The sequence below is a fragment of the Labrus bergylta genome, chromosome 1, assembly GCF_963930695.1.
Source record: "Labrus bergylta chromosome 1, fLabBer1.1, whole genome shotgun sequence".
In the NCBI taxonomy this organism is placed as follows: Eukaryota; Metazoa; Chordata; class Actinopteri; order Labriformes; family Labridae; genus Labrus; species Labrus bergylta.
The window spans coordinates 5,935,201-6,223,558 of record NC_089195.1 but is presented as its reverse complement, the minus strand read 5'-3'; the positions used below and the strand labels follow the sequence as shown (position 1 = coordinate 6,223,558).

At 38.8% G+C, this 288,358-nt stretch overlaps 9 protein-coding genes across 11 annotated transcripts in view; 6 read left to right on the top strand and 3 right to left on the bottom strand.

The window, feature by feature from the left end:
* The first annotated feature begins 35,419 nt into the window (after positions 1-35,419).
* On the top strand, positions 35,420-43,267 carry LOC109988214 (homeobox protein OTX1 B). Its single transcript, XM_020639637.2, has 4 exons — positions 35,420-35,674; positions 38,390-38,582; positions 39,164-39,315; positions 41,895-43,267. Exons 2-4 carry the CDS (start codon positions 38,486-38,488, stop codon positions 42,681-42,683), a joined length of 1,038 nt encoding a protein of 345 aa, XP_020495293.1. The 5' UTR covers positions 35,420-35,674; positions 38,390-38,485; the 3' UTR covers positions 42,684-43,267.
* A 45,089-nt stretch (positions 43,268-88,356) lies between these two features.
* LOC109988212 (malate dehydrogenase, cytoplasmic) lies at positions 88,357-107,970 on the top strand. Its single transcript, XM_065950839.1, has 9 exons — positions 88,357-88,505; positions 101,932-102,030; positions 103,054-103,150; positions 104,166-104,341; positions 105,166-105,288; positions 105,504-105,680; positions 105,814-105,927; positions 106,669-106,758; positions 107,508-107,970. Exons 1-9 carry the CDS (start codon positions 88,452-88,454, stop codon positions 107,628-107,630), a joined length of 1,053 nt encoding a protein of 350 aa, XP_065806911.1. The 5' UTR covers positions 88,357-88,451; the 3' UTR covers positions 107,631-107,970.
* Positions 107,971-118,507: 10,537 nt separating this feature from the next.
* Positions 118,508-149,198, top strand: LOC109988188 (neuronal membrane glycoprotein M6-a). Its single transcript, XM_020639601.2, has 7 exons — positions 118,508-118,683; positions 134,842-135,034; positions 135,817-135,973; positions 138,050-138,203; positions 140,962-141,038; positions 141,156-141,221; positions 143,134-149,198. The coding sequence occupies exons 1-7, from the start codon at positions 118,647-118,649 to the stop codon at positions 143,284-143,286; spliced, it is 837 nt and encodes a 278-aa protein (XP_020495257.1). The 5' UTR covers positions 118,508-118,646; the 3' UTR covers positions 143,287-149,198.
* Positions 149,199-150,684: 1,486 nt separating this feature from the next.
* dok1a (docking protein 1a) lies at positions 150,685-161,984 on the bottom strand. Of its 2 annotated transcripts, none has more exons than XM_020639594.3 (7): positions 161,840-161,984; positions 159,251-159,329; positions 155,041-155,177; positions 154,841-154,951; positions 154,690-154,759; positions 153,296-153,468; positions 150,685-153,141 (listed from the first exon to the last, which is right to left on the bottom strand). In XM_020639594.3, the coding sequence occupies exons 1-7, from the start codon at positions 161,894-161,896 to the stop codon at positions 152,245-152,247; spliced, it is 1,524 nt and encodes a 507-aa protein (XP_020495250.1). In that variant the 5' UTR covers positions 161,897-161,984; the 3' UTR covers positions 150,685-152,244. The 2 variants fall into 2 exon arrangements, with proteins under 2 accessions (XP_020495250.1, XP_065806795.1); XM_065950723.1 differs by lacking the exon at positions 161,840-161,984 and adding an exon at positions 161,598-161,649.
* Positions 161,985-174,104: 12,120 nt separating this feature from the next.
* On the top strand, positions 174,105-234,305 carry glra3 (glycine receptor, alpha 3). Of its 2 annotated transcripts, XM_029278403.2 has the most exons (10): positions 174,105-174,378; positions 195,982-196,112; positions 197,261-197,328; positions 207,181-207,404; positions 208,961-209,043; positions 215,084-215,221; positions 218,170-218,384; positions 220,692-220,841; positions 224,182-224,310; positions 225,625-234,305. In XM_029278403.2, exons 1-10 carry the CDS (start codon positions 174,314-174,316, stop codon positions 225,952-225,954), a joined length of 1,533 nt encoding a protein of 510 aa, XP_029134236.2. In that variant the 5' UTR covers positions 174,105-174,313; the 3' UTR covers positions 225,955-234,305. The 2 variants fall into 2 exon arrangements, with proteins under 2 accessions (XP_029134236.2, XP_065806682.1); XM_065950610.1 differs by lacking the exon at positions 224,182-224,310.
* An 828-nt stretch (positions 234,306-235,133) lies between these two features.
* On the top strand, positions 235,134-248,737 carry hpgd (15-hydroxyprostaglandin dehydrogenase). The gene is made up of 7 exons (XM_020639599.3): positions 235,134-235,403; positions 237,644-237,767; positions 240,425-240,531; positions 242,898-242,994; positions 247,293-247,369; positions 247,448-247,611; positions 248,148-248,737. Exons 1-7 carry the CDS (start codon positions 235,311-235,313, stop codon positions 248,269-248,271), a joined length of 786 nt encoding a protein of 261 aa, XP_020495255.1. The 5' UTR covers positions 235,134-235,310; the 3' UTR covers positions 248,272-248,737.
* A 3,320-nt stretch (positions 248,738-252,057) lies between these two features.
* wdr17 (WD repeat domain 17) lies at positions 252,058-279,413 on the bottom strand. The gene is made up of 32 exons (XM_020639593.2): positions 279,306-279,413; positions 272,816-272,944; positions 271,918-272,101; positions 271,582-271,812; positions 270,942-271,052; positions 270,683-270,823; positions 269,646-269,768; positions 269,088-269,275; positions 268,842-269,010; positions 267,867-267,958; positions 267,583-267,665; positions 267,378-267,464; positions 266,441-266,605; positions 265,947-266,062; positions 265,351-265,437; positions 264,592-264,741; positions 264,374-264,504; positions 263,614-263,739; positions 263,209-263,364; positions 262,299-262,363; positions 261,064-261,196; positions 260,625-260,713; positions 259,362-259,461; positions 259,029-259,168; positions 258,685-258,796; positions 258,424-258,565; positions 257,487-257,589; positions 257,269-257,370; positions 256,854-256,952; positions 254,934-255,001; positions 253,442-253,539; positions 252,058-252,565 (listed from the first exon to the last, which is right to left on the bottom strand). Exons 2-32 carry the CDS (start codon positions 272,936-272,938, stop codon positions 252,446-252,448), a joined length of 3,834 nt encoding a protein of 1,277 aa, XP_020495249.1. The 5' UTR covers positions 272,939-272,944; positions 279,306-279,413; the 3' UTR covers positions 252,058-252,445.
* A 3,418-nt stretch (positions 279,414-282,831) lies between these two features.
* hmgb2a (high mobility group box 2a) lies at positions 282,832-285,493 on the bottom strand. The gene is made up of 5 exons (XM_020639643.3): positions 285,346-285,493; positions 284,416-284,575; positions 283,907-284,055; positions 283,646-283,820; positions 282,832-283,522 (listed from the first exon to the last, which is right to left on the bottom strand). Exons 2-5 carry the CDS (start codon positions 284,560-284,562, stop codon positions 283,343-283,345), a joined length of 651 nt encoding a protein of 216 aa, XP_020495299.1. The 5' UTR covers positions 284,563-284,575; positions 285,346-285,493; the 3' UTR covers positions 282,832-283,342.
* A 2,450-nt stretch (positions 285,494-287,943) lies between these two features.
* Positions 287,944-288,358, top strand: part of pmm2 (phosphomannomutase 2) — a 7,116-nt gene continuing 6,701 nt past the window's right edge. The window contains exon 1 of the mRNA XM_020639653.3: positions 287,944-288,261. Within this exon, the coding sequence (XP_020495309.1) occupies positions 288,193-288,261 (69 nt within the window). The 5' untranslated portion in view covers positions 287,944-288,192. The remainder of the gene's footprint in view (positions 288,262-288,358) is intronic.

Genomic DNA, 288,358 nt, shown 5'->3' with positions numbered 1-288,358 from the left:
ACCTGACTTGCTGCACTCGCAATGTGGAACTGAGTAGAGGATTTTATTGGCTGATAAGCGTCACAATGCTGATTTACAACAAATTAATCGGTCTGTGACTTCCTATGGCACTTTACTCACTAACATCAATACTAAAAATACTAGGGCTGGACCCGATTATTCGGCTATTCGAATATTCGTTCTTCGGGTAGGCAAACAATTATTAATTTTCGGGATTCAAATATTTTTTATTTTTTTGGGTACCTGATATTCCTATCCTCACGGAGGTCGGTGAACGTCACACTTCAGTTCAACTTGGCAATGAAAGGCAAGACAAAATGCTGAAGACTTCAGCTGTGTGGGAACCTTTAAATCAAGTGAAGACAAGATAAAGGCAGTGTGCCAAATATGCAATTTGAAACTGGCCTACCATGGTGGCACAACATGCATGAAAAGTCACCTGAATGTTGTAAGTAGTTTGCTATATTTTGACAGTGTAAAATAAACCTGAGACACATACCAGCTAGAAAATTTAGCTTAGCCTTAACCTTTGCTTGGAAAATAAATAAGACTCATAGGTCGTAAAACGTTATTATCTGTTAAAGAGCTGACACATTGTACTAGCTAAAATATTTCAACATGAGCGCTAAATCTGTTTTAATGCAATGTTGCAAATCAAATGCCTAACAGTGTTTAAATGTCCTTTTCCATAAATTATTGATCCAACCTCCATTCAACAGACACGTGTAAAGTGTTTTCTTCTCCTCTCCTTACATTTTTACTTCTTACGTGTTGGCATCATGATGTTGCTATTTTGGTAACCTTCAGACCTTAGTGTGGGTAATCACATCAAAATGAGATACTTTTTCAGGGTTATATCACAGAAGTGAGCCAGGGTGAAGCCTCTGTGTAACTAGTTACATTAAAACTGAGATTCACTGGAAACAGATAAATGGCTGTTAAGAAGCAAGGAATGACAGCGCTTATTTTTGAAGACATCCTTTCCAGATGGCTCATTCTAAATGGATGAAAACACTTTATTACTAAGTAAATGATTTGAGTATTTTATCTACCATGGGATTATTCTTGTAGGGATGATTCCTGGTGTAGTGTGATCACTACACTTGAAACAATCAGGTTTTCATCACATCAGAAGTGTGTGACACAAACTGTGTTTTGTGAATTTTGTGAATGTATATTCAGGTAAACTATTTGAATGCTTCGTTACACAAACATTCATGATGCAAAACAAGAATAACAGAACTTGTATCCTGTTGTATTTCTGCTTGCAGTGTGTGAACGCTTCAGTCTTTACCCTGTTATTTTACAGTAAAGACATTACCATACGTACATACTATATACAAATAACTGTCGCCACCAAGTCTGGCCTCATATTTACAGTCTCTGTTTACTTTAGTCATTAGAATACAGTCAAAGTTGGAGCTGCGGGTCATCAGCATGCTCTCATCGATGTCTGCAATTTCCAAACTATATTACAAGATGTTTCAGACCTTTGCCAGGCACAGGTTAAACACCTTGAGCACTTCAGCACAGAGGTAAGCAGAGGCAGAGAGAGATAGACAGATGAAGTTCTGTTGACAAAAGGTGAAAAAATTAGTAAATAAATTCAAACAACAATCTGAACTCCAAAACTGCAAATTGTGTCTTTCTTTAAAAGCTTTTCTAAAATCAGTGAAAAGAACAAATATTGTATAATCCTCATAATATTGCTACAAGTTTTAAGCTATGCTTGGAAATTTGGTGAAACAATAAAACAAAAATGTTTTAAAGTAGAATTTAAGCAGACATGGTCAGCAAATCATGATATACATTTAACATATGACTTAAATGTCCTTTGATGACAGAAAATGTCAGCAACAAGGTTATAATTGTTCTCGAAAACTACTGACATAACAAAAACTAGATCATTTTTTTAAAGTACTGTATTTGTATCCTGTGTACCATCAGTAAATATATAAAAGACCAGAAGTCTTGAGAGCATGACATGCCATGGAATCTCATCATTCAAAACTTTGGGAGATTAAACTTTTGGGTGAATATCAAATATACTTACCTTCTAATGAGAATTCGATTAATGTTACTACTTCTACAAGAGAGCTTGTTGCATTAACATCGGTTTGGCTGTTTTATGAAATGACACCTTCATCCAGGAGGGAGACGGGGGAGGGGGTGAATCCTTTCCAGCCTTTGGGCTAACGGCTGTGAATGGACTCCCATTAGGACTCTGTTATTGATTCCCCTCCATTAGCATCTCAGCCCATTGTCTGCTCCAACAATGGCAACAAACAAGACATTAACATGGAAATGGCTGAAATGTACCTAATTAGTTTCTCTGCTGGGATTGTTCAGCAAAATAAAGATGGGGCTAAATTGCTTTTGGAACCGCCTGCATGAGCTCTGACGCCCCACAGCAGCAGCTCTGCAGTGCATTCTGGGAAGGCAGCAGGAAATAAACATATTTATTGTCGTGTAAGTGTTTGACATCTCCATTAAGGAATCGACAACAAAGGTGAGCAAGGTGCTAAATCTAAGCTTTAAGCCGTGTCAGGACAAAGCAAAATGATGAAGGAGGACGGATAACATAAGAGAATTTAAAAGTCAGAGCCACAGTCGCTTGTATTAGAAAATAAAAATATGTATCCAAATAAAGCTTAGTCTGTTAAGATATGTGCTTTTTGCATCATGAATATCACTTATAAAGCTTAGAAAATAGAACATTGATAAAGATTATATCAGTGATATCCAGTTCTGGGTTGTGACCCAAAAAAATAATGAGTGTGTAGTTGGGGCCTCTTGTCAAATGTAATTCGTCAATGAGTTGACAGTAACTTTACCATTCAAATGTTTACAGTCATTGAGTTTAATTAGGCCCATGAAGGAGAGAAGAGTGTTTATTTAAGAAAACGTAACATTTATCCAAAGTATATTATATGAATACAAAATTGTGTATCAGATCTTTGTGTTTACTTCTGTCCTCCCAAATGATTAATCTCACGACCCCTCAGATTTATCTCATGACCCTTAAGAGGCGCCCGACCCCTTCTCACAACCAGAATTACTGTCACATGGTTCATACCTCCACCCAGCAGTGGAGTTGCATGTTCTTGTGTCAAATTCTTTTCTGGCGTTTACATGCTTGGCTAATAAAGTTCATTCTGCCGAACTGTGTTGCTATGGCAGATGGCAAATAGAGGATGGATGCTTCACACATAAGATCTATAAATCACCACAGTTTCAATGTGTTCACCAAAGATAGTATCAATTTATTTAAAAAAAACATTATGTATTTATGGACTGTAAAGTTTACTTTTGACATTTTGTAATAAAATATTATCACTTGCTATTTTATCCTGTTAGACATACATGTGAATTGTTTCATAGTGACAAAACTTAAAGGCTTTATATGCGATTCTTTACACTTAAATATAATATATATCAAGTATATCCTCTGAAAATAACTCTGTGAGTCATGACTGTCTACAATGGGTGTAACACCCGAGTCCCACTGTCTGTGATGTTTTCAGAGTTTTGAGTCCTATCTTCAGTTTGTTTACATCACCAGGACAGCCGGCTGACTCCTCCTCTCGTGTATAAAAGTTGTTTAATTGAGGGACTAGAGAAAAGAAGAATAACATACTGTACTCACTGCTTAACTGTGTTTCTAGATCACGCTCATTTCAGGTAAATTTACATGCAGTGTGAAGATACGAGCATAATAAAGATCGCTAGCATTAGCATGCTAACACAACAATGCAGCACGAGTTGTTTTGGTTTCATGCTGGTGCTCAAGGGCGACATCTGCTGGATCAAAAAATCACATATAAAGCCTTTAATGGCAGTATGTTCCAAATGACTGTTTTGCATTGCAACCTCTCCATATATTATTGTACATAAGTATCAGAGGATATTGTAATAATGTGAGAGATATTGTAATTATTTTAACTTTTGCACAATTGGTTGGAGTGATTTGTTCCAGCTGTTGTGTGTGTTTGTGTGTGTGTTTGTGTGTATAATAAGCACATTTTTAGGTTACGTTTTTTTTGTGTGTTCATTGTTCAACAGCTTCTCACCAGGATTCATCTGTTACAACACTCAAAAAAATAGTTTCAGGTTATAAATAAGATGTTCTTCAACACTTTGTGGACACAAGAAGTCCTGGAGGCCGCTGTCCGAGCTGCTGCTAACATCAGTTCAACGTGAAGATCCAGACTTTCAACAACAAAAATACATCATCCTGTTAAGTAAGAAAAGCTGGTGACTTGGAAGAAAAGCTTGGATAAGTAAAAGCTTAAAAATAATATTTAAAATTTGTTGAATTGGGCTCCTTTCCGGTGATCAATATTTCAACTTTCTCTTCTTGGTTACCAAACTCTGGTTTTGTATTGTACAAAAGTTTTTTCAACTATGTGTAGAAAGTTGAAATCTGTGGAATTACTAAAACATTAATAGTTAATCTACTGCTTCAAAACAGGTTAGGATAAGATTTAGATTTTTCATTTAAGGGAAAAATGTGACAGAAACACAATCACAAAGTTTCCTCAGAGAGTCAAAGATAGAGCAAACTAAAACCCAGTCTCATTCTCTGAAAATATCACATGTATTACAGGTTATGTTTAAATTTTAGCTTTATTCTGCTTTTCTGATGATCAATATTGTGAAGTAAGCTGAAAGTGGATCAGTACTTACCGCCTGTCTGCTGCTGAGCTGCACTGAAGAGCAGGATTAGGCCATTTCATGGGCTTTAATCTTTAATCCAAAACCAGAGAATAGACCACACCTTCAGTGGCTTTTGCTCTTTGCAACATAAGATAAAACACTTGAGTGTCAGATGCCATTCAAACAAAAGACATTTGTTTTATGTCCCTAGAGAGTTTAATGTGTGTGTGTGTGTGTGTGTGTGTGTGTGTGTGTGTGTGTGAAGTGACCACACAGATATGAAGCCTGCACAGATCACGTGTGTTTTACAAGTGTTTTTAATGAACATGTTTCAAGAAGTGTTTTATACTTCAGCTGATTAAACACTCCCAAATGAGTCAAACTATCTTTGAGAAAAAGTGAATCAAGTGGAATCCTATCTTCCCTTTATTAGTTGTTTTTCTTTCAATTTGAGTTTCTCTTCAGAAACAAAGACTAAGTGAAAGCTGCTGTGAAGAGGCAGCTTGAAAACACCACAGAGACAATCGAGCCTGATGGGAAGTTAACAATGAGCGTCCACGGAGTTAAAGTCACTGTTGTAACAAAAGAGGGAGGTTACAGAGGTGATGGGACACTGTTTCTCTGTCAGAGTTTATTGTGAAAAGACAACTCACTGCCTCATCGCTAATTGGCAGCCTGTTAGCATCCAGGTGGTAGCTGCTAATAAGGAAGGGAGAAGTGACTAAGCAATAACATGTAGGTTTCTCTTAATACTTTGGGATACATATTTATGTAATTTACCTTGAAAATATATTTGTGTTAGTACCTGTTGTTATGCCAGCTTTGCCTGTTTACACTGAGTGATACTAGAATATTCATCTACGAATAAGCTAGGGTTTAAACTTCTTGGACGGCTAAAACCACATAATCCACCCAGAAAGACAAATTATTTGTGCGGTAGTTTTAAGACAAAAATCCTAACAACACAGTCAAGAGGCTAAGTTATGTGTCTGCTAAGGTTACACCTAGCAGAGAGCCAGGAGTTCCCACCTGTCACTTAGGTGACTAATATAAAAATTCATACTGTATAGTTGTCATGAATAGAGAAAGGAGCTATGGGGACATATGTTTTTTAATAGGCTGTAAACTTGTTTATTTATGCTGTAAAGTAAGACATTTTAACAATACGTATATTTGACTCACTTTTTCAGCCAGACTCAAGTGGACACTCAAGGAACTGCAGCTTGTCTTACTTCATTTTAAACACCAAAAGGTTGCAGTTCCTTTAGCTGGGAAATTTCCAATTTCCTCATCAAGATAGCAAGTGGATGACTGCCTAAAAACTAGTTTTTTTTTTTTGTTTTTTTTTACAATATTTAATGTATAATCCTAATTTTTAACATTTGAAAAACACAAGCTTTTATATGTTTCAGTCTTTCAACTCACCCTGCTGTTATTTGGTTGAGGTGTTTATATAAGACTGGCTTTTAATATTTAGAAAATAAATAAAAAATGATGATGATTAAAACAATAAGTATTTCCCTGGGTACAAAAAATTAAGCTATAAATATAATTGATCTTTACTGTAAATTGAGACTAGTTGTCACTGTGCAGTCCTGGCTGGTAAAAGGAACTCTCGTTGTAATTGGGACTGGCTTTTACTTAAAGTTTTGTGGTATTTTCTTAAGCTCTGAAAACTCTCCATGTGCCTCCAATCATCGCTGCTCAACGTCTGTTCATTGCAATTTAATGTGGAAACAGCATCTAAGCTTCCGACAGTGGATGTGAGGAAGGATGAGACGAGATCTGCTGATTGACTGCTATCTCTCAGCCTATCACAGCTGTTTCCTCCCCTCTGGCTGAATTTGCACTTTTTTGGCTCCAAGATGGCAGCAGCACCTCAAACATTACGTCTCAAACAAAAACAGCTAACACAGTTTAACACAGCGACATCATTTTACTTCATCCCTAGTTATCAAAGCCTTCCCCCCCTCTCCCCATCCCCCCCATTCCTCCTCAGGGGAGAAGGTTTTGGGGAATTTCCCAGCCTGCCTCTGTGCTGCTGGCCTGGGGTTAATAGGTGTTCAACCCTCCTATTATCCATGAGCGTTTGTGAATTACCGACCGAGTGATGTTTACCACTGATATCATATATATGCTAATGTGGACCCTTAATTGGAGGGGAGGGGCCGGCGGGCAGGAGGGCGCAGGGTGGCGATCATGTGTAAAATTGATTTGTGAGGGCTGATATTTGACGGGCAGTGGTTGGTGGGGGGGTGCAGGGCTGCAGGCAGGGGGCTGGAGCCACACAACTTTATGTTCCTCCCTCCCTGAGTTTCAAGTATTTCTAAGAATCTACATGAAGCACAGCAAAGACAAAGACAGGGGGACATTTGAGAGATGATTGTTCCCACTTCGCATGATTCTTCTATTATTTAAAGATTGTTGTTTCTTGCTTGTATTAATAAGTAATGGGAAGCAGTTTAATACGTCAATAGATGGTGAGAGAGATGTTTGATACGTTTCTAAAATATCAAAATGCAAAAGGGGGTTCTGCAAAGTTTTAACATCTCCTGCTTCAAATACTTATTTTTAACACTGAATCTATTATTTTTTGTAAGCACAAATCTTATATGAAGGAGGTGTAAAAATATGATACAAAAAGTGCAGAGGCAAGTATTCGAAGGCATCATTTTTTTTAAAGGTCACAACTTTTAATGGCTAATTTCATTAAAAAAACAACAACAGATGCCATTTTCATTCATGATGATGTGTTACAAGTTCTTGTACCGTGGTTAGTTAATCTTGTAACCTTCATACGAGGAGTTCCCTATGTTCCCTAAACAAAAACAGGTTTGTATTCAAACAGAAAGTATAAATAGCTTAATAAGACAGCAAAATAAGGAAAAATAAACAAAATGAAGGCATCAAAAGTGCAAAATAATAGAATTTCAAAAATGAAATGAAAACTAGATTAATCGCAATTAACTTGAAATTCAGGGAAATATTGCTTGACAGCCCTATTTTATATGTCTCTCAGAGTTGTAGCTGATCTCCAGTCTTCTGCTTGTTTTGTTTCAGAAATGAGTTGCAACTCACAATTTCTTTATTTGCCAGCAGGGGGGCCACTCCCCTGATTGTAAAATAAGTCTGATGCTATAGAAGTCTATGAGAAAATATTCCTACTTCTCAGTTGATTCATTCATTTGTTCAGTGTTGTACTAAAAAGACATTTAGTTTTAGCTCTACTACCCCCTTGTATTCCTCTGTTCTCATTGGTATCACAGTTAGAAAGCTAGCAAGATTATATTTATGAGAAATCTGCACAACAAATGTCTCATCAACTTTCTTTTTTTTGTAGAGTTGAGGTTATTATTGTAATGTTTAAATGAGAGAAGGTTGGAAGATTAAAAAGATTTTTGTATTTTTCAAACTAGTCACTCAAGAAAGTCTAATCAGTCTAATAATTTTGTAATGTCCTTAGTGCTGATGCATATTTTAGATATGTAAAAGAGTTTTAAATGATCTATATGAGTAACAAAGGAGGAAAATTCTCTAAAATATCTACAAACTAACTCCCATTCCAAAAGTTTACAAGATAAACGTAAATCCACTATACATTAACAGGTTAATAAAATAAATCCCAACTTTCAAACCAAACCACTGATTTGTATTTTTTAAAAACTTTTCTCTTGGATAAAAATATTCCTCTCTCAGCCATACAGAGCCAAACTAAAAATCCAACCAACGTGTCTTTATGTTTGGAGCCCAAACTGTGGTTCTTTAAGTGTAAATCAAGCACACAGAGACAAATATGTTTCCCTTTGATAAGTTGAATTTCCTTCTCTCTGCCAACCGCTGCTCGCTCATTGAGGCTGCAGACGAATGTTCTAAGCCGGCGTACGTGATCCGCATGGCTAAACGCCTGCTGGCTCTGAAACAAACAGGCCAGCAATGCTTTAAGTATATTATCAGCCAAGTTCTTTTAGGAACGTATTGCTAAAGGAGCTTACCATTTAATTAATGTAACTTCAGCAAGATTACACCCGGCCCAGCCGTGTAAGCAGAGGCAGCCTCTTATTGACCTCCATGCAAGAGCTTAAAGACACAAGAATGGCGTTTTTACTCAACTTTGATGGGATAACTCGTATAATCTTTCACAGGGGAACGCAGGAATAAAGTGTTTTAAACATAATACCCTTCAAAGTGTGAGTGGGCCATGTGTCGCTCGAGTGCAGAACTGACACAGCAACATTTCACCAACACTGACTTTTTAGATTCACCTTTAAAAAAAATCTATTTTAATTCAGAAGTAATTTAAAGAGAGGAGAATTCTTCATGACTCTAATTGTGAAATGATGCAGACAAGGCAAATGTATATACACTCTAGAATCATACAAAGATGTTTTTTCTTTTGCTATTTCAGTGTAAGTGTCTCACATTTAACATTTCTTATGAATTGGCGCTATAAAAATAAAGATGAATTGATTGATTGATATATGCAGATATAAGTATTTATCATTGTACTCTTAAAAATGTATAAACTGCTTTTTTAATTTATCTAGCACTTTTGTAAAAAGATTATATCTAAAGTTTACATAGGAATAGATGAGAACTACAATGACATTTAAAAACAATATCTAAAGTTGTATAAGGTTTGATTTAAGTGTAATACTTGCTAAATATTACAGCTAAAGAAAAGGGTTAAACTCACAGAAAAAATGTGTTGAATTTGGTACGAATAAACACACAAATTGTATGAAAATCTTCAAAACTATCAACTATTGTTTTTTGTCATTTATACACATTCTGACTTTAAAAACCACAATTTAAAATCCAAACGACAAAAATGTAAGAATCATCAGCTCAGGAATAAAAAAGAAAATGTATTATTTCTTCCCCATGACATGTTCAACATTGTTTGTATAAACAACCTGTGAGATTGATGCAATATTTCTATTATTTAATTTTTTGTGCTCTATCCCCCCATATATCTTCCCCCACCCCTCCCTCCCCCCAAACGGGTCTTTGGCCTTTTTTTTTTTTTTTTTTTAGTTTTGGTGTCACCCTTTCAAACATTCTTTAACAGTGGGATAAAGGGGAGGGGGGACGGGGGGATTGGGGAGATTAGGCTACGGGATCCTCCAGGCATTGTCTGAGAATCTGCAGATAAATAAAGCATTGCTGTGGTTTGGATTTGGCGGGTTGGGGGCAGGGAGGGGCTCTGAGGGGGGGGGGACCATGCCCATATGGGGGTGGGGGTCAGCAGACTTTGGGGGGCAGGTGGTGTTATTGGCTAGTCGGCTGGTGTTTTTTTTTTTTTTTACAATAAATGAATGTGGACATATTTAGATGTAATGGACAGAAGTGAAGCCATTTTCTGCCTCCTATCTGGTGTTAGGATAAATGTTGCTGTGTTTTACCTACCCTTATAAATCAAGTTAAAAAAGAAAAAAAATACATCATTGACAGCGTTTTTAACGTTTAATTTGATATTTAAAGGCAAAACTTATTTTGAAATTGATGCATGTTGGTGATTCAGCATCACCGTTTGGGAATAATAAACTTGGCGGTACTTTCATCTTAAAATATGCAGCCATACATGTTGACTGTGCAACAGATTATATATATTTTTTCATTTTTATTGGCGGTGACCTCTTCTGACAATGATGGTAGAAAAGTCAGATGATGTAATGTTTGGAGGGATCAAATTCAGTTTGGGATGGAGGTAAGTGTGGGAGAACTTTCTCCCTGTAGACAGGAAGTTGAGTCCTTAGAAATAAACAAAAGCAAATTGTAACTTTATTTATGCTGTGAAAAAATAACATTACATATGTAACATAACACACAGATCTATTTAAACTTACAGTAAGTTATTAGGCTAACCCTACAATTACCAATATTGGTGGTATGTTACGGAGGACTTGTTGAAAACATAGTTCATTTTTCTTTAGTTCCTTAAAAGGCATCGTTAGACATTTTGGCAAACACGATCTAAACAAAAGTTCAGAGTTTTCACTTAGTTCTCAGCTTGCAGCCAGTTATAGCCTTGCTTACCTTAAAGAGGAGCTATGTTCACCCTCTCTCTTAGAATGTTTCCTCACATGCACAAAACTCCTGAAGCTTTCAGGGTGAGCTGAATGTTTCAACACAAACAGACTTTTCCTGTCATTCTCCCAGCAAAATGTCTGCATGAAGTTGAGGGTGAGCTGGTGTGTAAACGTAGAAGTTAATATTAAGGATAACTCAATGTGAATGATCAGGCGGAGGTGATGACGTTTATATACATGTGTGATCATTGTGCTCTCAATGATGCAGCTTCAGAGCTTTTTCTGCTCACAGTAAGTCCTTCTCTGCTCGTTGGTCAACGCTGTGAATATGTCCAATGAAACGTGCAAGAAACCGTCCTAATGTGTTGGCCATTGCTTCACCATCATTTGCTGATATCTTGTTAACTTTACAGCCACAGCAACCAGTCCTCCCAGTAAAAGGAAAAGGACTTCATTTTTTAAATAGATATTCAGCTCGTTATGAAAGTCTGTCTCTGTGCCCTGGGGAAGGAAATTCCCTGTTTAACAGCTAAGTGATGTGTGTGTGTGTGTGTGTGTGTGTGTGTGTGTGTGTGTGTGTGTGTGTGTGTGTGTGTGTGTGTGTGTGTGTGTGTGTGTGTGTGTGTGTGTGTATTGATCAGCTGTTGTACCAGTTCTCTTGTATTGATGAACCTATTAACAGTGATCAGAGGTGACGACAGTAAAGTGTTGATTGATCAGTCATGGACTCGCCGGGCCACAGAGATACATCCTTAACCTAATAAGAGGCTGTTTATCTTTCTTTCTTTCTTTATTTCACTCTGTCTTTCTTTCTTTTCTCATCTTCTTTTTCTTCCCCCCTTCTCTCCTTCCTACTTTCCATTCTCTTGCCCTTTACATCATACTTCCATGCCTCATTTATTTTCTAACTTCTCCATTCCTTCCTTTCTTGACTTCATTCTCCCTTTGCTCAATATCTTTTCTCTTTTTTGTATCTTCCTTTGTCTCTTTTCTCTTTCTGTTTTTCCTTTTGCCACTATATTCTGTCCATCCCTACAACCTTCCTTTTTTTCCACGTCTTTTTCCCTTAATTTTCATTTGCTTTTAATCTTTGCTCTTTACTATTCACAGTTTAATATTCGATGATCTCATAGACGATTTGTCTTTAAATAAAGATCAGCGCTCTTTCCTGTTGTGGTTTTTCAGGCAGACAGATCAGCAGGTGGTTATCAGCGGCTCTCTGCTCTCCATTCAGATTCTCATATCAGTTAATTAACACAGCCTGAATCTCCTCCAATGATCTGCCTCCATTCAGGTGCAAAGAGAGCCATCACTTTACTCAAAGATTGTTATTTCCTTTTGTCTTTAACGCCTCTGATGCAAAACATCCACACGCCAACAACAGTCATGTATATGACAACTAGAACAGATAAAGGTTTTTAGTGAATCTAGACACAAAATCACTGATCAGATGAGATTTCTGCTTCTTTTCAATTGCACAGTTTTTATATTGATTTGTATTTTATTTTTTATCAAATTTTTGTTTGAAGTTGAACGGGAGTGTCATTAAAGTAACATCTTTGTTTAAATTAATATTTCAATTAAATTCAATAAATCATTATTTATTAAAGTTAAGCACCAGATAACTACAAAACTTAGCTCATGATAAGTTTTATTATCTTACTGTTTATGTATTTTTGGACCACAGTAAAGTATATTTGATGTAATAGCTTTTGATGTTCGAGTTCAGTATTACATAACAGATGGAAAAGAAAAACAATTCACATAGCTAATGGAAAAGAAACAAAGCTACAAGAAATATGCAATAATAATCGTGATATCCTAACATATTGCGCTTTTCATTTTCTCCTTTATATTGTTGCTCTTAAAAACGTATTATATATACAGTATGATTCATTTATTTTTTTTAATAAGAAGCCACATTTTTTCTATTTATTTTTTTTACTTTTCTGTCACATTTTATTTAATTGATGTTTTTATTTAGATCGCCAATAGCAACGACTCTTCAACACATGCAAACACATTTAACTTTACAAAATGACATCTTAAAAAAAAAAAAAAAACAGAAAGAAAAAACCCTAACAATTATGATCCAACCAACAATATCACAATACAGCTATCTTAACCAAAGACTGACTGACAAATACAAAGCTAAATCATAATAACAATATCTAATGTATACACATTGAATCTATTGAGACCACAGAAACACCCGACGAAGCACAAAGTCACCTAAAATAGTGAATACACTGGTTAAGCAATGAAATACAAGAATAAAGGTTTAGCATGCAAGATCATATAGCCTACATTTATATTTTGTAATAATTCATCAATGACATGGGTATGGGCTGGTATAAATAATTTGTATATGTGTAATGTCTGTGATTTGACCATTCCTCAATGTCGTGTCTCTATACCTAAACGTAAATAGCCTTGCATTAATTTGATATAATAAAAAATAATTTTCCCTCCATTGTCTAAATTTCCTCCTGAATGAAGAAGCTTATTAAACAGACGTTATTCAAAAGAATTGTATTTATTTTGGTGTTTAGGTGAAGTGCCTTATTACTCTTTACATTTTAACTTTTATGATAAAATTCTAATTTCCTTCTCCTGTTTTTGGACCTGTCAATCTTCTCCATAAAGATGTAACTCATATTTAGTTACAATGCCAATGTAATGTACATAGTGTATTTTTTAAGAGGAGCTGCATTTTCAAATTTCCCTCTAGACTTTTGGGGGAAATTCTTCATATATATTCATATAAGTGTGCCTCATCTTCTCCCCATCACTGCAGCTGATACACATTGTGTAAGAGAGTTTTAATAATGTTATTATTTTGTTCTCTCACACTTTTTAAACCTAAAGCTAATTTCCTGATGTTTCATCTTAAAATATTTTCTTGAAATATGATAAAACAGAACATTTCCAACATGTATTTATTCTCTTAGTTTTAATGAGCTGACTAATTTTAAAATGTACTTTTTTTAGTCATTTTTCTGAAGCCTATAATATTTCTTTGTAGGATATGCATATATATATACAGTATATTATTTAAATGTTCTCAGTCTTGGTGAGCTTCCATTCTTCCTCCCTGCAGGAATCCATCTGCGTGTCCTGGTGCAGTTAGCAGATCCATTAGCGAGCAGATTGATTCATTACACTAATGTGAGTGTAACCCTGTTGGCCCTGTTGAAATGCGTGCATTATGACACTCCTCAAATTTGTTCTAACACATGCCCCGGGGAGCCAAACAGAGCCGCTGCTAATGGGGGAGGAGGAGCCAATTGTGCAGAGAGGAGCCGACTGTCAACAGACACAAGGACAATATGAGCTCTGTGTGCTATCAGCTCCTCAAACACCACGACCCACTGCTCCCACTCATACCGATACCCCTCACTCCACTCTACCACTAAAAACATATATTAATTAAACCCATGTTGCAAGCTTACACACAACATAAATATGTAAGAAATTAAAACACTGTGAAGCTCTTTCCAGTGGTTTTTTTAGGGTCAGTTTAGGTGGTTTATGTGAGGTTAAAGAACAGGTTTCTCGTTATTTCTCAATCTGTCCCTCTCCTTATCTCCATCTGAGGGTGTGTTTGTGTGCATTGAGGAGGGAAGCAGTGTCTGAAGCGGCTGGAGATAAGGCCTGTTGTTGTGGATGTGGGGTTGGGTGGGTGGTCTTATTTACCTGTTAGCTGAAGAGGCTTTCAGCTCCCTGCAGGCAGTGGCTTTACATTGAGAGTGTGTGTGTGTTTCTGCTGCTGTGTAGACACTCATCCTAAAGCACTGCAGAGTCCTTCTGCCCGAGCACTAGAGGAACATATGGTGGACGGACGTGCACGCTCTCAATCAAACAAGTTGTCAAAATGTGGAGAGCTTAAATCTCTGCGAGAAGACTGTGTGTCGCAGCTTCATGTCTTTGAAAACGGTTTATTTTGCAAGAAACTTGAGCAAAAACTTCTAGCATCCCATTAAATATCTAGTTGACATTTTAAATGATCTATGAAAGATCAATTTATAGCCTACCATATAGTTATAAATATTATCCAAAAACTCACAGTTCTGTTATTTTAGTTCATTGTGATATTTCATTGCCAGAAAAGTGTGCATATTAATTATAACTTTACAATCATAAGAGTCTATAAAAGTTACTTCAATCCACATTTTAACTTGGAAAACCATTGTGACGAATAGTTTAAGAGCTTAAACATCTTGTCTCTGGTTTGACGGTTCTATATGAGTTCATTTTTAAGAACAAGGTCACTGTAAGAGAGTTAATGATGTGAGCTAGCCTTAACATGTCTTGATTGTAGATTGAGAGAGTTTCAATAGTCGGCCCTCACATCTTTTGAGGCATCTTTTCAATTTTGTTCTTCTTTTGTTCCATAATGGTGTCTTGTCTGCTGGACTAAATCTTACTGAAATTGGCAGGTGAGAGGTTAGGTCTATGAACAGACTTAAAAATGTGTTTATTTGCACATTTTATATAGATTAAGAAAAAGTTCAGATGTTGTCGTGAAAGCAATCTGGTTATCAATAAATCCTAAATATATACTTTGTGCAGGGTTCAACTCTAAACTAGAGCTGTGACTTTTTCTCTGTCTTTTGATTTAGATCATTGTCTCCAGGTCAATTAGAGTTCATGTATGGGACCGTGCTTTATATTCTATATATTTGTATTATATTTAGGTTCATCCTAATCAGTTTTCTTTGTCTGTAATCCTGATAACTGACAACCAGTCAAAGTAGTTGATCGTTTTTCTTGTGAAGTCCTTTCACTTCATACGTTAAATTGTCAACAAAACGTGTTGGCTGCAGTCGCTAAAACCTTTGTTGTGAGAATATTGGCCTCATTTCAGAAGGCAGGATCCCTTTTTTGTGTCCAAGCCTGAATTTGAGCACTAAGCTGCTGGTTAGCAGCAGGTAAACCAGTTCAGCAGGTGGGCTCTGACCTCAGTGACTCCACGCCTCTCTGAAAACTCATCTGTGATTTTTTTTGTTTTTTGGCTGAGTGTTTCCTCTCTGCTTGCTCATTTGTGTGAAAGAGGGGAAAAAAAGGGGTAAGTGTCCAGATTGCGGTACATCTGCTGTTTTTCGGTGGCGTGGGGAGGCCCGGCCGCCGCACCATGCAGGTGCTGCTCCTTCACCCCTGAAGGCCACATTCTTCTAAAGCCATGTGCTGCCTGAGCAAACGGAGCTTCTCAGCAGCCTGTCCCACCACTGACTGGCTACTGCCCCGGCAACACGCATTGTTGCTCTATGCAAATGGTCTCGCATAGGCTTGGGGAGGGGACGTCCTGAGCTCAGCAGCCGGGATAGTGAACGCAGGCCGGCCAACAAATGAAAGTTTGCCTTAAATCCTGGGGATAATAGAGGCAGAGGTTGGGGCCGAGTCTCAGAGCCGAGATAAACAGAGGGATTATTCCTTGGTTTTGCATCACTCGCTCTCCTCTGGGTGGCCCTTAACTGTCAGGAGAGCTCAGAGGGGAGAGGGGGAGGCGAGAGAAGAAAAAACGTTTAACGCATGAACATTCACACAGCACATCGGGGGAAAGAAGTGAGCCTAATTCCATCAAAGACCCAGAAATTAGCAATTAATTTATTCCAACCTCCCTGCCCCCGCTCCTTTTCTATTTTCAGCCCAATTGTTGGTAAGTTCTGCAACATCTGGTCCAGAACAGCCACTGTGCCTGATGACGGATGCTCCCTCCATTAAAGCAGAATGGCAGAGAAAATCTGCCCTCTTTCATTCATTTCTTGTCCATGGGAGATTAGTTTGGTTCCATGTGAAAAGTAATCATTAAAAATGTTGCTCTTTTTGCAGGCCATGCATAACCACGGCGGGCAGCGCCTTTATTTGCAATTGTAATTTAAAGAATAATTAAAGAAGTTAAATGATTCTGTAAATGTAAAACAACTTGAGTCTTTGTGCTCAGGGGTGCATGAACCTTTGCCTTATGGCTGGTTGCTCTGATAAACTTGGTAATAAAAGAATGTAGCGCCTCGCTAATGACAAATTTTGAAGTGTTTTGGATTTGCTCACTCTCTGTCCTCTGCTCACTCTGATGCCTCTGACTCTAATCTGGGCTCTGCTGAGGAGCCACAATTAAGTGTTTTAGCGAAAGTTACTGATTGGACGACTCACTGATTGACTTTAATTGTTTGGAGGAAAAGAAAATTATGACAATGTTCAATATGTAAACAAACAGAAAATCTGAGATCTGAGAAAAGATGATCAGGACTTGATCTAAAAAACAAAACATTAGGCTAATTCAAACCAGTGCATTTTTATTTAAAATCATTGCATTTCATAACGGGATACTTCTCTTTAAACAGGACAGAATTAGAGCACAATCAGAATTTGAATTTTTTTTTATCAATAAAAACAAAACGGTTAAAAGTTTTCATCAGATTATTGTCCTTATTTCCTTAAAAAAGGCCTTAAGAACTATTTTTTTTAACAACATTTGCCAATTTGATATCTGTAAACTGTCCATACAGAGATTACCAAACTCTTTATATTCAAGCTTTATGAGCTTTGCAGACAAATTAATCGAAGTCTTACTTAAAACCAAGAAGATGTTTTTTTGAATTAATTTCATCCCAGACAAATGCAATTATACATTTGTATTAGATTGCTGTTTTAAAAAGTTGTTGACTATTACATATTTAAAAAAATTACCAAGCTTAGCAATGTATGTTGGGTGTTACATGAAGCCTAAACATAGATATAATAAGTAATGTTAACTTCAGGCTCTTCACCGGTAAATTACAGCAGAAATGTTACATTTTTACATTGTGACAAGGTCCAAAATCCAAATGGAGTCCACTGACTATCCTAAGGCAACAGTGGCAGCGGCCAATTCAATCTAAAACAGAATGTATTGTCTTACTGATATGATATTATCATGATTATTATTGGAGAACTGATTCTCCCTAGAATATATATTTTTGGTATTTTGCATTATGAAATGGTACATTGTTTGGTAAATTGTGGGATTAAAGTTTGAGGACCTTTGTTCCAATGGAAAAACAGGCTCATAGCTTCAGATCAAATTTTTAGTTTTTGCATTTCTATTTGTAAGAAGGGGCATGAATAACAATGTAAAACAGAGAGAACATCTGCATGTCATCCCCATGATAGCATCACAAAAAGCTTTATTGTATTTGGCATCCCTAGTGCAAGAAAACAAATCTTAACCTTGAAGGTATCAGTCACACTTACTGAAATCATCATCTTAACTGATTTTTAAAATCTGCACACAATCAGAGTCTGTCAGTGGAATTGTATGGATCTAATTCAATATATGAATTATAATTACATTTATTTTGAATGGTGACACATTTAGTATTTGGATCACATTAACAGAGGATATCCTTGACTCAGCATCTTCCTGACCCTCCTATTACACCTCGAGCTGCTGCTTCTGTCTGACAGAAACCAGCAAGAAGACGAGAGATGGCCTTGTATCAATTACATCAAACTGCTTCTGAGCTGCACCATCAGCAGCTTACACAAACCAAATACACACACACACACGCATGCACGCACACACACACACACACACACACACACACACACACACACACACACCATCATCTCTGGTGGAAATGAGCTGTTGACATTATTTAGGGTCATTGTCCATGATAGCGAGGGTAACTACTGGGATTTAGCAGATAATTCCTTCCACCTACACCCATCTCCATTACACATTTCACTACATCAGTTAATACTAGATGGCCCATTCAGTCTCGTATCCATTATGACACAAATCTGAAAAGGTGTTATTACTTTTGAATTGTTAGTAAAACATTTTAAAGCCGTTACTTTGGAGAATTGTAAACCTGGATGACTGGAAATGTCCTGAAACCTTCTTGGTGAAGAGGAGGGAGAGGACAGGGGGTGATGAAGCTCCTGTTGAGGTGACCTTGGAGGTTGTAGGTGTTCCGGGCAGGTCTAAGGTGTCCCAGTGGGTGACCTACTGCACCAGTGTGGAGCTGAAACCAGGCCTACACTGCTCAGGCAGCCTTTCCCTGGAGGAATAAAATAGTGAATATATTATCAGCTCCTAGAGTTTAATGAAGAAAGTAGGTTAACAGTTGCAATTTTACTTTACAATGAAGTCAGTATAATGCCCCAGCAAACCACCACTAATGTCTTTAAAACTAAATCCAAATACATGTAAAGCTGTTAACATGGTGCTGGTTTTTCTTGTTTTTTTTCACGTTACATTTAAATACAAAGGATTTATTTTGAGTATTAAAGAAAAGCTTGCAGCAGGTGTAGCAGTCTGCAATAACCTGTTAGCTGTCAGCCATCATACAAGTCAGAGTGAGCTTTGTTGGCTCTGAAGTTATGGGGGAACTGAAGAAATAAAAACGCAAATGTTGGTTTGAGAAAATGCAATTACAGTGGAAGATACTATAAAGCTACTATTTTGAAGCCTGACACTCTGCGATGAGCTGTAAACTAGTCATTTGAGATTCAAGTTAGCTAGGTTAGCATTGTTTTGTTTAGCCAGTTAAAAAAAATCAGTTAAGTTAAAAGTGATTGGAAAATTGTTAGCACAAAGGTTGTTTTAATAAAATAAAGAAACAAAATACTTAAGACACTATTTATTGGATGACCAGCACTCTGTAATTAACTGTAAGGTTCCCTGGTCATCAAAAGTTAGTGCCTGGATTGCAATGCTGTTAGCTAAGCATGATGGATCATAAAGATTCAAATGTTTACTTGAAAACAAAAATACAATGCTAAAGAAACCATAAATCTACTTTTGTGATCCAAGCAGTCTGTGAATAACTTTACACACGATCTCTGGTCATTGGAAGTTAACGTTAGCTAGGTTAGCTTTTATTTAGTTCATAGCTAGAAAATAAAACAATTCAGTCCTGAGTGACTGGGAAAAAAATCCACAGACATTTTGTCTTTAGGTCAAGAATACTAGAAGATTTTGCCAGCTGACTTTAGCTTCCACAACTGCCTTTCATGAGTGATGATTAATCCCACACAGACTGAGACCTAACCTTATCTTTGTAATATGTGATCTCAAATTCTAACTTCTTTTATCGAGCTAAGTTTTGCCCATGTTTGTATGAAATGCAGACCTAACTTTGCTACTTTCAGGGAGCTAGTAACTTAGCAGGCCTACAGAATTCCTATTTTAGTCACGAAAACACAGCCATTGGTTGTATTCTTTGTTTACTCTACTTCTTGCTCTTTCTCTCTTCTTGCAAACTCTGAGTTGGCCCTCTATTTAAACTTGTGAACATTTCACCTTTAATCCATATCAGCCATTAGCACATCAGGCTAATATAAAGAACCAGCTACTCTGTGGTACTGGGCATCTACAATGAATATCACCTGCCGGCGAAAGGAAGAGATTCGAATTAAGGTACAATCCTGAATCAAGCCCAAACCCAAAACCTTCTTTTGGCTTTTAAGGTTCAGGTTGGGTCAAATCCAGTTTTATTGTCGCCATTTTTTTTCAGGTTCTTGTTTTGGTGTTCTTATTTGTTTACAAAAAATAACAACATGACTTCATCGAGTCTCTGCAAGTTTCCAATTTTGACCAGAGGTTTTCCAGCCTCTTTTAAAGAACCGGACAGCGATGATATTGTCTTTTCCCATGATCCTCTTGGCAACATCCCGCCAAGGAAAGCAGCCCGACACAACAAAAAAAACTTGAAAGAACACAAAGGCACAAAGAGGCGGAGGTTGCAGCGGCTGAGGTGGCCGTCTCGGAACCGCCAGAGGACTCGGCCTCGCCATAAAGCCGGGCCACTCCAATTCTGAGCAAATGCTAATGAGATTGCTCTGATCCCTCTGGTGCTTCTCATGTTTTCAACACCTTCAAGGACCACATGGCGCTCACAGCATAAAGACAACTAAATGAGAAATCTGAACGTTTTTTGTAATGCCTGGGGGCCTCTTCGCTTTTCAACCTGGCTACCCATTCAGCATATCTTCCTGAAAAAAAGAGAAGATAAGAAAAAGACTCAAACAGGGGGTGTAGATGAGCAAACTTTTCGGAGAAATGGCATTTTTGTGAACTCAAAGTAATAATCATCTATGGCCACACAAGGGCACAACCTTTGATGCAGGAAGAATCAAAAAGGAGGGAAGAGAAAAGGAAACGGAGATGCTCAAATTTGGAGGCTGTTTCTCACAACCGCTGTAATGAGATCACTAACATCTTGAGCCGGCCTCCACTATAGCGGCCAAACAACAGGCTCCTAGATGAAAGGTGAATGGGCCCGGGTTCCTGCTGACTGGTTCAGAAGCACTTTAATAGCGCAGCGCCCTATGAAAGGTTCCTGGGCAGTAGCTCATATTAGCAGCGAAGCACACAGCTTAATAGGATGATGCCTTTTGGCTTTTGTCATGAGATGATTAAGGGCTTCGTTGTCACCGCTGCCTGTTGAGCACAAAGCACTAGAATCCACTCTGCCCAGCTTATTGTCTGCGTCGATGTGGTGTAAGAGGGGCTCTTTTGATGAAAACACCTCTCAGGGATCTATCAGGTGAGCTCTGCTTTGGAGTCTCACATCGACGCCCCCTTAAACATATCTCGAGTGCTTTGTTTTCCTCTAAAGGCCCTTGAATGTGTCGTCGTGTTCGGACAAAGTCAAATGCCAGAGATGAGCAGCAGCAACATGATAAGCAGCTGATAATGGTGCTTGAATAAAGAAAATATATACGTGTGTCTGTAATTAATTCAGCTTGTTGTATTAACTGTGCAGTAAGTGATTTAGAATGGAAAAGCCATTCCTATCTTGTGCCTGCAACCTAACATAATGTAAAAAAAAAATGCTAAATGCCCTTTTATTGACTCTGAAAATCCTCCTTGTTCCTCTACAAATTAACCTCTTTACCATTTTCCTCTGAACAAGGCATCAACCTGACACTTACTGAAAAGGAACAAGTGGAAACACATAACAGGCTGATTTTTTCTTCTTCAAAGAGATTCTTATGACACTAAATGACCTGATAAGATGAATATTTGAGCTCAATTAAAGCCACGCCTCAGAAATTCAAGGATTCTTGTTCAATCTAAAGCGTTCCATTGAGTTTAACTTGATCCTGAGGCCAAAAAACATCAATGAAAAGGCCATGAATTAACCTTTTTATGCTTTAAAAAAAAAAAAAAAGATTGCATGATTTTCCATCGCTACAGTTTGCCACGCAGAGAAAAAGTGATTGAACGGGATGAATGTTGGCCAGATTGAAGTTAAAAAGAGAATGTCCTTTTTTTTGTAATCAATGCAGGTCCTTTCAATCAGGAGAGCTTTATTCTCGGGATTAGTTTTGGTGACTTAAGAAGCTAGCCTACCTCCAAACCCCCCCACCATCTGCAACTGCACCCCCCTCTGTCGGCTCTCCTTTACCCCCCTCCTCACCAAAATAGCACAAGGATACTGGCCGCCTTTTCACTCGCTCCTAACAAGGCGGCTCCAGAGCACAGGCCACTCCAAATAATTAAATCAATCCCTTTGTGTCCCCCAATATTCCCCTTCAGCGGGTGACTGCCCGAGATCTGATTATGGCTCTTCATGCATATTCAGGCCGGAGATACAACTTGTCTTAACAACCTCTTATTTCTTATATTTCACAGGCAGCAAACATGCACCAATTTCCTAAGTTCTGTTTAAAAATACATCCCAGAATTGATAGTTTTGCTGTGGTCACTGACTCTGAATGCGTATTTAAGACAAGAAGAAGTTAGGGTTGGAGCCCGACAGACAAATTGGATTAGCAAGTATTGGATTAAAGGTAAAACGGAGGGATAACAAACAAGAAAAGCTGCCTGTGATCACAGGGTTTAATATATTTCTTTTCCTCTCTGATCCCTTTCTTCTTTCCCTCCCCCCTTTTCTTTCTTTCTTTTCGGGTAAAGATCCCAGGCTTAAGACAGACTTATTAAAACTGGGATTAATTTGTAATGCTCCCGTAACCCTCGGGGTCAACCAAAGATTTGTTATCTAAAGCAAACAGGAAAAAATGTACTACTAAAACACAACGAGGGCTTTAAATCCATGTCTGTCGGGCTTCTGGGAGATTTAGCTTTGTATGGATGGTGTTATCCTTGACATATTTATTTGAGCTGGGAAATAAAACCCTTTGAGGACATCTGGATGTTGATTTATTTACAATTTGCACAAATTCTTTACAATTATGGAGCTATTTTCAAATAAACACATTAAAACCGTAAAGCATGCAAAAGTGTCCAAAATCATTTGAAATCTTTAACTTTGGATAATACAAAGAAGGTGAAAATATATTTCATTAGAAAATATCCTGTTTTTTAATCAGCAGACGATGAGAGGTAACAGGAGAGCAGGGCACTCTCATTAGCCTTATCTTTTTAATGTCGCACTGCCTCAGATTGTGATCTTAATCTTATTTGGTTATGGAGGCTTTGTTCACTCCAACATGCACAAAGACCTTTGGGGAACAAATCCAAAGGCTCTGCAAAGGAAAAAAAAAACGAGTGCCTTGTTTTTTGAAACGCTGTTGGATGTGTTCCTTGTAGTCGAGGTTCAAGGAGCTGAACAGCCTAAATCTTCTGTTCCTATTTTATTCCATGAAAATGACAGTCTTTGTTTCTTCCTTTATTTCTTTAAAAAATGTAACAAGAAAATCTCTTTGGTCTGGTTTGCTGGACCACAAACTTAATAAAATAACATGTACAAATAATCATTTTAAGATTCATATTATAAATATGTTGAGTAAGGGTCATACCAGCAGTTAACAGAGGGGATTGTCTTTCATTTACTGTCAGTATTTATTAAGGATGACTATCATTGAAAGCACTGGAGTTCTCCTATATTCAAGATTTCCTTTCTCAAATCTTCACTTGTTGAATCTGTTTTTTTAAAAGTTTTCTGTCTTATAATTTGCTCATCCTAAGACTCTAATCACACCTTTCTCTAGAAGTTTCAGTATGTCTTGATAGCTGCTTCCTGTTTGTTTTTTATTTTATTTTTTTAAGTCTCAGTTTATTTATGCTGCTATCCCCAATGTGCAATTAAGGCCACTTGGGTAAGTGTTCTCCCCTCATTCAGGTTCTTACTTATATTTGAAGGTAGAGCCAGTAACAATGTCCGTTGCAGCTTGTAGACACAACATTCAAACTGGGCCCCTCCTCTTGGCCTCGTCGCCTCCAGAAAAGCACACTTACTGCAGTACGTAGTGTGTACTTTCACTGCTTGTACCTACACTGCAAGCTACCCTCACCCCAGTTCACCCTTGCTTTGGAATTCATTTTCTCTGCTTGGCATTTCGCCTCACTATGATTATTATAATTTCTCTTCTTTACATGGACTTCTTCTATTCCCATGTCTGCCGGTTTGAATCGCTTCCAATCACTGAATCCTAAACTCACCTGGGCACTGTCATTGGCTGGAGGAAATACACCAACTCCCAGCCCAGAAATATCAGGTGTCAACCAAAACACAAAATGGTCTCGTCCCCTTCCCTAATGCATGTTACTGTTGTCGAACTTCTCTCTTTGCTCGACACAACAACAGTTTCTTTGCAAGCAGCCTAAACACTTACAATTTAGTTTGAAAGACAACTACAAAGCCTCAACTCAAGTTTCTATTTGTTTAATGAGTTTTGCGGAATTGTAGCCATTTTTATGCCAGTGTTTGTGGTACACTGTAAATATGTACTCCAGGGTTCAATTTGTTTGTATCTATAGCCAGTAGAATCAGACATAATAAACTGCATTTCCTTATTTTTAAATGTTTATAAACTATTTCAGTCCACCTTCAGACAGCTTTCATACGTAGAAAACTCATTAATATAGAAAATGTTTAAATGTTAGGCAGCTTCTGCTAATGTTTACCCGCTCCATCTACATCTGAACCAGAGACAAGACAATTTTTTGAAACTTTGGCACTAGATTCTTAAATACTATGAGTTCTATTGCAGGGAGTATTTTTATTTTCCCTTCTTAAAGCTTGTTGACCTAAAGAACAGAGGAGAAGTTGACTCATCCTTCGACAGCGTGAATCAGCCTTGTTTCGTTCCAGACACTGAAAGTGTGATCAATGTCTCCTTCGTCCATTTTCTATCAGTAATCCTCCACAAATTGCCCACCGCTGCAGTTTGTGTATCAGCTATTTGCACTGGATTAATGTGAGTCACTAGTGGCAAGTGTTCAAATCAATGTTTATTAATGGTTTCTTTAAGTGTTTAAAGATTAAGTCATTAACATATTGATGAAGTTTTTGAAGTTGCCCAGGGAGAGAAAAGGAGCCAGAGCTGGAGAGGCTTCGGCGAGCTGTTGAACTGATGCCAGCTGCCAGAAAACAAGAGAGTGAAGAATATAAGAAGAAGAAGATCTGTGTGTGTTTCCAGAGAGGAAAGCATCAGGTGCTCCATGCACTGTTTCTTCTGTTGATTTAAAAAATGGCTTGTTTCCAGAGCAAATGTCCCCTTAGTGGTTAAACCCTGCGGTACCTGGATTAGATTCTGTTAATCCAATGAATTGTAACATAATTTCAAACATTACAGCTTTGAAAATTTGGATTAAAATCATAAACATTAATATTATATCAAAGTTGATGATCCATTCATTAACAGCTGACGGCTTTGTGAACTATGAACAATGGCCATTATTTTGGGACTTTGGTTGGAGCCACTTTGATTTGTATTAAAAAAAACATTTTAGCCAGGCTTCCTTTAGTATGTGCATGTGATTGTTCAAAGTCCCGATATAGCAACATATGACGCCCCAAAGGATTTTGAGTTGAACCGGTGCTTATGATCAAATTATTAGCTGCACTTGCAAATATCTCTTTATGGATTTTTTTTAAGCAAAACTATTGCATAGCTGATTCATTAAAGCTCATTTGCTCTCCAAGCTGACTGTTCTTCTGCATATAACCAAATCCCTCTGAGAGTCAAGAGTGGACAACACTACTATGTAAATATAGTGTACACTTACATCTTCAATGGTTTTTAGTTAAGTTTTTTTTCAGAATTAAAGTATGAGGTACAAATGGCCTCATCCTGTGCCAACACTGACCAGATTCTCAAAAAATGGGCCGAGTTGACCAAAATCTCCTTTAATGTTAGGTCTCTGTAAATAATACAACAAAGTCTAAATGGTCTCCTCAGCTAACTTTCCTTAGAATTTGGGGCTTTATATCAAATCCTGATTGATTGCCTTTTACTTATATTATACAAAGAAGGCTATTGTGTGCGAGAGTTTCATGTGGTCTTTAGAAGAATCTTTTTTTCTTTGTGGTGTTCTTGTTGGGATGCGACACAGTCCGCTCCAATTGATTTTACCATTCAACAGCGACCTGCTGCAGCCCTTTGGCTCAGCATGGTAATTCTCCCTCTCACCTGATAAGGTACCTGATCCATAATAAATCAATTCTAATTAGTTTTATGTTTGGAGGGAGAGGACGGGGGTGTGTGCTTTGCTTAGGGGACTCTGCGCTGTCCTCCTTCCCTCCTCTCATCATGTTGTTTTCAGCCTTCAGTCATCTGCACACCTGATATCAGCTAATCTCCTGATTATTAAGTGTGGGTTATTGATGGAGAGGAGAAGCGCTGCCTCTTGAATCAAGGACAAGCAGCTTTTGTTTCCTTCACTGTTTGTTTTTAGGGTGAATTGTGTATGTGTGTGTGTGTGTGTGTGTGTGTGTGCGTGTGTGTGTGTGTGTGCGTGTGTGCGTGTGTGCGTGTGTGCGTGTGTGCGTGTGTGCGTGTGTGTGTGTGTGTGTGTGTGTGTGTGTGTGTGTGTGAGAGAGAGAGTGTGAATTAGGGTTTCAGGGGCTCAAACATGTCCTCAAACTTCTTCAGAGAAAAGGTTTCCTGACAGCTGAGAGTGGGATCATTCATTGTGTTCATGTTCAACTTGCAACTAGTGAAGCGACAATTCAGTAAAGAAGTAAAAAACGCTTAGGAGATGTCAGTTCAAAGACACTACCTTAGCCTTAACTGTCTTATGATGACTGCTGATGGAATGCATTGGTCTACACATAGGCTTCTGAGATCAATTGAAACGCACCATTAGGCCTTGGACACATTTCATCAAAATTATAGAAACTAGGGAGGACTGACTGTCGTGTTTACCCAGAGTTTCTCCAGCCAGACCCCTAGTATTTTTCCGCAGAAAGTCCGAGTGAACTGATGTCTGAACGCGGCAGCATATACTCAAGTAAATGGGAAGAGACTGACGTTTATATACAATGACTGTCTAAAGTGTCTGCACGCTACCACTACGATCTCTGTGCTCTAATTAAACATCTGCATTCTGTTTTCTGTTGGTCAGTATGTTGTTCTCCTCTCTTTTGTGGAAGTTGTCATTCCATTGGATTACCGTATTTTCCACACTATAAGGCGCACCGGATTATAAGGCGCACCTTCAATGAATGGCCTATTTTAGAACTGTTTTCATATATAGGGCGCACCGGATTATAAGGTGCATAGAATAGAAGATACTGCAGTCAAGCGTTTGACTGGGGTTGCGTTATGCATCTACTAGATGGAGCTGTGCTAAAGGGAATGTCAACAAAACAGTCAGATAAAGTCAAACTTTATTAAGCGTTCTGACAACTCCGTTCACTCCCATGGTCACAATGTTCAAACGTTAATGTGCATATTAACAATATCTCCCAGCCTTGTTCACTCTTCTCCCAAACGTGGAGGGGAATTTTTCCCTGAGTCAGTAAACACGTAGTAAAAGAAACACAGTCTGATACCGCTAATTCAAACGTTAGTGCATAACTCAACATTGTTCAGTTACGTATAACACGTAAAGCTCACTTCTTCAGTTCATTCCCCGTCCACGAATCCTTCGAATTCTTCTTCAGTGTCCGAATTGAACAGTTGGGCGAGTACGGCATCCAACATGCCCGGCTCCCTCTCGTCATTATCCGAGTCAGTGTCGCTGAGCGCCGTGTACAACCAGTATGGATCAACCAATTAACCAATTGATCCATATATAAGGCGCTCCGGATTATAAGGCGCACTGTCGTTTTTTGAGAAAATTAAAGGCTTTTAAGTGCCCCTGACAGGGAAAGTCCCCCGCTGTGAGGAGCATATGTGAACGGCTAGGTCGGGAGAATCTCCGGAGCGGTCCTCCTGTAATTATCTAGATATTATCCGGAGAGCAAATGTGAAAACGGCTAGAGTTAAAAAAAAAAAAAAAAAAGATAAAAGCACTGGGCCTAGAACAGAGCCCAGAGGACAAGCAGACACCTAATGAAAAACTTGAGGCTGACTTTTCTAGGCACAAATAATTGAGTACAGTTGTATTTTTTATTCCGATCAAAAGAGAGAAAGATTCTTGGCTGGCAAACTTTTAATTGACCAAAAAAGCCATAGATGAAGGCTGACTTGTGCTTACTTTGAAGACAAATGTTGCAAAAATCTCGACTTTTACCGACAAACCATTTTGCATTGCCAAAAACAAAAAACTATTTTCTATTTTTTGTCTTGCTTTCGTTGAACTAGAACAGTCTTAACTCTGCATCTAAGTTCTTAAACAGCCTCGTCCAATGTGGCTATAGATCACAAATATCTAAACAACACAGATAGCAATGGGAAAATAAGTTATTTGAAAATAAATGAAACACTGCATTTCCATCAAAATGAAATCTATGTGAAAAGAACTAAGGATAAAAATAAACAAATCAACACAATACCAAGAAGCTAACATGCATCCAAACCCTTCCCCCCTCCACAGAGAAACAAGGTTGACTTGTGATTCCTGAGTTAACAATGTGCCACCACACCTCATCCTGACATCGATTCCTCCTCCATTTATTCCTGTTTTGGTTCATGCATGGGGTCTCTATATTTGAAAGCTGATGCTCTTCTCTGAAAGACAGATTCATGCATAGACTCGGCTACTTTTGTAGTGTGCGGTGGTTTTATATGATAAGCTTTTTTAGACGTTCAAAATCAATATGTAATCCTGTGCAGGGGCTTATCCCCGGGACCGGGCCATTTGTGGGGCTCTTTGAGCTTTGTTACAGGTCTTCTGGCAGCTCCGTGCAGCAGATTGATTAGCTGCAGTGCCAGAATCCTATCAAATAGACGGCTCTGATGATGGAGCAAACTCTCTCAGAGCCTTGTGTTGACTGGACGTGGAGATAAGAAACGATGGAAATTCCCCTTCGTCCTGCACACAGAGGGGCAAAAGGGAGCGCTTATTTCTACCCTCTGCTACTCTGAACAGAATCTGGATCTGTTTGGAAGGTATTCACATTTCAGGAAGTTTAAGACTTAACCAAAGTGATTCAAAGTGTATGTTGCAGCAAAGAAAGCTATTCCATTGCCTACATCCGCAGCAAGGTAAAAATGTGCTCTCTTGTCCAGTTATAGTTAGAATAATAATAAGGTTTAACACAACATAAATAATTTAAGATTTCTTGTATAATTGGAAGAAAAAAGTTTAAATTATTTCTTAAATAACATGTAAGAAAGCATATTCATTGTCACACTTCATGCGGACACTCTACAGATTCTGCATAAAAGTACAGGAGTACAAAGCCGGTATTTGGCTTCGGCAGTGTTATGATTCCTGTTTGTGCAAGTTAAATTGTACACGAGCTAGCTGAAAGCACTGTGTGCAGAACATAGCGGAAAACCAACAATGATTTATGTTTATTTAATATCATCTGCATGTAAGTGCAGCTAAGGATCCACTGTTGGCTGCACATTGTTCCACTCCATTCACAGTTCAAAAGTTACTGGTTAAACTGAAAAGAATTCTTGCCTGGAAGTCCTTGGCCAATAGATTCTACACTGGGCATCCCAAAAACTTTGTTCCTAGAGGATATATCATTGTCAGACAAAAGCAGATGGTTTCAGAGATTGCACTGTCCCAAAAGTTGTCAATGGGCATCCATACTCTAAAGATGAAGTGTGACCAAATGTTTTTACCTTCCACAATCCCTTCAAGTGTATCTGTACATGAGCTGTAAGGGAAACTGGGACATAATCACACACATGCATTCAAGACATGACATCATAGTGGAGGTGCAGGTCAGAGTGAACATTTAGCGACTAACGGCCCTGACTCACCAAGCAGAAGGCAAAGAACTAGTGGCGATGAAGGCCGCCTGTGGTGTCGGCGCACAACGCTGTTTGTTTTGCCCAAAAAGTAAGACTACAGCCGGCGGCCAACCAACACGTACATTCTGCTCATGCGCCAGCAGGCGGCGGTAATCTGTAATTGTCATTCCAAAATAGGGGAACCGGAAGAGGACGAGGAAGACCGCGGATAAATAAACCGTTGTTGTAACATGAGAAGACAATTTTTTCACCGCTGTCGTTCAACACTCGTTATATAGCTTCTAATCAAGAATCATGTCTGATAAAAAGTTGTATCCAGTATCACATAAGGACTCTGTTTAATCAGTCCACTTTCCAGTTCTGACACACCTGAGTTCAGACAAAAATGAAAGAAGAGTTTTGTTTGCAGTAGACACCCAGTGACTGAAACGTGCACAAGATAACCTCTCAATTTCTGGTTTCTTTTACTGCATGCGAAGAGTCCAGGTCAAATGGTGTGCACATTCATGCATATCTGAGAGTATCTTTAACACTGGTAAATCTGCACCTCACATGAAAACAAAACTTGAGATATACGTAGCTTATGTAGTTTAAATCAGTTTAAGGTTGTGTAGCAAGAGAACTTCTTTGCTAATTGTCTTTTTATGAGCTTCCATTTTACTCAAAGACATCTGGGGAATGCTATATCGCGTTCAATATTTTCTTTTTTTTCTGTCAGTGTAGGGGGTGTTGGGGGGGGGGGGCAGAATGTGCGCATTCCTGCGTGCCCTGCCAGCGCTCACATGGTTACCGCTGCTCGCATTGTTAGAGAAATCTGAATGAGCACTGGCCGTGCAAGTTTTAACGTGATTGCCCGAGGGGCAGCAGAGTGAAAGAGCGAGGAACAGAGCCAGAGAAGAGGGGAGGAGGGGGAGGGGGGGCATAATCCTAAAAGGATTGGAAGTTACCCCCCCACTACCACCACACACACACACACACAAACGAACACACACACCTCTGTGTTTCAGGGCTGATGGGTATTGGATGAGGTCAGTTGGTTTGGTGTCTGATTTCTCCCTCCTCTCTTTCCTTCATTGTTTGCCTTCTTAATTAGGGGGGCGGGGCTTCGGGGCTGTGATTGACAGCTACATACTGCTCTGTGTCAGGACTCTGCTGTGTGTACTGTACTTGACACTGAATGACAAGTTGTTTCTCATTTCCTGTCTCTGCTGCAGCTCTTTAGGTGTCGTCAGTCAGAGCGACTGTTACAGCTGATCAGTTTCTCAAAACAACACAGAGCGATCATTCTCCAATGACAGCCTTTCTTACTGCTTGCTAATCTTTAAATCCAGCTTTTGATCTACAGTTAAAACCAAAACAGTTTAAATGACCTTGCAGCTATTTTAGTCTTATATCCAATCCTAATGTTTTGGTTTATATCTCAATTAATAAAATACATTTTAATTTTTTTTAAAACAAAGACACAACAACCAAAACTGTATATCTTTACTGCTGGTGGTTTTGATGCATCTCAGTTTTGAACTATAGTAGTAGAGTCTAATTTCCCTGATACAGAGTTAATTATTCACACCATATGATAGGGAGATAAACTTGATAAGTGCAGATTTACTGTTGTTGCACCACATAACATTATCAAACATGTTCCACTCAAACTTCTTTATCAGGTGAGTGAGCTGCTGTTATCTTGTGTTCTCTGAGTTGACTTCATCATCACTTACACTTTGAATGGAGGAAGAGTGGGTCAAGAGACTGCACAGGGCAGAGTGAGGGAGAAAGAAAGAGAGTTCACTGTCAGGCTGTGAGAAGTCTCTTCATACCTGCAGGTCTGCAGCTGCTTCAGCACATCATTTCAAGTATAATACTGGTACACAGCTTATACTGTGTATGTGTGTGTGTGTGTGTGTGTGTGTGTGTGTGTGTGTGTGTGTGTGTGTGTGTGCGTGTGTGTGAGTGCGTGCGTGCGTGCGTGTGCGTGCGTGCGTGCGCGTGCGTGCGTGCGCGCGTGTGCGCGTGTGCGTGTGTGTGTGTGTGTGTGTGTGTGTGCGTGTGTGTGTTTCTACATGTAGTATGTTTGCTGCTCCTCTTCTTTTCAAACAGTACTTTTATTTTGAATAATGTTTTTTATTGATTCATTTGAACTGCTTTACTCCTGTTTTGTTTAGATTATTATACAGTTTGGATGTGCAGTCAGGATCTAAAACTTTGATGACTGTATTTACAATGCTCTGTTGCTCATCAAACAAAGCCATATATATTTAGAGATAAAAGAGAAGAGGAAAATGCTCTGTGTGCTTTACTTTTTTGTGTGCTTCAGCATTTGTGTGTGTGTGTGTGTGCTTTTTTAAATGCTTTAGTATGTTTTTTTGAATGTTGTCAACCTGCCAGTGTAAAATTATATAAAATTAGCCTGTACGGCTAAATCTATAGCAAATGTACATGATGGATGTTTTGCTTTTTTATTTAATGATTGGGCATATTTTGTTTTTGAGTAAAACAAACACAGATATTAAAAACATGTCATGTGTGGGATTTTAATAAGTTGAACAATATTATAAATCATTCTAAATGTCTGTGACTTAAGAAGGTGGGGGAATACTTATTATAATTATATGTTCTGAAAAAAGCAACAGACAGTAGTATCACATGTCTATTAGTAAATTCTTCAACATGATTCACTCTTACTTTGAAAATATCTTTCACACTTGCAGTGGCAACAATACAGTTCAGCTTCTGCTTCTCCACATAAAAACATACTCGTAAAAAATAAACTACATTTACAGTAAACAAAAAAACCTGAACACAGAGAGGTTTTAATACACTTTTAAATAGATTTTTTTCCCCCCCAAGAATCAGCCATATTATCATTTGGATGATCGGCATTCAAACCAGGCTATATGTATTCCTTTGTATCTAATTAAATGTTATGTTGAGTAATGTTATATAGATCATTTTCTTTTATATATATTTTTGACCATACAGGTTTTTACCTCTTCCTATATTTATTCTATTTCCCTCATTGTTATTAAAATAAAATAACTTGACAATAAACTCTGATTCACCACAAGCTTTAGTGTCTCGTGTTGTTCTGGGTTAACGCTGAATTTAGAGATTATATTCCAACTACAGATGATCTAAAAAAGTGAACAACATTGTGTTTTCTCTATTTTTCTAAACTGACTTCTTTACAGTTATTGAAGTGTTACATAACAACATGCAGCTTTATTTCCATCTCCACATCACCATCCTGTCATCTCTAATGTCATACTCACACACAGCAAAAACCATTCATCATTTCACATGTTAGCATGAAAAGCAGCGGAGAGAATGAGGCCTTACACACACACACACACACACACACACACACACACACACACACACACACACAATTTTTTTCTTTTTTTAACAGATTAACAAAGAACATACTTAAGAAAATAAAGTTGTTTCCATTTTAGTTTCTTCCCTAACATTTACTTTGTCACCTTCAACAGTCTTTACAGGTGAGGCAAATATCTCCATATTCTTTGAGTCATTTATTTTTAAATTGTTTGTTTTTTAAACAGAGCTGCAAATCCACCAGCACACTTAAACAAAGTGTCTCAAGTTATCATCTGCAGGACATTTAAGCTCTTTACTTATAATCAAAAGTATTTCAAGCAACATTTTTCTGAAGATTATTATGTAACACAACCTGCTAGAAGAAATAGTTTTTCATTTTGACCTGAACTTCACCTCAGCCACGACGCCGACTTGTTCCTCACACATGTGTGACAGGTTTTACTTTTAAAAACAATAATGATTTAATCCACAAGCCTTCATAATAGCAAGGAGGTATTCAGTTTGAGTTTTTCTTACCTGAGCGTCTAAAGAAGAGCCAAATCTCTTCCTGATGTATCCAGATCACAGTTTTATCAGACAACAGAAGTGTGTTTAGTTTCTCCTGCTCTCTGTTTTCTCCTCTTTCTTCCTCACCTGCCTGCTGAGCTGTAGCCTACTTTCCCTCCAGCCTCTATCCAAAAAACTCAGCTGATTTAAAGGGCTTTTCTGCCCTGCTCTCTGTCTGCAGGCTCGGTTCTATGTTGGTTTTTTTTTTGGCTTTGGCATGCAGGGGGCTGACCAGAGCCCCCTGCATGCTCCTGACAACCTGAGATTTTATGCATCATGCTTTTAATAACTGCCGACAGAGGAGAAGGAAGCCTCGCTCCACACACACACACACACACACACACACACACACACACACACACACACACACACACACACACACACACACACACACACACACATACACACACACACACAGCTCTTAAGGCGGCCTGATCCCTGGATTTGCGGGTTTAGCATTAAGAAAATTCTCCTGAAATTTGGGATTAGAGGCAGACACCCTCACAACAACAATGACTGTGACCGTTTGATATCTTGATACTTGTGATCAATCGCTGGCTTTGTTGCTGGCAGCCACAGCAAATTTCTGAGGGCACAAAAAAAGACACAACAAACAAATTCCAACAGATTCATATTCGTTTCACTGCCATTTCTGCTTTTATTATCATGATCTTGTTTTCTTCAATAGGCCTAACTTAGTTTACATTGCTCTGCAGGTCTCCTGCATATGAATAAAAAAAATCTTTATTTATTTCTTCAATAGCCTACTATTATTGCCATATTTTATAGGCTTACTTACTATTTCACTATAAGCCTATTATTTATACGTAGCCTACATTTTCACATTGTAATTGTCCTAAAGATTTTTTTTTAATTTTTTTTAATTTTTGGCTAAGTTTTAATTTTATAATAAATTGTCTTTTGAAAATTAACTTTAATATTTTTAATTAACAGCCACTTAATGTATTTTTTTTTTAAAGGGCAAATTCAAACTTTTTATTTTATTCAGGCCATCACAGCAGCAGCTCGATTTCATTAGCTGCTCCTCGTTATTTTGTGTTACAGATTTTTGCTGCCAGGTTTGCTTTCATCAACATTTGTATTTATTTTCGTCTAACCTGAAACAGCTGGTTGAAGTTGTCAATGTCTTTCAGGGGCAATAATAACGCTCGTATTATTATCTGATGGGGGGGGGAGGGGAATCCATCAAAATATAGGCCTATTTGAGCTGCTTTAAGTGAATAGAAAATTTTAGCTTTATGGCATGTTGGAAAAACTTCCCTTTGCCCATTGTTAACCAAATAACCTGACGGTAGCCATTATTAAAAAAGACCAGTACAGGCTCATGCCAGTTTCTTTGCAAAAAAATCTACATGTTTTGCAAACGGTTTTTTTGGTGGGGGAAATGTTTGCTTAGCCCATCGAAGAAGCAGATAGGCCTATAACTTTTCCATTTGTCTTCTTCATAAAGTCAAGACAAATATGAACTCGTTCTCCTTATTCTGAGCTTACCACTAATAAGCTACAGCACATTATTTAAACAAACAAATAATGAACCATCTTTCATGTGATTCTGTTCCTGACTAAAATGCCTAAATCATTTCTTGATTCTGTTCAAACTTCTCCGACACGGACCTTAGAGTCCCGTCACGTGGTTCGAAGGGGCGGATGTTTAGGCGCAGAGCTCGCTGCCTGATTGGCCCTTTGTATCGCAGACGAGGCCACAGACCGTTTCGATTGGCTCCGAGGACGCAGACCCCGCATGCCTCCTTGACTCATAGAGGCTCGGGCCCCGGAGACTCGCATCAATCTCCATCCGTCAAGGAGAGCAGGAGCGTGGAAGACGCAAAACACGGTTAATTTTGAACGATTTAGGTTTTATTGAAATGTCAGATTTGTAGTCCTGACAGAGGACGTATCTGCACGCGAAGCTGATGAACCTGATTTACTTTTTGACAGAAAACTTCAAACTTTTCTCCATGTGGATATTTCTAAACTCTGGATCTCACTGGTTTGACAGTTAACAGGATTGCATTTGGAAAAGGAACCTGAAGAAGGTGAGACTACCTGTGTGTATTAAATAGGCTATTTGTCAGGTTTATTAAACCTTAATGTCTGTATAAAACTGGTGTTTTCAGCTGTACTGACATTAATGAAATAATAGGCTATAAGAGCATCATTGTTTTCACCTTAGACTAGGCTATATCTTCAACTTGGCTGCATGCCTGCTTTTTAATTCTGAGAATATTTGAATTTCCAAAAACGGAGGCTGCGATCTTATTATTGCAGACGAATAATTAGCCTTGTGTTCTTATAAAAGATGTTGGAATTCTAAATTACATGTCATGACCTGCAACTTAATAATGTAGCCTATTCCTTTGTTAGATGAGAAAACCAAATGGTCCTTCAGGTTTGTAACATTTAGTTGAAAACAGATACATTTTTCCCCAAGCAGGCTACAAAATGTGTGTAGGCTTTAATTTTTTTTAATTAGCCGGACTTTATCTCTACCTGTGTTTGTTTCCTCCCCGGCTCCGCTCGGCCCGCAGCCTCCTCTCCCTCTGTGCTGCTGATAACAGTCCCTCTGCTAATTGTCGACCTGTAGATCTAATCTAAATTGTAATGGCGCTGATTTGCACACAGTTTGGAAGCATTTACATTGCGTGATTGGGCTCCTTCCTGCGGTTATGGAAATAAGAAGATCTTTATTGAAAGGGTTAACGCCTCAGCTGCAGATCCAGCAGGAGGCCCGCGGACCTTTTCAGCCGACAACAAGCTGCTGTTAGTCCCAAATGTGAGCATTTACCTGCTAAAAGGACCCAGTGGATTATGGAAATTCTTATCTAAATACATTGTCTTACACTTAACACATTGTGTTACACTAATACTAACAGTTAACAATTACAGCCGGTGATTATGGCTGCTGACGGTGCTGCAGCTGTGCGGGGAAAAGAGTTGCAGCAAAGTTACAAGGGCTTTATATCACCCGAGATGAATGATTTCTTTCTTTATTTAAATTTGATTTATGTGAATTTTAGTGTTTGACGTTGCCTTCATCCTCCTTGCACACGTTGATATAAACACAACTAGGCCACTGACTTGAGCATAAACATTATTTACACATGTGATTGCCAAGCTTTCTTTGCGTCAAAACTAAATCATTATTTCACATGAAGTCCCCAGAAGCTGCAACACATCTAAAAGAAATTAGAAACGAAACATATAGGCCTACATTATTTTAAGCAACGTGGCAAAAAGTAATTTAAAAGTCAGCATATTTAAATAACACCAATGTTTTAATTCTTAAAAAAACAAAGAAGACAAAGACGGTCACAATTATTGTAAGTGTAGCCTTACACACCAAAAAGTCACACTAAAAGAAAATAAAAGACAGGAAATAAGAAACTAAAGCCAGGAGTAAAAAAAAAAAATCCAGATGAAAAATAATCATGCCATAATATTAAATTATTGTCAGTTATCTTTAATTTGTCCTCTCACAGATATCACTGTCTGTATGAATAAATAAATAGTCTATATTTATGAAGTTCCTACAGAGATATGTGAGGTGAGACCAGCCTGAGTGTTTTGTAATTTAAAAGTGCAGCATCTCCACAGGTCGATTAAAGTGTGAGCTATTGACTGATTTAAAACATACTGAATATGTGAGAGATAAGAGTGTGTTAGAGGAAACATCTGAAGAAAAAGTCACTCCAGAGCTCCTATCAATAGTCTACCTGTTTGACGATCGGTTTGGTTATTTTTATAGCCTATTCTATTTTTCTCCGGAGATCAGACTGAACCCTTTGACATTTTCCCCTCTTTAATGAAGTCTTTACTGTAGCCCACTCTGGTGCTGTCTGTACTGACTGACAGCGGAGTGATGTTATGTGAGGGCCTGTTCCTCAAACTGAACTTCTTTTTTTTTCCTTTAAAGGAATTTACAGGAAAGTTCCCATCCTGGTGCGCAATAACATCAACACAAGAATGAGGAATAATGTCCTCGGATTGTTGCCATGGGGTTAAATCTGAGGCTAAGTAGCCTAACTATAATCGATCAAAAAAATTCAAACGTTTTCTTGATCTGGATTCAATCAAAAGGCCGCACTCTCTAACCTTTACGGTCGACGGCCTTATTAGGCTGAACACCTTGGCTTTACTTTATTAACATCTGCTACACATTAATACTTAAAAGTAGTCTTAACAATAACAAAGTATGCATGTGAAAAATACAACCTTGATAATAGAAAAGAAGAAAGAAATCCTGAAGAACAGAAAGACTAAATCAAAATAGATGAATCACTCAATGAATAAACTTTTTCTTGCCATCATGTTGAGGCAAGTGTTCGTTAGTCTTGAGGTGTGAGCGCTTGGTGAAATAAATGGTGTGTGTAATTTATCTGAAAGGCCTTTGTTTGAATAAAAAGAGCCTTAAATGAGATGTAAGCTTGAAGAGACAGTTTCAAGACAGTTCGTGAAAAAGTCACAGAAGTGAAAACTCTCTCTTATTGAGTGGTACTCGTGGACACGTAGGCTATTTCTTTTATTTTCGTGTCACTAAGCACGCACGAAAGGGTAACTTCTGTAGGCCCAGGGCTTTGTAAAGTGGGAATAAAGGAAAGACTGACCATTTCAAAGTGTGAATTCGTGGCTAGTGATGCTTACACCATTATATAGCCTATTTGTTAGTTGTCAAAGGGCGCGTCATCGTGTAGTATTTCCAGCAGACAAAAAAAAAACATCATCCTAAATAACTTTACTTCTCTCTTCCTTAGGTGCTGATCTAAAACACCGGGGACCTGAGCACCTTGCACCGGGAGAGCTGCTCGTTTCTGTCCGTCCAGACTCCGGTCTCCGTCTCCGAGCTCAGCATGATGTCTTATTTGAAACAGGGCCCGTACGGGATGAACGGACTGGGCCTTAGCGGAGCCGCCATGGACCTGCTGCACCCGTCTGTGGGATACCCGGGTACGGAGACAGTCGAGGTTTTATTAGAACTAAACCGCCAAATGGTTTCAATACAGGCTGCAACTTCAGTCACCGTGGTGTTGCTTTATTTGAGATAATACGGCTATTCTTTTATGGTATCCCAGAATTATACTATTTCTCCTTCTATCGACCTAATTTATCTACTGGAATATCTTCATTAAATAGAACCTTTTGACTTTTATGTCGTTAGTGCTACAGTCTAATGAGCCAAACGAAGACGGTTATACGTCTATCTTATTTCAGATACTTTTACGCATTCTTAGTTGATCAACGCTTGAAGTCTGCTTGCTAAAACATATATCATATCTAATTCAATCGATCTTACTGAAGTGATTTGTATTTGCTGGAAGATGTAGGAAAACTTCTGCGTGTAAAAAATGAATAATCACTTAAGTTAAAAAAAAAGGAACAAAAAAGTAGCCTATGTGAAAGCACTTACGCACAACATATCCGAGCGCATGACCACTCACTTTAGATTGAGAAACGTTTGGATAGATTTTAAAGTGATACTAAAGTACCCTTAAATTAACTTCTTCTTTTTTTTGTTTTTTTACCTTCAGGTAACCCCCGGAAGCAGCGTCGAGAGCGCACCACCTTTACGCGCACTCAGCTGGACATTCTGGAGTCTCTGTTCGCCAAGACGCGCTATCCGGACATCTTCATGAGGGAGGAGGTGGCGCTGAAGATCAACCTGCCCGAGTCCCGAGTGCAGGTCAGCTCTCATCAAGGCTCTTATTAATTAGGCTAAATGTGTGCTTTATCAAGACTTTAAACTGTTTAAAGACAGATAGAGATATTTATTTTTAAATAGTACCAAAATCTTCAAAATAATACCGTTTTATTCACTCACAGTTGACACAAATGTTTTCTAGCCATACACTGAGGAAAAAGTTTACTAACCAGAGTTGCATAAATCCTATTCTGTATATTCAGCCACTATGCATTGATATCTTCTCACCAGACCATTGAAACATGAACTCTACTGCAGCTAAATGAGTCCCCATCCAACTTAAACGTTGTGAAAGAAGAATTAAGTGCTGGTTTCTCAAAGTTTGATCTGCAGATCATTTTTCACATATTGTTGTGCCTGCACTGAGTGTGTAAAAACTTTTGCAAGAAGTGAAACTAAGAAATAAAAATGACAAAAAGGAAGTGCTGGATAGTCCAGAAATCCAGATAGAACAGAGTGATTAACTTTCCTCAAAGCTAATAGTTTCTAATTGCTGCTAAAGTTTTTTTCTTGGACTTTCAGTTTCTCACCTCGGGCCTCTGCTCGATTAGGCCCTGTGTTAGAGGAAAAGTTGAGCTATTATCATTGATCGAGTAGAGACAGGTCTTTAATCAGAGGGAGATTTGGCTGGGCCGTGGCAAAGTGCAGCAGCAGTGTTTGATGTGGTGAATTTCTTTAGAAAAGGCTCTGAGAGGTTTTCTAGCCCGTCTTTGTGAGCTTCTGCTCGGCTTAAAGCTGCAATTATGGCCTCTGCTTCTCTGCTTTCTGCTGACAGGCGGCTTTAACACCACACTGTTTTTTTCCAGGCCCTGATATGAGCTTTGTCTTGACATTACTGAGTATTACTAACTATTTCTTTGGAGGCTGTAAAAGTGACAACTCTTAATTATAGAAAATATTTGACAGTTCCTAAAAATGTTACACTCTTCAACATGTCTTGACTTCAGGTCACCTATATTAACGCATTTACATCAACCTTTGGTTTAATAAATGAACACATTTCAATACATTTATTTAAAGTTTAATATCAACATTAAGTCCTTAACTCATTTACATTATTGTCCCTGATGTTTTAACTTCCCCCTAAAATATAAATATAGCTACAATTATCCAGCTCTGATCAAATACATATAATAAATGGGAAATATTAATATGTAACAGACAGACATCTCATAATTGTTCTAAAGAGCAGACAAGGTAAAAAGTTTACAAAACACAAAGTCATTTGTAGTTTAGTTATGGATGAAACTTTAGCTTTTAACTTTATTTCTAAAAACAAACCACATTTAACATTTTCATCGGAATATTGGAATATTTGATGTTACACACGAGTGAAAAAACATGAGAATGTGAGAAAGTTCTGAACTGAAAACAACAAAAACTATTTATTTAGACCGAACAATCTTGTCATGTTACCTACACTTGAATAACTCTGTCTTACATTAGCCTATATGTTATAAACTGGGTCACACATAAACAAGAAAAAAGAAAGGATTTATACTTCTCATTTTAGGGAAGTTACATTTAATACCTAAATATTTTTCAAGACCCCACATTTTAAAGGTGCAGTCTCATCTTAAAATGTTGGATCGTATTTGTACAATTTAGAGTGAGTGCAGGTGTAAGCAGGCAATTTTTGATAATTAAAAACAGGAAATTGTCCAATCAAAGCGTAGGAATTCTATTTTTGTTGCAGCCTTAATTAAACAGAGAATCAAGTTTAGAAATCTGGCATAGTGACAACCCTAGTTTTAGGATATCGTGCAAAAATGTTCTGGAAATCAGTTTGTGCTGCTTGTATCTCTGTTTCCCTTGAGATGAATGATGGCTGCATTTATCAGTGCTTGTATTTTTGGTTCTAATTGTCTACATTTTGAAGTGTCTGCCTTTAATTCTTTAACAGAGATGAAGTTTTGAAACTAGTGAAAAAATAGTAAACAGCATTTGTTCAATCAAAATTAAATTCACAGCAGTTGTGTTGAGGTCAAGCTTAAACAAATCAAACCAAAATTATCTTCATGGTTAAATTGTTCTAAGGACATTTGTTAAATATTTGGGAAAATGTATCTTTGAAATTTGGAAATCATCTGAATTTCCCAAAGAAACACAGATTTACAGATTCTTCATATTAGTCTCTAGTTATCTGGTACTGTGATCATCTAACAGACGGGAAGGGGAATGAATATTGAGTAATTTAGGTATAAAATGTTGCCACTTTAATTGAGCAGTTAGACATTGCTCTCTCCCTTTAGCAGCTTTTGGTTAAAAAAAACATGACTGAAGATCTGTAGTTTTTAATGGCTTCAGTACTTTTCAATACTAGATCGTTAAAATAATGGAGATTTTATGGGTTTAATGCATTTAGTATCAAATAGTATCAAAGTATACTTTTTAGTAGAATCTTAGCAGACTCTTTCAGACCTCCTGCAGTGAACGTCTAAGCCTCAGCACTCAGTAGCATCATGTGAGAGAAAATGTGTGAAGAAATACTCAGCAGAAACATCTTTAGTTCCAGCTTGCTCAGGGTTTTTCTGACCTGTGTGTGATGTTCCCCTCCATAGGTCTGGTTTAAGAACAGACGAGCAAAGTGTCGCCAGCAGCAGCAGCAGAGCAATAGCAGCACCAAGGTGAAACCCATGAAGAAAAAGTCGTCTCCGACCAGGGAGAGCACCGGGTCTGAGAGTAGCGGTCAGTTCACCCCGCCCGCTGTGTCTAGCTCCTCTTCCTCCACCACCTCGTCTTCATCCTCCTCATCGTCCTCCGCTATCTCCTCTGGCCTTAGTGGTCCTGGTCTGATGAGCACCTCCTCCTCCGTCACCGCCCCTGTGTCATCCATCTGGAGCCCGGCGCCCATCTCCCCGACCCCTGCTCAACCCACACTCCCTGACCCCGCTGCCCCCACCAGCGCCTCCTGCATGCAGCGCTCCATGTCCTCCTCTGGCACTGGGGGGACGCCCTCATACCCGGTGTCCTACAGCCAGACAGCAGCAGCTTACAGCCAGGGTTACCCCACTTCAGCGTCGGGCTCTTACTTTGGTGGCATGGAGTGCGGCTCATACCTGGCACCTATGCACTCCCACCACCACCCGCATCAACTCAGCCCCATGACTGGTAGCTCCATGTCAGGACACCCGCACCACCACATCGCACAAACGTCAGGGCACCACCACCACCACCACCACCCAACGCATCACCACCAGGCGTACAGCGCACCGGGCCTCGCCTTCAACTCCTCAGACTGTCTGGATTACAAAGAGCAGACGGCGGCGTCGGCATGGAAACTCAACTTTAATACCTCCGACTGTTTGGACTACAAAGACCAGGCCTCATGGCGCTTCCAAGTGCTGTGATTTCCTGTTTCTCTTCTTCTCTGCTTACAAAGAAGTCTTCTCTTTTTGTTGGTGGTTTATTTTTTGAAGATCCGTAAAACTAATAGTAGAGACATTTTAAGAACGTTTTTTTATTTGTGAACAAGCTGAAACGACACACAGAGCTCGACTTGGACTCCAGGATTATTTTTCTACTCCAGAACTTTCCAGAAACTGACTCATTTTCACCTTTTGAAAACCTTTAGTACATTTTTAGAGGAACTTACAGGATTGTGCATTCTGGGATTCTTTGAGTGATCAATTACTTTTTTTTCCTAAACATGATGCTGCTATGATTTTCAGGTTGCTGATGTTCATTTCTCTCTGATTTCCGACTTCAATCTTGTTCAGAAACTGGTCGTCTGGCTTGCTGGGTGTTGTATGTTGGAGATTGAATTGCAGCACTTGTTTATAAAGTGAAAGATTGTTTTTCTTTGAGGGGGAAACTAAATAAAAATGTGAATGAGACATGAATTGTCAGTATTCCAGTGAAATTTGAAAGATGTACATTCGTGTCTTTATAATAAAGTCTTGCTAAAACACAATCAGTCCAAAGAAAAGTTTATTCCTACAAAAATCCTAAACTAAACTGTTAGTTTGGCTGTGTTCGTGCCTTCAGCAGAGCTCATGCAGTTTAAAACAAATTCTACAGAACTGGTTTGACTGGTTTTAAAGGGTAAACAGAGCCAAAGTAACAAGTGTTTGATCAATATTGATTATAACAAAAGCTCTGACCTGCAGATTTGTTGGGAACCATAAATGGTAGCAAATACAACTGAATAGTAACACTGATTTGTAAATAAAGCTTTTTTATTCAGGGAATTTTTAACAAGAGATTTCTCACACTGTGTTCATACTGTACACACACCCACCCCCACATACACATCTACACATAAACACACACACACACACTTGGAAGCTGCCCAGTACAAACACAGAGTGATCTGTCGGTGTCTAAGAGGCTCCACTGTAGTAGTTAAATGATTAAACACAACAGATTCCCAGTAGAAGGTAGAGTTAATCTGTATCAATCAAGTTCAAATTAAACAGATAAAAAGATCTTTGACAGATGTGACCAACAGCTTACTGCTATATGAGGAAACAAGAGTTTCATAACAGAAGAAGCTAGTAGCTTATTGGCATGTGTGTCACATTTTATTGAACCTTCTTTTTCAACATAAAGTTCTTTATGAGAAGATTTTAGACAAGTTTACACATCTACGGGGCCAAAGCCTCAAGCCAAACCTATCCCTAACTGTGACTGTTTCCCAATCACATGGTAAAACATGTGTTATGGTTTAGCTAGGTTTAGACACCAAAAGTAGTTCATTAGTTTAAACAGAACGATTGCAGTTTGGGGCGAAAATAAGTAGGCCAGCCTGAATTTGCGAAAAGCAAAAGTTTAATGAAATTAATCACAAAAAAAAAAGAAAATTGGATAAAAAGAATTTCATTTAGGTTGTTTTATGAAGAAGACAATTAACAGGTGGTAGTTTTATTCACCAACTAAAAGATTTACATTCATATTCTGTTTGAAATATTTAATAAGAAAATAAATACAAATCTAAAGTAAATGTTAGTTTTTTCTTAATATATTTTTCACTTTATAGAGTTGTTATCCCGTGTGGGATTTCTATTTGTCCTTGTAATTTCAAGACATTTTGTGCATTACAGACGCACATGCATCGAAACCACACAAAATCTAAACCAGCTAGATCTCATAAATGTGTGAATCTAAGTTGTCAGATTGAGGAATGCACTTTTAAATCTTCACATTTTTCAAGTCTCTGTGAACATTTAAAGTTGCATATTAGGGATGGGAAAAAGATTGCTTGTCCTTCCAGCGCTTGTCAGAAGCTCTTCAGTGTCAGATCTTCGTTCACCTCACACATAGGCAGGAAACATGCAAAGGACTCGGTAGCAGATGGAGGCATGGACAATGATAATGCAGGTGTGCATGATGATGCTGTTGTTATGGAAAATGATGACATGACAGAGACTGTTGAATTTCCTGAGGTTGGTGATTCTTTGGGTGATGTTGAGAAAGACAGAGATGTTTTTTCTTACCAATTTGGCCCTCTTTTACTTGAGAATGCAAGCAAAGATGCTTTTACCTGCTTCCACAATATCCACTCTGATAGAAGAGTTTCAAGAAGTATGCACAAATGCGATGTCACAGTTGTTTGTTAGACTTCGCGAAGAACTGTCAAAGCTTGAAATTCCTGATGAAAGGATTTGTAATAGCATAGATGGACTGTCAAAAGAAAACGTATTGAAGATGTATAATGAGGTCCTGTTCAGATCAGATACAAACCGGAAGACATATTTTAAGAAAAAATTCAGTTATGTTGAGCCTATACAGGTTCATCTTGGTTTTGATGCTTCTGGTAAAGAGCAGTTTTGCCAATAAGAGTGTCTTTCAGTGAAAGACACTCTTAAAGCCCTGTTGAACCTGCCATCCATGAGAGAGCAGTATAATGTGTCAAAAAGGCACCGACCAGAAGATCCAAATGTACTTGAGGATGTGAGGGATAATAATAATAATAATAATAATAATAATAATATATTGTTTTTTATAGCGCTTTTCTAGATGGTAAGAGATTCAAAGAAAACACCCTTTTACAAGAGTTACCTTCCTCAATCTCAGTTATCTTGTATCAAGATGCTCTTGAAGTTGTGAATCCTCTTGGATCTGGCAAGAAGAAACACAAACTCCTAGCTGTGTACATGACACTGGGTGAGATATTGCCTCATAACAGGTCATCCATTGACCCCATGCAGTTAGTCATGCTTTGCAGGGAGTCTGATTATCATTTTTTTTGGACAAGAGAAAGGGTTCTCCTCCCTTGTAAAAGACTTAAAAGACACTGAGCAATCTGGTATTACCTTGGAGACAGGTGAGACTGTGAAGGGTGTAGTAATTGCAATCGTAGGTGACAACCTGGGGTCGTATTCACTTGGAGGCTTCACAGAGAATTTCAGCAAAAGCAGAAACGTCTGTAGATACCAGAGAAAGATTTGCAAATGAACCTTCAGGCCCAGCAAGGACAACAGAAAACTACAGGAGCAGTGTGGAGAAGTTGTCTATGGGATCTGAAAACATTGTAGATGGAGTAAAATTTGACTCTGTTTTCAATTCGTTGGAGCATTTCCATGTCTGCCAACCAGGACTTCCGCCATGTCTTGGTCACGATCTCTTCGAGGGGATTGTGTCTCTAGATCTTCAAACTGTATCTAAAACATTTGTGGTATATGCTATATAGTTCAGATTCTTACCCATATAGTGGTACTGTATTTGCTGGTCCATGCAAGTGAAATACATCCACCAAGTCTGGTCGATTAACTCCTTCCCTGTCATGAGAGCTTCACCGGGAGTGTACTGCTCCAAAATGAATGAAGTAGGTACAGACCAGAAAACGACACGATTTTGATAGAAAGCTGAAAAATTATATTGAAGGATGTACAACAACACCCGTTTGTTTTGTTATCACTTTCAGCAGTCTTTTCAGCCCCCTGACTTTGAAAATGGTGGAACTATTTTCTGCCATAGCACTCCCACTGAATCCTCCTGTAGGTTGAATATGAGACCGGGCCGCTGCTGCATGGTGATACAGTGGCAGAAAATAGTTCTGCCTTTTTGGAAACCAGGGAACTGGAAAAAATACTGAAACTACTACAAGCATCAAGCAAGCAAGTTGTGCATCAAAACAATTTATCAGCTTAAAATCGTGTTGTTTTCCGGTCTGTACCTCATTTTGGAGCAGTACGCTCCCATGAAGCTCTTGTTCTCATGACAGTTGAGGAGTTAATGGACCAGACTTGGTGGATGTATTACACTAGCATGGAGCAGCACATAACACTACATGGGTAAGAATCCGAACCATCACTTTAACCAAGTTTTTCTCTTTGGCTGGGGTAATGTATGATGTCTTTTGTATTTACAGATTTTTTGTCAGGATAAATCCAGAGCAGAGTAAGTGCGCTTCCAAGGTCCAGGTGAGCAGAAGGAGTGGCAAGATGGTCCAACGAAAGAATGAGTCCCTCAATCCACATGTGGCATCATTTATCAGGGACTTCATTGAGTATGACTGGCAGAACAACTGATACTAGGTGAGACTGTTAATTCATTTTTACCTTGAATACCTTCCATTACTATAGAGTTCCAGTTTAGGTTTATTTATAGCCATTATTCACTGTTACACAGAACACAGGGAGGTGGGAGTGTGTGTGTGTGTCTGTGTGTGTGTGTGTGTGTGTGTGTGTGTGTGTGTGTGTGTGTGTGTGTTCTGCTGTGTATGCTTCTGTCCTTTTATGTAGTGTTGTAAGTAGTAAAAGCATATTGTGGTATTTCTTATGGGTATAGCAAGGAGTCAACAAAAATGGTCAGAGCCATCAGTCTTGCCTATACATTTCTACATCAGTAACTAATTCCATTGTGTCCTTCCACTGCAAGCAAGAAGACTCCAGTATCCAGTTCAGGATCAAGAGTACAGTTCGGGATGAAGAATACAGTTCAGGAAGCAGTAAGCAGCTGTTTAAGCTGTCGACATTTTGCGGCAGATTAAAACAGACTCCTCATTACTCCACACTGATCTGATTTCCTCACATTAATACATGAAACAAACAGAATGTAATATTCCCATTTTGTGTTCTCTGTTTTCAACATTGTTTTTCACTGTTTGAGGTTCAACTGGCGCTCTTTTAAATTAACGTCATCCTGTTGCGCCGTCTTCTTCTGCAATATAGTATAATGGTTTTATATATATTAATGGCTTGTATCGATGAACCAACTCCCAATGAGCGCATAACGGTAGTGGATGGAAACAAGAACAAGCATTCATTAGCATTTTCTTTGGTTGAATTTCTTTAAATTTGGTTCAGATTTGCATTACATTTGGATGGAAACCCATGAGATGTTTTATGACAAAAACAGTGTCTTCATTTTACAGTATGTAATTACTTTACAGTTATTAATTTACATTATTAAAATGAATGCAGTAATGCTTGTTACAGTAGTCTTCTGTTTGTTGTGATAAGAAATACAGCACCATATTACAGTACTGTGATTATTACTGTAATAACAATTACAGTATTTTACAGGTACTGTGATTGAATATACAGTAAACATACTTACTTACTTGCTAATTGCTGCCAGCCAGTTAATGTACATTTCACAGTGTTCTTGTAACAGTATAACTTTTAGATTTTCAACAAAATTGTTATGCAACAATTACATATGAGCACTGTCAGTGGCGTAAACAATAACTTGAGTATCAGGTAACTATATGACAGCACAGTCATCTTCTAAGCTTGAACATTTTAAGTTAATACATTCCGATAAACATAATTGGAATAAAATAAATGTACATGAAACCCCTCAATATAAACTGTCAAGCATGTAAACAACATGTAACACAGCCATTGCTTTCTGAGGGATTCAAGGACGACTTCTGATTCAATATGGAAACCCAAACAGATGCCACCATGCTCTTTCTCTGTTTAAAGACTCTCTACTTCCTGTTTTCCTGCTTCCTGTGTCTTCACAGATTTCAAAATAAAGGCACAATAACCTTTTGTACAATGTAAACATAATTATTCCTTTTAACAAATAAAACACACCAAGGGCAGAACACGAAAAATTAATGAACTTTGGTCTAATCATTTAAATCAATGAGAACATCAATTAGGTTTTTCTTTACTCTTTAAGAACGTCAAATGATAGCTAGGGCTACAACTTTAAATATTAAGATGTACAAACTGCACTGTGACAGCTTTAGGAATTAGCAAACTGTAACTGAAACACTGTAACATAAAAATATGATTTAATCTATTTCTATATTTACAGTTCAACATGACAATGACATTTTGCATAAAGAACAGATCTACGACACATAAATCCATCATCTGCAAACATTTGACAAAAGTGTAAAGCATTTTGACGACACCTTGAGTGAGACCAGACTCATGCACACAGATCATTGTTTTATTTTGTTTCAAAACAAGTCAAATAAAGGTTTTCTGATCCAACACCTTCATCAAAAGAAAATCATAAGAGAATATCTGCTGGAAAATAATTCAAACAAATATCATTTGATTTAAACAAATATCACTTGACAACTTCTAAATCATATACCATGAATATGGCTTGTTTTTTCTTTCCTTTTTTGACTTATAGCCCCTGATGATATCATGGTCCTTCAAGTTGATAACCTTGAGAGCTCTGATTAGAAACACACATCTCAGTTAGAATAACTATCAGAAAAGTGAGTGTAAGGTTTTCTCTTTAAAAAGTCTGTGTACTACATGTTGATCCAAAGTTAAAAGTATGTGTCAGAGGAATTTACTTTTCTTTTTGGTAAAGTCTATAGGGATTCAGGTTACAATATATAACTAAATAAATTAGAATTATTTTAATGTGCGCATGGTCCCAAAAACAAATTGGTCATTTGTTTGAATGACTGAAATCACCTCTTCCATTCCACCAGCAAGCACTGAAATTCTGCCTCAACATAAAATTGGTCTTCAAAAATTAGTAATGTCTGCAATAACGAAAATAATAATAATAATAATAATTTAAATTCTGACTGGTTTAAAAAAAGGCTAAATGACAGTTTTGCATCTCAAACTCTTCAGTGATGTGATTACACCTTGAAAATCAATAAAAAAAAAATCACTGCTTTGGGTTTAACCTCACAAACAAAGCATTTATTTTGAATAGCAAAACGATTATCTGTAGAAAACATGCGTAGATGCAGCATAAATGTTATATAGGGCCCCTTGAGAAATATCCAAAACAGGGTTTCAATAATCCCCCGCCCCTCCTCTGAGTCCCTGCAGAGGTGGACTTATAGCCGTGCAGGTTAGTAAACATGTACACTGGCATCCCTGCTGTTTGTTTGCCTCTCCACAGTCATGTTCGACTCATTTGATCCGAGCAAAAAAGGGACAAATCACGATTTTAATTAACACCAGTCCCGCTTCCTCACGACGTCCCTTAGCAGCTGGACAAACAGTTTTTGGTAAACATGGCGTCTGTGGCGTGTTTGCAAGCTCTGCTTCCTGCTGAGCCTTTACTGGTGTCTCTGCTTCATGCAAACACAAGCTGTGGTTTACCACTTTAGGACAAACTCATCTTAAACCATGTTCAGGGATTTTCTCATGATTATTTCAGAGAAAGAATGCCCCTCTCTGAGCAGCTGTTCTGGATGTCTTACTATCCCACCAGCCTCCCCTCAGGGGTGATTGCTTTTAGTCCTCGTCTTTGTAGTGACAAAGTGACTCGGCTTTTTGGCCTCTCACTCTTCCAGAAGGTGGCTGACAGGAAACACTTTGTGGTCTCGGGGGATCAACTTGCTTCTCCTGAGGATGCTACACTTCAGGTGACATCAAAGTATCCTCTCTGTTGGAAACAGCGCTGCAGCCTCAGAAGATGTGATTCACAGACAAGGTTACAGCAGGGAACAAAGCTGCTTCCTGGACTTCATGTGGACCTGCTGATTGAGCAGAACAGTGACAGGAGTCTAGAAGTTTAAGAGTGGAACTGGACCAATGTCGTGTAGTACTTCATAAAAACTTTGGGTAGGAAATGATCCGCTATAGAGCCCGGAAACAGATAAGAAGATTGATATCCAAGTGCAGAAAGTGTCCAGGATGTGCTTTGCAGACCTGGCTTACTACAAAGACTTAAAGCAGGGAAACTGCTAGCCTTACTCCACCAAGAGAGATACAACCACATTAAAACATCAACTTAAAGTGTTCTGTTTAGCACAGTGCATCACCCCGACACACACGTTAGCTTTATCTACAACTTAAACAGCTTCAATAACAAAATATTACTTTGACACAATCCAAAATGTATGCCATTTTTAGATGTGCTTAGATGAAGATACATGTATAAACATTACCAGACTTACAAAACTTTCTTCAAAAATAAATCCTAACTTCAAATTTTAATAAATGTCTTTGATTTAAAAAGCTGCCTACATAACAGATACGTTGTCTTCTTTTAGCTTGCTGCTTCTGCCCACACAGAAACCTCTAGATTTTCAAAATAAATTTCGAGCAGTACCTTCTGTGTCCACTTGGGGCTGGCTCCAAAAGTGAGTTAATCCCCATAGACCTTTAAATTATAAATGACAAACAGAAATATGTTCATGGTTACACCTGGTAAATAAACAAAAAACATTTTTGGTCTCTATTGCTCATTGCTCTATTCCTGACAGCTGTCCAGGGATAAATTCTTGTATAAGTCACCTCTTTGAATTATATTATTTGAAGTTATTATTAAAGTTATGCATAACTAGGGTCGTGGACTGTTTCAGTGACAGACAGGAGCTGCTAGCTCTAGGCTAGGTGTCACCTTAGCTAATTCAGTCACAGACAATTATATATTTATTTACTGATCTCCAGGCTTTAAAAAACACAGTCCACAAAACAATTGACGTTGAGAAATCCTTACAACAAAAGGGAAATACTGGCTAAAATCAATTCACAGCTGGACCCATTTTTAAATACAACTATTTAAAAATGGGTCCAGCTGTGAATTTAATTTACATTGGTTTATGGAATGTTTGTGTTGTTGTATATGGGATATATGTATTTTATTGTATCCTCAGATATGTGTAATATAATTTTTATGTTATCGTATGTTGTATATTTTGTACACTTTTTACCGAAAGGCCCAACTAGTGACAATAGTTATACATTTGAAACAGCTATAAACTCTGTTTCATGTTCTATATTGAAACTTTGTTCAAATGCATTTAGCTTCTTTATGTATTTAATGATATATCTGCCGTCTTCTGCCATTCTTTTAGTCCAGACCTGATCTTTCCAATACTCTTTTAAATGTGGCCGTCAAATGTCTCCTCCTTTCTCATCTAGGACTCCTTTAGTGTGTTCTATGTGGCCTAACATATCCAGAAAGGGGCCTTGAAACTTCAAATTATCTTTAAAATAGTAGAGTAAGTTACTTGACAGTGGTTATGATAGTTCTGGTGCAGCTGTCGAGGTTGCTAGGTGACAGAAGTGGTGCTTCGTAACAAAAGGGTAAGGACAAGGACAGCTGGTGGGACATGATGAAATCCTCTGTAGACCTGACCATCTCTCAGTTGGGCCTGAGCGGTCTATACAGGCTAGGTCCTTTGAAGGATGATACCCCTGAATTGAGACACAGATGATGACTCAGTTCCCTTCAATGGTACCAAAAGGCCACCGAACATTATCAGACTGTTTAAAAATGTAACATATTTTGTAAGATCGTCAGAGCACTTTTCACAGATTTTCTTTAACATGTCGACAGCAGGAAAAATACCTGCAGTGGGTATGAGTCACCGCCAAATAACTCTGCAGCTCTGCCAAAATGACTCATGGTGTTTAAATCCAACAATCAACTTGAGTAAGAAATGGTTCAAATTCCCTTCTTACTTATTTTTTTTTCTCCCAATAGGAGTGTCATTCAGACACAGGAACTGAACGAACATGGCATACAAAATAAACATCTTCAGTTTAGTTTATTTCATTTTTTAGCAATCAATCTATTTGTTTGTTGTTTTGGTTTGATTGGATATATCTTCATCTTTCCTCACTATTGTGATTCAAACCGGCCCGGCAGCTTCAGAAGAGGTTGAAGAGAAGTAGAAAAGAAAACGCTTGAATAAGTGGGTAAAAAGTCGAATGATGATTTCTGATTTTGAACACTTCCAGCGTCTCTGTGTGTTTAGTTTCGTGTGGAAATCCCTTTTAGCACGGCGGGTAAATAGATTACGATACAGTGAGGGATTAGGGACCGCCTCGCCGCTGGCCCGCTAATCCCGAGCACAGACTGTCAACAGCCCTGACATGTCCGGGACTCCTTTTTCACAAAATGGCTCCTCGGCTGTTTAAGAAGCCAATCTAAAGACACACACCCACCTCCTCCTCCCACATGAATATTCCTATCAGGGCTGTCAGCGGCCCAAAGACAATGATGTTCGTCTTCAAAGAGAGGATATTAGATGCTGCACGAGACAAAATGAGACGCTTTGAAGTGGTTTCAGTCATTCCTGCAACTTTTAAGGCTGTTCAAGAGTCAAAGTTTTTTTTTCTTTTTTAAACTTTTGTGAGGCGTTCACACTTTCCGTTTGCAAAATCGACGTGTGAGAAGTTTCAGGGTGACAGTTCATTTTATAAGACTTGTATCCTCTCTTAGGTGTGTTTGCTTCTTTAGTTTATCAGGCTTATTTGGGAATTTTAGGTTATGACCACCAGGATGACAAAGTGCTTCTCACTTGTTAGGCCGCGCGGGCTGAAGCGGAGGCCTCTCCTTGAAACAAACAGCGATCGGGAATCTCTTTTGTCGGAGCCGTGCCTAAGCCTAATCTAATGATTCAGATGACTGGGGGCCGTACTCAGTAGGATAGCCACTGGCTTGCTTCAAACGAGCCGCTACTGGTGGAAGTTTCCCGAGGATTAACACTTAAAGAAGCAGCAGAGGAAGAGAAAAGAAGAAAAAAGGGAGCCGGTGCCTTCCAGGGCACCCCCATTAAGTCGGGTCTGTGAGTGCCAGAGAGGAATGTGTGATCCAGCTCTGTTTCAGCTCCAATTGTGAAAAAAGACCAAACGTTTGATCTCTGACTTCTTACGAAACAACAGAAACATGGCCTTGTGATTCAAATTTCTCTGTGGTTGAATCAGACTGACAGTGGACCTAGCACAAGCTGATTTTTCTACTAATGTTGGACATGTAAAAAAACAATGATTGTAGACGTGGTTTCTGTTTAGGAATGAAAACTAAGTCTGAATTTAGACTGCAAAGGTTCTGAGTTTGGTTTGACGTCAAAGTCAGGGATCAGAATCTACACATTTCCTGGCAATAGTTCAAAATGATCTAAAGTAAGTTAAATGTAATTCCCCAAACTTTTGTAGGACATCACATGGTTTGCGTATTGAATGGATGAAATTTTCTAATTTAAATAATAAAGTTGCACAATAACGCTAAACACCTTACCATTCGAAGCAGCGCTAAATCAGTAACTCCTGTGTACATAAACAATGTGAACCCTGAGTCTATAGTAGTCAGATAATCACATGGTTAGTGCTGCGAGGTCACAGTTTGGGTAGATTTAGAAGAAAGATTGAGTTTGGTGGAAGGTGGATTACATGTCTCCACCTCCTCCTGTTGTATTGAAGTGAAGCCAAAATACCTCCACAATGGGCCATGACATGGAGCCACAGTTTGTGGATCGGCTGGTGGAGGCGAGGTCCTGTGCCCTGCCCCCTTTCCTACAACCAAAACACACATTTAACTTACCAATGAAATGCCAAAGATCCCTCAGGTACAGTCCACAGAAGAACAGATTCTTGCGTCGGGTTTGAAGCAGACACTCATGGTTATGGAAAGTTCAATGACTCTTGTGTTAGTGTTTATGTTTCCTCTCACTGTCCCTCCTCTAACCTGCTAATCCGCTGAAGAATGCTGCAGGAGCCTCATTTGTGAACAGTGCTGCCAATCATGACGCTGCATCCACTCCTTTTTGCATCAAATAATTCAATCTCTCAGAAAAATGACCATTTGGATAAATCAGCATGATAAGGTAGAATGACAGTAACTATGTTTTAGGAAAAAAAAATAGCTTATGACCTTTACTGCATCCAGTCAGTTGGGTGAGCTCCAAAACTCTTGGCTTCACTTTAGAGGTGCTGTCCTCCATATTATTAAACAGTCTAAGACATAAAAGCAAATAACATTAACAAAATAAGTGATTAAAAAAATCTAGTCTGCGTTAAAGGTGCACTATGTAGTTTTGGTAGATACATGTGAATGTAGGAGAAATGTACAGATTCTGTGGTATGTTTATAACTCTATACACAAACTGTCCTCAGAGGAAAATGTGGTCCCTGAAACTGTTTGAAGATAAAATGCTACGCAAGAAGATATGGTGGTGGGCCCACAACAGTGAAACCGTAACTCTCCTGGTCGCTTTTTAGTTCCAAACAGTGTTCAGGGACTCATTTTTTTTCCTCTGAATAAATTTTATGTTTTTAGCTCAGAAAATAAAGCATAAAATTGTTTCACTTCTCCAACTTTCAAATTTCACTTCCAAATCTACATAGTGCACCTTTAAACATACGCTCATTTGACCCATAAGTTGCATCAGCCTGCATTAAAGACGCCTTCACCCTCTTCAACTTACGTTTGCCTTTTCTACCAATCACAATTACTCTTTGTACCAATACAACTGTATTTTTGTGCTAATATTTCACCTCATACTACGCTACAAAACTCTGGACTTTAACTGTAGTATAAGCGTCTGAGCAAAGAAAAACTGAATTCAAAGACATTAGAGGAAGAATACCTTAGAAAAGTTTCCAAATGCAAGTTTTAGTTTGACTATTGGACCAATCACAGGAGTTTCTATCCTTGTTGTACGTTATGTTTTTCTCCTTATCCAGTAACTCTGAAGGTGTTTTGTAAATTGATCTGTACTCAGAGGGTTCACATGTTTGTTTGTGGTTGACTTTATTTCTGCAGTAACAAGTCGCTGCATGTGTTTGGTTGCCGGCTGTTTGAGGTGCCCTTCGGTGCTGCTGTCACCGCTCTGACTGACAGGCCTGTGCAACACAAGAAACCAGGATTAAAGTTAGCCGAGAGTGAACAAACACTGACGTTTTAATAGCAGCAAGGAGAAAGAGACTCAGGGTGTTTTACTGCGTTGTTGGTTTAGTTTGTCAGCAGAAAGAAAGTTCGTTTTTAAACTAAGTTTAGAGTTACTTCTTCTGTTTTCCCAGGCTGTTAATTTAAACATCACTCCGGCAGTTTCAGTAAGCCTCGCTTTTGTTACGACAGCATTTTTTCACTTCTTTGTTAATAACTTTGACTTTACCAGTGACAACTGTTCTTTCTGTTCTTCCCTTTTTTTCCCCACAAGCTGGGGTCATAACAAAGAGGCATCCACCAAAACCACTTCTAAAAAACCCCAAAAAAGCAAATTATTACATCTTTTTGTTCATGCTTCCTGTTTCACATTGTTCCCTGTTTGAGGCTGACAGGTTCTTCACTTCAGATACCTTACCTTGGCTGGCAAACTTAAAGGTAAGGAGGTAAGACAGTAAGTTGTTTCCAGCAGAACAAACTCAACTTCTGGTCAGTTATCAGGGCATTGACCTGGTCCCATACACTGTATTCAAGAAATAGACATAGCTTCTCTAACTGTGCTCATTGGATTGTTGATGTTTTGAAGGCTTGAGTTCAGCATTTGCCTTTTTTCTTCTTTTTTATGGGATTAAGAAGTGACCATATTGGGACAAGAGGGTGGACTTTTATTATAAACTTGCATTTAAAAGCATATATTTTAAAACACTCAATTCAGAGGATTTGGGGGTACTGAAGTCTTTAATCTAACATTTTTTTAAACTCTTTTTACCAACAACTTTTCAGCATCATCAGCTGGTTGAAGGAAAAATGTATTGATTTGGGGTTGGTATACCTGCAAACTTCAAAAATCGAATTAATTAAATGATTTCTGTAACTTCACGTATTTCTTTATTTTTGTTATGGTGTTGATGAATCAGAATTTGATTGTTCTAGTCAAGTTAATGATGTATGAAAATAAAAGAGGATGTGACAGGGCGTTCAGCAGAAGGAGAACGTGGCTCTGTGGCAGATCTGATAGCGCTTGTCTATTCACAAATGTAACACGGGATATTCTCTAATCTTATTTATTTAAGAGCTTTAGGGGCTCACAGTGAGGGGCTTTAGAGCTGAGTCTTATCATTAGCAGGGAGGGAAGGCGATTATGAGCAAATTATAAAACAAAGAATCAAGTGCTGAGAGCCAATCTAGATGAGATCTCTGTAAACTAAATCAATTGGTATAAGAGCGACGACATCTGGACCTCACAACCAGGGAATCATATGACTGTGAGAGAAAACTGGAAAAGTACTTAAATCTTCTATTTAAGTGAGAGTAGCGATACTAAACTTTAAAGACACAGTAAAGGTCCTACTTTCAAGATCGTATGTAAGCTAAAGTACATAAGCATCCAAATGTACGTAAAGTGTATGTACACATTTCAATATTTGGTTGGATTATGCAATTTAATCATAATTTAATGTGTTCATAACATATAGTGCTTGGGGTTTTGTGAATTTTGGTGAAATGTTATCGGATGTTAACCTTTAATAATATTTTATATTTGTGGATTATGTTTTGAATTTTTCATCTAAACCTGCAAAGTTACAGATAAAAAACAAGTAACTACACTCTAGAAAAGACCGATGCTATTCAGAATCAAAGTACACAAGGAATGAAATAGCAGGAGTCTTTCTGGAAAGTAAAGGATCTTAATATCAAAACCAGTACAGTGTTTGAGTACATTTGCATTCAAACATGCTGCATTTTACGCCCCTTTTAACATCCCATAGACAAATATACAGATTATTTTTTATAGTGTGGTATTTAAAGTACAAGATCTGAGCCATTCTCTTTTACTTTGTTTTATGAAGGGTCACCTTGTTAACACAGTGACAAATGCATGTCAACATAATCAATCCAACAAGTAGTGAAATAGAGGTGAGTAATTCCTAATTAGAAGTAAGGTTTTTTGTGACAAACCTATAACTCACATGAACATGGACATAGCTTTATTTTTTTCCAGGTTTAGGGTGGCTGATGTTTTTAATTGTTTTACTTTTGTTGTCCAGCTGCATTCTCCACCTCTAACATGATTGTTTTTTTTTGTACGAGGTGTTTGGGATAAAAGGTGCAGGAAAGTGCACTTTTACTTTTAGTATTTTTAGCTTATTTTGTAAATTTGTTTTTTTTTTTTGTAATTTTACTTCAATAAAGCTTTGAATGAATTACTTTTACTGGAAAAAGTTTTTCAACATTGTGGTTATTTCACTTTTTTTTTTATCTCTTATCTTTGTGTGATAGTGTTGATACAATGCACAGTGTAATCATTGTTCCAAAAGGTGGATCAAAGTTACATCAGCAAAACTGTCCAAAAAATAGTCAACTTCTCAGTATGTTACTTCTTGGTTCATTTATTAAAGTCATTAAGAAATAATAGTCATCAGTAGATAATGATTTTAAGTGAAAATATCAGCTGTCATTTTGAGTGTGTATGTGCGTGTGTGTGTGTGTGTGTGTGTGTGTGGGGGGGGGGGGTTAATTTACTTACTAATTAAAGTGGAGGGCGAGCGACAGGGTGAAACATCAGTGCCCCCTCCTCTCTCTCTTTTGTCGTCTTTAAAGTGGCCGTAGGAGTGTTAATAATTTGACCCCCCCCCAAAATGTCTCTTAAGTGATGGGGAGGGGGCCATCGTTTGAAGCCTGACCCTCCCCTCTTGTTTCTGTCTCCCCCCTCCCTCCCTCCTCCTCTTCTCCCCTTTCTTCTTCTTCTCTTGTCTTCTTCTTCTTCTTCTATCCTCTTTCATGCTCTGCGGCCTCAGCTCCTCCTTTTCAATCTGCTCGCCTCAGCGCTCTCTCTCACAGGGCGAGTGGACTGGAACTGTTGCTGCTCCCTCTGATGTATTAGAGGGAGGGAGTTCCCTCCCTCTTTTTCCCTCTGAGCTTCTGTTTTAAAGGATTCTCTCTATTTCTTCAAGCCATCCTTCATCTCTTTCCTGCTGCACCTTTCATTGCAGTTTGTTTTATTAGAGCCATTTAATCAGAATCACATTCATTTATAGCTCTCAAGGTGCTGGCCTTGGTATTTTAATGCTAACTGCCAGGATAAACTAAATGAGGAAAAACATGACCCATTCTCTTTAAATCTCATCAATACTCACAGGGCATTTTTAACTCTGGACCAAGGATTAACCAAAAAAAGATTAAAAATTACATAAAATGACAAGAATATTTGAAACATGGAAAAAAGAATAGTGTGTATGCCCATACGTATAGAATCATATAGGCACAAATTTAGCATATAGACTCGCACAGCCATAGTTAAGGTGTGGTGGGCTGCAACAGACATCAAAACATACACATAAGCAAACACACTTAAAGACACACACACATGAATCCAAGTGAAGGCGTTCATAAAACAAAGTAAAATGCAACTCAAGTGAGGAGTCAAATAGAAGTGAAGTCAAAAAAATAAAAGTGAGTCATCAGGACGTTTTTTTAAACAGTCAAGATAATCTGAAGATGTTCTATGCAATGGCAGGTTGTTCCTTAGTCTTGGTGCAGCAACATAGAAGGTCCTGTCTACAAAAAGTTTCTGTGATGTACTGTAGCTTGGAGCAAGGCCATGAAGAGCTTTTAACACAAACAAGAACATTTTAAGGGGGATCCTGTACTGACTGGAAGCCATTGCAGGAGTTATATGATCCTTTTTTTGCGTCTGCAAAGGATTGTTGCTGCTGCATTTTGAAAAAGATTAATACCAAAGTAGAGATAAAGTATAAGTATCAGCTTTATTTTCATTTAGCTGTAGGAAGCCACTAACCATCCATGCCTTGATATCCTCTAGGCATTTAGGTCAGTGGGTCTGTTTTGGTCATATTGAATAGGCAGACAAAGCTGGGTGAAATCTAAGTAACAATTAAATCAAATATTATGATTCTGAAAAACTTTACTTACAAGAAGCATATAGATAGAAAACAGGAGGGGCCCAAGTACCTAGACATGAGGGACTCCCCATGAAAAATGAGCAGGAGTGGATTAACTATAATCCGAGAACCGCTTTAAAAAATATTGACATTTTGCTGCCCTCGGGTCTCCAGGTACACTGTTGCACAGCCAAGGGCTAAAGTAATGAAGGATGTCTCATCGTACGTTTTTGTTTTGACTTTGTGCACAATTAGAGGAAAACATCAAAAATACCTGATGGCTCTGATGGGCTCATGAGTTAAAAGCACATTTTAGAAATGGGAGGTGAGGTGGGAGCAAGAGCATTAAGAGCTTTTTTAAACCAATGACATAATCATAAATCAATTCTAAAACAAAGCGCTTTAGCCAATGCTGAGACTTCAAATCAGTGTATGTGCGCTCTCATTGTGATGTTAGTTAGCATATATGTAGCTGAGATGTAAAGTAGCGGCGACTGGGAAGTATTCCTTTTAGGAAGACCAGAAAGTAGAGCATTGCAATAATTGATTTTTGAAGTGATGAAAGTATGAATTGGTGTCTCTGCTTTGGCTTGAGAGAGAAACTAGCACTCGTTCTTCTTTAAATGATAAAAGGCATTTCTTAATATGCCTGATAAGAGGCTCAAGGCTCAATTCCATTCAATTCAAATAAACTTTTTTTTATCAGTTAGGAACTTCAGTTGTGTAAAAAAGCATCAGTGCACACATGAATGAGAGCACAGCACACTCAACTTAGTCACGAAGCTGCTCTGCAACTTCAATTATCTAATGTTAAGCGTCAAAGAACAAACGTGAAGTGAAGTTTAAGTGTCTCTCACTCATATTAAAGGCTAGGCTAGCAGCATTAAGTCGTTTAATATTTCAACTTCTCGCAATTAACTACTGCTTCATTTACTGTCTTGTTGTCTTTTTACTCAACTTTTGAGTGTCTCAGCCAGACTATTCCACTTAATTTTCCTCAGATAACTTTGTTTGCACTTTACACAATCTTGGCTGTATCCACGCACACAACTTATACCTGTATACCATGTTTCAATGAATTGCTAACCTAGTGCAGGGTGCCTCAGGCTTAGATGTTGTCTATCTTCTCAAATGTCAGTTTTGTAATTTGATCATCCTACCTTAATGAATAAACTTTGTCTCCACATGCACTGAATGACTTGATCTGGAGACATGAGAGTTTATGATAAAACATCATAATATGATTACTTTTCTTAATGGGGATCTGTTAATGATCTTTTGTCTGCTTTCAGCGGTAAATAGAGACACAAGTCTACAGTGCAGTTTTACTGAAAGTCCACAGAGCTATAAGAGAAACATTCATCTTCATGATCTTATATATAATATATAATAAAACATTCTTTTATTATATATAAATTAAATATGTATTTTTAAATCACTTTCAGCCTGGACTCATTCTGCTGATCAATATCTCTCTCTGCATGGTCTCCATCATGTTTTTTTCATAACTACTTAATGCTTTGAAAAGGATATTTAAGGAGAATGAGACTCCATGTCAATTTGCATATGAAGCGGGGAAGTCATATGATTAATATGCGTTAAAAGATAATTATACATTATGGTCTCCAGATGAATCACATGGATTAAAATGTTAATGTATAGACAGCAGTTTTGTCACAATGTGTTTATGAATATCTTATAAGACCTTACTTTTAAGAAAGTAGGAAAATGTTTTTATTGTGTTATTTTCACTACATAAAAGCATGGTTTGAGAAAAATAAGTTATCCTTAAATTTGAATAAAACTAAGTTTATGATTGTTGCTAATAAGAAAAAAAGGTGAGTGAGGGGCAGGCAAACTATAATTTATCCTTCTCCCTGCTCCTTTCCGAACACGGATTGGGATACAAAATTGTGAACTGTTTTCTGTGAACGTTATGTGTTTTGACATGTGCCGAACAAATAAAGAATTCAATTAAATATCTGGGTTTTTTTCCTGTTCCCATTTCCATCCATCCTTTGTTGCTTCCCATTTTCATTTTGATTCAAACGACCGTCCTTGATTCCTTTCCTTCCTGTCTTCCTTCCTTCCTTCCTTCCTTCCTTCCCTCCTCTCAGTGATGTCTCTGAGCTGTTTGAGGCTGCAGGCTGTGCAGCAGCAGCAGTTTTCTTCTCTCACACTGCCAAAAGTGGAATTAAGTCCATTGCCAGGCTGGATAAGGAACTGGATTCTTTCCTCTACTGTTATCCCTCTGGACCAGATCCTGTTACCCCCTCAGGGCTGTAAGTATGTGTGTGTGTTTGTATGTGTGTGTGTGTTGGGGGGGGGCTTGTGCAGGTGGGATGGCCAGGTTAGAACTCAGGTCCAACCTTCTCAGAGTGTCCACATCAAGCCTCACCTGTTCCCCAAAACCCGCAGCGCGGGCAGCGACTGAAGGCAGGCGGGGGTCTGACTCTCTGGACCGGCCTGGGTCTCCTCCACGCCAGGCTGGATTATTTCTCCTCACAGTAAATAACACCTGTCTGAGCCTCCATCCTGCTGGAAAATCACATTGCTCACTGATATCAATGGAGTCTTTAGAGTTTCATCACAAGTCTCCTAGCAACCACAGCTGGTGCCATCACGGAGGAGCTAGCTGTGTGGAAATAATAACGTTGTGCAGTGAATTCTGGGTAAAGACAGCAAATACACTGTTGTATTACTGTTATGTTGTGCAGGAGGTGTTGATGGGCTCAGTCAAGTCTGAGTGTGAAGGTCAGAAGAATAACCAAAATGTCCCATTTCCTCTCTGTAAAATAAATTCTACTTGCTCATCAAGGCTATTCGCAATAGCTTTTCTGCAAACATGAGGATTTCAGCTTAAAGGATTCACCCAAGACATCACCCATGGTGTAGAGTTTTGCATTTTGCAGCTGCCGTTTTTTTTGTTTTTTTAGCCAAAAGTGACTATATCTGAATGGGCGAATGGAGCTGTGCAGTGAGGGGCTTGTAAGCGAAAGTTGTTAGCGCATGATAGTGCCAGCTTTTTTTAGCAAGACATACCTGTAAATTGTGATTTGTGTGATATTCAATGTGATGCTAAATGTGGTAATGGTGAAAAACCCACTTGAAATAAAATGTACCTGCTAGAAAAATATAAGTCTTCAGAGAGTGTCTGAGTACAACTGAATACTGCAAACATTTTTTTAGGTAGCCTCGGTAGCGTCTTGTCAGCCCTGCCCCTAAATCCTCCCCTGCCCTATGGTCTATTTGACACATAATACAAAATACAAAATAAACATTATGCTGTAATGAAAAAGACTTGAAACTAGATATTGAGACCATAATCTCTTAAGAAAAATGTTTACTGAGGGAATAAATAAACTGCAAATTAGTGTTTTCACATATGCACTCCTGAAAATATCTACAAAGTTTCACTAGGACTTCTCCGGATATTCTCCTGACCTAGCTGTTCACATAAGCTCCTCACAGCGGGGGATTTTCCCTGTCTGACAGGAGGGAGGGCGGTGGTCTCCTGAGGTACGATGTGACGTAAAAAAAAAATAGTGGAAATGGTCGGATGAATCAACAGAGTCCGCTATACGATGCTATCATGAGAATATTTGCCTTTATATCAATGCTATGTGTAGTTTGTCGGAATCACAACATCAACAAAAGAGCGGAGAACAACATACTGACCAACAGCAAACATGACGCAGACGTTAAATTATGAGCATGGACATCTCATGCACCAACTCCAGTTGGTCACCACCCTCTCCCATTGGCTCAAGGTGAATTCTCTGGATAATATCCTGCTGCGTTCTCACCTCAGCTCGCTTGGACTTGCTGCGGAAAGAAATCCTAGTCCTGGCAGGAGAAACTCAGGGTGAAGTCAGAGGGGAAAATGTGGCTGTTTGCATTCACATATTCCGCTCCTTCTCGAAATATCAGGAGTTTTTCAGGAGTTTTCTGCAAGTGTGAAAGCCCTCATATTATATTTTACAATCCAGATTCAAGACACTTCTGCATTGGCTTCACTTTTAAAATCTGGAGGCTTTGTGTTATCTGTTTAATATTGTGTTTTTCTTGTTTTTTTGTTGATACTCCCCTTGTGTCTTGTTTCAGATTTTCAGATTTTCTTGTTATTCCTGCCAATGCAATTACATACCCAGGTCTTTACTGTTTCGCCCGTGTTTGTTCCCACTCACCCTGAGTATAAAGACTCTGTGCTCATCTCCTTCTGTGCCAGTCTTGTTCCAGCCATACCCTATGTTTATATTATGTTTGAATCTGATCTTTTTGTGTTTTTAGATTTTGTGTCCTTGCCTGTCGATTTGGATACCTCTGTCTGTTCAATGACATTATGTGTTCTGAACCAGCTTGTGATTAAGCAGACTTTGAATGTAGCATTTTGTCCTTTTATGCATTTAGGTTCTCTTCTCGTTTTCGTAATGATACTCAATAATGGGTTTGCACTGACGTCACTTTCCTGATGGAGCACATTCGCTCTATCAGCCTGAGTGGTAATACAGCCTGAAATATGGCTGCCTCTGGTAGAGGGAACAATGAAATCAGTAGCAAAAAAAGACAAATATATTCTAAAATGAAGGTCATTTGGACTTAATAGAAATAGTGGTCCATGGACTGCGACCAGCATGTTTACATGTATTTTAAAAGTCCAGTTTAAGTTCGACTAACGTACATAAGTTGACTTTTTTTTTGACATCATGTCCGTTGCCAGGCTGGATATCCATTATATTGCAGTAAGGATCTAAACTGCCTGTAGTGAGCATTATTGTCAGGTAATTATTAAAGAAAGAACAGAACTTTTAAAACTGAAACTCTGAATTTAACCTGGTGCCAACCAGGTAAGCCTGCTAAAAAAAATGCTTTCTCTTGCATCTGCATTGGATGTTACTTGTAGGATTATTTTAAAAAAAAGTGAATAATCATTCCAAAGATCTCACACCAATCAATGACGAAATGTGGATCAAACGGACAAGTCATTGGAAGATCTGTTCATAGTTTAAATTGCTAGTTTTGTCTATTTATGTTTCAGATTGTTGACACTTTAGTCTGACGTTCTGCTGTATGTCCATCAGTGTGCGTCCCATTACACACCAATAAGTCCTTAGCTGTAAAAATCAAGAGAAATAAGATTACTCTCATGTCATTGAAATCATTTTTCATTTTCCTCTGTCTGTGTCTCTTGAGTGTTTAAAACTGCTGGACGACTGCTTCAGGAAACAGGGGGGGATAAGGGTCTTGGGTGGGGGTGGTCTGCTTCTGAAACAGACCATCAGATGTCAGAATATATCTACTCCTTGACTTTTTCATTAAAATCATTTTCCCTATTCTCCTCAGAATGATGTAGAATTTAAAGTCCTCTATAATTGTGCCTATATTTTCCCGGCCTGCCGTGTCGCTGCTTATCAGCAAGGGGTAAGAATTAAGACCACATTGGAAACCAAATAACATTTTTCAAAAGCTTGGAGACTTAAGTAGAAAATTGGCTTAGCATGCAGATAGCAGAGTCAACAATGGGAACATATATCCCAGCTCGAAGTGATTGAAGTTGCTGTCTTTCTGAATAACAAAGTGTTTGATTTCCACCACGACTCTTACATAAACTGCTAACTTGATTTCACACCCCGGATCTGAGCGTGACAACAAACACTTTAATTAGAGGAAGATGATGCCGGCGAGGGAGAGGGGCGGGGGGAAAGGTGATAGACGGTAACAAATCCCCTGCATACTCCAGATGGCCTAAATATACAGCTAGCAAAGCAAAATATAATAATTTGTTCTCCTACTTTTCATATCTTATTATTTTTCTCTTGGAGTTGTGAATATTTTTGCATAGCTTAAAGCGCGGCTGATATCTTTCCCAAACCTACATGCTTCATTTGCATTGTGAAAGGTTTAAACGGAAGGTTATGGTGCTTGCAGGGGGGCTTGTGCGTGACATTATAAGGCCTTTGCGGTTTGGATTTCGGACTGGACCGTGTACCTGCCATCGCGGCTTGTCGCTACAGCCTGAGTGGCACTCTCTAGCCCTTTGAACCGAGCCTCTCCACGTGGCAAGATTAGCTCCTTTCAGAGTGCCTCCATCCTCTAAGTAGTTGTTTTTAGCTGATAAAAGAAAAGAAGAGAATGAAAAAAGCTGAACAAAAACAACTCACACTCGATCCTGCGGACGTAATTAAGCAACCGAACTGATCACAAACTGATAAACGGCGTCTAATAAATGTGCCAATCAAGGCTTCCACCTGTCTTCACCACCCCGAAACCCAAAGCCACCTCTACGCTCGCTTTAGGCTTTATTGGTCAGCAAATAATCAAAGCACTTTTTTCTCCTCAGAGGAGATTAGAAAGGCGAAGCTTAGCCCGCTGGCCCAGACACTAGCAGGGAGGCCAGGGGGTCTCCTTATCAGGGCCGGGCTGCTGGATGCTGGATTGCTTTCACTGTCGCCCGTCTGCAGGGAGGAACAAAGGCGCTCTGCTGCTGCCATAATGCCCCTGTTCTTGTGGGACAGCGAGGGTCTGAAATACGCCTTCATATATTCATTAGGATGAGCAGTGAGATCATAAACGCCCCCGCCTCCCTCCTTTCTTCTTCTCTTCTTTTATTCCATCCATCTGGCCTCCATTAAACGGGGTTAATTTCTTCTTGTAACCTGTTCTCTCTGATTGTGAAAGAGCAGGAAACATATACAGATCCATTAGTTGTGTATCTGTGTATGTGTGTGTGTGTGTGTGTGTGTGTGTGTGTGTGTGTGTGGCAGTGTGCGTTGACTCTATTTATGTGCGTTTAAGTACTTGCTGTCTGCACCCTCAAGAGACTCTATCTTTGACAAGGGTGGAACAAAACTTAAACAAAAAAATGTACAATATAAAAATAAAGGCAGCAGAAACCCAACCTATACCATGATTGTTTTGGTTGTAAATCATTTTTGCATTCACAAATACCCATTAAATAAAGAGACAGATAAGATTAATTGATAACACTACGTTTTGACGCTGGATCTTATTTCAGTGTACTACATCAAAACCTGAAAAAAAGGTAGAAATCCAAGCAAATCCAACCTTTTTTAATTCATTTGGTTGGGAACAAAATGTTATCTGTGGTTGTTGTTTTGTTTAAAGGGGTTTTATACCACATACATTGTAATATTTTATCATGACTCTAATAAAAACAGGAACTCCTTGGTCTCGCGACTCTAGCTGTCCTCAGATGCTGTGCTGCGCTCTGAAAACAAAAGGTGTTGACAGACCAAAATATTGTCAGGCAGGCACCCAAACTGCTGTGCACCACACGCTTTAGACAATGCACTTTACACCATCAAAAATAGGGCCTACCGTGTGTGTCTGTGATAGACTGTGTGTAAGTTCAAGCATTCCCAAATCCATCAGATTCATAACGAATCTACTGGTTAGAATATATATAATATAAGATTAAAAATAATGTTTTTCGAAACAAGTTTTTGCATTAGTTTGAACAAGCATGTGCAAAATACATTTTTATCTAATACTGCCTCCTTAAAGTTACTTTGTGACTCCACAAACTCTTTTCCCAGAAATGTTAACATCTGTGAAGGCATTTATAGATTCTTATAAACGGGAAGCAAGTAGGATGTTAAACTTATTTTTAAACAAGCTGGCTGCTTCTTCCAAAGTATCACTAGTTCAGTCAACAGCACGCTAGCTAACTTTCTGCTATCAGTTAGGCTGGCCACAACATACATCGGTAAAAACTAAAAAAACAATTAATGTAAAAGTAGATTTATGAACACCAGACCACTGTTCTTGATCTTTATGAATGAGTTACAAACTTCAAGCAGGCGCTGAAATGTTTGTGATTTACAACGCTATAGGCCCATCTTGATTCCTGATTAGACTTCTGAATATTTTTTGCTTTCTTTAGATTTGATAGTATTATTTTGTTGTGTTTGTTTTATTAATTCATGCTTGCTTGTAATTGTGTGCTTAATTAGCCAATTCATTGATTGTAATGTCAGACTTTGATTATAAACATCGCACAAAAAGTAAAAAGTACATTTGTGTTTCGTAGATAACTTCTTTGTTGTAACAATGCTACTTGGTAATAAATCTTATACCATTGGAAAGCCTGTTTATTTCCCTTTTAAATGATGCCACATCTGAAAGGAACATGCATTTGTGGGTTGAGCAGCAGAGCTGAGTATGTGGGATGCGCCCATGAAAAGCTTGACAAATCTTCTCTGCAATGCAAATGGAAGAGGAAAGGATTCTGAAGTCATGGGACTCTCAAGTGGCTCAGTAATTCACATTTTAAAGTAACTGGTGTCAACTCAATCGCATGGCTACCAATGGCTATTGACCATCTGACACACACAAAAACAAACATTCAGGGCAACAGTAGACTGAGGATGTAAACAAGGAGCCAACAGGTAAGCAGTCGCAATAGCAACTATCCAAAATGGCAAAGTTGGAAGACAGGTCAGAGGCCGGTAAAGTCCAAACCAGGTCAATCCAAGAGAAGTCCTCGAAAGTCCAGGATGAGGGTGAAGAAAACAATCTGGCAATGTGTGGGTGAGTGGGAGAAGCTTTTATACTGTCAGGCAGAGTGAAGCAAAGGCAAGGTGAGTGGAAAGGTACTGAGATATGAGCAGGTGAGCAGAGGAGCAGGACACTGTGAGCCAAAAGGGACTTTTATGACAGTAAAAGACAAATGGAATCTGTTCTTTTTAAATCAGATTTGGGCCACTTTCGTATGTGGTTTCCCCCAGGAGACCATATTATTGGAAAGCCTGTTTATTTCCCTTTTAAATGATGCCACATTTGTAAGGAACATGCAATCTAATCTGAGCAATAAAATCTGAACTGAGCATTTAGGCGTCTCCCTGATTTTCACTTATTTTTCCTCATCAGTACTTTCTCTCTCTGTGAGTCTCTCTCTCTCTCTCTCTGTGTTTTTACCCCTTGAGGCTCCGGCTCATCTCTGCACCTACCAACAAAAAAAAAAAGCAAGAGGAGGTGACGTGGCGTTCTGTGGACAGAGTGGCGCCATGGCCTGCTATTGACACGCATACACTATGTCTCAGAACACACACACAAAACTATACACACACAGCTCAGCACTTCCTCAGAGTCCCTGTGAGCAGAGTAAGACAGGTGACAGGTAAAAGTTTCAGTTTCATGGCTGACACTGTGAACAGCTGATATGAAGAGTATTATATTGACAATCTGATGTATGAACTGTTTCAATCTCAATAATTATGGAACTAGAACTCGGCATAGTTTGATTCCAGTTTTGATGCTGGTGCATAAATTGTTAAATTGAGCTTTTTTAATAGTTTATGTATTTGTCAGAATTAACATGTGACACTTACAGTTTTAGTCCTGGTGACCAATTACAGTTAGGATTGGCTTCATCCACCTGTGGTCCTTTGAAAAAAAAACCCAGCAGGTTAAGCTTAAAAGTGGATGATAGCTTATTTATTTATTTATTTATTTAAAGGCATGTTTCAAACTGAAAGTTATGACCACAAGCTTTTTGATCAGCCAGTATGGAAGTCGGCTTTAAAATAATCATTTTCAAAAAATAGGATAGGTTATTCATTTTGGACACATTTTTATAATTTTTGTGGAAAAATTATTTACATCTAACATGAAATTAGCCAATGTCTTATTCCAACATTGCAGCAGAAAAAAAAACACTAGTTTGTATAGATTCTGGTCATAGTTCCCCCCACATCAAAAGTGATTTAAACCTAAATCAAGAAGACGACATTCAAAATATGATTCTATGACATATCAATCAAGATGAGTAAAACTTCAAAGACAAAACAACATCTAGTTTAAGATGTCTGTGAGTGACAGGGGAACATAGAGCCACATGGAAGAAAGTGAAGCAGCCAACATGACCGAGGCAAGCAGCAGATTCACTTTCCCCATCCATCTGATTCAGATGATGAAGTTAATTTTCATTATTTTCACTCTGTCTTTTGATTTGAACTTGGACCCATCAGCTGAGATCTGAAGATAATATATACGTTTATATCACTGGAGTCAGTGCAAAGACTGTATACACGCGACCACTACCATCTCTGTGCTAGTTATTAAACGGCTGCATTATGTCTTCTGTTCACCAGTATGTTGTTCTCTGTTCTTTTGTTGATAGTGTCATTCTGTTGAACTACATGTAGCATAGCCTCCCGCGGTGAGGTGCATATATGAACAGCTATAGAGCAGAAGAATATCCGGAGCAGTCCTCCTGAAATTATCTAGATATTTTCAGAATATGTGAAAACGGCTTTAGAAATGTTTGATGGTTGAATCCATACTACATATTTCTTCCCCTGCAACTAGCTTAATACTTGTTTACTTTACTTTTCATGAATTTACAATGTCTCATATTTTGAATATACTTTATATGTAATTTATATTTCTGTTAGCACAAGACTATTTTGTGTTTATAAGAGGAGGAAGTTTTAAAATATACAGTTACCAGTACTTCTGATCATGTATACTCAAATCAACATTTCAGAAATATAGTACCACAGTAAAGATGTTTTGTTGCACATGTCTAGAATGTTTATTTTTAATCGACAGATTGTTGAACTTTCCTCTCTTTGTGCAGACACGTCAGTGACGGAGGAGGAGAACACATCTGCCTGTCGCCTCGTCATGCCGACTCCTCACGTCTGGATATATCCAACATGGCTGCAGGACTTGCGGCAGGGCAAGAGGTGGCATGAAGGCGTGGGCGTGTCAGTGCATATGTGAGACAGCAGACTTTGAATGAGGTCACGTCACACTCAGACAGAAAAAGACGCTTAGCCCCGAAGGACTCAGCCTCCCGGCCCCCGAGGACGAAGTTAGAGTTGAAGAGTTGAAAAGTTCATCTAGAGGGAAAAGAAAGGTAGGCGAGGCAGTCATGCAAAAATCAGACATGAAGACAGGACTGGGGGTGGGGGGGCAGGATTAGTCCAGGCTAAGGTGACAGAGGACAAATAATAGGTAGTACAAAGTGAGTTTTACAATGTAAACTGAGAAGGCTTTGGCTCGAATAATTGTTTTCAGCTGCTGATGTTCTACACTCTTAAGGACAATACAGACATTTCAAACGTTAAATCAATCAATTTTGGGGTACAAAGACAGGGAGAACTCTGATGCTTAAACTTAAAAGAATAGTTAAAAAATCATTTTTAGAACTGGGGACTATGAATAATGGAGCACTGTTGGCGGAGTTTGAAAGAAAATTTAAGATGAATCATAAAAACCATTATCAGTTTAATTTTTTTAAATTTCAGACCGCCCTTTTGTATTTGTTTTTTCTATCCAGCATAGAGGTTTTGTGATACTTTGTAAAGCCAGTCTCTTACAACTCAAGTCCTTTGTCTTTACCCACTAAAACATGTTTTTATATTTATTGATGTTTCTATTTAACTGACATCTTTTTAATTGCACCTTTCAGTGTCTATATAGGCACTGTTTTCTTTAATTTCACCTGTTTAGGTCTGTTCCAAGCTATACCCTTTAGCTTGTCTTTAAAGGGCTGTTTTAAACCATTTCTTTCAGTAGTTAGGTCTGTTCAAAGGCACCCTTCTTTCTAAATTGATTGTCTTAGCACTGGATGGTTAAGGCCTATTTATTTATAATACACTAAAGCGTGTGGAGTACAAGTTTGTCTTGATTTCAAAATGCTTTAACTTGAAACATGGACCAATATCCCCTTTTGATTTCAGCATATACTGTAGCTATAACTGGAACAATGAACTATGACACTTTTTTGAGTGTGTGTGTGTGTTTGTGGAGCTCCCACTGTTTGTTTATACTGTAAGTCATGCTTCTGCAAAACTGTGAAGAAATGTGAAATCACAGGCTTGGACCATGGGTGACGGACCCATTGAATTCAGCTGGGACAAGTCAACACTTCACAAAGATCATTCATTTGGACCCCTTCACTTTTACTGTGCCAAAAACTCTCTAATCTGTCTCTCCAACCTGCAATGCTTTCAGAGACCTGTGCTGTAGCCTGTGCTGTGCCTAAACACATTTAATACGTTCATATTTTTTGGTTTAGAGTGAAGTGAACAAGTACAATTGCGACTCAAAAATGATAGTGTGAGTGTAGTTGACTCTGAAGACAGTGAACGATTGATCGCGGTCTGAGGTCCAGAGGAAACAAGAGTTGCCGAGAACTGCAGAAGTGGGAAAAGCTTAAAAAGGGATGCATGGTCGTGTCTGCATAACACAGAGAACATGACTGCAACTCTGACTTTGTGCATATTTTGGTCTGCTACAGCAGCGTAACACTCCGGGATTTCTTGGTAGTGGAGGCAGGGATTGTTTATGCTTCATGTCCACGTTGTGTGCCCGTGCACCTCTGTACCATGCTGAAGCACATCTCTTCCATCCAGGCCAGAGGGCCAATGAAGTGTACCATGCCTGAGCATGGAACGGAGCACTCACACTAGTCAAACAAACTGGACCTTAGGGGTCAAACATGCATGGGCACGGTACAGATTGCTTAGTGAGAGTGCGCCCTTAGTGAACAAGTCACTTGCAGGTAGTATAGCCCTCTCTTGGGGTCCCTGCTAAACATTTGTATTTTGTCATGAAATTTTGCTCTCAATATTTATGTGAACAGTTTCTTGGTGAGTCAAAGCCACATATAACTAGCTTTCAACATAATACAGCTTTAAGGCAGAGGCCGCAGATCCTGGAGACTTTTTTAGTAGTGCTAAGAACTGAAAGATAAACTTAATTTATTGGAAAAAGTGCTATGACTACAGTCCCCCCCCCCCGCTCACTCATTGATTTGATCATATCAACAGAAATTGCAATTGCATGCAACCATACAGTGGTCCACATTCATCTGGATCAAACACAGACAGAGATATGGACAGACAAAACAGAGGACTCGACACTTTCTCTCTCCATCTTCATCATTAACCGTTAATCAGCGTACAGACAGACAGCCGGCTCTGGCCCTGCACCAGCACTTTAGGGTGTTTTCTATCAGTGCCATTCCAGGCAGATGGTGCAGCGAGTGTGATTGGCAGGGGAAGAGGAAGAAGCAGCGACGGAGTGGATACTGTTGCCAGGGAACTAGGGAAGGGCGGGGTAACAGGGTACAGTGAACTGGGAGTTTTGGGGCGTGACCAGTCTTAATTATATCAAAGGGTTGCCAAGTGTTGGCACTCTGACAAGTTTTCAGAGCCGAGTGATGGGATTTTGGCTCTAACAAGGGGCTTGAAGATGAGTTTTTTGTTTTGAGGGGGAAGGTCTCTAGTACTAGTGTATATTAAGTAAAGATTAAGATTAAATAATTATTTTGCCAGAAAGTCCTGATCAAATAAGCAGGAAAACAAACTAACAGATAATAATAATAATAATAATACTAAAAATATGAGTATTTATATAGCACTTATCTAAACAAGGTTACAAAGTGCTTTAAAGAGTGCAAGGAGAAGACAAGATTGAAAACATAAGCAGAATAAATGTAAACATTATACATTTTTAAAATAAAAAAAAACATTTAATAATTGAAATAAAATGTAAAAAACTAAAATATGTAGAAATAATTACATTTAAAATGAGTTTAAAAATATATTATTTTTTAAATTGGGAAAATGTATATAGAAACTGTTAAAAATGATTAAATACACTAACTAAATTACCAACTAAATTATACACAAATAGATACTCAATTTTAAAAAGTTGAAACAATTGAAATTGTCAAGACATTAATAATTAAGTACAGAGAAAAAGAGAAAATATTAATATAAGCATTTAAATAAACAAATCAATGAACAAAAATAGATCAGAAAATGCCTAAAAACTCTCAAAAAAACAACAAACAAAAAACATGTAGAAAACAACTATTAAAAAACAGATACATTAATAAAACAACCATCAAAAAAAATGTAGATTTGCAGATTTGTACATTTATGAAATATAGCCCCATGAGATGGATCATACCGTTTTCATAAACAAGTGACTCAAACACATTTAGCACATATATGTAAAGACTCTCATGCATCAACCAACTGACACATTGTTCCCTGAAGCCTGCTGCACCCACACTGCTCACAAAACGTATATCACTGTAATAATGACTTTGATACTGTAGCAGTGATTGTGATACTAATACTAATGATAATAACGAAGGTAACCAGAAGAAATATTCCAATTAAGGGTGCAGGAAGACGGCTTTAAAAGTCGATACTAGCTGGTCAGATTTAAAACTACCATATGTTCTGACAGTCATTTCTATAAAAACACTGTCATGTGGCGTAAGCAGCATTTGCTATCAGGGCATCTGAACAGACTGAGTTTTAATCCTCATTTTAGAAGAGTTTACCCGATCCACTCTGCAAATCCCCACTGGAATGTGACAGCTCTCATGTCTCCTTCACTGAGATACGGATCGACTGATGCGGCCTGCAGAGCGACCTCGAGGAGAAGAAGAACAAAGCTTACTGCCTTTGGGTCCAGAAACCACAGGTGCAGTGTAAGTACCTGGAGAAGAAAAAAAAATGGAGGATGGGCGTTGGGTTCATAGGGGCGAAGAAGACATGGAGATACCCAGACCACTGTCCCTCCTCTGCCTCTGATATCTGAGTCACGCGAAGGAGGAGGAGATAACCGGCCATCTCAGGTGAGATCACCAACGCCCGGTTCAACCTGAGGTCAGGAGATTCTCCCACAATGCATCTGGTTTCCACCATCATCGACAATGAGACCAAGAAAAACGGTCACTTCGATGCAATCGCTTTTCCTCTCTGCTGTCTGTGTTGTTGTTTTGGCGCTTCAAGGTAATGAAAAAAATCATAATCCCCACATTGTTGCTGCGCCAGCCATAACAAAAAGGCGACAAGCTGCGGCGCCACTGCCAGACAAGCTTCAGGACGGTCACAGTTGGTTCAGACGAGGGAGTGGATGTGTTTGTCTTTATAAGTTTAGCGGAGGAGTGATGAGAGCAGCAGCAGCTCAATGGTCAGAGAGTCGCATTCCCCACATTCCTCCTCCATTCTGACAACCTGAGCTGCCAACAGATGGCCTCACTGATCGCTGGTCACTCATGCACCCCCACGGGAAATATTATCATTAACAAACTATTACTTTACATCTGAAATGGGTTTGACGAAGAACTGAAAGATAAACTCACCAGGCCACTGTCATGTAAAAGTAAATCTAGCTACTGCTTTCAGAATTTCCCAATAGTTTGTCTTTCTTTTAAAGTGTGTGATGACAGATTTTAAAGACTCTATAAACCTGTTTCCTCTCAGCTTGTACAATTATTTATCAGTGAAGATCTATTTCAAAGCAATCTAAATTTTTCCAAATGATACTGCAAATAAATGCATTAAGAACTAATCTGAACCCAAATCATGCGGGAAAACTTCTTTCTTTAACCTTATTGACATTCAAAGAAAAAAATATTTGAAGTCCTTCAGTCCCATGGTACCTCAAACCAGGAGTAATTTTCCATTCAGATTTAAATGATTGATTTTAGGTTAATATCACAATCTGGGTGTGGAATGTGTGTTATCAAGGACCCTGTTGTCTTTTCCATTTTCTACCTAATGCAGTTCTCATTTTCATGCCCAACAGCCACGTTCTGAAAGTAGCACGTGAACATGCGCCCCACTTAACACCAAGGGGGTTTGTCATAAAATGAGGTGTCAGATGCGTGGCATTAAATCAGGGAGAGTGAGAGAGTGTGGAATGACACACAGGAAAGGAGACACAGGTCAGGCTGCGTCCCCCCCCCCCCCCCCCCCCGTATGGAGGAAGACAGCCTGTGCACAGAGGGCTCACGCTCTAACCACTAGGCCACCAATGCCCCAGCTGATTTAAGTTGATAATGGCACACAGGGCTTGGAGATGGCAAGCTTTTGATTTCCTCGTCTCCTGTCATCTGTGTTTCCTTTCCGGCACAAGGCCAGTCTGGTGGTGTCAGAATAGGATGAAACATAGCTCTCCATTCATGTATGCTCGTACCAATGCACGTTCTGTCATCCAATACACCAAGTATCACATGCAAAAGCGCACACACACACACACACACACACACACACACACACACACACACACACACACACACACACACACACACACACACACACACACACACACACACACACACACACACCAATGCAATAGAGATTTGCATTAGACATGGACTGTCCAGACATGGACTGAAGTGTCCATTATGTACACATTACATCATATGGCCAAGGATTCCAGCAGACAAATGAAATAAATAAACATTTAAAGCCTACCTTTATTTGATGACGGCACACAGAACATGAGTTATCATTGATTTTCTTGTCTTCCGATGTTTATTTTAAAGAAAGATGTGCTTTTGTTACCTAAAATGGAAATCATGTCGGATCCTTACTGATGTGGGAATTCTATAGCCATCAAAATATTTCATACAGTGGCCTTTGTGTGTTCTGTGTGTTCAGGAGCACAATGAAAGGAGAGATGTTAAATGAGCCAGCCAAAGTTTCTTCTACTTAAGGATAAATTGGAATATGTTGTGTAAAAAGCAATGCACCTTCCTGCAGACAAACCTGGCTCTTAAATGGAAGCTGACACGCCCAAAATGCACCCATGTCTAATCAAGCGATTTAATCCAACCTCTTTGTCCCCTTAATTGATTTAGTGCCCAGGTTGTGTGCTGCTGTTGTGAAACTGGTTATCGCCTCAAATCACTTTGAACCCCGCACTTTAGACAGCCATGTACGCCATGTAAATAGGGCCCTCAGAAAAGAAGAGATGCCAGACTGCTTCCAGTCACAATTCATCAACTACAATCAGCTTCATCAAGGTTCAAATACTTCACAACAATGATCTGTAACCCACTAAGTGTGCATTCTAGACCTTGTCCTCAAGTCGTTGTTTTAAAAGTTTGATTGGGATGGCAACCAGAGGAGTTGGGTTGGTCAAACAAGAAAGAGCCTTTGGGTAATTTCAATGTTAAAAAAGTAGACAATGATGGTTGGTTTAGGAAGTCGTCATCCTTTTAAGGTATGAAAAATAAATTGTTCACTTAACATGCATACAATATTATCATTGCTACGGTTTCCGATGAGTGCAAACGCTCGCCAATGGCCGAAACAGCTTACATTAAGAAAAACGTGCTGCATATTCAGAAAAGATGCTAATTGAAAGCAAATGCAAGATGCTGTATTTGTTGTGAGAATAGTGTTCAAGATACATAAAATACCTGAGGAGTTGTATTGTACCTAAATACTGCAGCTGGGAGTTGTTGTTTGTTGGTTAAATGTTTGACAGGTTGTTAGGTTTACAACATCTTCACTGCGAGCCTGACACACACACACACACACACACACACACTCAAGCACACATGTTGAGTATTTGTACATGTATGTGTCAGGTGTGTGTGTCGGAGTTATTTTGCAGCGTGGGCAGGTGAGTGCAGTCATCTCCTTCCTCAGGTGTTTGTCAGTGAGTGACAGCTAAAGTGGAGGGCAGGGAGGACAGACAAAGCAGAGTAATGAGAGATGTGGTAAACAGGCTCGGCCATGTCTCCCCTGTTCCCGTGGCGGCTAACGTGACATGTCAGCTCCATGCCGCAGTGCTTTGTTTATGCATCGCTTGTCAAACCTGGAGAGGTGGCTGAAGTGGAAAGAGGTGCTTATTAATACCAGCTGATGATTAATATTTACAACATACAGCTGAGTGATACCTGTGACAAGCCTTCATATACCAAAACACACGACCTAAGCTATGTGTGCTTCTTCAATTACCTCTGATTGAAATGTTTTGTTTCTATAAATATCTTCTTACAGAATTAATACAGAAGCAGAAATAATGTTAAGCTTTGCAGGTTTTTTTATGGGTTCATTACGAAGATGAGCACCAAAAGAAAACACACAAGAAAACCATGTTTTTCAACATAGGTGGGAATTAGATTACATGTTTACTGAATTTAGGCGCAAACTGCAATGTCTGGCGTGCTTACAGACAGTGTCTGCGCTAAAAGACTTCAATTTGAGCCGCCACTATTCCTGTTCAAACAAAGCTAAGTACGACAAGTACACTGGCGTAGCTAGAACTGCTATTATCACGGATCTGAAAGCTAAAATAAACAAACAACAACGTTTTTTCGTCAAAGCAACAACAACACAAGATTCTCAACGCATCCTATGTGGTTTCTCTCGAACTTGCGAAATCCAGGAAGGCGTTGTCAGATGGCGAGATGGTAAAGTGGTGCACCATAGAGATGGTAAAGGCATTTGGGGACGACAATATGGTGAAGAATTTTGAGTCTGTAGCTCTCTCCCACCGCATGGTGACTTGAAGGATTTTTGACATCCAAAATCATGTGGAGGGATCCTGACAAATGTCACGAAGGACTGCTCGTACAAGTCATTAGCACTGGACGAGAGTACAGATGTAACGGATGTTAGCCAGCTACTCATCTACACAAGAGCGATTGACAGCTTTTTTTAAGTTAACGAGGAGCTGTTGAAATGAGTGCAGTTGCATGGAACCACCAAGAGGGCTGATATTTTTAACAAGGTGCAAAGCGTTGTCACTGAATACGGTGGCTTTGACAAACTTTCAGCTGTCGGTACGGATGGGGCCCCATCAATGCAAGGAAGACGCACTGGATTCGTTGGGCTTCTCCAACAGAGTGGCGTCGATTGCCCAATCTTGCACTGCATCATACATCACGTAAGTTAAATTTCTTTCTATGGTATTGTCAATTTATATTTGACACCATAAATATGATATTGAAAACATAAACAGGCTGGCTAGCTGAACTGAACACATTTTATTTTCATATTTAGGAGGCTTTCTGTGCAAAGACACTTGACTTCAGCCACGTGATGGGATGTAGGGACCCAGGTGACCAATCTGATCCGGGTTGGGAACAGGTCGCTCATTCACTGAAAGTTTGTTTCTTTCCTGGATGAGGTTGATGCTGCGTATGGCGATTTACAGCTGCACACGGAGGTCAAGAGGATGAGCCGGGGGAAATGTCTTGAAAGGTTCTTCACATTGCGCCTCGAGATCCCATTGTTCTTAGAGGACAGCATCGCATCTGATACAAGACATAACGGTCTCAATTTGTTGAATCTGCAGTTGCAAGGGAGAGGCCAAACAGTGTGCAACCTTTTTGGTTATGTGAATGGGTTCCAGAGAAAACTCAGCCTTTTCAAACAGAATCTGATGTCCAATCTGCCTATCTGACCCATTTCCCTGCTTGCACGGAGCTGCACAACGACATCCCAGAATCTACCTTTAAAAGGTTCAGTGCCGACATCAGCATATTGGAAAATCAATTCAGCAAACGTTTTCAAGATTTCCAAAGCATGAGTTCTTGGATAATACTGTTCATCAACCCCCTCTCCGCCAATGTGAAAGACCAGCCTCCTGGAACTGTGGCAGCTCCAACGTGACCCCTTTTTCCACTCAAATTGAGATAAGCAGGATTGAGCAGCATTTTAGAAACTGTTACCTGAGGCCCGCTTCCCTCTTTGCGCTTGCCATGGGCAGCATGTTCGCCAGCACATACGTGTGTGAGAGCAGAAGAGAGAAACAGGCTGGCAGATGACACACTGTTCCATCTCATGCGACTTGTAACCACGAAAATTTATATTGATATCCCCTCAATTGTGCGTTAGCAGGACAGGCCACACGTTTCTCATTGAGACAGAACTGTCATTAGGTGGGTGAGTGTTTCCTTGTTCTCTGTGATAACACACACACACACACACTGTAAACTTGTTTACTGCTCGATTTAACAATGTAGACACATTTAAAATGCACTTTGTACTTTTGGAGCTCCTCCACCTTCTTTTGCAGAGCATAATTGATTTCCACCTGTCTTCCCAGTTTGGAGACGAGCTGCCTCATCTGCCCCTTGTATTGGAGGCGGCTTTCTGAAGTCCAGAACTTCTCAGTCTTCCTCAACATGGTGATCTCCTCACTGGTAACACACAGTTGACTGACTTCCTCCACCTCCTTCTGCAGAGCATAATTGATTTCCTCCTGTCTTTCCAGTTTGAAGACGAGCTTGAGGCTGCTGCTGGTCTTTCCTTGGAACTGTCTTTGCAAGCTGTCCAGCTGCTCTGCATAACGCATGTTCCTGCTGCTTCTTTGAAGACCTTCACCTCCTGCTCCAGGGACTCTTTCTCCTCTGTCTCTTTCTCTCTCTATCAGCATCAGGTCCTTGTTGGCTGACTCCAGATGCTGATGCCTGACTTCCTCCATTTCTCTCGGGAGGTTGTCAGGTTGTCTTTTTGCAGCCCCAGTTTGGCCTTCTCCTGAGCTTTGATTTGGGAGGCCAGTTCCAGTCTGCTGGTGGCCATTTCTTCGAGCTGGTTCTTTAAACTACAGTATCAAGCTACTCTTGGTTAAACCTGTCTCTTGTGATGGCCTCTTCCTTAAAGACCCTCATCTCCTCCTCCAGGGACTCCTTATCTGCAGTCAAACCCTGAACCAGTGTCGTGTCTTTGTTGGCTGTCTCCTCCAGTTGTCTCTGGAGGCTGGCAGCCCTCGACATTTGGTGTTCCCTTTCTTTTCGGGACTCCACCAACTCCTTCTTCATCCCAAGATTGGCCTCCTCCTGTGCTTCCAGTTTGGAGGCAAGGTGTTGCCTGCTTTGTATTATTTATTCCAGCTTGTACTTTAGGTCTTTGCAGTCTTGAAGTGTCTGCTGAAGGTACCTTTCTGCATGACCTTAATCTTTTCCAGCAGGGCTTCTTAGTTTCTTGCAACTTTGGGTCACTAGAGGCTGTGTCCTGGAGCTTCTTGTTTAGTGCTGAAATGACACCTATGAGCTCATCTTTGGTTTTTAGGGAATACCCAACATGTCCTGTTTCACTACGTTGAATGGATTCAGGTGCTTCGGTTCTTCTTTGAGCATCCTGATCTCCTGATCGCATTGGAGTCTCTCTTCTCGCTCCACCCTCCACCTTTCTTCTCTCTCCTGGATCTTTGTCTTGCTCAGATCTTTCTCCTGTTTCAGAAGATCCTTCACTCCCTCCAGCTCATTTCTGACATCTGCAACTACCTGCCATTGGGGTGGGCGTCTCTGCCAGTGGTGCTGTCCGTAGGCTTCCTCCCTCCTCCTTCGGTGAAAAGTCTGACCTTCTGGCTGAGTAGGACACTGTCTATTGTGGTTTTTGCTGCAGTTCCTGCGGTTGGTTCCTTACATGGGGTATTTAAACTCCTCTAAATAAATAGAGGCTATTATTTTTATCAGTTTGGTGTCTGTTGGCTTGTTAAATGTGCAGGACGTATTTGTGTGTGACAGTGACACTGTATGCTGTTTGAAAAACATGTAACTTAAGTGTCAAATACACCATGACTTGGGGACAAGTACCCTCAAGAGATACCCTTGCAAAGCAGGTAGGGTTGGAAAGCATCTGAAAATTACCAGTTTTGTTAAACGTAAATTGCAAGCGGTTGTTAAGTGTTGTTTAACTAAAATGATGGTTTGCATGTGCTGCCAAGATTCAAGACCCTTTGCTGTTAGATGGAAAAGGCTTCCTTTATCAGTTCTGCCATTGCACTGGCTAAATGGAAAACATGAAGTGATTAAAAAAATAGGACAGGATTGGGTCGTTTTTTCTTTTTTTTGTTTTAATTCTGGCCCGGGATTGGGAAAGGACAGGAATACATTTTTTAGGGAGTGAAAGGTTTATCTTAGTGAGGAGGCGTGGTTGACCCCGTTGCTAGGTATGACACATTTTTTTCAGAAGCTGTAATTGGTTGATCCCAACCACTCCTGTGTCAGCCTCTATTCTGGTGTTTCAAAACAAAAGAGGCTCTTTATAAGTCTGTTTTTTTTTTTTCTCGCATTGCCAGATGCAGTCAGACCACTTTTTGGGCCAGTCCAGCCGCTGTGTTTGAAGACAATCCCTCTGAAACCGTGAGGAGCCGTGAATCTGCATCTGTTATGGCAGGATGGTGACGTCTTTTCAATTTTGCTGATTGTTTTTTACATTTTTTTAATAACAGATTTAAATAGTCTGCTGGATTTGAATGTTGGCAAATCAATAATATCAAACACGGAGAAATGCCATCTTATCCCACTAACTACGCTGAGTTTGTCTTTCTGTTGGCTTTTTGAACAGACGCATAAAATGACCACAGCACCTGATCCAACTCTTCTCCCCGTTATGTTGTTCTTCAAGTCTGTTGAAATGTTCTTTTCGTTCAGCAAGTCACCACCAAAGCTGATGGCGTGTTCCATTTTGTGTTGGAATCGTGTCTGTCTGTGATTTGGTCAATGTCTTCTTCATTCAGCGCCTTGTCTCTTTTAACCTCCTTGCTGTTTCTTTCCATTTCCTCCTATTTTCTTTTCTTTGCTGGAGACTGGTCAGCCATTAACCAAGCATCCAAACTTTTGTTCTCTCAAAACAAATGTAAATAAATCCTCCATGTGTTCTGCTGGCTTAGCAAGATAACAGAAGCTAACATGTTCCTTTCCCCGGATTGATGTAATGTGATGTGATGTGTGGGATGAAACAATTCAAGATTGTGGCCTGGGGGAACATGTAGTGTGCAGTGCTTCCCATCTAGGTGGGCCAATTAGGTATACAGTATATACAGGTATATTTTTGGTCCATACGATAGGCAGTTAAGACCAAGGAACAAGTAGGTGATGGATCTCCGCTGCTCTGCCGATGTGTTCTGCTTTCTCTTGGTTTTGCTGCGTCTTAAAAAGAAGCCTCCCCACACTAGGCTAACCTGTTGTGATAAGGGAGAAGCCAGTGAAACATTTTAAAACAGCAGTTTTGTTGTGTTGCAAGTTAAGAAGAAAACAAAAGCCATCTGCAAATTCGTACCCATGGTTATCAAATTCATGCGCAGAGATTTGTTGTCTAAAGGGGGCATGGTTTCAACTTAAATGTTCCTCCTGCATGACAGAAAGTGAGAATGCCTGCATTTTCTGGGAGTGGGAAAAACAGTTTTCTAAGCTAACTAACAAGGATGTGGGTGAATACTTAACGTACAATAGCTGTTATGTTCTACTTCTAAGGTAACATTACAAATTGATATTTTTACACAAACTTAAAAGTCATACGTAGTTTCACTCAGCAAGGCCCTTAATTCTTAAAACTACAACAAATCAAATCTGCAGCTGGAGGTGTTTTTTTATCCAGATGAGATTCCAGTCATTACAGCTCGAGAACCTAACAGTAACATGTTAAACTGGTTTCTACAATTTAAACTGCACCATCTTTAGCGATGATTTCATCTGCAGTATGCAGTTTCGGCGTGTGAGGCGAGTGTGTGTTCAGGATGCGAACACTAATTGACCGACTGACTGAGTGGTTGTTATTTGGCAGGTTAGGACCCGCTGTGCAAATCACTCAAGGCTGCCTAATCATGCATTGTGTGTGTGCCAATGATGGCTGCATGAAGGAATGCAAAACTTCACCTCACGGTCAGGGGAGTCACTGTCAGGCCTGGTGGATTCAAGCAGGGACAGGCTGCATGGTCAGTGTCAGGCCTGCGTGAGTCGCACTTCCTTTACCTCCTCTCTGTCATCACCTGCATTTTTTACTCACAGGTCTTGTTTACATGATGCTTGAATAAATCATCAACGCACTGAGGAGTTAGAGTGGTGCTGCCAGGCACTTTTACATGGCAGGGTTTTAGTATTGACACTCCCTAAGACCACCCATGTTGGAGAATTTCCTGCAGGTTCTACATCACCATGACTTCCTGAATTTGAGGCCAGCCAACAGACCTTGTTCAAAGTCACGATTGTTCTTGTATTGTTCCTGTTTGATCTACAAAGGGTGGAGAAAGTTACAGAAACCCATAACAATACGATAAGAAAAGTATTTGAGCGGAAACACTGATGTACAAAGAAGGGCCCCAAGGCATTTTAGTGGTTAATATTTTACTCAGGATTATCATTGACCACATATTGAAATGATCAACATAGTCAAATCATTTGGCTTAGCAGAGGTGCAGCTCTGTTTGTCTGTTGTTAATTGCAGGATGATAAGTGTGTTTGTTGTGTGTGTCTGAAAAGTTTTTCATTTGGAAAAATGTCATTCAGCGGGGTGCAGATGGCCTAGCACTTAGGTCGCACCCCATGTACAAAGAATATAGTCCTCCAAATTAGCAGTAGGTTCAAATCCGACATGTGGCTCCTTTCCCACGTCATTACTCACGCTCTCTCCCTGAGTACCTACTCTATCCACTGTCCTATCAAATACAGGAATAAAAGTCCAAAAATAAATCTTACAAAATTAAAAATAAAAGGGAATTAAGCTATGAGAATCAACATAAGAAGGAACTACTTTGTCCCTAGACAACACTCTGAAAAGACAAACCTTTAAAAAGCAGTAGAGCAGACTTGATTCTAAAATCTATTCTTCATGCATGTGGCACCCTCTGCTGGCAGCTCGCAGGAGGGACTAGTCCAAGCCCCGTATTTACAAGCATTCTGAGAATCCTCTCAGAGAGCTCCTAACTTACCTTGAAAAAATCCTAGCAAGGATTTATAGCCTAAAAGTGAACTCTGTTCTGCTCTGTACTGGACTGACCTTGAAGCCTGCATGGACTCGTCCCATCAGACATATGGCGCCATGACTCGTTCATCCATGTAGACACAGACTGGTCCTGAGAGCAGCGGGTCACATCAACCAGTATCCTGCCTGTATTTTTATATCTTCCAGGACTCGATTGAAAATTATGCTGGCTGGTAATGACAAAATAAACACAGAAATATGTCTCTGTCAGCAATATGAGTACAGTAAATATGCACACCCACAGCTGGCCTATAGTACACCATGACTTATACACTGCCAGTCCAAAAAAAAAGGTGCCACCTGGATTTAACTAAGCAAATAGGTAAGAGCCTCCCATTCGATTATAACTGCATGGGCGATTATCTTTCAGCTGGCAACAAGTTATTTAACCCCAACTGATGCAATGAGTAGCTTCTCATTTCTTAAACTACTATGTTGAAAGACCCATCCTGTGAAAAGATGTTAAGTCTGTTTGAGAAGGGTCAAATCATTGGCATGCATCAAGCAGAGAAAACATCAAGGAGATTGCAGAAACTACTGAAATTGGGTTAAGAACTGTCCAACGCATTATTAAAAACTGGAAGGAAGATTTACCCTGTTCCAGAGTGATCAGGGTAAGAAGAGAGGCAGATGAAGTGATGCACCCATCATGCCTACTGTACAAGCCTGTGGGGGCAGTGCTTTGAGCTGGGGTTGCTGCAGTTGGTCAGGCCTAGGTTCAACAACATTATGTGCCCAAAGAATGAGGTCAGCTGACTACCTGAATATACTGAATGACCAGGTTATTCCATCAATGGATTTTTTACTTCCCTGATGGCACGGGCTATTCCAAGATGACAATGCCAGGATTCATCGGGCTCAAATTGTGAAAGAGTGGTTTAGGGTGCATAAGACATAATTTTCACACATGGATTGGCCACCACAGAGTCCAGACCTTAACCCCATTGAGAATCTTTGGGTTGTGCTGGAGAAGACTTTGCGCAGTGGACCGACTCTCCCATTATCAATACAAGATCTTGGTGAAAAATTAATGCAACACTGGACGGAAATAAATCTTGTGACTTTGCAGAAGCTTATCGAAACAATGCCACAGCGACATAATCAAAGCTAAACGCGCTCCAACAAAATATTAGAGTGTGATCTTTTCTTTTGGCCAGGCAGTGTATTTGAAATTGCAGTCTTGCATCTATCCCAGAATCCTTTGCAAGTTGCTCGTGGTGCATACCAGGCTGGGAACCTCACTTTTTAAATTCTTCCATATAAAGAAAAAAGTGGGATACTGTTAAATAAACATTATGGAAGGGGTAGTTTTTTCTAATGTCCCCATGAAATGAAAAATACATTTTTCAGGTTTTTTTTAAAGATTTATCTTTGGGCTTTTGTGCCTTTAATGGAGAGATAGGACAGTGGACAGAGTTGGAAATCAGGGAGAGAGAGTGGGGAAAGACATGCGGGAAAGGAGCTACAGGCTGGATTTGAACCTGGGCCGCCTGCTTGGAGGACCACAGCCTCCATACATGGGGTGCTCACTAACCACTGCGCCACCAGTGCCCCACATTTTTCAGGTTTTAATTCAGCGTTCCTGTGTTTAATGTTCATTTATCTGCCAAATATTTCAAAAAATTAAACGTAAAACGTAAATCGCCACGTCACGTCCGCCTCCAAATCTAAACAAATGATCGTGGATTAATTTAATCCATTTTTAATCTACAGTTGAAGTCCCGACTGAAATCACTACTTTAAATTAACAATAGAAAATATAACAAATATCTGCATTATTATAAAACCTTTACCCCTCTATTTAAATAATGATTTCACTATTTAAATGCGTCTTTATTGGTTTATTTTATATTCTTTATATTACTGTCTTTCATTTGTACTTTTCTTTATGTACTGTATGTTATTTAGTTATTTAATCTGCCTTTTACTTGATTTACTTTGTGATATTGTTTTTTGTTTACCTGACTGTATGCGCATTCCTCTTCTTGAATAAAGATAAACAAAAAACCCCCCAAAAAAACGAGTGGATGCGGCCAGTTCAGGAAACGTAAATGACGTCACTTCCATACTGAATGAATCAGAAGAAGTAGGCACAAATATCTGCCTACTGTGTGCATACTGAATAGTAGGTACTAACAGTATGCAGCACGGATAGTACGTAGTGCATACTGCCTACTGAAAGATTGAGGTACTTGGTAATTCCAAGTACCTACTCAATCTGTAGGCAGTACCTACTATCCGTGCCTACTATCCGACCTTACAAAAAGCAGGTAAAATACCTTACTGTCTGTCTTTTAACATTACAAAAGAGCAGGTAAAAAGACCATACTCCTTGTTATGTTACAAAAAGCAGGTAAAAGACCTTACTTATTGCTATATTACAAAGACCCGGCCTATCCATTATGAGCACTTTAACAAAGCAGCAAAAGTTACAGTGGTAAGAAAAAAAAATAGGTAGATAGGGGGTTTGATCCCTAGATCCTGCGGCTACATGTCTGATGTGTCCTTGGGCAAGACACATAACTCAAAGTTGATCCTGCTGCTTTGTCAGCGCTGTGTTAATGTGTATGAATGCGTAGGTGACCTGTGGTGTAAAAGCACTTTGAGTAGTCAGAAGACTAGAAAAGCCCTAAAAGCTCAAGTCCATTTACCAAGTCCATTCTGTTTGCAGGTGTTGGTCCTATAGTTGGTGATGTGGTGGACATGTAGCACCTTTGATGTCTTTATCAGGTTGAGTCTTACAGCACTGTTGTTCTCTGTCCCCAGATCAGAAAGCCTTTTTTTGCGTGACTTCAGGAGGATCTGGACTTGGTTTGTTATCCATGGCTTCCTATTTGGGAAGACATGAATGAATTTGCTGATGGTCAAATTGTCATCTCAAGTTCTGATGTAGAAGAGTACTGTTGAAGTATATTCCTCTGCGTTCGTGTCAGGGAACAACTCTGAGTCTATTCTTTGGAAACAGTTCTGGAGGTCGGTTTCTCTCTCTAACTATTAGACTGTAGACTGGAGTAAATAGTAACGAAAGAAGATCAGCTTGACCAAGATGTGAGAGGGGTGAGGCTCTGTATCCTTCGTTGATGCTGACCGAAGTCACTTAGACATTGTCTAAATATGACCTTGTAACTTATAGTTCATCTGGGTTACTTGGACTTTAAATTAGAGACTTGTATACGACCTTGTGACCTGTAGTTGACCTCAGTGACTTGGGCCTGTACTTGGCGATACATGACCTCAGTGATTTGTACTTTCTCTTGACATGTCCTCAGTTAATCATGTTTAGAGTGTGGATTGGCTGTTATCTTAGTGACTTGCATTTGACGTCAGTCACTTGGACAACACCTTAATAACTAGGACATTATCCCAGGGACACTACCTGACTTGTTTGTCTTTTTTTAAACAAGATTGAATGAAGGACATCACTTTGTGTTGTTATTTTACTGCATAAGACAAGGTGCAGATACACACTGTCAAATGTGATGTAATTAAGTGACCCATGCAATGATACACTATAATATATCAGAAACATTTTTTTGCAACTAACTCACTTAAACGTATCTCATTATTGCAGAAAGGACTTGAAAGACTAAAATTTGACGAATGGAGGAGATGATAGAGCATAAACAATTAATCAATTACACACAAAAAAAATTCAGTAATAACAAATAACTCCTCTTAAGCCTTATTTCCAGCAGCTTAGTTATGAGGATGTGCTGCTTTCAACAAAGGAATTTCTTTGAATCGTGTGCTGTTGGTTGGACAAAACGAGCAGAAGACTTTTACAGCTTATGTTTATGGATCTGGTCTGTTAAAATGTACTATATTCGGGCGCTGGTGGGTTGTGGTTAGTGCGCGCGCTGCATGTACAGAGGCTATAGTCCTCCAAGCGGGCGGCCCAGGTTTGAATCCAGCCTGTGGCTCCTTTCCCGCATGTCATTCCCCTCTCTCTCCCTCTCTCACTCCCTGATTTCTGACTCTATCATCTGTCTCCAATAAAGAAACAAAAAGCCCAAAAATAAATCTTTAAAAAAATTTTTTTTAAAAAGTACTATATTCCTTTTTTACTATTTTGGAGAGAGAAAAACATTTAAACGTTTTTTTTTATTATTATCAATGAAAAAAATAATAATTCAAATTAAAACAAATTTTTTTTTTAGTATTTTTTAGGAGTGCCGACACAGAAATGCTGTGATACAGTCTACTTTTCTGCACCAGCAGGCTACAACTTACTCCTTACTGGTTTTTCCACATCCCAGTTGACTCTGCTGCAGGTCCCCTGTCCTCATGTGACCCTAAAATTACATTTTGCGCTGATTTAGCCTGCAGTGACGTCAAACACCCCTACACCCAAACAATACAGAACTCCCTCCGATGTTCACAGTATTTCAGATTCCATCTTTACTATTAAACTTACACCTGAGATTGCATCTGAAAGGCTTTAGCAGCCCAGTCAGCGGCTATTTACGTCTTTAAAATCTTATTAAGGGACTAGACGGACTGCAGCAGCGTGTGTGTTTCAGTGTTACCGTGCAGTAGAAGTCACCCCCTGGTACCTCGGCGGTTTCTGTCTCTCTCTCTCTCTCTGTGAGTGGGTGTCTACCTGTCTCCCGCATCTCTGTCTCACACTCGGTACCGTTCGGGTCCAGCCGCCATTTCTGCTGCTTCGGAGGACGACAGTGTCAGTGAACGACAGCGAAACACCGACGGGACCATGTTGACTCTGCTGACTTCCATGTACCTGGTGGTGCGGGCGGTTTCCTCACGGGTAAGTTGAACGCAGCACAGCCGTGTTAAAGCTGGAGCACCGTGGGGGACGCACCTGAACGCAGCATTACCGTAACATTCTTTAGATAAAGTTGACCTTTGAAATCCTACTGTAATTAGCCTATATCCTCTCAAAAGAGTAAAGCATGGCTACTTTAAGTATGTGCGACTCATTCTGTTTTCTTTATGCCGCAGTGGAAACAGGAGGGTAACTTGGACCAGATATCCGCCCCTCATTTTTGTGTGGTTTCTTTTTTTTTTTTTGCTGGGCCTGTTACCGTTTGACTTATAGGCTAAGTGAGAAAAAATGGCCGCTGTAAACTTTTCACTACCTTCGTGTAGGTGAGGTATCGGCATGTTGCGCCCTTTTCTGACCCCGTCATCATTAATTCAGCAGGAGTCGTTTCCACTTGGCAGTGGGCAGAGCATTAGTGAAGCTGGTCAGGGTAAACAACGCAACATCCGGTCACAGCATCCACAGTAGAAGATCCGAATTCAAGTTAAACGAGGTTGAATGGAAATGTCAAATGAATAACTTAAACGTACCCATACTATGTGGAGGACCTTTTCAAGCAAATTTATCAGATAAAAACTCCATTTATCTGAAAACGTGTGACCTTGGCAGTCAGTCATATAGCCTTTTCATAACATTGACTTTGCATTGATCAAAAAAAAAAAAGACTGAGTAGGCTATTTAAATGTGTTGATTTAAAAACTAAATTCAGTTCTAGATGAAGACATCTATAGACCTCAAGGGATGGGAATCTGATTGAAACAGTACTGCTAAGTGAAGAATCTATGTGTTTTACTTTAAATCACTTTACAAGGGGCGTCTGTGGCTAAGTGGCAAATTTGATCGTCTTTCAACCTGAATGTCAGGGCTTCCATCCTCAGCTCCTGCACCCACATGTCGATATGTCCCTGGCAAAGACACTTAAACTCAATTTGCTCCAGCTGCTTTGCCAGCGTTGTATGAATGAATTAGTTATACTGATGGCCATTTTACAAAGCAGCCTCTGCCATCAGTGTGCGAATGAGAGATGAGATCAAAGTTGCTTGAACACTTCAATTTTTTGTTTTAATTAGGCTACTTTATGAAACTTTGACAGTCATGACCTATCACTATTGATTATGACTCTGTATTTCAGAACTCTAATCAGGTGATCACATTTTTTCAAGTGGCAACCTCCAGTGTTGAAAATAAAGCAAATGTGTAAGTGTAAAAAACTGCAAATTTAAGACCCAATTAAAATAAACAAATTTGGTCTTGACAGATCACTTGCTTCAAAGTTAAAATTGTATGGGGGATTGACTTTCTTTTTAAACTCATCTTTTTGAATTTTGTAAAGGCTAAGATTTATGCATGCATTTGCATTATTTGGGGGCATGACTGAATTGACTGACAGGTGGGTGGTTGATCCTGTTTCCAAAGAGGCTTAAGGCCCACCTCAACTCCACTTGTTGATAGGTTGATCAAAAGTGAGGCTAAGATAGCATTTCCAATATTGCGACAGCCAATGAGTGAGGTCACTGAGGCTACATCTATACAGTCTATGGTTGTAGTAGTTGCTTTTCTACTTTGCATTTATTCTCTATAATCTACTTTGTGTTGATGTTTTTTGGCGAGATCAGTTTAGGTGCTATTTACTGTGTGTATACTCTTTATACTCTTAATCAATAATAATAGTAATATTATTATTAGTAGAAATAATGAGCATGATGTGATTTTCTGTTTCTTTATGAAAGATTACTGCAACTAGTCTGAAACAAGATTTCAATCCATCGAGCCATTTCATATAGAAATGAATGATGAAGAGTGAATTTGAAAGTAAGAAAATAGGCAAATGTCTGACATGCAGTGAGTTGTGTTTTGAGTATGAATGATCAAATGTATTTTGCTTTATTTATCTCTCTTGACCATCTAGAGTACAACATAATAAATTCTAGTACATTGTTAACGAAACACAGAAAAGTCTCTATGTGGCATCTTCCATACTCTTCTGTGTGTACAAAGACAGTTTTAACAGTTGTAATTTAACCTTTCAAAAATGTCGTAGAAAAGTTCAAAAAAAGTCTTTAATCAATTCAGTCAATCGAAAAAAATGACATAATACAATACTTTTTTCACAAGTTGGATAAAGACAAAATTAGCTTTGATCAAATAGGACAAAATATTCTGAATAGATTATCTTAAATAGAAAATAAAATAAGGTATAAAACTACACAAGAGCTTTAAACCTGTGTGGTTTCAATGTTAAAAGTGAAACATGAAACTCTGTTGCTACCCCATGATATCTTTCTCAAACCTTAACATATAGCAAAGCTTTCATGCTTTTATTCTGAAGGCTGAATTAGACATGCCTCCTTCAATGTTTCCTGTTTTATTGCTGCCTTGTTGCAGCCGCCCTGGTTTCCTGGGTGCAGATTATCAGCACCATGGTCAGCTCCTGCCAGCAGCACAGAACTGCAGCCTCTTTAAGCCTCATAGAATCTGAACCCAGTGAACGGCACACAGATCCAACATGGCTGCCAATGTCCTTGATAGGATGAATGAAGGCCTCACCTCGCTGAAACCGATACGATCCTGCTGAAAGAATATCCCTGTCATTCAGCTGCTGCACTCTCATTATGAGAGCTTTACTTTCAGGTGGCAGGGAGTTTGTAGGAGTAGGTAGTCACTTTAACCTAACAGTTATATAAGTTAAGTAACAAAAATCTAAAGTTGATTATTAAGGTTGAGCCCATGACTTAGCACAGGCCAGTCAAGTAGTTTCACACCAAACAAGTGTTGTAGTACTCCAGTCCCGGACTCAAGATCGACTCGAGCCCCAATTTTAAGGACTTGTGAATCAAACTTAGTCTTAGAGTTACAGTCAAGCAAAACATGGCAAAACATTTTAGAGAACCTCTTGGTAAATGAGGCTGAGAAGAAATTTACACCAGAAGTCACAAATTTGAAAGTTTCAATATCACTTTAAATTGCTTCCTCTTTAAAAGTGGCCTGTAGTTTTTTTTGTCACAAACTGCTGTTTTGTAAAATTATGATTAACAATGTGTTTTGTGTATGTTTATGTTTATGTTCATAGCGAGCGGTGGGGGAGCTTGAAAATGTTTTCATCTGCCAAAGAGTTACCCGGCAGAATACGTTTTTGAACCACTGCGTTTGAACATCCAATTTGACAACAGCTGTGTTTAAAAACTGTAACTTCTCTGTAGCTTGCTGCAGTAGGAAGCCGTTCTTCCCCACCAAAAGTGTGTGACATGGGAGAAACTGAATAGTAACACCAGATCCGCTAAGGTGACTGATGGCCTTTTGACAGAACACAGTCCTGCACTCTACTTCTCCAGCATTTTGTTTTGTGAACGGACGTAACGGTACCCGATCTGTTTCCTTTTAAAATGCTCTATTAATCGTCGCCAGCCAGTTTGACAGACAACTGTGCACTGTCAATGACACATCATTCCAGACTTGATCTATCCGCTGATCTCCAAAACTTTCTGCCATTGTTGTCCCTGCTGCTGTGTTCATTCTGTCACATCCTCTCTGCATCAACACTGCCCCTACTGTTCATGTGCATTCTGCATACTGCGACTGTGGAGTGTTCATTTTTGAGGATGTGCATAGCTGATGTACCAGACGCAGGGGAAATGAAGTATAGCTAATGTACAGAATGGCAGAATGTTTTAGTGCAATACTATGGTCTACATTTGGTCAATTGTTTGAGATAAGAGGAATATTTATCTTTTTTTCTTCTTGTTGTTTCTTCTTAATCAGTGGTTCTCAACTGGTGGGTCGGGACCCAGAGGTGGGTCGCTGATGTGTGCCTGGAAAAAAACTTGTGTAAAAATGTTTGTGAAGTACTTTTTAAACATGTTTGTTTTGTTCAGTTTCTTGCTTATGTTGCATGATTTGTACCGACTGAGGTCCAAACTGCACAATTTTTCAATAAATAAATCTGATTGGTCGAAAAATATCCACATTTTGGGTCGCAATTTTTCACGGAGGAGTTGGTGGTGGGTCTCGAGACTAGACAAGTTGAGAACCACTGTTCTTAATCATCCAATTTTGAGAAATGTTACTTTCAAATATCTTCATTGTCACAAGTTGCTTTGCCCCTGAAGTAATGTCACAATGGTTTGCTGAGTACTGTTTTGAGTAACAGCTAAAATGGCCATGGGTAATGTGCCTTCATAATTCAGGGTAACAGTGATATAAATTGTGATGCTTATTACGGCCAGAAAAAAAATATTTAAACCAAATTGTCTTGGCAAGAAAAAGAACAATCAAGTCCCAGGGTGTTACAACTGAATGCTGAATAAGACATTTTGCAGCTTGTCAATCACAGGTAGCCCCGTCCTAAAACCTCCTCTGCTTTAAGGACCCTTGGACTCTAAATGGGACCATTATTTACTAAATGAACACCACGCTGTGTTAAAGGAGACTTTAAACTAGAGATTGAGACAATAATGTCATTAGGAAAATGTTTACTGAGGTTTTAAATCAAGTGAGAAGTAGAACTATTTTCTCATTGACCTCAGGCTAATTTTGCCACCAGTGGAGTCGCCACCTTTTAGCAATTAGTAAAAAAGCAAGTTTTTAGACACTTCTGCTTTGGCTTCATTTTTTAGATCTTTTAATATGCAGTCTGTGCTATGACCTCCTGACTGTTGTGTGTCACATGTTGACTGTCTGAACTTTCTTCTGCTATAATCTTCAGAAGATCAGACAGCTCGACTCTGATCAGATTTACCTGCAGAGAAGCTGCAGATAACAGGCTGAACATCAACTTAACAAGCTGGCATCTGAACTCAGTGACTTCCTGTCTGGGGAGTGAGCTTGACCTCAAGTGAACTTTAGCTAGTTTTTATTTTATTTTTTTATGTAACCTTTATTTAACCAGGAGAGAAAACTTGTTGAGATCAAAAGTCTCTTTTTCAAGAGTTTCCTGGCCAAGGCAGGCAGCAGCACAATGAACAGCGTTTCATTCAAACAACAAGCAGCCAAACGTACAAATACAAAAAATACATGATTAGACATTAAAAGTCACAAATAAAAAATGTAAACAACAAATGTTTGCCAAGAGCATCCACAAACACATAAGGGAAAACATCTACAGCTAGATGTGTCCGCCTCCAAGTCTTTTAACATCCTCTTAAAAGCAACCAATGAGAGCAGCTTGTTAAGTTTCAGCTGTGTTTTGTAATTCGTTCCAAGAAAAGGGAGCAGCAAACGTTTTCTCCAGTTTAGTTCTGACTTTTGGAAAGACAGTAAAAAAAGGTCCTGGGATTGAAGATTGTAAGGCCCTGTACTCTTCTGATTGATGAAGGTCAGAAGGTATGAAAGAAGTAGACCTAAGATAGAGATAAGAATATGCCAGTGTTTAGATCTGTGTAGGGTCACTTGTTTTTTGAGAAAAATGTTTGAAATCAAAATAAAGCTTGAAGTAGTTAGCTTATCAAATAAAAACACAAGAAATAGCATGGTAAAGTTTCTTCTAAATATATTCACAGTGTAGATTAAGATTGTAAATATTTTAGATACCTTCATTCTTTTCTATACCACGTGTTTTTTTAAAGGATGCAGCCTCGGTTATTTCAATGATCCATTGTATGGTAAAGTACTGCAGCTTTTAAAAAACTACAGCTCTTCAGTTATATTTTTAACCTAAAGCTGCCATGAGCAAAATAGAGTAGTCCATTCATATTCACATGTTGTTTAGAAAAGATTATAAGTGATATTTAACACTGAATGCTTTAAAATGGGTCTATGCCCTATATTTTGGAACGACTGTCTAAATTGCACAAATAATCTGGCAACATCTAAGTACCGAAACATTGCATGTAAATCGCAATTTGGATAGTGTGCAGAAGTTTGCCTGCAGTTTTCAGTAAATAAAACAAAAAATTACCCAATCTTTAGGACTTCTAATTTTGTGATAGCAAAACAGGTATCAATAGCGTTTCATTTTTACTACAGTATTATTGTGTCAAACTTTGAAATTCTTGTATCGTAACATCCCTACTCTAGGTATTATTTTTTAAGGTAGGTTTTCAATTATTTACATTATGCGTTAAGTTTTGGGGGACCACAGCACAACACAGTACCCCTGTGGAGTTCAAATTCAGCCTTCTACAAACATTTGGACTGGCTACTACAGAGATGTTTTTTGCTATTTATATTTATAGTATATGAATATAAATGGCATGATGGTCTTTGAAGTGGAAGCCATACTGAATTACCCTTAATGTTTTCATTAAAATGTATTTTATCTAGAACTGTCAGAACAAGCCTTCAAAACCTGACATGAGTAACTTGTGTGTAACATCAGAATACAAAGTTCTGCTGAAGTTATAAAAACGACAAACCCCCTGCTGAGGGGGAGTTACTCTGGACATCGCAGTAAAAAGATGGGCCAAAAGTCACATGATATTGTTTTTTATTGGTAGGAAATATTTTTGTTCTTGTAAGACATGCTGTATTTCTGGAGTGAAATGATGAAATCTACCATGTATTTGCTTGATAAGTACATTTCAGAACAAACACATACATTTGTTAATGGTGTTTTTTACAAACCAGGCTGTGTTTCCTAGTAATTGATGGGACATTTTTTAAATCATATTTTGGTTCGTGAAGTTTTTTGAGAATGTGTGGTTCTTTTTGATAATTATTTTTAAGAGTTTTGTACAATCTTCCATGACAAAAGCAGTTCTTAACGTGACTCAAAAGGCCCTGACACACCAAGCAGACGTCAAAGAACTAGTGGTGACGAAGGCCGCCTGTGGCGTCGCCGTTTGTTTTGGCCAAAAAGTTGCACTTGAACACACTGCAAAGACTACAGCCGACAGCCAACCACCACGTACGTTCTGCACATGCGTGAGAGGAAATAACTATCCATGCCAGCAGGCGGCGGAAGTCCGTTGTTTATGGTACGAGAAGACCATATTCACATCGCTGTCGCGCATTGCTCGTATTATAGGTACTAATCGAGAATAATGTCTGATAAAAAGTTGAAATAACACTGGTGTTGTCAGCCCTTGGTCTTTTAGTGGAAAAAGAAAAGAAGACGACAAATAAAGAGAACTGCACTAATGGGTAAAAGCATGTATACTACAGCTTCATGTTCAAGGGGTTTTCCCGAACCTGTGTCGAGAGCTGGAGATAAATGAACAGCCAATCAGAGAGATTCCTCTCACCTACCACCGGCACCGTGTCGAATGTCGAATCGCCCAGAAATAAGCCGATGGATAGCGACGGAGCCTGACATACTGCAAAAACTTGGTGTCCTCAAAGGGGATTTGGTTCCTGAGGTTGTTTTGGGTCTGCTTTTGAATTTATTTAATAATTAAGTTTCAAGGGAAAGTGTGGGTTCTTCAAGGTATTCTGAAGTAATTCAAGACGTTTTTAAGAAGGTTCTCTGGCGTTGTGTGCTTCTTGATGATCAGTGATTGTAATGTTCTAAGATTTGTTAGATGCACCATAAAGAGAGCCAAATAAGTTACTCAGATACTTTTTTAGGACATTAGGTTGTTGGTGAGGGTTTCCAGTGGCTCTTAATGGGGTTGTAGTAATTCAATAAGGGATCTTATTGGATAACTAGTGGGTCCCTATGGATCCAGGGATAACAGATTAGCGGTTTAGCGGTTAAAGGCAGTTCTGGTTCCTGGCATGTCCCTTGGCTTGTTTAAATGGTTAATGGACGTTGGGTTCCCTGGGTTTTACGTTGGTGTCTGGAGGCCTACCAAAAGTTCTTTAGGGTATTCCAGGTGAATCCATGGTTCCAGGATTATTTTTCTTGGGTTCGTTACATGCACCATTTAAGGGGATGAAGAAGTGTTTAAAAGTTGACCTATTATACTGATCCCCCATTTAAAACTCACCTATAGTGTTTCAATGCTGCATTCCCATACAAAACATGGGAAAACTTTCAGTTCACGCGGTAGACATGTTGGAGTAATCTCAGGATAAGACTGTAGAGTGCGCTGAATTACTTTTCCTGCAAATCACATGATAGTTGGCGATATGAAACCAACAATTTCACATGACAGCTTCAAGCCTTTACGTAGTTCAGTGAAGCCTTTTACATTGGTACATCTGGTTCTGCATCCAGAAGGCTTTCAGAGAGCTTGCCTATCAGAAGGAAGTGGGGAGGGGGTCTTTCAGAGACAGAGGCTGATATGAGGTCTGTTAGCATAGCTTCCAAGCAATATGGCGGATGTTAAGTTTCGATTCTGGGAGTGAGTTCCCACCCACTGATCTGTGATTGGTCTGTAGCTTCAGTGGTCGAAAATATGAGGAACTAGCATTGTAGTTTCTCCCTGCTAACCACAACAGCTTGCAGCGACGCAAAAATCGTAATTTTGCGTCACTGGAAGCTGCTTTTCAGACACAGAAATACAAAGATTTCCCATCTCAGGGGGAAATGAGGGCGGGATGCATGACCATTCAAAAATACTAACAGGTTTCTAATGATACAAAGCTTAATGCAAATGGGTGAAGTATCCCTTTAATAGATTCTTGTTGTTTTTGAAGTGGACATTTGATCCGTAATAAAGTGACCTAAATATTTTATTTTGGTGCTCACACTCAGCACCTGTCCTGGCAGGTAAAAATTAGGAAAGTTCCTTGTCCCCTTTTGTTCTGCATATCAAAACAGTACTCTTTGTAGCATTGTATTGCACACAGTGTTGGGAGGGTTAATTTTAAAATGTATTCCCCTACAGATTACTGATTACATGTCCTAAAATGTAATCTATAATGTATTCCCTTGGATTACTCAAGTAAAGTAATGTATTCTAAATACTTTTGGATTACTTTTAGCTTACTTCAAAATCGTCTAGCTGAGCGTGTTTATCTGGAACACTGAATTTAGTTAACACATGCTTTAGAGAACGATCTAATTACTGTCTTCAGAGAAAAAGTTATGCAAGTACACGAAACACAAATGTGGTAAATTTTGTCCTGCAACCTAGTGGTGCCAATACATTTATGGACTAAATGGTAGGCTGCTGGCATGTACAACAGAAGAGGTCCACCACTAGTGGATTGTTTTTAATTCTGCCAAATGTGCTTTCCTTCATTCCTCATTCATCATTCATTTTGCCACTTGTTAAACTCTAAGGGCCAGATTTACTAAGCTCCCAATTAAAGAGTACTAAATTGCGTGTTCACTCCAAAAGTTTGCATGTTTGGTTGGTGGGCGTTTTGCGGGTGATCTACTAAGAAAGTTTGTGCGAATGACACCAGGTGCAAACCTTGTGGAGGCGGTAATATTTAAGTTAGGTTTTTGCGTGTTCTACTGGTTTACATCACGGAGAGTTTGGACAGAAAGCAGGATGACTGCAAGCGCAAAATAGGTATTAGTGGGAGAGGCAAATAAACGCACAATACTTTTGAGTTATAGGAGACAAATCTGAATATTACAAAGAACATTTTGGTTATAAGCAAACCTCAGCATTAAACAGGGCCTCTCTTTTCTTCCCTTAATCTTAAGAATGAAGTGTCATACATTGCGCAGGAGGTGCGCATGTGTCCTCTGTGGCACGGGCGCTCTACACTCACCGTTGTTGTGCACCAGACAGCTAGCCAGCGCTGTGTCTGATCGGACATAAATGCTAAACTACATGCTATGCTAAAATGTGCTAAACTACTTTACAAGGAGATGGAAAATTATCATGAGGGTATCCAGGGGTTCTTGAAGAGGATCTAGGTTCCCAAGGGATTACAGATACTTCTCAGAAGTCCTTAGGGAGTTACCTGTCGGCCCCAGTTGGCTTTTTTTTAACCGATTCCATATGTTTAATTGGCATGAGCCATCGCCACGTTCTTCCTCGTCCTCTTCCGGTTTCCATTTTTTGGAATGACGATTACAGACTAGCGCTGCCTGCTGGCATGGAGGGTAATTGTCTCTCACGCAGCCGCAGAACGTACGTGGTGGTTGGCCGTCGGCTGTAGTCTTTGCGGTGTGTTCTAGTGCAACTTTTTGGCCGTCGCCACTAGTTCTTTGTCATCTGCTTGGTGAGTCAGTTAGTAGTTGAAAGTGAGTCTGAGCATTTGTATGGTATTGTGTTTATAGTGTTTCAATGGTCTTACATTTCATTTGACCAGTTGTTAAGATGATAATATAATTATATATATTCACTTAACCCACCACCATGGCAGCCCTGACTCTGCTCAGCATTAGGCTTTGGCTATGAATCATGGTCAAAGGAGCGACTGTAAATACTTTAGCTCCTTCGTGTTATTGATGAACGCAGATAGCTCTGCTAAAGCTCAGTTAGTTACATGGCACATTTTATTTCTGACAAATTCTTCTCAGTGAAAGTCCCCAATCAGGGGCGGTGGGTAATGTAAGCTAGAGAAGGCTTAGGCTTGTTTGTGTATGTTCGTGCGTCACATCCTGACCGGACACGAAACATCATATCAGTAAAAATCCCGCCAATCACAGTCATTCAAGCGATATTTTTGACCTTACAGCTAGCTAGTGTTTATTTCGGCTAACAAAATGGACATAAGCCAAAGATGAATGCATCTGTTACCCAGAAGTCCCACACTGCAGTGGTGGCGTTGGAGCTGCAGCTAGTGCACCTCCCGACACAGAGTCAGTAAAGAGAGATGACACAGAATTTTGTGCACGTCAAATGAGCTATGCCAGCCTGTGGTTTAATACTTTCTGTTGTCTTACTATTTTATATGATAACTGTAAGTCCCACAAAAAAAGTGGGCATTTGTGCTGTAAGTTGTGAAGGAGTATGGATTATTAGGGTGTGTGTTTGTGTGTAGACATTTTTGTAATTGTGTCTGTGTGTGTGCATAATAGTGAATCCAAGTGAAGGAGATGAATTGATAGAAAAAATATGTCAAATGGTTTTGTTTCTTAGCCTGACTGCTTTTAGTGGCTGCATATAGAACGTTGGGTATAATAGCCTATAGAGGAAACATTTAACAGATGCTCAGAGAGTGAAAGAGAGAGAGAGAGAGAGAGTGACGCAAAACTGTAATCAACTGATTACATGTTCCAATCCCCTGTTGATTTCGAGCAACTGATTAATGAATGAAAATAAATAGCTTTGTTTGTGCTGACAGTTAAGTACACGGTTTCCTTCACGGTCGTTAAAACAAGTGATCGTTGGTCAGACATAAGCGTTCCTAAATCTCTGCGTCACATGCGGCCTATTTCCCTGATTATTATTTTGTTGAAAGGCCTTGCATGATGAAACAACTATATCAGTGTATAATCTCCTGAATGTAGGAGAGCAACAACACTTCAGACCCAATGCAGCGTGTGAACATCCATTTATGTGCGATCACAAAATGAGACTCACACTTTTCAGCATCAACCTATATGGCTGTGATAACTCTCCCACTATCTGTTTTTTAAACCAGCTTTATGTTACCTAGTGGCACTGTTATGACAGTGTGGGACACTTTTTCCTTCAATTCACACGACATCAGCCTATTTATTGTGAGCCATGTTTATATGAATAAATATATTCTTCCACTTCATCCACTAACAAAAAGAACCTGGCTAAACCGAAATAAAATGAGCTGCTAACAGCATGTTGCAACTCAGACCAAATAGTTTATTTTAACATAAGCCCCGCTTCTAATAAATAGTGTGAGGGCCCCCTGTGGCTATTCAAGTATGTCATGTGTTTTGGGTTTTATACTATAAGGCAAGGCAAGTTTATTTATATAGCACATTTCAACAACAAGGCAATTCAAAGTGCTTCACATAAGACATCAAAAGCATCATGACAGAGGAAAGAAAATAAACATTAAAATAGAAAATTTAAAAATCACATTTAAATCTGAACATATGTTCAAATAAAAATAATTCAAATGAAATTAAGTAAAAATATAAAAAGAGTTAAAAGTTACAGTGCAGAGTTAAAATTGAAAATCTTATTAAAATTGTTGTGAAATTGTTGTTGTAAAATGTAAGGTTGTTATAAGAGGGCCGGAATTGCTAACGACCAGAAATATTTAGTCATACTTTTGTGTAACAATATTTGCAGTTCTACTACCGGCCAGGTGATGTCGCCAAAGAACAGCTGCCTGAATCTCATTCAAAAAATGACCTATTTTAGAAAATCCTCTGCCATACAAAGCATGGGGTGGGCGGGTGTCCTTGGTGCGGTGCATCATGGGAGAGTGAGTTCATTGTGTGGATACGGCTGGCTTTGAAAAGCCTGTGTCAGTATTGAAAAATGACTACAAGTCCCGTAAGGAGTGTGGGACGAGACGTTGCACCGCCTGACTTTACAATACATTCATAGAGGTGACCCTTCCGTCTAGTCCGTCTCTGAGCAGGAAGAACAGGCAGCACAGACCCGAAGCATCTCCATCCGTCTCTTAAAATGGTAAGCTGCATCTTAGCTGCTTACTTTATGACTATTAAGATGAAACAGTATGGAAGACGACTCCGGTCTCAGCACCTTTTCATACTATAATTTAAATACGCTTTAAATAATTCATTCATAGTTGACATTGATAAAAGGACGACTGGGTGCTTTTTCAATTTCACTTTAGGTCAAACATTTTCGTTGCTTTATTGTGGGTTTAATGTGCCGAAGTCATGGTTAAAGTAGGCCTGAAGCATCAAGGGCAGCTGTGTTTAACCCGCAGATTAGAGATGAAGGTTGACTGAAGACCCTCATGTAGCTTTTGTGTCTGCACCAGACTGCAGACATGTTTCCGCTGTATTTGCACTTGCAGTATATTTATGTGAATCTTCCTCCATCTTAATGCTGTGGCGTGGCTCCGGCGTCAAGTTACATTATCGGCCGATTCTTTTATCCAGTCTTGACCAATCATGGCTCAGCACAGTTTGAACTTGTCCTGCCAATTGAACCATTCATTGCTACTGCGGAAAGTTGTCACGAGTTGAAATATATTGCGATGCGATTTCAAAATGTTCTACAAACAATCTTAAATTCGGTTTCTGTGGTTACCACTATGCACCAATATCAGTAATTAAATCACTCGTGTTCTGCTGCTTTCCTCTTTGTTTTCTTTCATTTTCTCGTTCAGTGAAGTGTGTTTCGGAGTCCGAACACATGCCGAATGAAAGAGTGAAATAAAATATAAGATATAGACTAAAGCTCAACTGAGTTCAATGTCTATTATGGTCAGTACAAAAGGTCATGCTTCATTTCGCGGTTTTCTAAATGAAGTCTGGTGTTGCGTTCTCTTCGTGCAAAGGGGCCGAGTGTCACAGTGGGAGGCGCCACAGATGAAGGCCTTGTGAACCAACATACGTATCTTAGATTATACTGAAGATAAATATACATTTTATCAGTTAAAAACTATTCATCATGATTGACTCTGCCAATTTAAGCCATCAATACCTCTTAGTGCTCCTTCATTTCCCCCCCTAATGCATCCAGGTCAATAACACATAAACCCATTTTATTTATTGTCTCTCCAGGCTGAACCAATCCGTGTTGTGGTGACCGGCGCTGCAGGTCAGATCGCCTACTCCCTGCTGTACAGCATCGCCAAGGGTGATGTGTTTGGGAAGGACCAGGTAAGAAGAGGCCTAAACTCTTTGATTATATAACCTGCAGAGCCCCCTTTCCCCCTGAAGCTCATCGCTGCACTGACAGCTGGGTTATGCCTTGTGTTGGGCTTGTTACATAACGGGCCCATCATGAATAAATCATGTTGGACAGTGGGAGTGACTTCAGTTTGATTTGAGTTCTTATCACTGCTGGATAAAAATATCTTATAATGTTGTTTCTGTCATTATTTTTGTTTTACCATGATTACCATAATATTGACCAAACTCATGTCAAGATTTAAACATTTAGCACCAACTTCTATCACCGCACTTTTCACTATTGTCGAAAGAAGCTGCAAACTCCCTCGATGTTGGTTTGCAGCTTTATGGATTTGAATTTGATACGTGTTGAATTAAAGTTTGTCATCAAGTTTTTAGGTTTAAATCAAGCTGAATAATTTCACAGATTTTAAATTTATTTATTTTTATTTATTTGTTTATTTGACAGGGACAGTGTACAGCCAATTAGCTGTACCAGAGTTAGCTAGAAGCTAATTTACATCTGTAGTCCCTGGGCAGGAGAGAGAGACAACGTCTCTGTAAAGAAACAAAACATACACTAACAACATTTTCACAACAGTAAGACCGTACACAACCACTGAACAATGGCATTACACTAGTCCACAGTGAAATTCATACATTATATGCACAGTCAAGCTAAATGGCATGTTTTTCATGGAGCTTTGTAGTAAGTTTTGAAGTGTTTCCAACATGAAAGTCTAAAAATCCATCTAAAAAATGGATTTGACATAATTATTGAAACAAAACAAAAAACAATGTTATGAAAGAGATGTACAATTCTGTTTAGCAGAGCAATTTATTTTAAACCTTGAAAAAACCTGCTTCCAGGTTATTTGTTTAAACCTGACCTTTATGTGTCCTAATGAGACCTTGATCTGCTCACTTGTTTTTGTGAACCTTTCCCCTCTGTTTATTAAAAATACCACCTGTATTTAGCCTCTTACACTTGTTGTCCCTCTTGATTTTCAGCCAATCATCTTGATGCTTCTGGACATCCCCCCCATGCTGCCAGTGCTGGAGGGAGTCGTCATGGAGCTGCAGGACTGTGCCCTCCCACTGCTGAGAGGTGAGTCAATGTGTGTGAGCTAAAACAATGACCTTTTAATACAGAAAAAAGATGGAAATATGGAGCCAGCACACTCTTAGGTGGAAGGAAATGATCCTCGACCTCCAGTGATGAATGAACATACTTTTTACCAATCAATCAAACAAATAAATAATTTTATGATCCAGTGTCATCTTTCTAAAATAGAGCCTGTAGCTGTTTGTTAACCCCCAATAAGAACACAATGTCCAATGTGTTGTGGTTGCATGAGTGTGTTTTTTGACCTCTATGATAATCATTGCTGCTACTGTGAGGAGGAGGAGGAGCAGCAGGAGCAGGAGGAGGAGGAGGAGGAGGAGGAGGAGGAGGAGGAGGGAGTGTCTAAAACAAGCCCTCTCATTGGCCGGTGATTAGGGCACCACAGCAGCCAGTCAGAGAGGTGGTGGGACAACAATGAACAGAGTGGAAGTGGACTCTGACTGAAGTTCAGTCTGATAACCTTGTGTTTTCTACTCATAATCTAACTCTTGTTATCATCAGGATCAGCCCAGGTTACGTGAATCTATCAGAGAGTAAAGAACTAAATAAAAAGTCTGCTCTGACGATGTTCAAAATAAATCAATAAATATTTAAAAGCCAACACATGATATGAGACGGCACCATGTGTGCATAAAAGGGACAGAAACATGTTTTTGATGTTCAAAAAAAAGAACCAGTGTTCCTTATCAGTCCTGATACACCATCTTATCTTTATCAATACGTTGGAAGAAAAACTAAACCAGACTTTGAATCACATGAAACAGACTCAACTTCTTGGTGCTCTGTCAGCTATCATCGCCTCTGCTTTGATTTTCTGCGCTAAAAAACAACCAGTCATTTAACTCTACATTCTGTGTTGTGTTTTCTGAACATGTAATATTATAATGAACATACTCACACTAGTTTGTTGAAGGTTAAACACTATTTGCTCAGTGACTGCATAATGTCATGGTGTTGAAATACTGACTCCTACTTCTTCCTCCCCTTCCTTCCACAGATGTGATTCCTACAGACAAGGTGGATGTGGGCTTCAAGGACGTGGACGCCGCCATCTTGGTAGGCTCGATGCCAAGGAAGGAAGGGATGGAGAGGAAGGACCTGCTGAAGGCCAACGTGGCCATCTTCAAGACACAGGGTGCCGCGCTGGACCAGCACGCCAAAAAAACCGTCAGGGTAATGCTTCAGACTCAGAAATGATTGTATTTTATTTCTTTAGATAGGAAATGATTTTAAACTTTAGGAACCTTTAGCTGTTTTATTTATTTATTGCTTTTTCTTCAGGTATGTTTTCCTCTCTCTTTTTCTTTTGGGTATTTTGCGGACTCCCTCTAAAGTCTGATAAACTGGAGGAATTGAAAGTGCTTCTTCAGCATCTCTGGTCCTTGAAGTCAAATGTTTTTCTGTTGTCACGCTCTCTCTGTTGAACGTCTTACAGCAGCTTTCTGTTCCAGCAGAGCTTTAATCTGCAGGAAATGTTGAAAACAACATTTCTCCAGAGCATCGTCCATTAGCACCTAAACATGCAGGGGGCCCCTAATCACTAAAATCCCTCCACAAGGCCACGGAGGTCGACCCCTTTTCTAAAGTCAATAGTTAAAACTTCACATGTAGGGAATTTGTGTCGAAAAGAAAACAGACCATCAGGCTTCAAACTGCCTCTTCACTGAAAACTTCAAATGATTTGACTTACCCCTACCTGTCTGGGTTCTTCTTCAAACACTGTGATAATTACTGCTACTATGTTTCAAAAGTAATGTTCACCTGTTCCCTCTGTGACGTTGTACCTTTAACTGCTGCCTAAGAGCAGTTTCTGCATGAATAAGACATTTTTAGAATTTGAAAGGCAACATAATAAGACAGGATTTTGGCATTTGCACTCTGAAATGCTTCCTTTAACTACGGATTTCTGAATCTTGCAGCCTCAAAGGTGGAATGAGAGACATTGTATCTTTGTTAAAGCAGAGATTTTGTTCAGCTGATTGAGGTTTTCTTTTCAGGTTCTGGTTGTTGGAAATCCAGCAAACACTAACTGTCTGATCGCCTCCAAGTCTGCTCCATCCATCCCTAAAGAGAACTTCTCCTGCCTGACCCGCCTGGACCACAACAGAGCATCCTCCCAGGTACACACACAAACACACACAGGCCCACAACCCTCAAGTCTAACCCCAACCTAATTTAACTAGTTCTAACAAGCCTTCTTAAGACTATACGTGATCCCTTTTGAGGAATGAAAACCTGACATAATGTCCTCACTCTCACATCTCGTTAATTTTCCTCATCACTAAGAATATAGTTTAGTTCCAAATATCTGCTGATGTCTGTGCCTCTCCTGCAGGTGGCGATGCGTTGTAGTGTTTCATCTGACAATGTGAAGAATGTCATCATCTGGGGAAATCACTCCTCCACCCAGTACCCCGACGTCCACCATGCCAAGGTCAACGTTAACGGCTCAGAGATGAGCGCCTACGATGCGGTGAAGAATGAAGCCTGGCTCAGAGGAGACTTCATCTCTGTAAGCACAGTTTCTCCGCTTAACTCAAAGTTAAAAATCTTTCATTTTTAGGGTCATTTTAGAATTTTCTTTCTGCAACATGTTTCCTTGAGTGTTGTCTAGTATGTATGATCTCTCCATCTCCGTCCTGCAGACAGTGCAGCAGCGCGGTGCAGCCGTCATCAAGGCCAGGAAGCTGTCCAGCGCCATGTCTGCTGCCAAGGCCATCTGCGACCACATGAGGGACATCTGGTTCGGCACCAAGGAGGTCAGTGAGCACATCCCGATATGAACAGAGCTTTAAAAGTTTCAGTCTAACGGACCATGGGAGGGGAAATAACTACTTGAAAGTGTTTTGTTGCATTTCAGCACAGCACTCAGGACATTGTAGAGTCCAGATAAGAGGAACATGTAGCTGGAAAAAAAAAAAAAAAGTTTCAAGGACTTCTTGAACTGAAAAAGTTTAGTTATTGTGTGTGATCGTGCTAAAACACTTGGTCTCTATGTTTATGCAGCATTGTGATCTTATTTTAAATATATTTAAGCCTACCCATTAGGCTGGTGTGTGTAAAATAAGATGAATATTACTAAGTGAATGAGCATCCAGTAGTTCCTACACACAGTCTTCTTGGCTGTGGGTAATCAGTGAATATATTATATGGTGAGTGTGCCCTCCAGTGATTTTCTCTCTGGCCCTCTTGCTGCTGTAGCTGAATATCCCTGATTAAGAGGATGATAGAACAATAAACTTACCGGTGATACAAGGCTTATTTTATTATAAAACTATACAAATACTTGCCACCAATTTTTTTTAATTATTAAACATTATAATATATATATTTTTTACTAGATAAAAACTGGAAACAAAACTTGTGACCATGTCAGATACGATGTTATTATGTAAGGAGTCAAAGAGATGCACACTACCTGATAGAAGTTTCTGCAGGACATGTTTTTTTGTTGTTGTTTTTTTCACGCTGACTGGAAATGTTTTGTTTCCTACCTTCAGGGTGAGTTTATCTCCATGGGCGTGTACGCCAAAGGAAACTCCTACGGCATCCCAGAGGACCTCATCTATTCCTTCCCCGTGCAGATCAAGGTGAGTCCGTCCAATCGGCTGCCAAGGACCAGAAAAAAAATGGGGATGTAGTCAGTGTACATCAGAAGTTCACCTTAAGTCACATTTGAACCATATGATACACAGAACTTGAAGTACTTGTCAGTTCCTCAAAAGATTTCACATCTTGTTGCTGTTATCATATTTCTGGAATATGTCAATGCTAGGATAGGCGACTACTTCTAATAGAGGGTTTGCATTGACGGCACTTTTCCTCCTGACCACTGCCCCTCAGTGGGATAGAGTGGCAAAATAATTTAACTGCTGCTTTCAGTATGGAGCCACAATGAAGACAGGAGTAAAACAGACAAATATCTGATTAAATTTAGGACTTTTGGACTCAACAGAGATCCTAACTATTTAATACGCAGTGGACTGTGGTAATCAACATTTGGTTTGGGTTTCCTGACTTTCATACACCTGGTTTTAGAGCCATGGCATTAGCCTTCACAAAGCAGAGCATGACGACACGTAAGTCCTGTTAGATCAGGGACGGACTTGAAACTGAATAAACTTTGTAGTCAGGATGTAGGAATCCAGTTGTTTCTCCTTATTTCAGTGATTCTTTCGCTTGATTTGAGATGTCATGCACTACTTTATATTGTGGTAACTTACTCTGGAGACATGTATACTTTTAAAACCAAGAAGAGGAAATTAGTTACACAAAAAGTGTTACTCGGAAACAAAAAACACCAAAAAATCTCAAGTTTGCCCTCCGTCCCCGTCCACAGAACAAGACCTGGAAAATGGTCGACGGACTCTCCATCAACGACTTCTCCCGTGCCAAGATGGATGCTACAGCTGCCGAGCTGGTGGAGGAGCGAGACACTGCCCTGGAACTCCTGTCCCAGTGACTGTCGCCCCCTGTTGGCCAGCAGAAGCACTCAGGCGCCCTGAAGGCTTGCTGCTCACGGCTCTGAAGAAGAAACCTCCCACTCTTATAAACCGTCCCAGCTGCCATCTGTGTCTCACCTGTGTGTGTGTGTGTGTGTGTAAGAGTGTGGTGTGTGTGTGTAAGGCCACTTCTTCAGGTTTTCAGAAAACCTGTTTAAAGACCACAACCTGGCCTCTTCCTCCTCCTCTTCAGTCTGTAAGACATCAAGAGAATGTCCTGTTGGTAGATGAGAACACACTAGCTGTCCAGAAACTGTAACAGAACAAATTATCACCAATAAAACAATAAGGAAACTTAAAGACTGTATCTCAGCTTCTTTAATGCTTCTGTGATTGTTCTCTTCATTGAGCTGAGGGCAGATGCTCTTTCACTGGAGGTCATGTTATAATTCTAAAACTGAAACATGTTGGTGTTTTAAGCATGAATATATGCATACTTTACCTCAAATAATAAGAGCAAAGATAGATTCACAAGTACCAGACGTACACAACAATACAAACAAACCACATGATCAATCATTATTTGTATAACACCAATTCATATCAAATGTTATCCCTAGATGCTTTACAAAAGAGCAGGTTAAGACCGTCACCTTACTTGTTACAAAAGAAAAATCGGATAAGATGCAGGAAGGATTTCTGATGCAGCAGTAGACCGGGAGCTCCTGAGGTATTGAAGATGGGATTTCTATTTTGTCAAAAGAAGAGCCATGTAAGGGTTTTCAGATAAAAGAAAATCATCCTATTAAACAAAAAAAATAATTTTCTGTATGGATCTTTTCAGTTTTGTTTTCAGACATAAGTCAATCAAATGGCTCCACATCTTTCTTGCTTTGACACTGCCTTTTTCTCAGATTGTTATTCAGACTTGCTCCAAAGGATTACATAACAGTCATACAGCCTATTAAACACTGCAAAAAAAATAGAAATCAGTGTTTCCCCTACCATTATATTAGGGGTGCAGCCCCCCCCCCCCCAAAGGTCAAGTTAATAATATATATATATTTTTTGTGCCTTTTATTGTAAATAGGATAGAGGATAGAGTCGGAAATCAGGGAAAGAAGTCATTTAAGGATACCTTTCCGATAGAACAGGACAGCTGTCATTAAAAGTAACGCATGAACACCAAGATTACTTCAAGTGTTTGTGTAGGTGTTTGTCTGGAGGACCCTCCCCCCCCAAAAGGTGTAAACCAAGGGGAAACACTGTACATATATATATATATACACAGTAAATATATTAACGCGGATCTTCAGACTCTGCCTCCTCTTCAGAGGACATGTTGTCTGGGTTCATGAGTTCCTCCAAGTATTCCTCCCACGGCCCAACGATGTCTCCAGTCCGGGTCAGCAGCCCTCCACCCCTACTGATAACAGCCTGAGGCGTTGGACGGTTTGCCAGAACCTCCTTGAGGCAAACTGAAAGTCCTTCTCCAAAGCCTCCCCAAACTCCTCCCACACCCGGGTTTTTGCTTCCGCAACCACTGAAGCTACAACCCTCCGAGCCACCCAATACCTGTCAGCTGCTTCTAGAGACCCTTGGGCTAACCAAGCCCGAAAGGCCTCCTTCTTCAGCCTGTAGGCTTCCTTCACCACTGGTGGACACCAGCGGGTTCTTAGGTTGCCGCCACAACAGGCACTGACTGCCTTATGACCGCAACTCCTAGCAGCCGCTTCCACAATGGAGTTTTTGAAAATGGACCGCTCAGACTCTATGTCCTCCCCCAGGATGATAGAGAAGTTCTTCCGAAGGTGAGAGACCCCACGGACAGGGACCTCCACCAGACGTTCCCAGTTCACCCGCACTACAGGTTTTGGTTTGCCAGGTCTGACTGGCTGCCTTTCCCTGCCATCTGATCCAACTCACCACCAGGTAGTGATCAATTGACCCTCTCTTCACCTGAGTGTCCAAAACATACTGCCGCAGATCTGATCTGAAACCACTACAAAGTCGACACCCCGATCTTCGGACTAGGGTGCTCTGGTACCAGGTACACTCATGAACATCCCTATGTTCGAACATGGTGTTTGTAATGGCCAATCCATGACTAGTACAGAAGTCCAACAACAAAACACCACTCGGGTTCTGATCAGGCAGGCCGTCCCTTTGTTTTTCAGGAAAGTAGTCTTTAAACCAATCCAGCAGTTTAGTCAGATGTGCTGTGATTGTTTTCTTCAAAACTTGTTTTCCTGCGGTGTCCAGCTTCTGTGCCTCATGACAGGCACTGGAAAAGTTGATTTTTAGACACGTGATTTGCCCACACAGAGATCTTTTTTTTTGAACGCCTCAATTTTGTCAATTTGTAACGCAAAGTGACCATTTGCTTCAACGGGAGTTGTGGTCTGATGTATAATGTCATCCGACATGTCTTCAATGCGCCTATTAATGGTGTCTTTCGACAGTGGTATGTATGGTTTTCAGTTTATCTGCTGCGGATTGATCCAGAAGCTCTCTGACCATGTCCATGGCTGCAGTTAAGATAAGGTCCTCTGCAATAGTGTGAGGCTTCTTGGACTTAGCAATATGATGTGCAACCTGGACAGATGCACAGAGGGCCTGCTCTTGCTTCGATCACGAAGAAGTAAGGCACTTTTGTGATGTCCTCAGTTCCTGGAGTCGTCTTTGGAAGTAGTCAACATGCTTGTCTTTGGAAGCAGTGTTTTGTTTCGAAATTCTGTTTCAGTTTTGACGGCTTCATGCTCTCCAACTGTTCGCTGCACAAAACACATTGGGGTCTTTGTCCTCCTTTGTCCTCAATGTAAGAAAATCCGTATTGTGGATTATTTTGTCGTACTTACATTTCGCCATGAATAATTAGCAGCAGCGGCAACCATTCACTGTAAATATTAAGGCAGCAACAAAACAAAAAGTTTTCCATTCTCTGTGTAATGGCGGTCGTCAACTACCATTAGTGCACATTACAGCCACCTACTGTGCTGGAGTGGGAGTAAACTGAGCTACAGCCGCTAAAGACCCTTCACAATAAAAGCCATTGCACATTTAGACAATTTGTCTGTTTTCTTTGGAAACGGCTCATAGTAATCACTGTCACTGTCATAGATCTTTAATGATCAGACTGTGGTACGCCTACCACTGGTAGTACATGGTCTCCCTTACTGTCTGTGGTAATCAGGTAATCTAGATATGATCATCTTAAAAAGTCTGTAACTGGATCATGTCCCTATTTCAGAAAGCTGGATTTTACTGAAAATCCTGAGTAGAGGGGAACTTAGAGTTTTCTGTTTCAGAAAGGGAGTTCACTCAAACTCGACAGTGGGTTAACTCAAGCCCGTTCTATAGAGAATCACTTACTATGGTAACTGAGTCTGTGACCCTAACCTCGTCGGGAGCAGGTTTCTATAAATGAACCTTGAGTTTCTCTCTATTTCTCTTTTACTACCAAGCTTGACCTGTTTGAACTCTGTTCTCATATTTTATTTGGATCCGCCTCCAGGTCCGCTTTTCTCCCAAAATGAAAATGTATTTTATGTATTTTTTACATGTCCACATGAGGTTTTCTAGTTCAGAGGGGTAACGTTGGAAGACCTCCTTTTGTCACCTGTTGCCATGGTGAATTTTATTATCAGGCTCCATTAATGTTGGCTTTTTATAGTTGTGGTGCACGCCTCCCAGTGAACCTACTCAGAGTTGAGTTATCTCATTTAGATCAGTTGTTCTGGAGTTAATGCAAATTCATAACAAATGTTATCTCAAGACACTTTACAAAAAGCAAGAAAGACCTATATTTCAAAGACCCAATATTAATCCATCATGATAGGGTATAATTTATTGCTTACATTCATACTAAAGGAATCATTTCGACTAGAAATCGACCCTTGCTGTACAAACATCAGATGTTCCATTGTAATCTAATTGATATTTAGGTCTGCTAATATTGGAAACAGCAGCATGAAGTTTTATTCTGTTCTATCTATCTAGCTAATTAAAATGCAGAACCTGGCAGCCTGCTGATCCACACAAAGTTACATAGTTGTATGAACTTTAATTTGTTTTTTATTTTAATGTGTTAGTCTATTTCTGTTGGTTCCTCCAAGATGGATTCATGTTGGAGCCTGTCCAGGACAGCAGGGGGCAGTAGTGGATCATTTCTAACCAAGGAAAATCTATTACAAACGGAGAGCTGCAACCTGTTTGAACTATCAACACCTCTCTCCACTTGTTATGTTTATCAGGTCAGTAGTATGTAACATATTTTGGTAGAATAAAAAAAAATTACTATATATATATCTAAAAGCAGTGTTTGTGAAAGGTAAAAAGGTAGAATCAGTGTTGTCAGTAGTTTCTCTCAGTAGACTAGCTATAGGTAATTCGATTTTAAGAAGTGTGCAAAGCTTCCAATCAGCACAAAGACAGTATAATTTCCAGATGAAACTTTATGTTAAAAATATAAAAATGGAAACACAAATGCAACATGTTGAAACAGTTCAAAAGGTTCACTCAAGGTGTATAAAAACCCCTTTAACATGTTTAAATCCAAGCTAAAAAAAAATGCAAAACAAGAAATTACAAATGTGGAAGTATATTTTCAGATTTAATAATCTCAGTGATTTTTACATTTTCTTTTTCCGTCTGTCATGATGCTTTTAATGTCTTGTGTGAAGCACTTTGAATTGCCTTGTTGAAATGTGCAATATAAATAAACTTGCCTTGCCTTACTACATCAGCTATTCTTAAAGCAGCTTGGGACTGGTTTCAAAAGTGAGTTATTTTTCATAAAGCACCATATAAATAAAAATGCAATGCCTTGCCACATCCATTTAATTTAGCCTGATGTGAACAGTTGAGATGGTCACCTCTCTTTGAAACACAGTCAAAGTCAAGTGTCATGTCTGACGTGTGTTCATCAGTATGTACCTTGGCTTATTGTAGTTCTTCACAGAAAATGTTTGTTCGCACACATACGTGGAACCAAACGAAATAAGTATCATCTGAGTGTGTGGAGGATAGAAAACTGAGTTTCTCAATGAGCCATAGAAGTTTTCAAGTGTCGATGTAGTGAACTTTTCTTTGAGCGCAGGGTCACACTGTATGTCAATTTGTTCTAGTTGCGCATTTTGGTGGCACATTCTTACTGTCGAAGGACAAAGGTGATGTCGACAGATAAAGTTCTTCTTCAGTCTTACAAAAGTCAGAGAAATGCCAATAAAACCCAGCTTGGAGGTCTGTCAGAGAAGAGGCATATCTGTCGTTGTGGCATGGGAAATGTGCCAAACACTTGTTGGCCAGTTGTCAGGTAAACAGGGTCGGCTTGGCTTTGAATGCTTGCATGTGTAAAAACAGCTTTTGCATGAAAACATTCTTCCCCTTTTGACGGCCTCAAGGTTGGCCTCTTTCTGTTTGTTTCCCTTTGCTGGCTGTGTTCTCCTTGTTGCAGATAGATGTGGGTGGAGTCAGGGAGGACTCTAATGCAGCACACCTGAGCAGGCTGGTTTTGGGAGTCTACAAAGCAGACCTGCTCAATCTACTCGCCCTCTTCTCTCCTGCATACCGCTGTTAACATTTGTTTGTGCTTTGTGTTGGAGTTTGATACTCATTCATCCACGCACACACACACATCGTTGCATACACACTGACCTCCTCACTAGCATAACCCTATGTAGTTTAATAATGTAATCAAACAACATTGAATAATGTTGCAGATTATGTGTGGTCTCCCTCTTTTGTCACTGCTCTGTTGAGCCAGGTTGTGACACCCTTGAACTTTAGGTTGAGGCCTTTCAGATGGTCTATAATATCAGTCTTGAATGACAAAGCAATCTGGGCATTGCAGCACCTCAAACTCATCTGCTTTTCTGAAAGAAACAAGAAATGTGCCGATCTCTCCTTTTAACACAAACACCCAGCTGATCACCTTTCAAAGGCACAGCACAGCAAACAACAGAGTGGTCTGTGTTCTGCCTCACTTTTCCTCAGTAACTAAATGAAATGGCCACAGTAAAGCCCACAGCTTGGATTAAGGTCACAAGTTTCACCACGGTTTTAGTGGTGGTGAGGTTAGGAGATCCATCAGAAGTCACCTTTAGCAGTTTAGTCCATGGAATGTAAAGTCTACACACAAACAAATGAAAATAAATAGTTGGGCGGTATCTTTGATGTCGGTGCTCTCATCCAGCGTGATGGAAAATATGTTAGGTCAGTTTCCTTTTTTGACAATTCATCAGACAAGTTCGTGTCAATTACCTTAATTACCTGGTTTTCTGACCTTTGTTGTGGCACAGTATGCCTGCTGACTGCACTATAAAGTCTTTCAATAACTCGCCATCAGAGAAGAAGTTTGCTGTGTTTCGCGAGCTTCTTCGTTAGTACGTATCTAACTTTTGTTGATGATTCTTGCATGGTTGACTGCTTAAGTTAAACTATTCTGCCTAATAGTTTGGCTGAAACACAGTTTCCGTGCTTTTCTCTCTTTCACACGATGACGTGTTCATGCCATAATTAACGCTAAGTCAAAAATAACTCTTGATGTTGTTTTTTTTAAATACAAAAACACTCTCCTGGCATATCTAACATACTGCCTTTGAACCAACACTTGTGGTGAAATATTTAGATGTCCACTCTTGAGTAAAACAGTGACATTTACAGTCAACTTTATTCTTTTTTGAAGTATTCATGGCTGATCAAACATGTCTCTATATTTAATACTGTGTAACATTTGTCTAGACCTGCTCTTTTTGTAAAGTATCCATGTGTGCTCTATAAGCTCTCTACATTTAGACTAACTGTGTCTAGCTTCATGACTCCCCATGAGTTGCACGTTGTGGGGAAAATCTGTTTTCAAGTACTGTTTTTAAGGGGTGCTCATATGTTGCTGCTTTAGGAGGCAATGTAACGAAAGCAGGTGTGCTATAATGACTCCTGTTTTACACAAGATTATATTACACAGATGCAGAACTTGCACAAGCCAGATAATTGACATTTTTGAAACTGACATGCTCACACTTCCACTCATATAATTAATGCATTTTGTTGTTATTCATTTCCCTAAACACATATCTGTATGCTAATGCACAGTACAGAACAGGTTTTAACTTTTACGTTCACATCACAAAGTATCAGCATGTTGCATCTTGGCTATCACCCACGACCCCTTTAGATTTCCCGACATGCACAAATACTTTCAATACTTTACTTCAGGCATAATATGTATTGTGCAATATGACTTTAAAAAAATAACAACCCAGTAATCTACTCCACCACGATTTAATCTGTTAAGGCAACCTAACCTGAATCTTAATCAGGTAATGTTAATCTCATGGGCTGTCAGTGGTTGTTCATTTCTGTGCGTAAACAACAGCATTTAAAAGTCTATTTCAGTGAACTGACTAACATGAGCAGATAAATGCAGACAAGGAATGCAAATTGAGCGATGTAACTATACACAGCCAAATAGGGTGTTTTGTCAACTGTAAAAACCACAGAGAGAGAAAGGGAAGTTCAATTCACTCACCCTTTTTGAAACTATTATTCTGTCTAACTGGTGGCAAAATTAAATGGTTATTGATGTATGGAACTGGCAATGCTAAACTTCAGTGGCAGTTTAGTATACCCATAAATTGTGCAGCAGATCACAAATATCACAGTTCAGGTCAGATCACAGAATTTTGTCACAGATCTGATATAAGATCTGTTCATTGATCTGTGTGATAGATTTGTACGTGTTTAAAACAGTTTTCTGGAACTTGTTTAAAATACATTAGTGTTCAGTTCTGCAGTGATACAACTTGCAGCAGGACAGAGCTTTCCTTTTTTGCGTACAAATGTAGGTGTTGAGAATGTTTTCAACATAATCAAAGACATGTGATCATCCTGCCAGACAGAGCAGCATATCTCTGTGCTCTACTGATTTTAAATGTCGTCAATGGTCCACGACTACAAGCCTCACGGTCAATCAACCTGGGTCCCACTCTTCTACCCTTCGCAGTAAATTAAAGACACACTTGCACAAAGCAGCAGTGACCCTTCTCCTGAACAGAGCTTTAATAAAAGTACTGGCCATTGCTTAATTTGATTTACACCATCCCTGTCTGCTTCACACCACAGTTTATAGACAGGGAAGTCCTTCCATCACTGTTATTGTAGCAGAGTTTAAAGGGTCAGCTGCAGACACCACATCCTTTCAACTTTACACAGTAAATCCTTCTACACCATACCTTCATGCATTATGAACATGGCACTTTGCTCTTTATTTCAAATCACAGGAGAGGTTATAGTGGAGACCTCTGAGCAGGGGCTATATTGACTATAATTTATGTTTTAAAGCTTGTGATTCGTCTTTTCCATACATATCAGGCTCTTCTTATTCTAACTTCTCTTGGGGGTAACACTTGAGCTCAATGGTTTGTTCTCATATTTTAATTTCTTATTTTTCTCATTTAAAACACAAAATGACCAAAATTCAAATATTTGGTAGCTGGTTTGAAAATTCCATCCACTTTTCAGGGCATACAATTACTCAACCTAACTGACCTCAAGATTGCACGCTAACAAACAGGTTTAGTTTCAAAATAAACACAAGATACTTATTCCCTTCAGTCCCTTCCACTTGTCCTTATAATTCCCCCATAACCCTATTTATATGTTCCATAACATACCTTATGGCCCTTAGTTACCACCACATCCCAAACAGCATTTTTACCTTCAACAGACCCCAGGTAGTGACAATGCTGCTACTACGTACCTAACCACGTGGCCCCTTTTGGCTCCCCAACACTCAACTCGAAGACTGATGGGCAGCAGGAGCCAGGACATTACCAAAGTTGTCAAGTTGGAACCTCCCTGGTTGGTGTTCATTGGTGTTTTGTCCAATTAGTCCCACCACACATTGGGAAGAATGGATAGTTAGCTACAGCATCCCAGAGCAACCCCCCTCCATGCTAGCTCTCATAGCCCACCCCACCCACAAGCAAATCTTCAATATCATACCTACTCTGGCCATCACAGCCAAAACAGCATTTTCACCTTCAACAGATCTAGGCTCATAAAGATATTGACAACGCTGATACTACCTACCCTACCACATGGCCCCAATATTGGCCCCCAACACTCAACTGTGAAGACTGATGGGCAGCAGGAGCCAGGACATCAGGTTGTCAAGTGGGAAGCTCCCTTCATTGGTGTTTAGTCCAAAAAGTCCAACGACACCTTGAGATCAAATCTTTTGAGTAGGATTGTAACACCTGATCCAAACAGAATCTGAATTATCCAGATCCCAAGTGAGGGCTGGTTTCATTATATATAGGAACAAAACGTAATAAAAATGTTAAGTAGGGGAAACAAACCATTTTTTTTTTCTATTTATGTTGATACTGAAGACATTTTTTTCAATATTTTGCTTTAAATTGCTTAATCGCTATCATGACATTCTAGAAGGACTTTTGGTTTTTACGCAAAGGTTGAGGACCAAAGAGCAGAGCTCAAAAACAATCCATTTTATCAAAAGACAAAAAGGAAAAACAGAAGCTTACTTACTTCATAAGTCCAAAAATTCATCCAAAAAACAATGTCCAACGTAAAATCCAAACCAGGACAAAAATGCAAGAATAGTTCAAAGAAAAATCCACAGAAGGAGATCACAGAGCCAGGATCAAGGTTTGACTAAAAACTTACACTGAAGGGAAGGTACACAGACACGAAATACACTGGAGGAGTAATCAAACATACTAGACTAGAGGGAAACAACACAAGGGCAGAAGGTAATAAATGATACACTGTGGTAAGAACTACAAAATAAACTACAAAAATAAAAAATAAAACAGAAAATGCTAAAGACTAAATGCAAAAATAGAAGGCACACAGGCCCTACAGCTCAGTTCTCTTAAATGCTGTGTCCAATCACCCGTCGGTCAAACCAGAAATAGTTCCAAACCCCCCCATGTTAAGTGTCCAGAGCATAGAGCCATACACTTGGGAGTGTAAGAAAGTTAAGAGCTGCTTAGTGTAACTTCCTCCAGCTGCAGAGCTCACTTAGCTGTGTGGCCAGTGGTACTATCAGCTGGCTGCGTCCACTGTCTGCCTCTAAGGAGAAGGGTTGTGTTAGCAGCAGAGCTCCATTTGCCCTGCAGCAAGACTTTCATTCTGAGGACTTTTTTTTATTTAAAAAAAAAAAGGTTTTTGGGATTCAATGTTTGAAAGTTGTTGTAGAAAAAAATAAAGTCAATATGATAAGAATGAAATTCAAATCAAGAAAAAAGTAGTTAACCTGAGTATGAAATTAAGATAATGAGAATAAGGTGGAAAAGTCAAATAAAACAAGAAATTCAAGGGGTAAATCAAGATATCTAGTCATAAATTATGACGTCAAATATTAAGTCAGTTGGTCAGGATCAGTTCCCAGCAGACAATAAGAAACAAGCGAGGAAGGAAAGGTTGTTTTGTCTTTTTTTCCCTAAACTTTGAATTAATTCTGAACTTTTCTGAGAGAAACAAGAGAAAAGGTTACTTTTTTTTCATTTCTTCTGTCCCTAGTCCTCGGTAGACATCAACTGCTTTTCACCTTCTGGCATATTTAAATTTAACAAAAAATATATATTTATATTATCATATTTGTCACAAGAATTTAATATCTAGACTCATAAGCTTACCTAATGTTTTTGACATTAACTTTATTATATTTAATAGCTAAGAATTAAAAATAATAGTTTTTTATTAATAAAATGTTTTTGAATTTTTACATTAAATTTTCCTTTTTTTTTTAACTTGAATACCATTTTTTTAAATCACTGTCCATGATAGGAATGTAACTGTTCAGATAGATGCAGAGATAGGATGCTGGAGTGAAGAGAGAGAGCTTTGTTGAAACAGGGACTTCCCTGAGCCTCCATCATTTGCAGGGAGGGAAAAAAAACACGCACACACACATCCTCCTACATACACACGCTCACACTGTGCTGCGAGCTAGCAAGGGGCTTTAAACTGCTTCACTCTAAACTGAGAAAAAGGGACTGTAACGTGCCACAATGGAGGAAAACATGGATGAATCACAGAGCCAGAAAGGTAGGACGGAAGAGCAATTTGCTAATTTTTATCTTTCATCAGCTGTGCCGTTGTGCCATTGTTCTGTTCGTCCATCCATCTCAGTATCATGGGATTCCTTTGTGTGTGTGTGTGTGTGTTGTGGGCAGAGAGAGACAGAAGACGTCCTGCAGAAAAAGAGAAAAGCTTAGATTTTTATCTTTATATCTCATTTTGAAAATTTGCCTACATTTGATTGTATTAGCTATTCTTCCCAGCAGAAATAAACATTGTCTGTGTTTTTTTTTAATCCCCCCCACCGATATGTCTGCTTTTGATAACACCCCAGATTATACAACCCTGTTTTTGTGGTGCGTTCGATAAATGGATGCTTAAATCAGCAGATTGTTTGTGTCGAGGATGAGAGGAGATGGCAGACATGGAGGGAAGGTGTTGTTTTGGGAGGCTGGATGGACAGATGGACAGACAGATGGATGGATGCATGCATGTATGGACGGATGGATGGATGGAGGAGGTGGGAGTGGCAGAGGGGGGAGGAAAGGGGGGTAGATGAGGGTGCTAGAAGGAGGGAGTGTGGGGCAAAAAGCTTTCAATAAAGCCTAAAAATTAGAGGGAGGAGGGATAAGTGGGGCAGTGATTGATGCCTCCATTGGGATTTTCTTTGTTAGCCTCCATTGTTGATGCTTCACGCTTGTCTGAACGCCTTTTCCTCTCTTCTCTCCCTGGCTCTCTGCATGTCTCCCTTTTTTTCAGCTGTCTGTGTCGCTCCCTGTCCTTTCCCTCCATTTTCTTTATGTCTCTATCACTGGTCTCCCTTTATGCATTCGTTCAACTCAGTATATCTCTTACTCCATTTTCAGGGTCTGCCTCTGCAGGTCTTTTGTTTTTCCCTGCCTTTTTCACCACTATCTCCATATACCTCAGTTTTGTCTCCCTCCCTCACTACTACCCCCCCCCCCCCCTCCCTCCCTCTAATATCTCCTTTCCTTCGTCCATTTTTTCCACTTTATAATCTTACACCATTAAACATCAGTTTCCTCTGGCAATGTGTGGTTTTTTTTGCAATTAAAAAAAAGCTATCCTCCCATATTTGTGTTGTTATTGTGGGCTGTAAAAAAATGAAATGGGCGTGTCCATTTTCCTCGTCGCACCTTCAATTTGACAAACAGACGTAAGCCGCTGCTGTTTTCACAGATTCTGAAATGCACCGAACAAGGAGGTGATTTTACAGAAAAAAATTGAACTATTATTTGCTTTTATTGTTGTTTATTAACACTGTATCCATGGTAACACCCTTATGGAATTGTCATCTGTTGTGTGATAGGCGGATTCATGTGTTTTTTCTGTAAGGACTTTGTTTTAGCCAATCAGAGAGCCAAATAGTGAGGCATGATGTTTCAAGCAAACATGATTTTTCATTTCAGACACTTTTTTTTTTTGTTGCTGAGCACTCACCCCCACTCCTTCTGTTCATCCTTTCAACTAGTTCCCATCCCACATCGGTGTCGTTCTCTCCACCTTTATTTCTTTATTTTAAAATCCTTGTTTAGTTTAGCCGTCACTGGCCTATTTGCACTCTCTCCTGCTCCTTTTAGATGTAATAAATATATATATTCATGATGAGATGAAATACAGACATACTGGACCGTTAGAAAGCTGGTTGACATCTTGAACCACTTTCATTTTTAACAGTTATGCTAGCTGTGCTGTGGGAAATTCACACCTCTGATTGCACTGACATTTGAGAAAACTGTTTTTTTGCTTATTTTGGCTGAACAGATTACTAATGTGATTAATTATTAACAGATCAGCTGTGCAAAATGCAGAATTAGACTATAAGACAGTGTACACATTAAGTCTAATGCTCAAGCCTTGATCATAAAAAAATAATTGTTAATCCGTTCAACACTTACAATTAAAAAATGATCAAAGTCAGTAAGTTGAGTCAGTGACCTAAACTGTGTGTTACTGATATATTGTTGTTTTCTCTCATTAAATTCTCAATTAGGCATCTCCAGACTTTGGCTGCGTTTATTCTTCAAGTAATAAGACTTGAAAATGATCGCATGGCCAAGTTTTACTTAGAGACTTCAGGTTCACCAAATGTTTCTTCTGACATCAACAGCTAGCGTTAGCATTCAACTTCTTCTGCTTAACCTTTCTGTTTGATGGTGTTAAATTATTGAATAGGAAAGGCATAAATAACACAATTCCTGAATATTAATGTCAGCTAGGTTTATTGCTGTGTTAGCGAACATATGCTGATGTTGTTCACTGTAATAGTGCCCAAAGATCCTCCAAACTTTCACAAGCTATGGTGAATTTCTTGTCCTGTTAGACATTCAGTGAACTATTTGTTGCCGTTTGTTTCACTCCTGGATGGGATTAACATTGAAAGGGAAGGTGCTGCATAATATATGAATAATGTGAGTCTGTTCTGGATTTCCAGTTTTCATTTTAACCTGGTGACATTTCCAGATGTGATCAATGACAGGCAGTCAACATGACAAATGGAAAAAAAAGGAAAACTCAAAGCCTTTTCCTGAGTCAGTTACACCGACATGAAACATGTTTTGTTGTTGTATTCATTCAATGTGATTTACCCTTCCTAAACACATCATTACCTCCAATTTCCATCAAGCAGAAACAGCCATTCATCTAATAAGAAGGCCCTTCAGGATCATCATGTTTCCTTCAGTATCAAAGCACTGTGATAGCTTTCTGTACATTCATAGGGACACTGCAAACGGGAGTTGCTAATTGCTGATTCATAATATCACTCGAGATAATTTGGCTATATATGTATCTCCTGTACAGTAGGCCTTAAAAACAGTATCTTTAGCTGTGTTTCCAAAGAGGCCTGTTATTGTTGATAACATGTTTGAATTTATTGGATTAGTAAAACATTTGATTTCCTGCATTTAAACACAAGATATGATGATTAGATTTGACTGGATTCAGAAATGAGAGATCCACTTAAAAACACGATGACAAAGCCCTGGCTTAGATTTGACTTACAGGTGGAAAGGTAAGGATAATTACGTCCGGTGTATGGATGGAATCTTTACTCTCTGGATTAATATAACTCGTTGTTAAATTGGGATGTTAAATTATCAAATCTTTCCCATTCTCTCATCAATGGGAACTAATCATCAACGTGTATAAAAAGATCTTATTATGTTAATATTCTGTTGTTTAATGTTGAATGTTGAATGTTGAAAGTATAATGTAAATGGAAGAGGAAGTGTTACCTGGAGAGCTCTGGGAGATTTTGTGGTTGCTCCCCAAACCCATATGATCACATCGGCCATTTTGCTCCTTCCCTTTTACCTGACCCACAGGAGCATTTCCAAAACTGGTACCCCAAGGATGACAGCAACGTGTCCTGACACCTACAAGTTCTTACCAGTATACCACATGGTTAACGTTGTAAATCATCTGTACTTGGTTGGGTTTAGAATCCAAAACTTGTTGGTAAGCCTTTAAAGTCTGAGTTAAACAAGTCATCTTAAGGTTAGACCTTCATCTCATCACAGTGCTCTGTTGGATCATAGTTAGTACTTTCATGCTAGCAGGAATCAGAAGATGTTATTTGTCAGGAAGTGGCTGCTAAAAATTTCATTCTGACCCAGTTTCTTCTTCTGAAATAGATTTGTCTTCAACAGTAATGCCCAAACTGTGGAACATGGATCACTGGTGGAACAACCAAATTATTGTCAATATATAAAATAATAAAACACATATTGGAATGTTGTATTAAATAGATTTTTAATCCTCAAAATATTTTGGAAAAAGAGTTTGTTTGTCCTCATTAAAGTATGGCGTTAAAGATATGGCATCCCCCCAGTTATGTTGGGTAAATAATGTTCTGAAATGTTTGGAAAATCACTAATCTACAACATTATCATCCTGTAGTATGCTGCGATTAAAGAGTAACATTTTAAAGCCAAAACAGACAGAGCCTTATCAAACAAGATTACACTTCCTGTGTCCAGCTGTGATGGAGAATTCACAGCCAGAAAGAAAAAAAACCTTCACTAGATGTAAACAATTTGTTGCTGTTATAACTCTGATAAGAACATATGAGAAGATAAGTCTATACAACTTCATCAACTCTGAACAAGAAAGGTGCCTTGGCTTCAGAGTCAAACACAAAAGAATCAGAGAATTAGATCATGGAATATATTATAGGCCGATTTTTTTTCCAATTTGATGGAAATAAGGTCTTCAACCTCTGTTTGAAATGTCAAGAAAGAAAGAGCCTTAAAATTAATTAAACGGGTGGTCTTAATACATGCTACATGCAAGGAAGTGCATAACTTAGGTTTAACTTAAATAAGGAACATCTTAGAGATTTGAGAAAGAGTAGAAAAAAATTGTAAAAAGGGTGATTATTTTCGGACTTAACAATATTCTATTATGAGAAACCTTTTTGTGGTGTGTGTTCTGCTGTTGTTTGATCTTCTAGGTTTTCGATTGTCAGGTTGGAGTTTGGATTGCTTTTTGGATACTCCCTTCTTTTCCAAACAACACTCACTCACATCACACCTCATGCTAGTTATAGTTACTCTCAAATATAATCTGGTTAAACATGGAGTCATTAAACATATCATTGTTTTTCCTTTTAGCAAAGACTGGATTTGTGTTTGCCATTTCAAAGAGGAAATGTTAAGTTACAAAGAACTGGCCTGAGATTGATTCATTTAAAATGACGCTGAAATTAAGAGACATTACGGTATCTCATGAGAAAGCGAGAATTGTTTTTTGGTATCATGTTGGTTGTTTATCTTTTGCATACGTTTATGTGGTAATCCCATTTTTCCCATTCACTGTGTATACTTTGTATACTCTAAACTTGGGCTGTCAGCATTAATAAAGCAATTATGGCTCATAATTAACGCATTTATTTTTAAATCTGATTAATCATGTGCCATTATGTCCCTTTAAGCACACCATAGCTTAGCAACTAACCTCCGGTAGATGCCCTGTAGCCACACTAATGGAAAAGAATGGCACCCCAGAACTTCTAAATGGCTCATTTCGCTTTAAAAACTCCCAGACAGTAATATCCACCTTGTAACATCAAACATTTCACTTTTTTTATTGTTCCTTTTAGCTATTTTCATTTAGTTTTCAAACTGTAACAAGTTCCTGTTTCCGTGGTTAAGATAATATCGTAATCTCAGATCTACTATGTTTCTTAAATAAATAAAATCAGGTTTGTATCCAAACAGGAAGTTAAGTACTCGTATCTTAAGACAGTAAAAAAATACAAATGAAAGTCTAACAAAAACTGTTGGGAATTGCAAAATATTGGAAGTTCAAACACACAATTAAAAACGTGATTGAATCCAGAGATGAATCTATATTAAGAAAACTATTTGTTTCACAGCCCTGGTCCAGACATAGTTTATGGTTTCACTTTAACCAGCCAAGCGTTCTAGAAAATGTTCTAATCAGTGGTAATAGGGTACCTTGAAATTGAAGCCTTGAAACTAATGCTAAAACACCAAAGGGTTCATCAAAACAGATGCTAATTGGTGCCTTAAAGGTGCTGAAGGGTACACTCCAACAGAAGTGAAAGGAGGGTATATTCAAGCAACATCTGAAATGTGTTGCAACAGCTGCTCAGCAGATGATTCTTGGTGCATTTGTTTGATTGTATCTTGTGTGTCGTCTTGGCTTGAGAAGGTGCTGAAAACATATCATATGTCTTATTGTATGAGGATATGTTGTGTGTTCCTTCTTTCTAAGCCTACATAAAAGCTATAATTAATTGACTGGGACCATTTCAAAATATAACTTCTTATTTACTGAGTATAGTCAAACCGCTGAGAGTGGACTGGGTGTATTTGCCTCATATCCATTTCATTATTATGACCACTAATAGAAAGCAACTTAATGGACAGAGGAATAAGTCAATACAAATTGACTCTGCTGGTGCCCAGCGGTTGAGGATGAATAGATTGTGGAGAGGAGAAAGCCTTCAGAATGGTTCTCCCTCTCTGTAATTTCATTACCTTCCATCATGAGTAGAAATGAAATCTAGCTTCAAATAAGGTATTTTCTGTTGCCTGTGAGTGTATCACATTTACACACCAAGCAGCTGAGCGGTTTTCTGACCAAAGTGGGAGGAAGAGGTTGACCCTAAACCTGCCTGCAATATTGTATTACTCTGCAAACGATTGGAACTCTTTGATCCAGATATCAGCAGCTTCTGGGCATGAATCTGCCTGATCATCAACATCAGCCCAAAATTTCACTTGTGCAAAATAAATATTAAGATAATTTAATAGACAGGCTTGTTGTAAAATCTATTTTATATACTGTAATAAACTATCCCTGTATTAAATGTTTCATGAGTGCTTTCCCAGTACACTCCCAGGTAAATCTAATCAGTAGGTAGCCTTAAATCAGCTGTGAACAAGAAGAAAAAAACATTTTCTTAGCAAGGAGTCTTCCCTATAACACCCGTTTAGCTTTTAAGGGCCACTTTATGGAAGGATCATGGTCAAAATACTCTCTGAGTTTAACTAAAAGGATATTTGACTTGAGTGTGGTGCCTTACAGCTAGCCTTGGATTACCTGATGCACATTCTCACTCCACCTCCAATTGGATCCTCATGTTGCTGTTTGGATAAACCAGCAAAAATATGACTTTACTTGTTTATTAACCTCATAATTTCTTTTACTCTAAAATAGATGTTAAGTAGATGTTTTGCAGGATTATAATCTCAAAGAGATCATTTTTGTATTCGTGTGTGATCATCAATTTATTTGGGGTCTTTACTGTTGGCACGGCTTCAAATGTGGCATGTTCAAACATCTTAAACCTAACGACTGATCAGATCTTAAATTGACAACTATTATGTTATACTGTAATGAATGTACACTTAATATATGTTGACATTGAATGGACTAAAACACGTCTATTTAAGACTGATATCAATGCAATCAATTTGTCTGTAGACATGAATTAGAGGGCGAAGTGTCATATTTCCTACAAATAACTTGGTATATTTGGTGCCTTCATCTAAATCTGAGAACATTGTTTTTGTGTTTTGTGAAACAGTCACAGTGTAGTCATCTTCAGAGATAGACCATGATTTTAAAAAAGTCAAACCTTGAATTTAGCTGTAACAGGAAATAGAGCGGTCACTGTTCAAGACTGAAGACTTTCACTAAATTGGCATAGTAATGTCCTGAAAACCCCGCCCATCTGGATGAAATACTTTGTTTTCAGCGAGCCCCAAATATTCTTTAAAACGAGCTGTTGTTCTCAATATTCTCGTCTAAGGTGTGATCATTATCTAAGGACTCTGTGTGTGGAGCCCTTTTAGATGTTATCTTTTTTTAGACGCCATATCCTTTTTAATTATTCATCTACAGACAGAGGAACCAACACTCCATAATCACACAAACATCAAGATTTGGTTCAGAAGCTGTGATGTATTACTGTATGTGATAGATTGGTACATGAGCTAGCTGTGTTCTGTGCAGCTTTACTTGCATTTGTCCAGCTATGAGTCAGAACATAATCTCATATCCCTGAAAACTCGCTGAGGCCGCTGTCATAGAGTCCTGGCAGTGTTTCCAGTTTTTCACCGTCTGTGGAGCTGCTCCAACAGGAGTCTGAGGATGACATCATCACTACAGTCTGTCTCTCTCTCTCTCTGCCGTTTAGCTGAGGAAGGGAGTGGTTCAGTCTCCATTTACACAGTAACACCGAAGAAACAAACAAAATTCTCATTATGGATTGTGTTTCTGCAGGGTTTTCCTTTTACATTTGAGGATTTCTTGCAAATTAATCATTAGTTTGATGTCCTTCTGTTTTATACCTGAGGGGTTCAATTGATTGGATCAAAGCTGTTTCAGAGTCTTGTGATGCTGCATATATTATGTAGCGGGTACCGCTCTGAATCTTTATTTTATTTTCTGGGAAGTAAAGCGTATCAAGTCTTTTCTGTGTTGTTATGTAAAGAGGAATATTACATATTTCTATACTTTTTTGCCGGCTGTCTTCTTCCTATATTTTTTATAAATTTGCATACGAAATTCTGGTTTATTTGCTTTAAAATGACAGTCTATAAAGGCTGTATCAGCACTCTGTTTGTTTGATTTTGAAGGCATGTAAGAATGATAGACAATAACTCAGCATACAATAGTGTTTGTGTTTGTTTTTTTCATCTAAATCAAATGAATACAGTTTAATACTGGATATCACACCAATGCGTTCATTTAAACCCAATGTTACAGTCACCTTCTTCATACCTAACTTAAAAATGTACAATGTACAATAAATAGTATGTACAGTAAACCAGTGCTCTGATAGATTGTTACCCTTGTTTTGACCGTTACTTTAGTTACCCACTGTGATTATTGCTTTTAAATATAAGATCAGGAAATTAGTTCAAATTTGGCTGAAATGGATGCAATGTAATCCTGGGGGGTAAATTCATTTTTTAAGTGCTTGTTTTTAGTCTGATCTGATGGCTCAGATTTGTATTCAGAGTCTGGAAACATTACAGGGAGGATCCCTACAGAGATAAGACTGTTTTTGTTTTAGAAGACCAGAAACCGCTGAGACATCAATCTTTTCAAAGCAACCAGTCTATTGAACATAACAATTTTACCTTCCTTAACACATGAGTTTCTAGGCTACCACTACCTTATTTTTTTCTATTTTTTTTTCTGTGTTATTGACTGTTGCATAATGATTTTTTTGGATCCTTTAATTTAAAACAAAAATGAGTCAAAAGAAAGTCCAGACGTTCATATTTAACTCAAACGTATGTTGCTGCATTTCACTTTGGCAGGTAAACTTCAACAGTACCATTGTCCTGTACTTTGTTAACCACCTGCCTGTCTGAGAAGAACCATCTCTGACATGTGATTGGTATCCTTGTGGCTTCCCCCTCCTCATGTCTCTGTTATTGCTGTTCTGCATCCGCTTCCACATAATTACAGTACCAATTGCAGAAATATAAACTGTAGGGGACATCCCTCCTGCAAATATGACAGTTACATTATTTTAAAGCAAATAAAAAAGCTCTTTCATCATGGGAGCTGTGACCAGATGAATGCTAATCTCCTCTTTGTCAGGACTGTGATGTTGCGTGGGCTACCTTTATTCTTATGATCTGCTCAGTCCATTTACACAAATGAAACAGTATTATGTACAGTATTATTTACAAAACACAAGCCTTTTGTTATTCATAATTTAATTCTTATCATCAGCAATTGCAAAAGAACATAGTGACTGAGGAGACAGATTTATGGATTGTGTTATGAGTGCAAAGGATTTTTGATTAAAAAAAACATCCAATAACAAATTATATTTCAGGGGGGAAAAAACAAGATTCAAACAGCCCGCGTAAATATTTTAAAGAATGTTTTATAAGGAGGAAAATTCAAGCACAATCAAATTAAAAAAATTAAGAATGAACAAATCACATGAGTGCAAAAGAGTTTACTACAACCATGAACGATAACAATCCAAATCACAGTCGTCCCATAAAACTTCTGAATTCAAACAGGAGCAAAAACAACGAGGTGATGACTAGAGGTAAAAAATTGTGAAGCAGAATCATCTAATGTCACCATGAAACGATAATACACAAAACGCCTGCTAGCCAGCAGCTGCCTGCCAGATGTAACGTTAAGCAGCGGCACAAAACAAATGACAGAAAAGCTTATAACAAGCCAACAATGTTAACTCAAAACATTGATGCAGCTTGTTCAGAGAGTCATGTAGTTCATCATCCTCTTCAGTATTCTTCATGTGTGGCATTACAAGCTCCATTAAGTATCAATCATTGTTGCTGGAGTTATCTGTCTGTAAATTTAGGCCAGATTTAAAAAAAATGAAAACATACATTTATTACATTTCACAAATGGCTACTCTTGTAATAATCTGTAGTAACTGCTAGACTGACATGGGTGTGTTAATGTTATTCCAGACATGCAAAGATAAAAACCCACAAATCAATAAACCTCAGGTTCCTGTTAGACTGTAGTGTTGAGGTCAAAAAGACAGACAGCTTGTGGCCCTCATCAGGCATCCTGATCAGGGTATTTGTTAATGAAGTTGATCTTCATACTACAAGTGTTGCTGGAGCTTTTTGACCTCTTCAAGCCTTTCACTCGTCATGCACCTTGGTAGTTGGTGAAGTTGTGCCAGGAAATCCTCTTCAGCGTCTTCAGGACACTGTAGTGGTGAAAACAGAATGAAGATCATTAAGACTGCCGAGCCACAGTGTGGCTTCAAATGAGGATTCAAAAAGAAATGGGTGGATGACTATGTTGACTTCAGAACCTACTGAGACCCAGCTTCAGCAGTTGAACTCAGTTGAACAGCAAATTACAGTCAGATAGAAGTTAAATGTAATGTGAAATAAAATATTTATCTATATATCCATTACAGGGAGAGCTTTCCTCACCTCGCTCCTTGTTTAAAACACGTAGATCTTCCTGCTTTCTCTGTAATTCTAAAGACTCAAAGTTGTTCATTAAATGCTTTAAATACATAGATTATAGACGATGAAGAGAAATAATGAACTTTAAGACATTTTCTGACATACCGGTGAGACTCACAGGGAAGGACAGGGAAGCAGGGATTTTTGGATGAATAGACAATTTGATTGGCAGCTAGGAGAATCTTTTCAGGAGGCCATGCCAGCAGAGGCCACAACCATTAGCTGTGTGTGTGTGTGTGTGTGTGTGTGTGTGTGTGTGTGTGTGTGTGTGTGTGTGTGTGTGTGTGTGTGTGTAGAAATACACTTAGATGTACTTCAGAGTGAAGCATCATTATTACTTCAAGATTGTTTAAATGATCACAATGTGAAAATAAAAGTCACCTGCAGATAATGTCAGCTTGACTCTTGTCAGTGTACAAATAGATGTATGTGTATCTGGGTTGTACTCCACTGTGCTGGACTTCTTCCATCTCTACATGGTGCAGTGGGGTTAAACTTGTCATCTTCCATTAGAACACTGCTTTGACTCTTGAGTGCATCTTCAGGCCACACACTATGTGTGTGTTTCACTCTCTTGCTCTCTTTATGTTTGACTCTGTGTTAGCAACCCAGTCCTCTGTCAGAGCTAAGTCACTGTTATACACACACAAACACGCAGCCATATTCAGCAGCTAGATGATCTGTTAGACCCTCACATTTGTGCGTTACTGTGACTAGGGGTTCATTTTGTCGTGATGGTGTAGGATTTGAGATGAAGTTAGATATTATTGTCATGGTGCTTTAAAAATGTATACATAGTATATTATCAATCTTTCAGAAAGTCACTGAGGACCAGTGTTTGGATGGTAGAACAAAAAAGGATGACTAAGATTACCACTTGAAAGATGATTTCAGAACAGAAGTAAAGCTCTCTTTAATTTGTACAGCACAGTAAATACACACAATTAAAAGCCAATGAAAAGATGAGAATGTCTTCTTTATGACTTAAATAACGCTTTCCCAACCACGCTGATTTTTGTCAGCAATGTGTTTCTTCTGACATCTTGAGGTGCATGAGAAAATCCAAACTTCATTAAGAAAAACAGCATTTTAAAGTTGTTCATTTGTTCCATCTTGGAGAAAGAGCTGACATAACATATATTATATGTTTTTACAAATATGCATCATGGTATAGTTCAATTAGCATCCATTCAGCTCGTTTACTTTGGGTTCCTAGTGCTATAGTCAGAATTCAGCTGGGACCTGGTTGCTGTGACACTGTCACTCAGCGGAGACAGATGGACAGGCGTTCCACAGCTGAAGTAGAGAGCCAGTCGTTGGTGTCCATCAGAGAAATCCTGGTAGGAATCTTAGCTAACAGGTCCTTAAAGTTGGCACTGGCAGAGAAGTGAATCCAGTTGCAGTCTCTGGAAAAGCAAGGGGAAGGAAGCCAGCTTGTGTGAGAGGTGATGGAATGAATCCATTAAAATGATGTTTAGCTTTCTGGACACACATGGAAGTGTGACGTTTAGATGTTTAAACAACTGAAATGAAAGATCTTGCAGTTAAACTACATGTTGATTGTCATCTGCATAGAACAAGCCAGAATGTAATTAATGTCCCACCTGACCAAGGGACACTCTCACATGAAAACAAAACCAAAAATGTCAAAAGCAAAGTACAACACAATCCGTCATATCCTGCATACTTCACACATACTTAAACTCTAACAGTTTGTCAGTTTGTCAGAAGGACATTGTCTGAAGGGCAATGGCGGTCCGGGTACCAATCCAACATGTGAGTCCATGTCATTCCCTGCTCTCTCTACTTGATTTACTCCTTTCAGCTTTCTCTCCAATAAAGGCTCAAAAGCATAAAAAAAATATTTTTCCAAAAACTACCAAACAATTAGCTCTTCTTAAATCTCCTGTATTGTTTTGTATATTATAAATATTACTAGTTTAGTTATTATCAGGCCAATATTTTGTTTCATATACACATTTCTACGGACTTTTTTTTTTTATCGTCATGACTATAAAATTACTTTTGATTGAACTGGAAACTTAAACATTACTATAGTGTGGATATAAAACAGTAATTTTGAATAATGGGAAAAGAAATGGAGGCTTATTTTGTCATCATGACTGAAAATATTTATCTCTTCTTAAACAAAGAACACAGCCACACATAGTCGACGTTGTACTCTGTCGTTTGTGTTTATCCTGTCCCAGTTTTTACCGGGTCACTGGGTCTTTCCTGCGTATAAGCCCAAATATGGAAATATGACGAGGATTATAACTTGGCTGCAATTCAGGATGCACACACACTCAGACAGTCTCACACACACACATTGTTGGAAACACAACCGCACAGTCACACACATGCAGATATTGGCCTCGAAATGTTTTACAGCAAATACAAAATGTCTGTCAGAAACACCTACACACATAACTCATAACAGATTTATATATCACTTCTCCTCTCTGTGCCTCCATCACTTCATGTTTCCTGAATCTTCTTCATATGTGAATGTGAGACTCAAATGCATGAGAGCAACCAAAATTAGCATGTAGCACATTAGCGTTTTATTAAATGGAGTCAGTCGGTGCAAAATGGTACCTTCCTACCAGACACAGCAGCCATTTTTGTTCCTCTGTTATGCACTCTTATTTTGACAGGAGACAAATTGAAAATGTTCACAGATAATTTTTTCACCATAAAGAAAATGGGAACAGACTGTGTGTGTGTTCGTGTGTTTGTCTATGTGTGTGTGTGTGTGCAAAGTGTACATCAGTGTGACTGTAGTGCTCGCAGAGCAGTGCTGTTACCATGACAACGCTACAGGCAAAGTGGGTCAGCAGGCTCCTGCCACACCCCTGTTGGCATGGCAACAAGCCTGGTCGATTAAACCTGAGCAGTGCGATGACTCACAAACACACACACACATGCACACACACACACACACACACACACACACACACACACACACACACACACACACACACACACACACACACACACACACACAGACATCAAACCCAAACCCCTTTTGTGCAAAAGGGAGGTGAAAAAGGAAAGGGATGCGTGTGTGTGTGTGTGTGTGTGTGTGTTTGTGTGTGTGTGTGTGTGTGTGTGTGTGTGTGTGTGTGTGTGTGTGTGTGTGTGTGTGTGCGTGCGTGCGTGGGTGCAAGCTTGTGTATGCTTGTGTGTGTGTTCGGTCTGTGTTTGTGGGCGCGCGTGTGTGAGAGAGAGAGAGATTGTGATGTGGCAGATATGGATTTAATAAAGCATTTGAATTGAAAGCTCATAGTATTAATATCATTAGGAGTTGTAGTAGTAGTCATTTGTTTAATTTGTAGAAGTAATAACTAATATTAAACTGGGATATTTCTCAGGATCTTGTCAGTGCTAGTGATCTGAGATCTATTTGATTAGTTTCTCTTTAAAAGACACTTCCCTGTTTACATTGTTTTCCCCAAATTATGTCAGCTCAGATCATTTTTTAAATTTAGTGTTTTATGATTGAACTTTTAATCTTAGGTAGAGCATCTGATGATAACAACCTGGATGAATAAAGTCTAAATTATTATAAAAGTAAATATGTCAAATTCAAATGTCATATATTGATTATTCTGATGGACACATCTTCCCTATCAATAAATAATTGTCATAAAGAGACCTGTTTCCCATGTATAGTAACAATCCCATCCTTTTTTCTCCTGTCTTAAAGCATGTTGGATAAGTCTAATTAATGAATTAATTACTTTTTTTGCTGTCATCTCACCAGCTTACATTTTTGAAGTGCCACCCAGCTGACTCTCTTTACTCGGCATGGCTGTCAAAAACAGCTTTGTGATCAGTATCAAATGACCCCTTCAATTAGAGATACATACATGTCGAAACAAAGTATTTTCTTTGCTGGAGTGGAGGCGGAGTATTTTTTAAGACTGTGCTCTAAGAAAACCAGCTGTTTGTAGAGACAATAAATTATTGACTGCTGCAATGTACTTTTGGTGTCCTTTTAAACCCAGTGAGAATCCAGCACATCATGCACATGTTAAAAAGACAAGTCAAAAAATGAACAGTATTTTTAGTTTGAATGACTTCAACCTGCAGTTTTGGCTTAAGAGCTTTGTGCAGCTCAGGTAAGATGAGGAAGCAGTAGACATCCTAGAGGGAGAGACACATCAAGAAAAGAAAAAAGTCTAGTAGAAGAGCAGCTTCAAACACATCCAAATGATTTAACCAGTCCGATGAAGTGGTCACCACTTCATGAAACCCATTGACCCGACACTGAACTCAACACTGCATGTGCTCAATGAAGACAGATCTGTCAAACAATGGACTCATTATACAGCCCACATTAAAAATACTTATATGTTACAACACTACTTGCCCTTTACTGGTCATTTATCCAGTGAATAAAAGGTCTGTTATAGTATGATATCGCTGACGCTCTTTTTACCTTGGACATCCTGTGCGGGTGGGTTAAAAACAAAAACTACCTGATCAACTCAAACTAGAGTTTAACAACGTTGGTATGATGGTTGGCTATATGGCTCCGTGTTCCATTATTATCACCTGGTCAATCAGGCCCAACTTATTGTTCTGTATTTGCCTGACCACCATTTGATTCAAACATTTACGTTTATATATAGGGTCTATGAATGGGTAAAAAAAAGACACAAGACTTTTACTTTCAGAAAGTGATTTAGAGATGTATGGGGACGTATGAACTTTATTTGAATTTATTTGTATTTAATTTCTGGCTTTTTATGCCTTCATTAGTGAGACAGTACAGTGGATAGAGTTGGAAATCTGGGAGATAGAAGGAGTGGGAATTGACACGCGACAAAGGAGCTACAGTTTGGACTTGAACCCGGCTGCCCGCTTTGAGAACTGTAGCCTCTGTAAATGGTGCGCCCGAACTATCCACTAGGCCACTGGTGCCCCATGATTTTTGTCTTCAACCCAACCAACTAAGTTTGGTCGCTAATCCAAACTTAACTGTAATCATTTGAATGTGTGTTCACTCAGGTTACAGAATGAGGAATGAAGTTAACAGGATTTTTGAAATTCTGACCCATTCCCATGGAAACTGAAGCTATTTTCACATTACACATGTATCAGAACCTAAATCAGTCAATTAGAAAAGGATGTAAAAATATTCTAATTTTAAGGGTGATTGATTTTCATATTTGATGGGTCATAAATACACAGTTACTGGATGGATTTGATCCTGTATTGCTGAGATTAACTTGTAATCACTTTTGTTTTCCTTTTTCTGTGCCGTCCTCCTCAATAAGAGTTCTGCACCTGTCACATTATATAATGTTCAGTGGCTCTAAATGCTGCACCAACAATTCAGATATTTGAAGTGGCTGCCTTTGAATCTGTGATTTATTGAATTATGAAGATGAAATCTTTCCCTTAAAATAAAACTCTTGCAAAGTGAAAGTGTACATGCCTAACTAGACACTATTTTTCATCTATATTTTTAAAGATGGTTGCTTTTTAATGAAGGCAGGTAACTTTCCTTAAGCTTATAAAGAACTTAAAATAAATCTGCCTTCTTTCTTCATAACCACTATGTGTATGCATGCTTGATTTTCACTACCAGCTTTCTGTAATGAACCATAAAAATCCTGTGAATATTGTTAAGACTCATCAAATATATGTAAGACATTGTCAGCACTTTTATTCTGATTACTTCTGTTTGTTTAAGGCTGTAAGGAGTGCTGTGAACGATGTGTGGGAAGCCTGCCCTGGGCCTCTCTCATCGCCACCATCCTCCTCTACATGGGCGTGGCCTTGTTTTGTGGGTGTGGCCACGAGGCTCTGAGCGGCACCGTCACCATCCTCCAGAATTACTTTGAGGTCATCAGAGCCCCTGGAGAGACACTGGATGTGTTCACCATGTGAGTGATTTTTTTTTAACCTTTTTTTTTTCTCAGTGACAGTCTCAATGAGTTTTTTTTTACTCATGTCACAGTTTTCAGGACTGTTTTTTAAATCTTCCAATAAAAATCTGTATAGTTTCTGTTCACTAACACATTAATTGGCTTGAGGCTCATTAGCTTCAAATGGAAGACAAATTCCTGCTTCTAAATTCTGGGCAAAATGTATACATTAAGAAGCCTTGAGGGAATAATCGTGGTCTTCTTGATTATTTGGAGCCATTTGGACGAGAGGGCAAAGCTAGGGAGAACAGGTCACCAAAAATAAAACTATGTATTAGAAACACTGCTAACAAGCTAACTAGCTAAGAGACAGATACCATCTAATATTTAATACTATATAAAGAAAATACATAGAGTTATTTGGTCACAATTTCTCTGAAACTGGAGTACAGATATGTTGATAAACTATTTTTGACACCTTGTATCAATTGTTATATTTGACCTAATTCAACTATTTGACAGACTGGATCATCACTCCCACAAACATTTCCACCAACACTTAGTTTATACTTCTAAGAAACTACAGAAAAAAACCCTCTGTCAACACATGTTGTCTCTGACGTTTCTGGCAAATGAAAACATTGATTTAGCTGAAGAAACATGTTGAGACTACAAGGTCCAGACTAACGTGAAAACAAATAAATAGCCTACTAATTAAACACTGACACTGTGTGTGTGTGTGTGTGTGTGTGTGTGTGTGTGTGTGTGTGTGTGTGTGTGTGTGTGTGTCCTCTTCACAGTATTGACATCCTGAAGTACATCATCTATGGACTTGCAGCTGGGTTCTTTGTGTTTGGAGTGCTGCTGCTGGTGGAGGGCTTCTTCACCACCGGAGCCATTAGGGATCTCTATGGAGAGTTCAAGATCACCGCCTGCGGGCGCTGCCTGACTGCATTCGTAAGCAACCAGAAGACTGAATATCATTATAGTGCCATATCTGTCCAAATGTTTAAAACACACATCAGTTAACCACAGTGCTACACTTGGTAACATCTTCCTCTAATGTCATAAACTCGTTCTTTAATATATTTTGACATGTGCCCCAAGTCACCACCCTGTTGCTGCAGATCCCAGCCTGAGTGTCAAACATGTATTAATCCACAGCTAACAATGGTACCCAAAAATAGGCTAACAGCTAGCTCTGCTCATTTTCAGAAAACTAGAGTTACTTGTTGCTACAGACATAGCTCCAACTGCGGGTCTAACTATGAAAGAAAAATAATTTTAATATTAAGTGAAGTATCCCGGTTACAGGTTTAGAGACCGTAACAATGATGATGTATTCAGGTTAGAGGTGTAAAGTCAGTAACCATGGTGATGTATCAGGTTAGAGGTATAGATTCAGTAACCATGGTGATGTATCAAGGTTCAGGTTAGAGGTTTAATGGGTTATTTTTAATCCAATGCTGTGTTATGAGCAGGACCATGTTTAGTGAACATCTTTGGACTGGATATAGATTAAGATATGATAACTCCTCGACTATAACAGCCGGCTCACTTTTCATATCCCTAACATAATATTGAGGTTTTGATCCTTATTCCAAAATGATGAATGAAAGAGAATATTGAATAATATTCTGTTTACATGAAGCTGTACAGCCCTTCAAACTGTTGGCACAAACTGTTTCAAAGCCTAAGAAGCTACTTTAAATACACATGTAAACATTTTAAAAACACATAAACGTGTCATCTGTTCACTAGCTACAAACATTTTAATTAAAGGGAGACATTTATTTGTCCCAAGTTACTAATTAGTTAATCACGCTGCATTCTGAATTCACGAGTTCAGGGTGTTTTAATCACAATCCAAACACACTAAAGATTCAGTCATCATTTAATGTCTAACATTGTTTTGAGTTTTTAAACTGTAACGTACACGTGTTGATGGTGTTGGAAAGCGTGACTGAACCTACGTGTCTCTGTTTGTCATGTCTGAATCTCAGACATGACAAACAGACTAACTGTGAAAAAAAAGAGTCCTCATCTGCTGAGGAAATGTCTCCCTCACAGCTGTAGCTCTTCTGTGCGTGTGTAGACCTCTGGAGACACCACACACACACGCACACACACACACACACACACACACACACACACACACAGGTGTTTGGCCTTCAAGAACGCTTATAGGCAAGAGAAAGCGAGCTAGAATAGTCTCTTTTATAGGTTCTTTTTATGCATAAATATGAATAATACAGGAATTTGACAGGATTACCTTCACACCGGACCTCTGCAATAATCAGTGAATTCAGTGTATAAATGTATAAGGGCCAGGTGTTTAGGTATAATAGCGACTAAAGTTACAAAGAAATACCCTTTTCAAGTTAAATGATCCACCTTTACTTCAGGATTGCAAATAAATTGGTTGATCCCTGGGGGGAAATTATCCCAAATTACAGTTACTCAAATGATGAAAAAATAAATACAGTACAAGCTTTTTAAGACATGGAAAATACAAAATACAAAACAATATATACATTAAATAAGTCTAAAGGAAGTCTTTTAACACAAACTATCTGAGATTATGATGGAGGAGGTCAGGGGCATGTCCAGACTTTTTTGACTAGGGTGGCCAACCTTCGGCATTGACTTATGGATGGGTGGCTTCAAGTTTGTGGACAAACACAAATACATGTCATTTTTTACCCTTTCTATTCTATCCCCACTAATTATATGTACTTGTAAGTAACAAAATTTGGCAGCATTTAAATCTTCTTAACTTTATTCTTTAGCGACTCAAAAGCAAAGATGTATGTGCAAAGTCACAATTTTAAGTACTTTAAATTGCTTTGACACTCTTGTACACTGTCTAACCTGCAAAAACACTTTAATTGTCAAGTAAGTCCATTGCAGGTTAGACAGTGAGCATGAGTTTTTGCTTAGAATTTTTATGCCCCCCCCCTCAGGACACGCCCCTGGCAGAGGTGAATAATAAGGCATAAATGCGTAACTTTCATTTGGTCCATCTTTCTGCAGCTGATGTTCCTGGCCTACCTGTTCTTCCTGGTGTGGCTCGGAGTCACAGCGTTCACCAGCCTGCCCGTCTTCATGTACTTCAACGTCTGGTCCATGTGTCAGAACACCAGCCTGGTGGAGGGAGCCAACCTCTGCCTGGACCTGCGTCAGTTTGGTATGTGACACATAATGACATCGATGGATGGATGTGTCTCATTCATTTTTTATCTCTGTAATGTTGAGATTGTATTGATCAATGTTCTTAAAGTTAAAGCAGCTTTAAGAATTCTTAGAACGTCTAAGCTGGATCTTATCTGTGAAAAATGTTTTGGGTCTAAATAACTTGTGGATTCAAAAAACCATGTAACAGGCTGTTAATAAATAATGAAACTGACAGAAATTATAACTTCAAAAAATCTATTTTAACTTCTAACACTGACTGATAATTTCTCTGTTTTTGTGATTACTACTTAACCACCACTATAAAACAAACAAACAAATCAGTGGCAGACCAGAAAGTCTCATGATTTGAAAGAAAGATGACAGTTTTTGTTAGACCAATCTGGGGCTTTTAAAAAGGGATTTATTTCTGTTCAGTTAACCTATACCAGAAAAAGATCCATTACTTTGTGGATACTTTTACTGTCATTTTGACGGACACTCAAAATACCGCTATACAAGCTCAAGTCCATTTACCAATATGTGTTAAATGATACCATTCAGAACACATCTATAAGCTGTTAATTTAGATGTGAATCTTAAATTTTCCTCCATTTGGAAGGTTGAAATGATTTTCTAGTTATAAACACCAATGTTTGATAAGTTACTGAACGCAGCTTGCCTAAGCATCCTCATAAGTCCTCATGACGATAAGTACATAATTTCCCCTTGCTGCCTGTTCACTGGAACACATTCATCCACAAGCTCAGTTCACTCTAATTAATGGCAACAAACCAAATCACCAAACTGGCATAGATAGTGGAAAAAACCTGTGTGAGTGCAGCCAAAGTGCCAAGCCCACAGAGCACCATGTGCCACCATGAATCTTTCCCCAACTGAAAACTGCCAATTCAGTCACCTGAGCTGTACTTAACTATTTGGTTAATGGAAGAAGAGGATTGACCACAGTCTCCTTGTCTGTGAATGCTGTTGAGTTAGGCCTTTGACTTAAAGGAAGGTTTGGAAACAATGAACGGTCACTATTAAAACAGCAAGGAAACATTTTTATGTGTGCTTACAGCGTGAGGACAAAACCCTTTTTTTTTTTAAATATGCTGGTGGCAGACAAAAGTAGAAAAATAACAACCTTAAGACAAAAATGACCTCAATTAAAAGAGGAAAACAGTGTTCTACTTCTCTCAGACAGGAACCGAAGAAAGTACTAGAGCACACAAATCACTTAAGGCAAATGTATTTAGGTGCAAAGGACTAATGTTTCAACGCACTGCCTCTTCCTCAGTGTCTGTTTTATGTGCTCCAGTACTTTCTTTGGTTCCTGTCTGAGAAAAGTAGAACACTGTATTATTTTGAACGTCTAAAGTCCTTCTCTGAGAGCTCCGAGCTCAATTTGTGGAGTGGCTGAAGCAAAATTCTCCTTCTACATTGCTAAGAATACAGTGTCTTGTTGTTTGAAAATAGATTGTGTGGTCTGAATCACTTAAAGGGACATGGGGAGGTTTGCTCCAGTAGATATCTTCAACAGGTAGCCAGGGATAAGGCTGTAATGGCTGCAATTTAATCATTCAGTGTTTATCAAGGCACATGTGACTGATCAAAGTAGGAACATCTTTGCTTTGTCACTGACAGGCTCAGATTTGTTTTTGCTCCATGTGCCTGAAAATATTACAGAAAGAATCCCTACTGAGATGAACTTTTGGTTTGTGTGAGGTACAATCACTGACTGTGTCAATAGAGTCTGCTGGCTTTGAAGATATTGACCAAACCGTGTGTCTGTTTAGAGAAAGCATCTCTCTCTTGAAGAAGGTCCACCTCTGTAGGGATCATTTCGGTTATGTTGACAGATATTTGGAGTAACAATCTGAGCCTGTCAGTGACTAAAACAAGAACTGTTGGTGGATGATCTCTTAGAGAGCTTATTTTGCCAAAAGATTATGGTGGAGCCATTATACGGCCCATTTTACTGCTGCTGGCTAAATGAATCTCCCATTCCCAAACTGTTGTTCATTGTAATCATTAAGACCCCAAGAGTGTAAAAAGAGAGCTCAAAAACATCACAATTAAAACTTCAACTATTGAAGATTGAAGATAATGTATGTATAGGAATACGATATGCCAGGTGTTGAAATATTTAATTGAAACTTTGCACACTCTTTTTAAAACAGTATTAAAATGAGAAAGTAGTAGCCTAATTGTCATGTAAAAATAATTGTATGTTAGATACTCTTTGGACTTCTACCCATAATTCATCTGAGAACAAATTTATTTATGGTTCATTCAAATCATTATCTGTGATTTCTTACATCGTGTAAAAACATCTAACTCAAAGAGTGATTCATTCTACATACTCGCCCACCCACCAGTGTACATCAACAAGATATTACTAAAGACCTCCGTCCACCATGTTGTTCTTCAGGCTCTGTTAAAATGAAAATGTATCCCAAGCAGTTCATGCAGTGCTGCCCCCTACTGTCTAACCTGCACATGAGCCTCCTGCTGCAGAGTAGTTATTGTGTCTAATAATTACAGTATTTCAAGGAATACAAATCTTTTTCACAAAGGATAGGATGCATTCCCCCCAGCTGCTCGCTGCGGTCATACTGGTCAGCTCCCAGTGGCAAACAGTGAATAATGTTCTAATTAAATCAATACAGAGACTCTTTAGTACCTGCAGGCCCATCATAAAGAGAGGTTCTTTATTTCATTCATCTCCAGAGTAATAAAGTGTTTGTGTTGTTAATGTTCTTGTTTACCAGGAGCTGTGACTATCTCTGAGGAGAGGAAGGTGTGCACAGGATCTGAGAAGTTCTTCAAGATGTGTGAATCCAACGAGGTGAGCTAAAAAAAACAACAAGAGATTGAGGAACATGTTGTTTTCTGTATTTGAAATGGTTTACATGCAAATATCTGAATAGAGATCAAGACTCTGACTCTTTGATTTGTGTTGCAGCTGGACTTGACCTTCCACCTGTTTGTGTGCGCTCTGGCAGGAGCAGGAGCTGCTGTCATCGCCATGGTGAGGACCTTTATACTTCTATCTGATTGGTTATGGGTCTGCAGAAGGCAATGGAAAGTGTTACCTCCACAGGTTTTCGCTTGACCAATGACTTTCCTAGTCAGTTGAACCTGTTAGATCGGAGCGTTGGTATACAGTCATGACAACTGTTTAATAATATAATATGATATAAATATAAGTAAGTACCTTATACTTAGAAAAAAACTCTGATCTTCAGTCATATCTTTAACCTAAAGCAAAAGAGTCTAATACTCTGGCAACATTTCCGTACAAAAACACATTTATATAATTGTGTGCAGTGTGCAGAGTTTGTCTCCATTTTTGCACTCAAACGCTGCACACTGTCCCCGATAACGTGTCCATATTGTTATTTTGTTGCAGTAATGTCTAAACAGGGATCAATATCTTTCAATTTACTCTTGAATCTTATCAAAGTTTAAAAACCATAAATCATAACAGCTATGCTCAGTGCTCCGTACTGTATGTATTCAGCCTGATCCTGCACTGTTAGTTAATGTTTGCTCTTCTTTCCACCACCAGTGTTAAAACACAGAGCATTAGGACACTTTCATCTATTTTCTGTAGCTGTTTATTCCAGGGGGTTGGAGTCTTTCCCAGAAACACTCTCTACCTCCTCCACACTTTTCTATCTGAGAAACAAATTGTGAAGATTTTGAATACTAAAGAAGCAGAAAGGGAGACGTTGAATTTGACAGCAAGTGCTGTGAGAGATGAATCAGATTTGTTTCCACTTTGTGTCAGCTGGTATGAAGGTTTTTCTCCTACAAGTAAGTAATTAATTGACATTGTTAAGTAAGTAAATAATTTGAAATTATACACTTAATTGATTGACTGTATATAAAAATATGACATGTTTCACCTCCTTCTCTTGTACAAATGTGAAGCCATTTTAAATAATGTCCCGTCTGATAACATGGAAGAGGCTTAGTTAATGACCTATACTGCAGCCAGTCTATAGGGGGAGCACTGTATGTTTTGGCTTCACTTTTGGGGAGCTGTCATGTTGTCCATCTTTTTATAAAGTCAATGCTTAAGATTTAGAGACAGGGTTACATCGCAGAAATCCCTTTAAATATGTATATTTAAAACATGATATAAACGTTTGCATTAAATCTACACTGAAGTCTGATATGCAGCTCTACAAAAAAAAAATCTGCATGTTGCTGAGCTGGTACAGAACAACTGATTGTAAGCATCACCTTACATGCCAACCAAACCCAAAGAAAGTTTGTGTCGTTGCAGCAGGGCAATTTAAACCTTGTATGAACTCGTTTAAAGATACCTCCAGTCTGACATCTTTCTGCATGGCAGTGGGCCACAGATACTTAATTCTTCTTTGCCTCTTCTTGCAGTTGTAAATGCAGTTATATCACCATCTTGTAGGTGTAGTACTGCCACCTTCTGGACTGATAATGTATGTTATCAGAAACATTTTTAATTGATAGAGCCACACGATAATGCTAACTAAAGCAGTGAAAATACAATACTGAACCACCTGGACTTGCAGTATTAAGTTTTAAGTTTTGATTTGCATTCTTGGGTGTTTTCAGTATGTTTGCATCAGTAAACCTATAGCCAATGTGAAGGAAAAGCCTGTGTGTGGCTTACAGTTGTCTTCATGATGGCTTGATAAAAGAGAAAACATTCAGGACACTGCAGATTTGTTCTGGTATGAGTGTAATACATGAAAAACAAAAGCAGAAAAAAATAAAAGGAAAAAGTAGTAAAGGGTGTCACCTGGTCTTGGCTGGTTTAGATTTTCCTGTAAAGGAGTTAAATGCAAAGAAACAAAATATCTAAAAACAGAGGTCTACCATGTCTATATATGTATATATATATATATATATATATACATACACTATAATTAAGCCTGAATTTCCTTCATCTTCAGGTCCACTTCTTGATGGCTCTGGCTGCTAACTGGGGCTACCTGAAGGACGCCAGCAGGATGCAGAAGTACGAAGACATCAAGTCAAAGGAGGAGCAGGAGCTGCACGACATCCACTCTACACGTTCCAAAGAACGCCTAAATGCCTACACATAAACACACACCTGCAGGAAACGACACAAACACACACACACGTACACACACACACACTTAAACCTGTCAGACACACAAATATGATACATGCAGACACACTCACACACATGAAGCCTGACACACAAGAAGCATACAGAATACAAACAAATGAAAAAAACAACAACACTAAAAACATTCAAAGCAAAATAAACACACGAAGAGGGAGAAATAAAGAAGAAGAAAAAATGATGAAAACATGGACACCATCATCATCCTCATTTCTGCAATGGTTTATTAGCTCAGATGGGCGATGCTAACAATTTAGCATCCCATATGTTTGCTTGCTTCATTTTTATTAACCATGACTTTGTCCTTTTGATCAAGAAAAGAAAAATAGCTTTACTTGAAACAAAAGGAAAGAGTTAAAATCTTACTTTCTTTTTTACTCACAATGCCCTAAAATATCTAGAACTGGTCAATAATTTCCAGAAGGAAAACATAAATAAACATGAAAATGTTAACACATAAAATAGCACAAGACATTTACAAAATTATACCAAAAAGGACTAATAATGAGCAGAAGAACCCAAAGACATTTTACAATAACATGTGTTTGCCCTTCTAATTTGCATCCCTATGATTTCACTGGCTGTGTTGTATTCTTTTTTTTGTGAGATAAAGCGCACATCTCCGCCCTTTTCAACAGCTTTTCAGCTTTAACATGTTAGCACGGCATGCCAAAAAAATCTACAGCAGACATTTGAATGAGTTTGGTGTCTATGAGCTCATCATTTAACGAGGGGGACAATATCACGATATACCCCCCCCCCCCCCCCCCCCCCCCGCAGTACACACATCACACACACGCACAAACACTCACACACACACACGCACACTCTCACACTTACACATAGATGTGGCTGAATGGTCGGTGTTGTTCAGGCAGTGTTGTATGGTGGTGTCATGCTGTGTCGTGTCGTTTCGCCACATTATGATGACTGGTACTGCAGAGAAAAACGGTCCCTGAGGATTATGTACCTCCTGGGTGCAAATGGTTACCCCCCCCACCCTCTCTTCCCCCTCCTATGTCCTAAAACCCTACTCCTCCTCTTCCTCCACTCTGTGACCTCTCCATAGAGCCCTGTTTCATTAGTTGTTCCACAGACCTTTGCAACAGACCATAGTGTCCTAAAATCGTCCGTTTTATGAATAGGGTTTGGTTTGAAATGACATCGGTCATTTAAATTCTAAAGCCATATATTGATTGACAAAATGTGCAGATAGATGGGTGTCAAATTCTATTAAATCCAAAATTCCCCTGATATGGCTTTCTGTCCATCACATGTCGGACTACCCTAGCTATTTTGGCCCTTCAGAATAAAAGCACTTAAGATGGCAGTGGAAGCCATTTAATACAACTAGTGAACCTGAGCTCTGCTTCCTCCCCCCCTTCATCCCTGATTTGTACAAACTTGTGAAATGTCCTCAGAAACAGCACATCTTAACAGCACAAAGTCTTTTTAACGTGTGTCATGTTCTCATCAGTCTTGTTTTTCTCACTTTTTGGACTTTTGCCACATTTTTATCAGTATTATTTATATGTAATTTTAGAATGGGGGAGGGGGGTTGTTTCAATGGAACAGGTGTGTGTGTTGGACGGGGACGGGGTTGGTTGTAACAATTTCACATTTTCTTGTGATGATTCTGTATTTCAGTGGTTCTGCACACAGACACACACACACACACACACACACACACACACACATACACACACACACACTCACAGATACACATACACATTGCGTACACACCAATCATGTTGAGGATTATTTATTGTCATGTTTACGTGTTTTTTTATACCTTTATTTCAGCTAGCCCTAATATGTGACCAAAACTCCAGTTCATGTATAAGCTGAATTTGAAAATCACTGATACTGATACCAATTTGTCATTTGTAAAAGAATCAGATGATTACTGTGAATTCTGGGAGACGGTGAAGGTTTGAAAGATGGAGCAGGATGTGATGAAAGATTAAGGATCTGATTCCTAGAAACATTTGAAGGTGCAGAGATTTGTAACATCTAACGAAGCATCCGGCTCAGGAAGTAGAACGGGACAGTTGTGATGAGGTTGAGTGGTGTGAATAAAATAAATTTTTAAAAAAGGTCTTGAGTTTCGAAAGAAAGCAAGTGAAGGGAGATAAAAGTCACCACTGTCGGTTGCAGGGATCTAACTGGAGTAGTCTTATTGAAAATGAGGACCAAGATGAATGATGTTCCAGCTGATAAGCTTGCGGTTTCTAGATGATTTGTGTTACTGGAGAGTTTATCTATGTTATAAAGGATGTCCAAGTTAATACTTGGTATCTGAGTTATCTCTCCTCAGGTGCTCCGTTATTGGAAGCTGTGCCTATTTCTTTGCTATAGATCACCGATAACGTGATCATACTTGTTGAGATTTTGACTCTAATTTTTAATTGCTTACTGCTATTTTTCAAGTAAGGCCAATTTGACCAGCATTAAATACAATGCAAAAAAATAGATTTTTATCTTAAGATTTGAAATAAGGAGATTTTTAAAATGATCTGCTGCCAGGGTTTGCAGGGCTGTTCTGTCTGTTTTATATGTTAAGTTATGTTGAGCCATTAAAATGAAGTGTGTTCAGAACAAGAGTGAAGTGAATATTTGAACTGAGTGGTTACAAGTCGAAGAAAAGAAAACACAATAAAGGCAAATGACATCTTTACATGAACAGTAATTTGTGCCAGATATGAAACATAAAAATAGCATGATCATAATTATGCATCAAAAACAAACTTGTATCAGTAAAAAAAGAGGCAGAGATTCTCTTGACTTTTTGTTGAGAACACGTCTTTAGCAGGTTGTTTGTCTGTCCTGGTTGAAATGTGAAGGAAAGTGACGATTCTCTATCTGCCAGTAGAGACGACTGAGAGGGAATGATTACTGTGCTGATGATGAGATGGTGATGATGGTGATAGTGGTGATGAAGGGTTTGATCTGATAAGACTACCAGCACACACACACACACACACACACATATACACATATACACAAAAACAAGCACACACACCACCACCGCCATCACTCTGAGCCATAATTCTTTGCTCATTTACTTTTCACTGATTACATTTCACTATTTTATTATCAACTTTTAAAAATTTTAAATGTTAAATCATTTAATTAAAAAAAAGGAAATGTGTTTTAAATTTTTCTTTTTTCTTTCTTTTTTTGTGGGCAGTATTAAAAGCACTGTACCTTCGGTAACTCTGTATAAAGATATACATATATGTGAAACAGTCGAGGTGAGCAGCCGGGAGAATGATTTCCTATTGGTTACAGAGTCTGGAGGAGGCGGTTCAGTCCCAATGTCCTGAGCTTCTGCTCCCTGACAGAGCTGCATTTACACACACAGCAAGGACGCCGGGTATTCAAGTCAATGGTTATTGGTTTGAACACCTTGCATGATTGATAAATATTCTAAATAAACATCAAAATTAAAATGCATTTTGAAGTATCACATGCAGTACTCCAAAGTACCTCTAGGGGTCGATGATATCACAAAACCATTACTTTAAGATGCAGAAATCCTCACAAGATGGCATCTAAGCCTCCAAACAAATAGACCAAATAATCTAAATTTATAAGAAAAAATTGTTCATTAACAATCTAATGACTAATTGTTTGATCAAGTTAAATGTTCACATGTTTGCAGAGACAAACTGAAAGAAAAAATTCATGGAGAAGGCAAACTGACCATCATGCAATAACAGATGAAGTGGATGAATGGTTCTGAAGTTGAAAACCTGTTTGGATCTACTGTCCTCCATGAACATTATGGTAAACAGAGCTAAATCTGGTTCTTTATGTTGTGTAAATGCAGCTCATCTGACAGAATTGATTTAAAAGTACCATCTGTGTCGATAAAGGGAGACTCCCCCGGACTCGTGTCCTGTTCAGGTGTGTCTCGGCTGCATACAGTCAGTATTTTTAAGGGTCTAGTTTTACAGTAACAGTATTCTATCATTTCATTGCCTGACAATGGATGTCATGTCAGTGTTTTTAACCTCAGATAAAAAGAAAAAAATAGTTTTTTGTGCACTTATTGACCATTGTGAGCTCTCTCTCTCTCTTATTCTTGGTGTGTAAGTGCATTGAGATCCCCTCTGAGGGACCTGTGTATAGTCTTGCAGCATTGGTTATAACCTGAAGAAATAACAATGATGAAAACGAATGAATTCATAATAATGAAGATAATCTTATTCTAGGTTTAAAAAGAAAAAAAAACAAAAAAAGACAGTGAATCTAGTTGTTGTTTGTGGCATGGTTATGCATTAAATGGTCATAATTTTAATGATTAAAACAATACAAAAAAAAACTTATTTTCCACTGGCGCTGTTCTGCTGTTTTGTTTTGTTTTCACATTTTCAGTGTGCAGTATTGCGGTTCCTGTTGCTAATGGTGTTGCTAAGCTAGCTCGCTTGCTCAGTTGTTTACCACCAGAGCAATATATTGTAGCAGAAATCCAGACGTAAAACACAAAGTCAGTACATTTCTGGCATTTAAGTGCATGAATCTAAGATTGCAAGTCTTAAGTGATATGATCATGGTGTTCTCTATTGTTTCTCCTAATAAATCGGATTTGCAGATGTGGTGTAATGTATTGCTCTGGCTATCCCCCTCACCCATCTCTGTCTTCATCCTGCACCCACCTCTGCTCGCATCCTCTTCCTCGCTCAGTTCTTCTTTTTTTTTTTGAGCTACAGTCACACCACAGCTCCGGGTGCTTTTGTATTTAAGTGACTCATGTCTGATTTCCTGTGTGTGTGTGTGTGTGTGTGTGTGTGTGTGTGTGTGTGTGTGTGTGTGTGTGTGTGTGTGTGTGTGTGTGTGTGTGTGTGTGTGTGTGTGTGTGTGTGTGTGTGTGTGTGTGTGTGTGTGTGTGCTTGTAACAGCCAGTGTGTGCACACACAGGAGTCACTGATGCATAAGTAAAGCCCCATGTTACCTAGCAACAAGCACAGTCTGTCCAGCTCACACAGCCAAATCACCATCTGTAATGAAGGCCGAGTAATAATTCAGAGCTGCACAATCTCTGTTGAAGGTGGAGAAGAATCACTGGCTGATACTACAATAGTCAATCATGAGATACAGACCTAAATAGATTCACTATTAGGAAAAATGTCTTTGCCAGGTGGTGTGATGGAGCTTAAAATCTGAAATGTTTGTCATAGCAGCTGATAGGAGATCTGTGTGCTGCTGGGAGTAGGGAAGAGGATGCGAGCTGCTTGCTCTCCATTTGTTTACGTCTCCTCATTTCCTCACGTCGTCTACTTGTTTAGATGATTTTTAGGTATGGCTACTGACCCACGCTAATCCTGCGTCCTTCTTGTCTACCCGCTGACCACAGCTGAACATGGACTCACTTTACCATCCCACCATCCTTGCCACAGGCTTTTTAAGGACAGATAAAAAAAACACACAACAATGTCAGAGTCTTAAAGCAAAGAATTTCAATGAGATGAAATCTGATTTGTAACCTCGTGTGATGAAGATTTGATCTGTTTTTGACTGTTTTTGCAGCTCTGTATCACAGGATGAAATTTCAGATCCTTTGTGCCTGAAATGATTCAGCTCTAAAAATCGATGATCCATGTGTTGTGTCAGGTTGGGCATTTTGGACGTTGGAAGTAGTTTATTTTTCTTTCTTTTTTTCTGTTTCTCCATAGTATTCTAGTCTTTTTGTACTCCACTCTGGTTGCATAGTAGCAGGCTTTATCTGATTCACTCCTCCATTTTTGTACATATCTGTGCCAACAGCTTGGGCAGACAGTGGCTTTTTTATTTGTAAAGACATAAACTTGCTTGCATATATAAATAAAATGAAATAATACACTTGTGTACTTGTTAATAAGGGAACATTGTGAGTTTGTGTCTTCATTTCACATTGCAACACTTGTGGTTGTTCTCAAAGCTGGTGATTACACTATAGTGTATGTTCTCAATGCCAATTTCCAACAATAGCCTGTATCAGTAATTTACAAAGCGAACATGACATCTATAACCCAATACTGACTTTTTAAAGTCTTGAGTTCCACATCCGGAAGTCATGATTGTTATTCAGACCCAAGTGACTTTATTTGGACATTCAGACAGTCAGGAACCTGCACACAGAGCAGAATAAAGAGCTCATTTTATCAGGGAAACAGCCCCACCTGGTGGACGATTTAAAACAATGCATGTCCACTTAAAGAAGTTTACGAACATACATCTGACATCAGGGTTGGGTTTCAGTTTTTTAAAATAATATAAAAAGTGACTGACCTATTTAAAAGAAGTTATTACGCTAAGATGCAACAGGTGCTGAAGCAAAAGTACATTTGGTTAGAACCCTCGCCTTAATCCAAAGGATACCTACATTGATCTCAAACCTCCTTGAAGCGGGGTGGGGGGGATGTTGAGCCACCTTTGGGTCAGGATGGGGTTCTTTTCTTTTTCTGCACCACTTTTTTGTTCCCTTTTGATATTTTTTTTTTCCCTAATCCAAAGGACCAAACTGAGTGTTTATAGGATTTCCTTTCCTCCACTGCTCAGTTAGGGAAATGAAGTGACACCTCACATGTGCAGCCTCTGGATAAAAATGGCAGCCCAGACATAACTCCCTCCTTCTTTGATTGAAACTGATGAGAAGAAATTTGTGTCTATCCTCTGACCGGAGCTAAATAATCTAAAATACACATGCAAGAAGAATGTCAAAGGGTTTGATTGAGTGTTGGATTTGAGTTCAATCCTTTTCAAAACACTGAGATTATGAGCAGAACTGCTGCCTTGTATTTGACAGGTAAGCCATCTCTCTAAGGTAAGTTAGTTACAAGTCATGTTTTCCATGCAGGAAAAATGCAAAGTAATCTCATATTCTGTGGCTGTTACTATTTATGAGTTACAAATCAGTGAGACATTTTGCCTTTGTTCCCAGGTTTTCTTTAATCACTTCATCAATTGATTAAGTCTTTGGACATGACTTCAAATAAGAGCTCTAGAGTAGGCTTCTTTTTATGTTTGCATGTTCATCTCCAATTTGTATAACAGCAAATAAAAAGAGGAGGAGGATTTTGCTCACTGGCCGAGAGGAGACAAATCACAGAGTTCCTGATTTTAAAGAAGAAACTGGAGTTATCACTGTCACACTGTTAAGTTGTGAAATTAGGGGTTTCATCCTTCTGTGATTGAAACTGATGAGTATCCATGTTTATTCTCCGACTGAGCTACAAAATGTAAAATACTTATGCAAGAGGAAAAATAAAAGCACCATGCCTGTTTACCTGTTGTTGAGACAACAATAAGCATCTATCCAAAAAATATTCCTTTAGCTGCCCTACAAATAACCCAAAGAAAGGTACTCAGATACAAGATAATCATTTTTATATTAGGGTTCAAAGAGAACAGGAAATGAAAGCTCAGCATGTTCACAAACATCTCTGACATCATTAGAATCTAAAAGACATTTTGTCCGTCCTTGAAATGTGTTTACTTTAACAAACTCGGGTCAACAAAAAGAAAAAATCACGATCAAGATGAAACATTTACATAAAACACATGTGCCAAAAGATAAAATACCATATCTTGTTTAACAATCAGGAAAAAAAATACTGTATGAAAGATTTTAAATCTGTTCTAAAGATACTTTATTTTGAATCATTTATTGTAAAAGTGATTTAACTATAGCTGTGATTCTTAGAGGGAAATGGTTAATACTTAGCAATTAATTTTTGAAAATTTGAACATTAAAGCTAACACCAGCTAATGCATGCTACAAAATCCCTCATACCAGGGGAGGCTGAAGCAGCAGAGCCCAGCGCGTCACATCATTCATTCAAATCAAAACTGACCAAAAAAACAAAACACTATATAATACATTTGTATAAAAACATACATTTCTGAGTTATGCAGCGAAAACAACCTCAGAAGCAAACAAAAATAGAATTTGGATATAATGTCAACATGTGGTTTTATAAAAACAACTAAAAACTAAAAAAATACAAATACTGAAAAGGGTGAGACATTCAGTTCGATCGTTAAAAAATGACAAAATATATTTACAAAACTGATACCTCCTTTTAGTTTTCACAACAGTGTCTGTTACCACCACTGATTTATGGTGATATTATGTATAATGCCTTTTCACGTCTTCTGACAGAATAAGTCTAATAATCAGATTCAAGTGTCATCACTTGATAATCAGACCTTTGTAGTCTATTTCAGAATTAAACACCCAAATCTCCCACAAAACTGTCAGCGGTCCAATGTCATTGTGGGAAACAGACGCAAACTCAGTCTCACGCTCCATTCTTTAAAAGATGCTGCACATAGCTGTCTGCAGATATCATGAATCTGGACACCACCCTGTAGCCTTTTATGCCGATAAAGTCCTGCGACTTTAAAGTGTAGCTGTTTCCCCTTTGGGTGCTGGTCAAGGGGTTGTGAATGTGGCTAAAAACTGAAGCCGTAGCGTAGCAATCGTACCAGAAAAACTGCAGTTTTTAGTCCATATTCTCTGACACCTTCTTTTCGCTCATAATAAACAGCTGTGGTCAGAAACCACCACAAAAAGAAAATCATCCCGGCTTATTCAGCAGCCCTTCAATGAGCCACATGCACAGACTGTTTTCCCTCTTTTGTCCAAATAAGGTCACTTGGATCTGAACATCAATCATGACTGCCGCATGTCGAACTCAAGGCTTTAACAAGTCAGTGATGAAGTAATGTGATCAGTCCTGTAATAATGAACAGGCTGGTTTTTGTTTTCAAACTGAATTTACAAGGTTTTTTTGAACAAATATACACAACAGAAAGGCCTCCATGCAGGAGAAGTGCTTACTAGTTAGAATATTTCACAATAAACTCTGACTGTCCTTTCTCAGTCATTGTTTACCAAGAATACATACAAGGCTTGTTTTTACTTAATTTAAATAATGCCCAGGTTTTCGTAGATTACATCATCCACATTATGGTCTGTGCCTGTCAAAGGGACAGTAGTCGTAGATGAAGGAGGGCCATGGGATGGTTTTGTTTTGTGGACTTGAGCGTAAAGGTGGGCGAACGGGTCTGTTTTTACAACATTTTTATGAGTCTCCTCCTCCTTTTTGGTCATGGGCTCAGAATAAATGGGTTCATCGTTCGCAGAACACTTTATTTGTGCTGTACTCTGAATCACAGTTTGTTTGTCTTGCACTGGACTGATTTTGTCATAGACCTCTGAGTAGACTGGATCTTTGTGATCGCTGTCAAAGCAGGGTTTTGAAGCCGAGGCGCTCGGAAGGGGACTGACCGATTCCCTTGAATTGGGAGGTTTGAGTGGGAGAACACTGGCAGGGTCTACATACAAAGCCGTGGTTGGATGATGTTTGCGAACAGATTGAATGCAGTCAGCAGGGTCAGCGTACACAGCATCTGGTTGTGCACCAAGCTGGCCGACAGAGCTGCTGACATCCGTGGGGATCATTGGGAGAGGCATGAGGGTGATAGGAGCTGGCTGTGCTGACATATTCTCTGGTGAACTTGGCAAATCTTCTTGAGAACTCCCTTCTGAAAGGGCAGAATTCTTCTCCTGTGTCCTCAGATTGTTCTCCAGGATGGCAGCTATGCTGGTCAGATCAGGTATCTTTGGGAGAGGGGAATGGGCTTGTATATTGGGAATTGATTTCTCACTCTCTTGGTTCGGGATGCCTAGAGTAACAGGTGATGTCTTCCGTTTGATGGTGATTTGAATCAGGGAGAATATTTTTTCAGCCTGCTGTGTTTCAAAGCTGAATGTTCCAGGACCAGAGTCACAGCGTCGTCCTGCTTCAATGGTTAAGGCCGACTGGTGAGAAAAAAACAAGGTTTCATTTAGCCAGCAATTGTAAGAATCCGATTCCTTCTCTATTTGAACAAGGACAGTGCACCTGTAAGGTTGTTTTCAGAGACACAAGATGAGCAGCTAAAAGAAAGGTTGGTGTGGTTTACAAAAAGCATACCTTATCTTTTCCATATCGCCTCAGTAGTTCATATGGCCACTCTCTGATGATACTTCTCTTCTGTGTTTCTTTCAGCAGCAGTGCCTCTGCCCCCACCTGCAGCAAGTATGACCCCTGCAGGCCACAACGTGATGCTGCGTCAGTCCTCTGAACCGCCACCCTGAACTCTGATGCTGGAAAGAGAAATGACAATATTCTGTGTCCCATTGAGGATCTCTCATGACTCTGGACATGACAACTTAATTGAGCAAATGTCACTTAAATATTACAATACCATACAGCATTTCTCCCAATAATTCTAAATGGCCACGTTTAGTTACTGCAGTAAAAAAAAAAAAAAACTGGTAGCCACAAAATATTTATAAATTTTAAATCTACTAAGGTCTCATAAAAGCCAAATTTAAAGAGCCCATATTATGCCCTTTTTGGGGTTCATATATTTAATCTATGTACCTACTAAAGTATGTTCACAATAGCTAAAGTTCTAAAGTGTCTGTTTTCATGTACTGCCGCTCCATGCACCGGCTCACTTCTGACTCTCTCTCTAAGGCTCTGAAGTGCCCACGTTCAGAGTCCCCAACTGTGCCAAGTCTGATCTGATTGGTCGGCCTGTCGGCTCTGCCATAATTGGTCAGTCGCTCAGCACGGTTCTTGGAAATGTCATGCCCCTTTTACCATATTAGGAATGCAGCCACTTTGGCTCCAAGGGGAGCAAAAACACCTTAGCACTACTGTGCTACCGCAGGCTATGGCATATCGTGGGCGTGCAACAGAAGTTAATGGATGTGCAACATGAGCTGCTGGGCTTGCCACAACGAGCCAATGGGCTTAGATCAGTGATATCACACTGACAAGACGTCACACTGGCAAACTTTTTTCGAGGGGGGCTAGAACCGAGCGTTACATGCAGCTAATGCTACAGCTAACAGGAGGATGTGGGAGAAGCCGCGTTTCCGCAGACTTTGAATTTTTGCACATAGATGTGCCTAAACATGCACAGGACACTTGGAAAACACACTAAAGGGCATATAAAACCAGAAAAAAACATAATATGACCCCTTTAACCTTGAGCCAAGAATAGTGATTTAAAACCTGGGAGTCTATTGAGTGGGCTGCATACTCTTTAAGTAAACTATTCAAGTACAGGCACCATATATAGTCCCTTTCACACATACTCTACACTCCTTAACATTTCCTGACATTGTCCGGGGGAGGCGAATGAGTGAACACTAACAGCTGTATCTGTTAATCCCAACTTTATCCAGACTTTTTTCCAGTAAGCCCCTTGAGGCTGACTCGTCCTCAGTTGGATTTTAGAGTTGGTGATAATTGTGGAGCACAAATCAATCGGACAGAATAAGGAAATAACTGTTAAAGGGATGTAAAAGGTTTACCTTCATTTGCTGAGGCATATATCTGGTTTTCCTCCATATGAAGCTGATCAGTGCCGGCGGCATCGCCTCTCTGAGAATGACAGGGGAAAGAAAACATTGAGGTTTGACTTCTTAATGTTATATGATTGATAATATAGAACAGTTAACACACCTGAAACGTGTTTTGGCACAGTTTTTCCACCCAGTCCACACAGTCGTCTTTGAGTGCAGCAAACACCATCGTCCTTTCCTGAGTCTCCACGCAAAATGCCGACATGTTCTCCTGCAAACAGCCCGGATAGGAGTGTGTCCTTTTTATTCAACTTTTTATTGAACTGCTGCTGATACATGTGTGACTTCATAAAGACCTACCATTGGACAGGCCTCAGCATGTGGGGGGAGTCTGAGGACGCTGATGAGATCTGACAGTCGGACCATCTTCACATTTCTGTCTTGAGGCTGATGGTGCCTCCTGACCCCAGAACCATGATCGCCTCCAGAAGCGCCACCTGGTGGACACACAATGAAGAAACAGACAAAGTTTTTGTTTTTTTAAGATGATTTACTGTAGAGACCCAAAAGATGGTCCTGTAAAAATTCAGGACACAAAAAGTGAGTAAAAAATATGTAGGCTTACTTGTGATAGAGCAGTTTCATTTATTAAATTGTGTAAAGAAACATTGTGTTAATTTGTAATTTATCATTTATGAATCCTATAGCCTGATATATATAAAAAGTAGTTTCACAACATCATCTCTCTGATGTCACTTGCACTGTTGGGATTTGATGTTGAGAAAAGAAAATATTCTGCACAAACTCTCTAATGGAGGATGAACTACATGAGGCGACTTGCCATCCTGAATGCCAAACAGCCCCGGGGAAAAGTTCAAAAGGAGGTGTGTCAGGTTCTGTGGCTGGATCAGAAAAGAAGCAAGCCCCATTTACAGTACAGATGAACACAAATTAATAAACCTTATTTGTTGTTCATTAGACTATTTCTGCTCTAAAACAATGGAAACATTATTAATTATTTGAAACCAGTTTAAAGAAAAGAAATAATGTGAACTGTTTAAAGCAACTGGATTGGATCAAATCTTGAAATTTTATTTTATATTTTTTTAAAGGTGATAATGCCATCAGATAAAATCACTCAATCCAAACTCTAATCTCTCGTTTTAATTTGGATTTAACTTCTAGTTTGGATTGTTACAAACTTTTTAGCAGGACTGGAATAAAAAAAAAATCTGGATTAAAATGATCCCAACAGACAGGCATATGCAGGCTGAATATCAGGAACAAAATGTTACCAAATGTAGGTCGATCAATTAAACATTTTCACAATCTGTTGATCATTTAGATACTATCAAGAAATTGCATTTTGTTTTCATTTGTGAAAAAAGGTGAGCTGGATCACCTGATCCACACAACAATAACAAATCAGCATCATTATTAGTTGGGCAAATGATTTCATGATTTCTACACAAAGTGAAGAGATTTGGCACAATGTTTGTCTTCATTGCATATCATTAAAGTTGTGGTGTGCCAAGTATCACAGTGAAATGAACTGTGTTCACACAAAAGCCACCAGGTGGCACTATGCCTTCTGGGAGGACCCAGCATTGACAGGTGCTCCTCAAGAAATATGAGTGAAAGCAGGAAGTGACATCAAAACAGGAAGTATATTTCCTTTTGAGTGATTTACTTGTTGTTTTGTTTCTATAGGAATATTCCTCTTTCTTCTAAAAGGTAAATATGTTATTACTGTTTCAAATGATACAATGAAACAGTCTTAAATGATGAAGGTGAAGAAGTACAAAATGTGTGTCACCAGTCTTAGTTCTTGTGATGTTAGTAACTCATGAGATGACTGCATGGTGCACACTTTCTCTAATTGTTGTTTGTTAATTTTCACACACTTATTTTCTCATTATTCATAATTGCAAACATGTCATGTGTGTACAGCAACACACGTGTGTGTATTATTCTGTGTTGGGTTGTTACAGCTGTGTCTTGTTTAAAAATAAAAAACACTTATTCTTTAATAAAGACGTCAGTCTCTAGATTGATCCTTTTTGTGATGTTTTGAGGTGGTAAAAAATAACAATCTGAGTCTCTGAGAAGCACAAACCAGCACTTTGACAGGACAAGGATACCATGTATGTTGCAGCTCTGTAAACCTGTCTTGAAGCTGCAGGTTGAACCATTTCCCTCCAAAATGCCCCTTACCAGTTAAAACTAAAAGAAATATGTCAAAATAATAGGAGCAATGTTTTCCAGTACCAGACTTACGCTGTAAGGCTCCAGAACAAGCAGGAATGTCTGTTACAGCACTGACTGTATTTGAGGTTCATCATGTCTGACTCTTATAGATAACCTTAAATAAATTATATCTCAAAGACTGAAGGTCTTGTTTTTTTTTCATCCAATGCACATTAAGCATTCCTACATCCTCACACACCGACTTAGCAAACAAAGTAAACACTCTGAACTCTGATAAACTTTGTACTTTGTTCATAAATAGGATTTATTTATAACACCTGTGCCTGAAAAGATTAAGACAGACTTGACATAAGATGCACTTTCATTATAAACTCAGCAGTAGCTCCTGGTCGGGGGTGTTTTCTGCTGTCAGCTCTCATTTTCTCCTGCTGATTTTCACTTGTTTTTTGTTGATTGCCTAAAAGTTTTTAGCCTGCTGTGAGGTCTGTTTTCTACCACGCTATGATAAAGATAAAAAAAACATCCTATATTCCTGTTTTGTTGTCAATCTGACACCACAGCACAGATTTATATTTGTAGATGTGAAGAACAAACACTGTGTTTTACATCTGAGGACACTATAACTTTAGAATTTAAAAAAGAAAAATGCATTTTTCTTTCTCTCATCAGGTCAATCTCATTTGTAATACAAGAATAAGTAACTATCCATGTTACTTTATTATTCTAGAATGTCGTATATTTATCCAGGCTATACAGCCTAATTTTAAGATGTTTTCAAGACTTTTGAATATTAAGCAGATTTTTTTCCTCCATAGAGAGAAAATCTATGTTGAATACTTTCTTTACATAAAAAGAAAACCTTGTTTATAAATCTGTCTGCACAACTTGTTAAGATATTTTTGGATTCTTTGGGTTCTTTAGGCCAAGATACATTTTGACAAGTGATAATTTTTTATTCTTGTTTTTTTCTACTTTTTTGCAGTGAACCAGCTGTTACTGCGATGGTCCCCTCAGACACTTTCAGGTCAGCTCACTGATTCGGAAGGCGCCCAAATGGACCGCAGTCCTGCTGTCCGTGTCAGCATCCTGTCTGAGTGTTTATCTCGTCCTCTGCGGCCTGGTTCATGAGGTCACTCACACAAACACACTCAGGCCATAATTTATATCTAAAGTTCTCGTATTATCTGTGCTACACTACCTGTCACTTCCTGTCAGCATTCAGTGTTGCATCAGTACTGCTCTCTATATGAGAGGGTTTTTTTCATTCTCTGTGTGACTAACGCTTACTGTGTCTTGTCTTTATTCTGGTGTAAAGGCTGAGCCATGTGTTCTCTTTCTGTGATGATTCTCTGCTGGATATGAGAGTCCATGTTTCACTCTTACAGTTTCTCAGAGGGGGGTACGTGAATTTCTAAGAGTACTTAAGACTAATTCAATAAAATGCCAACTTAAGTTTAATAATCCATGTTTTTTATTTAGTATTCATATCTTCAACATAATCAGAAACTAAAGTAATCTGTCGTTTGTCATTAAAACATTAACATTTCTAAGCATGAAGCCAGTTTAAAGATTGAATGACTGACTGCATTCAAGTCAATGAATTCATGGTCAGATGCTGCAGCGATACAACAAAAGAATGCAGCGGAATCTCTAAATAAAGAACCTGATAAGAAATTAATGTAAATCACTTGCTTTTTCAGATAGAAATAAGCCTACAGTCGCATGAAGCAAGCAAGTTTGTTAGTTTCAAGGTTAGGCCTACTGTCTTATTCCTCTTCATATCAGCTTTTTTCTACCTGAAGTATTTTGTGATTGTTAGCTGTACCTGGCTGAAAACATTACTGCTGAAAGGATTCATTTTTTCCACTTTTTTTAAAGGTTGAGAACCACATCCCTGAAACTCAGTTATCACTCTTGAGCTCCATTTAGTCTTCCTTTTCTTTCTTGAATTATTTAACATGCACGCTGTATGCAGCACAGTCAAGCATCTTCCTCTTAAATAAAAAGGTCTATAGAGACCCTCTGTGTAATGTTGTTAGACTTGTATTCAAATCTGAGTCTAGTAACAGACGACAAACACAATGTTAGTCCACATTCTGTGTTGAGCAGTTTTCAGAACTCCTTTTGAAAGTCAGTGAAATGCCCCTTTAAACTTTTCCTTATTGTCCGACTGTTTGTATAGTCCCCACAGTGGACTCAACTCTAAAGATGTCCCAGTAGTTTTTAAAGATCTCAGTTATTCTTCTGGTGCCTCCAATGTTAAAAAACAGTTTGTGCAAAATGAGACTAACGTTTTGATATCCTGAAACCTTTACACCATGTTGGGTCAAATGGGGATAGAAGAATGAAAACATGACAGTACCTCCCATAGCCTGGATCTCCAGTCGTCCCACTCCACTGCTGCTGTGAGGAAACAGAGACAACCACACTGGCTTCCATTTCTGACGAGAGAGAGACAGATAGGGAAGAGAAGAAGTTTAAGAACAGCACTGATGGCTACAAACCAGCATTGATGAATATAAAAACTTGCATTACCCTAAACCTAAACCATCGACTGTTTAAAAGGGAAAGATGTTGCCTGTGGGTCTTATACCTTCAATCTTTCTAAGATCAAAAACTCTGTTTCAAAAAGGAGTCAGATTATAGAAGTGTGTGAGAAAGTGTCTGCGCTTCGCTCTTGATGTTTTACCTCATTTAAAATATTTTCTAATAAGTAAATGATCTAAATCTCTATTTTTAAAGTCTTCTTCAGTACAGATGTTGGTATCATGGTCACTATTCTCCCACGGTACACATCACTTCTTTCTGTTTCTTCCTCACTGTGTATCTGACATCTGTTTTTACAGCAGGTGAGTCATTGGTTTGAAGAAGAAGATCATTTTTCAATTACTTTGGGTATCAAATAGATCAAAACTAACGTGGTAACGTTACCAAATTAAATCAGGCGCACAACCAGCAGCAACCTCCAGTGTCGAAAAAAGACTATAGTCCTTGTCATAGCGGCTGATTGGTTCAAGTCCGACCTCAGCTCCCTTTGCTGCATGTCATCCCCCACTCACTTCCTGACATTTCCTGTTTCTCTAAAAGCTGTCCTATCCAATAAGGCAAAAATGCCCCCCGGATGGATAAAGCCTTTGAAGTCACATCTGGAGGTGATAACAGATAAGAGTTATTCATAAGCAACACCGCCCGATAGCCTAACACTTATTTGTGCGCCTCATGTACCGAGGCTATGGTCCTTGCAGGGGCCACCCAGGTTCGACTCCTACCTTCAGCACTTTATCACATGTCATTTCCAACTCTTTCATCCCTTTATCAAACTCTGTCCACCACTTTACATAAAAGCTAAAAAAAATAAAAATAAAAAAAAAATCATCAAAATAAAGGAATTAGCCTGATCTGTCTGCAAGCGAGCGTGTTGTACTGAAGCTGTTTACCAAGAGGCTTAAGGCCCGCCTCAGCTCCGTCTCTTTACCTGGTTACTAGGTTGACAGAAAGTTACGTTTGAGGCAGCATTTTCAATATGGTGACTGCTATCATTGGGCCTCAAAACTCCACTCCAGTAACCAATGGGTGCGGTGACTGTCTTAAATAATCCATGGTACAAACAGCTGCAACTTAGTTAACAACAGCACAAGGTGTCATTGAACAGAAGACGTCCAAAAAACAAGCAGTGCGCTCACAGGAGGAACATACGCAGAGTGTGTTTAGCACAGTGTGGTGGAGCAGGAGAGGCAGAGGAAACGACGAGTGCGTGCTTCTTAATTGACCATGAGGATGGTGCTGTCTTGTGGAAAAATAAATATAATAAATATGTGTCGCCTAATTTACCAACCGTTGATATACATGGGTAGACTTCTCAGTTAAAGGGTGTGTGGGAAATACTGGATGTTCTTTACCTCAGTGATATTCTTCTGACACACCCTGCTAATATAGGAAGTCTCTCGAGGGTCATAAAAAGCTCAGCTCAGCTTTTGGTTGGACTAGTTGTCAATTTTTAGTACATACATAAAGACTTGTTTTCTTTTAGCAATAATTAGCATCCCACTTCGTAACACATTTTTAAGAAACAAAGCTGCCTGTAACTTAAGCTGATAACTCCAGTTGTCTACAAGCCAACCATCAGTGACATCATGGTGGTTCTGTAAACTGTACAGTCTGTGACAGAAACCTTTCCTCCGTCAATGTGTCTGTCAGTTTCAACACTCCCACAAGTGACACATTGTAAATAGTCCAGGAGTGTCACACCATGAATGAAGACAAATGATGACACACTTCTGATGCAGTCACTCCTTTAAAATGAAAGAGGGAAGCATGCCTGCTTTTTGTGAAAATAAATTCAATTAAGTCACATATTTGTCATGTTACATGTTTGATGTAAAATAAGTTTTGATTTGTAATTGAGTCCCTTTCAGTTCGATTCCAGCTTCAGGTGATATGAGACTGATATTAATGTCATTAATCATACCCGCTGCGAAACCTGTGCTGTGAAACCACACAGAGTGTACTTTCTGTCACAGCTGCACAGGAATGTGTAGTTGTGTCTCAACTTGTTCATTTGGATTCTTTCTCTGCTGTTTCTTTTGAGCAACGTGCAGACAGTCTGACAGCCTTCACTAACAAAACTGTGAGGTCTTCTATGAGTTAAGATAACTGTGAATCTGAATGAAACTGATCAAAACACTGCTTTAAAAGTTTTTATGTTTCACCTTTTGACTCCATAGAGCACACAGCCATTCTTGTTATAGAATCCATTCTCATAGCACATCTTCTGTCTTTCAATCCTTCTTGATCACAAATGGAGTCTGCACTACAAGGTCAGCTTTCTGGCATTTATCCCATTTTATGATTCTTTAGTTCTCAGTGCATTCTTCACACAGAAAAAAAAGGATCTTGTTCAATCCATTAAGTATTACTGCTACAAAGAAAGATCAATAAGCTTTGTACTCACTTTGCCAGCTTTGTGTGGTTGGAGGTAAGCTTTCCCTGTTTTGGTGTGAGAGTCCATCTGAAGAGAAAATGCACGTCAGTTTTGGACTTTGGAATCCTGAACGGAGGTTTTTCCTTCTCTTCTTTTTTTCCTTTGGTGAATAGAGGAGGTGTGGCGTGACCATAGTGAGACGTTCATGAAATATGATCCCCACCTGTAGAGGTGAAGCCGAGATTACACAAGTGAGAGGGGAAGAGCTCAGGACTAATTCAGTGTTTACACACATCCTTATCACAATCAGAATTGATGTTTATTGCCAAGTTCATTTACACATATAAGGAATTTGACTCAGCGTTTTGGTGCAAAAAAGTTAACAAGGAAATATAAAAACAGCAGAGGTCCCGCTGACAGCTTAAATAGGAATAAGGTACACAGATAAAGGTTAAATCTATCTTTATCTATATATGCTGTACGCATTTCTAAGTTAAAATAATAATAATCAGCTGCTATTTTATGATAGCCCAATAATTATGGTGCAAGAAAGCTATTGTTCTGTAGAGTTTTTTAATTATTATAAGCATTATTGGTTACACAATCACATTTATGAGTTTTTTTAATGCCCTAAAACAAATACAAAACTGGCAAACAAATCAATGCGCTGCAAATACCAAACTGCTGTCATTACAGAAGTCACTTAAAATCTTGACATTTTGCACAGAAATCAAGTGATACTCTACTAGTTCTCACTTGCATTGTGCCACATTAATAATAATCATAATAATAGCTTAGATTTATATAGCGCATTTCAAGAAACTGAAGGATGCTTTACAGTAGTGGAAAGGGGGTCAGTAATATTAAAAACACAAACACAGAAAGAAAAAACTCAAAACAAACAAATGAAGGAAAGAAGAAGAAGGTGCTCAATGGGGGGAGTGTTAAGGCCAAAGGCGTTGGTGAACAGGTGGTGTTTGAGAAGATTTTTGAAAATGTCCAGAGAGGCTGCAGTGCGGATTTCAGCAAGGAGAGATCTATTTTACAACAAAAGTTATCTCATGACACTTTCATAAAAGGCAGATCAGGACAGATTTAAGACAATGAGGAAGCACTTTACAAAAACAGCCTCTAATAGCTGCCTCTTTCTGAGTGGCTGTTCTGGTGCATAACCTGTAAAAACCTTAAATAGGTCGTATTCATCCCCAAGATTTTCAAGACTTTTATTCTGCAGCATTAAACAACACATTAAGAGTTAAGTGGGTGTAAGCGGTTTTTGTGGTCCACATGACATCTGTGACATCAACCTAGTGCAGTTGCAGTTGATTTCCCTTATCAGCCCATTTGTCTTTTCCTATCTTCTACACATGTTTGTTTGTTGTTTTTTACCCTGTGATGCTTTTCATTGAGGTGGATGAAAAGTAGTAAGGATAAGACATTGTTGACTTTTCACCCACTGTCCCAGATTTGGTAGAAGACAGCTTGGTCCTGATCAAATGGTTCTGAGCTAGTGTGTGGTGAAATAGCTCAAAGTTTCCTCCTAGAAAATCCCACTGAAGGAGCCGTTGTGTGTACCATTTAGCCTAAATGTTGTATTTAAGAGTACTTTCTTCAAAATGCAAAGCTTTTGACTGTTTTTGTGGGAAAGTGTGTCTTTTTCCAATACTTGAAACAAGAAGTTGTCCAATCTGCCCAGGATTTCACATTTGGTAAAAGTCCAGGCTTGAAGAGCTGGATCAAATCATAGCCATAGTGCCACCTGCAGAAGACAGAAAGACAGATAGCAACAAATATAACATCAGATAATAGAGACTTACAGTAGCAATGCCAATACTAAGAGTAGAAATATGACTTTTTGTTAAAGCATAGTAACTTTTATAATGACCATGTTTAACTGAATTGATGCAGTTTAAGTCAACCAGTTATAAAGAAGGAGGTGGTCCAAGTGAGCAGAGGCACAAACACATATAAGCTTGAATGTAAAAAGTTGCTTTTCTGGTTAGGATTTGAAGATGCTGAAGGTTCTGTGCTCAGGATAAGGATATGTAGGTCACACAATACAAACACACACCTTATACTGTAATGAAATGCAGAACAAAGGTGGTCCTGCTCCTGAGCATGAATAATCCAAAATGACATCAGGTTATGAAACCAGCTTAAGGAAAGGTCATTGCTGAATATAATGAGCAGAGAATATAATGCAGAGGAAAAGATTCTGCTGCCATCAAGCACAGCTTTACCAGCGGGCAGATTGGGCCCATGCCCAGGGGGCTCCAACCAATAGGGTGCCTCCAAAACCCCACCACCTGTGGCATTCCTCCTTTGCTTTATTATTAAAAAAAAGTGTCTTCTTGAATGTGTGTTGAAATATGAATTGATGCAGACTTACGTTATTTGCAAACAAATGAGTTTGTTCCTGTGCCTGTATGATGATGATGAATCAGGTGACTGTAAGACTTGGATAGCACCTACACTGATCGTAGAGTCCTTCTCCTCATAGCAGAAAATGGTGAAGCAGTGGGGCAGCAAAGATAAAAGCGTAGAGAGAAAAGGTTAACATGGAGATTAAAATGCAGAAAAATATAAACACATTTTTCACTCGCCTCTGGCAAAGAGCTCGAGCCTTGTGGTGAGAACAACACAACAGTTGAGCCTGATACAAACCTGGAGGACCAGCCAGACATAGAAGTGGTTGTCAGGGAACAGCCAATTGATCTTTTGCGCACCTCTTTTTTGACGTGACTATTTCAACCATGAAAGCTTTGGCACCGCAGCTCCAGGTTTAAAAGGATCCTCTTTTGTTTGAGGAACCCCACAATGCAGTGTAGAGGTGGAAGACCTGGACTCAGCAATCCCAATGCAAAAAAGTCCTGTCCATTAGCTATGACTTAAACCACTCAAAGGCTGTGCCACTGATGCCCACCCATTGCTCTAAACGGGACAAGAGGATGGAGTGATCAGCTGTTTCAAACGCTGAACTGAGATCTAGGAAAAAGGAAGCACAGCCAGCGTCAGCAGCTGTTCATTCATGACTTTATAGGAAGGTTAGTTTCTGTACTGTGATGAGCTCGAAAACCTGATTGCATGGATTCAAACAATGAATTATTTTTCATAAAAGCTAACAGTTGATTTGCTACAATGTTTTCCAGGACTGTGGCTATAAAGTAAGTTTAGAGATGTGGTTAAAATGGTTAAAATCATTAGAATGTATTCCAGGTTTCATTAACAGGGGTTAAATAAGGGCATTTTTTTAAATAATGATGCACGATACCGGAGGATAGGAAACTATTTTCTTCAAAGGAGGTGGAGGCTTGGGGTTAAGGAGGGCCTCCTAATTTAGTGGTAAGGGGTCTACATGAATACGTGCCTGGTTGCCGTATATTCATGCTTTTGAAGGAGTCTTCATCTGAAGATTAGGAAGTGAGAATAAACCCTGATCAGTCAAACAAATCTTTTGTACAATTCAAGTCCATTCAGCACTTTTGCAACCACTAAATGTGTCATTTTAGACGTTGTTGCCTCTTCTGTAAGAAAATAAATTATATCGTAGCTTAATATTAGTTCCTATGAATTAATAACCTTTGAATGCATAACATTTCTCCTCTCCTTTTCTTTCTTAATTTTTTCAGTGAGCCAATACCGTAAAGTTTAAATTGTGCCAACTCTTGATGTCCCGTTTTTGCTCCTGTGAAATGAATCCAACCATTTGAGGTGGATCAAACCAAATCACTCCCTCTTTGTCTCTGTTTTCTTCTTGGTTTGCCCATTGTGTTGGAAGAGGTGAAGGACAGGAGCACTGAGGTGACAGCTGGTAAAATTTGTTTTCAGCCAGATCTTGTCTCCTGAGAATCCCCTTTGGCCTGCAGTATTGACTGAACATCAATCATGTGGGAAATAATCAATTCATATTGACAGTTATAGTGTACCGTACCTACATCCCTGTGTTTCTGTGCAGGCTGCAAATATGTGTCAGTTTCCACAAGGACACGTTATGACAGCCTCCATATTGAATGATGGTGAAGGTTAAGAGGCTAAATCACTGATTTAAAGATTAGTTTGTGTTATTTATATTCCTTATTTCTATGCCATTGTTTGCCATGGATGCTTGTTACTGAAGTGAAAGATTCAAGATTAAAAACAAAACAATGAACTGAAAGGCTCTGAATTATAAATGAAACCAGAGGTACATTTTTACATAAGGGAAGAAAAATCTCCACATTTTAATTAGATTCTTCTGTCTAAAGAACTTTTATCAGGCAGGAACAACGCTGCCACAGACAACCTCTTTCATTATCATGAGCGACAATGTGAAATAAAAACCCACTTTGATTCTGGGTCATTTGGTCTGTGACCCAGAAAGATTCTCATTAGTGGTAAGTCCTGATACCATGTTCCTGCTGACAGATTGACTTTTTCTATGTCAAAGGATCTTCATGTACGAACGTGATGATTTGCATAATTAAAATATGCTACAGAAGGATAATTGAGGTCATTTTACCCTATGGCATTCTTTGTTTATGTAACATCCTGGTGACCGCTTTATAACCCAGACTCAGTATTTTCCATGTTTCTCCTGCTGTTTGATCCTGCTTCCTGAACCTGTTTCATTCTTCTGCCCGTCCGCCATCTGGACTCTGAATGTCTTTTTGTTTTGAACTTATATTGCACCTGCCTGTTTTCCTCTTCTCCTGTAGTTTGGTGACACATTCATAATTTCCAATTTCAGACAAAATGATTTAGATAATTTTAATTTTAATTTAAATATATGCTCAGGGTTGATTAAGAAAAGGTATTTTCCAGCAGAGGGCGCTCTGACTGAATCATTTATAATCCTCTCAGCACTGTCTGCAGCACATGAAACTAAGCAGCAGAGAAATCTGCTCTAATAGAATTGACTATAAATTGTTTATTAATTATCCCTTCATACAACAGAGATTTGTAATGTCACACTGTGTGCCGGCTTTTTCCTCTGTTTGACGTAATTGTGCGACATTGTTACTTTTGTTAGCATGAGATAAGTGCGATGGCAGATGTAACCAAACTAGTGCTGGTGTTAACGTTGCTAACTGGACTTTTTACATGCACACACATACAAACACAGTTGCTCTCCCACCATGTAGATGAACAGAGATGACTGAATGGACTATGGAGGTCACTGCTGCTTCATGCAACGCACCACAACACAAACCCTGTCTCCAACGTCGGCCGTTTTGGACGAGACCCGGTCAGACTTTGGGTTGGTGAAACTACTTTGAAAATTAAATTATCATTGCAGGCGAATGACTTGCACATTTTAGCATGTCAAGGACATCATTGTTGACTTGGCATGCTCATGACAGCTGCAACAGTACGTTTTTATGTGGACATAAATAAATAGTTTTTGAAAACCTGGCGTGTATGGACAGGATTTTTCTTTAGAATGGAGGAGGATACTCCTATCTTTAAAAATACCCGTCTACCTGTGGACTGAGCCTAAGAATGCTATGCCTGAAACAAGACACTGGTACAGTTTGTAGGTTAATTACCAGTGATAATGAGTTCCTGTTTATAAAGGAAGAGGGTTAATGAAGCTCTGGCAGCAGCTGCAGGGTGGGGGGAGAGAAACCGAGGGGTAAAACCACAGAAAGAGAGGAGTAGAGTGTTTGTTTTGTGAGTGACGGAGACATTACCTACATTTGGTTCAACATTTCACTGTCAGACACAGAATGGCCTAAATGAGGGTCATCCCTCCCTCAGAGGAAGGTCACCCCTGTGGCCAACACAGACACGTACACGTGCATCAACTGCCTTCTGTTAGGTGGATATCTGTCTGACATATCATGACTGATGTTTCTCTTCAAACTGATGATTTATTACAGAGATAACAGTCACAGGAATGGTGATGAAAATGATTCATGTTGATTTTTTTAATTTTTTTATTTTAAGCTCTGTTAATTCAGTCGAGGCTGAAGCATTCAAAATAACAGCAAAGTATACAGATCTTTATAAAGCAACAACAAAATACAATAAATTATACACTTCATTCACAGAACTATTAAAAATATTTTACTGTAGCCCTTTGTTTTTCCATGCCACTGTTCACCTGCATGTTAAATATTTTATATTTGAATATTTATTCTAACTAACTCAATCACTGTGGCTGTTATTAACTCTCTTTGTCATGACACTATGACGTCTCTCAGAATTTCTTAAGTAGTAATATTTCTGACTTAAGAAATTGTGGGAAGAAAAAAACATTCACTTGGTCTGACAATAACTTCAGAGCAGAGAGGAACGGCATTGTTGTAGTTATTTGTGGATTTTTCACTAAAACTGGATACTTGTAAAACTGGATACTTGTAAATGGCATGTAACTTTTATAGATATCCATAAAGAACACTTAAGAGTTGTATTATGAAGAGAAAGGCCATAACACAACAGAAAGAACAGACAGACAAAATGGTCAAATTGTAAATGGGCTGGCACACAGTTCTTACTCAGGGAGATAAAAAGGCTCAGAGCTTTCAACTTCACCTCATATTCCCCAAAACAAAAACATATGGTGTCAGAACACAAAAAAAAAAAAAAACTGCTGACCAAATGTTGCCTTTTACAATCTGCGGTCTTGCTGGCAGTGTTATCTGAGGCTTTTTCTTTTTATTTACTCCTGGAGGAGTTTGCTTCACTCAGGCTATGTGTTCACAGCACGCGGTCACAACAAGCTTCAGAGGCCGAGTGACTCTGCAGGGACATGTGAGAGCTGCTGACAGACTCGCCAGTCTGCTGCGTGTCCTTCAGGATGTTTACAAGAGAGGAAGGTCTGAGGGGACCACAGGCCTTCCTGCCCGCACTGATCTGATGTTTATTAAGCTTGTGGCCTCTTTAAAAAGTAGTTTGTAATGAAATGTGTGTGTATTAAATGCTACAAGCTGCGGGATGTGCACAAAGTGCTCCTCTGAAGGAGAGTAGGATTCCATTAAAGCATCTCCTCTCATCCACAGTAAGTGACTGCATTATAGTTCATTTAATCTTCATATACAGATGCAACATAACATTTACAACAATTTATGTATTTAGTTTATTTATATAAAAGTGCGGCTAACAATCTGTTCTGAATCAAATATATAGACTTGACAAACAAAAACAACACTGCTGGAGAAGCAGTTCAGTGTTGTCATGAAACGCTCCTGAATAGTCCTCCTTCCCTCGAGGCTCCAATTTAAACAATTCTATGATCACTGAGATGGGTCTCATGAAACCGAGGACTCAAAGTGAATCAATGTCACCATCAAAAGAGAGTTCAACAGATTTAAAGGTGATACAGAAAGGAAAACCGGCAAGATAGGCTTCAGTATTCAGATCATACATTTCATGATAACAGCTGCACAATGAAAGAATGTGTCTGATCATCCATTTCCTTGATTTCATTTTTTCTAGATCTCTGAGTATGTACATTTTGCTGCTGTTGTCTTAAGTACAGACTGTGTTTGAACTGAAGACTATATTCTAAGAAGTGAAAGCAACATGACTTTGCCAGCTGGTTTTTTAACTATTCTGTTTTGAGGCATTTGACATTTAGAATTGTAATTAATAATAGCTATAATGGGGTTTTTGGACAATTATTTGACGAGAGAGTGGATTCACATTGCAGTCACAATGTAGACACCCTATGATCGACACTCACACCTGCCACAAGCTGGCTGTGTCTGCAATCGCATACTATTCATACTATTTATACTATTTATACTATCACGTCACATTGATTATGTGGTACGTATGCAATATAGTGTTTGAATATTGAATGAACTGATGTATATTGTTGAATTCTATTTACGGACTGATGTTCGCTGTAGCTTGATGCTAGCTTATCAGCACAGTGTGCCCCTGCAGACATTATTCATGGCAAGTTGCGATGTAAGACTATCGTTATCGGTGTTTGTCTCATGTTTAGCAGCTTTACTGCAGAAAGTCACCTAGCCCACGCTACAGCACTGTGTTCCTTACAGTGCTGTAGCACCCAGAGACCATTGGATGACACCAAAGCACACCATAGCAAAATCCTACATACTGTTGCTTTAATAGTCTGACAGCTCATTTGAATTGATGCGCAATGAATCTCCAGATATGTTGGGTTGAATCCCACCTCAGCCCTTTGCTGCAAGTCGCACCCCACTCTCATCTCCAAACATTTTCTGTCTCTCTTCAGCTGTCCTACCAATAAAGGCAAGAAACAAATAGCGATCAAGGTAATTTACTATGTGAGGGGAAACTAACTATGTGAAAATATTTACAGAGCAAATTAATCAAGTAAGAAATAAACAGATTTCCTTATAGACTTCTATACAACATGCGTTCGACTTGTGGCGATGTATGGCAAGCCCTTTTAACATCAAACCAGTCTGGCTGACAAGTAACGATTTAGTTTTTTACTAGTGGATTTTGACATGTTAAAATGTTAATTCAAGATATCTGTAAAATCATTTTCTACATGTCGAAATGTAATTTGGACAAGTTCAAATTGATTTGCAGATATCAGTAATTACTTTTTCACTAGTAAGAATAATCATTACTGACATCGACAATTCAATTTCCACATGTTGAAAAGGGATTGTTACTAGTGGAAATGTAATTTCCCATTACAGATATCAACAATTATCAAACCATTTCAGATATGTGTAATTGCAGATATCTACAATGATATTTTTACATTTTTACCTTTTTGATATTAATAATTCCAGTTTGACTAGTTAAAATGGAAATTGTAGCTATATCTAATTACAGATTTCAAGTCTTGATATTTGTAATTATATTCTTACGGTAACAATTCCAGTTCAAGATATTGTAATTGTAATTTTGACTAGTAAGAATTGCATTTTAGATATCTAGAATTAATTTATGATATCTGTAATGTTAGAACAATTGTTGATATCATAAATTAACTTTGTCACTAGTAAGAATTTACTGTTGATATCAAGAATGAACATTTTTAATAGTGAGATTGGAGTTGTGGATATCATGAATTAGAGTCGTGACATGTCAAAATGTCATTATGCATATGTCGACTTTTAATTACAACATGTAAAAAATTAAATTACAGATATCTGTAATTCAATTTGAATAGAAGTCAATGGCACAAGTTGACTAGTTACAGATATCTACAATTAACATTTCCATTAGTAAGAAATGATTTGTAGATATCTTTAATTAGAAATGTTACAAGTGAAAATAACTTTGTGGATATGTCGGCTTGGAATTTTTACATTTTTAAAAGCAATTATTGATATCTACAATTGCTATTACCGCTAATTCTTTAATGTTAAAAGGGATTGCCATACGAGATGCCCCTTGCTGGTCAAGAAAGACTTAACTTTTGAAATTAAAAGGTTCACTTATGTTCACTTTTTGTATGCAGCTGTTGTATGGGGAGAGAAAGGACATAGTACTGTTTCATTATTTTTTAAATCCTGACAACAGGTTAAAGTGAAAGAGCAGTTTTAGGCAAAGGGGTCATCGCAGGATAAAAAAGAAAACTCCAGGGAAAGGGGATGCCTAAAGTGTGAGGCAGTAATGGCTCGACTGCAGGAGAAGTTGACAGGCAATGTAAGAAGTTTCCCCATGCTGCAGCGTCAATCCCAGAACCTAATGTCTAATTCATACTGTGCACATTAGGAGGAGGAGGAGGAGGGAGTCATGACTGACTGACAGCGGTGCAGAGAGCAGGCGTCTTCAGCGAGTCTCAAACCCTCGACCCCTGTATGTGTGTGGCTGTGTTAATATCGCAGGTCCGGCTGTATCACACCTGCCCTCACACCTGACACGTTTGGTGCTTCATCTAACACTTTGGCTCTGTGGTAAAAATGATGGACTGCTTCTCAAACTCAATCTGTCTTGAGTCTGGCTGGTAAACAGGACGTTCAGCTCCAAATATACTTTAAAAAATGCACTCTAAGAAGTATCTTGTTAACTGTGCTCACTGGCCACATCTCAAAAAGATAATAGTTCACCTCCTTGTCTTGTCAAGTGGGTTAAACTGTGTGTAATAATTATATCAATGACTGATCAAGTGATCAATAACGGACATGTTTAGCTGTGCTTTCATGCTACAACTTACAGAATAAAGTTGTTCTTGTATGAAACCTTACAGTACAGTGAAGGCAAAATAAGCTTAAAGGATTAGTTGTTTTTTTAATAGTGTTGTATGAGGTAAGTGTACTATGTACAGTAGATAACAGTCAGCACGGTCCCCATAAGAGAAGCCAGAGTTGTTGTACAGAAACTAAGCTTTGTACCGCCACAGACAGGTTCATGACTTGCCTTAGCCTCTTAAAAGAGTCATATATTTAAAAAAAACAAAAAACTTTAAAAAAAACAGCTGGGCTTTTAAGTATTTTCACTGCTTCACCTTGATGTCAGGCATCATAAAATATCACCTTATACATGACTTCCAAGAACATACACTCAATGTGTTTATTGGGACAGCGTTTGCTTAACTTCAGCCTGCTTCTTCAAACAGGTGCTTATATATACTGTATATATATAACATGGAAGTGAGTCAGTGTTTTCAAACAAAAAAAATCTGTTCCTGCTGCCTGCTTTTCTTGTGTCTTTCAACTGTCAAGTTTAACACCCACTGCAACTCAATTCACTGCTGTGGAAATGCAAGCCTCTTTCTGTAGTCTTCTTTATCTTACTTAATCTGACACCTGGAGTTTAAGAATTTAAATACCTTTACAGAAATGATCACTCTTGTTGATGTATTGTCAGGTCTGCTTTTATACAAAGGCATTATTTTTTTTATTTTAGTTTGTTTCTTGACCAGACACGCAGAGCTTTAATGTCTCTTATGTTGATGTTGGCAAACAAGTTTTTTGTTTTTAAGTTTCATAAGCAGAGGCTTTGGCTGTGTCCATGTTGATGTAGATTTAGAAAAAGGCCAATGCAGTCATTTAGAACGGTGAACAGTCAGTTTATCAGAACTACTGTTTTCAGTGGTTAGGATTTGTTTGCCCCCAGCTGACAATCAGAATCAAGTATTGACAATGGTATCAAATGTTTACCATTCAATCGGTTCCTGATCAGCATATTTGACAACCCATAGCTAGCACACCTCCAGGCTGATTTATAGGCTGCTGTTTGAAATTATCACAAGTTATTCCCTTTCACAAATCTGTAGCTAAACACTCTCCCTGAGCAGCGCCTCAGTTTCATGCTCTGGATTGGAATTATGTTAGATTATATCCTCAATCAATTCAAATGAGAGTTATTCAAAAATGTCAATTCATGCAACCGATATTGCAGTGGATTAATTGGATGGATTACATGGATGGGATGTAAGCCTATTTAGAATCTATATATCCCAAGCAACTCAGCTGAGAATAGATCTGCAAACACACACATATGAGTCTGGTTTATGAGCATAAATCCTCACAGTTCTGTGTTCAAGCTGCCATTTTATATCTGAAACTTAAATGTAGGATTAAAGAGCTGCCTTTCAGTTTCGCCTTGAGGGGGTTTTATTTACATTATGTATCTTGATAATTCAGGTTAAAAGTTATACCCTCATCTATACCTTATGTAGCCTATAGGCTATACCTTCCAGATACACCATTAGGCTTTAAATTTGATCATGTTAGTTTCAGCATCCTTTGCACTCCTCATCACTGCCTCACTGTCTTTTGAGTGTTATCTTTGTAATGAGTCACCAAACATAATGTATGCATTCTGAAAGTTAAAAACAGGCCTACAGACATCCTTCACCCAAATCGTAATTTTTTTATTTTAGAATCTTAAATGCTGTTCACATCACTGCACGTTTTCAAAGGTCTGCATGTGTAGGCTACTTTATTCTAACCTAAGAGTGCTCTTGAGGTGAATTTTAAGGTCTCATCGTCTCCACTCTGCCCACGCCCTCTTTGGCCACATATGGCAAACTGACGTCCACAAAGGCATACTTTACAGCCGGGAATCACAACCACATGCGACTCTTAGCAATCCTGCCTAACAGAGCGGAAAGACAGAGACAGATGGAGAAATAAACAGAGAATGAGGGGAAGAAAATGAGGAGAATAATAAGTGTATAGACTTTGGAGGGTTTATTCAGAGAGAGAGGGGAGGAAAAGTGTAATAACGCATGGGTGGGTGTCAAATTTGATCCAGCTCACTGGACTTCTAATTTAAGATGCGACTCAACTGGAAAAAAATTAATATAACACTGTAGATGGTTGGCGGAGCGGTCCGTCAGTCATGCCAATCCGGAGTAGAGGGCGGGACTCTCTGCCCCCGTTGCTGCATGAGGGCACGGAACAGCTGTCGTGGACTCACTCCGCGTTTCGCTCCTTTGAAGAAGCAGTTTGTTCAGTAAAATGCTGAGCTTAAATGTTGCTTTTCGTCCTTCTGATGGGAATTAACCTTACACGTTGAGTTTTTTTGGAGTATGTTTGTGAGTTGCCCCCCGCCTGTTGTCTGAAGGACGAGCGCTGTTCGCGGTGCTGAAAGCTGCAGAGGTTTTCGCGCCTCTGGAGAGAGATGAGGAGGAAGAAGCTCTCTGTGGCGGGCTTTATACTCGCCTGGAAAGTTGCTCTGTTCCTCAGGTAAGCTTCATATAACAATATATAATGTCTTTTCTTATCTTACTTTGTCTATTTATGTTTTATATTTATATTTACTTTTTATTTGTATTAATATTATAGTTTTTTTTAAATCCTTTAACCACTTGTTTCTATTTCTTTTACTGCTCTTACCTTCTTATTGCTGTTCTCTTTTGATTTGCTTTTAGCTCTTTTAGTTTCTTACATCTTTTTAAATCTTTGGTCCTCTTGGTCTCAGTTAGTGTGGTTGGGTTCTTATGATGGTTCTTGTGATGGTTCTTGTGTTGCCTGGGTTCTTATGATGGTTCTTATGATGGTTCTTGTGATGGTTCTTATGATGGTTCTTGTGATGGTTCTTATGATGGTTCTTATGATGGTTCTTGTGATGGTTCTTGTGATGGTTCTTATGATGGTTCTTGTGATGGTTCTTGTGATGGTTCTTGTGATGGTTCTTGTGATGTTCTTATGATGGTTCTTATGATGGTTCTTATAATGGTTCTTGTGATGGTTCTTATGATGGTTCTTGTGATGGTTCTTGTGATGGTTCTTATGATGGTTCTTGTGTTGCCTGATGGTTCTTGTGATGGTTCTTGTGATGGTTCTTATGATGGTTCTTGTGTTGCCTGATGGTTCTTGTGATGGTTCTTGTGATGGTTCTTATAATGGTTCTTGTGATGGTTCTTATGATGGTTCTTATGATGGTTCTCGTGATGTTCTTGTGATGGTTCTTATGATGGTTCTTATGATGGTTCTCGTGATGTTCTTGTGATGGTTCTTATAATGGTTCTTATGATGGTTCTTATGATGCTTCTTATAATGGTTCTTGTGTTGCCTGATGGTTCTTATGATGGTTCTTGTGATGGTTCTTGTGATGGTTCTTATGATGGTTCTTGTGTTGCCTGATGGTTCTTGTGATGGTTCTTGTGATGGTTCTTATGATGGTTCTTGTGTTGCCTGATGGTTCTTGTGATGGTTCTTGTGATGGTTCTTATAATGGTTCTTGTGATGGTTCTTATGATGGTTCTTATGATGGTTCTCGTGATGTTCTTGTGATGGTTCTTATGATGGTTCTTATGATGGTTCTCGTGATGTTCTTGTGATGGTTCTTATAATGGTTCTTATGATGGTTCTTATGATGCTTCTTATAATGGTTCTTGTGTTGCCTGATGGTTCTTATGATGGTTCTTGTGATGGTTCTTGTGATGGTTCTTATGATGGTTCTTGTGTTGCCTGATGGTTCTTGTGATGGTTCTTATGATGGTTCTTGTGTTGCCTGGGTTCTTATGATGGTTCTTGTGATGGTTCTTGTGATGGTTCTTGTGTTGCCTGATGGTTCTTGTGATGGTTCTTATGATGGTTCTTGTGTTGCCTGGGTTCTTATGATGGTTCTTGTGATGGTTCTTATGATGGTTCTTGTGTTGCCTGATGGTTCTTATAATGGTTCTTATGATGGTTCTTATGATGGTTCTTGTGATGGTCAGGTTATATATGTCTGTTGTGTATCGTGCACTTTGGGTTCTTTTCTGTTGAATTGTATTTAATTATTTTTAGTATTTTGCATTTGTTTTGTTCTTGCTGTTGTTTATGTTCTTCTGTGTTTGGTTTAGTTTGCTTTGTTCTTGTTTGTCAAAGCACTTTGTAAACCTGTGTTTTTAAAAGGTGCTATAGAAATAAAGTTATTATTATTATTATTATTATTATTATTATAACCTGTCCTGCCTGAATGCCAATAACCCTGTGGATAGACATATGAAGAAAATGATAGAATGGTGGACTTTTGAAATTATATTCAGTAAGATACTTTACCTTTGTGAAGAAAACTTGTTACAGATTGATTTGAAATAGCTTTTGGTTTCATCATTTCATTTAATGTAATAGACCTATAGGCTACCTGGTGCAGGGGCAGTATCCTAACTCATAGGCTATTCTCACTGTTGATATTATCATAGGCTACATTATGCTCCATACAGATATAGTGGTGCCTGCACTTAGCAAGGCAATCTCTAAATCAAATGTATATTTTTAAATGTTTGATAGAAATGTTTTTTTTTTAATCTTGGTCAAGTTATGCATATTTTATTAAATGTTTCACTCAAAAGAAGTAGGCCTATATTTTTATTATTTATTTTATTGTTTGAAATGTCGATAGCCTACCACATGTCAATCTCAATATAGGCTATGTTCACTTCAATAGGCTGACATGTATCCTCTAAGTCCTCCTTAAATCAAGGAGTTTTGGGTTTAATGTCAATATTGAACCTTTTTTTGACACAAAAATGTCACTGTGCTCTTTGTCTGGTTGTTTATTTGTCTGTATGGGTGTTGGACTGGTTTGCTGCAGAGAGAAATATGTGACCTTGTTTAAAAGTGTTGATCGCTGTTCTGAAGGTTAGTTGCAGAAATCGTTAAAAATGCTTTTTTTGGACCATTTCTGCCTTTCATGGAAAGCCTATAGGACAGCTGAAGAGAGGCAGGAAGTGTTGGGAGCAGAGGGAGGTGATGACGTGCAGCAAAGGGCCTATGGGCCGGATTTGAACCCACTGTTGTTTCAATGAGGACTATTACCTCAGGACAGGAAACATGCTTCCAACTGAAAATCATTACAGGAATTTTATAGACTATCTTTAAAGAAAGGGAGAAATTAATCGACGTGTCATAAAGGGAAAGGGGAGTCTGGCAGATGTAAAGTTGCTTAAATCCACCTGTTGTTTAACCATTCTCAGCATACGGTTGTTGTGAGAGAATATTTTCTTAAAAATAAGTTAAGAAATGTATTTTATTTGTAGATAAAGAAAGTTTAGAAAGAGACAGACCTTGGCAATCCTTTTCTTATTTCATGTGAAGTCAACTTGAACTACTGTCGAAAACACTTCAGAGAAAAACTTAACTCACCATCAGTGTGAGCCCTGAGCCTGTTTTCCTGATTTTCACCACAAAATACAAATGGCAATCACATTCACCCTACTGTTTCACACTGGGTGTTTGCGCCCCTATCCAAATGACCCAGGGCCAGGTGGGGTCTCCTGCTGTATTGGGACTAGAAGGAATAATATCTATTGGACCTAGAGGAATTACAACTGTGCTATATTCCATCCCACATGTTTCAAATCTTGGCTCATGACATTTTTTTTTTCTTTTAAAGATTTTAATAGAGAGTTAGGACAGTGGATAGAGCTGGAAATCAGAGAGAGAGAGAGAGTGGGGAATGACATGCACGAAAGGAGCCACAGGCTGGATTCGAACCCGGGCCGCCCACTTGGAAGACTACAGCCTCTGTACATGGGGCTCACGCACTTAACACTGCGCCACCAGCGCCCCAGCTCACGACATTTTAATGTTAGCCCCAAAATCAGCAACACATCCTGAAATAATAATTGTTTATTTCCATTTAAATTTGACAAACATTACTGTATTTATTTATTTCAGACTTTCTAAAAGTAAAACACACGTGGATTCCCAAAAGTTTGAGCAAGCTTTAGCATAAAAAGCAGCTGAAAAGATCAAAGCCACAGTAAATCTTCTTAGGGAGTCATGGATGGATTCAAAGACAAAATTTAACAGGCTTAAAGTCTGTCATTCCACCGGAACTGGACTGGAGCTTTTTTTTGCTTGTCATTTCTGTATAATTCTGAAAGTCTTTGTTTCTCCCTCTTTCTTTACATTTATGGTCCTTCTATTTCTTGATTTCTTGTCTGAATGCAGAGGGGCTTTATCTATATATATTCACTGGTGGTCATATCATAATACAACAGTGACTGGACAGCAATTAAGGCCATTACAACTGTATGTTTGTGTGTGTATGTGTGTCATCTTAATCTCTTGTTCTATTACTTCCTCTTCTTTAGTCTTCAGATAAAACCAAAAAAGCTCACTTGAGTTTTGTTTTTTACCTGAAGCCCGACCTACCTGACGTCATTAAAAAGAAAAATGGCAGTAAAGGTATGCCAAATGATCATAGCCTCAAACATTTAACATCCTATCATGGACATTCTAAAAAAAAATAATAAAAAGGAGCTGTACATTTCTGAGAAAGAACTCAATATATTTGAGATATTAATTTTTTACCAGAAATAAAACTCTAGTTTGTACTGCAGAAAAGCTATCTGCACCTCTCTGAAACCCCTTCATCTTTTTACAGGTCACGAACAGGTCTTTTTGTTATGTATATTTTTTTAATTCTTATGATTATTCATTTGGTGACAGCTGCCGACCTTCTCTAAAATTTTAAGTGTTTTTATAAAATATGAACGAGGAAGCAAATGTGTAACAACTAAACTAATGTTCTTTCATCTACCGTAATCTAAACTCTGATGATTCTGATTTTAAAGGTATAACCAGCTTTATAATCATCCACTTTGGAGAAAATCCTGTTTGCATGAAATTGAGAGAGGTATTTTATTTAGAAAGTTCTTTTTTATTTAGTTGTTGCATAATGCAGCACATGCATTAACAGAAACAGATCTGTCGCTCTTGAATGTTTTAGTATTTGCTTCTGTCCCCTCGCCTCTCTCCATGACAAGCCTTCCTGAGCCTCTGGCCTCAATTTTAGGTATTCCAGTCTGTGTTTTCTGATGTGCTAAATACTGCTTCAGAGTCATCACTGCCCACAATAAAACCTTCTGGGCAAACACTAAGTACTTCCAAAGAAAAAGAGAAATGAAAACACAAAACATAAAGTGGACTTGATTCAATCCAAGATATTTCAATCTTTTCCACAGAGACAGGAAGAGAGTATGCATGGCTGAATAACAATGATGGTAATAATGGCCTAAACACTTCAATTAAAAATGATAAATATTGTAGAGCCAAAGTGTGTCATGTAGAATCATTTTAGTTGTTGGCTAAGTAAACCATCAAAACAATTAAATGAATTAGCTTCCTCTCGACTCTGTGCTGTTATCAAAGTTGAGCTAGTCATCTAACTGGACTCCTCTGTTCTCACTTTGAATAATAGATAAGCTTCTCAGTTGTTGTCTTGTTTTGTCTTCATCCACCTTTGAAATGTCCTCCATCATTTTCACAATTTTCTCACTATGGACAAGTTTATTTATTTCAAATTAATATCACAAAAGAAAAAAAAACATGGGAAATGTACAAGCATGTTTGTGGGTGAGGTAGAAACCTGTAAATGTGCATGAAAACCAAACCCACATGACATTTTAAAGAAAATACAAAACATACAGAATCACATTCAGCCTAAATATCAGAGTGCAAAAACTGCAGAATTTAAGTTAAAATATTAAAAAAAGAAGCAAGAGTAATTACAATTCTGCAAAGAACAAATCCCCAATCGTTTTAAATGGTTTATAAATGTGGCACCAAGATAAATGTTTTGACAATATAGGGCATTTTAATTCACTTTATTTATGGGCAACAACATATGTCAACAACACCCCTTTCTTTCGAAAAAACAAAACATGATCCACACTTTAAAAAGTCCTCAGGCTGCAGATTCTTTTATCTTATTATTAGCGGAGCAGGATCACTGCATCACATACATAAGAGCAACAGACCTGCCAGAGTAGGCTTTAATCCCTCAGTGCATGAAGTCTGTATTTATCTCATGTTGCTCTTAGCTGGACTAATTCGATAATCCAGTTAAAGATGATGTATAGCATAAACAGAGAGTGAGATAAATGAGGTATACATTCACCAGCATCAAGTCAAACATGCTAAACATGCAAACATATGACATTGACTGGCATAATCTCTCAGAGAAAAACAGAAACTGCAAATAGCAGTTGAAAAGCACATTTTTTATGCAACAGCTTCATCCAGTTTAACCTTAAATGAACATAATTTTCTTACTTTCCCTCATACATGGCATTTATACAGGGGAGATTAAGCCTTATATTAAAATGATATTGTTTAAACTTTCTTAAACATACTCGAAAAGCATCTTGATATTTTTCCCAATTTTCTTTTTTGAGAGTCTCACAAAGAATCTATTTCAGTCTGAATAAAAACATTTTCATAACAAACCCAGGATCAAAAACTCTTTATTTACCATGTTAAATGTGTTTGAATATGGTAGAGCTTGTTGTTATTGTTATAGCTCCCTGGCTCAGTGTTCAGCAATAATAGTCCCATGCTCACTCCAGTACTAACCTAATATTTAATTTTGAATAGATTATTGAGTTACAAATGACTTTGCTGTCTGTATCAAAATTAGCAGTTAGCATACATATTCAATGTTAGCCCTAATTAATGAAACCAGTGTTTAATGGTGGCTGTGTGGTGGTAGCTATTGCTTTGCTTTTAAAAAGATAATAAACTCAGTCTGCCAACATACAAGCCATTAAATTAGCTTTTCTTTCTTTTTATCATTTACTAATTTTTATGCTGAATTAATGTATATTTCATATTACATCTCCTTGTATCACCACACCAAACAGCTGCTGCATCTCTAGCTGTTTTGAGGGAATTTCTCTGTTTATGGAAAAATAACTAAGACTTTGAATGCACCTCTTTTCTTTTCTGAGGACCACAAGAATTGGCCGCCAAGGTTTTCTTGGAAAGTGGGCCGCTAGTAAGATGTTCTGTCTTCCCTATTTGAAACAAGGCCAGTGAAACTTGTTTGTGTTTACAACAGCAGATGTAATTACCTCAACTGTTGAGGTAACTTAATCAGAATCCTTCATCAGTTTGTGAAATTTCAGAAATGTTGAATTAATTGGACAACAGGGAACATCTCTGTTCCCCACATTTCCAACTGTCCTTTCCAATAAAGGAAATATTCAAAATAACAGGCTTCACCTATGAAAAGAAATCTAATTTGATCTTCATAAATAATGACCGTTTCATCATAATTTCTGATGATAATATTTTATAAAAGAATGATCAGTCTATTGTTACAGCTAATACTACTTTTACCATTATTACTGACATTATGGCTATAAAGCTATCTTATTCATTGTTCTTAAACAGTTTTATAAACTAAGTTTCTGATTCATTTGGTCCACCTTATTAACGCTTTTGCAAAGTCGTAAGGCCACATCAGAGATGGATTCACAATGAGACAAAATCCTTGGGGAATTTGCAGGAAAAGTCCCTGCTGTGTTTACTGTCCTGTCTCATCTTGACTCAGGCTGGCTGATCGCATCACTGTTGACTGAGGTATTCTTTCACTCGCAAGTTAAATGCATGTTTTTTTTGGCAGGGTTAGTATGATGGCTGTCTTGAAGAAAATGAAAACACTCCTGTGAAAGTGATTTTTGTATTATTTAGAAATTACATTTTCAAGCTTGTTGGCTTGAACATGGCAAGGACAGCGATGTTTGAAGGCCCAGCAGATTTCAGTCTCAGCGGGATTCTTTGATGGCTGAATCGTAGTTTAGGAGATCAAAGCCAACATAAAAAGGTGTCTATCTGGAGTCTGGCCCAACACATGATGTAGCCATTTCATGTTCCTGATTGCTTGCCACGTATCCTTTGTTGTTGTTGAAGTTGAGGTCTCACCTCAGTCTCTCTCTTGATGCTTCTGCTTTGCTCCTTTGAGGCTATCTTCAAGTCTCAGCCTGACCTGACCCGGCAGGGCCCTGACCCCTTCATTCATCCAAGCTTTCATGTTTGAGAATTTATACAGTGTCTTTGGGATTGGTACATCCTCAATACATTTGCTGTTGTTTGATGTTTTTTCTTATAGATTGTCTCAAGAGCATCTCTGGACCATTGCTAGAATGCGCTCTCAATATGGTCCTGTGGATTTGCTGAAGCTGTCCACATTTTAACTGCTTTTTGTGATGGTTTAAGCAGCTGGGAGCAAGTTGGCAGAAAAAGCTGGGAAATGTGGGCAAGGCAGAGCTTTGTTTAGCTGCCAGAAATGTTGACGCATTCATAATCTGGGTTATTCCTTTATCTAGTGGGGGTATGGAGGCTAGTGGGATTCACAAGAAAATATACACAATGTACACGATCTCTTACCACTTCATTTGAACATGTTAAAAATTAGATGAAAATGCTTTTGATAGCAGTCATTACTAATGCATTGTGTGGTGTTGGCATGACGTGCATCTCATCCAAAAAAGATAGCGACAACTCGGATCCCAAGCTTCAGACTTCAAACAAATGATTGACATCAAGGTGGTTCAGTCCTGTTACACACAACTTGTGGTTGGAAATGTACGGCTCCATGTACCCTCGTCCGTCAACACCCAAAAGGCTGCGTTCTCTGTGCACAACTCGGAGAGTGCAGCCAGACAGCTGAAGGGCCGAGACAAAGGAATTCCTGCAGTTATTTTACAGATTAACCATTTAAAACACCTCAAACAAACACACATGTACGGTCATTTTTCTGAACCATCGAAACAGAGATTTTTTTTCTGAAAATCAACAGGATGTTTTAATGTTGTCTGGTGTCTAACTTGCTGTACCGCTCCTTCTTTTCTGTGGTAAATTGATTTGTCTTGCTCCGGCATTCGGCAAAAATAGAAACCTTGCATATCTGCCACGGAGGGCTCCAGACTGCCAAAGCTGAGACGCAGCGCAGTGGAGCCAGTGGAAGCACACACATTGAATAAAGTAAAAACCTTTCAGCTCCGCTGCCGTAACAGAGCAGAGACGGACAGAACATGCATCTGGTGGAATTTAGGCTTTAGTTTGTAATGTTTTAAATAAACCTCCATGAAACACAACTGATGCAAGAGATAGCCCTTTACATAGACAGCATGTCTGTGCTATCTCCAGGTGGTGAATTTGATTTATCTTATCTCTGCTCGACTCTTGAAACCTCAACAATAAGGATGTGGTATAGCTTCCTAGTTCTAACAAGATTCAATGTCATATTCGGGTGGATATGATTGTCCTGAGGGATTTGTCAGTAAAAATGGAATCCTTCTTTCCTGAGATTGTTTTGATTGGGGGCAAAGCCAGACTGAAGATTGAAGTGTAACAAGTTGACAGTTTTGTGTGACATCAGGCAAATGTACCAGATGGAATCAATCAAAATCTCAAATGTATGAATGCCACGATTGCATTAATGACCTCTATATAAAAAAAAAAACTACTCTGTACCCATTAGGTCAGAAAAATTTTGTGTGTGGGAGAGTAAGGGTGGGACAAAATATTCATATGAATATGTATTGCCCGGCCTAGTGATACAATTATAGACTCAGTGGTGCAAAATATGGACAATAATCCTGCACTTTATCTTTGACAAATAATTTTCTGTTCTCCATTAATTAGATATTTAGATGTTGCAATATTTAAATTATTGTAGAATCGCTGTATTGTGATACTGTTAAAGTGGACCACGGATCATACTGCACTGTATCGTATTGTGAGTGACTCTGTGATTGTGTGTGTCTGTCACTGCTTGTGTTTTAACAGTGCGTGACAAATATGAGCATGAGAACACTTGTTACAGCTGAAGGAAACATGTAGCTGAAAAGCACAGTTTAGTGGTGTTTTGTGTGTGTGTGTGTGTGTGTGTGTGTGTGTGTGTGTGTGTGTGTGTGTGTGTGTGTGTGTGTGTGTGTGTGTGTGTGTGTGTGTGTGTGTGTGTGTGTGTGTGTGTGTGTGTGTGTGTGTGTGTGTGTGTGTGTGTGGTAGTCTCCACACTAAGTGAACATTTGACTAAAGGCGGTAGTCGACCCCCGTCCCTGTCACTATGTGGAGTTGTCCTTGGCTTTAATGCCAAAATTACCCCAGGGGTAGCTGGGAAATGTAGTGCTTCTAAAATGCATTAATCCAGCATAAGTCTGAATGAGCACTACAGCTGTAAAGAGAAAATAGAAAACACAAATTAACACAAGGAAAATAACGAAGGCCGTAAGGACGTAAGGCCAGCGCTGCTTTCTCTCATAGTGTCTAAACCCTTCAAATAGCAGCAAGGTCTCAACTTGTCCAATTTGGTTGCAGTCAGCAACATAATTAATTGTATAACAGTACTAATCTGTGAAATCACATGGACATTCTTTATATATTTTCATGTGTTATTTAATGCTGTCTTTGGTGACAGAAGTAACGCAGTGATCAAATAATACATCATACACAGCAATAAATAAAGATTAACAAAAAGTCATTACTGATCCAGTAATGATTAAAGTTGTAAAGAAAAGGATTTTCAGCATTATAATTAATTAGCCTATTATTATTAATAAAACAAGAAATTGGCCTGAATGATCAAGGCTACAGACTAATGAACACAATGACAGCCCAGTATTCCTAGTTTTGCTGCTTGTTGGGAAAATGCTATCATAGTCTGAATTGGTAGCAGAGGCTACATTAAGTTTTAGCTTCAACTTTTTTTCGGTCTCGCTGGAGGGGGGGGCTCCTTCCTCTTGAATAACTCGCCGGTCATTCTTAATGTGACTGAAATGGCTCCATACTGCCGTCTTCATTCGTTTCTTCGATGGACACAACGCTTCGCTGCTGTGTTGCTATACTAAATGTTGCTAATTTAACGTAGCATGTGAGCACAGTATGTAAGGCTAGTGCACCACGTGTCCCTTTGTTTCATTTAATGCAGGCTGTGTCAAACTTAATGTACTGGCCCATTTCTTAAGCATGACAAGAGACACTAAGCTAAGTCTTCATGTTTGCATGTTTGAAACCCCCCAAATATCCTACAACCGTGGCATATTGTGCAGTAATACATCATGCAGGTTTTGCCTGGGAGAATGACCTGTGTTTAAGGTAAAAGGGAAAGAGCCTGCAGTGGATGATCCCACATTTCAAATCTTGACAGCAGAGGTTTGAGGGTTGGGTTATATCAGAGCACCAGCTGATGACTAAGCACTGCGTTGTCACTCACACAGAGGAACTTAAATGTTGATTCACTGGTGTGTGCCCTAATTAATTAAGACATGTTTTGGCGAGGAGAATACAGACATCCATTCATTATTAACACCCACTTCGGTTGTTGTTTGGCCGAGATTGAAACAAAAAAAGACACTATCCAGGCATAGAGGAGGTTGTTCCTGTGAGGGCTTGGTACAGAGGAACACTTTCACATCTGAAAGGCTGGAGATTGATTTTTGGTGTTTAAAGAACCTGCTTTTGTCTAAAGTAGCAATGCAATACTGAATAATTTGTCAACGTGCAATTAGAAGCAGCAGGAACAGCAGGCTATCAGTGAGACTGACACTGATGAGTGTGAGTCAAATGTTACAGTGGGAGAATGGCATCCCGTAGCATGGCACAGTTTGACAGTAGCATATTTTCATCTATAAAATGGAAATGAAGTTATATGTGGCTGTGTCGGGGTAAACTGGCATATCGACCGGAGCGATGTGTAACCACACTTAGCACAGGCATGAGCATATTAACCAGTAAGGACGACTGAAGGCTGATGTTGCTAACATTAGCAATGCTCAGCAAACCTATCATCATTTACAGACAGCTAAATTCAACCCACAATGCACTGCTTTTTGGTGCACTTCTCTTGTTTGGTCCGGAATCAGTTGTCACCTAAGGCAAACCAAACTGTGCACTTGTAAGTGAACCGAGACCCCTGTTTTTAAGCGGACCAGAGTTTGGTTCTTTGGTCTGCACCAGAGTTCGTTTCAAACAAACCAAACAAATGTCTTAGGTGTGAATGCATTTTAAGGTGCCAACAGAATTTCAGACATACCTATATACAGGAAGCTTTTTCAGGATAGAATATTTAAAAGTTCTGGTCAAGTTTGATGGTTTAGACCACTGCTGGTATTTTTTAAAAGTCACTGCTATGAGCACCAAACTAAATTCTCTCTTTTCGTTGTGGCAGATACAGTATTTCAGAGAAAAATATCAAATCCAATTCCAATTTGGTAGAACTTCCCCTCTGATGTAGCATTTCTATGACACTTCTTTGTAATACTGAATGTTTTGATGTTAGCATAAGCTGCCCTGTACAGACATTAGCATGTGCATGGTCATCAGTGCAGTGCGTCACAGTGACTCTCAGTCTGGTGTCTGTTTTCCTCCTGGAGCAACAGAGGCTCTTTCTTTTGTGAGCTTTTTTTGTCATCCTTTTGAAATCACAAGACTTTTTCTGTTTGATTTCCATTTTGTGGAGCTCAGAACTCACATCACTATCCGCATCAGTGACCATCGGCTGTCCTCTATTTCTTTTTGTTTAAAACACCATAGCTCAGGCCTCCAGACAAAGTAATCTCTTTTTCTACTTTCTTTAAAAAAAGAAAAAATCTTCTCCAAAGTTTTCACCAGCATTGTCACTGAAATTGTTGGCTTCAGGGCTTTTCAATTACTTTCAACATCTTGCTTTATGCCTTCAATATAGGAAGGCTTTGAAAAGTAAATTATTATTCTCACATCTTGCAGTGCAACTTGTTAAAAAAAAAAAAGAATCCCAATAAAACCTGTGAAACCATGGAGGGACTAATAGGTCCAACATCGATAGTCGTTAAAGTCATAAAAAATTAAAACGTATCCTGAAAGGTAAAATACACGTGTAGATATAAGCTTTATAAACTAAAGTTCACTCTAATGACAGGTGGATGTGTTGGTGATTAAAGACGGCTCCATGTCCAAACAATCCTGTATTACATTTAGCTCAGACTCATCCACATCCTGGGCTCATACACTACAATAATGGATTCTTGGATGGATATATGGATATACTTTCCTGCATGCTTGTTGCCGTGAGAGATACGGTGTTACATAATGGTTAAGATAAACCAAGGTCTCCCAGGCACACTCGGTACGACCAGATGCAAAAGGCCTATTCTATCTGTCTCTTCTTGTTGGCTTCATGAGGATGTTTCCTTGCATAATCTGAGAGCTAGTTATAAATAATTCTGTCAGCACTTTGGCTGAAACTCTCCCAAACAGGACTCTGCTCTTTAGCATCTTAGTTGTAGAGAGCAGGTGATATGGTTTTTATATGTTCAGATGAATGCTGATGTAGAATCCTCTGGAATTTGAGTCTGATATCTTGTTTTCTGCATCGCTGCACTCATTGTAAAAATTATTTCTGCTGTTTCCTGGAATCAGCTTTCTAATACAAATGGAAAATGTTATCTTAACCCAAATGTCAATATAGTATCAGTAAACCGTAAACAGTAAACTCATGATAAATGATGTAGAAGCCAGTAATATTCATGCTGTATGTTCATGCACAGCATCAGTTCTGTTGATAAAAAGAGCTCAGTGACATTGTTGTTTACTTAGTCTCTACTTGATTCTACTTGTTCAATGTTTCAGATAGATGCTTGATGTTTTTCAAGGTAGTTTTGAAACTTGGTTACCTTGAATGTTTGAGTCCAGTCTATCTGTGTAAAAATGTGTTATCTGATTGCTGTAATATTTGTCGTCCCTACCGTACCTTGTTTTCAAACTTTGTGTTGCAGGGTTTTTTTGGACAGTGGTCTGTATAACAAAGCAGGATTTACAGTCACTTAACAGAGCTCAGAGTTTTCTTTACTTTGAGGGTTGTTCACAGTGTTGCCAGCTCTTTGTGTAACCAGATGAAACCAGCCCATTGGCCCTTCAAAGCAAGCCCAAAAAACAGCCCAATGCCAGAATTCCAAATAAGCCCCTAAAACCTCTGCAACACCTTATGTATTGCCTTTCAAGTAAAAAAGTAATTCAATTATTGTCAAATGAATTGCAATAATGTATTATACCAGCACAGAAAGTAATGTTCTGTTTGATCTACTTCAAACACTCACATGTGTTGAGCAATTCACTTAAGCTGTTGGTCTGTTTGATTCTTTCACCTTTCTTTTCTTCCTCACTGCTAGACAACATAAATTATTTGTTATTTAATTACTATGCATTTAATTAATTGATTTTAACAGAAAACCCTTATAATGTTGCGTCACTGTAATTTTAAACCTTTACTAAAATCAATAAAGGTGTAGGAAGGTTGTTGTGGATGCCTTAGCTTCTTCCTTCGCTAGTTTTGATGGGAGTCAGATGCAGGATGGGCACTGGCGGCAGGTGGGACTGCGTCTGTGTGTGTGACGGTATGGTGGGATTGTGTGTGTGTGTGTGTGTATTTGGTTGTGTTAAAAAAATCCATGTGTACCTGCTTATCTGCTTGTCGATTCAGTTGAATTTGTGCGTTGTTTACTTAGGATATGGATTCTTTATTATTCATGTACTAAAATATGTCCACTCAACCTGTGGAAAAAAATCTACCTGTGGTAACATCTACAAAGTAGACCAATCCGTGGAATTATCAACCCTTATTGTTACTGCCTACTGACCAATCAATTCTCTTTATCCATGTGTCCTAAAACTCTGGGAGCAGATTGTCAGAAGTGACTCTGATTTGTACCAAACCAATTTATATCCTGATAATTTAGAGAACCTATCTATGGTTTTAAACAGGGAAGCAAGAGAGCGTTCTGGTTCTGTTTTAAAGACTAAAGTGTCATCTGCATAAAGCATCACTTTGTGACTACCACTGCCTGTTTGAACACTTGGAATGTCAGGATCTTTTTTTTTCTTCCACAAAGTCTTCATGATAGAAGTCCACTTAGTTTTATTACAAACAGCTTAACGAAACTGTGCAGGAGTGAAAGTAAACGATACAGATTCATATCGAATGTAACATAAAATCATCTTTCTCTGGTGGACGGACCAGTGTTAAGTATCAAATACTCTCTGCACTATAGTATTAAACAGGCTTGTATGAAGAGATAAAAGGGGGTCATAGTGTTTGGGTATGCTCAATCCCTTTTCATACTGTGATATAAAACTGTTACAGCAAAAATTCATAATATTCTCAGGCCGTATTGCCCACCACCACTCTGAGTTTTTGTAAAATATGACAATCTTTCGACGGCAGACTTGTTTATCTGTATAATTGGTCATGTGTTGTTATCACAGCTCCTTTATATGATCAGGCATATGGAAACTATATGCTTACTTTGATAACCAGCTTTGTGTGACCACTTAGCATGATCTCCTTTGAAAGGGGATAAATGAAGCCAGATTACCAAACTGCAGCTTGCCACTGCTCCCTATGCAAAGTGTCATGGGATAACTTTGGTTTTGAGAGTGAAAGTGTAGCTTGTGAATTCAGTGCTGTTATATAAAAGCAGCAGAACTGCCTTTACTAGTAACTATAGCAGCAGAGGAGCCAAACATGAAATGAAAGATATACATTGAATATATTCAGTTTGCCCCTTTAAATCCCATCTCCGTGAGAGAAGTGGCAGTTCTTGAACTCGTACAAAGCTCATCCATTATTGATAAGGATTGGTCGTTATTTTGTGTCTCTCTACATTGTATCCTGTTGTTCTCTCATGCTTTAAAGCAGAAGAGCCTAGGGGACAGAGCTGACAGAAAGAAACAAAGAGAGGAGATTTTGCTGGAGAGGAGAGGAAGAGACCAGAAGAAAAGATCGGAGAAGAAGCGCTACAGCGACCTAAGCAGCTTAGCAGCTGATTTAAGATGCTCTGAGCTGACAAGTCTGCGTGAGTGTGACCGGTAACCATAACTTCCAAAGAAAGAAACTGTTCAAGGAAGGGTGGGGAAACATCGTGCTAAGGCTGACTTATTAATTAAGACTAAGATATATAGTTTGAAGGTTAGCTATGGTATAAACAACACAGGTAGGAACCTAGCAAGCTTGGGCTTAATTGTCATAAATTGCATTAAGCCTGTTCTTACTCCCAGTTCATTAAATACAGCTGCATGTCAATGGCCCAGCGCTTCAGATTATGAGGTTTAAGGTCCCAGTATAGAATTATTTCTGGTTGCTCTCCTTAAGCATCTTGTTATGATTTAGTTGAATTTAGTTAAAATAGTATGAGTAGTGTGAAAGTCTGCTTGTGTAGTTGTTGAGTGTGATGGATGGGTCAAACAAAGGCAAGAATTTCAGCAAGGACATCAGGGTTTGATTCCTGTGTATTTAAGAAAGATCTCTAAACATAACAAAGTAGCAGTGCATAGTAGTGTTGTGTTAATGCTATAAAGCTGTGACTGTTCCTAACTTTCAACCCAGTGTTTGAAATTGTTTCCCATCTAAAACTCATATATTGTTAAATAAATGTGTCTCGAACCAGCAACCAGTGCCACTGAGTTAAACCAGCACGGTGGTTTTCTTATTTCTTAACCTGATCCAGACGTTCTACCTACAATTTGCCTCTTTACGACAGACAGCAATGTTTGAGGTTACCTTTAAACCTGCTATGATCTGATCTTGTTGACATCTATGGAAAAAGTTTGATGTCCTTTCTGGTCTTGTCCTGTCGATGTGAAAGTAGTATTGAGTAGTATTCTGATCAAAAAATCATTCAGTTGTCTTTTAAATGTCCAATGTTTAAAACTATGACGGGTGAAAATAAAATGACATGATCAAAGCAGAAGTAAGGGTGAAATAAATGCATGTAAAGAAAAATGAAGAGTAATAAATTGATTCAAAGTGATTTGATCAATTTGATAAAACAGTTGTGATTAAATGTAATAGAGCCGTTTTTAATTATTTGCAGTTTCTTTTATGGATCAATTATCATTTGAACTATCCACTCAGAACAGTTACCTCAAGGGTGGAAGTAACAAAAACGTTTTAAGGATGAGAAATTGATGCTAGAGGTTATGACTATTTACAGTGTACAAAAATGGATGTCTAATCAAAAAATTCTGTGCAGTTTTCAGAGTTAATAGGCTTCACAAGCTCAACTGTTGAAGCTGACCTGCAGACCATGCAGCTAGTCATGCCTCCTTCTCAACAGTGACAGACCACAGCATCCAACGATATCAGAGATAAACACATAGCATTTAATTGCAAAGTGAATAAACAGAGCAGGTGTTTTTTATTGTATGAAAAACAGGAAATAATTTTTAAACAGCTCCAAAATTTTACTTTTATTGGTTTTCGATATCTATCCCATAAATGTTCATCATTCACGGATTATAAAATGTGCCCACACTTTAGGAAACATGGGAACGGATTTGCAAACTACTTTTTTCCCTACCTGAGCCTTCAGAGGCTCAGAACCAGCTAAAACCTCCTCACGAGAGGTTTAAACTCTTTATGTTTTACAGAAAGGGATTTTCTCGTGCAGATATTCTTGAGGTTATAGAAAATGTGACTCAAAAGTATATATTTGCCTTCTGGGTCACAGCTTCAGACCCGGAGAAATCTTTGCTGCTTGGTAGCATTGTCCAAACACCCATGAGCTGCAGGCTTGTGTCACTGTGACTTCTATGTGTGGGTCAAGCAGTCTGCTACTACATGTGTACAGCCTCATTCACACAACGAGGAATGCCTGCTTCACACTGCTAATGCAGTAGACTCAACATCAATGTCCACAGAGGCTTATGCAGCACCTGCATCCACAGACAGGAAGAAACGCTGTTAGGCTATTGTCTCAGAGAGAGAAATGCGCAGAGACACACAAACACAATGTTGAGCATGATTCAAACACTCCTAGCAGACACATGGACGTACATGGGCAAACTCACACAGACAGTAGACAGAGACTTTGTTGGTGACGCAGCACCCAGGAAGCAGATCTGCACTCAGCTCCCAGCAGCAAGTTTCTGTGTGTCAGCATCCCCTCGTGCTGAGGGCTGCTTTAGGGATTGTATCACCTCAGAGCTAGACTGTGCAAAAGTCTGGCACGACAATAGGAACAGATTTGTGTACGTTTATATTTGAGGTCATGGTTTCCTGAGATGATGAGCTTACTTTCTTGACTCTGGGTCAATGTCCTTAGACCTGAGGAAAATAGCTTTTCATTTTGATACTGGCCATTTAGAAAACCTAATGAATGTCAAATTTATAATAATATATTTCACATCTCTGATGTTAAAAAAAGTACCTGCCTTCAACAAAGCTCCTTTCACACATGACCTCAGCTATTTTGCAAACTTTAATAGCAGTAGATATTGAAACTTTGAGCTCACAGTTATACTATCAAGACTTCAGTTCATGTTTGAAGAGGGCTAAGGCTGACATTTACATGGCTGTGAACTGTTGTCTTTAAATCCCACCTGGAAAGATAAACCACACCACATAGGTATCTTCTTTTTCATCACTTATTGCTCAGTCACTGTATGGAGCTAATTCTGGCCAAACTGTTAGTGAATGCTAATATTTGAGGTTTTACTTGTTAACTCACTGAAGTGCTTTAGTTTTGTCCTAAGTAGAGGCCCTATTAATCTGTTTCAAGGCATTATGTTTGACTCCAACAGGCAGAAAAGATAGCCAAGTTGAAGAAATTAGTTTAGTTTTTTTCTTTTTTGAGACTTAAACTCAGTGACGTGTGTCAGCCGTTTTCCACCAAAAGGTAAAGATGGATGAGTTGGACCAAAATGTGGACCTGGCTAGGCCCCAGAAATGTTGGGGATGAACCCTGGGAAAATTAAGTCAATCCCTGGCTACAATTAAAGGTCCAGTTTGGCTGCAAATGTTTATAGGATGATTGAAAAGATTATCTTTCCTTATCTGTATTTCTACAAAGGAGCAATCATCCATCTGTTGGCCTAGTTTTCAAATGAGATGATGATACTTTAGTAGAGTTGATTATGGAATACTTCTTATAAATGTATATATCATTGCAATGTATTATAGTGAGAGTAGTGATTACAAATTGCATCCAACATGTGTATTTTACTTATAACTGTGTTCTTTTCATAAAACATGTTGGTTGGTGGTTGATTTTCTCTTGTTGTTTTTAGCACTTTACGGGAAGGAGTGGTTATGTTTTACTTTCCAACCCAACCTCTCTAGATTTACATTGGCTCACAGAAATGATAAAGCACATTGAGGTTGTGATTAATCAGAATATGTAAAGCTTTTTTTGAGTAGAAGTAGCAGGCCGGTAAGTAATGCATTGATCTGATTGCATAATGTATAAATGAATTAATGCAATGATACTAATCATTGGTGCAGTACGGGGGGGGGGGGGGGGGGGGGGGGGGGGGGGGGGGGGTGAGTGAAATGTCAGTCAAATATTGCAATATTGGCTCCCCTACAAGATGTGGATGAGTGAGTTGCTAGTTTGCTCTTATCTGGTCACTTCTGGCTACAAAGGCTATAGCAAAAGATTGGAATTTTGGAGCAAATGTTTTTTTTATTATTATTTTTTTTTTATCTCGTCTGGACTTTTTAGCTCGTCATTAAACTCTACTTTCTGCGAGTCGTTGATTTCCTCCTCCAACTGTGGCTCTGCTCCCAAAGCTCATTGGAAATGAATGAGTTCCTGTCTCTTAGTCTCCTGCTGTCACGGCTACTGTGAGTTCATGTCAAGAGGAGGTTAAATGAGTAATCAAAATCACGGTCAACACCCTTCTTCTGTAGGAGCTGCTTAAGGTCAATCCTTGCTGGGGTGAATGGAAGCTCCTTCCAAATGCCAAAGAAAAGGGTGATGATCCTGAAACTACTCTTGCGTGTGCTGAATCAGTGCGTGTGTGTGTTTGGCAGTCTGACCCGCAGACAGTTTTTTTTGGAAATTTTCCATCCTGTCTTAACCGCCAAAAAAACGTACTGGGTGCAGTTTAAGGATCATTAGGCTTTATTGTAGAATTGAAACACTACTATCCATTCAAACCAGGACACACAAACATTGCTGTGCCTTTACACAATGCAGCAGGACTAACTGCCAATGAAGATCCCAATAATATTACATAGAAAGCTATATAATGAAACTACATTACCACAAGTGGAGTAAATCATTATTTGGTAACTGTTACATAAAGGACTCAGATCAGATGCACACACTCACTCACACACATGTACTCACACTGATAAAAAAACAAATACTGAAAGAGCTTAGCAACTCACACAGTGCAGCAGTGACAATGTTGGCCGGAGTTTTTCACAAAAGTCAGTTGTAGGTTTAATAATATATAATTAGGGGCAACAGTGGCGGAGTACATATCAAGGCTGACATAAAAGTTGTGGTTTCATTTTTTAAATGATATATGTTTTTGTGATGTAAATCGTTGACAGTGCACAATCATTTATCTTTAACTCCTCTTGTGTTTTAACTTGGTAATTTTTTATCTTTATTTTTATTAATATTATTGGTTTTTTGGTTTTTTAATCCTTTAACCACTTGTTTCTATTTCTTTTACTGCTCTTACCTTCTTATTGCTGTTCTCTTTTGATTTGCTTTTAGCTCTTTTAGTTTCTTACATCTTTTTAAATCTTTGGTCCTCTTGGTCTCATTTTGTGTTGTTGGGTTCTTATGATGGTTCTTGTGATGGTTCTTGTGTTGCCTGGGTTCTTATGATGGTTCTTATGATGGTTCTTATGATGGTTCTTGTGTTGCCTGGGTTCTTATGATGGTTCTTGTGTTGCCTGGTGGTTCTTAGAATGGTTCTTGTGTTGCCTGGGTTCTTATGATGGTTCTTATGATGGTTCTTGTGTTGCCTGGGTTCTTATGATGGTTCTTGTGTTGCCTGATGGTTCTTATGATGGTTCTTATGATGGTTCTTGTGTTGCCTGGGTTCTTATGATGGTTCTTGTGTTGCCTGGGTTCTTATGATGGTTCTTGTGTTGCCTGATGGTTCTTATGATGGTTCTTATAATGGTTCTTGTCTTGCCTGGGTTCTTATGATGGTTCTTGTGTTGCCTGATGGTTCTTATGATGGTTCTTATGATGGTTCTTGTGTTGCCTGATGGTTCTTATAATGGTTCTTATGATGGTTCTTATAATAGTTCTTATGATGGTCAGGTTATATATGTCTGTTGGGTATCGTGCACTTTGGGTTCTTTTCTGTTGAATTGTATTTAATTATTTTTAACTCAGTATATCATGGATCATGCATGGAGCTGATAATTTAACAATCTAGCCAACTAACATATCCAGTCATCTTCTGCTATCAATAATGTTAAAAAGCAAAACGACAGGACTTTACTACATTAACTAGCCAGCAGTTGTACATGTTAGCAAGAAAGCTAATGTTAGCTAGCAATAAAGAATTAAATGCCCCGCCACTGTTGTCGCTAGAGTTACACTGGACATTGATCTTATTGTTGTTTGGATCGACGGGCTTCACTAGAAAAACCCTCTATGGACTCTGTGTTGTGGTTGTTGCAGGTGTTTAATCAGGGCTCCGTTGCTAAGCTAACATGAACAACTTTGGCACCAGCGCTAAAGAAATGCATGTATTGGAAGCTCAGATCCTCTGGATTTCTTTTTCCTCTCATTAAAATTAGTCGAAAGGATGTTAGAGGCAAACAGGGCAGGTCTTGTTTTTTAAATATGTTACATTGGCAATACATGAAGTGCTATGGGAAATAATTTTCATACGCTCTGTTGAAACTCCAAAAAGGACCTTGAACCCCAACATTATTCAAGCACTCATAAATTCATTCACATCTTCATTAAGCAGGATTTCTTACTATCTTGTCCAGGATATTGACACAGTCTATTCAAACTGAGTGTGTACCACTTCCTCATTCAACCTTGTTTAGCATTTGTTATATGCCAAAGGGTTGAAAGATATTTAAAGTTTCTTTTAATATTGTTTATGTAAATAAAGGTGGGGCTGAGGGAAGAAGGAATGTCTAATATAATGAAATTCAGGATTAGGGTTAGAAAAATATTTTTTGCGTGTTCTTGAGTTCAGTTTTCAGGTGTTTCCTCGGGGTGTCCCTCACTGCTCACTGCAACTCACTGCAGGTCTTAAACTATGCTTTAGTGTTTAAATGTCTCGGATGATTACATATGTTTGTGTTTTGTTTTTTTATATATGTAGTGTGAGCCAGTGTAAGGAGCTGGACAATGCTGCGAGGACACGGCAGGTCCCGATGTCTCCGTCTGATTTCCTGGACAAACTGATGGGGAGGACGTCTGGATATGATGCCAGGATAAGACCGAACTTTAAAGGTGCAGTATCTATATACTTTCATTTGTGTTGGTCTATATTTCTCCACAGGAACCAACAATGTTGATTGATAGGGCTGATGTATAGTGTTACAGCTAGACAATGTTTTTGTTTGATATAATTTGATTTGATGATACTAGAGAGGCAACTGCTGCTGATTTATGTGGTGAAAAATAATGTTGATCTCCAACATAGAGTAAGCTACTTCACTGGAAAACTCTCTGGAAACCTTATTTTTCCTTAATTGATGAAAATGTAACTTTTCTTATTAAGATCCAAAGCCAAGACTCCTCCTACTGGTCTCTCATTAATCTAATCAGTCCACCTGCTTTACCAAATAGTCTTTAATAAAGTTGTGTTGGCATTTTCATGATTTTGAACTGACTGTACATAAAAATTCCGATGCAAAACCCCAGCAATGGAAACATTTCAGTGTGTTCCTGAATAAAAAATGTAGCTTCATGCATGGTCACAAAAATAAGAAAATCAAGAAAATGATCTCCATCAATATAAACTATTGTAAGGGTCAAGTATAATTTTAAGCCCGATGTAAGACATTGTTCTGTTGAACATTGTATACAAAATTTTTAAGAACGTACCACAGGGCTGCACCGTCAAATTATCATGAAAATATTTTAATAGCATACAGTATATAATATTAAATCATGAACAGACAGAAACAAACTTAATTTTCTCATGTAAGGGATGTACATCAAAGACTCTGAACATTGTAATGACAGAATTTAAAATGTTTCTTGGCCTATATATTTACTTTTGTGTGAAAAAGCACCTAAAAAATACAATACATTAAAACTGAGTAGAACATTTTCAGGAGATCTTAATCTTCTTTAACATCTAGGAGAATGGATAAATGCTCACACATGTTTATGTTGTTACATATAGACTGCCAGGTATCAGTGGTGTGTTTTAAAATGAAAATGTATTCAAACTTAATATGTAAAACAACTGTGCTGTGGTTCCTCTAAGACCAATTCATGTTTGCTAAAGGGCAGCTTCACAGAAACATTCCTTAATTTATCTCAAATTTACTGTATTATGTATATTAAATATCTATTACAATCAGTTAGTCTCTTTCTCCCCCATCTCTCTCTCTCTCTCTCTCTCTCTCTCTCTCTCTCTCTCTCTGCAGGTCCTCCAGTCAATGTGTCCTGTAACATTTTCATTAACAGCTTTGGCTCCATTGCTGAAACCACCATGGTAAGTTGCAGAGATACTGTATGAAACTGCAGTTAAAACACATGAACAACAGAAAAAGCTTGTACAAAAGTTTAACATGAAACCCTTTTCTTTATAAAAATAAAACATACAAATATGTAAAGTCATGTAGAGGTATCCACAGGGCATTTGTTTGGAGGTGTGATCTACACACACATTTGCCCTGGACCCAAATGAATTTATGTGTGACGTTCTTAACATGAAAATATTATGGCCATTAAAAGTAAACGCTAAGTAGGATCACAGGCTGCACTTTGCAGAAAACTCTTTGCAGCTTGTTTCAGGCAAACTTATATTTTAAACAAGCTGCATTTGTCCTTGACAAGAAGCTCACTGCTGTCAAGGATTTAAATAAGTAAAATGTTTTTAGAGTTTTCTGTTGAGGGCTTAATATTCAGGTTTGTGCTGGGTGCACAGACAGGATGCTGTCATACTTTAGTCAGGTCAGACGTCATTAAATCTGAATGTGGGCCTTCAGGCCAGGGAGGGTAACATAGAGGCTGTGATGCCCTCTCCTTTCATTAGTGCACAGGGTGGAAATATCTTTTTTATTTGAATATAAATGCAGATTGCAGATAAAACGAATATGATTTGCAAATCTGCATCATTGTAAATCTTTGTTCAAGAGCTCTTTAACAGAAGCTGATTCAACCTCTTTCCAAAATGATTATATAAGATGAGTTAAACTGCCTAAAACACTGAATAAAGCAGTTAATGTTTAAATAAACAGGGTGATCTTCTGCAGGGCTAGTCCGATTGAGCTGACATCACATCCACGTCCAACATGTACATTAAGAGTTCTCTTAGATCTGAAGGAAAGGGGGAAAATGTCTAAACTGAAAAATTGAAATCCACTGACAAACTCCTGAGTCATAAACCCTAATCAGACTGCAGTTTGAAAACAAGATATTTAAGCCCCTGTCATGTTTCACCTTCAATCTGAACATCATGGAGGCATAATGGGGAAACAAAATGATCCCCACTCTGTACCTTCTTCAGAGGTGTTACAGGCGAGACGGCTTCAGCGCAGACTGTTTCAGCAGAGCCAGCGAGGGAGTGCAGTGATGTGTGTGTGCATGTCTGACTGTGTGTCTACGTGAAGATCCAGCTGTGCTTCCGCAACGCTGAAACCCAGTGTGAATCCACAGAGTGGGAAACCAGTATATGCCGTCAAGGAATCTATATGAATGTACAGAGAAAAGTTTGTAGAGCAAGAGAATCTGAGACGTTACAAGATGAGTAGGGAAAAGTCAATCCATTAATAAAACCATTGAAATATGTCCCCTTGGGAGCTGCTCCTTTCTAACATGATCCTATTCATATTATAGTTCACAATAAGTGAAAAAAACAATCTGGTGGGGAAAAGTAGTCGGATCTCCGTACTGTTTAATTTCTGACAAAATTCTGATTCTTTGATTAATTATTATGGTTAATTGATTTATATATACTCTTAGCTTACTTTCTATCAAAAGGTAAATGCCGTCATTTCTTAAATAATGACTTAGCAGAGAAGCCCCTGTTTATCTTTGTGAGTCTCAGTCTAACTGTAAATAGTAAGTTACACTGAGGCTTCACTAGTCATATGAGAAAAACAATTTTTTTCTTGTGATTCATACCAGGGAGTCAGGAGATCTGTTATATGATAATAATTATATGATATCATCTAGGTCTAATTTTAGCTGCAATTGCATCAGATTTGTATGAATGAAGATACAATACTTTATTGTCCCCCAGGGGGAAATTTGTCATCACAGCTGACACAGTTTGTACATGAAGACATACATAAGATAAATAAATTGCATCACCTCCAACAGGAGCTGGATATAGTTTTGTGTTCAGCCTGCTTTTGCCCTCCATACAAATTGTTTTCCTGCATACACCAAAGCCTGCCAATACGTGATTGATCAATACTACTCAGAAAAAGTAACATTTCTGATACTGTAAATCCAGACCCCTGAGTACAGCATTTTATGTAGAATCTGTAAAGGGAATAAATGTTTTATTTAGTTAACAGATACACAGCATTGTTTGCACTACTGTTAAATATTGTGTTCGATTGTGAGTGGCTATAAGAGGGAAAATAATGAGAAACAGGAAGAGAGGAAAGCTTTAAAAGATGGCAGAAGGGCCAACACAGTGATGAGGGGAGATCATGACGGATGGAGGCAGACAGAGACAGATATTAGAGGAGACAGACAGGCAGACAGGAATAGCAGATGTGTAGTGAGACATTTAGTGACTCTGACAGTAGATTCTTTAAAGTGACATGAAGTCAACTCAGGCTGCACTTTGGCTGCTTTGTACATCCATAATATGCATACACACACATGTACACAGACTAAGACAAGGAGTTTTATGGGTCTCATTGCATGCTTCATTAGATTTTTTTAAAAATGTGTCAAAGCTGTCAGTCGAACTGGAGTAAAAACATTCAATAACTTTGTTAGCCTGTTAAAGTCACTCCATCTCATTTAGGACTTGATGTCCCAGTTTGTTCAGTTGTTCAGTCCCTCAGTGGGGCAAACAATCGGACAAACAAGGAAGGAAATGTAGTAGAGCTTGTCATCTACTAGAGGGTAAAAGGTAGCTGTGATTCCTGTTCAAATACTGTAAAATTTACAACGCGTCTCCGCTTCCCCCGGTTGCACAGAGGTAACAGCCCAACTGGATTGTTTTAGATTTGTATGTGTCCCTAAAGGTACAAGCAGGGCTCAATGCCTGGATTAAGATTTTCCTATAAGTAGCAAAATGTGGCTGACTGATTAAACACAACCATGTACTCCAAGAATACCAACTGTTGATGAAGCCATGTTAATGGTGCAGTCTTTTTGCTTATTGGCCACTAGCTTACCTCGTGTTTGACCAAAACATATATGCTGTATGTACAGAAGACATAACAAACAAATCCTAAGCTTCGAGTTGATTGTCTCCTGTTTTCATGCAAATACCCTTAGTGATTATTTACAAAAACACTTCTTATGGTTCTGTAATAAGTTTGGGACCACTTCCAATGAGTAAATGTAAAATACATGAAAGTAGCATGAGTTTAACATTTTATTTTTTTCTGGGGAGTCCATTGGAATCATCTACTGCTTTGGTATCAACCTTCATAGACCTAAACTAATGTCAGCTTTTATCGATAGATACAACTATTCAAAGTGTCTTTGATGATTGAAGTCATTTTTGATGCTTCGCTGAACTCCGACATCACTTCAGTCTCCATCAGCCATCTGTCACGTCCTTACAGAGCGGACTGTTGGTGATCAGTCAAGCTGGAGATGAATGGATGGACGAGTCGATGGATGATTGAAGTGACAGGGTCTAAGTGCTTTCTGCACCACCGGGAGTGCTTCTGACAGATATGCTATTTGTATGTATGTGTGTATGCCTGTGTGTGTTTGTTTTTGTGTGGTTGCCTCGCAAGAAATTTCAGAATGTTAAATATTGCTTTCATTTGACTTTCATTATTTAGCAGACTCGTGAATTTTTCATGAACAAATGTGTGTTTGTGTCTGTGTGTGTGTTTGTGCGTGTGTGTGTGCGCGTCTGTGTGTGCGTGTGGCGCCCATGTCTTTTTCCTTTGAGTCTGACTGTAGTAGCTACATGAACACAGACAAACCATCCTTATGATCATGTTTTTTCTATAATATTGTCATTTAGATTTTTATAACACAAGTTTAATTTTTCACTTTTAATGTAGAGCTTTATTTTGTCATTAACGGCTGAAACAATCAGTAAGTACTTCTGGGGGAACATGTAGTGTGCAGTGTTTCTCATGTTGGTGGGCTGCCTAGGTTTGTAAGCGCCCATCCAGGTTTATTGTCCGCCCATATGATATGCCTTTAAGACAGATTTATTTATTTATTTGAAAAGGGACAGTGTACATTAATCAATATTCAGACAGATGTACCCAAATTGGTCTTTCGAATTAATTGTAACCCATTAACGTACGTTTGAACCATTGGACTAGTATGTGATCTCCCTCTCTCTGTACCCCTCACATACATGCTGCAGGTCTGTAGGCTATACTCTGCAGGTGACCAGAGAGAAAGACAACAAAAAGAAAGATGTCAGCTGTTAAGTCAGTGATTCTGCTCTTTCTTGGCTTTGCTGCATTTATAACAAGCCTCCCGACATGAAGCTCACCTGTTGTGATAAAGGGGTTGCAAGTGAAATGTTTAAAAAGAAAAGGAGTTTTGTGGTTTTGCATTGATCCGCCGAAGACTCAGTTAAGAAAGAATAAAAAGCTATTTGAAAATCCATAAAAATGTTCCTCCTCCCAAGAGGAGCATGACAGAAAAAGTTTGAGAACGACTGCCATAAGTTATAAGAAGCTTTTTCTGGTTTCGACATCGAAATGTATATTTTGTTTCGAAGCATGAAAAGATCCTATTTCATGATTGAAAAATTTAAATATAGGGTAATAGTTCTAAATATTTCTAAGTATAAATATCCTGATCAAGTTTTACTTAAGTGTAGATAAGCCTCCTAAAAAGAACGACAATGGTGCCTCTTTGAATGCCTCAACGAGCTCCTTTTACCATGGTTAAATTAAAGTCGTAATCTTCGATGTTCCCGAGGTGTTTACTTTATTTCATTTTATAAAGGCAGAGGATACATTCAAACAGCAAGTACTCTCAGTCTAAGACTGTTACAAAAATCTAATTTTTATTCATTTTATTTTTAAATGGTATTTCAATCATGGTAGCAGAATTTTGATCAATCGCTAATAAACGATTTTAATTTAGCCATTCAAATTAGTTATCATTTGACAGCCCATTTTTTTCTGCTGACAGCTGAGATTGTTATTGTAAGCATCTGGCAACATTACAGAAAGTTTCCCCATAGAAATACACCTGTTGTAAAACTAGTTACAGCTTCAAAGCCTCCAGATTTCACTGACAAAAGTCCTGTATTTATTTAGCAAACTTTGTTTTGCTGGTCCACTGCTGCCTTGACAGGTTAGTTTTATGGCTGCTAGCTCACCAATTCACAAACACTTTGATCAGTTTAGCCTTTTGAGCCAGAAGATTAAGATATATTATACTGAATTTACTTTATTATACGAATTGAAACTGAGTTTTAACAGAAGTTGATAGTCAGAGCTGGGGGAAATCATATATAATTTGTGAAAAGCACAGACATATTCAAGTTGTTCCTGCACAAGTCATAATATTGGCTTTAGAAAAGCTAAAAGGCTGGTGTTGGATATATATCACACATGAGTCAAAGGTCTTAATCCACTGATTGATCTGTAATCTAAGAGGATCTAGAAGTCAGGGTCAATAAAGAGACTTTTAATAAAAGGTAAAAAACGTGAGTATAAGAGGATGACTGTGCAGAGTGACGGGTCAGTGTTTCTGCTGAGGTCATGGTGCACAGTTAGTTCTCAGAGCAGCACAGAGAGATACGTACATACAGGGGCCATATGTTACATTAGGATTAAGACCTTTCCCTCTTCTCACCATCTGGCTTTTCATCGACCCACCCCTCTTTTCCTTCTGCAAACAAGAGAGCACGGTGACATAACCTCAACACATCAAAAACACATTTCAATAATGTTTAACTGACACGCTAATATCTGTTTCATACAATCATTCAAAATGTGGTGTAGGAGGAAAAAGAAGTGAATAATGAGAATCACAGTTAAAACATAGTATTTATTTATATTAGCACCTTTCATCAAGACATGTAGCTTAAAGTGATTACACTAAGGAACATTCATGCAACATTTACTTTACATGAAATAGACAATAAAATGAACAGAAAATAAATGATACAGTGCCATAATAATGTTAAGCTGATATAAAACAACAACTTGATAGTGGAAGAAATAATTGGATAAAAATAAAATCGTAATACATTTGGAGAGCCCTGAAATAAAACGTTAACAGTTGGAACACATGGTTACAAAAGTACTTTCATTTTTAGATCGTTAGAAAATATTTGCAAGCTGCCTTACCTGATAACTGAGGGTGCATGTTCAATGGGCAGGTGGCATATTCAAAAGGACCACACATCTTGATGAATTGAAGAAAAAAAAAAAAAAAGACAGAAGTTTAACATTATTAAAGAGATGTTGTGCTGCTCACAGATTTAACATCACAACAAACAAAGACAAATCAGACCAGCCACGATGGCATTATCAGATAGGGTACCGAAATAAAAGAGAGTTAAGGAAGATCAGAAAAAAATCAGAAAAACTGAACAATTTTTCCTTCCCAATTTAGGAAGAACACCTGTCATGTAAACATAGTTTAAATAGATGGTAAAAGAGCGACAGTGAATGCTATTATATGTTTGAAAGCATTTTGAATTGGTACCAGGTTTGAGAGTGTGATGATATGATATGATCTGATATGATATGATATACTACGATATATGACTGGATTTGAATTAGAGTCACAAATAATGACAGCATGTTTAGTTTTAAATCAACTTTTCTTTTAGATATGCATAAGCAATAATATAACAAATGTATATAAATAATTAATGTATCTGCTCAATACAAAGTTCATTATGAAATTTACTTCCTGAGCAGGTGATGATGAGAGGGATCTTCATTTCATGCAAAGTTTAGTTGGAAAACATATGAACCATGTACCTAAATCAGTGGTATAGATTTAAATTCTGTATGCCAGGTCTTAATTTATCCAACCAGATTCTATTAGTGGGTGTTTTCAGTGACATTTCTCCGTGCTTTCGTTTTACCATTATGTCACTGAGAGAGAGAGAGAGAGAGAGAGAGAAGAAAAACAAAAGGGAAGAGAGATTTGGAGTTAATTTGAATGTCCTGTGCCACAGACACACAAACGCACACACACAGTCGAAGCTTAGAGCCAGGTTGGTTCACTCTGCTCTGTACACGCTATCTATGTTAAACAGATTTACTACTGTTACACTCTCTGTTTTTCATTTGTTCACTGCATCTCTCCATCCCTCTTAATCCACTGTGTATCTGTGTGCGAGCAGTGTTCAGTGTGTCGGGCTGCACAGGGAGACACATGATAAAGACACAGGTCTGTCAGCACACAAATCATGTCAAGTCCCAACCTGTGTGAGAATAATTCTGCTGTTTTGTTGTCACAGTGCACCTGCATCCTGGTTATTTGGGTTAGCTTTTTTAACCTTTGAATTGAAACTTTAGGTGGCCACATTCATTAATAACAGGTTATGAATCATGTCATACTGCTCTGGATAGGTTTTAAGTTGTGTAAATGTCAAGAATCTGTGAATGGCCAAAATTTGCATCGACACCCAAAGATTATGTTGCAGCCACTACAGTCCATTCCCCAGCTGCAGGCTGAAGTAATCAATTAAAGCAATTCCAAATGTAATGTGCCTGTGAGCAATTCAGTCCCAAAATGTAAAGATATAAGGCCCAGTTTTTCAAAAAAAATACTGGATTAACCCATAGCTCTATATGTGAGCCTTTTTCCTGCCGAAACACATCACATCTTTCCATCTGGATGTTCAGGATGTTCAGGATTACCCCAAGCATGCAGTGAATCACTGTACAGTGAATTGAGTCTCCTGCTCTGATTAAGTTTCTGCATCAATGAACACTGGGACCTAGATGAATCTGCTACAGAAGACCTTGGCAGCGATGATAATGATTGTTTTCTTAACAGTAGGGTGTATGGTCAAGACAAATAAGGAAGGAAGAGGTTTTAACACTTTGACATCACCGTAACAATACATTTTTATATTCATTGTTTTTCCTCAAGCCTAGTCACATCATAAGCACACAGACTACTCATGATGTAAAAAAAAAATTGCATGTTTGACTCATGTAGGCCGTAAGCATCAGCAACAGTTAGCATTACTGTCACACCTAAATCAGACTTACCCTTGTTTAATTTCATTAGCTGCGTCTGTGCTCACCCTGCAATGATTCTGGCTCTGCTGGAAGTGTAGTGAAGTGGAAGAGTAGTGATGTCACTTCCAGTCAGTGAGCACACTGAGCAGAGATGCTCAGTACCTTTAACAGTGCATTCTGGGAATATTCTTCAGAGCTGAAGTTGCAGCACAATGGAGTGATACTAGGCTCAGGACACTCAGTTCTCTGTCAAGCGAGCAGTTTGAGATGCTCCGTGTTTTCTCCAAATGTTTATTCTGCATTTTTTTTAAACTTATGGTTTAAATGTTCACAAAAACGTTTCCTACTCTACAAATATCAGCCATACACCATGTTTGATAACTGCCCTGAGTTATGCATAGCCATCATCCCCCTCCCCCCTATAAGCCAGGCTTATCTCCTCTCATTGTTCTTAATTCCAACATAGATAACATTAACAGGTTAAGGCAGCAGAAAGGACTGTTAGAGGAGCAGTGTTCAGTAAAACAGCGTTTGGGTCAGACAGAGTGTGTCACTGTGGAGAAACGATGTGATGGTTTAGGAAGGTCTGGACAAGATAGAAGAGTTGTTTTTGTTTTGTTGTAGAAATGGCTCAAGACAATTTTACAAAAAGGCTATTTTCTATATTTAAAAAAATGGATTTCTCTATAGAATATAAACCTCAAGACCCGCAAACATGTTAGTTTGTGGTAGGTTGCTGATCATTTCTTCCGGCTACTCAGTTTTTTGTCTGCTACTTCAAAACTGTATTTAGAACCACTGAGTCATTGCCTGACGTGGAAAATAGAAAAAGAAAAAGTAGGTAAGCCTTTATTATGTAGAACATTCAAAACACACAGCTACAAAATGCTTCACAGTAATACACATACTACCAAAGTCCAAAATCAATAGTAGATACATTAAAATGTTTAGGGTTAATAAAAGGTGCATTAGATAATGTCAGAAAGACCTGTCTGCCCTGGTGATTGAAAGGTGTTGAAATTAATTTGGCAGGTGATGGGTGATCTTGACCAGTGGAGTTGCATCAAACGTGCAGTAGGACAATGTGTATTCTTGCAACAATATGGTTCAGCCACTTCAAACCAACATTACTGCATCCACAAAACAGCTGGCATACATTTCTCTATAAATGGCCCTTTGTTGGCTCTCTGATTTGTCCATGGAACCACCAATCAGAGAGCCCCCTCTCATAGCAACCGTTACGTGGTCCAACTCTTTTCAGTGCGTTGTGGTGAAACTGCTACAACATGGGTGAAAGGTGTACATGGGGTGTCTGAAAGTGGGACTTCAAATATCCGCATTGGGGAGATTTTGTCTTACCTAGTAACAGTAACCAAGAGGATGGGGGTTGACAAAGGGTTACTTCCTGGTGAGGGAGGGGCTTAACAAAGGGTTAATTGCAAGTGTCCCTGTCTTGAGCAGGTTCTCACATGTTTGAAAACACTGAGCAGATTGGATTTTTGATTATGGGAAGTCTTGTTTCAGAAATCTCATGAAATCAAGAGGGAAGCTAATTAGTTATCAAGCATCCAGATTGGTCAGGTCATCTGTGACAGGTTTACTCATTGTTTTCAGAATCAGAACCAAGCTTCTTCCACTTTGCAACAGCATTTTTGTCTGGGTCCTGGCACATTCATTTAACACACTACATTTTTACACTGCGTATTATACCTAGTTAAGAGGTCTTAGTCATTATTTCCTTGGATAATCTTAAATAGACTATTGAATGTTTATCTAAAGTGTGAGATAAAGCACTGTTGCTCCAGACAAACTGGCCACAACTTTCCTTAGAAGCTACAATTTCTTGTCCTCAGTTAAAGAACTACACATCACTGTTTTTGAAGGTTGTCATTCCCATGTGAAAAAAACTTTGATGATGCTTGGTATGGGTCAAACTTGACTTAAACAACCATTTAACTGTGTGTTGAATTTAAGTTGTTACATATATATATTCATGTTTCTTTCTCTGTTTGTAGGACTACCGTGTGAACATCTTCCTCCGTCAGCAGTGGAACGATCCCAGGCTTGCCTATGCTGAATACCCCGATGACTCTCTAGACCTGGACCCCTCAATGTTGGACTCCATTTGGAAACCAGATCTGTTCTTTGCCAACGAGAAGGGCGCCCACTTTCATGAAGTGACTACAGACAACAAACTGCTCAGGATATTTAAGAATGGGAATGTTTTATACTCTATAAGGTAAGTGTAGAGATGGGCGCTATATCTGGCGGGAAAAAAAATGATAATGGGGAGTTTAAAAGGGTTAAACCAATACTGTGTGAAAAAAAAAATATGGTCAAATCTAACTGAAAACAGTCCACAGGAAAGAAAGTTATGGTTTCTATTCGTTAAATGTAGGTCTCTTTTAGACTTGCGCTCCAATTTTATCAAACTGGATGAGACGCAATACCTCAAATTCATCTGCATGCGAGTCACGGCCATCTTGTTCAGCCACGGTCATGTGTCGTGGTGATGTGCAGATTGCAGTCATACAACTATGGATTGGGCAATTAGTGTCATAAAATTTTAAATTCGTAATAATATTAGAGGTGCAATGAGTCATCGATCTGGATCAACATATTGATTGGTTGATCAATTATCCAATCAAATTGATGGAAGGTCAAACTATCGATCTACATCTTTATGATACATCTTTATTTCTAAATCACATCGTGGCCTTTGTGGTATCAGCTGGTATTGTGTCCTTGTCGAAAGAATCCATATCGTAATCGTATCATGATGAAACTGATTTACACCCCTAAATAATGTCAGGTGTGTTACAGGTGTTTATACGTTTATAAAACACCTGCAGTCAGGGGCAGGCTTGGATAATAATGCAGGCAGGGAGTTTGACTACATCCCAGGCCCCAATGTGAACCACTAATTGTGTTACACTATTCGCAGGCCCTTCAATGTTATATGATCTCTCTGTTGCACCTCTTATTGCTATTATTTAATCACTCCACAGAGAGTGGTGCTCACTATGTAGCCTACAGGCCGTTTTGTCACCCTGTTATTAACAATGTTTCTAGCTAGCTAAGGTGGGTTGTGTAGACTAACCTGAAACTGTGATGAGAGCCTTTCTCTTTCTTATTCTCTCCCTCTCTGCTCCACCTTTCCTTTTCTTGTGATCGTCCATTTCACCTGCTGATAGTGTGGGCAAAGTCAGTTGAGAAGCAGCAGGTAGACGGTTGATATGCTGTGATGTTCTGCTGCATTTTTGCATTATTAAGCTTAACTGTAAAAACCAGTAAATCACAGAAAACATCCTTATCGGTCTATGTTCTATAAAATAAGATTTGATATCTTTAAATGTTGTTAATTGAAAAGATACTGATTCACAAGCATCTGTGAAAGGCTCATATCAGCGAACTGATACATCATCAGTCAGGTTCTAAAAAATAAAGTGGGGTCAACTAATCATCAAGGTCTAACAATGTATAATGTAGTAAATATTTAATGCAATCATGCACTCAGAATGTATTTACATTACTATAATAATTTCAACAGTATTTCTTCCAAGTATTTCTCTTTCACCTTCAGATGCTAATTATATTTCTGTGTTTTATTTCTTGTACAAGAGCACCGAGGGAGATCATGCAGAAATGCTGTGCTTCTGTTTGCAGCTACAAAGATGAAGCACTTAGTGTCGCATTAATATGAAATCAGCAAAGATAAAAGCATTTGTATGACTTATTTGGTTGTCCATCTCTGAATCACCTCTCACTTGTTCTCTTCTTCCCCTTTACTTTCAGGCTAACATTAACTCTGTCATGTCCCATGGATTTAAAAAACTTCCCCATGGATGTCCAGACCTGTATCATGCAGCTGGAGAGCTGTGAGTACACAATAAACACACAAACACACACACATTTGAATTGCAGCTCTACATTCATACATTGAATTGAATTGTGTCTTATAGACATATAATGCATTCCCCAGAACCTCACAATAAATATATCCGGCACACCTAGACGACTAACCTGCATCTATACCCCGTGTATCTTGACCTCCTTCTAACCTCACACAGAGAAGGCCTGTTTGGAGATATAAACCTTCAAACAGGCCCTTGAAGTTCCGACAAAAATTGAGGACGATCAAAAGTGTCTTCTCTAGTTCTAAAAATACTCACAAAGACAGATGTACAAGTCTGAGGCATCACTTTGAAACTTTTACATATTACTGTATCTACAGCATTTTTAAACCAACCCAAGTGTAACATAACGGATCGCTTCCTGCAATCGTGGAAAAATAAAGAAGCCATTAAGATGAGATGGGAAATGGACACGATGTACAGAGTATACCCACCCACCCTTTGTTAAGGGGGTTCAAATATCATCTGCACATCTTGCAGAGTAAGTCAGAAGGCCAGCTTCTTTCTTTCACGGTCAAAATGCTGTTTTTACTGTTTAAATTACACCTTCTTTCATCATCACATTCTTCAAGCAAACCTATGTTGTTTTTTATACTCCATCATTCTGGGTATTCTTACTGATGTTTTTTTTTTAACCAGTAACCCTTTAAAGGTCCCATATTATGCTTTTTCTGGTTTTATATGCCCTTTAGTGTGTTTTCCAAGTGTCCTGTGCATGTTTAGGCACATCTATGTGCAAAAATTCAAAGTCCACAGAAACGCGGCTTCTCCTACGTCCTCCTGTTAGCTGTAGCATTAGCTGCATGTAACGCTCGGTTCTAGCCCCCCTCGATAAAGATTTGTCAGTGCAGCGTCATTGTCAGTGTGAGATCACTGATCTAAGCCCATTGGCTCGTTGTGACAAGCCCAGCAGCTCATGTTGAAATTTCCAAGACGCGTGCTGAGCAACTGACCAATAACGACAGAGTGGATCAGCAGACCAATCACAGCAGACTTGGCCCACGTGGGGTCTAACAGTGTGGGCTCAGCAGAGTGTAGCTGACGGACTGACAGAGGGAGCAAGGAGGAGCAGTACATGAAAACAGACACTTTTTTCAGACTTTACCTATTGTGAACGTACAAAAGTAGGTATATAGATTAAATATACGAACCCCTAAAAGGGCAGAATATGGGCTCTTTAATACAACCAGTTCAAGATGAGACTGTTGTGTCTCTGTTACACCTCCCCATCTGTGTAAAAGACAAGCAGGCTGAGTGATGTGAGGAAGTCAGAAGTCGTGTTCTATTGAACTAAAAACAGAGGATGTAACAGAGAAGTAACAGAGGCAAAATGGTACGACTGCTTGATGATGGAAATAATCCTAATCACAATTATTTTGATTGATATTTACATCACAATTTATTAAACAATGTTTACTCACTGATTTTACAACATCTGCATGGCAAGCATTAGTCGACCTTATTAAAAACTCTTAACTTAAATCATACTAATAATAACAATAATAATAATAATGATAAATGAATAAATAAATGGATGAATTCATGAATATTCAGGTCATTTACATGACCCATTCCACATGGAATTATTCTGACACATTGGCCAATGTATGTATCTTTGTTTAATCTCCATGATCTTGTTTTCATGATCATTGGAAGCCAAAATCGTAATTGAAATTGAAACTAAATCAATTGGCCAACCCTACCAAATGGCTTTCTTAGTAATGCAGGAGCTGGCAGGAAGAAACAGCTATATGTGTGAGTCTACTGCTAGTTTGCACATCACACCTCTTTTCTGCTGCAACGTCACTGGGACAGCAATCTAGTGTTGTGTGGTTCAGTGTAACACTCTGAAGGTGGAGTTATGGATGGATTAGTTGCAGCACTGTGGATACATTTCTGTAAAAAGGCTGTTAAGTGTATATTTAGAGAACTCACTGGACTACAAGAAGTGTATTTCAATGTTCGGTTGCGCAAGGTGATTTAGTAGAAGGTGCTGTTACCTCACAGCAAGAAGATTTCTGGTTCAAAAACCCAGACAGACAAACAGGGACCTTTGTGGACTAATAGAAGTATGGGTTCTCTCCAGGTACTCTGGCTTCCTACCACAGTCAAAAGACATACTCGTTTTTGTGACTTTGCAATGAATCACAATTTTAACATTCTCATGATTAGAGCATTTTTAATGAATACAATTCTAAATCCGAATTTAACAGCAGGAATGATACTAAAACAAATACAGAGCTTTGTTTCCATTATTGTGGTGTGAAACACACAATACAACAACATTGCAATGGCACTCCCTGAGTTAAACTATAAATATCTTTAATTTATGAAAAACTATTTAATATAAACCAGCAATGCTTTCTCACTCTGACCATGCTTCCCACATTTGGATGCAGTCAGATGAAGCCAAAGCTAGCTATCAAGTATTCTCAGATTAGCTGGTGAAATAGATTACTGTATTTTATGGATTTATTTATAATGCAAGAGGGACATGTTGAAATCACTGGCCCTTTGTTAAACATGAAGTACAGCAGAGTAACTCTCTGTGTTTCTCACTCTCCATATCATTATCACAACATTGAACAATATTCCTGCACATCACATATTTTACTCATCTCCTGCAGGCCTACTCATTAGGTTAGTTGGTGACACTATATTTTCCATGAGTGATCAGCTGGCAATCTTTCCAGAGTGTACCTTGCCTCTCACCCAATGACAGCTGCATAGAATCTGCTCCAGCCCTGTCGAGAAAGAGATAAGGTGTCTCGGAAATGGAGTGATAAATGTCGAGCTGTGAATTTGAACAGGTAGTTCAATGCAATCTCTTTCCTTCTGCTTCAAATTATTTGTATTTGTTTCAGATGTAAAGCCTTGTCTGCAGAGTTTACTTTACATGAGGTGTTTGTGTCCTGAGTTTGAACTTGAAGGCAGCATTCTTACAGTCAGCATACACTTTGAATTCTGCAGAGCCTGTGGAGAGATTTAAGAGGCTATGGAGTGGATAAACCTTCTAAAAACGAACTAATCTGACTAACACAGCCGCAAATATTAAGTTTATTACCTCAAAGCAACAACAAAAATACAGAAAATGAAACCTTGAAACTCGGAATAAGGCAGTGGGTTACACTTTAGTGTCTCATACTGTATATCCACAGGCTTTTGTCATTGTTTTTTTCTGATTTCTTTCCTCGCTGTCATTGCCTCCTCCTCCTTCTCCTCTGCTTCATTATTCATCATATTATTCATCATAGCACACTCATAGCTTTTACCGCTCACTGTCAGAGTCTATGGCAGGGTTTTATTGCAGCTGCAGCCTTTGAGCAGCACTCATAATTAAACAGCTCAGGAAATAAAACTCCTCGTGTGTCCTGCAAATGAACAATGTTAGTCACACATTGTTGATTAATAAGTTAACATGGCTCAGCCTGCGCTCCGGCACTCATGCAACCTCCTGCTCAGTTTATTATTCATCATAATTGCAGTGGCTCCTCTTGTTCGTGCCATCAGTAATTCCATACATCTCTGAAGTGTCTCTGCACCCACAGGGACTTACGCTGCACACACCACTGAGTGTGAGCATGCTGCATGGATTCATACAACACGTAACGCCACCTTTGCACACAGGAGCTACAGAGATACATTCACAGAGAACAATGGGAATACGGATGAGGGGATGTGGAGTGAACTGAGATACTGTAACTCCTAGGAGTGTGGTGTTTACACTTATTATCATATTATGAACACTTTTTATATGATCCTTAAATCAATGTAAAATAAAAACTACAGTAAGAAACTGATAGAAATACCTTTTCTTTGCAGGATGGAGCTCAGACTTTCACGTCATGAGAATATACATTCATCAGTGATGTCATAATGTTACAATTTGTTTAAATAAATGGAGACAACAGCAGCTTGCAATCTGACTTGGAATTGTTGTTTGCAAAACATTTTTTTAAAAACTAATGTTAAAAACAAAACTAGCTAGAGCCTAATTTACAAAACTTTCAAAACCTGGAGACTGTACAGATTTGAGGAGTAAGATTCACTGAAACATTAAATCATGAGAAACAAATGCCAAACAATGTAGAATCTGAATCTATAAAGTAGATCTAACTAATGTAGATCCTCAAAAATAGCAAAGATGGATGGATGGATAGATAGATAGATATTGTATGTCTCAACAGATTTTTGTAAGAATAAATAAAGTCCTGTTGAATAATGCTGATATATGATGACTAATTCATCCTCTCTCTAAAGAGAGTTCAGCCTGCCTGGCCAAAGGGAACACACAACAGATTATTTGTCTTCATTAAAAGCTTTTATTCTGCTTAGCTACTGACTAGAGGCATTACTATACATAGATCCAGCTCTTTTTTATTTCTCTAAATATAAATGATTATTTTTATTGCTGCTGCCTCAGATGTCATACAGCAGGAACACAGGACACAGAACACGCACACGAGAGAGAGGATGAGAGGAGACAATCACAGTCATGATATGATGCAGAAAAAAAACTGCAGTCCCATTTCTCATTACATATAGATCTAATGTGTAGTATTAGATTGAATAGGATGGTTACATGACGTGCAGTTTGTCCCTGCTCAGGTAATCTCATTTGAAACAATGATATGATGTTATGATTCAGAGCAGAGTTATTGAAATGGAAAAACGGGTGTTTAGACTTGATGCAGTTGGTGTGACAAGTAGAACTTGTAAGTGCTGTTGAGTTGACAATTGGAGACACTGTTACCACCAGGGGCGAGTGTGAGATTTAAAATACATCCAGAGTGAGGCACTAAAGCTTGGGCGTTTCATGTGGAAGGCTGAGGGCACTGTGTCTTGTTTCCTATTTTTTATTTTTTTCCCCAACATGCATTCGCTTTCACATGCTTGCTGAACCTTAAGAGGAAACATGAACTAAATATTTTGTGTATGGCTGAAGGCTTGGACCAGCATAAACCAGCTGCTCTCTGCTTTTGCCCAAAAGGCCCTCAGTGAACTGACTGCATGAATTTAAATACAGCTTCCATCAGATGTTTTCTCATTACATTTGTTTTTGTAATTTGCTCCTTTCAAGAAAATATTTGCACTTTAAAAATAAATATAAAGAACTATTGTTTTATTGTCAAAGTGATCATATCTTCAAGACTGGATCTGTAGGCTCAGGGGTTAGTGTCAGAATAGTTCTGGTTTGTCTTCAGAAGAGCAACATATCGTAACAATTCATGTGGAGAGCAAGAAGGGGGAACACAATCTGCAGTTATGTCTCTTAGTTGACTGAAGTCCAGATGAACGGGTTAAACACACATGAGGAAAATAATATGTTTATTGACAAGCTATGTATCCAAATATAATTTATATTACATTTTATCACAGCAGCTTTCAGAAGCAGTTCCCTCTTCCTTATGTAGCGGTCTTTGACTTAACATTCTGTGTTTCCATGGCAAATATAAACATGTCCATCTGTCATGGTGGCCCCCGCCACAAGAAATGTCCTGCTAAAATGATAGAATAAAGGATTTCTCTGGCTTTGATAACTGTTGGTATATGAATTAATGTAAGTATTCAACAACAAAAAATAAATAACATAGGTTTAATCAATTCATAATTAATTTAGATATTTTAGTGTGAAATTATACATATTGTATCTTTAAAATAATGTTGTTGTTTTTTTAATAAAGAATGGATAATGGGATGTCAAAAGTGTCTGAATTTCAAGTAATCTGACTGGGGGATTGAGTGCTTTCGCTACCTAGAGATTTTTGACAGATGACGTTGAAACTAACAGGCTGAGATCTGGTCTAAGGCTGAAAACTCTCATACTGAAGTTCTGACATTTTGCTGCAAGATAAAGTAAAGTAATCGACCGTAACTCAAATTCTCAAGGAGCCATGAAGCTTCTGCTAAACATTTCCACCACGTTACTGATTTTTACTCTATTATGACAATGTTGGATCATGTTTTATGAATTGCTGATTGTTGCTTTGTCCTTCTTTTTCAGTCGGTTACACAATGAACGACCTGATCTTCGAGTGGCAGGCGAACGGACCAGTCCAAGTGGCTGAAGGCCTCACGCTCCCTCAGTTCATCCTCAAAGATGAATTAGACCTCATCTACTGCACCAAGCACTACAACACAGGTAACACACAGGGGCACACACACACACACACACACACACACACACACACACACACACACACACAATGCCGTAAGCATCAAAACACAGGTAACACACACACACAGGATGAAAAGACTGCCACATTTCATCCATCACCTTTGTGCTTTTGGGATCAAGTCATGAAAAACAAAACACACACTGCAGAAGAGAAGCAAACAGAAGGACATGCAGACTGATGTTGTCCTTTCATTAAAAACCATTTGAACTCAGACTGTAGACAAACATGGATGATGTGTTTTGACCTGGAGCGGTGCAGTGTGGGGGAGGGGGACATCCGATGATTCTGGAGGCTCTGAGGAGGACAGCATGACAGATATTTATAGATTTTAGGCGACATAATGAGCTGACCCCAAGTTAAGTCAACTCACTGCTGCTTATTTATTTAAACAACAAAAAAACACAGAACAAATTCCAATAACAAAGCTGGGAGGTTCATCTTATGAGACTAAAATAGTTTAAAACTCTGTTGAGCACTTTCTTATTCTGTAAAGCACCTTGAATTGCCACAGTGTGGGAAATGTGTTTTACAAATAAAGCTGCCCTCGTCTAAAAAACACAGATTTGAGTTTTAGCTTTTGTGTTTCATTTCTAGTTATATACATATAGTTCACCATCCATCAACAAAACATATTGTTGTTGTATGACGTTGTATGGCTCTGTTACTTTTTACTTTATGTTTTATATTTGAGATTGTTATTTACTGGATCAGACACGGAGCAAAGAGGGTGTGGGTACAAGACACTAGCTGTAGGTGGCAACAATACGGGGAATATCATACATTTGGAAAAGAGCGCTGGTGACGTCAACAGCGCCTTTCTGAAAAGCTGAAAAGTTTCCTCCAGGCGGCCGCTTTCTGCTGGGAACGCTCTCTACTCATTGGAAACAATTGAAAAAAGAAGCTGGTGCTCAGAAAAAAATACTAGGTGAACACGGGGGCTTTTGCAAATTCCCCAATTGTGGGAATCTCGACTGCTTCATTTGTGGTTGTGGGGGACTGCCTGTGCGCTCTCCTTTTTATTTGGGGTGGCAGTAGCTCGGTCTGTAGGGACTTTGGTTTGGAACTAGAGGGTCGCCGGCTCATCATTGAGTTCACAACGCACATCCACTGAGCTTAATCCAAACACACAGCATGCACAACAGCGCACCTACTGCACAGTATAATATCAGTGCATCTGCTGATACATTCAAATGAAACTTGTAATGGAATAGAGGGCTGGAAACAGAGACAGAAACAAAAATTTCCGTTTGTTTCCAAGCTCTCAGTGCTCGCTCGCTCCGATGCACGTTGTATCTTATGCACGCAGAAACACACACAGAAGCACACACTCACATGCTCCCATGAGTTAGGTTTATAATGAATCTGATACTTAACTATGAGTGCCGTCCAACAATATAGCCCACATATATAAATACAAAATGTCCAGTGTTCTTTATACACGGCATTAGAGAATGTAGCCGAGGATCCCTGCAGAGAAAACAGATCCTGTTGGCGTGTCTGGAGATTTGAATAATTAATGAACATACGCTTTTGTGTCTCATGCAGAAATGTTCTCCGTGTCTGTCTGATCGTTTCTGAATGCTTGAACGAAATTTAACTTCAGTCCACCATCAACATATTTCAAACAGTGTCCTGTGTGCATTATGTGTGTGTGTTCAGGGGCACAATGAAGTTAACTGAGTCTGCTGGAGTTTGATCTATTTAAGAATTTAGACTGAAATCTGCCTCGTAAATACCAACGTGCCAGCCTGCAGGTGCACCTTGCTCGAAAAGGGAATAAGAGATGACAGTCTGATCGGTTTGATTCATGTAAATGCAAAAAAATACATCTGTGAATAATCACATGACTTATCTAACCTATTTTCACTCTGCGCCCAGATTATGCGCCGTGTAACTAGCAAAATGTATCCGGACACACCCCAAATCACTATATGCCACACATGCTTGAGGCAACATAACTTACGCGTTCAAAATTGGGCCCTATACCTCTGCAAAATCTTTGTTTTAATGGGCACATTTAATTTCATAAAAACTTTCTGAACATCTCCTCAAACTTTTTGACACTCACAGACTTGCTCAGAGACCGAACCCCGGCCCAGTTCTGGTGCACATTTCTTGTGTTCCCAGCATATATTTCCTTCATTGTCCCACCTGGACTTAAAAACCCATGTTTCCTGCTGGTTCAGACTTTCTCTGTGCTTCATAAGATAAAACTGGCTCAGAGCAAATTATCAATCCATCCATCAGGAAGCTCATGTAATCACAGAGAGATCAGGCATAGCATCAGAGAGGGATGCAATTATATTATCCATAAAATGGGATCTAGTCTCCCCACAATTAAAGAAAATCTTTTTTTAAAGTTTCATTTGCACAGAAACATCAAGGCTGGGCCCACAGGAACACTCTAATGAAGGCCATGAACTCTGAACAGAAAGCAAAATCAGGTCATGACAGTGTGTATCTTAAATCTGTGAAGAAGGTTTATGACTATCAGTTTCTATTTTAGTCATTCTAACTGCTTCTTTTCTAGCCTGCGCACAGAGTTTAGTTACCTGTCAAAAAATATGAGGCAAACTGTGTGGGTTGTCAAATATTCAGGGGGATACATTAGAAATATATGCCAAATTAACATGCAAAAAACACTTAGGGGTTTGATTGTCTTTAAGATTTATTTTAAAAAAAATCTTTCTTTTACATATTGTTGTTGAGACCAAATTATTTAAGCCTCACCCCAGTCTGTGACATCAACACTACATTATTAAAGGGATTTTTTTGTAAGATTAGCAAAAATTGAATGACTGCATCAAACATTTTTAAAATCCAGATTAAATCCAGCTCAAATGTGTCAGGTGATCATAACTGTGCCCTATCCTCGCAAGTGTTATTTAAGCTGTTCTCTACTCTGTTGCAGGTAAATTCACTTGCATTGAGGTGCAGTTCCACCTGGAGCGTCAGATGGGTTACTACCTGATCCAGATGTACATCCCCTCTCTGCTCATTGTCATCCTGTCCTGGGTCTCCTTCTGGATCAACATGGACGCCGCTCCGGCCAGAGTGGCACTGGGCATCACCACTGTGCTAACCATGACAACACAGAGCTCAGGATCCAGAACGTCGCTGCCGAAGGTCTTTTTTTTTTTGCCTGTGTGTGTGTGTGTGTGTGTGTGTGTGAGTGCATGTGTGCGTGCGTGTGCTGCTGAAGGTGCCCACAGGCCTAACACATGCAGATTAGGAGAATTAGAGAGTGTAACTTGCCCACAGGTGTGAGCTTGATGCTGAATGGTTGTCTGTCTGTATTTGTGAGACCTGTGATCTTCCTCTGGCCAAACGTCTCACACAGTGTCTGCAGGGATACTCTGAAGAGCAGGATAAATCCAAACACATATAAAGTGAATAATCTGTTGACGTCACACTCCAAACTTGTGAGAAACTGAATTTTCTCTCTTGAAGACTTGAAGAGTTTTATTTAGATGTAAATAATTTCTCTTGCCTGTTGAACCTGCCACAAGGTCGGTGTCAGTAGAGGTGAGGATTAACATCACACTGCATGAACAGCCAAAGATTCATTGTGCGTTGCGGGTCAGACAATCAAAATAAACAAAGATGATGTTTTATTCAGAATACGCTACTTACACAGATACCGGATAAAAACAGCAAACAGATATATATCCCTGTGTGTGTATGAGGTACTGTTAGGAAAGAGTGGAAGCTCCAGCTGTAGTAACAATGTCTGATGGTCTTGTTTATAATTGGGATGGCTGTGGATCAGTGGTAGAGGCCACCTCTCATTGTGCAGTTTTGCGGGTTCAATCCAAACTCCTGTAGTCCATGTACAGTTCAAAGGAAATGTCATTGGTTAAGACACGGAAACCCCAAGCTGCTCCTTCATATGTGGGTAAATGTGATCAGTGCTGATTGTCAAATGACATAGCATCGTCTGCTATCTAGTTGTGAATGTGTGTGAATGGGTGATTGTTACATGTAGTGTAGAAGTGCTTTGAGTGGTTAGAAGACTAGAAAAAGCATCATAGAACTGCAGTCCATGTACCATTGTTGGTTGGTTATTTGTTTCTTGGCCAGGCCCCTCCCAGCAGATGGTTGTTAGGAAGTTTTTACTGCCTCGTTGCAAATGCTTGCTCAGGCATTTGAAAACAACATTTTGTGATTTGGATAAATGGATGATTGATATGATGAAGAAGATAAGAAGATATACTCCTGAGAGGGGAAATTACATTTTACACTCTGTTATGAAGACAGAGACAACTGGCACCTATCCAGCTACCAGACTTGTTCCGCACAGGGACTTGAACCCGAGGCCCTACAGACTGAGCACCATTAGGACTTCAATGTCAGATTATTAGATTATTGTTTGTGAGACCTACAGTATCATTAACTTGATGGGTAGAGTCAGTTATTTTCCAAACTGTTTGAAGGAGGTGTTTAAGTCCTCCGTCATTGTAATATGATGTTAGCTTGTTAAGAATTAGAATAAATTGTTAACATCAGATTATATTAAGGACTCAGAATATAGTATTCAACCAGCCTTTGGTGTACATTTTAGTGAATCTGCACATTAAATAAGGACACAGAGGAGCAGACAGAATGTGTCCATCTGTTTCAAAGGGTGTTAACTACAGCATATATAAACATAGTTATATATTTAGGAGGACACACTCTATGGCCACATATGGTATAAAGGTAAGTGAGGTGTTCAGAAAGTATGTGTGTGCGTGTGTGTAGGTGTGCGGCAATGTTAATGTATTCCCTCTCCCCTCTCTGGAGACCTGAGATGCCTCTCTTTTTTTTCCTCTGTTTTCATTGGTGGATATTTTGCATGGGCGGCCAAAGTGTGTGTTGATTACTCACATCATGCATCAACTCAAGCGCGAGTGAGGAGAGAGAGAGGGAGAGAGAGCCCCTTAGTCTTGTTCTGGTATCTTGTATGCATGAGGAAAAATCAGACATGGAGCACTTATATAACCCTTATTAGTACACCCATCCCTTTCTCACATGCTGCACACACACACACACACCTCAATGAATTACTGAGGCTTTGTGTGTGCGCTGTGTGTTTAGATGTTAGGAGGGTTCTCATGTTTCTGGTGCACAACAGAACTTTGCACTCCAGTATGTTACAGATGTCTGAATGAGTCATAATTTCATGAAGCAAGCAGGAAACATCATTTTGACAATACAGCATCATGCGCAAAACCCTTTATGTGTCTGTGTGTGTTACACCCCCCCCATATCTAAGGTTGTAGGAAAATCTTGTTACAGATCAATTAACAGGCTTCAGATTGACACATTTTGTGTGTGTGTGTGTGTGTGTGTGTGTGTGTGTGTGTGTGTGTGTGTGTGTGTGTGTGTGTGTGTGTGTGTGTGTGTGTGTGTGTGTGTGTGTGTGTGTGTGTGTGTGTGTGTGTGTGTTAACAGGTGTCTTATGTGAAGGCTATAGACATTTGGATGGCAGTGTGTCTTCTCTTCGTCTTCTCTGCGCTGCTGGAGTACGCCGCTGTCAACTTTGTGTCGAGGCAACACAAGGAGCTGCTGCGATTCAGACGAGCACACAAGAGCAAGAGCAAGGTACGGAAATATCCCACAACAACAAACACACACTCTACCATGAATCATCACAGTACATCATACAGTCTGATCAGGAATGATAAAACAGAAGTTTCTCACAGGAGCTTTGAACTTCCTCCTCTTTGCTTCACATGTTTTATACATGACTTAAACCTCTTTAAACCCGACATTAAAATAAAATAGATTCATTTAAAATTCACATGTAACATAAAGTAAAAAAGGAGCGTGAAATTGGATTCACATACTAATATATAATGAAGTGCTTTAGATGCCACACGAGGACTGCAAGCTATTCCTTTTCATCTTTTATGCCAGAGAGCGATCAAACTATCCTTCATTATATAGCCGAGGTGTATTCTGAGACACTCTGATATTCTGCTTTAACACCAGGATTGACAGTCAAGGGTCGACGGCCCTGACAGTGTTTAGAGAATTGGAAACATGCTAGCTTGCTTGATCATGTAACTCAGACTGGAGCTTGACAGCTAGCTTAATGTAACAGATACAGAGATTACTTTAAATACATTTTAAAGAATCACTTTGTAAAATCAACTTTAGAGAAGCAGAAAAATGAACACACTTCACATGTTGCTGAGCTTGTTTTCTCTCTCCACCTCGCACTCTATGCTGTCTGACTGACAGACAAGTTATGAAGCTTTTGAAAAAATGGAGTGACAGAAAAAAGGAAACCCTGCTTTGATGAAGTTCTTACATGACCTCATTTAGACTTCTGTTCTCTACAACTACAGAGAAACCAGTCAGAGTGTCTTTTTAAGCATTAAGATCAAAAAAGGGTAAATACTTTGGAATGTAAATGAAGATTTGGAAAGTCATGAGTACCCTGACATTGAATAAACAAACTGTAAACTTTCTTTGGACTGAGCCAATGAAAACCCTGTTAAGACTTATACACACTATTTAAAGTAAAACGATACAATTATTTTCCTGTTTTTTCCTTACAACAGAACAAACATGCTATAGAGGCATACAGACCTACAAATATTCACTGAGACTGATACACTTCTTTTGGTGTTCTCTCAGCTTATTTGAGGCAGCCACCTTGTGGACAAATGTTGTTAATGCAGGGTTTTAATCAAATCAATGTCGAAAAAAGAAGTGGTGTAAGGGGAACTAAAAATGAGTGTGATGTTGAAAACAACACCCTTCCTAACGTATAATGGTAGATATGACGTTTTATTTGGTTGTGCATGTTTGATTTCCTGAACTCCACATGGCACTTGCTGAATGAGTGCATGAAGCAGCATGGCTGTACCTTCATCACAGTGCTTTTATGATTCTTTACTTCACTGATGTGTTGTTTCTCTGACACCATCCAAACAGAGGATGAGCCTGTTGTCAGTGCATGATTAGGATCTCTGTGGGTTGGGGGAAGCATTCAGTCGACTCACTAAAACCATATTTATCTGTTTCAATAAAAACAATAACAACTGGTTGAAAGGACCGGAACAGTAAAATACGATTCATGTTTCAATGGTCAGACCTCAATGAAATAATTTACAGAGGGGGGAAAAATCCAATAGAAATATAATTCACTGATCCCTTAAGGCAACAACAATTTATTCCAGATTTTATTTTACCTAAGCTGTCTTTATTCCATAATGTAAGATCTGATAATTAAAACCAGTCAAAACATTATGTCAGTAATAATAAAACTAATGATTGTGACACACTTTTCCTTTGAAACAAATCTCAACGTGCTAGAAAACCTTTTCTTTTTCTCAAAGGCAAAATTTGTGACATTTTACACATAAATATATTTAAAATAGAGTATATCCTCTCTGAGTCATGACTGTCTACAATGAGTGAAAAGCACAAGTCTCGCCAGCTGTACTGTTGTCCGAGCTGTGTTTACATCATGTTTACATCGATGGGACGACCTTGTGTATAAAGCTGTTTTAGTCAAGGACTTGAGAAAAGAAGAATAACATAGTCACTGCTTATTTGGATGTTACATAAGTGTGTTTAGAGCTCGGTCATTCTGTGTCAATTTATGTGCAATATGAAGCTATGAGTTAACCAAAGTGTGCTAACATTAGCCTGCTAAAACAACAACAATGCAGGCCACGGGCAATTGCAGCTCCAACAAAGGACAATTTTGTCCGCTGCTTGCCCTTAATGGTGCTTAAATATGGTGCGTTCTAACTGATAACTCCTTTGTGTGCGAGTGGGGAGGGGTTGGAGGTTTGCGCTGGAGGAGAGCGGAGGCTTCAGGATGGAGGAGGTGTGGCCAAACAGAAGTTTGTTTTGGTTTCATGCTGGTTCTCAAGGGCGACATCTACTGGATCAAAAAGTCGCATATTCTTCCTTTAATATGTCTCGATCGTCTCGATGCAGAGAAAGTTGATTTGCCAACTTGTCAAAGGTGCAATAACAGTAGATAGAGCTGCAGTTTGAATTATTAAGATGTTATATAAGGATGTTAGCTGGATTGCCATTAGATCTCCAACTTGAATTAGATTGGATTGGAGGTAAGCATATTTGTTCAGCATGAAATATAAAACAGATGCAACCATGAAGAGTGAAGCCTTTTAGTAGATAATAATGTGTGTACAGGGGAGGTTTTACCTACAGCATATGAACAAGTGTACTGTCAGTGCAGTGGCATGTTGCATAGATAAAAATAAAACATGAGACAGATTTGAAGAAGTGAAACACCAGCTGTTACTGCCAAAGGAAAGACTGACAGATGAAGCTCAACTATCACTTCCTAAAATTAAGAGAGCAAGTAGATGTTACTAAGTTATATTTTTATATTCCATTCATTAGGTATGTTGCTCTGATTTATTCTTATTATATATATGGCATTTTTAAGACATGTTTTTTCAGCTGCAACCCCAGATAGGTCAGGTAGACATAAAGAAAAAGTAAGAAATACAATAAAAAAAAGATTATTCAAGGTATATATCTTAAAAGAAAAGAAGTTTATACAGGCAAGTAGGTGACCACGATGATGTGCTGTCGTTTGATGCAAAGCACCACTGAAGCCTGAAAACTCAGGTTGACCCTAAAATTGACCTCAAACGCTGCTTTCAGTACAGGCCTCTGGCTCTGCAACACAGCAGCACAGAAAAGGCAGTTTTTTTTCAATAGAAGCAATACCTGACAACGATTGAACACTGACCTTTGTACTTTCAACTCGCATTAGTTCATGTGGTTTGTCAGTCGTTCAAAAAAGGCAACTGAATGACTCAGATGCACTGACAGCTAACACACGAGTGGACTGAATGACTTTGGTGCCCCAACACTGTTTTTGGATGCTGTTTGTTCTTCTTTTGGTTTCTGTGTGTTGATCACTGGTGTGCATGCTGTCGATCGGTAGAACAGTGGAGGTGCAGTTGATCCAGAGGAGCTAGCTGATTCCCTCCGCCGTGTTAACATTGACATCGGCCTCAAACCATCAGACCCTCTGTATGGATCTATGAGCAACATCTACACCGACAACCACAGGGTAACCACATAGTGTTCATATGTGTGCATGTTTTGATTTATTTCTGCATGTTCCACCTGCATGATTAAACCTGTGTTGTACTCCATCGTTTTCTTACATCCATGAAGCAGGCTTCAACGTGAAGCTTTATAATAGACATGACAAAGAATATATTAATGCAAATAAATAAAAATAAAAATATGAATCCCCTTTTATCCTTATCCTAATTTAATGTTATGTTATGTAATGTAACTGACAAATAAACCATGCGGAAAGAGACATTTTCTTTTTCTTTTTCAGTGTTATAAAATGGAACTTGGACTCCTCAAGAGAAAAGCAAGAAATGTATATCAACCTGCTATTTTCATTATTTTGAGATAGGAAATTATTGATACCTAATGAAATGAATTTTTGGGTTTTCCAGAATTTGGTCTTCTTTGTAATGTCACCTCTTCACTGCAATGAGAATGAGATGCCTTCACAATCGAAGGGGTGCCAGGTCCTTAATAATACATTGTTTAGTTATGACATATAATGACACATATTTTGGATTAATGAATGAATCACTTCATGCAGCAGTTATATTGCTCTTGCAAAACCAACCAGACTCCATTGTCAAAAAACAGTAATTTTACTCAACTGAACGTGCCATTATTGGAAAGGGGGAGATTTTGTCTCTAGATATTACACAAGTAATGTGTTTGATCCACACTAACCAACAATAAACACTAACACACTAACCCATTGAGGAAGCAGTAGACCAGCAACTCCTGTGTTCTTAGGGTATAAAATGACGGATTTTCAGTTGTGTCTGGCGGCTTAGAGTCATTTAACAGCTGCTTCTCCAAAAATAAATTTTGAGATATCATTTTGATAATGTTATCAAACACTAAGAATATCGGCTTCAACCTGTCAGTGACAAAAAAAAATGTTCAGGGGAAGTACTTTGATCAGGTGCATTGGTCCTTGAAAAAATAAGTTGCAGCAATAACAGCCCAGCGATAAGAGTTTTGGAAGATTTTCAAATGTTTGTTTTTTAGTCATTTCAACCAAAAAACATGTTGTGGGGGGGTCTAAGGTGTGACACTGGCAATATTCCTTTTGAAAGACTTTAAAACCAAGCATACATTTGATGACAAAAATATCAACTTCTAACTTAATAAAATTTAAAAAAGCCAATACGGTTTATAAATAAAGCATTAGATCAATCAAACCATAGTTTAGTGCCTCAAGGTTCCATTGGTAACATGTAGTATGTTGGGAAAATAATGAATCACTTCTAATGTTTGACCTTTGACCTCCTCCTCCACCTCTTCCTCCTTTTCTCCCCAACAGGAAGGGGAAGTACATGAGAGCAGACCGACCTCCACAGCCGCTGTGACCTCCACTCCCAGCAACAGCAAGGAGTCGAAGGCCAGCACCAACAATACCGTGGCTGTGGTGAATACCCCCGGAGCCACGGCGAACACTACCCAGAATCCACCTGGACCGACAACAGGTGGAGGGGGTAAAAGCACAGAAGAGATGAGGAAGTTGTTCATTGACAGAGCCAAAAAGATTGACACTGTATCGAGGGCCGGCTTCCCTCTCGCCTTTCTCTTCTTCAATATATTCTATTGGGTTCTTTATAAGATCCTTCGACATGAAGATGTACATAAGCGATAGAGAAGAAAAATATTTATTCATATACAATATGTGCACACACACACACACACACACACACACACACACACACACACACACACACTCTTGTTCTGCTATTCATTTGAGGACACTTCTTTAATCCTGAACATTCATGTGGACCCCCCTCACCTCATGTTTCTGAAGGCATAGATGAAAGATGGATGCTCAATAACCTTGTACAGGAAAACACAGAAAGGGATCAAAAGTCATCAAATTAATAACTCTACCCGGGAAAGATGATGTTTGTTTTCACATATTTTTATCTATAAAATAATGAGCAGGTTGCTCTGTAAAAGATCACAGAGAAAGAAGAAACATTAGTTGAACATTGATTAACATAGTGGATTGATAAAACAGAAAACGTGTCTAAAGCCCTGTTCACACATGCACTGCATTCCTGAAAATTTGAGGGACAGGTGCATTTTTGTTTTTTTACAAATCTGCATCGCGATGTTACTTGGACAAACTGCAAGTTAATCACAAGAAAATCAGCTGAAGTAAGCCAGAGTGAAGCCTCTGGGTTCCTTTTTTTTTTACAGTTAGACTGAGATTGACCAGAAACAGATGACTGAGCACTCAATAATGACAGTGTTTTTGACAGAGGTATCTCTGAACTTCACTTTGATCTGTATAAAAACTTGCTTCTCAAGATGCTAATTGGACTGTAAACAATGCAGCATGGAAAAGAGAAGTCATTCAACAGAAACTGCTACGTACACCAGAATAACAGGAAGTTAGCTTTTGTTCCCAGAGGAATATTCATCAACGATAGCCAATGAATTCAGAGATTGAGCTGACCCAAACCCCAACATTATCAAAGAGCCACCAATTCCCCCTCAGCATTTATTACTTGTTGAGTTTTTTTTTATACAGAGAAGAAGAGAGACATGCCACATCCGACTCAACATAGAATGGAAGAAGGCTGAAGTAGAAACTGATAAAGCACCCTGAAATATTGATTTGTTGGTGACTGGGGAAACTAAAGCTAATTAGAGTGTGGGGCACAACTGTCACACAGTAAATATACGATTGATTTTGAGGTGCATTAAAATCTATTATATCACCCACCACAACAGCTTTTGGATCAGTTAATTAAGTCAAAATAAAGAGGAGGTTTTGTTCAGGAACAAACAATGATTGGATTACCTGATTTTATTGATAGGATAATATTCTATGTTTATTTTGAAGAAGCTGCTTTAAAGATTTGATCCTAGATAATAGCTTTAACCTGATCAACTTATTTTTGAACAACTGGGACCTGGATATTGACATTTTTGCCCTTGCCATTTAACTTTTACTGAACCAGAAGTAACTATTTTTAGATTAGAGGGTGTAACCATGGAAGTATTGACAAAAACTTGAGATTTAGACCATGAACTCTTTAGAAAGACATTCATTTATCAGAGAAGCTCATTTTCTCATACTCTTTTCTGCAATCAGACTTTTTTATGTAACCAGTTGAGTCATCCCCCGCTGGCCACAAAATGTTAAGGTTTAAGATACTTCCACTTCACTTCTCCGAGCATAAGGTTATGTCACTTGCTATTTGTAGACAGGAGACCAAAGCGATGGTAGTCAGAAAGCATGGGCTGAAGATTGTTTAGCAGTTTTTACCATCTTTGGGTTCCAAATTGTAGAGAGACAAAACACAAAAAAGAGCATTGTTTCAATTTAGTCACCAAATCCCTTCAGGAGCACCAGCAAGTTCTGTAGTTGTGTTGAAAACACCATTAAACCCATCTTACGTTCCATAGATCTTTTAATCAGATAAATTTCCCTGTAGATGAAATGTAGTCCTCTCACTGTGCTCGCCTTCCCTTCGCTGTAATCTGGGACTTTTCAAGACTTCAAACACTGTGACAGAGACAAAGACAATCCTGAGAAACAAAGAGGATTGGATAAGTTTTCCATTTACATACAGTGGAAAACAAAAAGCCCAAGAAAAAATGAAGACAAGAAGTATGGAAGAATTTTATAACAGAAATCCACCATGATTAAAGACTGCCATCAAGTCTCCGATCAGTTATGAAGAGCAGCAGACGATGTACTGTCACACAGACTGGAGACAGAAAAGACTCTTCAAAGAAATGTGGACTATTTGGAACCACAGGAGAACACTTTCATTAATAACACAGTTTACCCACTTGTGTCTTACAGCTCAGCTGAAAATGTTGTGTGTTTTTGACTCGAACACTTTCAGCCCCACCTGGAACTTCTCATGACACACACACACACACACACACACACACACACACACACACACACACACACACACACACACACACACACACACACACACACACACACACACACACACACACAGCTGTTGGCATCAAACCACTCTTTCTAATGACTGGTTTTTGAGCCTTCATTGAGAAAGAGGACTGTATAATCTCCATACTGATTCTCTGTTCACACTGTGACTAATGCAACAACTATTTGGGTATTTTTCTGTCCACCCTGTCATTCATTCACACGGGTTTCGTCTGATTCAGGCTCAACTCAGTTTGTCTGAAGGTGAAAAGTTTTGGAGGAAAACAGTTTTAAGCCAAACACAGAGGTCAAATCAACTTTAAACCAAAGTCTTTATTAGTTGCTGTTGTCTACTGTTATCCTTTTCAAAAATTTACTTTGGGGGCATCTTTGGTGTTTTTTCACCTTGAGCAGTTTTACATGTTGTGATGTGTAAATGACCAGTACGTCCAAACCATTGTGGAATTGGTCCTGTTTACTAATTTAGCAAACATCTGCCAAAGGGGTAGTATTAACCTATGCAGCCATTACTACCACTTACACATTGTTTTTGGCTAACAGGCTCAGATTGCTATTCAGGTGTCAGTCACATTATTGAACAGATCCCTGCTGAGAGGCTAAGGTGGTACATCGCTCTCTTGAAAGCAACTAGACTTACTTGATAAATCATTTTAATCATATAGGGTCACATGAGTTTTGATTCTACCGCGGCCTTGATAGGTTCATGTGTTTTGTGATTTTTTGTGACTGTGGTGTTTCAAATGGTTATTTTGGATCCCTTCAGTCACCAATGGGTGATGTCACTGAGACTCTGCCCATGTTTTATACAGACAAACTTACCAACTGAAGGGACAAAGCACCTCGTATGTTCTGCAAGTTAGATTTTCTGTTTCTTTAAAGAGGGCCATGCAAAGGTCTGTTCCGGGTTCAGATGAAAGGATGTAACAAAAAAGGTATATGTGTGTATGGAAACTTTCTGTGAAGTTGTCAGATACTGGAATAACTGGAATAACAATCTGAGCCTGTCAATCAGTGACAAGAATGATTAGTGGATAAACTCTACTAAAGTCTTTGGAAAAAGGAAGGATAACTTTGCTTCCACTACAGCGTCTTCACAGCTGCCAACAGCACCAATCTTCAGGATTAATTCTAAAACTCTGTATCCATGAGTCATTTAGACTTTAATCTCTATAAACAGATTTTGTATATGAAAACAGGATCTGTCTGCAACTGTTCTGGTGTCTGCTGGTAGTATTCAGGGGTTTTTTTTGTCCATTGCCGTACCAGAAGGCTTTTGTTAAGTGCAGGAAACCAGTCCATGTGGAGAGCTTTGGCCTTGATGCAAGTCAATTTGATAAGTATTTAGCTTGAATAAATCTCTATTAAAAATACATTTGTATGCAAGTGCAGCATATCAACAATCCACTCTTGGATGTCATCACTCAACTCCATTCTCCCTTCTCAAGGTGTCTGACTGTACATGATAACACAGTCTTTCCGAAGATCTTTCTGGTTAACAAATGGCCACACCCTAAGCCCTGAAAATGTGTCCTGCTCTCCAAGATTGTTAAGACCACAAAGCGAGAAAAAAAGTTCATACCAGTATCGCAATTATATATTTCCCCTTAATATACTTCATTATGCAAAGGAAAAAAAGACGGATAATACTGCATATTGCCAGTGGCGGTTAACACTGCACATTGCCAGTGTGTAAGTAGAGAGATCTTGAGTGGAGTGAAAGGTCAATGTGAGGGGGACATGTGGTGTGTGATGGCTGGAAAGTGTCTCATGTCCTCGAAACTCCAATATCAGTCGACAATAATCAGTAACCTGAAACAAACTGGGCATACTTTGTTTTGTGCTTATACAGTCAGTTCAGGTCTGCTGCCAATTTTTTATTAGTTGATGACATTTTGACCCTATAGTAGAGTACACCCAATTCAGTGGAAATAGCATTGTCCTTTCCAAGGAAACCCACTTGGCTCTAACTTAAATTCCTGTTTTCTTTTAACATCACTGAAACATGCACACTGTTTTTGCCTGCAAAGCTGGTTAACAGAAAAAAAAACACAGGGACTGGAAAACTGTCTCCTTTTGCACTGTGGACACTGATCCAGGGCAACAGAGCTAGCTGACAAACTTGCGTCTGCAATTGGTTATCAGGGATTTAGCTTTGGACTGAAATAAATGATGATGCATTTCTAAATGGTCATTTGTAGAATAGTATAGCAGCACACCTAATGGAAATGTGATATGGTGATTTGAAAGAAGGCGTTTAGAGAAAATGGACCCCCCCTTCCCAAAAAAATTATAAAAGCAAATAGAGAGCAATGCATTTTCACATCACCATGGTAACCATGTGTCGTTCACATATTGTTTTTCACCATATTCTGATGGTGTCTGTTTGATAATATGATCAAAATGATATCTCCAGTCTTTATTTCTCTGATGCTCTCCTTAGGGGAAAAAATAATAATTCTGCTGGATTCCAGGTTTTCAAAAGGTTAAGATAGGAAAAAACATAGGGACAACCAATCATTGATCACAGTTCCATCAGGAACTGAAAAAATAATGAAAGGTGCTGTCAGGATCTTTTGTTTGTATTGATTGATTTGTGCTCATTGTCGAGAAAGCTTACCTCTTTGCTGATCTTGTATGTGGGAGTTATTTTTCTGATGAGAAATCCTCTCCTGCTTTCTTTTAAATGTCAAACAAAATCACGCATTAAAAGTCTTTGCTGTGAAAATGTAAACTAAGGCTATTCCTTCAGCACAACCATTTGGTGGACAAATTAGAAATAACTGCAAAGAAATAATCGTCTAGTTGATTGTCTTTTTTTAGGTCATAAAGAGACATCAGTATTTATTTCAGTCCATTCCATAACTAGTTTAAAACTCTCCACAGGAGCTTTGAAATCTGGACTTTTGGCCATGTATAACTAACGATAATGTTAGCTTCTTTATGTTAAAAGTGCAGTTTTAACATAAATGTTAGCTAGCACCTGGGGATACGTTGTTTCACCTTGAAATATATTTCGTAATGTTCAGAATTGTACTTTCCATTGTACTCACAGTTGCTTATCAGTTGGAAGTACTGAAATCTTGTAAAAAGTATTCCTTTTGTTAATACAAATGTCAAACCCGGATCACAGCATTATAACAGACTTCAGCTTCACACCCTGAGCGTGGCATCAGAGTAAAATAGTTGCTGTCTACATTTTGAACTGAGAGTACAAAGTCATTAAGAAACTGAGTACTGACCAGTGAGATGTAGGGTCATCCCCTCATAGACTTTTATTCATATAGACTTTTGTTTCACATTTAGTAGAGTTAACCCCCCTGGCCATTAGAAGAAATTCAGGTTTAAAGTACTTGTCCATTGACTTCACTTTTAAGACCTGTGTTGTCCACTTCTTCTACAGTCTGCCAGGGACCAAAGTTATGAAACGAGGAACAAAAAACAGCAGTTTATCCACTGACCATCTTCACCATCATCTTTTTAATTACACCATACATTAGCCCAGAGCTGAAAGTGGTTGTACTATAGAGCAGACCTTAATAAAGATGTTCTGTTTCTCTCCCCCCCCACCCCCCACCCTAAAGACTTACATGGTTACATTTACACATTTTGAAGTAGACATAATGTCACTGCGAGGAGGAATCCAACCAAAGCAAGTTTCACTCCTCTGCTTCACCCTGCTTTCAAATAAGATTTGTTTGTTTTTATCTCTTCACCAGACTTCTCTTGAATGGACTTCAGACATACAGAGCAAACACAGGTGTAGCTCTGTATATAGGGTTAGGGTTACAAGTGTAAACTATATAACACAGTTTGTGGTTTTGATGACGGCTGATACTGATAGAAAATAATTTGGACTTGCTCTCCAGGGGATTTCTTGAAGACAAAACTTCCAGATCAAACAACGTCCACTAAAGTGTTTCGATCTCCCACATGGTTATACTAAGTGTATGACAACATTGTTAACAGATCCCGACAGAAGAATCACTTTTTGTTAAAGGGTTTAATTATAACACAGACAGCTGTAATATCACTCTTTTCAAAGCAACCTGACTCCAATAACAAAAATAACATTGAATCATTGCAGTGGAACTAGAGGGTTGGTGATACTGTCGGCTAACCAGTTTTTTATGAGTTACACAAATGCTGGGATTGTTCGGGACGAAAGATTTAAAACACAGTCACACAAAAATGAACAAACTAATATATCGAGGCAGAGGAAAAAAATAACTTTTTTTACAATAAAAATACAGTTTTTGTCGATTATGTTTGTTGGCTTTTTAGAGAGTGATGTAACTGCTGATTATGGTTACAAAAAAGCAAAGATTAGGTTGCAAACGTTACAGCACAACTTATAGATGTAGGCTAAATCAATCTACTGGTGAAAATGAAAAATGATCTGGTAGTCCTACTACATAATATGTTATGTGTTTAATGTGTGTTTTGTTTTTTATAATCTTAACTAAAATTCTGTGGGATTCTGGTCAGACACATTTTTTAACTGTCACAAAGGGGTGGACTGGCCGACAGTCGAGATGTGCGACCTTGTCCAAAAAATTCTCATTTAAACCATTTAAAGTGCTTCACACAAGACATCCACAGCATCATTAAAAAGTCTGAAAAAAAGAAGAGACATTGTAACATAACATCCAATCAACATCAGTGGTATAATATCATGATCATCAGACTGGGCTGGGTCAGAATCCCGGGGCTGTTATGTATTCCCAGTCCATGCCTGCATCACAGACAGTTACACTCATGTACCCTGAAGTCAAAGATTTTTTTTCTTTCCATATAGAAAGAAGGAGATTTAAATCGGAAATGTCGGGATGATATGAGTCATGAAACTGTAAAGGACTTACTGTTCTTTTTGTCCTGGTCAGAAAGAGAAGCAGATATGCTACCTCTGCTGTTTTCACAGTTCATTCTGGTAAAGATGTTTTGCTGACGTATTAAATGGTCATCTTTTCCATATAAACACTGGGGTCATTGGTTGCCTCATTGATTTATACTGCAATTCTCCCAATAAGTTTTTTAAGTAGAAGACCCTGATCAGTAAGACATTTCTGAGACTGTTGCCCAGTTAAGACTGCAAAAAATCCCACTTTACAGACACGCTGCTGATTTAGCCTTTTTGCGACTCAACTAGACCTTCTCTTCTAGATTTTGCACCAATATTTCATTTCATTTATCATACAGGAAAGTTTAAAAGTAACATTAAGTTACAGTTTAACTGGCATGACTCAGTTTAAAAACATCCTGTTCTGAGGAACATGAAACATAAACCACAGTCATGACACATCAAGACAAACACATTAACAGGACATTAGCATGGGCTAGGGAAATACAGACAAATAGAAACAAACAGTACAGATACTGAATATGACCATTCAGGTACTCAGAAGGCTGCTTTCTTAAGTAAAGACATAACTTAAGAGTGGACAAGTGTCTGTCAGCTTTAATGCTCTGGATGCAGACAGTGCTGAGAGGATTGTAAACAATGAGACTGGCGCTCACTCTGCTGGACAAACTATGGTGATGACACCATTTCTAAATCACTTCAATCATTGTTTTCTGCAATATACATTCTTTACACATGAGGTTTCAACAATTCCTCTGAGCCTTGTTTGCTTTGTACATATACTTTCTTTGTGTTACAAATGTGGTGAAAGTGTGTGGATTTGTAGCGAATGTTTTATTGAAGTTTTGGTTCTCTTAATTATATAGAATATTAGTCACAAGAACGTCGGAAGAAGTCATATTGTAGCTGGACCAAATTCTGTTTATCAACCATTTTCTCTCTTTTTTTTACTCATGTTTTGAACAAATTGTCACATTACACACACATTTACGTTTTCTGTCAGAGTTAAAGGTCACATAACGTGTTACATATTTGTATGTTGACAGAAGATTTCGATTTAACAGTGAGAATGCGGCAAACCCCTCAAGCGTGTTGAGTTGAGAGCACACATAGAATTTTTTGTAACATAGGATGTGCATATTTTACATTGTCTAATTTAGATTATATTGTATTGCAATAAACTTGGTTGCCACTTCTTAAACTTTAGTGTCAGGCTTTTGTCTTCATCGGTATCATTCTGCACATCGCTCGACACAATATGCATCATTTTTAAGTATTTGTCCACCTTATGAACTGAAGGTGACATCTCCAGATTCCTGGTCGAGGATGGAGGAAGGATGTCAGATAAGAAGGCAAGGGAAGGAAGGGAGGAGGAGGAGGAGGAGGAGGAGGGACAACTATGCAGTGTATAAATAGTCATTTATTTATAAACATAAACATCTCTACATTTTTTAGGAAAAGATCACTGCGCGGATTTTACTGGAAGCCACTGTGGTTTGAGTTTACATAAAGGAGCAAACAGGTATTATTGCATGCCTGGTTTAGTGGTTAGCAGATATTGGTTTCCATTCATTTCAGCACAGTGTGAACATGCAGAGACCTGACCGTGGGTGAAACATATCACTGAACAGGGCTGCATGTTGTGTAACAGCAATTACACAGAAGACACACGGTCAACATGAAAAAGGTACAGAGGAGAGTGTGAGACTGACAGCTTTATAAACAGCTGTCCCAGCCTTCTTTAAGATATTTAGGTATTTATTTAAAGTGACCAAGTGAAGAGCTCGGATGGGTAGATGAAGAGGAGCAAAGGAGTGCAGAAAAAGAGGGAGGAGGGGATGAAAAGGAAGTAAGGGCAGGCAGGAGGGCAGGTACAACAAGCTGGATAAAACCTGTAATTATTATCCTGCAGAGTTTACTTAGTCGGTGTGACTCTCTCTCTCTTTCTCTCTTTGTTTGTATAGACTGATAAGCTATGAGAAAGGGGGGGGGGGAGTAGGGAGGGAAAAGACAGCTCAGCTAAAAGAGTGAAAACACACACAGGGGTGAGAAAGCTTGAGTTTCAGAGAGCAGATAGGTGCATGAGTACACAGAGCAGAAGAAAACAGAGTGACACACTGAGTGAAGAGTGAGAGAGGGAACACACAGTGTGCGAGGGGGACAGAAGGAGGACGCGTGTTGGGTGTTTTGCAGCTGGTCTGGGATCATGTCTCTGAGTGGGAAGGTGGCTCTGGTGACAGGGGGGGCGCAGGGTATCGGAAGAGCGGCGGTCCAGTCACTCCTACAGAGCTCAGCTAAGGTCAGTGCTGCTCAGTCTGCTCTCATTTCACAATAAGAAGTTTTCCCTGTTTTCACAGTTACTTTAGCACTTTGAAATATCATATAAACGTTGAGTGTTTAAGCTCTCCTGCTTTGTGTTCAAGTAACTGATTGACTCTGCATAACTCTTGTACAACTGGCTTGGCTGAACATGTTTTGATCTGAGTGCTTTGACTGTCAGTGGACCGAAACTGTCTGCTGTGGTTTTATTTACTCATCTTGCATGGACTCAGTCTACTAGAATCTTCAAATCTCCACACAAAGATACCTGATTCTTCTTCTAAACAAATACATTATGGAAAGTATCACCACCAGATTTTATTTCAGTAAGGGCCTTTTTTTAGAGCCAGACATAACATTAACATTGTCTTCAAAGCCACTATACACTACCTTAACAAAAAGAAAACTTTTACCTTAGAGAATCAGAGTGATATTGGTGTATAGCTGCCGATGGATTATTAAGCTTTATTGTGCAATACACAAATACTGTGTCCGATCCAAACTAACTATTTAAATTCCACACTTTAACACAAACAATCCAAGCAGCTATAGGCAACAACTCGCGTTTTCTGTAAGGTATAATATCTAATTATGTCAATGGAGTCCAAAGGCTTTAAAGAAATTGATTGCAGCAGCAGGTTTTGATTTAAACTATGTAAGTAAGTCAAGTTTATTTATATAGCACATTTCAAGAACAGATGCCACAAAGTGCTTCACAATTAACAATTGAAAAGAGTTAATACAAACAGACAGTCACATAACATCAAAATGTGTATGCTTTACTCAAACAAAGAGGTCAACATGACACGGTGGTTTACATCAATTTGCATGACTGGTTTTGGGATGGATTGAGTATTTTGGGGGGCTATGATACAGTGGTTCTCCTCATACCTATTAAACAGATATGGGGAGTGTAACAGGAGGTTCTCTGTTGCTACTGGTAACCACATGTCATCTTTTGCGCCTGTAAAGTATGGTCTCCTTCAGGGCTTAGTTTTGGGACCCATTCTATTTTCTCTGTACATTCACACTGGGAAATATTTGCCATAGACATGCTGTTAACTTCTTCTATGCTGATGACAGTCAGATCTACCTGCCAGTTAACAACACTGATCCTGGCGTGCAGAGTTCACGACATAACTATAAGATATAAAAAACTGGATGTCACACAATTTTCTGTAGCTTTACTCGAAGCACACTTGACTGGGAGTTTGGTTTGATAGCTACTTAAGCTTTGAGCAACACACAACAAAACCAGTGCTGTCCTGTTTTTATCATCTTAGAAACATTGCTAAGTAGGATGGAGCAGTAGGATTTTATCCTTAAAATGCACAGGGACCTTATTACATACCTCCATCTGCCTCTTCACCTGCCTCAAACAAAAATCTGTTGATTGGCTCCAGACTGTACAGAATTCAGATGTTAGACTTTTAACCAGAGCCAAGAAAATTGACCACATTATGACCATCTTAGCCTCTTTACACTGGCTCGTAGTACTGCATGTTTCAAAATAAAAGACTATTCTTTCCTCTCCCCACTACATATCTGACGCCCTTGTCACATACTGTGGAAGCCAGTACGCAGCTCTAGGTCCTTAGCAAAGGTATTTTATGTTTTCCTGAGGCACAGCTGAAAACTCAGCTTGACAGAGTGTTTGCAATTTAAGCCTCAAAGCTCTGGAACAAGCCAAACCTGTTTCACAGCTGCCAGCTGAGGCAATCTGCAGAACATTTCAAAAAGTTTTACTACATACTGTAAAAGAAATTAGACCCCTAAATGTTAAAAAGAAGAAAAAACATTAATCATAGGGCCCACGTCTAAGACTTCCCCTTATACATTTTATCGCTATGATAAATCGTAGAAGTACACTATGTAACCTATAATCTATTTCAACAATGATATGATATAAAACAACATTATTTCTTGAAGTTAAACAGAAGAAAGGAAACATACATATCAACCGTAAGAAAGGCAAAAAAGGAAGGAAATCTCTGAGAACTTGTTTCACACTATATAAACTGACTGTGGTATAAATGTAGCTGCTCGCAGACACTTCCTGATAAACCCAAACCACATGGGGTCTGAAAGATGAAGTAAAAAGTACACCGCAATTGCCTTCCATCAACTTTCTACACATATTGATGACAGATTATTGCACCCTTGACTTCCTCTTGCTCTGTCGTCTCTGTGTATGAATATACTTTCTTTTGTTTTGTTCAGGTGGCCGTTGTCGACTTAAACGCGACCTGCGGAGAACAATGCAAGGCACAGCTGGATGCTGAGTTTGGAGAGGGAAACTGCACCTTTATCCCCTGTGATGTGTCCAATGGAGACGCTTTGAGAGGTAAACCTGTCCAAGAGACTGTCAGAAAACACAGCTAACTCACACAAACTGCTTTAGTGAAACAAAGGGATTTAAATCAGTCAGTTTGATGTCTGCCTAATATCAGAACGCCTTGTACAGCATGTTTAAAAAAGGCCTGCTCATGTTATACTTGCTAGTAATAAATGAGGAAGTGACTTTTTAAAAAGCCTACAAAGGGTGACTTTTGGAACACATTTGAAACTTTTCCTGGAAAGCGTCTGTGTCACTCTGAATCTGGCCGAAAAGACATGACTGTTTATGTAAATACAGTCAAATTTTCAGTTCCATACTTAATAATTATATTCATCAGGATATATGATTTTATAATCCTGCCAGTTTAAAGAGTGTCTACAGAATGACATTAGCCTAAGGAAACCAGGCGCTAATGACAGATCAGCTCCAGCCACCTCCAGACCCCGAGTGGGATAAGCAGTTTCGGCAAATGGATGGATTGACAGACAACCAACACTGATGTTAACCTGGCTTCAGGCTAGGATTACTTCAGGTCACCATTCCCAAGGTTTCTACTGGGAGCAGAATTTTACGTAGAGGCCTTCTCATATCCTAAAAAATCCAAACAGGTCATTACAAATGGTAAAACACAGAATTTTGCCTTTTCAAATTAAAGTCCTGTGTTTCTTCCACACTCTTTGGTTGGGCTGAGGAGCAGTGAGTTGATCATAACCAAAAGACAATCCTAATGAGCTACTTTTTTGGCCCAGTCCTCCATTATAGTGCTGCTTTTCACATGCCTTCTTCTTCTTCTCTGCATGTCAGTCAGTGCTGTTGTGTTTGTGTTGATGTGTATGTGTTGAGGTGAGAACGACAAAAAGAAGTACATAAAGTGTGTATAAGTGAGTCAGTGTATCTAATGGTGAGAGAGGAACAAGGTCTCATTGTCTGACACTGAAGAGACACTGAAGATCCCTGCAGGCTAACGGCTTAGGAATGCTGTGATAGCTGAGTGATAGTGCTGCTGTTTATGTGGACGCAAAGTGTTAGTCTGCATGGTGCCAATGAAAGTGTGTGTGTGTGTGTGTGTGTGTGTTAGTGTGTGTGTGTGTGTGTGTGTGTGTGGGGGGGGGGGGGGGCATCTCTGTACGTGCAAATATGTGCATTACCTGCAGATGAGGCTGCTCAAAGCAGCTATGTGTGTGTTTGTAATCGCAGGTTTCCAGGTGAGGAATGCAGCAGGTGATGACACATGTGGGTTTTACCTCCTTGGTTTTTCCCTTTTGCTGTTTATGTCCGACCGCTCGCACACAGAGATAAACAACTTCCTGGAGCACAACATTTGTCCCTTCAGTCACACCGTCTGCACTGAATACAAACTGTCAGCATGTCTTAAGTCAGTTGGCAACTTACACAAAGAAACAAAACACATGGGCTTGAACTCTGCAGGAAACTGATCCTCCTCATTGTTGGGGGAGCACAGACATTTTTTCCCCAAATATGCAAGCTGTAGTCTGTTTAGTGGACTAACATTGTAAGAAACACAAAAATATAAATACCACCTTTGCTTGTCCTTTTCACGCATGCACTACACTCCCGAACTATTCCAAACAATACTCAGGGAAGCAGCTTGTTTTAGCACAAATGTCTGAATCATTTGATCTGGACATTAAATGGACTACAAGTAGCCAGAGCCCTGTATGAAACATGCACAGAGTGAGCAAGCTGCGCTGAAGTTACACATATAGCTGCTTTGTACTTTCTCTCTGATGTCTGTTTACTGTTATTTACTGGTCTCACCTTCCTCTCAACTTTTGCTGATGATGTCTTTTTGTTTATTTAACCGGAAAAGCCTCGTTGAGATTAAGAATCTCATTTAGTGGTCTTGGTCAAGACAGGCAGCAGCACATTTCAACAAAGTTACAGACATAAAACACAAAACAGAAAATCAGTCAAAGCATCTACAACCTCCTGCTTCCCCCAATGCCTTTACGTAATCTACTTGGAAAATGATTTAAAGAGACCAGCTGCCCCACACACAAATCCTCCTGCAGCAACACAGTACCTGCCTTAATATAACAAAACAACTATGTTTTGTATTGATTTCAATCTACATTATTATCAATACTGACAAGTCCTGTCACCCTTGTGTGGTCTTTCCAGGTGCCAAGTATTTTCAATAGTTCAGATCAAATCTCCAACTTTGTGGTACAAATGTGATGGTGCTAGTTCAAACATTGCCCTGAATGCCCGGCGGACATTGTCGGGAATTCAACTTTGAAAACAGGTGTACTGATTAGAGCTCAAATTAAGTGGTGATTTTATCAGGGCCTGTCATAGATACACTTCTGTATCATGAACATAAAAAGCAAAGAATGATATTAGGGCTGTTTTAGAAATGGGCTTCTCACCTTTCTCTTTCAGTGCACACTCATTAAATTCCATTCCAGCTCCGCTTCTCTAAACCGTGACATTTTCCACTCTGAAAATGGTCTTTGTCTTTCTCATGAGTACCAAAAAGAATCTAGCACAGATATGTTGATATTGTTTAAATAGTGTACATGTGCACACGCAAGTCAAAGACATATTTCTGTATTTTGAGACAATGAAGTATTTTCTTTTCTGTAAACACTGTGTCAATGTGCTAAGACATGTCATGATGGCTTTGTGTTTGTGTTGAACAGATGCATTCCAGGCAACAGTGGACAAGTTTGGACGCCTGGACATCGTCATCAACAACGCCGGCATCAACAATGAGAAGAACTGGGAGAAGACCATCCAAGTCAACCTGGTGAGATTTTTTTTTTTAAAGTCAGGTTTATTAATACAGCCAGAAATAATAAATCACAGATAAGTCAATTCTTAACTGTACATCATGAAAACACCATCTATCTTTAGCTCATTGTGTATGTGATCTGGGGTTTTTGCACAAATTAGTTTGTATGAAATCTGAACCCCCCAAGACTCCTGGGAGCAGGGGCGATTTTAGGATCCGATCTTTAGGGGTGCAGCTCCTAAACAGTTTGTGACTTGTTGTTCCTTGCAAGTGTTTACACCTTCTGCTAAAACACTGATTTCACTGCAAAACAAGATATTTTTTACTGCATATAAGGTTTTATTAACCTCCGTAAGATTAATTTTACACCACAAAATAGGACAATGGAATATGTTGTTTCTCAGGTAGGATAGCCTATGGCATGTGTAGAGGGATATGTTTGACTATTATATGCTTTATTCAAAATGATAGCCAAGGAAATAACATGAAGATATGAACTGTTTTCATTTGAATACATTTCAAAATAAAGTTACTTCTGATAAATTGTTAATGCATACCCAATGTCCTTTGTGTTTTACAGAGAAAGTAAAAAGAGTGATTTGTTGTCTTGTTCTCGGAGAACATTTGAGTCAGAGGAAAAGTTTTCACTTTTGGGCATGGCTGAAAGGTGCATTTTAAGTCAAGATGAAAAAAAAGAAAAGAAAAACAATTTAAATGATTGCTTGTAGTTGATGATATTCCTTGTTGTGAAGATGAATAAGTAGTGGACATTTAACCAAGCCATGTGGTATGCCCTATTGCTAGTCCATTTCTAAAAAAATATTGAGTTAAACATATTTGAACTGATGAGTCTAGGTAGAGGTTGCATCTTGATGAAAATAAGATAAAATCATGCAATATCTTAGCAGTCAGGTAGTCATAACATGATTTCTAATCAGCATTGTATCACAATTAACACATGGAGCATGCAGTGAGGGTTTCAGCTCAGAAAGTCAACAAATAGATAACTTGCTGTGCATATACGGCTTTAAAGTAGTCGTTGTGAATAATATAATACACCCCTTTTCCACCTAAATAAACCAAAAAGTGTTTTATTTACAGTTTTATTGCCCCTTGAATATATAGTCATATGAATTGCACTCAGTTGAATGTAATTGTGTTTTAATAATTTGAATCTGATGGTTAATGTTATGACCTTTTGAAGTGTTTGTGCTGCAGTGGGTTCACTTTTTGTTGACCTTTAATGTTGCAGCTCCCTTAAAGGACCCTCAGCTCATGCTATTCCGAGAGCAACCCCCCTTCCTCAGACTCCTTCATTACATGAAGAGACCTCCCCCTTAGCCCTTCATGACACCACCAAGCCCCAGGCCCTTACTACTACATTCCTGCTGAGTAGAAACCTAGCAGGCATGCTAAGCCTCATGCAGTGCAAAAACATGTCCTGTCTCTTAAGTGTGCTCATAACCCCATGACTCAACAAAGCAGAGTTCACTTTAGTTTACACAGTTGTCCAGGTGCTGAAAAACAGAACAGTAGTAGTTACACTTTTCACTGTGGGTTAGTGCTGAATGCAACATGTACAAGTTGTGATTTTGTCTGTCTCTGTTTGTTTGTTTGTTTGTTGGTTGGTTGGTTTTCGAGATTTTTTCTAAAAGGAAATTCCTCCTCATCAAAAGATGTTATCAGCTGCATTCCCTCAGGGCTCTATCTTAGGTTTCCACCTTTTTTTCTCTTTGTAATACCATGCATTGTGTAGTTGTCCTCATTCTCATTTGTACAACAGGAGGAGGTAGAGACAAGTCGACCATCTTTAGATACAGTCAATGTGAAGAACAAAAACTTTTAGAGGACAAATTTCATTGGCTGGCACCATTTGGTGCATATCTTCTCCCACTCTTTCCTCCCCACATGTCCTGTGTCTCTAGCGCTCTCTCTTCTACCAAAGGCAAAGGCCAAAAAAATGTCTTTTAAATAAATCTTGAATTTTTAAGGAATTTAAACCCTAAAATATGAAGTAGGGCCCAGGTTTGAAATACCAGACATTCCTGTTAACAAAAACTCTGGCACTCTTAGCTCTTTCTTTATGAATTCTGGGACATCTTTGGCAGCATACTTCATCTTGACTGACCTTTGTGCTGATTGCATGAATATCTTTTTTGCATTAGTTACACATCTTGTTGCACTTGTAAGCCTTTTTGTTTGTGTCAGGACTTCAAATAAGTTTTTTCAGATATTATTCTTTGTTTGAGCTGACTGTGCAGATGTTCTTCACCTATCAGTGGTTTCACACATTCTTTACTTTCAGTTTCACTTCCTGTTTGCGTGCTGCTGCAGTTTTGGGCCATTACTTTAGTGACTATGTTGTATCTTTGTCTTTGCAGACTTCTGTTATCAAAGGGACCTACCTGGGCCTGGAACACATGAGTAAAGAGTACGGCAAGGAAGGAGGCACAATAATTAATGTTTCTTCTATGGCAGGTAAAACATATGATCAATAACTTCTCAACACAACAAATGTCAAAATGATTAACGTATACAATTGAAAACATTATGAGGCTCTAAACTTGAACAAGATTTCTGGTATTTTTAAATCAGGGTCATATTTGTACTTATTTAGGTTCAACATCATTTCATAAACGTGTCTTACAGAAATGTACCTTTTTGTTGAAGAGGAGCGTCCTCCTCAAAGCTGCAAAACCTCATTGACAAAATCAGTTATTTTTGCACTTAAAACAGGAAGAAGAAGGGAGAAACTTGAACATTGCTTTTTATTCATCTCTTGAGTAAATGTCTCAAAACTGTATTTATAGCTAATTGATCTATACAGAGACGCATGTAAATTTAGGTCAAAATGTCCCAGGAGATCAATTTCTCAAGCTTATGAGAACAGTTCCCCTTATCCTTTAGTGTGTGTGGTTTTTTTGGAAACACAAGAAAAAAAAACATTCATAAAAAGTTGGCAGACTGTAACTAGAACAGGAATTACTGGATCAGGATAGTCACTTCCATTGCTGTTAAGAATAAGCCCATTCTTCTCCAAAACATTCTGCAAGACAAGATGCAAAGTCATCATCGTGTGTAAACACTCCACTGCAGCCACGTTTATTCAAGTGTTGATGTGATGTGCAGTGTTTTTCATTTGCATTTTTTTCAGGGTTTCCTGTTTTGGAATTTTCATCGTAATCAAATATTTTTTTTCAGCTTCAGCAGCTCATCCTTTTTACACACAGAATATTTCCTCTGCAACATGTTCGCTGCTGTCCACCACCTTCTCTCTTGCTTTCACACACAAGTTGAAAATGCCTGTTCAAAATACAACACCTGCCTTTTTTTGGTTTACATAGTCTTTCTGGGCCAAGACTTTCAGTCCAGGTATGCAAAACCTATAATCTGAGGAGACACACAAAGCTTCATTATTCTTCATTATACTGTGGTGATTATTCTTGCAGAGTCACATTACCAATTGCACCAATAAGCAGCTATGTTGTTATTGATCTATTTTTGGTATTGCCAGTCAAAGTGCCAAAGCAGAAGTTCTCTCAACTCTCACTCTCGCAGATTAATGACTTGTCAACGACACTAAACGTATCAGCGCCTCAGGTAGAGCCGTGTTCCAGATTTAACCACTTTACCCGTTGAGAAACTATTTACAACACTTTAACAGTGTGGTTAGTCCATAGACTGTAAATATTAGTCTTGACAGAGCGGTACACACGCCTCATGGGAACGTTTGCTGATACAGTACCATACGAAAAAAGCAGGATATATATATTTTCTTAGTTTATTTTCAGCTTGTTTCTGCATCAACAACAAAAGTAGCCTTTATTTAACCAGGAAAACAAACAAACTCGTTGAGCTAGAAAATCTCTTAAATGTTAAATGTTATGGTATTACTTTTGGTAAAAGCTAGTAAGAAAGAACCTGTGATGAAAAGCATAAAATTAATTTTAAAAGATTATATATTTTTTTCTAATCTATTTTTCAAGACAGGCAGCAGCACAATTAACAGAGTTTCTGACAAATACTACAAAGATTCATAATTATACAACATGAAAAGACACAAAACAAAAGAACATTTTAAACAGAAAGCATTTGTCAAGATTGGCCACCCAGCCATAAACCTATCAGGCAGAACATCTCCAGCCAGATGTGTCAGCATCCGAGTCATAGATCATCTAATATATCACTAAGTTTGCAGGAAATTTGGAGCTGTGTGGATTTTCAGGAAGGCTATTATTTTAGTCTGAGTGTTTCTTTCACAGCTGTGTGTTCTTGGTTTTAGATTCCAGAGGACTGTCTGAGCTCCTGTCTCCCTCATATCGTCTTGCAGATCAGGAACAGTTCAGCTCCTAGTAACACCAAACATATGGAGATTATTATAAAGTTCTCAACCTTCTGATAACATCACTGTATGTTTGTGTGTTTATGCGTGTGTATGCAGTGTGTGTGTGTGTGTGTGTATGTGTGTGTGTGTGTGTGTGTGTGTGTGTGTGTGTGTGTGTGTGTGTATGCGTGTGTATGCAATGTGTGTGTGTGTATGCGTGTGTATGCAGTATGTATGCAGTGTGTGTGTGTGTATGCGTGTGTGTGTGTGTGTGTGTGTGTGTGTGTGTGTATGCGTGTGTATGCAGTGTGTGTGTGTATGCAATGTGTGTGTCTGTGTGTGTGTATGCAGTGTGTGTGTCTGTGTGTGTGTATCCGTGTGTATGCAGTGTGTGTGTGTATGCGTGTGTATGCAGTGTGTGTGTCTGTGTGTGTATATGCGTGTGTATGCAGTGTGTGTGTGTATGCGTGTGTATGCGTGTATGTGTGTATGCAGTGTGTGTGTCTGTGTGTGTATATGCGTGTGTATGCAGTGTGTGTGTATGCGTGTGTATGCAGTGTGTGTCTGTGTGTATGCAGTGTGTGTCTGTGTATGCAGTGTGTGTGTGTGTGTATGCGTGTGTATGCAGTGTGTGTGTGTGTGTATGCGTGTGTATGCAGTGTGTGTGTGTGTATGTGTGTGTATGCAGTGTGTGTGTGTGTATGCGTGTGTATGCAGTGTGTGTGTGTGTGTATGCGTGTGTATGCAGTGTGTGTGTGTGTGTATGCGTGTGTATGCAGTGTGTGTGTGTGTATGTGTGTGTATGCAGTGTGTGTGTGTGTATGCGTGTGTATGCAGTGTGTGTGGATGCAGTGATTCTGTATTTTCCATTCCAATAACAAAAAAGGACTTGTCCAGACACGGCCAAGCATATTGTTTTCTGTGTGTGTGTGCGTGTGTGTGTGCGTGTGTGTTTATTTATCTTTTGGTTGTAGATTCAAATCACACAAGTGTTTTGAGCCTTGTTCTGTTTTCTTTTCCTTCTTTTTTTACTTCATCATCATCATATGTCAAAAATCATATCATGAAACAATCTCCACTGCAAGTTGCAACTGAGGGTATAATTTGTGGTTGCATATTTTAAATTAGGGGGCTACTTGCAGACTTTGTGTCAAGCTCTCTGTCACTCAAAGTAGAAAAGTTTGGTCGTTAGTAATGTGGTTCATGTGTTTTTTTTGTGTGATATTTAAGTTTAATTTAAAGTATGTGCCAACAGACTGCAATTGAAAATTAGCTTTGAGCTAACTCTTCAATGCACCAAATAGCAACATTTTGGCTTAATATCGTACATGGTCCCTTTACTAATGAACTGAATTGAATGAATAAATACAAATGTACTTTAGCACTATAAGGCTGCTTGTTGTTTAAAGGGTTGGCAGAGGCTTTTAAGCACGAGGCAATAATCCTAGGTTTGTCTTTTTTTCTTCATCTTTGTGATTTAAGTTTCCCCATGAAGCCTTGAAACAGATGTTTTGACAAGTTTTTTTTGTTTTTTTTTAATTTAAGAGGAATTCAGCTTTTCCAAAATCCTGAAACTTATCCCTGGGGCGGAATTGTCAATTTCATCATCCACAATGTGCTTGCACTTATCGGCCTGCTGTGAATTTAGCCATACTCAGAAATAATGATAGCCAAAAACTGCTGAATGGACTCTCAAAAAAAAAACAGAAATTACTGAGAAGCTGCATCAAAGGAACAAAGGGAAAGGAGTATAATTGGAGGTCAAGTGAACACGTGATTGAAGTTTTTTTTTATATAAAGCATGTCGACGTTTTACTGAAATGTGCAATGCACCTCGATGAGAGGAACAAAGAAAATCATTCTTTGGAATTGGAGAAATATATTCCTTAAGTTCTCTGTCTCTCTCAGATGTGGACATGAATGTTTTATTAACACTTGCATACTATTCCACTGCTGAGTTTTGCAGGTGGGTTACCCCGGTGGCCATCAGTGGTATTGCAGCAAAAAAATATAACCTCAGCAAGAGAAACTACACCTCAAACAGCATACACGTTTCCCCTTAAATATGAGTACAGAGCATGATATGGACATGGAGATGTTTCAGTGTTTCAGCTGACTGAGTATTCATCCATTTTTTATTGAGCTGAGTTTACAGAGGAAAAAACGCAGCAGAACAAAGCAAAGACAGAAGCTGCTCACAGAGCAATATAGCACACACAGAGGAATGTATTTCTACATTCATGATTATTATTTACTGGAAATCAAAATAAATGATGCCAAAATTCTCTTTCAGGTAAACTTAGACTTTACTTTACTGTGCAGCTTTTTCATACTAAGCCCAAACTTAGATTAAAAGGAGAAAATGTCATTTATCAGGCTCTCTGATTTCTCTACTGTCTTTCTGCTGATAACATATTTGTCTTTCTGTCTCCTCTTGTTCTTTATAATTCAGCTTTCCTGCATTCTCCTCATCAGCCCGTCTACACTGCAACCAAACATGGAGTCATTGGCTTCACCAGAGCGATGGCGGTAAGACAAATCCGCAGAGTAGCTGAAATATAGGACAATAAAGGATTTACTGCATGGAGCTAATCTTTGTTCTCACAGGACGCGTCCTCTCACGGCGAGTACGGTGTCAGGATCAACGTCCTGTGTCCCGCCTTCGTGGACACCCCTCTGCTGCACTCGGTGGAAGACGAGGACAACATGGGAAAATTTGTCAAGTTCAAGGATGATTTCAAACGCAGCATGACCAAGTTTGGAGTGTTACAGTAAGTTCGCTCATGATTTAATGGATTATATTTCTTCTTCGGCAGTCAGATCCTTTTGACTTGACCCTAAATTTGCTGCACTGGCTGCAAAAATAAGTGTTTGGGAAATGAGCCTACTTCTCACTTAATTTATTTCCTCAGTAAATCATTTCACAAAGAGTGTATTGTCTCAATGTCTAGTTTCCAGTCTTCTTCAATACATGCAGCATGGTGTTCATTTAGTCAATTATGGACCCATTTAAAAGTCATATGGAAACTAATGCGCTAACAAATGGTTCTTTTAAGGTTAAATGTCAGATTTAGTGATCTGATTAGTGTCTCTCCAAACAATTGTAGTAACAAATGAGGGGCCTTGAAACACTCAGCTTCTTCCTGGCATCCAGTTTTGATTTCACTCCAGTGGAATGGACGTTATGAATCTATTCTTTTCAATTGGAGGTGTATGTCAAGCTTGCAATTTGAATGAGATCATTATAAAATGTGGTTGTGTATGTGTGCCTCATCTTATCATGAATCCTCTGTGCGTTTGTCCTCAGGCCATCATTGATAGCAGAGGGCATGATGAGGCTGATCATGGACTCCTCTCTGAACGGAGCGGTGATGAAGATCACCTGCTCAAAGGGAATCCACTTCCACACGTACGAACCCATGTCTGCCTGAGACCCAACATGCTGGACTCCACACTGCTGCTGAGGAGAAACACACATTATTCTTACTGCAGCGGAGCACAGACTGGATCAGGATCACATCTGACTGCTGTAGGAGTTTTTTTTTTTACAAGAACTAAATCAGAGCTTTGTCTGGATTCTACTGGAAGAACTGCTCAACAATGCCTCATTATGTAAACACCTGTATGTCTCATGATATCTGAAAGTCATATTTAAAGAATCATACATTTAAGAGTTTTCCACAGCGAATATTTAAACCTTTGACACACAAAAGCTATAGATCCTTTTGACTGAGGTTTGAGTTCAAGGGAATATTTTGCGGGCCCGTTTCATCCACCTCAGACTCGACTGATTCACTATGCATCTTCTTTGTTATTATAGAAAATGTAACAGTGATTATTTAACAGCTGTTTTTTATGATTTGTGTTTAAAAATAATAATAAAATATAGTGTGAAAATCTTGGTCTCTTTTTTCAAATAAAACAAGGGAAAATGCCCTCAAAGTGTCAGTTATTATGAATTCATGAACGTAATGAACGCCATAAGGAACAGAGGCCAGTGTGCAGACTTCATAAAATCCTAATAAGTGACACCTCCAAGGGCATTATCCTGTCATCACCTGTCTTTGACTCAGACCTTTCTTTTGATACCCGGGTGTCAAAAGTGATGCTGCTTTGTTGAACTGAGACAATTAACCTAAATCAGGTCCTTCCTTTCTCCTGCCTTCTTAGAAAAATTCATCCATGCATTTGTATTTCTTCTAAACTCAACTACTGTAATGCACTTTATTCAGACATTAGCAAGCGTAACATATCAAGACTGCAACTCTTTAAAACACAGCTGATAGGCTTTGACTTGGCTTAAGGGGTAGTTAGGGAACCTTTTAGGGTAGTTGGGGAACCTTTTAATGTAGCTAGGAAGTAGCCGAATGCTTACATTCAGTTTGAAATAACCAAAGGAAAAGCATTAAACTGTGTAAAAAACAAACAGCTCCACTGATTCCTCTATTCCGCACTGCTCACACAGTCCTGTAGGCTGTTTGTTTATTGAGTGAAGTGTTTTGTTTGGTCCTCTGTGTCCTACCTTCAGTCTGCTTAAATGTTTTAATCCTTTCTGCTTCTTGTTCCCACCCTCAATGTGCCCTCTTCTTGCTGTAAAAAGTGTCTTCCCTACTTACAGTAACATTAGCTATAGCTATAGCAAGACGCTTAATTCTTACATGAAACAATGTTTTAAAAAGGAAAGTGTCCTCTTTTTCTTCACTCTCTTTACAGTTGGAGGCACATTCAGCCCAGTTTTTAACTGGTTAAATTTTCTTAGTAAATCCACTATGAAATTGACTTTTAGGTTAAAATGACATAAAACAATACCTCAACACTATCAACTTTTCCAAGAACCTGACGATTTTGCAGTTTACAGGAACATATTTATTTCTTTAATCTGATGATCTATAAATACAGGACAAAGATTATAACGCATGCTTTATTTCTGAGGGTGATCACAATGAAAGCATCTAGTTTTCATATTGCTTTGTATTTAGACTGTGGCTTTGCAGACACTGAAACAACCCATTGACTGATTTTTAACTCTCTTTTGGTACTATGGTTTTATTCTACTGTACAGTCTTTTCAATCAGAAAGGACCAGAACTATTCCTAGTTTATTTATGTTAACTTAAGTCCATTTCATGGCTTTAACGTCGATCATTTACAGGAGACTCCCTAAACTCAAACAGTAAACCCCCAAAATCAGCCTCTCACCAATCAGGAACAACAAACCTTTGTCTCTGATCAGCTGATGTAAATCAGGATGTGTGTCCCTGAAAGTGATGTATACACGCACACTTGGTGCACTTCCTGTTTGGCTGAGTGCAGCAGTAAACACGCCGCAGTCCCTGAACGCAGCACAAATATTACACTTCCAAAAATTCTTAAATCAAACATTATGGTAGAAAAATAACAAAGAAAACCGGCAGTGAAAAAGTATAAATATAGTAGACTTTACATCATTAAATGACTTGGCATTTCGTTTCAGAATCAGTATATTCAAAAGATGAATTAAGCTAGATTTTAGTTAATAAACTGCTCTGTGACTTCCTTACAGCCAAAGAATGAACATAAAGCTGTTATATGCAGCAATCCAATTTACAGTCAAATGTGTCTTTACATGAATTCTGCTAAGCTGTGAGCTGTGATTCAGGCTTTGCTCAGGGTTGACATTCCTTGTCACTTCCCCAAACAACTCCATCTTTTCACAAGGTTTAAATTGTTGGCCTCTTTCCAAACCGTCTCTCTCTCTCTCTCTCTCTCTATCTCTCGAGGAAGCCGTATGAACCTGCACTCTTAAGGTGAACAAAACTTTAACACTAGACTCAAGGGGGGAAAGTATCTGTTTGCCCCACCAGAGGTAAGACGGAAGTCAAAATGATAAAACTATGATTTATAAAAGGATGATTAAATTGAAGTGTTTGTTAGACCTATTGTGATGTTATACAGAAATCATTGAAAAGTTTGATTAATTTGGAGGTACACAAGAATGAACTTAATCTATCTCAACACTAGCAGTTTGGCTCTTGTTGTCAAAACTGAAAATTGTCACTTATAAATCCTTATCAGAGACACAGAGATAAGATGTTTTTTAATCTGATAAAGCTGTTAAGTGGGTTTTTTTTAGGGGGGGGTTATATATATATAGTGAAACCTCATAGAAAATGGTATTTCTGTTAACCTAATCACTTAATCTATGTCACTATCTCTTTTTTCTGTTGGAAGTGGAAACAACAAAATTCATTCTTCTTGGTTTCTAAACTTATCATTTTTATGTTTTGCCGTCTCTTGTGACTAATAACTAAATAAAGTACTTCAAGAAAACTTATTTGACCACTGAAGTTTGCATGGATCTGTTTTGAGCTCAGCTGGTACTTAATGTGGTCAAAAGTAAACTCTAAACAGACATTAAAGGGTTAATCATGATATCAGCTACTAGAGCATTAGTCTTTGTAGACTTTCAGGCATTAAAGCTAGTTGATTAGCCGGACACCTCGCAGTCACTGCTTGATGGAACTGCTCAGGAAAACACTAAAGATTCAACCTAGTGACAAACTGTGTCCAGATCAAACAAGACAAAACACGAGCAGTGTGCTTTAGAAAAGCAGGCAGAAGTACAGCAGGTTTTTATTATTTTATTTATTAGAGCCAGGCATGCTGGGTTCCTTTGTTTATAGTCTTTAGGCTAATCCACACTAGAATAAGCTAATCCTCTGTTGGCTTAAATATATGACAGTGGCTTCAGTCTTCTCATCCAACTGGTTTATTGAGTGAAACATGCAGAATACACTCCTTCAAATGAGTCACAGTCAGAGTTGATACATTTAATTCACTTATTGTTTGATTATGAAGCACATATTGCTGAATGACTGTCGGTACATTTCCCTACAAAGAATTTGGAAGCTTATTAGCTCCAGCTGTGTTTACGCGACGACCATGTGAACCAAACAGTCCCTGTGCTGATTAATGGAGGGTCACTACATCCATACATGCATGAGATGCTGTTCATCCTTCTACATCAAATGCATGAATAACTGCTTTTTCTTATTTTTCATGATCTGCTGTCTGTTGCCTTCAGGCCGATGTTTTGTTTTTTTACTGGGAACACATATGTGTTATGGACCATCTGTCTCTGTATTCTTCATGTGCTTCACACTCTGCTGCTTTCTGCAGCCTTTATGTTCTGATTGTAGTGTTCAGTGTGAGTGCAACACAATAAGTTCAAGTCTCATGTAAATATGCAGTGGTAGCTTTATTCCAGCGTTTTCTTTTTTACAACAATAGAATAAATTAAGATCATATGTACAAACTGAAATCATTATCTGCTCCTCAGATAAAGCACAATGATTGTGTTGGCTACGTTCTCGTCACATTACAGCTAAGCTAACCTCAAGCTCGTTTGAAACAAATGAACTGTTTGTTCATGTCTTCTGGCTCAGGAAATTATAAAATGCAGTTGGCCGGTTGGCTGAAGCACAAAAATGTTACTCACAGCCCGGTTTTCATTTTTATTTTCCATTACAGCACTTCACATTCTGCTAACTCTTTCATGGCAATGTCCTCTGTCTCTGTGTGTGTGTGTGTGTGTGTGTGTGTGTGTGTGTGTGTGTGTGTGTGTGTGCTAGAAAGGATTGATGCGGATTCCTGTTCCCAAAGGAGAGAAGGGGTTGACTTTAGCCCACATTAGAGCATCATTCAGAGAGATTGCAGATTTACCATCCTCCAGTAAAAACACCGGACCCTGCAGGTTCAAAAGAAAATGAAAGCATTAGAAATCTCCTCACTATGTAAAAGTAGAAATTGTCCCCCAGAAAGACTTTTCGAATGGCTGTTTCTGTGCAAAGTCAATTAAACCTCATGTCATAGATTGGACATATTAAATTCAAATAATTATAAACTCAAAATATTTAAAAATTAGCTGGAAGAGAGAAAGTCTTGCTGCTCTCAGTTTGAGATGGTGGCCATGTTGGCTGCTTCAAGGGTTCCCTGTCCATTTTCCCTCTTTTCTCTACTTTGTATTGAAACATCCATTAAACTAAATCCTGACCGATAAATCGGCCAGCCGATAATATCGGTCAATATAAGCATATCCACTGACCATCTGTATCGGCTAATTTTATCGCCGATATTACTAGATTTACTTAGCAGTCAAATAGCATTTCATTTGAATATCATTGAATTACACTAGAAGTTCTCTTTCTGGCTGTCACCAGCAGAGTGCGCTATATGGATTACAACAAACATTATCACTCTCCAGGGTGTCACACGGTGATGCACGCACAAGCACAGTTACTTTCCATATGAGTGACCATCTTGTCTTCGTTGTACTCAATATCTTTTTTAGTGTTTGATAACTGCATTTCAGGGATCAACGCAAAAATGTGCAAAAAATAACATAGATATAAAAAAGATATCGGCCAATATATCGGTATCTAATTTGTGTCACTCTCAAATGTCGATATCGGTATGGGCCCTAAAAATCCATATCAGTCGGGTCCTATTTTAAACAATTTCTCATGTTATGTCTGTTGTGTGTGATATTCACAGACAGATAAGCCAGAGAAGATTTGTACTTAATTTCTAAAAACACACAAACATAAATAATGTAAACACACACCTGTATTCTGTGTCCGGTGAAACAGGACAGCTGAACGTCAGAGTGACTCGGCAGATTGGAGCCCGTCACATAATCAGCGCCGCATAAAACTAAAGCATCTGAGAGAGAGAGAGAAGACACGTGTCACTGGTTAATGGTTATACACTTATATATAAAGCAGGTCTCACTCTGTCATTTATTCCCCTATGAGCCAGGATGTGTGAAATCCTCTGCTAGTGTTCTGCTGGCTGTTCCACAGTCCAGGCTAAAAACCAGTTCATGTAGCTCATCTGCCCTTTGCAAGATTTGAACACTGTCTCTGTCTTGATCTGTTTTCTCCCCACTTTGCTCCTACATCCTTTGAACAAGAAGGTGCATTCTCAACCACAAAATCTTCACTTGCTTCTGCCATGTCTGTTTTGGCTGCAGATGCAAGAGAAGTAATGATGCTGTTGACAAGAGAAGCCAAGAGCACATAGCACCCTCTGCAGGTTAAAAAGAGTATCACAATAAAGTTTTTTATTTATTAAACAGTATATTGTCTCAATTGAATTCTGAATTGATTTCTGATTCTATCCTGGGGTATTGTTGTACAGTATCCCTAGTGTCTGTTGTGTGTCTGTTGACAAGAGAGCTCAGGTATAACTTAATGTTTAAACAGAGAAGTTTGTTTGTGATCATGGATTTATACAAAAACTCATGAAAACTTTGTATGAAATATTAAGAAGTAAAAGGAGCTAAAGCTATTTGATTTATCGATTCAATTATGTCACCAACAAAAGCAGTCTCGGCTCTGAACTCTTATATCAATGTGAGCCCAAAACATCATCTTTGTTTACATTTTACCAAACTGAGACTGTTTCACACAACCAAACAAAACACTAACAGTTTGTTCAGTTTTGGGAAAACGTCAGAGTTTGGGCTAAAGAAAAAACATCAACAAGTGGTTTAGGTATAACATGTTGATCGTAAGAGCAAACATCAGACCAACAAGTAATCTTTGATAATACAGCCCGGCCTTCACCTGCATCCCAATCTTTCCTCCTGACGATGAAGTGATCTAGGATCAAAAACTGGGTTTCAAATGAGTAAATCTGGTTGTAAAATTATGGAGAGTTCCTTTTTACAAGAAAACTAAATTCCTTTTATTAAATCAAGGTTTATTTATGTTAACAAAATAATGTAATAGCATGGAACAAATGTAATGCTTGTCTAAAAAGGTGAGAATTCATACACTTATTAATTCATGTGTTGCTTGGACCTTGTAAGCATTTCTTGTTTAAACTTTATTTTGTTCAATTCATTTTATTAATGTGCCCATTTAAAAAAAGCTAAACCTCCTCAAGTGTGAATTCAAAATTATTTCTGTAATTTATTTAAAATTTAAGTTTTATTTCAAAAGGATTATATTTTGAAAAGTTTACAATAAAAACAAAACTTGTTCGTAGAAAAGTAGTGTCAACTTTTTAGGCCAGCCCAGCTGAAACACCTTGTTTTGAAATGTTCTATTTACCAGAGTCTGTAGGCTGGATTCTCCTCTCGAGGCAGCTGAACTCGTCTCTCTGACTGTCTGATGGAGGACTGTTGAAAACACACAGAAGTATAAATATGATGCTGTAAACAAGAAGCTGTTCTACTGTTTCTCTTTTCCTACAGTTCATCTGTAGCCCCTCCCACTCCAAGTTTGTAATTACACAATATTTCAAAATGAACCTGGTAGCATTCTGAGTTGTCAAAGCAAAAGAATACATCCAATCAAGGTTATTCACATTTAAATGTCAGTTTCAGTTTAACCACTTTAACTAATCAGTAGCTTTAAGCAAAAAGATATGGGACCGTTAATTTAAAATTCATGCGACCACGTATTAAATATGTGAAGTAGGACACCTCTGTTTCATGAACCAAGCACAAAGACGAGGGCTGACGGGGTGTATATGTAACACACCTTCATCAGGTAAGCAGACAATAAAGGGTCAACAAATGTGTAGGTCATGTTAAATAAATAGAGAGGGAGTGAAGGATGATAACGAGGATTATTGGTTTACTATAGGGAAGTTTGGTGTGTGTAAGCTTTTGTGTGTTTCTGTGTCTTTGTGTGTGTCTGTGTGCGCTGCCTGCAATCACTGATGGAGCCGCTCTGTCACACTTGGCAACCTGACACATCAGTCAGACTCTACCTTGCATGTGGTGCGTCGTGAATAACAAGTCATAAATGTGTGGACTGAATACATTCTGACGGCAGTCTGTCAGACGCTCGTGTTTACAGACTACACTCATTCTAACTTCCCCACACGATCCTAGATCCAGAGTCTTCTCATGAGACATCAGAAACATGTGTTTATCTCCTGTTACCTGATCTGTCAGTCAAGCAGCCGCAAGAACATCTTTGTCATCAGTCATGACGACAATGTCTGTCTCTACATTTTGACTATAAAGCCCTTTTAATATAGCCAGTTCAAGGCGCAATATTTATGCAACAGGATCACTGTAGGATGGTGTAGCCAGTGGTGTGACACAACGTTGTGTGTGTGTGCATGTCTCGGTGTGTTTGTACATGGAGCCACCAATGTTTGTTTACGCGTTGTGATGACAGCAGAGAGCTTTGTTACGGCGCTGATGCAGAATCACAATTAAATGTCTGAAAATACCTGAAGACTTTGCACTCCAGTGGGTGTAGGATGTGTGTGTGTGTGTGTGTGTGTGTGTGTGTGTGTGTGTGTGTGTGTGTGTGTGTGTAAACACTGTTCCTGGATCAGATTTTGCTGCTCTTTATCTTTCTCAAGTCAGATCTCATCTCTTGATGCCATGATGAAGCCTCTGCTTTTAGCGCCACACTGTCCAGTGATGTCACGCTCAGAGTGGAAAGTTTGAAGAGCATCTAATGAAGACTGAAATGGACTAATGGAAATGGCTTAATGGAGGAGAAACCAAACTTTTGTTTCAGCACTTTCCTTTAAACAAAACGCAAAAAATGTCTACGGTCAGATGGTAGCTAATGTGTTATTAATTATGTTTTAAAAATGAAATATTGCCTGATAACTCTCTGAATTTTCACTATTCGTTGCCTTTGTAGGTGCTTATAAATCAGGAGAAAGTGTTAAGTCAAAAAATTGACAGATTCTCAACATCTCAACATGACTCGTAACCTGAAACACAGCAGGACAGCATGATTAAAACATTTGAACATGGCCCATTGCCTGAAAACAGTGCAGATATGGATCATTCTAATGCAGAGTGTGGACGACTTCTTCAGGCTCCGTTCTTCATCTGACTCATTTAAAGCCGAAAGAGGAGACGGAAGCTAAGAAATGTCCCCACCCTCCTCTTTAAACTCTTACTCAATCTTTAAATCTGATGTTTGTGTATGTTTTCAAGGAGATCGGACTTCATTCAGTTGAACAACGATGTCTTTGTGTTTATGTGCGTAACCTACTTGCTGTTACTCTGAGTGCATGCCCTCCAGGCATCGAGCTCCACAGACAGCTGCTCGATCTTCAGAGGAACACACACCTCCCTCCTCTTCAACAACTGGCTGAGAAAACAGAGATAAAAACCCTGGAAGCTGGACTGATGCAGTTTAAACATTATTATAAAAATTATCTAAGTAAAGCTTGGCATCAAATTATCGCCGCGAACCGCAGAGAAAATCACTCCAGCATACTCCAGCTTTGTCTGAGACTGTCTTCCTGTGTGCCAGCTCTTTCATATTTGGCTTAGCTCATCTTGTTTGTGCAGATTCATTTTCTATTTAACCCTCCAGTATCCAGTGAAATGGTAAAAAGTTGCTGCAGTTCACTGGAAGACTTCACTACAGTGACCACTGAATTGACCCAAAGTTGTGTATCTACCTGGTGTATTCATAGAGAGCAGGTACGATGGTAGAGTATTGTCGTCTTATGGCCAGCAGACCTCCAATATAACCACACAGGATCAACAGCTCACTGCGGGATCTACACACACAAACACACACACATATATACACACCACAATACAGTCTGACATCTTCTTAACAGATGAAAGGAAAATGATTAAAGACGTCATTAATGATGATAACAAATGTTCTCACTGTGTTAATTTGGCCATAATAAGGCGGTCTGTTCTGATGTAACTCAGCAGATCCAGGATGGGCTGAACACTGTCCACCGTCCAATCAGATCCTGCCAGCTGTTCTGGTGAGGAGGAAGAAATAAAGAGTGTTTCTGGTTCATCATTTCATCACTTTAGTGTTATATTTATTTATGGTTGCTGCCTTTTAATTTGGGAACATGACTTGACATGTCAGGTTCTTTGTCATTCCTTCCCACAAAAACCTTATCTCACACCATAATGTCTCCTCATGGCTTTGCTTAGGTACATATTGTACACGTTGACTCATAGCACAGTCACACAAGTAGAGCGTTTCTTGGTGCAAGCAGGGAGACTTTAAAAGCTACAGAGGGGGTTTTTGATCAAATTAAATAAGGGATCCCTACAGGTGAAGTCATATTTTTAACAGTGATGTCCTCCTGATTCTGATTCTGATCATTTTTTAAACCATAAATCAGTTGTTACTTTGCTCTCGTCAAAGCTGCCTTACTTCAACAAATACTGTAATTAAACCCTGCAGAACTTGTGACTCGCTGGTCTTATCCAGCTTGACTGGGGACTTTTTCTGTGTTATTGTGTGACACTAAAACTGGCACTGAACCAACCATTTAAAACACCAAAGTCAACAAAAGAAAATGAACTGATCAAGGCAGTGGAAGACAAGAAATGACCGTGTTCTGCAAAGTAAACTGTTTTTGTCAATGGAATCTGCCCAGTTTAGAGAGAGCAATAAGCCACTATTCTGTTTGTTTTTTTAACTTTAGTCCTTCTCTGAAGCAATTATTGCTGTAATGTTGTCAGTCAGTTTGAATAATTATCTATCCAGCTAAGTTGAGTCATCATGTTTAAAATGTGAAGATTGAATTAGTACAGTTGGTTACCTCAATAACACTGAGGTGAAACGGTTCTGTCAATACCTTTTACATAATCTATCCCAATCTGCAGGGCATTCTCAGGTTCAGAGCTCAGCAGGTGGAATTTAACCGCTGAAAATAAATCTCCTTCACGCTTTGCTTCTTCTGCCAAGGCCTTACACCCCTCTAATGCAGGAAGACCACACTGAAACCACAGAAAAAGACAGAATCACATTAAGAATCTTAATGTCAATATCAGATGCCATGACTCACTCTATTTCATCTAAAACATGTCCTAGATCCAAGTTAATGATGGCTACTAACCTTTTCATGTAATTGGTTGATTTCATCAGCACTTCCTGGGTAAAATGCACAAAGCTTTGCCAATAAAATGAGGTCGTCAGGAATCATTTGAAGAAGTTCAGCTGAGAGCTCCCTGAATGTAAAACAAGGGTAAAGATAAAAGAGTTTTCTGAAGGCAGTCACTGTGCACAGTCACTCTAGTACAAGCATAGGTGAAGATATCCCTTTTCCACTTTCCCTTCTCATCTAAAGCTAGATGTTTACATTTAAGGGGGGTAAAATATATGTAAAAATGAATAGGAAATTGAATGCTAGGTAAGTTTGGGTCTTTTCCACTAACTGGACATGTGTGCATGGAGACGTACCACGTGGTTGTGCTCATGTACTTCCTGGCCAAGAGTTCAAGGCAGTAGGCTGTGCTCTGATTGGCTTTCTCTCCCAGAACGAGGCCCACACATGCGGCCAACTCCAGCTCGTTTCCTCTGATCAGACTAGACATGGCTAACTAAAAACAAGACACACATCCACACATAGTTCAATCATATTTTAAATCTATGCTTTATTATTATTACCAGAAGTCATGATGAAGGAAATATGCAACCATGGTCAGGTGTCCAGGTGTTAATGATATATCCCAGGCATATACCCACAGTCTATATCCTGCGAGTCAGTTCAGGTCAGACATGGTGAGGATTTACCTTGATGTTGTCCACAGCTAGATGGCAGCATGCAGCCAGGATCGAGCATCCATCCTGGAAGTACCACTCTGCTAGCTCCTTACAAACCTTATGGAGAAGACTTAACGGAGAAAAAAAGGAAATCAAATCAGGGATTGTAAACAGAGCTCCTCAACTCACAGATAGTCTAGAGTCAGAGATCAGATCAGTTACAATAATAAATAAATTCCCTAGCAAGGATGCTAATGGTAATACTAATGTGGGCGGCAGTAGCTCAGTCTGTAGGGACTTGGGTTGGGAATCAGAGGGTCACCGATTCCCATCAAGTTCCAGCACGGACCAAGTCCAGAAATTGGCCTGGTAGCTGGAGAGGTGCCAGTCCACTTCCTGAGCACTGCCAAGGTGTCCTTGAGCAAGGCACCCAACCCCCCCACCAGCTCAGGAGCGCCCACTGTGGGCAGCCCCCTCACTCTGAGACCTCTCCATTAGTGCATGTCCATATGATCCTGTTTGTGCATGTGTGTGTATTTCAGCCTATGTGTGTGTAGCATGTTAACTAGACAGAGTGTAAAAATGAATTTCCCCTTGCGGGATTAATAAAGTCTAAATTATTATTAAGCTAATTGAGCTTTCCAATTGCCTCAGTGTTACATGTTCAATAAATATTTAATACATCACTCCTATAACTATGAGGAGAAGAGTAACATGAACATTAAGAGAAATACAGACAATTAAGATCCTTTATTATTCTTATAAATACAACATTTCTACTTTGAAATGAATTAAAACTAATACTGTTTACTTATGCAATTTTTTATGTCTTGCTTTTTACAAAGATTATCTTCTAAATAGTTTTATTAGGATTTTTAGTTTTTGCTTCTTCTTTTCTTCTGCATTGTCTGAATCTAATAGATAAATGTAGCAGATATTAGCGTCATCCAAAGTGGCTTCTGTTTTGCATGACTGAGCTAACAACAAATCTGTGTTTGGATTATATTTCAAGGGTAAATTGTCCAATTGTATTTAAGTTTCTCTTGCTGCAGTGTTTTTCAACACTAAGACTAATTAACAAATGTAAACTACAGTGACATTCTATATTAAATGAACTGTATAAGCATCTCAATTATTTCAGTGTTAGTGATTTAGTTAGCAGCAGCTTCAGGGCTAATGTGTTTCAGAAATTTGTGTTGCGCCCTTAAATTTAAAGTTCAGTTTTAAGGAACTTGTGTGTGTATGTGTGTGTGTGTGTGTGTGTGTGTGTGTGTGTGTGTGTGTGTGTTTTACCTCTGGTATTGCTGTCTGTTATCCACGTCATTAGTTGTGTGATTAACTGCAGAGGTCTGAGGTGAACGAATGTTCCCTTCACAGGCTCCCTGAAATGTACGATTACTTTTTATTAGTATTACCTCATGACAAATATTTTCACAAACAACACAAACACAGTGACCTCTCTCCTTGTCTCCCTTCACTTATTTATTCACTCCTTGATCTGAGTCTGCATGTTTTGGATTTAGAATTGTTTATGTTTTATGGCTAGCTGTCAATGTTTTTCTTTTTTACTTTTGGACAGCACATGCTTTTATTCCCATCCCGTTTTCCCTTGTTGCATTTGTTTGTTGACTCTTGCTTGTGTTCTGACTGCCCTTGTTGGCCACTGTAGTAACCATTTATTCAAGGTCTACATTCATCCAAAGAAAATGTCTGTTACATGTCCTCTTATTACCTGTGCTACTATTAAGGCTTCCAGCAGTTGTCCTCTGCTGGTGAAAAAAGTTACAAGTTTTTTGATGTCTCCTGTGGCGATGCAGTATGGGATAGTGTCATCATTATCCTCCGCCATCAGCTGGTCAGCTCTCCTGTAACACAGCCGTATAAAAATGACATTACAAAGTATGACAAAACAATTTAAATAAAAGGCTTTACAGGAACATACACACACTCTGACAGAAACAAAACGTTTGCACATTTCTTGTGTTAATGTTCAATTGAGGTACATTGATTCTCAGATTCTTGGTTTAAGGGGTTAAAAGTGCTTGCAGGTATTTATGATGTTTTTGTGGCTGCAAAATCTGTTGTTCTTCTAGCACCACTGTGTTCTTTGACAAAATAGGTGGTGGTAGGTTTTTGTTTTTTTCCAAACCTGCTACCAAAACTGATACACACATATGAGTTTAGTCTTTTGGATGCGGTATTTTATTTATTTATTTCAAATTTCTCTGTTTGATGGAGCACTTGGGCTTTTAAACAAAAGATATATATATGTTCAGATCAATTGATTTTATTTCAATGCTTTCTCATGTAGTTTTGTATTTTCAAGCAAAAAGCTGACTGTATTTGAATGTCTTTTATTTTATTATATATTATTGTTATAATTATCTTATTTTATAATAATTATCTGGCAGGCTTCCAGCTAGTGTCCTCCCTTTTATGTCTCTGCTGCTTCCCACAGCCTTCAGACAGCACTCTTCCTCTTTTGTCATCAGGCTCCACAGTGATTGAGATTGGAATCCCGGACATCCCACTTCCACTTGTAAAAGCCACTCTCGTCCACCTTTTGTCCTGACAGTCCTGAACCAGCTGTTGATATGTGGCTGTTTTTTCTTCTAAATGGCTCCTCCCATGGGACAATTTGTTCAACCAGAATAACTTTCTTTCCCTCCAAAGACTCCACAGGGATGTTTGATCTCATAGATGTGGACAGAATCTCTTCTGGTCAGTGGAGCAATATCCCGAGGTCTGCCTTCATTTCCCATGCCTCGGTGGACTGCAACAGATTCTGTCTGGCTTAGCTCTGTCCTACATCCTCTACACCTTTTTCACATGGGGGGTGGTGCTTTTTTTGCTTATCTAAACGTGCAATTAGAGTAGATATCTACAATTACAATGTTTTTTATGTGTGATTTAATCTAGTTTTGAATAGGTTAAAAATCGAAACCCACAGACAGTAACAAGGCTTACCTCTGCATGAGCTTCTTCCAGTACTTCATGGAGACTCCTGGTGCCACAGATAAAGCTTTCTCCCACTGAAACAGAGATACTGTTGTTATTCTCCATCTGCTCAAAGCTCCAATGAGAAGATTTTACTGGATATATAAAAGTTTGCAATTAATGTCGATCCCTTTATGTGACCTAAAAAGCAAATAAAGAAAATCAGCAACAAGATTTGTCATTTCTAGACAGTTGATTTTTAATATCTGTAACCATCACTGCGGGCTAACCGTCAGACAGAGTGAGATACAGCATCCTGCAAATACAGCCTTTGTTTACACCTGCAAAGAACCCTTTGACTGTTAACTAAAAGCAGGATGAGATTTCATCAGAAAACTTTCACATGTACAGGACAAAATCAGAGATTAGACAAACTGCTGGGTCCACAGGGGTCGGCAAAAACAAACCTCACAGATCCTCACAGGACCTTTAAGTTAGTTTGTCATTTGAATCTATTTCTTCTTTAAATCTTTGTGTTTATGATTAAGCAAATATAACCATTACAGTGGCTTTGACCTTTCAACTGTCTGTTTTTGCAGGTGATTCATGCGCAAAGGCTTTAATTCTTCACTCTCAGATTCCTTCACAGCCGAAGCTTTAAACGTTACAGGTGCTTCATTCTAACTGACGGTTATAAAGGTTTAACAGCTAGGCACATTTGTAAGATAAGAAGAGAAACGCTTAACTATGAAATACAGTGATGTACATGAAGGAGACATAATTACATCATGTCCACCTGATACCAAACTTATAGTTTACAACAGTTTACTTCATAAGGCTTCATCCCACCATCACTACCTGCAGGAGCTGATCCTTGGGCAGACACAGCCAAATTCCAATTATGAACACAGATAATGTATTATATTCACACTCTCTTTACCTGTCCCAGCTCCACCATTAATTCACAGTATCTCTGAATCTGTCCCAGTCTTAGGTGGATGTCTGCTGCTTCTTTCAGCCTCTCCTCTTTACTCGGCGCTCCAATCCCTCCTCCAAACTTTGACATCTTGACTATAGTGAGCTCCTGTGCTGCAGACTGAAGAAACAAGAGGAAATAGAGGGGGAAAAGGGAAGCAAACTATAAGACACTTATTTTACCCACATATTTAACAACAATGAATGCACCCCTCAAGGTTTCCTCAGCTGAACACCACTTAAACATTATTGACTATTTATTCCCTTCTCCTTTCTCTCTAGCTTAAAGATTGTTGAAAGACCTCACAGTACGGTGTCTCTGGTGTCTGTTCATCTTTCTGTTCTGATCACAACAATTTAACATACTCACTGTTTTAAACTTGAGCAGGTGTTTCATGTGCATCACTCCTTTGCTGTAGCTGGCAGGCAGCAGAGAGTCATCCTGACCGTTCACAACAGAAACCAAGTCCCACAGGTTACTGCTGCCCCCTGGAGGCTGAGATGAGACAAACACACAAATAATCATTCAGCAGGATGCAATGTAACAAAAAGTAAAAACAAAAAATGATAGTTGATTCATTGATAGGTAATGAGTAAAAACTAAAAACATTCTAGCTTTAATTAAATATTTTGTGCTGTGTATCTTTTTGTTTCTTTACAGAATATAAAAAACACAAGTTGGACCTTTTACAACAATTTCATAAAAAGCTGCAGACAGTCAGTATCATTAAAAGTATACGTTTACTTAGCTTTTTCTGTTGTTGTTTTATTAATAATAATAATAATAATAATAATAATAATAATAATACATTTTGAAGGCATTAAAGACCAATACCAGAGTGTCTCTGCTCTCTTACATTCCTTATCTGAGTAGGATTTTATTCCGATTAGTAATGCTCCAAGGCAAATAGCCGATCGTTGTAAAGGATTTTGGGGTGGCTCCTGGCTCTGAAATTTGCTATAAGATTTGGAAGCTACTTAGAGACTATAGTTTGTCCTTTAGCATTGAACTCTTCCAGAAGTAAAGTGATACACATTTAGCAGCAGCTAAAGAGAATCAGCCATCACACTGAAATAGACGCCACACAAACAATAAAAATATGAACTATCAGTATTTTGGGTGCAGTTACCGAGAAGCATTCAGAGAACCAGCGCAGCTTCTTGGCCCTGACGTCTGAGCTCAGTTTATCCAGATCTTGTTTGATGTCTCGAGACATTTTACTGCAGAGCAGCGGTGGCGAGCCAGGAACCATTGCCGTGTCTGCAGAGACACAAAACCACTGTGGTTAGATCAGGTTTGAGAGCATCATATCATTAAAAAAAAACAGACAAACGAGTCTGTTATCACCTGTGTTTCCGATGATTTTCTCCCACGGCTGGTCGGTGAGGATGTTCAACAGCAACGGAGAGATGAGCGGAGTGAGAGACCACAACCTTACTGTGCTGTCTCTGCTGCAGCTGGCCATGGTGAATGGACGGCTCTGATGGCACGTTAGACCTACAGACACATGCACACACCTTGAGTATAGAAAAGCCATGAGAGAAATACTGGAGTATAATGTTGGTAACATGGTTCAACAAATCTAATAAAGACATCACAGCTATGTACCATGTCATTGTTCAATAGATTGAAACCTTTAGTTTGCATACAATTTAAGTAAACAGTAAATTTGTATTTTATTTTAATTTTCATGTAATGGGCTGTAATTTTCAAAATTAAAGTGGAATCAAAGGTTGTGGCTTTTTTAAAAGCTGGACCCTGTTTTCACATGTTATTATGAGTAAATGACAAATGACTCAGTAGATTTCCTCAGCCAGCAGCCGTGACGGTCACACTTGAGTCTCCCAATGAGAAACGTATGGTAGAGCCATGTTATCCTTGAACACATTGAACCCCATCAAAACATGTGCAATACATTTTTTGTTTTAGCTAGCCTACTGACAGACTCAAATTGCTATTCTGAGCGTCTGAAACATTACAGAAAAGGGTTGCCTCAGAGGGTAAGCCTTTCTGGTGCAACACCAAACTGTCTTGTACCTTTCAGCCCTTTGCACACCTAAACTTGTAAAAAGGATCCGGCTTGGTCTTCCTGTGGTTCAGTCTTACCGTAGACATCAGCTCCGTGATCATAGACTGAATCCAGACATGTGCCATCTCTTGTGTCCCACACTCTAATTGAATAATCCCAAGAACCTGCCAAATGACACGACAAAATAAAATTCAAACCCAACACACCCGAGTGTGCAATGCAGTACATTTCCTTACTATTCACTTTCTTGTGTTCATAATGATACCATATCACAAAACCTTAATATCCTTACACCCCTAATGGTGTGGACTGGTGTTGGGGTTAATAAAAGAATATGAAGATGTGTAACGAAATGAGCTGTAGTTTTTAACCTAACATTTGTTTAAAAAAAGAGTTTGATGAAGTTGTTGTAATTCCCCATAAGGACCACTGGAGGTCACTAGTGCTTGTACTGTTAGTAAAAGTCGTTTTCTGATAACTGCCAAAGTATTCTTACTTGAACACAATGTTCAACGTCATCAGTTCATTGTGAGAAAAAAAACATTTCTAATTTATTTCTAGACATCAGAAGTTGTTTGTTGCTTAAATGTGAACAGCTTGCGAACACAAATCCACTGAAACTTAGTTCACAGAATATGTGCTTTACTAGAAGATCTGACAGGAGGAACATTACCTGATATAAGAAGGTAAGGAACCTCCGTGTTCCACATCAGTCCTCTGACTGGAGCTGTGTGACCACTCAGCACATTGATGCAGGCGTCCTGTGTGTAGTCCCATATACGAACAGTACTGCGCACACACACACACACACACACACACACACACACATTTTGATTATATAAAGGGACACATATGTGAACGCAGAAAATAAATATTCTTGTCCCAGTCTGCGAATTCAAATTTTTGAGGGAGCACTGCACAGCAGGAGCTCCACATAGACACACAGTCAGACACACACAGAGTTGTGCTCCCCTCACTGGCTCCGCTGATACCGTCTTACCTATGTAACACCTCTGTAACCTCCGAAGACGGTACACATAGGGGATCACTTTACCCCCCAATTACAATGCTATGACATTCAGATTGATTGGACAATGTTCTTATTTGATTCCTTAAACATCTATTATCCGGTCTGCATGAGTCCCTTCTCTCTGTGTGATAACTCACCCATCATCTGATCCAGAACACAGTATACCCTCTCTGAGTGGAGACCAGCGAACATGAAAAACTTTGGCTAAGTGCCCAGTGAAGACTTTCAAAGGCTGATCAGAGCTAGTGGCCAGGTAGTACACACGGACATTTTTGTCCTCACAGCCTGTTGCGATCATATCCCTGCAAAGACAGAGACAGAGATATATATTATATATATTATATATAGAGAGAGAGAGAGAGAAGAAGGGTGTGTGAAAATCTGTGGTCACTCATTATGAGATTCTTGGTCACTTTGATTAACAAGGGTACTGCTAGCTGTCTGCTACATGTCACCTCAGCTACGAGTCCCTGGTGAGCCAAATGTGGACATTACGGTGGATAAACATTATAACATCTCTGTCTTGCTTGAAGGTAGATACACTCTAACAGTGGTTCTCAACTGGTGGGTCGGGACCCAAAAGTGTGTCGCAGAGTGGGTCGCCTGGATTTTTCAGGGAGGAGTTGGTGGTGGGTCCCGAGGCGAGATGAGTTGAGAACCACTGCTGTAAAACATGCAGTGCTTCACCATCTGTTGTACTGTAAATAGGTCTGTTAGTTTCTAATAAGAAAAGTCTGTATTATTGTATAACGTAGATAACAAAGCATTTAGTCCGACTTCTCCCTCTCTAGCATCAGTCTCTTGTCCAAGTATGCTTACTTCTGGCTACAAAGCTAGGATGGTAACTGTCACTTCATCCATTCTCAAAAAGAGATTTTTTCCATTTTCTTTTCAATTACTGATAAATGCATGGCCTTTGAAACATTTGTCTGAAAAAGATGTTTTTCTTTCTTGTGTTATGTCTCTCAGACACAGTCTTAACAAAAGATAAAGTCAGCCTATTTATAATAGGTACCCTAGTTCATACAGCCAGTGTTATCTTGAGTGTTGTGTGGCAGCTTATTGAGATCTTACTTGTTGTTCTGGCTCCAGTCACATCCAAACACAGCAGCAGGATGTTTGTACTTGTGCAGGATTTTCCCATCGATGGTCCGAATGATACTGGGGTAAAACAAAAGAGAACATTTAAAACTTTCAAAATAAGACAGATATTCTTTTATCTGTTTATTACAATAGGTACTTTTGAGAATAAAGGCCAACCAAAGAAGATGAGACTCACCAGAATCCATCTCCACTACAGGTTGCAATCCTCTTAGAGTCTTTATGGCTCCATGATATACAGAATATACCATTCTTACCATGCTGCAGGAGGACAGAAAGGATTTCATTGAACAGGCTCATATCAGCAAACATTTTGAAGTAAGTATCCTTTGAATTAAGGTTTGATGCAAAACATAAACATTTTAAAATCTGAACTGATTTGGAGATACTTCAAATATGTTTATTTAATGAATGTGAAGCCTGCCAACATTAAAGTAATTTGTCAGTGAAAGTCAAAGTAACCTCATTGAAGCGAGTGATGATTTTTCCTTTCCTGACGTCCCAGATGAACGCTCCATTACGAGATGTCGCTCCTGCGATACAGTTCAAGTCTCCTTCGAAGAGAGAAAGGTCAGCAACTTTTCCAATATAACATTTTTACTTTAGATGTTAATGCTGAGTTGGGACCAAGGGTATTCTGAGCCACCTGAACAGTTTGTGTATGTACGTGTCTATTGTGAGCTGGGATGATTATGTTATTGTTAGGGCTGTAACAATAAGTGTATTCATCCAAAGGCTAAAAAAGCAGTCACACACGGCAGTATCCACACACCAGGTGACGGAAGAGGAACAAATGCGGAAGAGGAAGCAGACGCAACAAGACACAAATGGAAGAGTAAATCAGAAGTAAAAAAATCTAAGTATCACACATTTCAAAGTGATGTAATTTATCACTGCAGACAGAAAACAGCCATTAAAATGATCACTCCAAGTTAGCCCACCTCTCAAATCAATGCACCATGACAACCATATTTTACGAGGGACTTCACAACTACTACAAGCTAGGTGTAAGACTTAAGCTGTAACTTATGCCTATGATTGAATTTTTTCAGCTAGTGCAACAACAAAATGTCTTCATTTAAAAATTACGTACAAACTAGGTTAGATTTTAACTTATGCATGGCTCCTGCAAACAAATGCCACAGAGAACCCCCCCCCCCCCCCCCCCCCCCCTCCGAGTGGGTTCTGGATGGAATTACAGTTTAATGGTCCTTCAATGGTATATTGATAACACCATAGTCATTTGGGGTTCTGGGTGCAACTTTTTACAGAGTTCTTGGTATCACCTTTTGTGTTTGGATCTGGGTATAACCTTTTTTTTTACAGGCTCTGCCAGGAACTAAAAATGTTCCCCTATGAGGTGAATGGTTCTAGTCAGCACCTTTATTCCTATATGACTTTATGATTCTTGTATATGTGAAGGCGGGATTGATCTACCTGGAGCCCAGGACAGCGAGTAGACCACGCCCTCATTGCCGGGGGAGGTGTAAACAGCGGTCAGTGTGTTTGTGTCCCAGATTTTGATGGTTCCATCAAAACTAGCCGTGGCCAGCAGGTTTGGATCATCAGGCTTAAACTTACAGTCAAAGATCGTCTCCACATGGCCCTGAAAAAAAAAAGTTCATTTAGTTAGGTGTGAGCATGTGCAAGGTGTTTACTGTGCCAAAGGATGTAACAGAATACCAAGTCTCGTAGGAAGTCCCATTTCTTGGCCCCCATGTCGTAGAGCCCCACCCCCCCATCCATGAAACAGCACACAGCGTGGCCCGGAGGCAGAGAGAAGGACCGGTTCTGTGACAGGGTTGGGGGAGGAACAGCCTCGCTGGTGGAACTGGTGTGCTGACTTTTACTGGGAGAGCAGGAACTCTGAGCTGGGGAGAGAGAGAGGGGGGGGAGAGAAGGAGAAAGAGAGAGAGGGGGGGGGGGGGGGAGAGAGAGAGGGAGAGAGAGAGAGAAAGAGAGAGAGCGAGAGAGAGGGGGGGAGAAGGAGAGAGAGAGAGAGGGAGAGAGAGAGAGAAAGAGAGAGAGAGCGAGAGAGGGGGGGGAGAAGGAGAGAGAGAGAGAGAAAGAGAGAGAGTAACTGGGACCAGGATACTTATTCATAAATTGGAAATATTTGAGAGTAAAGATTAAGTTAAAAAAGTATTCCTACATTAAACAGGAGAGCTTGCATCATAATAATTTATTTATTTATTTTCCTTGACATGCACATTTATGTTGTACTTTATGTCAAGTTTTTACCTTTCTTGGCCGGAGGGGAGTTGAGAACATGTAAAGCATGAAATCCGGTCTTTTTAAGTTTGAAGCTGTCCAAAGGAGTGGAGTGAGAGACGTTCCAGACTCTCAACACCCCGACCTGTGAGTCTGACAGACACACAGAGACAAATCCATCATTCATCAAAGTCAAAGAAACATGTTTGTAAAGTACATTTACACCAGCTGCAACCAACAAATCAAAGAAAATAAGAGAAGACAAACAAACTAAACACATAAACACAAATACAGGACACACTCCGGGTATCAGACACTTACATATAAAAATATATATACAGGATACGTGTTACATCGTCAGTCATGTGATCTGAGGGGTCTCGGTGTAAGGGTTTGGGGTGTCTGTGATAAAGGAGGGTCGAGTCTTTTTAGGGCTTAAAAAAGCTTAACCATAACACTTTAATAAAGAAAACCCAATTACAAATAGATCTTTGTTAATTGCAAAAACATCTTCATAAACGTATAAATATACATTGATTATCAAAAATCCTCCAAAGATCTTTTTGATATCTTTAGACACATACATTTCTTCTTTGATGTGCAGCGTATAATGGACAGATGTGTTTAGGATGGGAGGATCAGTTGCTGTGTTTTGTTTGTCTCTTTTTTTTTAAACTCAACAAAAAATGTTGAATACAAAAAGAAGTTGCCTCCAGCAAAGGTGTTACATATTTTCAATAGCCCAATAAACTGCTGTTAATATGAACTCTGTAATACTGGAGGATTAAAAAACAGGATTATGGGGCGCTGGGAGCGCAGAGGTTAGTGCGTGCGCCCCATGTAATGGAGGCTGTAGTTCTCTAAGCGGGCGGCCCAGGTTCAAATCCGACCTGTGGCTCCTTTCCCGTATGTCATGCCCCGCTCTCTCGCTCCCTGATTTCCAACTATATCCACTGTCCTATCTCTCCAATAAAGGCACAAAAAAGCCAAAAGAAACCAGGATTATTCTGGTTTCAAAAAGTTAATAACAACACGTCCAACATACCAACTGTTTGCACACTCCTCACCTCCAGTGATGAACATGCCGGGTGCAGAGGGAACCCAGGCCATACACTGAACTGATGCAGCAGCTGAAGGGAAGCAGAAGGACGTGATGCAAGTCAAGGCCTCGCTGTCCACCAGCCTGATGCCGTTATGGAGGTTTGACACTGTGACAGAGAAAACGAGTTACTGACAAAAACTGTAAGATAAAAAGCTAGTTTACTGTTCAAGTCCAAACCACTTCAGGTTAAACATTCAGTTAGTGTTGTTACTCTGTATTGGTACCTAATAAATATTCAGATGACAAAAGGTCCCATTCCAGCGCACTGACAGGGTCCTCTTCATCCGTCCCCTCTAGTGACTCTGGACGCAACACGTGCTTTTGGCTTTTACTGCCTAAACAAGAGAGACAAACAGATTATTAGCCATGTTGCTGTTTATGGGGACTGGAGAGAAGAGCAGTGTAACACATGTTATCCTTTTAGAAAAGTCCCGAGATGTCTTTTATCATTGTTGCTGTTGTTTTTTTTGAATGGCTGATATCACTTACTCACATTTTCTGGAATTATTATAAAACGTCCCTGATTATTTGAAATATGTTTTAATTACATTTCTTGAGTTGAGGAACATTTTCACAATTGTTAAAAAGGACTTTTGTCAATAACAAGAAAGAAAATGGACTGTGTGAAACCATGATTTGAATCATCCCCATTAAATCCATTTTACAGGGTAAAAACGAAATAGCGGGAATATTCATTCTTTAACAACAGAAAGCTGAGCTTCATTATTCACAACAGAAAGTTTGATTATGAGAGTCAACAGCTATGTGTTGTTTAGCTGTGATTGAATTGATTGAAATCAAAACCAGCACAATCTACTTCACCTCTAGGTTGCACTGAATGCAGAGATATGAACAAAAACGTACCCGGTTGAAAAATCGACAAACTCCCATCTGTGTGTCCGAACACCAGTTTGCCTTTCTTAGTGGGATGCCATCTGAAGAGGCAGATATCAGACAGGAAGGAGTGGGCTTCTTTGTGCACGGTGACCCCAGGGTCAGAACCTCCATAGACCCAGATGTAGAGGGGCCCACGCTGGGAGACAAAGGCCACTCCGTCGGCTGAGTTCCAGCACCAGCTGACTGACGTAGGGACACCTGGGAAGAAGGGGAGAAGATACTCTATTAGAGCCAATGAGAAAACAATAACCCAGCCTTTGCCCTCCATTGGCCAATAAAACCCAGGTGTAGATCATCCTCCACCTTTAGTGTTGTCGAGTCGAGCTACAGCCTTTTGTTCTGCTACGTTCCACACGATGAGAAGGTTATCAGCAGACGCTGACGCAAACAGGTCGGGGTTGTCAGGACACCAGCTGATGGCTGTAATGGTCTTCTTGTGTTCAGACATGATGGAGCGCAACTTGAACTCATTGTACTGCTGGTCCAACTACAACAAGGGGCAAGAGAGGGACAGAACAGATCAGATTTTCTCCTGTGACGGGTAATCATAAAGTCAAATCATTTTATAATGAATAATTGCATAAAAAAATACATTTAACCAAAAAAAGCACAACTATTGTAAATGTAAACTGTACTAATGGGTTGCAGTGAGTGAATGCTTAAAATATTTCTGATGGAGGGGTTTTGGTGCTCTTTTGGCATCATGTCTATAAGTACACTCACCCAGATGAACAATTAGTTTGTAAATATTAAGACGTCTAAAAGATGAAAAGGTACAAAACGTTTTGAAAATGCTGCAGGAGGATAAATGGACTGTAGTGATCAATAGTCTGCAATCAATGTAACAATCTTTCAGCACTAATCCAGCCACCTTAAATCCACACAGATTATTTTCCAGTCCTAAAATATGTATGAAAGAGGAATTTAAAAACACACAAATACTCGCTTGAGTAACATTATGTGGTAACCTGCTTTGCTGTCATCTTTTTTTTAAATCTACCCTTGTGAACACACCGTCTATAACACAAACACACACACACACACACACACACACACACACACACACACACACACACACACACACACACACACACACACACACACACACAAACACACACAAACACACACACACACACACACACACAAACACACACAAACACACACACACACACACACACACACACACACACACACAGTTCACCTGGTAGATGTATATTGCCAAAGTAGCACAGTAGGCGAAGCGGTCTCCGCTAGCAGCACACACGTCTTTGTTCCATGGCTGACAGCCTGCTGCCAGCAAGCCCACCTGCTTCACTTTGGCCATCCTCACCTACAAACAGACACAAACAAACGCTATTCATATTTAAGTCATTACAAATCCAGAGAGTTGGAGTTTGTTGGAGTAGTTGGTAGTTTGAAACATGTTAAAGCCCAGCAAGAGTAAACTTGACCTCTCTCAAGTATCAAAATCCAGAAATATCAAAGCCATACTCTGCTGCTAATGAAACAATTAGGCAACCTTAATACAACCTGAGAGTTTGTCATGTATTGAGTCGTGTTGGGAAGTGGATAACATTTGACCAAAAATGCACCTGCAGTTAATTAAATGATGCGGCTTAAAGTGGCTAGACGGCAAGTATTGATGTCTGATAAATGAAGAGCAGTAAAAAGGGAAATTTCAAACTTTGTAAATAACTTTAGTCATACTTCCTATAGTTCCAGTATCTTTTCACAGACTGAGGCCTAACATGTAACAGTCCAAAGACCATTTTCAGCTGAAACACCATCTGCTGGCGTTCTATTTACTTGTTTGGATGTTTATTTCTTTGCAGGACAGAAAATATAAACTAAATAAAATAAAAATAAAAATGAAATGAAATCTCTGAACAGTATTCTTGATGGAGTTGTTGCAGATGTAATGACTTTGTGTATCAGTACCAGAGACTGACAACATACTTAGATACTCCAAAGAGCCACAGGTTGAAGAGGATAAAATGATTAAGGAGAAGAAGCCATGTGGAGAGGATTAAATTAATCTCTCCTCTGATTGGTTAAGACGGCTGCTTATCTACTGACTGAATGCATTCACTGTAAGGAGCCAACTCAAACTACTGTATGTTTGAATGGTGTTACTGAACTCATGGCTACGATAGAAAACGATCTAAGAATGTTGTTTTCTGTGAGTGTAAGTTTAGTGTTGAATTGCAATAGCAGTGTTCCTTTTCTATCTTCCAGGAAATTACGACTTTAAAATCCTAAACCATTTGTTAATGGATTTAAGTTAAATTGAATGATGAGTGTGTGGAGTGAGGTAGGAGGTGAGAGGAACCTGCATCGTTGCAGATTTGGGGCATGAATTAAGTCATTCACAATCATTGTCAGTTCTTTTACTTGGCCTTTCTTTTAAAGACATTGTATTCTGTTTTTTATGAGACCTGTTTTGGAAAGGGCTCATTTTTCATTCTCAAAAGTTTGATTATTTGTCCTTGTCAACTCTATCATGGCCGTCATATGATAAAGTTGTGTGGACATTCACCACAATATGTTGAAGATAACGTTATAATGGTCTTAGTAAATTTAGACACAAATGAATACCAATTTTTAAGGTTCCTTCATTTCAAAGTTAAACCTTACAATAGTCCATACATGTTCTCCAGAGACCAGCCACTGAATCAAGTTAAAGTTAACCATAAACAAAGTGTACGAAAGAAGTGCATGCTAACTAGAGCCCGACCGATTAATCGGCCAGCTGATAAAATTGGCCGATATCAGCATATCAAGTGACTATTGGTATCGGCAAATTTTGTTGTAGATATGCGCTGATAATACTAGATTTATTTACAAGTCAAATAGCATTTAATTTGAGTATCATCGTATTAACGAGCAGTTCTCTTTCTGGCTTTCACCAGCAGAGGGCGCTATGTGGATTACAACAAACATGATCACTCTCCAGAGTGGGAAGAGGTCACACACATACATGCACAGTTACTTTACAGTTGAAAGACCATCTTGTTCTGCAAGTGTTTGATAACTGCGTTTGAGGGATCAACGCAGTAAATGTGTCTCAACAGGTCGAACACAGATCTAAGAAGGATATCGGCCTTTATATCATATCAGATATTTTTTTCCCCCCCGATATCGGTATCAGCCCCAAGAATCCCTTAGCAGTCGGGCCCTCATGCTAACCTTCCAGATACATCCCCTTCAGTATCTTGATTGTGATGTCCTTAAGACAATCAAACCTAAAGTCAAATCAAAATGACACAGTATTGTGGCGCAGTGGCGCAGTGGTTAGTGCGCGCGCCCCATGTATGGAGGCTTTGCTCCTCCAAGCGGGCGGCCCAGATTCGACTCCCACCTGTGGCTCCTTTCCTGCATGTCATTCCCTACTCTCTCTCCCTGATTTCTGACTCTATCCATTGTCCTATCTCTCTAGTGAAAAGGCCCAAAAAGCCCAAAAATAAATCTTGAAAAAAAATAAAATACACAGGATTGTCGGCTAAAGAAAGGATCAGTTTCTTTCTAGCTTCATGAATTATGAAAAGTGCTCATGTAAAGTTATAATGATTAAGGAGTTACCTCTCAGGTAGACACACAGAGACATAACACCATGCTTCAGTTCACAAACGTGCAAGAGAGCTGTGACATGCATTTTGCAATTGATTTATTTGTTGATACCATTTCATTTTTGAGACTTTTTTAATCAAAAAGTGAATTCATGTTATCTCTCAAAAGTGGTTGTTTTCCCGAATCAGGGAGGAGGTAAAGGCCTAAAAGAAAGGGAAACGGCATGGCAGAGATTTTTATTTTCAAAGGTAATCTTCAAAAACAGTGAACCAGTTAGCCTGTAATCTCGTCCTGTAAGATGCAAATCACCTGATTTACATGCAAATGTCCCACTGACCCTTTTCTTTTCAATAGATAATGGTGTTAAAGAGTAATGACATGCAGTTGTCACAGTAATAACTGCACAGCACTTTGATGGAGAAAGGCGTTAAGATACGAGTGGACCTTTTCTTGGCACCACATACATATGAGATGTCTTTTTAAAAACAGGTGGATGATTTCCTCCTTCCTAAAATGTTGTCTTTATTTCTGTTTCCATGCTTATTTATTCCTATTTCTGCCCAGGGTTCAGAGTTAGCTTTCGTTCTCTGCTCTGCCACAGACTTCATGGTGACAAAAAGACGACAGGAGAAGCAAAACCTGCATCACAGTTTACACTGAAGACAATTTGAAACACTGACACCTCTCAGGTGGAGGCTTGAAGGCTCCAACACGCAACAAGTTTATTTAGTTTATAAATTCAGACTTTATTTCTACAATGTTTTTTCATTCGTGTAATATTTGAGTTCTGATTATGTAGAAAGATAAATTAGACAATTGTCTTTCAATTCAATGAATCCATCCTTTAAGCACAATGAACAGCAGCATTTAGAAATAACTCTGTCAGTGAAGCTCAAAGACTCTGAGATCGATTGCCACCAGGGAACCTGAGAGGTAACCTTACAACCTCAAATTTAAATTAATTTAAAAACAATTACTTGTGCTATTGTTATGTTGAGAGATTTGTTGTAACACAAACACATAGAGGAGAAAAGGAGTCTGAAGGAAAGTAGATGGAGGGCCCTGTTTTGCTCAACACAAGAAATCAACACTTTAATTTACAACATATTAAAAGGATGAATTGAAAGGCTGCAGACTCTGTAGATGATCTTATCTACTGCAGTGGTTGGGATACAGAGATTGTTCTTTTTAGTATGAAGAATGTCTTTATTTCTTCTCTGAGGTGACAACTGGACTTTAGATTATCACGTTATTAGTCTGCCACTCGGGTGCAGATTATATTCATTACACAGCCGTTAAATGGGTTGCCATTATATTAAGTACAGAAACGTATGGTTCAGATGAATCCTAACAAAAACATTTTGACTACAACAGGTTGAAAACTCTTTCATTACCTGATTGATTTTATAACGTAACATTCAGGGCACCTTCCCATTGTAATGCAAACATCTGTGCACAATCATTAAAAACGCCTTCTTCCCATTGTGGCTTCAAAATACGCCATATTGGTGCCATGTTTGTTATCGGGGAGAAAAGAAACCCTCATCAGACAGTCTACAAGCATCATACAAAAACACATCTGCAAACTCAAAAAACAGTCAAACATAAACCAAAAATGGGTCCTCTATCTCTTCAGACATAACCCTCAAAATATTTACAGTGCACTATATTTTATAGAGCATTTCCAGCCAGACAGACTCCCTCATAATACAGTCTGTTAAGCAATGTTAAAATAAACCTGGGCAGCTCAAGCTATATTTTAAATGGCAAGATCAAGCCAGGGAATAGCCGATGTGTATGCTGGTGCTAATGGGGATCCTAATAAAGAAAGAAAGAAAGCTTTATCAGTGGTTAATATCTGAACCACTATCTTCACATTCGACATCGGTAATGGAGGTTTTCCATTCACTGTCACAGGAATCTTATATGTTGAACTGGCATAAAAGCATGAATAAAGTGTATGGGATGAGTGATAAACATTATCAAACATGATTGTGATCAAATCTATGTCGATAATGATTTGAAATATTTGGATATTTTTAACCCTCATGTATAAATGAGTATCGTCTGTGACCCTGCAGCATGTAAAACACATCTGATTCCCAGGCCACTTCCGACTGCACAGCATTGTTTCAGCTGCAGGTTGAGTAAGAGCGTCTGAGAGAGACAGTGATTTATCAAACAAGAGTTTTCAATTCCCTGTTGCAAACCAGTTTTGATGACCTGACCTATTCAATTTGAAGAGGAGACTTCAACCAAAACTTCAGCCTCCCTTAAAAACCTTGTGAATGATGAAAACTGGAGGAATCATAACCTAAAAAAAAGAGCTACGCTAATGTTAGCAGCGGCTCGGCTTGCGGCTTCCCCTGGAAATGATGCACCAACATTTCAGATATTCTAATGCCAATCTGAGCTTATTAACGGTTTCTGAGAAGTTTGACTTTCAATAAATTGACTTAAAAATGTGTGATTAAACAAGTGAAGCGCAGGTTAATAAACTATATCGTAATTCAAAGTATGAAATGTCTGGTTTCCTCAGACCTCTGTCGTTATCAGGATACTCCCTACACTGGCAGCATTATCAAATGATACATCAATAGGGGTCATTATATGTAGAATTATCCCCGTTATTGTTGCCTCATTGTGCAGTGCTTATAATCAGGCCTGTTCTTTCCCTGCCTTCACATGTCAACACAGCTGCTGTGACTGAAGAAGATCAATTACAACTAAAGATGTTCCCAGGAGACCAATCAAGGCTGCTCATCTCATGGGGAGTGTTTAAAGCAGACTTGTTCACACTTAAAAACAGAAATGAGTCAATATTAGATAATGAAAGGCGGAATGGATGCCATAGAATAATTTAAGTATCAAGGACAGGTCTCCTCTGGTTAGTCTGGTGAGCATTTTGAGTTCTTTTCAAGTGAAATTATAATCTTAAGTACCCAAGCAACATTCGGCGAACTCTCCTGCGTACCTCCATTGTTTGAATGGTTTTCCATATAGATACGTCTTCCAGCTCATGCACATCAATTTTTGACCCGCCAATCCCCAAACAATCATCACTTGGTGTTAGACTATACAAGCTCTATTTACATAAGGTCAGAGTATATCAAAGAGTATTTGTTCCAAATTTTGTTCAGTACCATTTAAACCACATCACTTTGGTTCTAACATTAAGAACACACAAAAATATCTTGAACAAAGCAGCTTCACATCACATCACACTTTAATTTAAATAAGTCTGTCCGGTAATCATTCATTTACTGTATTATTTAAATGAATAATTCCAGACAGAGAATTATTAGTTACTCTATATTCCAGTCTTTAAGTGAAACAGATAAAAAGTTATTTAGATTAGGAGAGATGCATTGCCTATTTGTTCCCTGCATATCAATTATTTTACAATCAACAGGCTACAAACACGTTATAATGTTTGGCATTGAAATTAAAGGATGCAATATAAATATAACCTAATGTTATATTACTCTTGGATTAACATGGATTCGTTTTTTAAATCCTATAAATAAAGTGATGTGTGTACAATTACCAACAGGTCAAATCCAGAGGTGGTCCTTTAGGGGACAAAAACACTCAATAAAGCGGAAACCATGTATTCAATGAGCAATGGTTTATAAACACAAACACCAGTTTTATAGAATTCTTTATGGTGATCAATTAGTACAATACAACAAGGTCGTTTGAGGTACATTTAAATGATTTGCTAGCCCTGTTTGTTAGCGAATAACTAGCCACTACTCGTTTCTGCCTCTTCCCTGATTTATATTCCAGTAATACGTTAATGGCATCAACAGGTTTCAGCAGCAAAAAAAAACTAATCCGTGTTGGTGTGAACACTGAGTGTTATTTAGACACTTGAGTGTCGCAGATGTGGTCTCTTCTCAACAGGAAACATCGCGATATATTGGTATTAAATGTGCATTTAACAGAGTATCTTCCATTTTTTGCCTGCCACCGCTGCTGACTTGCATTGTATTAGCATGTAGCTAATGTGTGTGTCCGTGTGTGTGTGTGTGTGTGTGTGTGTGTGTGTGTGTGTGTGTGTGTGTGTGTGTGTGTGTGTGTGTGTGTGTGTGTGTGTGTGTGTGTGTGTGTTTTCGTCTTACCGTCAGTTGTCAGCAGGTTCATGCACAGCGGACAGCTCCCAGGTACTGAAATGCTCACAGCTCCCTGAAGCCCCGCCTGAGAGGGGCGGGACCGGCGGCTCTGATTGGTCCTTTGAAGTGCTCGTTGTGATCAGCTGTTGGCTGTGCAGAGTGTCAGACGGACTGTTTCTGTGTAAATAACATAGGTGTGTGTGCGTCTCCTCTCATGACTCCCTCCAGCATCATGTATGAGCAGCCTATATTAATGAGATCCTGATCATTTACTGCGCCATCAGCTGTCCGGACTGTTAACTCCACTCTCCTCACATAAAAACATAAACAGAACTAAACAAACCAGAACTGTGATTACATGATGCACACACACCACACAGTCCATCTGCACATTGCACTTTGACACCCTCACACTTTACACTGTTTACATTATTCTATATTCTATATTTTGTATAGTCAAATAATTATTTTTTATAATTTTATATTATATTTCTATTTTACTGTATATATGTGTTTTAGTCATTTGAGTGTTTATTGCATGGCCTTGCGGAACAGTCTTTACATTTCACATGTGACAAATAAAAATCTTGAATCTTGAATCACTTTGTGACTGGATCATGGTTTGAAATGAATCTAGATTCAACAAATAACACAAACAACAAGCCAGCTGTTTTTAGTAGCCTAATAGTATTTGGTTTCAGACAATAATACAGCAAACTAAAAATTGGCAAAAATAGCACAAAAATAAACTTATCTCATTATCCTATAGAACTCATGTTTAGGCTACTTTTAGTGTAATTTGACATGTGCTTTTTATGTTTCCAATATTTCACAATATTTTCTACCAATTAAAACGCACTGTTTTCTTTTTCCATTGGTGCTTTTCAATTCAAATAACTTAATTTATCCGTTAGGAACTTCATTTGTTTAAAAGAGCATCAGTGCGCATACAGCTAGACACAAAAAACAACAGCAGAAACACACACATACAAGTGGCTCTATTAAAAGCATGATAAATAGGTCATAAGTAATTGTTATAAGCGGTTAAATGAGTGGTCTTTAAAATAAATAAGAAATAGATCATTTGTTCATGAGCCTGATAGATGTGGGAGCAAAGCTTGACATGGCTCGATTAGTCCGGAAAGTGAGAGATCTGTATCTGTGGCCTGAGTTTCTAAATAAACCACTATTTTAAGGTTCTTGTCCCCAGTATACTGAGTGTGCTGGATGTGTTTAACGCTGGACGTGATGTTTTCCTCAAGTCCCAATGATCACAAACCGTCAGGGGAGTGCTGCCAATCATTTTGAATGACAAGTGGTCATTTTTATATTTTAAAGTATACAAATGAACTGCATCTTTGCTAAACATCCCCTCTACATTATGTTAATTACAGAACTAATGATTTGAGGAAAAAAAAACTTTGCTGTTTTGGTTGTTCTTGCAGTTGTTTATCCTCCATGTTTTACGTACCTCAGTCTGAACTCTTCATTAATATGTTCAGGGATTAAAGCAAAAGAAAAACAAATGTATCAAACAAGTTACAGAAGGACTTCCCACATAAAACGACACCTTTATTTTCTTTGAAAGCTTGAGATCCAGGACAACAGATAAACCTTACTTGTGTCTTCTTTTAACATATGAATGTCTGAACAAGATGACCTACAGCAGTCACGAGCATTGCATGCCTATATCAACTGTCAGCTGGTAGTGTGTTTCAGCAAACTCCAGAGATGTGAAAAATATAAAACTGTAGAAAAGAAATTCAGGAAGGGGGGCCTGTGGGGGATTCTCCCTCAGAAGAAAAATGAAATAATTGTAATATTTAAATCGAGATTGTTGAAGCATTTTGAGATTAGGACAGTGGAGGTAAGGCTACTCTGTACTTTTCCTTCAGCTGCTTAAAGTAACAACACAGAAATAACCTCTAACAATACCCACCACCGCACTATTGTCTCATCTAGTCTGGTACAAATTAGCCTTTCCTTGTGTTTACTGTTGATATTTAATGTTTTACTTTTTGCTAAGAGAGCACAGTTCACTAAAGTCAAATTCCTTTTGAGTGTAAGCATACCTGACCAATAAAACACATTTAACACTGCACTGAACATTACAGAGGCAAGAGAGCAAAAGCATCAGACTTAACTCTGGAGAACTAAAGAAAAAAGTTGTTACTTTGGAAAAATGACCGTTTAACAGAGTATTTATTACATGATCTTATTCAAAGTTTTGAAGCATTCAGTCCTTCACTTTGTTATTTCAGTTGACACAGCTGAACAGGGCCGTAACCAGGGTTTAGAAAATAGGGAGGTGCAGAGTTTTTTCTCTTAATGTATCATATTGAAGGCATTACGGGGCACTCAAAATTCCCCTACAGAACATTTTGAGTAGCTTACATTTCTTTTCCTGCATTCTGGTCAGTTTTGATTCACCAGTTTGTGTCTTTTCTGCAGAACTTTATGATTCTTATTTTGTCTTTTACACAATAATGAAGGCATTTACTGAATACTTTTATAAACGTGGACTGGACAGTTGTTGCAGCCCTGCAAAGTTTCTTTAGCCTATACAAGTAACCTATATAAAGCTGATATATCATTTAGTGTGAAATTATTTTGTTTTGTTTATGCACTTGTAAGAACAGTATACAAAATGTAAAAGTAAACACAATCCAGATTGAGACACATGGTCATACAGTGATCTTATTTTGTTTTTCTGAGTTGTGTTTGTTTTTGGGGTCAGGACACTTTGAAAATACTCAAGTGTGATAATCAAACAAGGTAAAAGCAATCTAGCTCTTCATACATTGAATGATCGGTAACAAATATTGCTGCCTTGTTTTTTTAAATTCCAAGGTCCAGACATCTGTGTCCTCATACCTGGTTACAAAAAATAATCTGAGTCCATTGTGTTTGTCTATTTTGAATAAAAACTTCTGAAAAGTTTGTCTTGGGGAAAAAAAAGAGGAATAAAGTAGATTGCTAGTTTTGTAGGACATTCAAAATAACTAAACTTCAACACTTAAAATGATTTGCTAATGGTGCTTAGTGAGTTAGTTTGAGTCAGAATCAGTTTACTTCAACTCCTTGTATTTACCTTCCATTTTATTTCTATTAGTTTTTTTTTGTTTTTTTTTAAAGCAGTCCCCTGGGTATATGGCCATGTAATGGTTGTTAAACTTCCCAGGTTCAACTTGAATTTACAATTGTGAATGAGTTTGTTTTAGTTGTCTAACTTTGATGTCACTTTTGGAATAATTGTTCTCACTTTGCCTCATTGAGTTAGAAACTGAGATAAACATCAGATTTGCAGAGGGGAATAGTTCAATTATGTTAGTTAACAAGTGCTACTTTTACCACTTAGATGTGCCTCTCAGCCTGAGAAAAAGGAGTTCTAATCACCCCCCCCCCCCCCCCCACTTCATCAATATAATATATCATGCAATAAGCCAACTTTAGTATCCACCAGCCCATTTAGCTCTTAACTACCAAACTTAAGAAATGCTGTGATTAGCATCTCAAACCATTACAGTCAACAAACTTATTATTGATATACAAAAATGTTTTATTACAAAAAGAAAATTCGTTCTACATGAAAGTTTTCAAAGTTCCACATTAAAAATGGCTGCGAACATCTTTAATAATCAAACTACAGATAACCCCTGGTAGTAAAACGACAGTGAAGATAACAGCACCACTAAACAAAACAAAAGCAGTGCTTCCAGAGACGAACACATTTTTTTAAAAACTTTACTGATTTTACTACGGTCCACTGCCTGTATAGAAGTCCATCATATCGTCACAGTAAATCCATGTGGCTGGCAGTTTGGAGAGCAAAGGGGATTTAAAGTTGGAAAAAATCCAAGTTCATCAGAAAAAATAATATTAAAACAAAATAAAAAACATCATCCCTGAATTTAAGGAGGAATACATGTCTGATGTCCTACAGAAACAGACCAACAGTGCAGACATACTGTTGGAGCCAACCACAAATACAAACAGGAGTTAAACTGAACAATGCATTGCGAAATCCACCTCCATCAACAAACTGCTTAGTCGTCATCCTCATCGTCATCATCCTCGTCTTCCTCATCATCGTCATCATCATCGTCATCATCATCGTCGTCATCGTGAACAGGAAGTGCTTTCTTGCCAGCAGGTCTGCCCGGCCCACTCTTCTTACCAGCATCGCTCTTCCCTGAGCCACACTTTGCTCGATAGGCAGCAACATCCTGATGCAAGAAGTGAATCATGTTTAGAGAATGTCATCACTGTATGCTGGATTATGCCAGCAGTATTGTTGGGTACATTTGTTCAACATTGCATACAAAAAGTGAATTGAAACGGTGCCAAACCTTTTCATATTTCTCCTTCAGTTTGGCTGCCTTGGCAGCGAAGGGAGCCTTGTCTTTATCAGTCTGTTTGCTCCACAGCTCACCAAGCTTCTTGGCTATGTCACCAATCGCGATACCAGGGTGCTCCTCCTTGATCCTTGGGCGGTGTTCAGAGCAGAACACGAAAAACGCAGATCTAGAGGATGGTGAAATAATTTAGCACCAGACAAACTCCTGCTAAAATAGATTTCTTTTAATAACCACAAATATGGGGTTACTTACGGCGGCCTTTTGGGTGCATTAGGATCCTTCTTCTTCTTCATGCTTTTGGCGCCTTTAGGTGGGATGTATGTCTTCATTTCTCGTTCATAGCGGACTTTATCATTCTTGGCCAAATCCTCAAATTTCACTTTCTCCTTAGCTGACATCGTCTAAAGAATAATAAAACACCAGTTCAGTAAATGACCCAACACAGACTGTCCAAACACACACACATACATACATGTATATATATATATGCTATTTTTGTAGTATTTTTAAGACACCTGATCACTTCAGGTTTTTTTTTTTTATATGAAATAATATAGCTATATAGTAAAATTATAAACTCAAAATTCAGACTGCAAAACAGACAGGAGGTTACATAACCTGCACACTACAGAGGGAGGCAGAGGGTCATTCAGGGTCAATATTAGGCAACACTCAACATTAGACTGTTTAGACCTTTTAGTCTGACGTGCACTCATAATAAGATAATACACTTGCCATAACTAATATTGTTAATTTCTTACCTTCCATCTCTCAGAGCATTTCTTGGAGAACTCTGAGAAGTTCACACCGGCCCCTGGGTGTTTCTTCTTGTGCTCTTCGCGGCAGGTAGCGACAAAATACGCGTATGAGGTGGTCTTTCCTCTGGGCTTACTTGGGTCCTTCGCCATGGCTGCAATTCACCTACGGATTAAGGAAACAGACGAAGAAGAAGTTTTACTCAATAGCTTGTGATATAACGTTAAAACTTAAAACACAACTTAAATAAAAAGCCAAAACGTGTTAAAACGAAATATCGAAACGTTTTGGGGCGTATTTAGTTAAATGGAGCACAGAAACAGAGCACACAGTCACCAGGAGCCGTTTTAAGCTCTAATCGGATTTCTTCTTCACTGTGACAAAAAGACGCTTACTCCATTTTGGATCTTCCCGCGTAAAGTTTACCAGCGCCAAAACCTCGCCCCAACAAAGTCAGCTAAAATATTTAGATTTGCGTTTATGCAACTACATGTGTTGTGTTAAGTCTACATTAGTGAAGAAAACCTGAGGTAGCCTTGAACAAAGTGGGATTTGACAGAAACTTTTTAAAATGGTGGTTACCATCGTGTAGCAGCTAAGCTAGCAAACCAAATGGCGTTTCAGCTGCATGTTGCGCACACAGCATTAGAACAACTTCAGATCCTCTACAGAGTCAGATAGAGGCTTTAAAACTTAAATTTCGGATTCTATCTTAATAAATACATCGGCTTTCTTCGCATTTGTTTCAGCGAAAGCATTGATTTAATTCAATATCACGTAAATTTTCACATAAACGCGATCGTGGGTCAATTAATAGTTACACAAGTAAGACCTAGTTCTTCCAAGACGATTCGAAACATCAGGCTAAAATAATGAATCCTATGCGATTAAAAGCTGATTTGGCTTAACGTGGAGGCCTGAAAGCAGCAGCTTACCTGTTCTCAGCAAGTCCAGTAGTAAACGACTGAATGAGGAAGAAAGCGCAACTGTTTTGTCGCTGCCTGCGAGGCCGCACTAACTTAACTAGAACTACTTTTAGAACTCCGCCCCGCCACCCGCTGATTGGTCCGAGACGAGCACTTAAATTTGAAAGTAGGGACAAAGAGAAATGCGGTCCTGCGATTGGTTCAACTGCTTGCGAACAGGACATCAAGTTTGTGTGCGAAGAGTGTACGCTGATTGGTTGAACTGGGGTTTTAAACGTACGGCGGGAAACAACTCCTTTGTTTCCTCTGTGAGTCTAAACTGAGTCTAAACCACAGACTGAACAATGCTCATCTGTTGTTGTTGTTGTTGTTGTTTGTGTGTACGCTTTAACCGTTTTCAGTATGACACAACAGAAACAGAAACAACTAAAAGCAGCGGGAGTGTGGTTAAACAAGCTGCGGGAACAGTCTATGAAACAGACACAACTCATACCTCTTTTTAGGGTTAAGCAAGGAAGCATAAAGGACAGCTTTCCAAAAGCTTTTAAAAATACAACATATCTGTGTACCTGCTTCACCAAGTGACAAGTCTAATTTATTATGTAGCCTAAGCCACGCCAGTTTATACTTTCAAAGATAAAGATCAACTTTATTGATCCCCACGGGGAACATTTTTGCATTAGAGCAGCTCAAGAAAACAGGAAACAGGAATATAATTATTAAAAATAAAAATGTAAGTTAAATATCAAACATATTAACATACATATGTATTACTTAACTATGGAAACCAGTGAAAAATACAGCCCTGCACTTTGGAAAAGCATTAATGAGGTCATGAAAGACATTGCATTAACAAAGACAGGTTTATTTTTATTATTATTTTTTGTCCCTATAGGCAGGAATATGCACATTTCTAATAGAAAGAACATCAAGAACATACTAAACAACCACCAAAATATACTCTGTTAGTAATAGTCTAAGTCTACATAACCTAGTGATTTGTGTATCCTGTAGCCTAAAATTACCAGGAGCAGCAGGGTTTGCTATACATTTTTTTTTCTCAATGAAAGTTGAAAATCAACTCACACTCAGTGATAGATCAGCCTGTTGGTTCCCTTTTTATTGTCTTGGTTCTTATTATTACTAAAACGTCCCTTTCATTAAGACAATTTACTGAAGTGATTCTTATATTTGTAAGTCTTTGCCACATATAAATTATAAACACCAGGATAAAGAACTAGCTAAATGAAATGTATTCCTGCGCACAGGCACATCCTTAAAATCTGGGCATTTTATGTCTTCTAACATGTGATTACATGTTCTAAATAAACACAACCCACAATATTGATAAAGATTGTAAAAAAAAAAACATAGAAAGTACAATATCATTTACGTTTTGACAAACATTACTTTCCAGTCTGTAAGTAATTACTTTATGGACACAAAAATTAATGTTTTTTTTTTAAACATTCTCAGAAAAAAGCAGACATATTGTCTGTGTTGATATGAATCGTAACAGGCTCATGGTTCACATTTTAAGCTTCTAATACTAAAAAGAGTCAAACATGGTCAAGGTTTGTAGCCTGCTGTCACATCTGTTTGCAGGGTAAACTTCACCAGCCACACCGCTTTAGTCAAAAGATGTTAGGGTCAATACAAGGATGGAAAGTGCATCTCTGTCTTCAAAGTAACTCTGTCGCCTTAGAAAAATATAACAATGTGTTGTCAGCTGACACTTTTGTTGTGGCCGGAATCTTTATATTGAAATCTAACAGCCTGCTGATGGAAACTCCTCACATTTTTATTTAGAGGGTTGTTTGTGGTCAGTGGTTCATTTTTCAGCTGGGTATGCTGATGAAGAAATATGACAAAGCATCCGCTCTCTTCTAAAACAAAAACTCAGTTTGATGCAGGAATTCATTTTTTCAGGATTTAAGTTCTTATCCTTGGTGCACATGAATATCAGGATCTGTACGACCTGCCTGACTGTGGTCTCCCGCTGTGAGGAGCAGAGCAACAGGTATGGAGAATCTCCTGAGCAGACTGCCTGAAATTATCTGGATATTTTGCAAATCCAAAAAATGTAAGTTTGCTCATGACAGCAACAATGTAGTTGCTATTCTTCACACACAAAGATACACACACCTGTGTGTCTATATATTGAATTTTGTTTGTCAACGCAGTGCTAATGTTTGTACATGGACATTACTTGTATTCTGCTTCTGGCCTTTATAACAATAAATGACTATATAAATGTTGTATTCTTATGTTGCCAAAATATGTGTGTGTGGGGCTGTGCGCACACTAACCCTCTCCAGCTTGGAGAGTGTCTCTTGCACCCTTATTCTGGGGGTCGCCACAACTACTACTACTTCTATATTATATTGTTCTCTTAGTTTTTGCTTTGTTTTTTGCGTCTTTGACTATTTAGAAAAGCGCTATATAAATCTAATTTATTATTATTATTATTAAGTCACTGGTTTTCACATTTGAGTTGTGAGGATTCAGTTCACACTCCGGTGCAGCAGGAGGCAGCATGCGGCTTCCTGTTGCGATATGTTAGCAAATATTAAAGATGACGAAAAAGCCCCCCCCCCCCCCCTCTCTCCCTCTCTCTCGCTCTCTCTCTCTCTCTCTCTCTAGTATCCTACCTATGAGTAATAGTAGTATTACGTGTTAGTCAGTCAAGCAGCTGGATTATTTTGTTAAAACTAAACAGAACAGAAGACTACTCGAAACAAACCGACATAGACATTGAGGACATACTGAGACATCACACTGCGGCAGTAAAATAACTTGTGTCCACATTAGGAAACAGTGTTAAAGTAGCTCATTGAGAAACAGAACTAGAAGAAGATGGGTGAAGTGGACAAGAGCACTCTCTGCCTCTTTGACGTCGACGGTACATTAACAGCAGCGAGACAGGTAATGGATGTCTGTGTTTGTTTAAAGCTTCTCACAGCTTGCTCCATTCATACACAAAATGTCAATGAAACATCCGGTTACACGTCGTTGTTGTAGT

Bases quoted from the DNA above. Each gene is read 5' to 3' on its own strand.
- glra3 (XM_029278403.2), top strand. From the start codon at position 174,314: ATGAGGAGGAAGAAGCTCTCTGTGGCGGGCTTTATACTCGCCTGGAAA. The intron at 197,329-207,180 runs GTAAGTTGCAGA...CTCTGTTTGTAG, and splicing joins CCATTGCTGAAACCACCATG to GACTACCGTGTGAACATCTT. The intron at 224,311-225,624 runs GTAACCACATAG...TCTCCCCAACAG, and splicing joins TCTACACCGACAACCACAGG to GAAGGGGAAGTACATGAGAG.
- LOC109988214 (XM_020639637.2), top strand. From the start codon at position 38,486: ATGATGTCTTATTTGAAACAGGGCCCGTACGGGATGAACGGACTGGGC. The intron at 38,583-39,163 runs GTACGGAGACAG...TTTTACCTTCAG, and splicing joins CCCGTCTGTGGGATACCCGG to GTAACCCCCGGAAGCAGCGT. The intron at 39,316-41,894 runs GTCAGCTCTCAT...TCCCCTCCATAG, and splicing joins TGCCCGAGTCCCGAGTGCAG to GTCTGGTTTAAGAACAGACG.
- wdr17 (XM_020639593.2), bottom strand. From the start codon at position 272,938: ATGGCCAAAGTGAAGCAGGTGGGCTTGCTGGCAGCAGGCTGTCAGCCA. The intron at 267,465-267,582 runs GTGAGTCTCATC...GTTTTACCCCAG, and splicing joins TGTAGTGGAGATGGATTCTG to TATCATTCGGACCATCGATG. The intron at 259,462-260,624 runs GTAAAACACACA...TTCTCCGTTAAG, and splicing joins AACAGACAGCAATACCAGAG to TCTTCTCCATAAGGTTTGTA.
- hmgb2a (XM_020639643.3), bottom strand. From the start codon at position 284,562: ATGGCGAAGGACCCAAGTAAGCCCAGAGGAAAGACCACCTCATACGCG. The intron at 284,056-284,415 runs GTAAGAAATTAA...ATTATTCTTTAG, and splicing joins AATGCTCTGAGAGATGGAAG to ACGATGTCAGCTAAGGAGAA. The intron at 283,523-283,645 runs GTTTGGCACCGT...TTCTTGCATCAG, and splicing joins TGAAGGAGAAATATGAAAAG to GATGTTGCTGCCTATCGAGC.
- hpgd (XM_020639599.3), top strand. From the start codon at position 235,311: ATGTCTCTGAGTGGGAAGGTGGCTCTGGTGACAGGGGGGGCGCAGGGT. The intron at 235,404-237,643 runs GTCAGTGCTGCT...TGTTTTGTTCAG, and splicing joins TCCTACAGAGCTCAGCTAAG to GTGGCCGTTGTCGACTTAAA. The intron at 242,995-247,292 runs GTAAAACATATG...TTTATAATTCAG, and splicing joins TAATGTTTCTTCTATGGCAG to CTTTCCTGCATTCTCCTCAT.
- LOC109988188 (XM_020639601.2), top strand. From the start codon at position 118,647: ATGGAGGAAAACATGGATGAATCACAGAGCCAGAAAG. The intron at 118,684-134,841 runs GTAGGACGGAAG...TGTTTGTTTAAG, and splicing joins TGAATCACAGAGCCAGAAAG to GCTGTAAGGAGTGCTGTGAA. The intron at 141,222-143,133 runs GTGAGGACCTTT...CTTCATCTTCAG, and splicing joins GAGCTGCTGTCATCGCCATG to GTCCACTTCTTGATGGCTCT.
- LOC109988212 (XM_065950839.1), top strand. From the start codon at position 88,452: ATGTTGACTCTGCTGACTTCCATGTACCTGGTGGTGCGGGCGGTTTCC. The intron at 88,506-101,931 runs GTAAGTTGAACG...TTGTCTCTCCAG, and splicing joins TGCGGGCGGTTTCCTCACGG to GCTGAACCAATCCGTGTTGT. The intron at 105,928-106,668 runs GTCAGTGAGCAC...TCCTACCTTCAG, and splicing joins TCTGGTTCGGCACCAAGGAG to GGTGAGTTTATCTCCATGGG.
- dok1a (XM_020639594.3), bottom strand. From the start codon at position 161,896: ATGGACTCTCACACCAAAACAGGGAAAGCTTACCTCCAACCACACAAA. The intron at 154,952-155,040 runs GTAGGTCTTTAT...GGCTGTTTGCAG, and splicing joins ATGCTGAGGCCTGTCCAATG to GAGAACATGTCGGCATTTTG. The intron at 153,142-153,295 runs GTATGCTTTTTG...TTTTCTCACCAG, and splicing joins GGCGATATGGAAAAGATAAG to TCGGCCTTAACCATTGAAGC.